At 38.6% G+C, this 288,358-nt stretch overlaps 1 protein-coding gene, 1 long non-coding RNA gene and 2 pseudogenes across 5 annotated transcripts; 1 reads left to right on the forward strand and 3 right to left on the reverse strand.

The window, feature by feature from the left end:
- Positions 1-10,969: 10,969 nt before the first annotated feature.
- LOC123591053 lies at positions 10,970-11,789 on the reverse strand (annotated as a pseudogene).
- Positions 11,790-39,780: 27,991 nt separating this feature from the next.
- ATP2B1 (ATPase plasma membrane Ca2+ transporting 1) lies at positions 39,781-171,878 on the reverse strand. 4 transcript variants are annotated; one of them, XM_045465175.1, is made up of 22 exons: positions 171,771-171,788; positions 111,297-111,722; positions 92,867-93,064; positions 86,548-86,802; positions 86,332-86,457; positions 82,337-82,477; positions 79,767-79,805; positions 78,820-78,981; positions 76,788-77,002; positions 74,076-74,318; positions 72,495-72,736; positions 69,689-69,926; positions 64,871-65,050; positions 64,113-64,200; positions 63,397-63,503; positions 56,421-56,612; positions 55,927-56,140; positions 55,275-55,486; positions 50,573-50,680; positions 48,478-48,660; positions 48,006-48,092; positions 39,781-43,024 (listed from the first exon to the last, which is right to left on the reverse strand). In XM_045465175.1, exons 2-22 carry the CDS (start codon positions 111,502-111,504, stop codon positions 42,713-42,715), a joined length of 3,750 nt encoding a protein of 1,249 aa, XP_045321131.1. In that variant the 5' UTR covers positions 111,505-111,722; positions 171,771-171,788; the 3' UTR covers positions 39,781-42,712. The 4 variants fall into 4 exon arrangements, with proteins under 4 accessions (XP_045321131.1, XP_045321132.1, XP_045321134.1 ...); XM_045465177.1 differs by having other exon boundaries at positions 42,813-43,024; positions 47,941-48,092; positions 171,771-171,789; XM_045465176.1 differs by lacking the exon at positions 48,006-48,092 and having other exon boundaries at positions 171,771-171,787.
- On the reverse strand, positions 171,771-190,639 carry LOC123591882 (annotated as a pseudogene).
- A 24,551-nt stretch (positions 190,640-215,190) lies between these two features.
- Positions 215,191-243,202, forward strand: LOC123590778. The gene is made up of 2 exons (XR_006708971.1): positions 215,191-215,240; positions 242,519-243,202. It is a non-coding gene; the product is annotated as an uncharacterized LOC123590778 (long non-coding RNA).
- The last annotated feature ends 45,156 nt before the right edge of the window (positions 243,203-288,358 follow it).

Genomic DNA, 288,358 nt, shown 5'->3' on the forward strand with positions numbered 1-288,358 from the left:
TAATGTATGAGACAGCAACACAAAGCAGGAATGAAAAAGAAATCTATGTGATGGAAAATGTTTTATATTCCACATCGAGTAGTAAACTATCAATTCTAAGTACATTTTGAAAAGTTCAGTACGTGTATTGAAATTTATGAGGTACAGTAAAAACAGTGCTTACAGGGAAATTTATAGCAGTAAATATTTATATTAGAAAAACAGAAATGTTTCAAATGAATCATGTAAATGCCCAATTAATGAAACTAGAGAAAAGAAAAGCAAAATAAACTCAAAGCAATCAGAAGGAAGAAAATAAAGATGCAGTGACATATCAATAAAATCGAACACAGAGAAAAATAGAAAAGTCAATGAAAACCAAAGTTGTTTCTTTAAAAAGACTATATATATTTTACACACACACACACACACACACACACACACCCCTCTAGCAAGACTAAAAAAAGATACACTTTAACATTATCAAGTATGAAAAGGTATAACACCAGACTGAAGACATTAAAAGGATAATAAGGGAATACTACAAATATAAATTTATCAACTTATAAAAATGGATTAATTCATGGATCAACAACAAAAAACCTTAATACTCAAGCAAGAAAAACTAGGTAACCTGAATACTACTATAACTATTAAAGAATTTAATTCCTAACTAAAATCCTTCCAAAAAGGAAATTGCCAGGTGCAGAAAGTTTCACTGGTGAATTCTATGAAACATTTAAAGAAGTAACACCAATCACACAAAATTTCTTCCAGAAAACAGAAAAGGAAATAATACTGCCTGATTGATTTTATGAGATCAGCATTAGTCTCATTGAAAAAGGGGTACCTGGGTGGCTCAGTCAGTTAAGCATCCAACTTTGGCTCAGGTCATGATCTCACAGTTCGTGGGTTTGAACCCCACATCGGGCTCTGTGCTGACAGCTCAGAGCCTGAAGCCTGTTTCAGATTCTGTGTTTCCCTCTTTCTCTGTCCCATCCCTGCTCACACTCTGTCTCTGTCTCTGTTTCTGTCTCTCTCTCTCAAAAATGAATAAACTTAAAAAATAAAAAATAAAAAAAAGAAAAAAAGAGTTCAAGAAAAGAATACTGGAGACCAATATTCCTCATGAAAATAGATATAAAAATCCTCAACAAAATCAAATTCAACAATATATAAAAACAGTAATATACCATGCTAAGTGGAATTTATCCTGCAAATGCAAGACTGGTTCAATGTTGAATATCAGTCAATAAGATACACCATTTTAACAGTCTAAAGAGTACACACACACACACACACACAAACACACAGACACGACACCCAAAATATGATCTATAGAGGAAGAAATCAATACATTGGACTTTATGAAAATTAAAAACTTTTGCTCTGCAAAAGATATTAAAAGCACAAAAAGACAAGCCACAATTCAGTAGAAAATATTTGCAAATCATATTTCCAACAAAGAACTTTTATCCAAAATACATAAAGAACCCTCAAATATCAACAATAAGAAAACAATCCGACTTAAAAATGGACAAAAGACCTGAATAGATACTTTGCTAGAGAGGATATATGGGTGGCAGATAAGCCCATGAAAAGATGTTTAATATCATTAACAATCAAAGAAATGCATATTAAAACCACAGTAACACATCTATTAGAATGGCTAAAATAAATACTAAGTGCTGGCATGGATACAGAACAATTGAAACTCTCAGACTTTGCTGGTGGGAATGCAAAATGATACAAGCAATCTGGAAAAAAGTTTGGAAGTTCCTAAACATATTTACACCCACCATATCCAGCAAACCTACTCCTAAGTATTTACCATAGAAATAAATATGTTTCCAAAAAAAACCCCAAAAGCAAATCCCTTTGTACATAATTGTTTTACAGTGAATCTAGTCATAATCACCCCAAATTGGAGACAACCCAAATGTCCTTCAACTTATAACTAGATAATTGTAGCATATCTAAATAACGCAACCCTACTCAACAATATAATGCAACCTACTCTCGAATCATGCAACAGCTTGGAAGAATCTCAAAGGCATTAAGCTGAGTGAAAGGAGCCAGTCGCAAAAGGTTACATACTAAATAGTCCCACTGACGTGAAATTCTCTGAAGGACGAAATCACCGGGATGGACAACAGATAAATGATTACTGATCTTTTAGGGATTAGGGCATGGGGGAGACATTGAATGCAAAAAGATAACACGAGGGAGTTTTGGGGGTGATAGAACTGTTCTGTATCTTGATCCTGGTGGTGGTTGCTTGAATTTACATGTGTGGTAAAATTTATGGAATTATACATATAGAAAAGGTACTTTTTTACAGTATGTTAATTTAAAAAATAAAACTAGAAGAAACACAGAAGATTGCACAGGCATGAAATCATCATTTTACTCCATTTTCCTTTTCCATTTATCTTGGATAAGAAACAGTTTAGGCAATGTACTTTCAGATTTAATACTCTACATGTTTGTTCATTCCCAGCTTCCATCAAAGTATCCATGCAACTTGAGTCACTAAGTACAGATCTGGAGCAAGATACCTGGGGGAAAGGACAGGCTATCAGAAAGTTAATGACTTGGCCTGATGCCATCGTTTAAAGGAACAAGGAGGACATTCAAACCTTAATGGAAGTATTCAGTCCATGGGACAAGGAGACATGCTTTAGTTTTAATCAGCTTTTCCTGCAATATGTTCCAAGAGATTTCTGGGTCTGCAAATGACCAACTTCAAGTTCTTAAGCTCATAAGAAAGAGAAACGATTACCTTTCTGTGTTCCTCAAAGCAAAACTCTATATCCAACAGAATTGTGCCACCAGACTCAAAGAAAGACTATAAGTTTGATGTGCATTTTTGGTAGCCTAATGGTCCCTGAGATCTTATCTGCCTTATGTATAGCTGTTCCCAGTGTCCAGCACATAATAGATGTTCATTTAGTGTTTATTGGACTCAGTTGAATATCAGATGGTAGCTTTTACTTGCTAAGATTATTCTAGGATCCCTAGTTCCAGACTAGATTAGCAGTCATAGTAAAAATAAGAGGAAATTACCTGGTGGAAAAAGGAGGGCTGGTGAAATGTTTTTCATGGTGAGGACATCATGTTCCAGGTCAGAAAAGGGAGGAAGCATCTGATCTAAGTCAGAGGAACTGGCCTTCACTCCATCCTGGGGTCTGGCTCTCCAGTACCTACAGTGTAGACAGCCACGGGGCTAGCAGGTGGAGACAGAGTCTTACCTGTGCCATGGGGAGCAGAAGGCGGTATCTTGTGAACACATCAAGAGTGACCTGGGAACTTGTTTTACCTTGGCTCGATTGTTTTGTTTTGTTTTGTTTTTGGCTTGATTGGTTTTCAAGTTACTTCAAGAAAGGCAGGGTTCCTTTGGAGGAGTGCATTGCATTACCGCAGAGAACAGTCAGCTCGCGAATGGAGGCAACACCAGCCTAGACCAGCACTGTCTCAGCCTATCTGCTGGGCTCAGCTGTTTGCTCCACTTCCCTCTCTACGCACAGCGTCCTCTGCTTATGCATTTGCTCCTGTTCCCACTACTATCAAACAGATCTTTCAGAATTTTCTAGTTCCCATGGGTTACAGAATTTTATGGGGCTATAGTAGTACATCACAGCCAAGCCAGTGGATGGACTGCCCTTGGGTCAGAAACGCCCGTACTTGGGAACACAAGATCCAAATGTGGCACAAAAAGTCCAGGGCTGGGAGTGAAGCCGTTTCCTTCACAAAGTGTGTGTGAGTGGTAGGAGTTGACATTTCAAGGACAAAAGTTTCTTCTGGAGTTTGGGGCTGGGGTTGATAGCGCTTTGGTGCCATGCTTCTTATTCATTTACACTACACAGCGGGTACAGGGGTGGGCAAGGGAAGTGGCTCTCTTACGGCTGGAAGGACAAACTCATGAAGAAAGATGGCGGCACAGAGCTCTTGTTGACCCTCAGGTCCCACGCAGAGATACACTGCTGCTCTCCTGGCATTTGGGGTGTGGGATGCTGCAGAAGTCCTTTGGGGAGACAGTGCACATGGTGACTCAGAACATGATAGAGGTTATCTTGGGCTCTGATCCCAGTGTGGCCACTTGCTCTGCGATTTTGAAGAAATAATCTTGCACTCTGAACTTCAGTTCTCTTAGTTATAAAATAGAAATAATTATCTCTTAGCTTGTCTAACACAAAATCGTGAACATCTTGTTCTGCTACCTAAAATTCTACTACCTAAAATGGTCTTCCGATGCTCGGAATCACATCCCAAGTCCTTACTAGCTGACAACGTCCTGAGCAATGTCTGTACCCTCCTTCTTTCTAGGCGTTCTCCCCTGTCTTTCTCTTCGGCAGTCACACCAGCATCCTGGCTATTCCTTGTATGTTCCTGTTGGGCTAGTACCTCGGCCCCTTGCCATAGCTGTACCTTTGTTCTAAAAAACGTTTCATCCAGATAGCTTCAAGATGTACTCCATGATCAACTTCTAGTCTGTGCCCAGACAGTGCTGTTACAGTAAAGGTTCCCCTGACTACTCCATTTAAAATTATAAATGCTCACTCTTTCCCCTGCATTCTGGATTCCACTTGCCCTGCTCTACTTTTCCTCTGTAACACAGGCCATAATTAATTATTGATCTTGCTTATTTTCTCTCTCCCACAGTAGAATAGAAACCCCGGAGAATGCAAATTTGGTCTGTTTTCTTCACTGATCTGTCTTCAGCACCCAGAACAGAGTAAGCAGTGTAGGTGTCCAACCAATAATTTTGAATGGATGAGTGTGTGTATGTCAGCTGCCTTCTAGCTTCATTTCTTTCCATTGCAAACTAGACTTCTGATAATTATTTGAATCGCCCCCTTCATTCATTCATTTATTCATTTGTTGCTTCAATAGTTATGTATGTGTCCATTCTGTACCAGACATTAGAGACAGAACAATGAGCACAACTAAGTAACTGCCTCCTTACTTGCCAGGAAGGCAGGCAATAAACACATAAATAAAAATGTGCTATGTTAGATGCTGTAGGATACCAGAATATGCCACCCCGAAATATGACTTTAGGTGACCAGAAGATGCTCCAAAATATGTCTCTTTGGCGTAATGATTATTTTGAGCTGATGGCTTCAAAAAACAGCAGATACAAAAGCTCTGAAAACAGAATAGAAGTTACCCTTTTGTGAGGGAAATTTGCATTGATAAACTACATCTCCATTTGTAAGGGTGTCTCCATCTCTAGGAAGAGAAGGATGAAATCTTTGGATTCCAAATCAGAAGAGACTCTCAGCCCGGGAGCCAGCACCTATGTAATCGGCGTAACAAAACCTACCCTTGTTTACCATACTTTTTCTGGTCACTTTCCCATAACTTGCCTCCCCACACCTTTCTTCCTTTGGTTTAGTCCAGGATGGTGTTTAAACCCAAATTCGAAACCATCTCTTTGAGTTTCTCTTCCTTGAGTTTCTCCTGTATATGTAAGATATACATGTTAATAAACTTCTATTTGTTTTTCTCTTGCTAATCTGTCTTTTGTTACAGAACCTAGGAGGATAGAAGTCAGAATTTTTTTCTCCCTTATGGTGCCATAATGGGCTAATGAAAATATCAAGCAGGGTGAGGTAGGGTGGCCAGGGGGACATTCTTGTAGAAGTGACATTTGAAGAAGAGTGTGAGTGAAGTGGGATGGTGAGCCATGTGGCTCTGGGGAACAGGCAAGAGAATAGTGAAGGCAGAGAGGCCCAGCAGCAGGGGCATGACTGGCATGTTGTAGCACTCACCCAGCCCAACATCAGGAGGAACTTTTTGCCGTCACCACACCCATGCCTGATCAGCCGAATTCTGCTGGAGGAACTCCCTCCAAGGGGCCGACTGTGGCACTGCGGATCTCACCTCACCTCTCAGATGGGTTCTCAGCATTGCCAGGGCAGCTATTCCAAACATTCACACTTCACTGAGCCAGAAATAATATGAACAACAATAGCAACAACTAACCTTTATTCACACATCCTATGGCTGGTGACATGCTGAGTTATTTTTCCTTGTTTTTCCTCCATACATTCATTTCACTTAATCTTCACCTCGAACACAGAGGTTAGGTACTGTTCTTTTATAGATGAAGCTTAGAGAAGCTTAGAGAGATTAAGCAACTTGACCAAGGACCCTGCTAGTAACTGGTGAGCTAAGAGTCAATCCATAGCCAAGACTGTACTGACCTAATCCAAGTTCCAGCCCCGTCTCTATCAGCAAACTACCTTATCTCAGCCCCTATTTCATTTGCTCAGACAACTGAGTGTGGAGGTGGCCAAGCATGAAAGCGCTCAGATTACTGGCATAATTACCAGCCAAATTTCAGCAACTCGAAGAGACTATTGATTGTAAAAAGCACCATTAATTCATATAACCCTAAGAAAAAACATCGCAAATAAATCGTGAAACAATATCAAGACAATTGCTATATAAGAGATGTTCCAAGGTGAAAATAAACCTTTTTCAAGATTCAAAACTTGGTCATTTTTTTGTAAGTTTATTTATTTTGAGAGAGACAGCATGAGTGGGGGAGGGGGCCGAGAGAGCCCAGAGCCTGATGCAGGGCTCAAACCCACAAAACCATGAGATCGTGACCTAAGCTGAAACCAAGATTCAGATACTTAACCAACTGAGCCACCCAGGCACCCTAAAACTTGATTATTTTTAAGGGTGGTGCATCTACACCCATCAAAACCTCTTTGTCAAAAGATGAGATGTCACTCCCCAAGACTAAAACCTTCTTCCCATGTTGTTTATTCTCTCTTCCTTGACCTTTTTCCATTGAGTTTTCCTTTCTCTCCAGTGTGTTCAACTCTACCTCCCCCAGACTAAAAACACTTTCAGGTCTATTTCATCCTGACAATCCTCTGCTTGACCCATGCTGTGTTATCCTCTAGTTTGTATTCCGTTTTTCCTAATTCTCTTCGTATTTCCTTTTCCTTCCTGTCTTGTACTTATTTATGTTGAGATCTATAAAGGCTATGACAGAGACATCAGATATTTGGCTCCTAATTACAGAGCCTCATATTTGTTTGCAACACTTTGCTGTGGTCATATGTGGTTGTGGTTCTCTGCCCAGCAAACCTTCTACTGGGAAAACAACCTTCTTCCACATCATCAAATAGAAATACTGTTCAGTATTTCTGACTGATTACCCCAATCTCTTCCTCCAGGAGTGGGCACATGATCCAGGGCTGTCCAGAATATTACATCAAGATCGGCACTGGCCTCAGGTCGCAACAAGGGTAGGGACATCATCGAAGCTAGGCCAATCAGAATTCTACCCAACTTTTCTCTTGGAGCTCTCTGAAAGATGGTCTCTCCGCTAAGATTGTTCTTGCACTGCTGGTGGCCATTTTGTTTACCGTGTGGAAGTAGCTTAAGAGATGGTGAAAGATATGGGTCCCTGATGTCGTTACTCGATCTCCTAGATCCAAAGATGCCTAAAATCAGACTACTCCTAGATTTTTCAGGTACGTAAGCTAATACATTACCTTTTGTTCATGCCGTTTGATGTTTCTGTCACTTGCAATCAAGAGTGCTAAAGCAGCGTCCTGTTTTTTCTTTGTTTTGTTTTATTTTTATTTATTTTTATTTTTTATGCAATGGTCACTCAAGTACAGCCACAAAAGGAAACACAGGAAAGGCACAAGAAAACAAAGTTCATTATAATAGGTCTAGAGTATAGCAGGGTCACCTCTTGCCCCACAGGGTCACAGGGGAAGGGCCAAGTTTTGGTTAGGTGGCAGAAGACCGGAGCAAAGGGAAAGCTGACGCTAGAGCCGTTTTGGAGTTTCCATGGGGAAGGAAAGGCAGGGCAGAATAAACAGTCCAGGGTTGGCTAAAATGTTTGAATAACTTCAGCGGGCTGTAAACTGTATGGGTGGTCACTAGTTGCCTGACACCTGGCCCTGGGATGATGAAGACAAAAGACTATTGTCTCCTAGGGTGGAGGGCCCGATAAAGCAGATATGGCTCTGGATTGGTTAGTTTGTATACCAAAGGCATGCTCCTAGCTGAGTACTTTGCTATATTTAAGAATTGGCTAGCCTCAGAAGGGACAGGCTATCCCCAGCCAGAAAGGTGTTTGTTTTTGTTTTTGTTTTTAAGATGTCAAAATATCATAATATACAGAAAATTAAAAAATATATATACAATACCTAAAGCTTGACAGTTTTCAAAGAGCTTTGATATGCATTATTTTACTCGATCCTATGTACTGGTTACACCACCTGGAACACAAATTTATTCAAGTATTATTTGCTGAATGAATGAGACCTGAGACAGTAGCCTAGGTTGGAGGATGGAGAAGAAATCATAGATTACAGTTGACTCTTGAACAACGTGGGGGCTTGGGGCACTGACACCCCTGCCCAGTTGAAAAACCATGTATAACTTTTGACTTCCCCCAAATGTAACTACTAATAGCCTGCTATTGACCAGAACCCCTACCAAAATAAACATGTAATGAACACATATTTTGTGGGTGATATGTATTATATACTGCATTTACAAGAAAGTAAGCTAAAAACAAGATAATCATTAGGAAGAGAAAATAGATTTACGATACTGTACAGCATTTATTTTTTAAAAATCTGTGTGTAAGTAGGCCACACAGTTCAAACCAGCACTGTTCAAGGGTCAGTTGTATTTTGTCTTGTTAGAGCGGAAAATATGAGTAGTTAGACTTCGAGAAACTAGGAGATACGCATCTGGAATTCAGGAGAGAGAAAACCTAGGGCAATATCAGTACACTTTGTGAATTTAGTTTATTCAGAATGACTTAAAAATCAAAGTAATGTGGAGCTGTTTCGTGACTACCATTGCTATAAACCTGACTTTATTAGAGAAAAATCCTCAAAAATCCATTTAGATTGAAATTCTTCCTCAGTCTGGCAAAGGCAAGACGAATTAAAATGTACTAGGTTGTAAGGATGATAATAAATACATACATAGCACCTTCTGTGTGCCAGGCACCCTTCTAAGCCCTCTGCCTCCATTAATTCATTAAGCCTCATAATAACTCTATGAGGTAAGTGTTATAATCATCTCTATTTACAGATAAGAGACATAAAGATCCGAGCAAAAGCTGCTTGCAGCTAGATGAGAGAGGACTGGCTACCTTAGCATAACTTCCTATTATGGGACATTCTTGTCCAAGCAGATAAAGTTGCAAACTATTTGTTTCAAGAACATCCTGAAAATTTATTTATCTGAAGAATAGACTGTTCAACTGTGAAAACCAGAATGCTTATCAAAGTGTTGTTTACTCATCGAGAGTTACTTCAAAACCCAAGGCTTGCTGAGTTCACCAAACTTAGACTATTATATCACAAACTTATTAAATCTCACCTTAAAGCAGACTGCCTAAACCTTATCAATATTCATCCTTGAAGTCCTTCTTCTGAGACACACTAACATTTTATCAAGATGGAACTCTCCCTTACTGCAATAAGCAATGAACTTGGCTTTGCTTGATCAACAGGTTATTTTGGTGGGCTTTTCAGGGAGTTGGTGGTTAACAGAATCGAGGGATTAATGTCTCCTGTCCAGTGTTTGCTAACATGTCCATTGATTTTGTGTGGAGAAGGAAATAAATCCAGGATTTACCATCCAAATGGATACCCACCTCACTTGGGTAAAGTAGGTTAAGTTTTAAGTAAAACTAAGCAGAATTCTTTGTGTCTGTTACAGAGCCCAGCATAGCATTAAACTGAATTAAATATGAACATAGACTAAAAGACATAAGCATATACTTAAATGAGTACAGCCAAAAACATCATCCCAACTGGCCAGGTGACAATGAATGTTAGGGGTGGAGGAAGGTCCCAGGAAGTGTCAGGCACAGAGATTAAAAATACTACCTTTGGCGGGGGGGGGGGGGGGGGGGGCACCTGGGTTTTTCAGTTGGTTAAGCGTCTGACTTTCAATTTCGTCTCTTTATCATGAGATCAGGTCCCGAGTCAAGCTCTGCTTGGGATTCTTTATCTCCCTCTCTCTCTGCCCCTACCCCACTCATGCTCCCTCTGTCTCTATCAAAATAAATAAACATTTTTTAAAAAAGTATTACCTTCGAACTCAAAGATGGGTTTAAGTTTCTGGCTCCACTATTTGCCAGAGATTTGACAAACAATTAATTTCCCTGAATCTCAGTAGCTCACCTGTAAAATAGGAACAATGTTAGTACCTACATCACTGAGTTAATATGAGGACTGAAAGGGACTGTGTGTGCCAAGAGTTTATCACAGTGTAAGTGGTGGTATTTATTGTTATTGTTATAATTCACTGCAGGATTTTAGAGCTTGGGGAGAGGGAAGATAAGATCAGTGATACCCTTGAAGGGGAATGGAGAATTCAAAGAGAAGTAACAAAATGTCTTACAAGCTTGGGATTCAGGATAGATTTTTCCAAAGTCATCTGGTATTTTTCTGGGAAGACTGGTGACCAAGGCCAGAAGGGTAGTTTCCCAGCTAAACTCTCTCTCCATGTAGTATAGCACTGTTTACCTCTCCATAGGGCTGCCTATGCAGAGTTTAGGACTGTAGCAGAAGTTTGACCTTAAAAGTTTAAGAATCTAGAACCCTGAGAGAGAGATGAAATCTGTCAGTGAGAAACACCTAAGGGTTTTTGTGGGGATATGTAGGAGGTGAGTATTGTTGTTTTTTAGATGTTATCACTGGTGATGCGAAACAACATGAGCTCACTGAGTCCAAGGTTGTTCTTTTCCAAACTTGCTTACTCACCAACCAAGCCAGTCCTTCCCAGAAGTATGGAGAGGAGATGTTAAGTGATCCCAGTGCCTACTGCTTGCCACACCAGTTTGCTATCTGGCCTCCATCGATGAATAATCTTGGGGAGGGAGGTCATACTTCTCATTATTTGTAGAACTACAGAGCTTATGTTTATTTTCTATTTACCGTGTATCCCCAGGGGCTGCTGCTTGGTGTGCATCATTGATTTATTTTCATTTTTATTTATCTATGTGTTTATTTGAGGCACAAGAATCAAGGTTTTTTATTTGTTCATTTCTTGAATTTGCAGTATTCCTTGATGACATCCTTGCTTGGCCTGAGATTCTTTGCCATAGTCATCAACCACCACATGACTGCAACCAACCACTTTGCAGGATTTTCCCTCTTTGTCAGTTTGACGGAGGCACACTTGTTCCCCTAGTTTTTTGATGTCATTGACCTTAACTAGGTTGCTTTGGTGTTCAGCACAAAGGGCCTCCGCCAACTTGACAGACATATAGCCTCATCATAGTTGGATGCACGTTCACAAAGATGGGCTTGATGCTTGTCTAAGGCTTTGGCAGCTTTGCAAGTGCCACGTGGTAGGCCATCAATTCCACGTGCTTGGCCATCGTGGATGAGGGTGGTCTTCAGCACCTCTCGTGAAGCAGTGTTAATGCCCATTACACCTCCAGCAGCAATGTCTTCCTCAGCCATGGCAGGTGGGTTAAGGCTGGAGCCGAATCTTGAGTGCCCCCAACCTTCCACCTGCGTGTGACTGGCAGGGGCCGGGACAGAGTGCGTCATCTCATTTAATCCTTCTCACCAAAGTTACCAGTTATTATTACCCCCATCGTTGAACTCCTACTTGACTTGTGGTTTCTTATGAAGTACTCCCAACTTGGTGAAAGAGCCCTGGGGTCAAGAAAACTCAACACTTGTAAGCAGACAGGAGAAACGTGGTGTGGTGTTTGCATGCTGGAACAGAGAAGAGTATAGAGAATCAACACTAATGAATTCAAAGCGGAAGTAACAGGGTAGAAGGACGGCAGGGTGAAGAAGAAAGGCTAAGGGCTTCTATTTTAACAGTGTGGCCTTAAGCAGTACCTACACATTCAGGGAAGGGTCTCTAAGCATAAAGATGGGAAGTCATGACTATGAGACTGGAAAGGGTGAACTATTGTCTGATTCTAATGTCCCACTTGGAAAGCTGAACAGTTTACAGGCCCTAAATGAATTATTGGACCAAGATAAAGGTGTAAAATAGAATACTTTTATATTTATTATATTATTATATTTATATAATTATATAATTTATAATTATTTTTTAAAATAATTAGGATTAGAATAAATCTTAAATTAGAATCATTAGAATATTCTAATTCTAAATCTAAATTAGAATATTGTTATGTTTATTATATTATATTTATTAATTTATAGTTATATAAATTATATAACATTATTATATTTATTGTATTTATATAAAACTTCCAGTTTTATCTTGTATGACTTGCCTTTTAAGTTAAAACCATCTTAAGATGCAGTTCACATGAGTCTTAATAGTTTTAATTCTACCTCTCATCTCTTTATAAGAAATAGGAGAGTGATTCATTTCTGTGTTAGTTAACACCAAACCCTTTCTCAGCAATATTTAAAATGTAAATAAAAGTTCTTCAAGAGTAACCCAAAGGCAACAGCTGAGCTGTGCCAACATTGTGAGGTAAACATAAATCCTTCCACAAATGTTCTAACTTGTTGAACTGTGGATTTCCAAGTTTCAAATGCAAAGGATCCATTAAGCAATCTTAAAAGAGAGGACACTGCCCTAGAAAAACTGAGATTTGCCAAATTCTTCATACCTCTTTCGGGAACTTACCTGACATTCCTGAGTGTCTTCTATGGGCAGTGATCTGTGCAAGCCTCCATAGGGATACAGAAATGGATGAACATGAATTTGGACAAAAATTACAATGCAAATTAGGGAACGAGTCAGTGGCAAACTATACAAAGCTTAAAAAATTAGAGAAGGGAGAGAGTGTTAGATGGAAGGCCTTAGAATGTAGATGGGATTTGAATTTGGTCTTTGATGGGTAAGTGGGTTGAGGTGATGGGGTGGGGGGCAGGGGTAGGGGTTTGGAGTAAGTAGAATGGCTAGCTTATTTTTTTTTGTTTATTTATTTATTTATTTTGAGGAGGGGTGGACAGAGAGAGAGAGAGAGAGAGAGAGAGAATCTCAAGCAGGCTGTGAAGTCAGTGCAGAGCCCAATGTGGGACTTGAACTCATGAACCGTAAGATCATGACCTATGGTGAAATCAAGAAATGGACACTTAACTGCCTGAGCCACCCAGGAGCCCAAACAGCATGTTTTGACTGAAGTGGAAATTATAGCTGTCTGGCCCCGATGATAGTGTGGTGTTATAAACTCACTGGTTTGCTTTCTAAAGTGAGCCATTAAAAATTAGGAAGAGTGATTTTCTTTACTGTCACTGAATAATGTGAAAAGTGTCGTTGCCAGATATATATCCCTCTGCCCTCTAGACACACTCTCCACCTTTCTTCTCCTCCAAAGACTGGTTTTGAGGATCTTCCTTACCTTTTGGTTTGGTCAGTGGGGTGACCTGTAAAAGATCCAAGGAAAAGAGGTCCATGTAGTGAAGGAATTTATTTCCCTTCTTGCAGGGTCATCCCGGACTATTTCAGCCCACACAAGAATTTCACAACACCTTTTGGCCTTTGGGTTCCGAAATCCTTCTCCTCTTCTGGTTGGGTGTAGGGGTGCAACATCCTAGTACTACTGTGACCCTATTCCCTACACCCTGTCATTGCCTTTGTAAAGAGTCCCTTTATTAAACCTTCCTCAAGTTATCCTAAAATGAGCATGTTCTCTTTTCTCCGCGGAGACCTCCATCAGACCGGAACTACAGATACACCGGGCCTCTCCTCACCTCAATCCCAGGAGGAGCACCAAGGGCCTCTCTTTATGCTACGGGGTCCCACACTCCAGGCCAAAGTTTATTGGAAGGATATATTGACACCTGAGCAAAATTAGACCAATCGGATACTCAGGGGGAGTTTACATTAAGAAATTCTTCATATGGACTAGAGGAGGTGAAGCCCTTTTTGCACAGTAAGTGGACTGAGAGGCAGAGAAAGTTGGTCTGTAGAGACATTTCACTTATTGAAGTTGTCTGAGTTTAATGGTTTTTCAGTCCTTGGTTCCAGTGCCTCTTGACAGCCAAGTGAACTCTCGTCCCCAGGTCCTGTGAGGTAACTCTTGTTTTCTTATAGAAGTACCACAGACACACATTCACGCATGCGCACACAAGCACACAGTTTTGTTGGTTTAAGCACGTTCAAGTTATTTGCTGTTACTTCCAGCCAGAGACACTTAACTAATAGAAGACTTGCTACATATAATCCCAGTTGCCACTTACAGAGTACTTCGTGTATACCAGACTCCAGCATGACTTATCTTGTTTCAGGTTCTCACCTTCTCTGAGAAGTTGTTTTCCCGTGACCCAGACTTTCACTTTCTTGGCTTAAAAGTTCTTTCCGATGACTCCCTCTCTGTGACCCTCATTTTTTTTTCTGGGTGTCTCTCCCAAGGGGTGCCTCATTAAATGGTTTCTGATGGCCAAATGCCGAAGGGAGAACTTTCCCCATACCACCAACACGCACTTCTCAGACACAGGCTGGGTGTCCTACAATGGAACTCGATTCTGACACCATCCGGCCCCAGAGATAGCATCCGATCCCACAGGTAAAGGGCTCAGTCCTGCAGGATCATCCTCCATTTCAGACACCAGTTGCAAGCCCAGGTTGTTACCTGTACTTCTGGCTGACCAGCTCTAAATTAGAGGTTCTCAGTGCCTCCCCCTTGGGTTGGATCCATTTGTCAGAGCAGCTCAAAGAGCTCGGGAAGCCCGTTTACTCATTAGATTACCCACTTATTGCAAAGGGTTTTACAGGATACAAATCAACAGCCAGATGAAGAGAGGCATAGGCAAGGAATGGGCAGAGCACACAGAGCTTCCATGATCTTCCAAGTTCACCACTTCCCCGAATCTCCTCGTGGTCACCCATCCTGCAGCTCTCTGCACCCTGGCCTTTGGGTCTTTATGGAGGCTTCCTTACACTGGCATCGTTAATTAAATTTTTTGCCATTGCTAATTGAACTCAATTTTTAGCCCTTCTTGCCTCCTCAGTGGGGTGGTGGCAGGGGGCAGGGGGAGGTGCTGAAAGTGGCTGAAAATGTTCCAACCCTTAGGCATGGTTAGTTGCCTTGGTAACCAACCCCCATCCCTAGGTGCTTTCCAAAAGTTACCTTATTAACATAAATCGGGGGTGGTGGAAAGGGGCTTCTTATGAATAACAAGACATCCATTTCACCTTTACTGTCTGAAGCGATTTCATGAATTAAGGACAAAAGACCAAACGTTATGACAAAAGATGCTCCTACTGCTCTTATCGCTCAGTAAATTCCAAGGATTTGGGCTGCCGTGAGCCAGGAACCATGGATGAAGACCAAATATATGGTCTTCTCATATGATGAATTCTGTTCTCTTTCTTCATCACAGATGTCACTGCACACCGTGAAAATGACAACAGCTACATCCAACATTCCATCTGCGGATGCTACCAAACATTCTAGTCCTCAGGGTGCCCAAACATTCCTAAGTTTGATGAAAAGAGAGAACGTCTTGTCTCCCTCTGTGTCAACTTGGCCCTTTAGCAGTTCTCCATGGGGCTAGAGGCTCCTAAATTCTCCTGAGGAGATCCATGAGCTAATTGGTAGAGCTTCTCAACCCGGCACCGCAGCACAGGTTATGTGGCATATTGATTCCCCTGGCCCCTGGAACAGCCTGATGGGGACCGGCTGACTAGAGCCCCAGCACTAACCTTGAGCAGGCTTATTTCATCAATCCCAGTGTGGTCTACAGATGTTACCATTTTCTGTAAATACCACGTCAGGAAACTAGCCATGCGCACAAAACCCCTACCCTGTGCCAGTAACAGGAGATGCAAATCCTGTCTGGACCAGGTCAACAATAGGCATTGCGTCGTTACTCGATGCTTGCCTCTTCTGTTTTCTGGTTTCTCTTCTCTGTTAGAAAATGAAAGTTGCATGCAAATGCAGAAGCAGATTGTGGTGTGTGTACGAGTGTGTGGATGTGTATATGTATGTATCATTAGGGAACAAGAAAGGTGTTGTCTGTACTGCCATTAGCCAGCCCCAAATGCCTTATTATATATACTGTCCCACTCTGACCAACATGGAGACAGTCATGGAGAGTTAGGTCACCTACCTGACGTTACACACTAAGTGAAAGATCCGGGATTCCAGTTGAGGCCCGCTCAGCTCTGGCGACATATGCCCCATTCCACATTATCGCCACATCCCATCTTTCTGGTGCTCCATTGATTAGGCTAAGACCTTCAACTCTCCATTTAGAGAACAGACTCTGGGGCGGCCGCGGAGATGCCCCCCTTAGAAGCCTCTTCAAGACACAACTGTCACAAGGAATGCAGTCAGGCCACAGCCTCCGGCTGCAGCCACTTTGGGGTTTGGCGCAACGCTTGGGGCAAAGACGCACCCTCTCCCGGTAGCTCCGGCCAGTGACTGAGCCTGCGTGGCAGTGCTACTGGGGCCCCATCCCCTGTGTTCAACCTGACACTCCTCTGGAGGAAATCTGTGAGCTGGAGCCCTTGTTGGGTTGGTCAGGGTGGACTTAGACCTGCACTCTCGTCAAAAGGCCCGCTGGGTCGGGCTCCCTTTCCCCTTTATCATTCATAGGCATTACCCCCAACAGACCTCTTAGACTTCTGACTCTGTCTCAGTGTCTGCTTCCCGACACAGACTCCCTGAGGGAAGGGCCGTGCCACAGCACCTAGCACAGTACTTTGTACCTAAAGAGTTTCATGGAGCTTTTTTTTTTTTTAATGACTAAGCATGGTAGCAATGAGCAGTTCCAATGTCTTCTTGTACTAGTTCTGGGGAAACACTGTGCCCAAAGGCCCAGAATGCTACAGGTCAGGAAGGCTTTAGAGCATCGGGCCACCTGCAGCATTTAAATGAAGACCCCTGGGTCTCATGCTCAAGGATTTTGCCTCAGTGGCATGTAGGGCCAGGACACTCCATGTTTAGCAAGCACCCCTCATGTGTTCAAAGCCAGGCGGTCCTCAGCCCTCTCTTGAGAGTGACTACACAGCTCTAAAGTTCTCCCCTTTCCCCACCACTACCACATTCGGTGGCATGGGTGTGCCCGTGAATTTGGAGACTCTTGGCTTATTCTAGGATTAGGATTTTCTTTATCTCCTGGATATGTTCCAGTCTGCATTTAAAAATGAGTAGGTCCCCAAGGGTAGAGTGTAAAGATTGCCTTGAACTTGGAAGAGACACTCATTGGCGGTACTATCAGCTGACATCTGGATGTGGGCTGGGATTAAGAAAGGTAAGCAAGGCAGTTAGCCTCAGGTCACAGTGTGGATCGCTGACGTGTGAGTCGTGGATGTAGGAGTTCAGTCTAGTCCAGCCCCACTTTGTTATTTAAGCAGAATGTCTTCCATTCATCTCTATCCTTCCTTCAGAGGTGACCTCAAATACCCCTTTCTGACTCCTCCAAGTGCACACCTTTTCCCAAGATCCCCTCCCCCTCATACTTCCTTCCACAACAGTACATTATACTTAAATTGCTTACTTTACGTATTTTTCTTTACCCATGCCCGTGAAAATTCTTTGGGATTGAAGTACAATTCTTTTCATCTCTCCATTCCAGTGCCTACCTCAGGTGGTACTTAAAAATGGGAGGAGCTCCACTGATGGGATGGAGGGGTGGAGGGAAAGACGGAGGATGGGGAAAAAATCAAAGGTCAGAGAATGAACGCAGGAATGACCTCAGACAACCAGATACCTTCATTTCAGTGCTTCATCTGACTAGCTTCCCACACACATATCCAATATCACATTGACGTAAAAATAAATGACTATGAAATATATATTTATTTTCTTTGTGGTTTCAACTGATTTGAATTTACTTTAAGCAAATTGAAAATATTTGTGAGGACATTTTTTTAAAAGTAAAATTTTAAAAATGCCTAGTCAAGATGAAAATTTGGATTACGGGAGGTAGTGTGTTAATAGCAGGCTTTGGAATCGATTAGTCTGAGGTTAAAATCCTGCCTTGTTATTACTTACTTATGTAGCTTCAGGATCCTCATATGTAAAATGGGATCAGTGATGTTTCTACTGCAACAGTTATTTAGCCATTACAAAGTGCTTGGCACATAGTAAGGGCTCAACAAATATTAATTACTTTCTTTTCCTTTGGCCAAAACTTAATCAGATCCTTGTATTTGGAGACCAAATCCATTTTGTCATTTAAAAAATTTTCTAAATGCATACACATGGATCAGATGCTCATAAGTACATGTTACATGAATGAGAAAATTGTTGCATTGCTTCTGCCTTATTTCAAATTCTAATTTTAGTTCACTTCAGTGTTAGGAAGTGAATTTAAAAGCATGGCAACATGACTCAAGAGAATAAGATTTTCTATCCAGAAATCTTGATTTAAATCTTCACTGGTTGACTTTTCAGAAGAGTGCAAATGTTGGCATTATCTTCTTTATTAGCAATTTGTAAAGAACTGGGATCTCACACAGCTGTGTGCAGCTCAAAGATGTACCAAGCAAAGAATAAATTTCCTGCCCACGCAAACTCAAGGCAAAAAACCCACAAACTGTCTTATATTATTCTGACAGCCTGAGCAATGTTTCTTATTTTTCTCATAAAGCAGCTTGACAAAATTACAAGAATTTTCCACTATGTAGAATTTTTACCTTGTGGGATGGTTAAATCTGATGATATATTTGTTTTAGGAGAGACTAAAGGCTCAGAGTTGCAGAAATGTACAGATTTCACTCTAGCAATTTAGCAAACAAAAATTCCTCTTTTAAGCCTCAAGGTGACCAGTGATATGATCTGGACCAGGTCCACTCAGGCACCTCTCCAAGATGCATTCCAAAAAATACAAGTATTTCATACTCACAATTGTCATGTACTCAACACTGTGGCCAGGGTCAAAGGGCGCCAGGCTTCCTCAAAATCCTGCTGGAACCCACCTCTTATTTAAAATGTACACCAGTGGAGGGGCGCCTGGGTGGCTTAGTCAGTTGAGCGTCCGACTTTGGCTCAGGTCATGATCTCACGGCTTGTGAGTTTGAGCCCCGCGTCAGGCTCTGTGATGACAGCTCAGAGCCTGGAGCCTGCTTCGGATTCTGTGTCTCCCTCTTTCTCTGCCCCTCCCCTGCTCATGCTCTGTCTCTCTCTGTCTCAAAAATAAATAAACATTACAAAAAAATTTTTTTTAAATGGACACCAGTGGAAATGAGGAATTCAACAGTGGTCATTCTGCTTACGTCACCATTTACTGGACTCTATCAGTGTAGAACACAGAGATGAATGGAGACATCTAATAGTCTCAGTAAAACCAAGTGCCAGGCAAGGACCAAGGTGTCTCATATATTGGGCACTAATTCTGTGAGAGATGCTTAACATTATTGTGTATTTATATATATTTTTTACTTATACTTCCTTACGTTCTGGAATAGTTGTTTCCAGAACCACTTGTATTTTCTCCACCCTACACCCTCATATCAGTCATTTTTATAAGAGGCCCTGGTTCCTTTTATTGGAGAACCTATCACCTTTACAACCTGTCCTCAAGCCACATGGTTTCTCCTTGCTGGTTGAGACACAAAGTCCACCCAGGTTGAAAGGGGAAGGGAAATGGATTCCATATCTTGATGGAGGAGTGGAGGTATTGCACAGTTTCAGGATGAGAGTATTGTTATGGCCATATTTAGAAAATACATGCGGTCACAGGTGATCTGGATATCTCAGTGGGAAGGGAAAATTTGAGCAAAAACTTAGAGGAGGTGAGGAAGTCAGCTTATCTGTGGGAGCAATGTTCCAGATGGAGGCAACAGTCAATGTAAATAAAAAGGCCTTACAATGAGACTATGTGTTAAAACACTAATGTGTTTTAAAGGAACAGCAAAGGGGCCGCCATTGCTAATGGAGGTGTGGTGAAGAGAGTCCTAGAAGAGGAGGATGGTGAGGTAAAGGGAGGACAGATGGGATTGATTATAAAGAACCTAGAGGACATGGTGAGGATTTGAGTGAACAGCCATTGCCAGGTATGGAGTGATGGGATTTTAAATATTTTATTTTAACTTGGTCACCCTCAACATTTTAAATGTTGATCACCCTCAACAGGACCACCCTGTTGTGACTTGACTTCAGAGGACAAGGGTGGAAGGAGGTAAGGTGGTCAGGATGCTGTTGAAGTAATCTACACAGGGGTGATGGTGGTTTGGACCAGGGTGGTAGCAGTGGAGGTGGTGCAGAGTGCTTGGATTCTGAACAACTTCTGAAGCTGGAGCTAACAAACTTTCCTGCTGGAATGAAGACAGAGTGTCAGAGAAAGAGGAAAACTAATGATGATGTCAATATTGGCCTATAAAGCTGCAAGGAAAGGTTGTTGTCAGTTGAGATGACTATGGATGGGAGAGAGATCAGGAGCTTATTTTTGGAAATGCTGATTTCCAGATATCTATTGGACATCCAAGTTGAGAGGTCAAGAAAGCTTTGGGGATACACATTTGGAATTCAGTAGAGGAGTCTGGACTGGAAATATACGTTTGGATGTGATTGCATCTAGATTTGTGTTTCAGGTCATAATGGCATCCCCAAGAAAGTGGGTAAATGTAGAGGAGAGAATCGAATATAGAGGAGAGTACCTCAGAGGACTGATCCCTGGGGTACTCCACATTAAGAAGCAGGAATCGTCAAAAGGGATAGGGAGTAACCAGTAAAAGAGAAGAACATGTTGTGTCTGGGAAGGAAATGAAAAAAAAAGTGTGCCGTGGAGGAAAGAGGCATCGACTGCCAAATGATGTCACTCAGTTCAGTAAAATGAGGATCCGGAATCTGACCATTGGATTAAACAATATGGAGGTCACTGGTTTTCCTTGACAAGAGCAGTTTAGGTGGAATTATAGAGCTGAGTGTAGCGGTTTGAAGAGAGAATGTGAAGAGAGGATTTAGAGATGGTATAGATATCTCTTTGAGTATTTTTACTGCAAAAAGGAGTAAAAATAATTTTGTGGTGACTCGTAAGGGAAAATGGCTTCAAGTGAAGATTTACATGCCTATGGAAATAAGCCAGTAAAAAGTAAAAGACCGATGATTTAGGAGAGAAGTGGCAAATTGCTGAAGTAAGGTCCTTGTGCAGGTGAGGGGGACAGAGATCTAGTGTCCAGGGGCTTTAGTAGGAGCACATATAATTCCTCTGATTCCAGGCAGAGAGGCACAGAGTGTGAGCGCAGTTGCTGGTAAGTCAATGTGGTGCGTGTGTGTGTGTGGGGGGGGGGGGGGGGGAATCAGTTGAAATTCTCTTGCAATTGATTCAGTTTTTCTAGTGAAATAGGAAACAAGGTCATCAGCTGAAGGTGAAAATGCGGGAGGGTGTGTTAGAGGTTTGAGGAAAAAGGTAAAGGGGTAGAGTAGGCACTTTACAGCATGGGAGAGTAATTAGGGACACAGAGATTAGGGACACAGCGTATGAATTCCTGGAAGCACCATGGGGCCATCTCAGGGTTGTCTTACCTTCAGCAACTTGTGTTACAGTCAGCACCACCTGTTTTATGTTTCTCCACCCACCTTCAGGGGCAGGTGTGAGTAGGCAGAGAGGTGAATTTGACCAGGGCATGATGAAGTGACAGAGGACAATGGAGATGAAGGTGTAAGTGAGGGAGTGGTTACAATGACTGACCATGGAATTTAAGCGGAGTAGGGAGGATAGTGAGGACACATCGAGGGGGTGAGAAGACAACGCAAAGTCTGTCGGATCATTGCGCTGAATGTTTTAGTGAGCGAAATGCCCAAGGGTGTCAGGTGGCCCCCCCCTACCCTTCAGTTTAATAAATATACAAATCAATAGCCAATTCCTACTTCCTCGCCCTGGACAACTTCCTAGGGAAAAACCCAAATTAGGTTGAAAGAAGACAGACATACCTCCCTTGACAATAATATCTACAAAAATTAGACAAGGTAATAAATGGATTTCTTTGGGCACGCAGTAAATGCAACGATGGGTTTCGACTAGTCTTTTTGTCTCGTAACAGCCGCTGGTTTCATATGCTAAGGCTCAGTGCTGCCATTTAGTCCCGGCTTGTGGTTGTCCCATGAAGGGTGGGATTGACACCCCTACCCCAAAATCTGTTTGGATGAGATGGTGCCACACGAACCCCAGAAGAGTATGGAGAGATTTATTACTCACACATTGAGGCTTCTGGGGGATCAGGGCAGTCCCCCAAGGTGGTCTGGAAATGGCTGGAGAGAAGGAAGGGGTGAGTGGCTTTCGTGCGTTCAGTTAGGAGGTGGGTTGGGGTGCGGTGAACTTCCTTGTGGGCACCAAGAGAGGAAAGATGCAGGCTTCCACATAGGCTTGCCTGGACGTGTGGCAAAAAGAAGCAGAAAGGGGTGGGAACCTGAAAGCTGTCCGCTGTCCAGTATTAGAAATGAGGTCAAAGTCTTTATTACAAGTGTGTGCCACAAACCTATGGGCAACAAGTCTCGCATGTGCTTAAAATCTTAAGCTTTGGAGTCAGGCTGGCGTTGAAATCCTGGCTCTTTAAGCTGTGTGGTTCTCAATTAGCTACTTGACCTTAGTTAGGCAAATTACTTAGTTTTTCTGCTGTGTCTCAGTTTCCTCACCTGGCAAAGCGGCACAAGAGTAGGTAACTCCTGGGTTGTCGCAAAGCATAATAATGTTGGTAAACTGCTCAGCACAGCTTTGCAATTTAGCAAGCCTCGTGCTAATTTCTGAAAATTCTGTGATTGATGTTTCTATCTTAGGTAAGTGTAGTCTTCAAGATGGAACAGTGTCATGTTGCCAATGCCTCTGAAGATGTTATTTTCTTTTTTTTTTTTTTTTTTCAACGTTTATTTATTTTTGGGACAGAGAGAGACAGAGCATGAACGGGGGAGGGGCAGAGAGAGAGGGAGACACAGAATCGGAAACAGGCTCCAGGCTCTGAGCCATCAGCCCAGAGCCCGACGCGGGGCTCGAACTCACGGACCGCGAGATCGTGACCTGGCTGAAGTCGGACGCTTAACCGACTGTGCCACCCAGGTGCCCCTGAAGATGTTATTTTCAATCATTTCTTTCCTTTACCTTTGAAAGCATCACATATTCGCTACACAAAAAATTTTCTTCTGTTGAAGCTCCTCTAATAGTTTATAGTTAGAAAGCAAAACTTAACACTAGAAAAATAAGGGAAGGAATCTTGGGTGAATCAGTTGGTGAAGGGCTTGAAATTCCTTTATCTCTGAAGTTCAAGTTTTCATACATAGAATCTCTTAAATCATAGGATACGTTCAGCTTGTTTTGGGAAAGTGAAGCAGGACGTTCTGATGTTGTTTACTGGCATCTCTTGTGTGCTCAACACTCATTCATTCACCAAGTAACTTTTGAGCACTGACCTTGCTTGAAACAAAGGAACGGTCCCCAGGGATTACGCAGACACAGACTCTACTCTCCTGGGACTTGGTAGTTTGGTGGGTTCTACCGACAATCAAATAATGCCAGGCTCACAGTCAAGGCTTTTGCTTGCAAAAGACGGAAACCAGCTCTGGTCACCACAAAGGGAAGAGGCGCTTTTGGAATGATGGTGGGTAACCCATGGATACCACAGGAAACCTGGAGAGCAATCTCACTTGAAAAGGGACTTGCTAGGGGAGCCTCAGCTCCTGAGCCAGGTCAAAGCCCGGTCGGGGAATTTCTGCTGCCCCTGCTGAATCCTGCCAGGGAAATCACCGCCACCGTAGGACATTTGGGCAGCCACTGAGCTGCTACGGCCATGGCCATAATGAGTCCTAAGCTCCCCTTGCTTCTTCTTCCTTTTTTTTTTTTTTTAATTATTTTATTTTGAGAGAGAGAGAAAGTGCTAGTGGCGGAGGGACATAGAGAAAGGGAGAGAGAGAGAGAGAGAGACAGAGACAGAGACAGAGAGAGAGGAAGAGAATCCCAAGCAGGGTCCACACTGTCAGCACAGAGCCCCATGCAGGGCTTGAGCCCACAAACTGTGAAATCATGACCTGAGCTGAAGTCAGATGCTTAACGGACTGAGCCACCCAGGTGCCCCTGCCCCTGCTTCTTCATGGCACTTGCTCTGTATTCATCCAGGAGCAGAAGCATCCAATTGGTGGCACCCACAGCCTTATGCCCACCGCCTTACTGTCAAATTGAGGAGGTCAAAAGAAGCCATTTTGTTTTCTGTGCTGGGGGGTAGGAAATGCTGGGCAACCAGTCATATAAACAAATGCATTAGAAAAATCAAAAGAGGGTTTAGAAAAGGGACAAATCTTCAAACTTTATATTTTAGGGGTTTTTACTGTTTTTATTTATTTAATCTTAGAAAGAGAGAGAGAGTGAATGAGCAAGGGAGAGAGGCAGGGGAGAGAGAGAATCTTAAGCAGGCTCCATACTCAGCAGGGATCCCGACTCGGTCTCGATCCCACAACGCTGGGGTGAAGACTTGAGCAGAAATCCAGAGTTGGACGCTCAACAGACTGAGCGACCCAGGTGCCCCTTTAGAGCTTTTGGAATGCTCTCTGGGCACCATTTCAGATTAACTTTTAGGGGCGTCTGGGTGGCTCAGTCTGTTGAGCATCCAACTTTGGCTCAGATCGTGATCTCACGGTTGGTGAGTTCCAGCCCCACAGCTCACTGACGGTCAGTATGGAGCCTGCTTCGGATCCTCTGTCTCCCTCTCTCTCTGCTTCTCCCTCTCTCTCAAAAATAGATAAACATTAAAAACAAACTTAAAAAAAGTAACTTTCACACCATTACTGGCACATGTTCTATGCTTTGGGTGATAAATATTAGAAAGAGCATGGGCTTAAAAATGGAAAAGTTTGAGTTTGAATTTCAGCTCCCGCACTTAATAGCCCTGTGATGCTAGGCACATGATATACCCTCTCTGAGCTTCACTATATCCATCTGTAAAATGGATGCAATAATGCCAGATTTCTTGGTGTGTTCAACAGATCAGTGCTTTCCAAACTGTATTGTGCATACAAATTACCCGGGGAGCTTGCTAAAATGTAGATTCTGATTTGGTAGGTCTGGGATGAGGCCTGAGGTTCTGCATTTCTAATAAAATCCCAGGGGATGCCGACGCTGATGCTGTGATTTTGTGGACCTCACTTTAAGCAGCAAGGTTCTATTCCGTGCCGTCAATATGGTAGTCACCAGCCACATGTGGCTTTCGAGCCCTTGAAATGCGGCCTAGTGTACCTAAGGAATGGAAAGAATACTTTTATTTAGTTTTGATTAACTTCTGAGCACTGATAATTGGTTTAGCTATAGGAAAACAATTTCTAGTATACTTTTATTTTTACTTTTTTTATTTTTTACTAAAAAAAAATTTTTTTTAATGTTTATTTATTATTGAGAGACAGAGAGACACCGAGCGTGAGCAGGGGAGGGTTAGACAGAGGGGAGAGACACAGAATCCGAAGCAGGCTCCAGGCTCTGAGCTGTCAGCACAGAGTCGGATGCGGGGCTCGAACTCACAAACTGCGAGATCATGACCTGAGCCGAAGTCGATTGCCCAACTGACTGAGCCACCCAGGTGCCCCAATTTCTAGTATACTTGGCACAACTTGTAACTCTATCTTTTCAGCTGTTCATTTTATGAAATGTAATTAACTGAACATCTATTTCCAGTGGAAAGTTAATGCCTGCATTGAGAAAGGCTCCAAGTGTAAAATAAACAACACATTTTGAAGACTCAGTTGAAAAAAAAAAAGTAAAATGCCTTGTTAATAAGTTTGATATTGATTGCAGGTTGACATGATAATATTTTGGGATAAGACATATTATTGAAATTAATTTCATTTGTTCCTTTTTACTTTTTTTGATGTAGCCACTAGAAAATTTAAAATTACTCAAGTAGCTTATGTTATATTCCTATTGGACAGTGTAGGTACAGGCCAGGAAGCACCGGGCCCAGCCCATCAGCCCCCTTCATCCTGTCTCAGTTAGGTGGGTGACCTCTGGATGGAAAGAGGAGGTGAGGTGGTGGAAAGAGACAAGGTTTCTTCCTTCCCAGCAGGAGGCTGTAGCAAAAGCCAAAATTCCCAGCAAAAGTTTTTGGGTTCAGAGACTATTTCCTCTGTGGTGGGTTATTTCCACTACATTCCAAGGCAGGCTTTGCTTTCTGCAGAGGTGAAAAAGGAACATTTCCACGGTCCACAGTAAGTTGCTCAAAGTTGGCTCTCATAAGAAGACGCTCACTTTTCGAGTTACGGGTCATGGCGAAGGGCTCGCTTGACCCAGCCTCCTCTGTGATACTAAGGGGAGTTAATGAAAACAGCGTGAGCTCCTGTAAATGTGCTGCATGATTTCTTGGTTGATTCAGCAGTTCCAGGGGAGGCTACAAGTTTAATGAAAAACAGTAATGAGGCCATCTACAAATTTGACAACAGCCAAGAAATTAGCAAAAAGAAGTGCGTAGAAGTGAAAGAAAGGTTTCTCATATCGTAAAATGCATTATGGCAACCTCCGTTCCCCCACTCTTGTGAAAAGTTCTTTTTTCAACAACTCAGGCAAATATTTACATGTAGAATCAGACCTGGCAGCAAATTCAAAGAAAACTATTAAGGCCAGAAAAAGCCGCTTCTGTATCAGAGTCTTGGAGACTCCAGGTCTCAATTAACCTTTTTAAATGGGAACTGACAGCCTTGGATGGAAAATGTGGGGGGAAAGTAAAATGTTTTTGAAGAATGTTTGACTACAAAGTAAACAGCCTGAATAGAAAATATTAAATCAGATGCTCCCTCTGCATTCCATAAGACAGTACGCAGTAAAGTATACTGTAATAATTAAAAGGCTTGGATAAAAGAAATATGAAACAATTTTAGTCTAGTGATAATTCAAACTTCATGGCCCTAGTTATGTTGGCAAAAGACAGAGAATTTATTTTTTCTTTTAATGTCAGATCTCGACATGAAGTTGTACAGTCGGCAGTGAAGGAATGACTTTGAAGATATTTATCGTTAAGCCTTCTTGTCCTTTCTGTCACCAAATCAAACCACGAGAAAATATTTATTAGGCAGATTATTCACCAAGGAGTAGAATGTCCTCTTCATAAGCTCCCAAATTTATTTTTTTCCACAAAATTGTACAGTAAATATTTATTATTCTGAACCAGGATTTATTTTGCATTAGACGGAAGTGAAAGGAAGGCGGGTGTAGCCAATTCACAGTATAATCGAGATTATAAAGGGAAAGGTTTAAACAGTGGAACAGAACACATTAGAAGTACGCATTTATAAGCCACTGTTGCACTGTCAGTTTCTAAAAATCTATTATCCAACAGTTATTCTCCTCTGAATGCCTTCACATATTTAAAAGCAATGCAATCCCACATCTCAAAGAGTCTAGTTAATCAAGATAAGCCTTTCCCATTAGCTTGTTCTAGAGAGATTTTGACTATATTTTAAACACCTATAATTCAATTAAACTTAAAAGGTAGTGAATTCAGATCTACTGCTTACCTGATGGGCTTGCAGATGGTGGAGGAAAGATGTCTCCCCTGCTTCTCTGCCCCAGCTGTTTTCTCTCTGTGGCCCGCCTCTTGGGTGGAGCCCTGTCCAGCTCTCAAGTCCTGTCCCAGGGGTTTCTCTGCTCTGCATTCTTTTTTTTTTTTTTTTTTTTTTTTTTTAATGTTTATTTACTTTTGCGAGAGAGAGAGAGAGAAACAGCACGAGCAAGCGAGGGAGGGACCAAGAGAGAGGGAGACAGAATCTGAAGCAGGCTCCAGGCTCTGAGCTGTCAGCACAGAGCCTGACATGGGGCTTGAACTGTGAGATAATGACCTGAGCTGAAGTCAGATGCTTAACAGACTGAGCCACCCCAGGCATCCCTGTGCTCTGCATACTTTAACTGTGGATTTCCATTCTTGTTGGAGTTAATACTCCAATGTAGCCTGTCTGGCATGGCTATTGCACTTAACCGCAGTATTATAATTGTTCCTGTATCAGTCTCAGATACTGGGGATTGTGTCTTTTCCACACCTGCCTAGATGCCCAGTGAGGTTTCTGGACCAGAATTTAAAGCATCACTTCGAGTTAGTCACGTGACGGGACTGCTTATTCCTGTAAGCACTGCTTTGCTCTGGTCTGTTCTCTCACTGTCACTCAGCTTGGGTCTCCCATTTGAATCTCTTCCTAGAAGCTGACCTCCATCTCCCTCTCTCTGATGGAGAAATAGCTTTTCTGTTTATGTCCTTCTCTCAACTTATGGGGATCCCACAGAAGAGTGGCTTGGGCCATTGCTGTTTGATTCTACGGCCCTCTGGGGAGATGCCCTTGATCGCATCTTGCTGAGCGATTCAATACACAGCTCTTTTAACTTTTACTTCTTTCTTCAAGGGAGCCTCTTGTGAACCAAGATCCTCTGCTCCTTCCCCTCAGCTGGCCTGGTCACTGAAATTGGTGCGCCATGGTTTACACCTTCATGTGGATTGTTTTTCTTTCTAAATCTGGGTGATGAGATTAACTATAGTTTTCCTTGTCACTACATACTTCCCTTATTTAATAATGAGTGGGGATTAGTCTCATAATCTAAAATAAAAACCAAAGCTATTTGTATCTGAGAATGTTTCATAACAAATATAATCCAAAATCTCCCATATGAATTTGTTTCCAATCCAACGATAAAAGGTTATGTTCCAAACGGGAAAGCGTAAAAAGTTGTTTTCTCGATAACACTATTAGCGATCATTCTTTTGTTCTACCTTCAAATTAACTCAATTAGTCACATGGAAAATCTCAGGAGAACTTTACATTTTTATACATCCTAATAATGCCTCATTTATTTAGTACAGATCCGAGTATGAATTATCCACATCATCTGCTTTCCAACTCCTTTGCACTGTCTCCCTTTCCAGAAACTGGAGAGGAGAGGAGAAGAACATAAAAATGAAATGATGTAATTCAGTCACGTGTTATTTGTATTAAGTAATGTTTTGGAGAAGCCTGAAATTAATAGTTAAAAGAAATTATACATATATCTGTGGATCTGTTATTCATGGGTCTCCCAGTTCCACAGGTAATCACGAGCCACTGAAGTCTTCCCCAGGTATCCTAAACCACAATAACCTCAACATACATGTTTTAAGGTTGTATGGACTTCAAGGGACAAGCTCTATCCAAGTTCTCCATTCTTTAAAAAAAGGAAAATCAGTATGCAACACACATACCTTTTAAATGGTCTCTTTAAATTTGCTACAAGCATTGTTGCAAAGCTAATTACGATAAAAAGTTTCTTGAAGTTATTAGGCTATGTTAAACATTGCCATTTAGAAAGCTGTGAATTGCATGTTTCGTAGAAGGAAGAAGTATTGAGGGCTTGTTGACTCTAAGGAGAATTCATTTATATTAATTTCCATTATTTAAAAATTAGGACAAAACTAATAAAACTCTTAAGAGTCCAATATTAGAGAGACAACACTTTAGAGCTAGGTTCAGCCTCAACTTTGTTTTTAGCCAGTACCTTGGGTGAGTCACAATCTCCTGGGGGGTCTTAACTCACTCTTCTACACAATGAAGGAAAGAGAGGATTGTCTGGTCCAACGGGCTGGTTCCTTGTGGCTCTAGCATTTAGGAGCAGCTACTGCCTGCATACAAATGCCTATGGGGCAGGGGCAGGGGCAGGGGCAGGGGCAGGTAACATACACGAGTGAACAAGACCAGAGCGAGAAGAATTTTTGTTGGGAGTGAATCTTGATATTATCAATCTTTCATTATTCCACACTCCATAGCAATAAAAACATTTCACTTTCTTCTTAGTTTTGCTATAAGAGAAACAATAATAAATGGTCACAGATACTAGTAAATGATAGTGGTGTAGAGACCATAGGGATTGGTGGGGACTGTGGCAAACTGGAGAAGATAAAGGACCAAACTATTATCATATGGGACTGAGGGGCTAATGTTGCCAGATGCTACCAGTTTGGGTGCTTTCAGGGAAATCTAATGGTCAATGCAGGTAATCAATTAAAAACATTAAACAAAACACCCTATATCGGCCATTACCATTTTGGCGAAACAAAACACTTTGATAGATCAAATGGGGTTGATTGGCTATCAGCTTACGCCATCTGATCTACTTTGTCCCCCTCATTGTACTGGGATCAGCACATATTACATCATTTGCGAATAATACCACTTTAATGAAAGTTCTTCCTACCATAAACCAGAGTATTTACTGAATTCTTTTCCAGGTTGTGCTCTCTACCAGGACTTTCTGACTTTTCATCTTACTTGATTGTCACAATAACCCTGAGACATAGGTGGATATATGATTATCCCAATTTTACAGGATGAAGTAAGGCCCCTAGAGACCAAATAATATGTCCTACTCACACAACTTATTTTGTTATAATCGAGTCTAAGATATTGACATGGAAACATTTACAATATTACGCTGAATGAAGAAAAGGTGGCTATAAAAAGTATGCATGATACTTTTTTAAACTGCTTTTGAAAACATTTTAAACTGCTTTTTAAGGGGCGCCTGGGTGGCGCAGTCGGTTAAGCGTCCGACTTCAGCCAGGTCACGATCTCGCGGTCCGTGAGTTCGAGCCCCGCGTCGGGCTCTGGGCTGATGGCTCAGAGCCTGGAGCCTGTTTCCGATTCTGTGTCTCCCTCTCTCTCTGCCCCTCCCCCGTTCATGCTCTCTCTCTGTCCCAAAAATAAATAAACGTTGAAAAAAAATTTTTTTAAACATTTTTAATGACTGAACATTCTATCATGAAGATATGCCATAACATACATAAACAGGCCTCTACCGTTAAACACGAGTTGCTATTAAAGTCATCTAGGGAACTAGTTTTTTCTTTAAATCGTGACTTCATTCACTTATTTAGGGTCATCAGTTGATGGCCTCTATGTCAGTCACGTTATTGGATGCTGTCCTCAAAGGGAAATCTGATTCGTAATGTGTCCAGTAAGCAAGATTTATCTTATATATATGTTTAAAAAGCCACAAGGCTTCTCTGAACTTTAAGCAGGGATTCAGCTCAGCTATGTGGATTTTGAAGGTACTTAAGCCATCACCTCTGAATCAGTGGTCGGGTCCCAACTTACGGCTCAGCCTTTGGGTGGAAAGAAGGTCGGTTCCCCCAGATAGCCTAGTTTGAAGAACTACACAATGTATTACAGTGACCCCCTCAGCCAGAAACTGAGATTTTGAGATTTAGGAACTGAATTTTGAGAGCTATCCTGCTAGCAGGATATCCTTTGGCTACCCTTTGTGATCTATACAGATGACAAAAGGGGGCTCTGCATCTTTTCTCCATTTGCCATTAGAATCGCCAATAACACAATTTCAAAATAACAGCTTCCATGTCATAGACACAGAGGGATATAAACACATTACAGGAAAATGACAAAGATGATGATGAAGCTTGAAAGTATATAATTTGGGGGGGCACCTGGGTGGCTCAGTCACTTGAGCATCCGACTTCAGCTCAAGTCATGATCTCTTGGTTCGTGAGTTCGAGCTCCGCATCGGGCTCTCTGCCGTCAGCCTATCAGAGCAGAACCCACTTGGGATCCTCTGTCCCCTTCCCTCTGCCCCTCCCCCACCGTGCTCTCTCAAAAGTAAATAAATATTAAAAAAAAAAAAAGAAAGTATATAATTTTTTATCATTCAAGCTAGCACACTTTTGAGTGTGAAAGGGGGAGCTCTTAACACTGACATTGGGATGGCAGGCTGGTACTCAGGCTAAGCCTGGTAACCTGGGGTGTACATAGGGTCCCCCTACTGTTTAGAACAGTGGTAGAAATTGGAGATGGTTGAGCATGGAAAAGATGGGGATGGAACTTAGAGGGCGGGGGATGTGCAGGCTGCCTTTAGACATTTGGAAAACTCCACGAAGAACTGGTTTGATACGATTTTAATTCTGACACTTGGAGCGACTGGACCATGCTGAAGAAGCTGGACAGTCTGATATAATGGTTTTGTTTGGTTGTTGAGCAGATCCCAGAGTGATTCAAATGCCGGATGATATTAACTGTGTGGCCATACACAAATTTCTTAACTTCTTCATTATATAAGGGGGCTAGAATTGTAACGATTTGCTGAGGTAATACAGGAAAGCGAGTGACCCCCGAGGGGGCCTCAATAAATGTTAGTGTATGCATTGTAACTAATGCTGGAAATATTCAAGCATAGGGACGGACCACCAGTTGGCTCATGTTATCTTTTTTGGATAATTTAACTTAGAAATTGTTCTTAGAAATAGAAAAAAATCAATTAGTAATTTTTCCAGATATGAAATAAGGTGATTTTATGAAAAATCTTAAAGAGGTGTACTTTTAAATATTGTATTATAATTTAATATTCATCATAAATGACATTCATCAACACATCAAGTGATAGATGCCATTTACTTTCAACTACGTAAAAAAAGCATAATGTGCTAGAAATACATTTTTTAAAGTTATGTGTTTATGTATTTATTTAGAGAGCACACAGGAGAGGCAGAGAGAGAGGAAGAGACAGAATCCCAAGCAGGCTCTGTGATGACAGCCTGATATCAGCGGGGCTCGAACTCTCCAACCATGAGATCATGACCTGAGCTGAAATCAAGAGTCAGACGCTTAACCGACTGAGCCACCCAGGTGCCCTAGAAATACATTATTTTTTTAATGGCATATTGCTTGAGTTTGAGACTGTATCTGTAAATAGAGACTAGAAATTTCAAAACCAAGTAAGCAATAAGACCTGATATTTGACATCATTTCATTTTGCTTTTATAAAACCAACTAGTTTATTTTAGAATTGGCTATAATTTTTCATGTCATGTGATAAAGAGGTTTTAGCTTATTAGTAAGCACATTTCAAAAAAAAAACACATTTCAGGTTAATTTTTAAAGTAAATTAAAAAAAACTAAATTGAATATAATCTATACACACTCTTCTTAACATTGATTTTTAAAGTATGAGAAACAACCTGATTTTTTGAAAGCATTTTGTCCAAGCAAGTAGACTCTGGTACTGAACATCATCTTACTGGGCAAATTTATACAAAATTATCATGTTTTTTGATTAGCTACTTGCATTTCAGCATCGTAGTTCTCAATGTTTCCTTCTACTTAACCAGTACTTCCCAGACTTTGGCTGCATATTAGAATCATATGGGAAATTTAAAAAAAAAAAAAAAAAAAAAAAAACCCTCATGGCCAGGCCACATCTTTGTCCACACTGCCTGGGACTGGAGTCTGGTACCAGGGTGTTTTAAAACTCCTCAGGTGACTTCAATGTGCAGCAGTTTGGGAAATAATGCATTTATCCCATAGTCCAGTATGGGGATACAAATATGACCAGGAACCAAAAAAGCAATTCCAACTAGGTAATGGTCCCACGCTCTCAGAACATCTAGTGGTGTTCCGCTGAATGAAAACAAAGTTAACAAAACCTAAATGACTAGGTCACTAGTACACTCATCTCGCCTCTCCCTCCTAGATGTGCAAGAGGTGAGCAAGCTGCTTCTTCTTAGAAGAGAAAATGTTTCTACTGACTAAAAACAGAGGGAAAAAAGGAAACGGAAGCAAACACGTATAATGAGGTGAATCTTCAGGGTAATCTTCACAGGCCTTAGGTGTTTATGAACCAGTTGGGGCTTAAGGGTCCTTTCAACTCGGAATCTTCTACTTAAACCAATTTATTGGGAGAGGCAGGAACAGGTTTTCACAGAATTGTTTCTGTTGCTATTGAGTGAATAGCGCCATCTTGCATTGCCCTTATAATTGTGAAAGTGCTTTCATGTTTCCAAGTTCACCTGAATATCCAAAAGCGAGGCAGGAATTGTAATACAATCCTGTTGAGGAAAACAAAGTTTCAAATATTAAAAACTGGTACAAGACGGAGTTGGGACCAGAACCCAGGTCTGCTGACTCACAGGCAAATGCTCTTTGGACATAATACTGCCTCTGCCTGAAGAGAGACCCACTGTTTGAGCTTCAGCACTGTCCTGGAGAGGCGATTTTCCTCTGAAAATAGCACTCTTCACCATTTCTTGCTTACATGTCAATTGTGTTGACTGGCTGGTGCATGTGCTGTGAAGAGGTAGGGAGTGCAAGAGGGGCCGGGAACAGGGCGAGAGTTTCAAGGAGGAATTTACAGGAGAGGGAAGAACACAGGATGAGCTCATAGCAGAGGAGAGAGGGGCAGGTGACAACGATGAGGCCAAAGACTTGAGAAGGAGCAAATAAAGAGCCATTCAAAAGCTTATTGTTTAATCATCTATTTTTTGAGGAGGGGAGGGGTGATGTGGGCTAAGGGGCCATTTAGGAAGGTTTGGATTATGTGATGGATAGATTGGTGATGGGAGAGGTGGAAGGTAGGGATATAGAGAGAACCATTGAGAAACCTAAGTGAAAGCGTCTGAGGTGAAGAGTGAACAGACTAGGGTAGTAAGAGTGAAAATAAAGACTGTCCAAAGAGCACCTGAAGGGCACGTGGGTGGCTTAGTCGGTTAAGCATCTGATTCTTGGTTTCAGCTCAGATCACGAAATGACGGTTCATGAGGTCAAGCCGCACGTAGGGCTCTGTGCTGACAGCATAGAGTCTGCTTGGAATTCTCTCTCTGCCCCTAGTGCACTCTTTCTCTCTCAAAATAAATAAACATTAAAAAAAGAGCACCTGAAACTAAGAAAGAACTATTAGGAGCAAAATAGGAAAGGTAGTAGATAGCATTTCAAGACATCATCCATTTCTGGATCTGATGGCCATTTTTGTGTAAAAAAAGATTTTTTTTTTTTTTTCCAAGTAGGCTCCATGCCCAACGTGGGGCTTGAGCTTCCCACCCTGAGATCAAGAATCACGTGCTCTACCGACTGAATCAGCCAGGTAATTAGTGATTCCTAATTGGTTGAATGACTGGATTAAGTGTACATTAATAATTCTGCATTATAGGTAAAGTGCAAAGTAAGGCAAAGGGTGGTTGGCAGACATGTCTTTCAGTTTTGTTGTGAAATAGTGGTTTCCATAAAGGGGTAGAAGGAACGCAAATCACTGTCTTGGGCAACATTAAAGTTGAGAAGAGTTGAGAAAAAACTAGATGATAAAATTATTAGTCAAAGTAATAAGGGCTGACTAAACCAATAGTTTAATATAGACATAAACTCGTTTGTGGGGATGCCAAACCAGTAACAAAAGCACAAGAAGAGGCTGCTAAAATGTGTGAAAAACAAACAAACAAACAAACAAACAAACAAACACACCACAGGACTGATTGACCAAGAGAGGTAGAATGGAAAAGGCATGTTCTAGAGTCAGGCCATGCCTTGACTCTTTTTGGGTGACAGGAAATGGACAGGTTCTGAGAAAAATGCAAAGGTTTGGAATAAATGCAATGAAGGAAGAATGACCCTAAAAAAATGAGAGACCAATTAAAGGTTGGTTTGAACATCAGTGAGGAAAACCAGGAAATGAGTGTGAATTTTTTGGTCACCAGCGAGTTTGTGAGCACACTCTGAAGCTGAGGACAGATACAAAGTTAAAGGTGCTTCAGATTCAGGTACCAAGATAGTGAAATGTCAAGGAGGCAAAGCCATCTAGGTCAAGGGGAGAGCTGGAGTCAGGTAGCCAACTCAAGTGCGTTGGTCAGGATGGAATCCGTGAAGGTTAGTAGGCTAACAAAGACTGGAAGATGCTGCAAGAAATGAAAAGACTAGCAATCATCCCTATTAGTATACAGGGTAAGTTAGTAGGTGTAAAGAGCTTAAAAAAATTTTTTTTAATGTTTATTTTTGAGAGAGAGAGACAGAGTGAAGCGGGGGAGGGCCAGAAAGAGAGGGAGACACAGAATCCGAAGCAGGCTCCAGGCTGAGCTGTCAGCACAGAGCCCGACGCGGGACTTGAACCCATGAACCATGAGATCAGGACCTGAGCCAAAGTCAGACGCTTAACAAACTAAGCCACTAAGGTGTTCCTAAAGAACTTTTAAAAGCAAGGAAAATTTAAGGTGCCAAATATAATCCTAGAGACCAAACAGCTGAGAGATGGCCATCTTCTATCTGTGACCATGCTGCTGAATAACAGAGCAAAAGCAAAGGCTACTGTGATCCATGCGGGAAACTGCAGCTAGCCTAAAGCAAATGAGGAAAATACGTAGGTTCTCCAGGGTTCACTGTCAAAATGATGGTAGTCTTGTGTCATCTCAGAAAGCAGGACAAGCACGAAGTTAGAAAAGGTAAAGGAGTCTACAGGCTCTTTAGAAGGGGGCTACAAAAAGGCAGAAAAAGCTAAATTGGAATGAAATGGGTCTAAAAAGGTTAGCTTCCTAACTGGTTTCCTAACCTCCAGTCTCTCTCTCCAGAGCAGTCAGTGATCCTTTCAGAGGTCAGATTATGTTGCTGCTCTGCTCAAGATCATCCACTGGCTTCCCAACTCAGCATAAAAGCCAGAGTTCTTGCCAAGGCTTAGAACTGTAAGATTAGGCCTAGTCTCCCATTACGTGCCCAAGCTTGCCTCCTACCACTCTCCCAACTGGCTCGCTGCTCTCAAGCTACAATGGCCTCCTTGTGTCCTCTCACACTTGCCAAACATTATTTACCGGAACCTCTCTCTGGGAGTCTCTTCCAGACAACCAACTGGCTCCTCCCCTTCCTTCAGGTTTCTGCTGAAACGTCACCTTATCTAAGACAATGTCTCTGACCCTACTCTAGAACACAGCACTGTTCCCTACCAGGTGACAGAGGTCTCTTACTATAACATAAACTCTTAGGGGAAGGACCTGACTTGGTTCCCCCAAGTCTAGAACTGTATGAATCCCCCAGGCCAGGTACCAAGTATGTGTTGAATGAACGAATGAATGGCAAACAGGAAATGGGAGATAAAAAGCATGAACGCGGGTGGCAGTTAAGAGAATTTTGGGTGACAGGAAATGGGGGACAGTCGGTAGTGTTTGTAGGAGTCCCAGACTCAGGAGACTTGGTATGGCTTCACTTGTTACAATTTCTCCTCTCCCCCATCACACCTCACACGTTGAGACCAAGCTCATGTCTCCAGCAGTGAGAAAGCGAAAGATGAACAATTCTAGCTACTACACACCCTCCTCAGAGGGTCTGAAGCTAAATGAAAGAGGAAGCTTATGAATTAGAATACTAGATACATGAGAAACACCCTCATTTCAATTGCTAACCTCAGATATCATCAGTCTCCCTAGGGTCTCATTCTTACTTTTTTACACTCATTCGCGAGCTTTTTGTGAAGGTATGACTTAGACGATTTACGATCTCAAAGGAGCCTAACAGAAAAAACCTGCTTTCATTTATTTTATCTTGATTCACAAAGATAAATGTTACCTTAAAGACTATATAAATTAGTAAGCATCTCATTTTTAGACTACAAGGGTGGCCAGTTGATTATTCATAACCATAAACAACATCAATGTAAAATGGTATTAAAATAGTAGTGGAGGGGTGCCTGGGTGGCTCAGTCGGTTAAGTGTCTGACTTCGACTCAGGTCATGATCTCGTGGCTTGTGGGTTCGAGCCCCACGTCGGGCTCTGTGCTAGCCTGGAGCCTGCTTCAGATTCTGTGTCTCTCTCTGCCCCTCCCCCGCTTGTGCTTGGTCTCTCAAAAAGAAACAAAAACATTTAAAAAACAGTAGTGAAATAATGGCTGCAATTTTTATTTTAAGAATTGCACATTTAAAAAGGGCAAAATAATTTTTCAAAAAATGCAAAAGTAGGTAGGTCCTGTTTCACAAATTTCAAGAAAAATGCAGAGTATATCATCAATGTGATAAACTTACTTTCATTGCAAGTTATTTGGGAAATAAAGCAGTGACCTGTTAATAGGTTATTTATGGAACTTAGAATATAGGTGTATTCTAACATATCTATCTTAAAAGTAAAGAATCACAAAAGTCTCTAATGGAAGTATGCTAGTAAAAGCGCCATTCTACTGAGTTGAATTTTGACTCTTCAGTTACAGGAAGTCTGAGTAAGGAAGGCATGGGTTATGCATCTTAATTGGGGACCCTTTACCTCAGTCTCTTGAGTGATCCTCCAGGATGTTCTTGAAGACTATCTCTGGAGCATTTGGTATCAGAAAAGTACAACACTGGAGGACTTTATAAAGTTAAGCCCAGAATTTTAGGCGCTGGGCCCTGACTCAGGTTAGCAACGTGCTAGTACGGCAGAAAAGACCCACCAGCCTGGGCTCTTGAGAAGGTCTGCGTTAAGTGTGAATCCCCGGTGTGCCATGTGACCTTAAACTCCTTAAGCCTGTTTCCCTGTATGTAAGATGGCAGTAGTCCTACACGGCTATTTACATAATCTACACAAAGTGCTTAGCATATTTAATAATAAATTAAATATTAATTTATGTGTGATGATATTCCTTTTAATACCTAAGGAAAGTTATCAGTGCTTACACTTCGTGATCTGAAAAGTAGTTTGGAAATTATGCGGTCCTTGTAACCCTGCCTTAAATTAAGAGAATCTCAGGGTCTTCCTGCATTGAACCCATAGCTGGACTTGGGTTAATACAGATTCTGGAAACAGTTTTCCTAGGATATGGTGCTGGTGAAGAAAGCTGTGCCAAAGACGGATGCTGTATAAGCACATAGGCACATTTCTTATTTTAATTGGAACAATTAATATTACATAGTTCAACAGTGATACTTTGGATTCAGAGAACACAGATTAGACGTGTCTACGTTTAGCAGAATATCTGGAGGCTGAAGCGTTTTTCTAAAAGAGGCAAAATGTTAAAGAAGTAGTTAAGCTGAAAAGCATAAAAGTAAACTCCCAATTGAGAGTTTCAGGGACGAAATTATTGGTCTGTTGAAAAGGAAACTACATTATAAGGATAGAGACAATTCCTTTTTTGAAATCTAGTCATGAGAGAAGTACAGGAAAACAGTCACAACTTCTTCCTGCATGAAATGCTCTTTACGGTATTATTATAGTGCTTATTCTAAAAGAAAGATTATTTTTCAAGAATCTTACAAAGATTAGTTTTTAGTTAGATGGTACTAATTATGCTAATAAAAGTATATATACACACACATATGTATATACACATACATGTATATATGTGTATATACATATGTGTATACACATATGTGTATACACACACACAAACCACACACACACACATATAGTTTTGGCCTACAAATGAGTGCAACATCGTAATTTAAAAACAAAGGTTGGGATGGCATTTGGACACAGAATCTGAAGGGTAGCAGAGGTTAGAAGAACATCGCAGCTGCAATAGGACAGTTATCTAAAGACACAGGGAAGCAAAAATATCAACAAAGACTTACAGAAACTCCCCTTACTTAATTTTACAAAGGGAACTTAATCCTAATACATGACACATATATAAAATCTAACTTGACAAAATGGAAAACATCTCAGATCATGTCATAAATGTGGTACTTACAAATACTCAATAATTTACTAATAATTTTTACTAATGGAAAAATAATCACTTAAAGTTCAGTATTTCAACAAAGTTGCCGATTTATGTGAATAATTTATTATAAAAATCAACTAAGGGCAATTTGATTAATTTTGTTACCACAGAATTCAGATAACTGCTATTGACAAGTTTGGATCATTTAATGAAAAAAAGGAGCTCTAACAGTTATTGTGAAAAACTAATCTTTTCTAAAACCAAAACATTACACGCTCATAGACTGTAGAAATGATCTAATGTTGCTGCAAGGATTGAAGACCATGGGTAGAAGAGTTAAGGACAAGATACCCACTTTCGGTCTAGGGGCAAGGTCATGTGTATTAGAATATCGATTCCATTGTAACACAACCACAACATTTCAAGTACATTACAGCATTTTCATTAACCAGATTTTCAAAATTTCAAGTAGAAAAAAGTAATTCCAAAATATGATGTTCTGATCAGTTCCAATATTCAAAAAGTTCAGTCCCCATTCAGAAACAGATAAACAGTATATTTATTAAATGAGTTAAGACAAATAAACTTTACAAATAGACAAATAATAAAAGGCTCAGTGGCTAAAATAGATGGTAAGCATCATTGAAAGAAATCAACACCATCACGGTATCTCAGTTGGCTTACACGTGTAAAAAGAAATTTTCAAAGAGCAATTTCACAGAAATGAAGCCAGTTTTTTTTCTTATAAACAAATCATCATTTCTTGGTTCAAAACTGACATCTGTTATGAAAATTACCATATCACATATTTGTAAGATGACAAGGAGTAACTCATCTTCAAAGTGCAAGTAAGTCTATTTACAACCACAAAAAAGGCAATGATGAGGAGAAAAGGAGTTTTAAAAAATATACAAAGATTAAAAACATTTGGGATGCAAAATTAAACAATTTTTTGGTTAGAGGATAAAAGAGAAAAAGTGATTGAATTACAGATGCTGATTTCAGCTATACATACTATATAATGGGATCCAAGATCTTGAACAGCTTGCTTGCATTTTTTTTCTACTTACATAATGCTCTGGAAATTTCTGGTAGAAATTACAGTGTCTCAAAGAGAGAAATACACACTAAGCATGTCTTGCTACTAATTCATGGATGTCATAAGACCCGTTTATGGATTAGAGTTGGTGTAAAAAGCCATTGCCTTGAGTTGAAAAATGAATACTGTAAGAGCTCAATACAAATCCTCCAAAGCACATGCACGTCTAAATCTTTTGGTAATTACATTCATATTTAAGCATAACCAAAATAAAAAAGAAAACTAAAAACATTTCCCTTTTCTCTATTCCCTATGCCTTGTAGGCTCTCCAGTTGCTAGGGTCAATTTTTAGAGTTGAAAGGGTTCTTCGAGATAGTCTAGTCCACCACCCTCATTTAGGGTAAATGATTTTCCCAAGGTCATGCAGCACGTTAATGGCAAAACCAAGACTAGAAACCAGGCTGTGACTCCTAGCCTCGTATGCTTTCCAGCATATCATGCTACCTCTTTTTACAGTATGATTCACTATAAATACCTGATGAATAAATGTACAGTTACAAATGCTGACAGAGCCAATGTGTTTCTAAGACTTGCAGAGGATTACTGCAAAGGATTGATGGAGAGAAAAAGATTTTCCTCCACCCACCAAAAATATCAAGCACCGTCAAACTAAACGCTTCTTTGCTAGGTCAGCATGCTCAGATGTCATAGTCCTCGTAAACTTTATGTCAGCCTGAGGATTGTATACCTGGTGAAATCTGGGCCCTAACACAACGCCAGTTCCTAAAAGGTAAAGACAGAGGCAAAAAAGGGGAGAAGGTAGACAAAAGAAACAAAGACTTAAAGAACCCAATTGGCTTAGAGATAGGCATTCATTCCAGTATATGGTTTACTGTTATATCTAAGTATGTATGTTTTAGGACCTTTTTCCACCTTTTCATATAAATCTCATTTTACCTAATTTGTTATTTGGCCACTTACAAATTAAAATAAATGTATCAAAGATAATGGTGATAATTATTATTTTCTTAGACTGTGAGACTATTTTAGACAAACTAAATTCAATGAGGAACATGTCAAATGGTGATTCTATTAGATTACCACTGGGGATCTATACCACAAGCGGTATTTCATGGGGCTGTTACCATCTTGAAATTCATTCCAATTGTGGTTAAAGAGAACAGACTGATGTACCATATATGCAGAATTAAGTAAAGAAGCTGCAATTTCTTTTTAAAAAAACATTGCCGTGTATTTATTTAATAAAAGGGCATATTTATGTTTACAAACAAGTTTCAAAAACAAAAGGAAAAACACGTATGCTTCCACCTGTTAACCTTTTTCAAAATGCCAACAGCCCTCATGCTGTATGAAGGTTTCTAAGGATTTATTAGAAAAATCAATACAGTTCACTCACAGTTCACCAAGACATCACTGAACTAACATGTTTAGACAAAAACAAAAAGGACTAAGGTTCTCTTGTAGTTTGATAGTTTGATTTAATTTGATTTGCCTGAAATAACAAAAGCATTTCAAGCATCTTTCATTATGTAGTTGATGTCCCACATTAAACAATCTACTAAATTCTGAACAAAGGTTATTAGCAAGTTTTCAAAAATTTTAAAAATTAAACAGTTGTTTCAAAACCATTAAGTAGTAAATGTATTTAAGAAACTAATTAGGACAGATGCCATAACTTCATTAAACACCACTGCTCATGTTTTTTTGTTTTGTTTTGTTTTGTTTTTTTGTTTTTTTTTTAAACAAAGCATTAGTGTTATCTATTTGGCTATTAGTATTAGCAATTTATCTACAATATTTAACAAGGTAAATTGTAGGCAAAAATTTAGTACAGTTTCAATAGAAACACCCCTTTTTGTTTTCCTGAAAATACAGCAGTATTTGAAGGACTAATTTTTCTCTGCATCAGTTATAAGGAAGCTTCCCATCTATGAACAGGAACAAAAAAAGTATCTACAAACCTTGTAAACAGATCTGTATCATTTATAAACATAAATAATCCAAATTATTAACAGCCAACAGCAGAAATTAAAGTATCAATTCAATGATCCAGGGTTTTGCTCGCTGTACCCTCCCCCTCTCCCATCAAGGACTGAGATAAACTAACGCTCTGCTAATACACTGTTCAGGACCATTCTTAGGTACTACTGATGATCCACAGGTCAGCATATGCTGAGTTTACTGTTTATCTGTCAGTTCGTTTCTCCCACCCCCCAAAAAGCACCCTCAGTCTGGCAGAAAGCTTTGCTTTTTTTTTTTTAAAAAAATAAATCTACATTCGTACAAGTGTGTCTTCTGTTGAAGTCCAAAGACAAGAATACGATCTTGTCCATCACAATATGTGAAAAGACCCAGTTTCAATTTGTTTCTTTACAATGCAGCTAGTGTGTTAACATTCAGCTTACAATCAGAGTGATGTTTCCAAACTATGTAGTGGGCTTCCTGGGGATGAAGAGGTAGCAGACTTGTTCATTTCTATTGTAAGGTGAATCCCGCTGTCAACAGCATTGTTATTTTTGTTGGGAGAGGGTGGAGGACTGGAGTTACGTTTTGTAGGAGCATCATCTTCAGCATCAGTGTCATCAATAAGGGGGATATGAGGCTCTGAATCTTCTATCCTAAACTCAGGATGTGTCATAAAGTTGTGAATCGAACTTCTTGATTCCGGTTTTTCTAACCCTTCGTATAAAGAACTACGAAATGCATTCACCACTCGAATCTGTAAATATCAGAAAACATAGAAAGATGTCAGTATGCTATTTGCTTAATTTAAAAATGGTTCATTTATGAGTTTGAATCCACAAACAGCTAGGTATGAGTGAATCATATTTGCATGTAATGCAGTGGGACTTGCAATACACTGTAAAAAAAATGAATATTTTAGTAGGACACTACAGAACAACAAAACCACATACGCTAAGAATTAAGAGTTACAGAATTCAAAGTAATACTGACTGAGAAAATCTCATGGTCACTGGCTAAAAATTTAATAGCCATTTTATAGGACTTTTTTTCCCTAAGAAAACAAACACAAACAAACAAACAAAACAAAAACTTAATCATACACAAGCTTTAGCTGAGTTTTAAAATTAAAAAAAAAATGTAATTTTTGAAAACAATTCAAGTAAGTTAAACAAAGTCAAGCACAGAGGGTTACTATTTATCATGCTAGGAATTAGGGGGTCACCGACTATGAAAAAGCCAAGCAAATATAAGCTGAATGCCACAATGAACTCACATCTACCCCACTAGTCCATTAATTAAAAAATAAAAATAAAGACAAAACCCAAATAAATATCTATAAAATGCCATTAAACAGCTATAAATATTTGAGTATATGCCATTTGTCTATAAAGCATTAGTATTTTTCTCTATAATAGATTAAAACATAAATCACTTTATATACTACAGTTCACTGGAAATAGATTTAAAACAAAACCAAAACCCTCTGGCATTCTTCTATAAACAACTCCGCAGTAAGACACAAAACTTTTTGGTATTTTTGCCCCTAAACAAACAGCCCAACAATTCACCCTCCTTCTTAGAAGTCTGCTGTATACGTGAAAAAAGGTTAATGGGTAATTAACTTAAAAACACTGTTGTACACACTGACATTAGGTCTCATTTACCCACGTCATACAGATTTTCAAAACAAAAAAAGGGACAAAATCCAAACAGTTGAGCATCTACTAAACATCAATCCAAATACAGTGTTTACTTTTGCATGGATTCTAATGAATCCTGTTTAGTAATGAAGACATCATTTACTCAAATGTTAAGAGAAATCACTAACATCAACCTTCATCAGAATCATCTCATATGACAATGATAATGAAAAAAATTAATGAATTTCTTCAAATGAACATTTGAATGTATTTTTAGAACAGGGAACAGGGGTGCCTGTGTGGCTCAGTTGGTTAAGTGCCCGACTTCAGTTCAGGTCATGATCTCACAGCTCGTGAATTCGAGCCCTGTGTCAGGCTCTGTGCTGACACCTCAGAGACTGAAGCCTGCTTCAGATTCTGTGTGTCTCTCTCTCTGTCCCTCTCCCACTCATGCTCTGTCTCTCTCTCTCTCAAATATAAATAACCATTAAAAAAAAAAAGTAACAGATTTATGTCCACTTCTTTTTTTAATTGTATATATCTAAGATGTACAAATTGATGATCTGATATACATATATACACTGTGAAATAATCATGATGGACAGTCAAGCTAATTAACATAATACATCCCTACACACTCTTATCATTTGTGTGTGTGTGTGTGTGTGTGTGTGTGTGTGTGTGTGTAAGAGTCTATCCTCTTAGCACATTTCAGGTATAGAAGTATTGTTACCTACAGTCACCATGCTATACATTACATCTCCAAAACTTACTGGTCTTACATAACTGAAACTTTGTACCCCTTGATAAACAGTTCCGTATCTCTCCCTACCCCTAACTGCCATTCTACTCTCCATTTCTATGCGTTTGACTATTTTAGACTCCCATTTCCAGGAATTTATCCAGAGGATTAAAATCAGGATCTTGAAGAGATACCTGCATTCCTATATTGCAGCATTATTTACAATAGGCAAGATACGGAAGCAACCTAAATGTCCACTGACAGTTGAACAGATAAAGAGAATGTGGCATATACATATAAGGAAATATTATTCAGCCTTGAAAAGGGAATTCTGTCATTTGTAACTACATATGGTAAGTTCTGATTAAAACATCATCTCTCCTCCCAGTTGTCTTCTCTCATTTACCAAGCCCTGTCTGCTGGAGGCTGCTTTACCTCTTGTTCATTTAGCTCTTATACACAGAAAGAAGATAGCATGGTAAAGTGAAGAATACAGAGGTGAAAGGTCTGGGTGTGAATTCCAGCTGGGCCACCTCCTAGCTGAGGGATGCTGGACAAACCTATTTCCTCAACTATAAAATGGGAAATAATAATGGCACCTACCTTACAGAGTTGTTACGGGAGATTAGTTAGTTAATACATGAACAAATTCAGAACAGTGTTAGCTCACAAGTAGCAATGTCATGTCAGGGCTTTTCAAACTTTAATGTGCATGCAAAGCACCTGCGGGTCTTGTTAAAATGCAGATTCTGATTCAGGAGGGGCTCTCAGTGGATCTGATATTTAATGTAAAGTCTGCAACACAACTCTACAGAAATATGGTAAAGATAGCACATCTAAGGTCATATGACACCCTCCAAATGAAGAGCCAGTTATTCAAAATTTTGCTGAATAAAAATGAATATATACCACCCGCAAGATGAATTTGTCTAGGAAGTTTAACATGAAGTTAATCATGCAGAAACAATTAGACAAATCCAGAATGTAGGATAAGGCAACTGGCCTTGTTTCTTCCAAAAGGTCAAGGTCATAAAAAAAAAAAAAAAGAAAAAAAAAAGGAGAGACAAAATGGATCAAAAATGCTATATACTATAGGACATTGCAGGGACAACTGGAGAAATCCGAATAGGACTGTACATGACACAATGGCCATCAATGTTAAAGTTCCTGGATGTGATAATACAGTATGATTACATAGCACACTTATTTTTAGGAGGTATATGCTAAAGTATTACGAGATGAAATGTCAGGATATCTGCCACTTACTTTCAAATGGTTCACAAAAAATGTATATACCAATATGTAGACAGATATATACTACTAATGTATAGACAGATAAAGCAGACATTACAAAGTATTAAGAGTAGTAAATTCAGGTGACGGGTATTCATGTATTAATCTTTCCAATTATCTGTCAGTTTGAAGGTTTTCAAATATAAAATTTTGAGGGGTGGAGGTCCTTCAGGATAAAGTCTCATTTTGCATCCTTCTTACAAGATATACACAGACCCTAACCCCTACCTTCCATTCCAGTGTCATCATTCCAGTGTCATCTTAGCACCCGTCCCTGAGGCCCACTTTCCTCAACTGGCAAATTTCTATTAAGGGTCAGCTTGGGAGAATTTCTTTCAGGTAATTTTTCCTGACTTCCCAGGGTGGGTTAAGGACCCGGCTGTAATAGTCCATGTTTCGTTGCCATGTAGAAACACATTTGTTTCCTATACTAGATTGCAAAGTCTGGTGGTTCTAGCACACAGCCCTGGCATATGGTAGGCCTTCCACAGGTGTTTACAGATCACAACTAAAGAAACATGAATTAACAGTAGGGGATGACAGGGCGAGTGGTAATAAGCCCTCAAAAGCCAGGATGATGTGAAATCCATAAATACAGGGAAGGAGGGATGCAACCAACACTAGCTGTCCTAGGCATAACGCCAGGCAATTTACATACACCATTTCATTTAGGTAGGTGCAGACCTGGGGTAATTTTTAAAAGCGAGTCCTATCTGTGGATGTATGTAAATTTAACATCCTGTCTAACTTTACAGGGTGGTCTGTCCTTGGAGTACTTGGACAAGCCACTTAAACCTCAAGTCAGTTTTCACATCTGCAAAATGGGGATAGTTCCTGTTCTTCCTGTTTTCCAACACTGCCGAAAGTGACAAATGAAAATTACTTAAGCAAACTGAACAAACAGGCACTGTGTAAACCGTCCTCCTTAAAATAGCACTCTTTTCTTCTTCAGCTCATCGCCTGTCTAGCTTTTTCGTTCTTCCTAATCTTTAACTGGCGGAGGACCAAATGGAAGAGATAGGTCTCTGCCCAAATACGAGATTAAGCATAAGTATTTTCAGCTGATTTTGGGGATGGGTTGAATGGTGGGGTGAGCTTTATATCTTTAGTGCCTCCAATATTCTTAGAATTCACCATGAAATCAAGACTCTAATGCATAGTAAAGATGATAGAGATTAAAAGGCTTTTGGGGAATTTGCCATTTATTAAAAACCTGAAAGAAAATGCATTTTTCTAGTCAATTAATGGAAATCATGACATGTAATGGTTTAAGAATTGATCAATGGTACACCTTCCTACTTCCTTGGAAAACTTAATGGAACATTTCTTACCCAGGATAAAATTTTCATTAAACTGATTATATAAATGAAAAAAAGATACCCATAAATGCCACAAAACTTTGAAGCTTATACAGGGACCCCTTCTCAAAAATAAACAAACAAGTAAATAAATAAATTCAAAGCAATGCCACAAAGTCTGGACTAAGAAGGTAAGCAACTGGCTGGATACTGAGATCTTTTCTTCAGGGTACTAACTTAACTTTGCAAACCAAACAAGATAAAAGTCAAAATGTTAGATTAATATTTAGCTTTAAAAATGTAAATTCTTGGTTCTGTTAGAGCAGTTTCAAATCACATGCTTTTGGGAACCATGCAGTATGAACATGTTTAAAGGCATATACTCAAAAATTTATAGTAGTTTCACAAATTCTAAGCTACAATTTTATTCCCCATATTAACTATCAGAGTTAGCACAGAGACAAGCTCACAGATTTCATATCTAATCTTTGGTTGCAACTGTTCCACCTGTTAGCTAGCCCTCTAAGAAATAAAACAACAACAACGACAACACTTTGAGGTCTCAATCCACTTTACGAAAAGAAAGCTTTATGAAAAGCCTGAACAATGAATTTAAACATTAAGGAGAAAATGAGAAACGTTAGGTGTGTGAAGTAGGAAATGTTAATTTCATGCACTTAGGAACACACACTCACACCCCACAGTAGTAGAAGCAGTAGAAGAGGAAAACACTACATGTGTAGGGGTAGAAATATTTGTTACATCATGATGCTGGCTGGCGATGGAGGGTTGCCGCCTTAGAGCCCCCTGAATGGAACTTCCACTCTGGAAAGCATTCACTACATCCATCTGCAAGGAATCAGAGATTGTGACAGCTTGCTCAGCAAGAGAGAGAGAGAACAAGAGAAAGGACCATTCCATCTATCAACATATAAAAAGTAAAGAAAAAGGCACTTTTTACAGAGCAGATAAATAGGCAAGAGTAGCATTTTGAGATGAAGGGGGGAAAAAAGCTAGGAAAAAAGGAGCTGAGGGGCATATAGACACATTCCTTCACGATGAGTTAAAACTTTCACTCATTCCAGGCACCAGTATTATTTTTCAAAAGAATAAGTTTTGTGGGTTGGGAAGGCTAGAAAGGAAGTTAAGGAGGGCATTCAAACCTCCTCCCCAGGTCTAAAAGCCCTTGGCCCCCACTCCCATCACTGCTCCTACCTCTCTACCAGGCCCATACCTGCGTCTGGATTCTGTTCAGACCTCTAAACCACAAGATCTGGCCGCGCCGCAACTCCCTTTCAGCATGGTCAATCTCTTCCACGTCCTCTGCTAGCTCCTCCTCAGGTATTTCTTCCTTTTGTGTTCCATGACCAGCTTCTTTTAGGAATTTTAAGCGGCTAGTTGGAATTGTTGAAATAAGCTACAACACAGGGGAAAGAACTTAGAAATAAATCAAAACCGAGTAAAATTAAACCAATCAACTGTAATACAAAAGGCACGAAAAGTTGCGAGTGTGGCCCACTATCGTCACCGACGGAGCAATGAGATCCTGTCCATCAGGCTTTGTTTCTCAGAACAATAAAATGCTCTCTCCTTAGCTCCACAGAAGATTTAAGTTTGAAAAGTAAAAAGTTTTCCTGAGTGGAAATAACCTGATTATAGCTTTCTTATTTTAAGAAAGACATTCAAGACAGTAAAATACACAGACACGCCCTGACCTATATATATTAAGTTCATATTAATTATATTTATTTCAAATAAAAGAAAAATGGCAAGTAGTCTTACTGGATGCAAAACAAGTTCATGTTTCATTAGTGCAGGAAGAGTTCAATGAAAAGAAACATACCCAAATCAAAAAATCTTCAAGGTTAAACTGAAAATAGTTTTTCTGTTTATTAAATGCATCTATTTTTACAAAATGAAGCTCTTTAAAACTGGATTAATACTGATTTATCATGACACCAACAGGAACAGATGCCCCAGGAAACACAAAGAGCATAAAAAACAGTAATAAGGATGTATTAACTTGTAAGTATTAATAGCCACTAAGTGCTTAAGGAAGTCTGGATTATCGGGGGGAAACAAGCATGCGGCCAAAATCAGAGCTGCTTGAAGAGCTTCAAGTCCAACCACCTCATTTCACAGAGGTGCTGGAACAGACTCAGACACATAAGACCTAAGGTCTCCTGACAACCAAAAGCAGTGCTCTTTCTACGGCGGCACACGTAAAATCAATAGACGACATCAACCAAAGCCAGCAACCGGTCCCTGTTGGGTATGTTGGCTGTACTGAACTTCCTCTTCCTGAAATGAGCCAGATGTTTTGGGAGGTTGTGGGGTTCTGTTTTGCCTATGAGGAACATTATGAAATAACTAAAAAGGTAATCAAAAAAGAAAGGAGGCCCAGGTATGGATCCTACTTATAAGAAGATCTCTATTAATGAGTAATGCAACAGGAGTAAGAAGAGAAACCCCAGAACCTAGAAACATAATTAAGAAAAAGGTGAGATAAAGGCACATGAAGATTGAGTTAAGTTTCAGTAAAACCTGGATATTTACTTAGACTGACTTGCAGAACAATAAATTAGGTCACACAAGTTACACACCACAGCCTAATCGTTTATGGAAATGTTAGTACAGACTATCAGTTACTTTTACAGTAATGGTAACGGACTTAAAATGAACAGGGAACACACACCACTGCCACTTATCGTTTTTAAAAAAATGACAGGCATTTGTAAGCTGCTTATACCAAGGATGAAATAGATCTCATTTTTCAGGTATTGTATTTTATATGTATATTGTCAAAGCCAATCAATCCAAATAACTGAAAATGTCATTTTGTGGCCCATTTATCCAGGTACCATTATTTTTACAGAAGTATCCTCTAAATGAACTGAAATTCAAGCTTTTTCCTTAACTGTATTTTGGATTAAATTACATAACAAAATGATGAAAAGTCCAGTAAAAACATTTACTCTGACAATGCAAAAATAGGTCATAGAGCAAAAGATAGAGATATTAGCATCTAAACCAGTTATAAATACATCATCTTAATAATGGTTATAAACCTTGCTCTAACGAACAAATTAAAAAAAATAGGTAAGAAATTTAAAGTTTTATTATATTGGCATAACCATAACAAACAATAATAACATATGAGAACAAATATTACATTTAAAAAACCCTCATGCCCCCGAATGCCCTTTCATGATCTAGAATGGCAACTACTTAGAATTAAGTAACAGAACTGATTAAAGAAAATACATACTGGAAATTAAAAAAAAAAAAAAATCACTTCAGGTTTCAACATAAAATGATGAGCTTTTTACCTGGCCCCAGAGTAACGTTCCCATTCCTAGGAATATTGACCATAGCCACTGTTCTATTGAAAGTTCTGAACAACTGAAAGGTTTTCCACCAAACTGCACAATTATTATCTGGAGGAATAATCAAGAGTAAATTTATTTAAATCTTTTAAACTTTACATTTCATATACTTCAAAAATTACCCAAATTTGTATCCTTTAAAACTCAAGCTGAGTAACGATTATTCTGATGGTGACAGGCATTATCATATTCACAGCTGAAAATAAGACAAATGAAAATAAATTAAAATCTCTCTGCTGAAAATTTTAAATGCATGTATATTTCATGTTTAAATTATGTTCGGTAAAAACTAAAAAAAACCCAAAAAACACCTAACCAGGAAAGATAACTTTACACTATTTCTGGTATGATCGAAGTAACTATGTGCCCTTGTGTTTAGTATAATTCTTTGCATAATTTTAGTGTATTTTTGTGGAAAAGACCACAAACTATGAAAAGCGAACATAATATCCAATCTTGTTTTCCTCCTCCACAGCTGTTCATTCTTTGTTCACATTTAGATGTCAGGACAAACATGAATAGTAAGAGAGGACAAGCAACTTGCAAAGTTCCATGAAATACATGCTTATTTAGGTGGTGAATCCTCAGAAATTTGGTCTCCCTTATAAAGGGACAGAAGTCTAATGATCTGCATGAATAAAATCCTTAATCCAGTGCTTATGCTGCTCTCCTTATTTTAAAGGAATATTAAGAATTAAATATCAATATTCACCTTCTCGTGAGTCTGACAGGCTTCTCTTTCATATGGCAGTTAGTAGCTACCAAATATTGAAATTAAAAGGAATCAACTTGGTATTAACATTTTTAAATGTTTCAAGTTACGCATTCCATTCTTTATAGCTGTACTTGATCCCAAATTCAAGTGATATGTGTTTGTCAATTCCACTGTTCTTCAAAATCAAGACTATTTGTATACTTTAAAAATAGATTTCTTTTTTTTTTTTTTCCAGCAGCCCAACCAGTCAATTATAACTGACCTGGCAATCTTGCTTGGATTTTAATAGAGATATCTAACTAAAATAATTTTCTTTCATAAACTGAAAGCTCAATATTTATTTGTGGGTTTTCTATTTTTTTAAAAATTTGAACTTTATCTTTTGGTATAATAAGGATGTGAAAAACATATTAAGATGTTGGGCAAACAATCAACAATTAATATGATTGGACTGATTTAATTTTGTAGTTTCAGATTTTTTAAATTTTTATTTATTTTTTGAGAAAGAAAGAGAGACAGAGTGTAAACAGGGGAGGGGCAGGCAGAGAGGGAGACAAAGAATCCAAAGCAAGCTCTAGGCTCTGAGCTGTCAGCACAGAGCCCGATGCAGGGCTCGAACTCACAGACTGTGAGATCCATGACCTGAGCTAAGTTGGATGCTTAACTGACTGAGCCACCCAGGTGCCCTGGACTGATTTCATTTTGTGAGAAATAATCTTTCATTTTCGAGTTGTAAGGAATAAAACTGAATAGTTGTAGCATTTACTTCTAAGAGCAAGAGACTAAGTTTCCACATATTCCTCAATATATGCCTTACTTAGATTAACAAAATACTACAGAACTGTGTAATTGTGCACTGAAGCATTTTCTAAATGTGTGCTGAGGGAGCCTTGAATTAGGTGTTATCTAAATTTAGAAGTAGCTGGTTTAAAAATATTTTTTTTAATGTTTATTTTTGAGAGAGAGAGAGACAGAGACAAAACCTGAGTGGGGGAGGGGCAGGAAAAAAGGGAGACACAAAATCCAAAGCAGGCTCCAGGCTCTGAGCTGTCAGCACATTGCCTGACATGGGGCTGGAACCCACAAACTGTGAGATCATGACCTGAGCTGAAGTCGGACACTTAAGTGACTGAGCCATCCAGGGGCCCCTGGATTATTTTTTAAAACTTTTTTAATCTATATTTGAGAGAGAGAGGGGCAGAGAAAGAGAGAGGGAGACACAGAATCTGAAGCAGGTGCCAGGCTCTGAGTTGTCAGCACAGAGCCTGACTCGGAGCTCAAACCAGGAACCGTGAGATCATGACCTGAGCTGAAGTTGGATGCTCAACTGACTGACCCACCCAGGCAACACTAGAAGTAGCTGGATTAAACAGAGGTCAACAAGTTCCTTAACTGTAGGATTTCCCAAAGACTTTGAACTGTTAATTAAAAAAAAAAAAAGGAAAAAAAAAATGCTGCGGACATTTGGGTAATTTTCCCTTCCAAGCACTAAGCTCAGAGCTTCTTCACATGCATGGTCTCTCTTAATGATTCAGTAATTCTGTGATGTGACCCAATTATTATCCTCCCCATTTCAGAGATGAAGCAACTGCAGCTTGTCAAGGTCACACAATTACTAAGAGGCAATGACCTGACTCCACGACTAAGTGACTCCCAAGTTTGTACTTGTAACTACTGTGTTCTATTGTTTGAAGAAACTCCAAGGGGGCGCCTGGGTGGCTCAGTTGGCTGAGCATCCCATTCTTGACTTCAGCTCAGGTCACGATCTCACGATTCCCGAGTTTGGGCCCTGTGTTGGGCTCTGCGCTGACAGTGTGACACCTACTTGGGTTTCTTTCTCTCCCTCCCTCTCTGCCCTTCCGCAGCTTGTGTGTGCGGCCTCTCAAAATAAATAAATAAATAAATGAATGAATGAATGAATAAATAAATAAATAAATAACCTTAAAAAAAAAAAAAAAAAAAGAAACTCCAAGAGGTAAATAGGCAATATTTCCTTAACTTCTCTAAGGGTGTAAGAGGAACTAAAGGAACCAATGTTTCATGAGACATATTTTGAAAACACTGATTGTTTTAATTGCTACAAAGTAGAAGAGAGACAAAATATTTACAAAGAACTAAGGATTATTCTATACTTCATGACCTGTCCAAAAAAAAAAAAAAAAAAAAAAGAGAAGAAAAATCAGCTAGTAAATAAAAAGAGACAGAAATTAAATTTAATACAATTTATAAGGTGAACTCTTCAAGTACCTCAGCTCTACGATCAAGATTTTGGCTAGACTATCTGTGTAAATCAACGGCCATGTTTTCCTACCCAGCTGAAACTGTCCACAAAAATGCTAATCAAAGTGCTGATCCATGATAAGAAGATAAGGAACAGGCACCAAAGTACAAATCAATGCACTGTTTGCACAGCGTTACCACTGCAGCTGCTACTACATGCAAAAAGAAAAAAAAACACAGAAACCTCCAGCAACATATAAAAAACTCTCAGTTGAAATACAGTGCGATTAATGAAACTTGTTAATTTACATTCTGACACATGGTCCTTATCTCACTGTGGACCTGTAATAAATGGACCAGTAGCTGGTCCACGGACCACACTTTGAACAGTACTGGCTTATTTATAAGGTATTGAAGAATGATATCTCACATTAACTGTTTTGGGTCTATCAATCTTTGCTGGGAACCAAATTACCAGATTTGCCTGATAGGCAGTTAAATTTTTTGCAACTCCCACATATTACAAAGATAACCTCAATTTTATAGCAAGTAAAAGCTACAACTTTAGCATGTCATGAACAATGATTTTTTAACAAACATAAACAAAATACTTCCAGAAAATACTTGATAAATAAGCAACATTTCTCCTAAAGTTTATGGAAATTGAAAGCTAAAACAGAAACAATTAAGTCTGGGGTTTTGGTACCTAGAGTACACAAGCTATGGCTGAATAAACTGTTTAAAATTCTTCAATCGTCATTTCAAAACAAGCACTATCACTGCCTGGTTCCTTTGTTGAAAAAGCTCACTATTTAATTTTAAATCTTGTTTGACAGTACAGGTAACCCATGAACAACACAGGTTTAAACTCTGTGGGTCCACTTATACATGGATCTTTTTCAGTAAACACAGTACAGTACTGTAAACGTATTTTCTCCTTATGATTTCTTAGCAACACTTTTTCAACATTTTTTCTCTACCTTACATTATTGTAAGAACACCATATTTAGTATTTATATAACATTCAAAACTATGTGTTAATTGACTAAGTTATTGGTAAGGCTTCTGGTCAATAGTAAGCTATTAGTAGTTGAGTGCTGGGAGAGTTCAAAAGTTATATTCAGATTTTCAACTGTGCAGGGGTGAGCTGGGGTGAGGAAAGGGTGTGGGCTGGTGCCCCTATCCCGTGTTGTTCAAGGGCCAAATGAAAAACTGGCATGTACCAACTCAGAGAGCAGCATTCAGAATCACATGAATTTTAGAATATTCATTTCAGATATTATTATTATTTAATAACAGACTCAACTGTAGACAAAGGATTACTATCAACTGTGGGACGCAATTAAGTGATCCCTGTAGCTAGACTAGAAACTGGTTAACTAAGATTTATCTTAAGTAACATTAAAATTATAATAGTTTGATCATGATATAGAATGAAGAATCAGTATCAGATTAAGTAAAAAGTATCACAACCACAGAATTGGTAGTGCAATTAAAATAGTATTAGCTTAATATGATCTTCAGGATTTCAGGATAGAAATGATCATATTTTCACTGGAGGTATGATATTTAAAACTTTTTTTAGGTGTCATTAAGGCAATACATAGAAGCCCCACACATGTAGCAGTCAAGTAACTTCTGGAACAAGCTACCTGTTTAGTATCTCCTACATAATAATCAAATGTGAAACTATCTTTTCCAATTACCCACCTGTACCACAAAAGTGCCTAAAACAATTGTGCAGAAGATGGCATTATTAAAGATTCCTTCGAATACATTTCTTTCACCATGAATTTTCCGGGCATTTATTTCGTTGAAAAGTTGCATCAGCACAAAGGTATTAAAAACAATAGTATAATGTTCGGAAGGAGGAGCATGCAAAGGAGCATTTCTTCCACTATCAATATCAAAAAACTTTTCTCCTGAAAGAATGAAAAATTACGATTTTGTAATTATCATACAAAATAATTTAACATTTCAAGAAAAGTATGCAGTAATAAATCCTAGCCAGACCTTTATTTGATCTCCAATGACAGCACAGGAAAAGTTGGAAGGAACCTGGGGTTATCTAATACAACTCTCTTGTTTTATAGACGAGGACATGGAACCCCCCAAATTATGATATCGAAGTTAGTGGCAGAACCAGGACAAGAAACGAGGATTCTTTTTACTTCCTCCCACTATCTATTGTAGTGCCTTCCTAATAAGCATCATCCACTGACAAAGAGGAGAAAGTAAAGATAAATGGGGGTCAGAAACAGAACAACTTCTGTTCTTGAAGAAGTTGTAACATTAAAACATCTGGGATTACATTAGCTTGGAATAAAAACAACCAAAGCTTTATCAGGCATTGAATTCTTACCAGCAAATAAGAGTGTAAAGACTACTACAAGTTGATAGAATGCATGACCCAAAATATTCTTCATCATCGTGCGTGAGATGAGAGGCTTATTTCTACCATAAGGCTTCCGGAGCAAGAGAGACTCAGTGGGGGGTTCAGTCGCCAGAGCCAGGGAAGCGAGCGTATCCATTATGAGGTTCACCCACAGCATCTGTACAGCCTTAAGTGGTGAATCCTAGAAAAGACAGGTTTCCTAATAGACATTCATAACTATTCAGGGACTCAGAAATTCTCAGGAAGCCTTTTGTATTTAAGAACTTACAGAACAGAACAGGATTACATTTTTATATTAATTAACCTACAATATTAAGGTTCAGTTTATTCAACTATTTAAGTACTTTAATGCAGCAGATTATACACACAGTTTTGCTTTAAAACAACCATGTTTAATAAAAAACCAGTTTTAATAAACCAGTTTAATAAACCAGTTTTAATAAAAAAAACTGTGAACCTACTTGAGTAATACAGGCGCCCGTGAAAGCAACAATCACTGCTACTACATTAACTGTGAGCTGGAACTGAAGAAATTTGGAGATGCTGTCATAGACATTTCGTCCCCACATAACTGCCTTAACAATGCTCGTAAAGTTGTCATCTGTGAGAATAATATCAGATGCTTCTTTAGCTACGTCAGTTCCAGCGATACCCTATTAAAAAAAATTCTGTGAATTAGACTCAATGTTTAAGGTATAACCTTTAAATATCCGAAAGGGTAGTAAATAACAAAAATTGTTACCTCCATACTTAGTAACTAAGGACTTAAATTTACTGTAAAAGAAGGTAATATACTTATTCTGAGATACCTGTCAGGAAGATATTCCATCTAAAGCAAAAATCAAAGAATAAGATACTGCATGAAACATAAGTACAAACCAAATTATTTCTAATGAAAACCTAGTGTTGTAATTGAGATATGCTGTAAGTATAAAATATGCATTGGTTCTGAAGACTTAATACAAAAAAGAGAAAAGAAAGCTCAACAGCTCACTAATTATTTTTTTATTGGTTACACTTTTAAGGGATATTTTGGATTCACTGGTTTAAATAAAATAATTATTAAAAGTTAAAAAGGAGAAAAGAAAGTTCAAACTTGGCTTAAAAACAATGAGGAATGAACACAGGCATCACCCAAGTTCCTCCCAACAGTCACACAAAAAGATACATTCAACAATAACAACTCACAACAACATTAGTGAGAAAGGAGACAGTGCAAAGAAATCCTAAAAGGCTAGAAAGGAGATAACCAAACTGTAAGCTGGCAGACCCTAGAGAACGGAATCCTAAGCCAAGAGTAGGGAAAGCAGAAAATTAACTCTCTTTGCACTACAGAACGCTCCTATACAAGGCCCAGTACTTGGCAGCACCAGGTAGCACTGGAAGGAGGGGTGAAGGTACGAATGAAAAGAGAAGGATTTCTTGTAAGTCGATCAAAGACACTGAAGAAGTACCAAGAAGGTCCAAACTAAGAACCACGTCCGTCAAGAGTAGAATGGGATGCATTAATAAACTGTGGATTAATCAAAACAACACAGATGAATCTCATAAGCATAATGATGGATCAAGAATACTGGACTCACGGGGCACCCGGGTAGATCAGCCAGTTGTTTAAATGTCTGACTTTGGCTCAGATCATGATCTCGCGGTTCACAGGTTCAAGCTGGACTCAAAATAACACGTACACAATTTTCTTATGTTCAAAGTTCGGTAACAGGCAAAAGTAATCTTCAGACTACTAGTTATCTTTGCAGAGAAACAGGGCAACGATTAGAAGACGGTGTGACTGACACACCTATGGGAATAGGTAATAATCTATTTCTCGCCTTGCATAGTAGAACAGGTCTGTTCATTTGTGATAATCCATTCAGTTGTACATTTATTTATATATTTTTTTAATTTTTAAAGTTTATTTATTTCGAGAGAGAGAGAATGAGTGGGGGGTGGGCAGAGACAGAGGGGGACAGAGGATCCAAAGCCAGTTCTGTGCTGACAGCAGAGCCGGATGTGGGGCTCGAACTCATGAACTGTGAGACCATGACCTGAGCTGAAATTGGACACTTAACCAACTGAACCACCCAGGCGCCCCTCAGTTGTGCATTTATGACTTAGGCACTTTTCCGTATGTGTGTTACACGTTAATAATAAAATTAAAAGAAAAGGCACCTAGATCCTCAAGGCCTCTTCCCAAGTCCATGCAACCAAGTGACAATTTGGTGAGCCCTCTGACCTGGACGAAGACTGCCTGCTAATTTATCAGAGAGGGTATGACAAAGAAGGTCCAGACTGAAGGGTACCAAGCACTGCTGAATATAGGGGTGCTACCCTGAAAAAAAAAAAAAGAGGCTAAGAGTAACTCTGTTTATTGAGTGCTGAGACCACGACCCTTTTTTCTCTACTTGTTGCCCAGTACTGTACCAGTATTAAGGTACAGATTTGACAATTATTTTCTGAGAAATCTTAAGAGAAAAGACCTAAAAATACAATTCAATGTACCCTAAGGAAGTGAAATGGCCAAGCCAGAACACTTTACTGAGAGGCTTCTGTTTGACAAATTCCACCTACAGGTCCAAGGCTTTCCAGCTTTCCACTGGTAGACACTCAGAGACAACCGAGAATCACCTGACATCTGAGGAAAGACTAATCTGAAAGAGACTAAACCAAAAGGCAAACGGACACACAGACTCTGCAGAGACAAACATTTATTTTAAAAAATTAATCCTTAGAAAGGTACATCAGTGAAACATGAATAGGATGCTAAAACAAGAACAAACACTTAGAGATCCAAAAACAACTCTTGGAAATTACAATATATGATCACAGAAATGAAAAAAACAAAAACAAAAACAAACCCAAAACTAAAACAAAACAGAAACTGAGGAAATATCCCTGAAAATAAAGCAAGATGACAAAGGTATGGTAAATACGAAAAAAGGAGACCAGATAGTAAGTCCAAGCAGTTCAAGAACTGGGAAGGATGTAGCACTTTTACGGGCTCACCAGGCACAGGGTGGGAAGGAGGGTGGGTATTCCAAAAGAACAAACAGTGGCGATGAAATGACTATTACAAAAAAATTTCACAAAATTGAAGAAAATGAGTTTATTTCATAACAGACAGTCGTTCCATGACAAAAAATCATTACATTTCAGGAGACTGGAAACTAAGACGTATATACTTCCAGAAAGGAAAACAAAAAAAGAAAACAACACAAGAGGTTCAAAATTCAAAATGGTTCGTAACAATAGAGGAATGAATTCAAAATTCTGAGTGGAAAAAATGATTTTCAAACTAGACCTTTATACCAAGTCAGATTAAGAATCAAGAGTGAGGAAAGGGTGGAGACTTCAGTCATAAAAGTTATAAAAGAGTTTACCTCTCCTGAATTGTTTTTTGTCAGGAAGTTATTGGAGAAGACGGCATTACTATATGAGGGAGTACACCAAAACAGATGATGACATCGAGTCCAGGAAATACAAGAGCCGACATGAGAGAGGAAAAGGAAATCCTCAGGTATGGAGAAAACAAGACAGCTGGGTCGCAGGCCTAGCCAACAGTCCACATTGAAGCATGTCAGAAGGTCTGGGAGAGGAGGCTCTAAGAAGGTAAAAATGTAAAAGTGCCAGATGATTCTGACGTAAAGAAAGGAGAATTTGATGATGAATTAGTGTTGGAGTACACAGAAAAGCAAGAGTGAACAAATGAAAAAAAAAAGATTTAAAAAGAAAGTCAATGAAAAAGATAATTTATAGGGAATACAAAAAGTTGTGCAAGCAAGTAAGACTTATCAGTAGGCCACACGGCTCAGCTTGGATCAGCATTTACAATCACAATGCTGATCAATATGCTGATCTATCTGAAATCATGCTCTAACTCTGGGGGAAGAGTGATAGGATAGGTAGTGTGCATGTATGCAGTTATGGAAGTGACCGTGGTGCGTGCCTGGTGAGCCCATAAAAGTGCTACATCTGCACCTTCCTTAGCGAAAAGTCAACAGCCAGTGCTTAAGAAAACAAAAAAGCACCATCATGTCATTTAGATATGTGGACACAAACAACTAAGAGAAACAAACAGCTAAGCTAGTCGGTTTCCTTTCATCAAAAAAAATGAGCTGGAATAATACTTATCACTGGGGACCTAAGTAGTAAATCTTATGAAGTGATCTTTTTAAATGCATATATTGTTTGATAAATAAGCTTTTCTCAAAAATATTCAAGCGGAAACAATCTTAATTTAAAATTTGAGTCTCTAGCTTCTAATTGGAATATTTGACTTGGAACGTGAACCGTATCTAAAACATCCGAGCCCTATAGGTTTCCCTGTTTCTCGGCACCTCCGTCTTGTACAAATGCAAACCTTACCATACCCTTGTTCAGAATCCTTCAAACTTTAAAGAGTAATTTTGAGATGTTAATTTGTGTCCAAATAAAAATGAGTTCCATAGTCGAGTAAGTTTGGGAAACTTCCATCAGAAAAAGTTAAACAGCTTTTTTGTGAGCTTCTCTGAGCCGTGCACCACCCTGTGTTGTGAGTCTCCAAGCTTCCTTTACTCCGCTGGAAGTCTGCTCGGGAAAGGGCTGGTCTACCGGATGAAAGAACGAACTCTCTTTTCTCAGCATTTAAGGCCCTCTTCGGGTCCCCAATCAGCCTGGCCTCATAGTCCATTACCTCCCAAGAGCACACACCCTCTTCTAGTCAAGTTAAACTTCCTGCAGCCCCACTGAGGGTCTCTGGGCTGTACTTCCGCACCTCCTCTTCTCTCTCCCTCAACTCCAATTGGCGCTTCTTTCAGAAACCCTTTCCCAGTCGCTCCAGGCAGAGTCTTCCTCCTTGCAGCACTCGGCGTGTTGTGTCTGGGCCTTCACTTGGTGCCACCATGCTCTGATTATTTATTTCTCTGCCTGCTGAACCTTCAGGAGGCAACTACTACTCATCTCTAATGTTTCTGGACCAGAATACTGAAAATGGCTTCTTAGTGTTTGGAGAATAAACAAACAAATCCTTTATCAATCCAAAGTTTAAAAAGGCAGGATCTTAATTACCTTAGGGAAGATTTTACTGCCAAAGATGTATTTGGTTATAGAAATACATCATGGTACTCAGACTCTGAGGACAGAAATATCGGTATGTTATGGTAAAGTGAATTTTGGTAAGAATAATGTAATATAATAAAATAATATAATCATATTTTAAATGTACCACAGAGGCTTGCAATCTTAAGGAATCTATGGGGCATGGCTAAATAGAGGAAAAAGTCAGACTTCTTTGCAAGCTAATAATGTACTTTTTTTTTTTTTTAAGTACATATTGTATTTATTTTTGAGAAACAAAGAAAGATAGAGCACTAGAGCACAAACAGGGGAGGCGCAAAGAGAGAATGAGACAAAGAATCCGAAGCAAGCTCCAGGCTCTGAGCTGTTAGCACAGAGCCTGGCGTGGGGCTCCAACTACAAACCATGAGATCATGGCCTGAGCTGAAGTCGGACGCTTAACCGACTGAGTCACCCAGGTGCCCCGCAAGCTAATAATGTACTTAGAGTCCTTTTGTAAATGTCACTTTAATGTTGAAATTTTTTTTTTAATGTTGAATTTTCTAAATATCAGTATGTATAGTGTGTGTGTGTATATATACATTATATATACATATATAAATATGCATACATACACATATATATACATATATATGTATATAGATATACATACATATATATGTACATATATAGAGAGACAGAGAGAGACAGAGAGGGAGAATACACAGATAGTATTCTAAAATGGCTATTTCTGCCTGCAAAGTAAGAGACAAATTTGAAAAGGACTAATCAATAGTCATTTCTTGCAGGTATCTATTAAAAACTCAAGCCAAATAATTTTGTCTTTCAGTTTTAAAATATAAGATTGAAAAACTGAATAAATACACAAAGTAAACTTAAGCTTGACTGAACAAAAGTGCTTTCAAGTTCAAGTCATTCTTCCTCTGTCTTTTTAAAATAGATTTAGATGTCTGATGTGCTAACTTAAAAAGAATAAGTGGTACAATGGGCCTAAAACCTTCCGGGCTTAAACAAAGCAGCCACTGTACTGTTCTATCTGTAATACTATATTTACCTGTATGTTTTGAAACCTCTTAGCATCTGCCTTAAACACTGAAGTTTTGGGAAGAAAGCTTTTTAGTTTTTAAAATGCACGGCAAAAGCCTTCCTGGCTGGCTGTCCAGATGAAAGTAACAGTCAGAGTCCTGGTAAATGCTCAAGAGCAGCAGAGTGTGATCCCATGTTCCTAAAGTGAACAATGATCCTATCTGCCCACAGCCAAAGGAAAGGCACTTCAATATTCCTTCTCCCTTCATCTACCTTTCACAAGTCTTCAGAAGTTCAGACAAACTTGCTGCCAACCCTACTGAGTTTGGAACAGGGTAGGGTGGGGCTGTTGGGGTTCACAGCTTTCGGCTGAGAGCACTTCACCCACAGAATTTCCTCTTTCCATCTCTCTCATGCCAGTTGAAAGGCTGTCACCATGGTGATGGTTCTGCTAAACCCCTATTTTAGCAGCAAAATATCAGGGGGACGAATTACACAAATAAACATTGGTACACATATATAATCTTGTATCTGAAACATGTAGGGCCAGACTATACTTCACGATTCAAGTCTCCCATATTTTAGAAAGATGATGAGGCACATAATTCCCATCACAAATCCCCCTGGAGGGGGCAAGTGCCCCCCAAAAACTTTAATACCTATACAATGGCTATGAAGGTTCATAGGAAGAAATTGATTCAAAGATATGAAAAACCTACTATCAATCATTAAACATTTATGTAGTACATATATTTCATGATAGCAATTTTATAGTAAATACTTAATCAGTACACTATCAGTATTATGGCTAGAGTAAAAGAAAATAATAATGAAATGCTGAGATTTTCTAGCACTTTAAATAATCAAATCTAAATCCAAGACTTGTGGGGGAGGGAAGTACATTTTTTCCAATTGAAAGAGGATTATAGCTATTATATATGAAATGATGATTCAGTGACTCTTTAACAGACATTTTCAGTTGAGTGGAAGATTCTCAAATCATATTTTTAACTTAGACACACACACACACATACACACACACACGCACACTCCCTCTCTCATCTGTTCAAAGCCTGTCTCTCAAGAGGATTGCTGAAAGGTTCAGATCAGATGACAGATACATATATACATTTTGCAGAGTATAAGGTAAATGCATGATGTTATAAGTGTTCAAGAGTCACCTTCTAGCCAGATTTCACTGAATCAAATAAATGTAGTTACAAACTACTCAGACTTATATATCAATTTAGAGACATACTTTGACTCAAATCTTGAGGTACAGAGTTTAGTATCAATAGCAATTTAGTAAGAAACAACTCAGCCAGTAAATTATATCTGAATCTTAAACAGGTAAGTTCCTACCATTGCAAATCCAACATCGGCTTTCTTTAGTGCTGGGCCATCATTTGTACCATCACCAGTTACAGCTACAACCTGGCGTTGTTCTGAGACAGTGCTGTCAATTATACCTGAAACAAAAGTAGTATTTTTGCTGTAAAAACATCCCCTTTAATTAATAAGATGATTCTGCAGAGTACCCTGACCAGCCAGTTTTACAGACCTGAAGTTAAAAAGAAACAAACACACATAGAGAAATGAAAACTGCTGAGACGCTGGGCAAGGACCAAGTCCAGAAACTAAGGTTACATTAGGAGCAATATCCTGTTTTACTGAAGATAAACACAATTAACCAAAGGTGTGAATAGGAAATATATTCATAGGGTGCCTGGTGGCTCAGTGGGTTAAGTGTCTAACTTCGGCTCAGGTCATGATCTCCTGGTTCGTGAGTTCAAGCCTCACATCAGGCTATGTGCTGACAGTTCAGAGCCTGGAGTCTGCTTTGGATTGTGTCTCCCTCTCTCTCTGTTCCTCCCTCAATCATGCTCTATTTCTCTCTCTCAAAAATAAACAAACATTAAAAGAAATAAAAAAATAAAAAGGAAATGTATTTAGACTTTATTGGAAAAGACAACATCCTAGAGTCAATAAATCTATTATTCAGTATCTATTACTATTTTCAGAAGGAGAACACATTTCTGTTATTAAGAAATTGTGAAATAACTGTAAAACCTACTCACCTTTAACCAGTGTATGTTTGTCAGTAGGAGATGATCTTGCAAGTACTCGAAGCTTTGGCCAAATCTTGTCTATCCTCTCTTGCTCAATCTATAAATGTTTATGACAGTTAAAATGCACCCAAACCTAGTTTTATAATTCCCCAATTAGCAACCTGGCATATGTATCAGCAGTTCTCAAAAGTATGGTTAACAGACCAGAACCATCAGCAACTCCGGGGAACTTGTCAGAAATGCAAATTTTTGAACAAGGCACCAAGCCTATCATCTTATCAAATAACAACTCTGGGTTGGGGCCTAGCAGTCAAGGTTTTTAAAAAACTCTCCAGGTCACTGCGATGCATACTCAAGGTTGAGAACCACTACTGTATATGATCAAAATTAGAAAATCTTCCTACTGTCTATGAAAATGAAAACTCCTTAGCACAGTATAAAAAGCTCAGAAGAGTTTGAGGTGCCCTAAAATATGCTCCGTTATCAACCTTTTCAAATTCCTCCTCCCACATTCACTTACACATACACTTCTGAAATTGTCCTAGACTGAAAAAAAGAAGTGCTCTTTTTTGTCCCTTTAGGACAAATCTCCAGATCATGAAATCCTAAAATTTTAGTGTTTTTGTGCTTCAGGTGCAGGCTGCATTTATTCATGGTGATACCTAACACATGGTGCATGTTCAGTATGTTATTTGTTGAATGAAATTCCTAATGTATGAAAAATTTATCAACATAAAAAAAACCAAAAAACAAAAAACAATCCTTACCTCTCCTTTTTCATTTCGTATTCTTCTGTTGAAATCTTTACCTTCTAAGCATAGAAAATCTTCCCCAGGATGTAAAATACCACATTTGGTAGCAATAGCCCGAGCGGTATTAATATTATCACCAGTGACCATCCGCACAGTAATTCCAGCCCTCTGACACTTCCTTATTGCTTCTGGTACCTGGTTTACACAGAAAAAAAATCATATTATGAAAGAAAATTAATATTTCCGGGGGGGGGGGAACCCACTGCATAATGCATTACTGCATCATCCCACAGATAATGAAAATTTAAATTTCATCTCAATATATTCAGTATTTCTTCAATTGTTCCCAATAATCTCTTCTTTCCTCTTCTACTGCCACAGTCCTAGTTCAGGCTTCATTTTCAGTTGTGATTCTATTTTATGTTTGCATTATTTATCTACCAAAGCCTTCTTAAAATGCTCCCCCTCCCCAACCATTATGCAGTTCTTTTCTGGTTGGCTTTCTACCTTTCTGGGTTTACTGCCCAGACCACACCACAGTAAAATGCTGATGTATTCTTGAGAGTATAGTATGGGTGGCTCACTTCCCGCCCCCTGCTCCCCCCACTCCTTATCTTCTAAGGATGACTTTACCTACTCTTGTAACTTCAACTGTCATGTATGTGCTAATAACTTTCAAATTTACATTTTTCTCCCACCTCATTGTGAGTGCTGGGTTCATAATTCCATCACAGAAGTGGACATTGGAATTGGGTGTCCAAAAAGGGGACGATGTTTCTTAAACCTATGTATCTAACAGAAATCTAAGGGCCATCATCATGACGTCTTCCATCTCCTTTATCCTATCCATCTTTAAAGGACAGGGAATCTTGTGGATTCTACCTCAAACCTTCCCTGCACCTTGTTCCCTCTACCCGGTATCCTTGTCTACATTTGTTCCTCCTGTAAAACATCTGATAGACTTGACAGAATTATTCTTCTAATAGATTTTCTTAAAATTATGTGACGATTCCTCTACTATTATACTACAAACCACAAAGTTCTTAGTATAATAAAGTATCACACTTGAGCCTCAGAATAGTTTTCTAGTTTATCTACAATTCTCCTCTACTACACAACTTGATGGATAAATAATCTATATGTTGTTTCTGTGTCTCTGCTTCTAGCAATTCCTTTTGCCTACAAAATCCTTCCCTACTCTTCTCTAACAGGAAATCCATACTGATCCCTCTAGAGCAGAGGATGCAGATGCAAATGCAAATGCCTACAGAGCCATGTGGGTAACATAAATGAGGAAAACACTCTGACAGTTACAAACCCCAAACTAATGCCTCATGAGAGAGAGATTCCGCTCCAGCCTGTTTTCACTGTGGTGGAGTAAGCATCTAATATTGATAGAACCTACAACCTCAAGAGAAAACAGAAACCTAGATTTGTGTATGCTCTCTCAATACATAACTCTTTAAACACACACACACACACACACACACACACACACACACACACACACACACGGTCCAAGGAAAATTTGACTGAAGGCTAAATTTGGTCTGCAGGCTGACAGTTTATGATTTCTTTTATAAATACAGTTTAAACGTAATGTCTCTGGAAGCAGCTTTCATGGCCTATCTACACAAAATTGTGTCTTTGTATAGTGCATACCTCTATCTACACAAAATTGTGTCTTTGTATAGTGCATACCTCTATTTAAAAAAGAAATCAAAATTTGATTTCGAAAACATTGGTTTGCTGTATAAATGTAATATATATTTGGATATCTTATTGGAGATAAAAAAAATAACTCAAGATTGTCTACCCAAGAACTCACTGATTGGGTGCTATCCCAAGATCATTTGAAATAGGGAGACAATGAATAAGAGGAAGAAGCTGCTCTCAGGTTAAAAAGATGTGGCAAATAATATTTAACAAGGACAAACTAACATTTATTGATGGCCCACTAACCACACCAAATACTTCCACTCAAAGCTGACAAACTACCTCCACTTTTAGAGATAGGAAACTGAAGAGAAGCCAATTACCACGTTCAAGAACCTATGCAAATGCAATAAAGCTGGATTTATTCTAGATACCTAATTTATCAAAATTCTCTATATCAGAAATGCACAGTCCAGAATACCCACCAAGAGAAAGCTGTTGTATATCACGTTGTCTCACTTTAGTCTGAAAGTACCCATCTCATTTGGTGATACTAAAAAAATTAAGTGCCACTTACATGTTTAAAAAAAGATGAAACTCTCCCATCAACCTCAATGCCAGGAGCATGATAAAAGCCATATATTTTCCAAAGGACAAAAGTTGTAGACACCTGATTTAATACTACATTTAGGTAAGATTTAAGGCGTAAATCCATGTATAAAACTTTGGTTTCCCTTTGACCAAAGGTTGGGAAACATTACCCACCTGTATATTTCATAAGCATTTGAAACTCTAAAACCCCAAATGGAATTTACCTTGATCTCTATATAGGCTGTTTCTGATTCTCTTATTCCACCGGTAGTACCATCACCCAGTTATGCAAGCAGACTGTCCTCTATAGGGCATCTAATTGTAGAGCTATACTTTCCCCAGGAGATCTCTGGGAACCCCTCATGTGGATATCCCAGCCTAGGCCACTTTCAGGCTACTAGGTCCAAATGCCCACATGACATACATTTGGATGTTTCAGACACCTCAACAATGTCAAAAACAGTATATCCCAACCCAACAGATTCATTCCTATTGGTTCTACCTCCATTTACTTTGAAATCATCCTTTTCTTTTCATCTGCCCTGCCACACTATATGAAGTGCTAAGCATGACCATCTCTTGCCTGCGATCACTGCAATAATCTTCCGGCTTCCCTGCTTCACCTCCTCTTTTTCTTACACAGTACCCAAGATAGTCTCTTAACAACACAAATCATGTCACTTCCCAGCCTGAATTACTTCCCACTGAGTTTCAGAATACAATTCAGAACCCTTATTGTCTTTATAAGACCAAAGATAATCCTACCTGCCCCTTCTTGTTCATACTTCTGGCCATACTGGCCTCCTTTCTATCTTTGAAATGGCTAAGACTTTCTCACCATCAGGCCTCTCTGTATTTTTGGTTCCATTTGCCTGGAATATTCTTCTCACAACTATTAAAATGGCGGGCTCACTTTCAGCCATCAGATCTCAATACAAATGTCTTATCTTCAGACATTCTTAACGTGGTCTCTCTCAGTTACCTATTTCATCACCCTGTGCCTATCCCTTGTAGCTCTTTTCACACTTGTAATTGTCTTATCTGATATCACCCTCCCAACTACCCCCACATGCCAGTCAGAATATAAAGCCTTTGAGGGTGGGGACCAAGCCTTATTCCTCACAGTATGTATTTTCTCTTGGCATACTAAGTACCTATTATTTTGTCTATTTGGCCTCCTTACTTCTCTAGAATATAAACTTCATGACAATTTTGTTTACTGCAGTATTTCTAGTTCCTAAAGAAGTACTTGGTTCTACACATTGGGTGCTGCTGACAGTGAGGAGCCTGCTTGGGATTCTCTCTCTCCCCCTCGTTCTCTGCCCTTCCCCTGCTCATGTTTTCTCTCTCTCTCTCTCCCCCCCCGCCCCACCCTTCTCAAAATAAATAAACTTTAAAAAAAGCAACATTTTCAATATTAAAGAATATATATATATGGCATAGTGGTCTTTTTAAGAACATGTGTTTTAGACAAAGCCAAAATTTGAACATATTAGTTCTATGGTCTAGAGCTAACCTCTACACACCTTGACTTTTTTTCATCTGTCAAATTAGAGTAATAATTAATAGAGGTGAACATGAAATAATACATGTAAAGCAGGTGGCATAGTATCTGGCACACAGTAAGAATTCAATAAAAAGATGCTATTGCTTTAGACAAAGTTGGGGCTCATGTTGTTTACGTGTTTGCTCATTCCCACCCAAGAGTGACTTCTTTGAGGCCACAGAACAAATCTCAAAAATCTTTATGTCTATAGTACCCTAGCATAATGACTGGCACACAGCAGTTGCTCAATAAACTTTAAAATAAAAAGAAGAGAAACAAAGTCTAGAGATGCATGCTGTCCAGTATGGTAACAAGATGTTTCCATTCAAATTAAATAAAGCTTAAAAATTCTGTTTTTCAGTTGTACTAGCCATACTTCAAAAACTCGTAAGTCCCATGTGGTGAGTGGCTACTGTGTTGAACAACATCTAGAAAACTTCTATCATCACAAGAAAGTTCTATTGAGCAGTGGTGGTCTACAAACTATGAAAGCACATAATTTAATGCATCTATTATTCAACATAAATATGATTGGAAAAACCTACTGAGTTCAAGGTACTGTGTTAGGTTATGGTGCTTTCAGTACATAAGATCCTCAAGGGAAGCGGTCTAATTAAAAACTGTACATGGGGGTGGGGGGCGGCGCCTGGGTGGCTCAGTCGGTTAAGCATCTGACTCTTGATTTCAGCTCAGGTCATGATCTTGTGGTGTGTAAGGTCAAGCCCCGCATCGGGCACTGTGCTGTCAGCAGAGGGATCATCTGCTTGGGACCCTCTCTCTCCCTTTCTCTCTCTGCCCATCCCTGCCATCTCTCTCTCTCTCTCTCTCACTCAAAATAAATAAACTTAAAAAGAAAAAAACTATACATAGGTAGCATATGCATCACAAGCACTATATTTTCTTCACCTTTTGGACTGACACAGAAAAAAAAATTAAATCACAAACACCAAGAAGGTTACTAGAAAAGTGGCTGTAGTCAGTGCCTAGATGCCCTGGGGTTGAGAGATTCTGCACATGCAGAGCACGGAACGGTTCACCACCTCGGGTCTCACAGGGTCTTCAATCCCCACAACAGCAATGCACGTAAGGCCGGTGACAATATCATTTTCATTATCCCACTCGGGTTCTGGTTCTCCTGCTGGGAAATCTCTGAACGCAAGACATATGGTTCTCAAGCCTTCTGAAGCCATCGGTTCAATCACTGTTTTTACAATATCATCACGGTCCCTTGGTCTGAACACTTTTGCCTCACCATTAGCACTCAAGATTTTGAAACACCTAAAAGGAAATGTTGAATCCAAACATCAATAATTAACAAAAATAATGGTTAATGCCACTTAAGTGAATGGGAAGGGCTAGAAATCATGGGATCTGACAACTGGAATTTAGAGAAATTATGTATGCTGCATTTCTACAGACTTAAATTACATTCACTTTTCACCCTCCCCTTTACAAAAACAGTTCTAAATTTTTATGGTTCTCATTTGATAGTTCTCCACTTTATCAGTTACTCTAGATATTCTCTAAACCTTCTCTTTTGGAAATGCAAGGCTTTTACATTTTTGCAAAGAACCCCTAGTGGCAGAAGAGAATACACGATACACCTGTCCATTCTGGTACAGAATGAGGCATTAACTTTAACAAAAAAATTCACAAATATTCTTCTTTTAAAGTAAAAAGCCAAGTTCAATCAACCCCTTACCTGAGATGTTGTTTCATCACCTATATTGTTTTAACCATGAAAGAAAAAAAATAACTTGTTGTTAAAATAAGCATTCTATTGGAAGGAGAGAGATAATGCCAAAATAGTTTCAATTTCAGTGACACTAACTACAAACTTTTAATTATGTAGTAAATAAAGGTCACACTATGTACTTCCCTATTTAAAGTTTATTTTTCATGACTCCTTTCTCTGCTCCTCTCCCTTGGTAATGCGACCTCCTCCTGTTCTAGGCAGGTGACTGTCAAATCCACATCTTCTGTTTTGATGGTTTTCCAAAGCTCTCCATCACTGCTCGGGAACTCCATTCAGATGCTGTACCAACACCTAAATCTACTGCATGCAAGTCTAAACGCTGCCTTTTCAATATTAACATCAACGTCAGCCCAGTAATTTCAATGTAAATCTTAAATCTCACCTGAACACTTCCTTTTTCCTCGCCACTTATATATGATCAGCTCCTGAGTCTCCTCTGTTTGTCCTTGTAACAGTCTCCTGAATGGTACCTCCTAAATGGTGCCTCTTCTTTCTGTTCCCCCTGTTACTGCCTTCTTCAGGCTCTTACTTTGAGCTACAGCTACTGTAATAGCTTTTTAATTAATATGTCTCCAGTCCATCCTTTCTTTCCCCCCCAACCCACCTTACTCCCTGATGATGGAAAACATACTCCAGTTACATCATCTGGCCCACTTCCTTTTTACTGCTCAGCCTAAGGTGTAAGAGTCCCATGACAAAATGTAAATATCACTGTAGGACTAGTTACTGTATACTTATTATCTATCAGACTCCTAGCTAGATGGTTTACATGCATCATTTTATGTCACCGTTGCAGAGTTGGTGGTCAAAAAGCCTGACCGGTTTTGATTCAAAAACCTCCCTGTACCACCTGTCTGGTATTCAGCAAGCCATGGATGAGACAGATTTCTAAACTTTCATACTGAAATCAGATAACCAAGCGTACAGTTAAGGGAAGAAAGCTCTACGTGGCGTGTGTGTCACAAAACCCATTATTACCCAGCTGAACTGTGCACCTAGATACCTCCCCAATACGGCCAGCATATTCCCACCTCCTTCCCTTTGATGCGGCTTCCTTTCCCTTCGTGCTCTTACTTTATGCCAAAACCTTTCTAAAGTGCCACATGTTTGGAATAAAAGACTCTTAAAGTTAATCCTACTTCTGAGATTTCTTAAAAAAATAACAAAGTGTCACATCCTTCTTAAGAGTATGAACTCATCCTAAAACTGTACCTATCTGTCATATGCTGCCTTTTCAGTGATTTATTTACAGATCTGTCTCTTAAACTTGTTAGAGTACAATCTGTCAAGTATTCATTAAGGTTAATGCTAGATTATAATCTACACATAAGCAAATTAAAAGTAAAAATTTTTTAAATGTTATAATTTCAAATGAGCTTTAATTTTCCAAAGCTGCTTTTAAATTGGTTTTAAATTCTCTACTTCTCTCTGGAATAAAGGAAACCAAAATAATTTCAACACCTGTAATAACATATAAACGCCAGAGAAATTATACATAAATGTGTAATGTCAAAACTAAAACTACTGCTCTGTAAAAGGACAATAAAAAAGAAAGATAATGATTCAAAATGACAGGAGATATTTAAATATGACAATGCAGCAGCATAAATACGAAACCTGATTGGAGAATTCTCAAGATCTACTAGTTTTAATACTTTGCTGTTCTAAAAACTAATCTATAATTCATCCATCACATTTTTCGAGTTCACTATCTACAATGCTGCGTTGAAGATGTAAACTTGAGTTTTTCTTCCCAGGAGGCTTTTATTTTTCATGATCCTCTATAACCACGGAATCAACATGTCTAAAAACAAAGAGCAAGGTTTACTTTATAAAGTCCACCAGATTGAAAGTAATGGGCAGAGTTTCCCTATAGAAAAATACTATGAAATAAAAGAAGCTGAAGTATGAAAATGGCAGAACACCATGGGCAAGTATCTAGATACCGTTAAAATATACTGGAAAGCTCTGAGGTCCTATCAAATGCCTGATGTTCACAAAAAAATGAAACAGCAACAATAGCAACATAGTAGGTATTCCATAAAGCAACTATAGTGAGCAATTTATTCATCTAAGCATTTTACTCTTACTTTTTCAGAATTATCTCAGATGCACCCTTGCTGAATATTCGATAACTTCCATCTGAATTTTTCAGGACAGTACTCATGGACTTCCTAACAGAATTGAAGGTGTAGACTTTGTACAGTGCTTCTTCTGGGATTTCATTTCTAACATCCTGATAATCTCGTTTTAAATCCAAAAGAAGTCCCAACAAGGCACATTCAGTTTTATTACCAACATGACGAGGTAATCCACCCTCTTTCTCTGGTGGCTATAAGAGAAAAAGGTTTAGAAGCTAGTATCATCTTGTTTCTCTATGACAGTTTAATTTATAATGTAAAATAGAATGCGACATTCTAAAACAAAATTATATAGGAAACTTCTAATAGCAGCATTTCAAAGAGGGACACAAAAAGGTACAGTAGAAAGGATCTCTGGGGCAAGAATGACATGAATTCCAATCTCAGCCCTGCCAGTTACTAGCTATGTGAATTTTTGGCAAGTTACCCCACTGCTGTGGTCCTTGGCTTCAGCATCTGGAAAACAGGTGCACTTATGACCCAAGAATTAAGTGAGATAAGGCATGTAAAGCTTACAGTTGGTTCTTGACACATAGTGGGATTTCATAAATTTTAATTCCTTTCCTTTTCTCTTCCTGTTTTCATGGAACATTTACATTAACTCAAAATTCGGTCTACTTTACAAGTCTTTTAACTTAAAATAAAAGTAATGCATTAAAATAGAGCACTGTTGCCTTAAACATACATAAAAGCTTTACTTCTTCATAGTATCTTCCCAAATACCACCTTATATAATTGTCACTGCACTAATAAGGGCAGATGTGATAGTCTTTACTTAACAATTGAAGAAAGTGAAGCTCGGACTTTTAGCTAGTAAAAGGCAAAGCTAGATCCAGAACCAAGATCCCATAACTTTTCAGTCCAATAATCTAATTCATGCATATCTTCACTAGACAACTTGCAATATCAATTTTGTTCATGGTCTTCCTCCATAAATCAATAGAACACATACCAACTCAAGCAATTTCATACTTCATGTTGTAAATAAGACTTTTAACTTGCAAAGTTAAAAATATTTTATTTTAAGGCAGCACAAAGTCTAGAATTACTTTACTGAGTTAGTTTCAAAAGGTCTAAGGATGACCTCAGGGGTAGGATCTACTGAGAAAGCAAAGAGAGCATATGGCAAGCATATATAAAAACATACTCAGTTGAAATCTGGCTTCAAAATTTTCTCTAGAAAATTCTACAGTAAGATAATCTGGACTTTCACAAAATAGGCTTAGTAAGAATTTAAAATTAATAACTTGCTCTGGTTATAAGTCTTGACAGTTTCTAAACATAGGACATTCAAAACATAGGAGGAAAATACAAGTAAATAGAAGATATAAGTCCATCAACAGATCTTACTCATAATACAAATTGTATCAAAGAAACTTATATTAACTGAACACATGACTTTTAAAAACATAACATAATTCAGTTCTTCAACTTATATATAATAAGGGTAGGTCTGAAGAGCTACATATAGTCTAATCATTACACATTTAAAAATTAATTTTCATATATAAATTATTAAAGAAACCTTACCAATATTTTTGATGTATAAGCACAATTCACAGAAATCCCTGTTACAAGATAGGACAAAATATTTGGTGGAATAGCTTCTGGTTCAGGAATCTTTTTATAATGTTTTTCATTTATGTAAGCTTGAACAACTGTCATCCTGTTCATTGTCAATGTCCCTGTTTTATCTGAACAAATAGCTGTAGCGTTTCCCATGGTTTCACAAGCATCCAGATGCCTTACTAAGTTATTGTCTTTCATCATTTTCTATGGTGACAAAAAAGAACAAAAACAAAAACCTAGTTAAGCTACATACAAAACTAATCACCTCATTACACAAAATTGTAAAATGCTTTAAAATAAGAACAAAAACTCCCAGCTACATACAAATACACAGTATAAAGCACCAACTGGAAGAATTTTAGTATATTTGACCTATTCAAATAAAGTTAAAGAGCATACCAGTTTTCTGTGGTTTCAATCTTTTTTTTTTTTTTTTTACCACTATATAACATAATCTGGTAAATGAATACAGATACCTGTACTCATATGCAAATCATGTTGACTATATGCCCCCAACAGCCTCTGTAAGTGTCTTCACATTATAAGAGCATTGACAATTTGTATTCCCAAGTACAAAGGTACTTACAACCTTGTAAAAAGTATATTACATTTAAGGATTAAGTCTCCTTACAAAGTGGAAAACAAATCACCAAGGAAAAAGTAGCTTTATCAGTTAAAATACAGAGCCTGTGGGCACGCAGTTGTCTCATTTTTTTTTTTTTTCCCTTCTTTTGACTCTGATAGATTGACATAACAGATCAAAACCAGAGTGGGTCTTTTTTATCCTTTCCATATACTAGACACCTGGTATTCTCATCTTAGGATAATCTCCTCCTCTAATTTACACGAACAAAAACACACACTTTCTAAACAACCAAGAGTTTTCACAGTAGCCCCAAAAGGCATTCGAATTAAAATGCTTGATATTTCATTCTCAAAAATGAAGAATGGGTTAAAAACCACACAGAGCTGTTTTACCAAGTATGTCCTGTGACTGCTAACATGCTAGATACTGCAAGAACTGTTTCCTGGAAGAAATAAAAATGGGGAAGACAAAAGGTGTACCCTCTGAAATTACGATTTGCATTAATATTGATGCAAATGTTAATACTAAAAAAACTAAGTTCTACAGTGAAAAAAAGTTGTTTCACTTTGCAAAGTACTAACAAAGCATCCATAAATACGACACATCTCCGTGAAAAAGAGCAGTAATTGGTAACATTTGGGCTAAACTGTTAATAAAAGCCTAAAGAACAGTAGTTACAATGCTCTTACTCATTTTCTATTAAAGAAATGTAAATTCTGCCTACATCTTTTGATCAACTGAAAAATTAATGTTATTGGTGACTATCAAAATGAGCTGACAGTACTGATAAAATCATCTAAAACTTATTTACCCCAATTATTTCAAAATATCAAAAAACAGGACAAATAGATGATTACACTTCATCACCCTGAAAACGTTTACTATTTTATTTTTGAAACGGAAGATGGTAAATGGCTGAAAAGAAAATAAACCCAAACAGTAAGCAAAATATTCTTATCCTAATAGGCTTATTGCAAAGCATGCTGGAATACTGAAGATCAGAGCGCTAAAGCTGAAACCGTTTCTTCTGTTGCTCATCACCATCACTACTGCTTAAGGAGAAGAGCTAATTAACATCAGAAAATTGACAACAGAAGCATTCTTCCATTAAGTATAATTTTACCTGCAAAGTCATTTTGAAAGATCAAAATTATCCAAACTAAACCTTTCTAAAAATCCAATCCACCATTTCCATTTAAGATATAAAACTAATAACAATAAATTAATAATTGTCAACCAGATGATGACTTTAGTAAACAGTAGTTGGCAAAGGTGTCAAAGCTCAGGTTTAGAATTCTACCTGGAAAACAAGAATCGAGCTTCCAGAGGTGCCACCAGGAGACACCTGAATAAAGTAAGAGCAGATGCTCCACGGGAAGAACGACTGGGCCCTGAAGTATGTGACAAACTACAGGGGGGCTGGTGACGCTGGACCAGAGGGACAGAGGTACAAGATGAGCACCGAGGGGTCAGCAGGGCCACACTGCCTGGGGCCTGCAGGCCACGGTGAGCTTGGATTTTTCTAAGTGTGACGAGAAGCCACTGGAGTTTTACGCAAGGAAATAACACAGGTGGATTATATTTTAAAAGGAGTCTGCCTACTGTGTGGAAGCTCGGCTGTGTTGTGATGAGGGCAGAAGAGTGGAAACAAGGAGGCCTTAGAAGCTTGGACTTGGAGAGAAGCCTCTTGGCTCTTGTCCCACAGGTGAATGACAAACACTTGAATTTTACAGATGGGAAAAAGAAGGCAATGTGACTTGCAACATAACTATCATACAGTGAAAATTAAACTAGAACTTTGCCTAGCAGGGCTGCACTGGGTGTCGTGTCCAGGCTGCCCTGGGAGGAAATACAGAAGTCTTGATGAACAGAGACCTTCACCTTGGGGAGTGGGGGGTGGGAAAGGGAGAGGGGGGTGGGGGAGGGGCGCGAGGGGAGGAGGAAACCTGTGACAACATTTCTAAAGGAAACTAAATTTATGGAAAGCTCCTACTTTCAGAACCAGGAAAAAGAGTAACCAGATGTGAATTTTCTCCACCAACTAAGGCTTTAAACTTAGTAAGTGTACTTAGCTCTTTTCTGCTTACCTTGACAGAATAAGCCAGGGAGATGGTGACTGCAAGTGGAAGGCCTTCCGGCACGGCGACCACTAAAACTGTAACTCCAATAATGAAGAACTTCACAAAATATTGTATATAAATTGGCGTGCACTCGGCAAGCCATGGTCTCTTCTGAACCCAGAACGTATCAATTACAAAATATAACACTAGAATGATAACTGTGATGGCAGACATCAACAAACCTTTCAGAATATAAAAAAAAAAAAAAAAAAAGAAAGAAAAGAAAAGAAAAGAAAAGAGAAGAAAAGAAAAGAAAAGAAAAAAGAAAAGAAAAGTTGTGATTATTTCAGTAGTCCAGACACTACCCATTGCCAATTACATATTAGCCACTGGAAGAATTACCATGGGTTAGATAATACTTACTTTAAGTTCTTTGATAAACTGTTACCTTTTTGTTTTGTTTTTTTTTATACCTAACTCATCATTCAGCATTGTCAGATTTAATTTCTGCTTCCAAGTCTAGCCCTGTCCCCGGGAGAACTGGTAGAAAAGCATTTATGATTCTTTCCTAGACTTAATTGTATCTTCAGCCTTCTACTAAAGCTAAGACAAAATAACAGGCAATGACAAGGAAACACCAAAAGCTTAGAATAAGCGGGCAGTTTACATGTTGCCAACTGCTTAATGCTGAAAGAGAAGCTGGTAAAAGTCTGATCAATGGGGAGACTTGGAATTAAACATTCAACCTTATTTTTTATTAAAAAAATACATTCTCTGAATTATTTTTTTCATCTATCCTTAGTGCTTCATTAAGTTAAAAAACCAAGAGTTAATCATGTTTTACAAACCATTTCCCTATTTTGTGGACTATTTAGCCTTTTACAAATGAATATTAAAAGATAAGACAAATCCACATATCTGCATCTGATAATCCAACCCAGTGTCTGCTACCTATATCACCACCATCTAAAATCCACCCTTTTCCCCAACATGGAGTCAGTATTACCATACGGCTATATGTTACAGAAAGCAAATATTTGCTATTGGAAAACAAACTTATTGAGAACAGAAGCAAAAACCTCACTTTTTCCGACATACTCCTAAGAAGCAGAATTATAGAATTTAAGTGATTTTAATATATGCTGATTTATCCACATGTGATCTTTCATACAGATGATACTGTTGGAGGGCATGCTCTGTTTTTAGCTAAAAGCTCTGCTTCCGCTTTTTCTCCCTCTAAAGAGTGTAACAGGTGTTTTCTAGGGGTGCCTGGGTGGCTCAGTCAGTTATACATCCAACTTCAGCTCAGGTCATGATCTCACAGCTTGTGGGTTCGAGCCCCGCGTTGGGCTCTGTGCTGACAGCTCACAGCCTGGAGCCTGCTTTGGATTCTGTGTCTCCCTCTCTCTCTGTACCTTCCACCGCTCACACTCTGTCTCTCTCTTCCTCTCAAAAATAAACATTAAAAAAATTAAAAAAATAAAATCGTAACAGGTGTTTTCTAGTGAAGATAGTAATTTATTAAATTTCAGCTTCAGCAGGATGGTGCTCCAACTAATCCATTCAATTTAACTAAGCTGTAAGTTTTAGAAAAATATATACCTAATTTTTTTTCATAGTCAGTAAAAAGATGAGAAAATGGGTGGTGAAATTTCTTTTTATTAAAATGTAGCTGGGTACCTGTACTGAGTATCTTAACAGCCCTCTCTCTATTGCTTCCAGAAATCCTGAGAAATTCAGAGATGAGAGCATGGGCTTCTGAATAAACTGGGCAGACTCGGGTACTAATCCTAACCCGACCACTTATTAGCTGGTTGACAGAGGACACCTCCTTCCACGTGAGATGGGGTAAGAGCCCCCCAAGCTGCCATGATATTGCGAGGATCTGCAAGAACTCAAAAGACCTGGTATATTGCAGATAAAAGTGAAAATACTTTTTAGCTCCCCTTCTACTCGCAAAAGCAATGATTTGTAGCCTTAAGTGGGTCAAAAGACGATTTTCAAGCATAAAGCCAGTATATTTTAAAAGCAAAACACCATATTTTCTTGTTTATCATACCTGCTTTGCCAATCTGAACAGCCAGCTTTGTAAGCTTCCCTTGTAAGACAGATTTTTCCTTTTTTGGTAAATTTGCTTTCTTTTTGTCTTTTTCATCACCATCTCCACCTTCTTCACTCTTCAAAGGCTGCATTTCCATGGCTGCACCATCCTGGGCTTTTGCTACATTTAAGAGCAAATATAACCTCACTACATTTTAAAGGCACCCATAACTACTAATATTTTGAAACAATTTTGAAACAAATCAGTTTCATATAGGAGCTAGAAAAGATTTAAACATTCAGCTTTGTGTATGCAGGGTTGTATGTCTTACTTTCTCTGGCATACAGACAAATGTACGCCAGAGAAAATAAGACAATAGTGACACTAGGTTGCGAATCTTCATACCAGACTTGAGAATGTTGTGCCGGTAACAGGGATGAGGCATAAGAAGAAACACAGTCCTTAAACCGAGAACTAAACACCAAATCGTTTCTCTTCCCCTGTGTTGTGTTTGATAAGACTTATCCCAAACACTATAAAACCTGCCCACGTGTGACCATAAAGGAGAATGCTATGTATAACCACACAGATAGAGAAATGTACGTGTGTTTACGAATCTAAATAAATGCAAAAAACCATTTAAGTTGTATACTTTGTTTCTTACAGTTTTCCTGGCAATAATATAGTAACCAATGCTAAAATACTTGACGTGCTTAAGCTGAGAGTTACCTCACATCTGGATTTTTCTAAGTTTACTACCACAACTCACAGTTAAAATCTTATTACCATTGTAAAGGCAGCATGACTAAGGCACTGGCAGGAAGAGGCGTTAATAACCCAAGTTAACATAAACTGATTGCCCTTGCTACCCGTCTCCTACTTTTGGATAAATACAGTCCACGGTAGATACATTTTTGGATACAATGAAAACAAGCTAACTGTACTTTTAATCCTTGTGAACTCACCTTTGTTGCGATTCTCAATAGCTCCATCTTGTTTCTTATCTGTAGGAACAAAATGGGAATTAAAGCTTTCCAAAAGAAATAAAGGCAGCCATGCTAAATTATGCGAAGGCAGTTCACATCTGTGTAACGAACTGTTACACCACGGTGTGTGCTGGTACAGATTAGAAAGCATTTGGCCTGTAATGACCCGCTGGGTCAACCACTCCCCAGACTCAACCGGAAGGTTGAGTCCCAATACATTTTGGGGCAACTATTCTTGTTTGGATTCTCTGTAAGACTTTACTCCTTTATATGCTCTAATGAACCCAGAAATAGTACAAGAGGTTTCAAACTAAACACACATATAATTCTCAGAAAGTAGAAAACAGCAGGGGTAGAGGGGGAGGGAGCAATGCCATCAAGACAACAGGCACACGAGAGAGCTGTGAGGAAGAGGACAGCAAACACCAGGTATACAAGACAGAGGAGATGCAAGTAAGTAAACCCGGAATGTGCATGTAAAGAATAGGCCAGTGAGGCCACCAGTGACGGGGATTCCCCAAGTTAGCTTAAATTTGTACAGAACAGAAAGATGATGATGTCTGCAGCAAGAAAATCATCAAGAAGGGAATGAGTCTACTGTTCGGAGCAGGCAGTGGAATACTGAAAATGGCAAAGAGGAGGCAGAGCCATTCGGCTAATTTTTCTTCCAACTTTTCTATCTAGAAGAGTGATCTTGAAACTGGGAAACGTGGAACAAACAGAAAGGAACAGATGCTCAAGATAGATGAGGAGACAGTAAGAGAATATCTAGCTACTTTCAACGAGCTCTGAATCTGGAGAGATACCAGACGGCTACATTCCAGACTAGGAAGGAAACACAGACAGATTACCCTGAACTGCTTTTGAGTAACGGCCAAAGCCGTCAAGGGAATGGAAGAAGGGCTGAGGTCCACAGATAGAAAAATGTCCTGTTCTGTGAAGAAAACAAATGAGTAACACAAATGAAGAAAACAAAAGAATAAAAAATGATACACAATGAGTTAGATGTTCATTCCTGGGAATATTTTTGATTGGATTAACAAAAAAACAGAGGTAAAAGATCTCAGAAAAAATAGCGTTTATTGGAAAAGACACTGTGGGGTGAATTAAACAAAGTCATGGTACAAACTTCCCTTCCTTTTCAAACAGGGTCCACTGACCTCAGACTCCTATAAATTAGGATGCAGCACAGTGTATGGTTAAGAGCACAGACTCTTGAGCCAAATAAGCAGGTCTGATCTGCCACTTACTAGATCTTTGACCTGGAGTAAGTACTTAACCTCTTTAAGCCTCAGGTTACTCATCAATAAAAAGAATAATGTCTTTCTGTCATATGGCTGGGAGTATTAAGGAGATAATGCACATAGCATTCAGTAAATGGCAACATTTAAGCTGCCTTCCACTCTACCTTAAACCTAGGGAGGTACAGCGAGGGCTGCCATGAGGACTGGGGACAGGAGAACTTACGAGGAGGGTCTTGTTACATTCATTTGCAGTCACGACTTTTCAGATACACTTTTTTTTGAACTAAAAATTTCAAAACTGAAGACAAAACCCAAAGAACAAAACATCCAAATATCAAAAACATGGTTTTAGTTACAGCAAGCCAAGGTTTTAGCAAGGTTTTTATTTTAGAAGAACTCAAAGCGCTTGTGTGAAAGAGAGAAATATGGGCTTACTATCTTAGGTAAAATTAAACAAATCCAAGTGGTTAAGCCACAGTAAACTGCTGTCAACCTGAAGAGAAAAACCTGTAGAGGAGCAATCTGGAGTGGGAGAAAAGGGTAGTACAGCAGATACTTAGAAGCAGGCTGGGGAGGGCTTTTTCAAAAAAGTGACATGCCCCCCAGCTAAGTAATTCTGAGCTGTCTCCTTACATACGACGGAGTTATTACTTGTGAGATCCTTGTGCATAAACTAATGGTTATCAATTTTTGCTGAGGATAGATCACTTGTAGGGATAGCAAGCAGATACAATGGGTCAAGATCAAATTTCTAAAAACTTCCTATCTAACACTTCGGACTAAATGTATCAAAATAGACATAACAGGTATCAAAGTAAAGTCTTCACCTTATATCCAAAAACCAGCTACTTAAGTATGGACTGGGAAATGTGAAGAGTAGAAAACCTGAAATAGATTAAAAGCTCACTGAGGCCAAAAGCTATCAATGAATTTGCAGAAAATATAACCAAATAGGAAGTTAGAGTTTAATTCATTTTGCTGGTCAGATAATAGAAAGATGCTAAAACTAAAGAATAAACAGAACAAAGCCAATGAAAGTGTTCAAGGAGATGGTGAATTTGTCTGGCTATGGTAAAGGGGACTGACATAGTCACTAAAGGCCCCTGATCGACTGTAAAGTCAACAAGAAAAACTGAGAAATGGAGAGGACTCCACTCCACTCGAAAGCACTACAGTGAGTAATTAACTTTTTGTACAACTTTTCATATCAGAACTTCCTAAGAGAAGTGAAATTTTTGTACCAGTCCTTATAACCAGTTCCCTTATTTCCAAATACTGATTCTCAAAGAAAATTGCTTATCTTACTTTTCTTTTCCTTTTTCTTTTCATCTTTCTTCTCTTCCTCTTCACCTCCAGCTCCAAGTAAGGTAAAGATAATTCCAGTCTGAGAATTAACACCTACAGCAGTAACTACCATTCTTCCAGAGCCTTCCATTACATGAGTACCTATGACAGAAAATTCGTTATGGATTTTTTCCTCCCACTTTCAAATTTCAAATTTTAGTCATATTGTCTTTAATATCTAGTATGTAACAAGATAAATTCAATAAGATATTAAATAAAGGCTAAATTCTTATGTTTAAGGTTTAAACTCTGTAATCCATGTTATATGAATTCAAAGCTCACTCCACCACTCATTTATCACCATGTGATATTGGGCAAATTATAATACCTCAATTCCTCACCCATAAAATGAGGATAATAGTACCTGCAGTTGATAAAAACAATGAGAGTCAAGTAAGCCTACAAATAAATGTAAAGCGCTCTGCACACTGCCTGGAATTCATGGGGGTTCAAGGAATGCACATTATTTTTAGTTATAAAATTATTACAGTGATCATTATTGACATTTCTCTGAGAAAAACAAATGTCCCATTTACCACACCCAACCCCAAACCTGTACCTAAAGCCAGCTTTCATCCCAGCCAGTCTACATTACTGCAACAGCCTCCCAGCTAGTCTCTGTCTTTCCAGTTCATCCTGAAATCAGTTTTAATCTTCCTAAAATGTGAATGTTACCATAATTGTCTCATGGCTCAAAAACCTTTGATTCTGCATTGCCTACTGGATTAAGTTCAAGGTCTTCACCTTGAGACCAACCAACCTTTCAAACTTTCATCCGCTACTCTAACATAACATTCCATTATAGAAAGCCTGGGAACAAAGATGGGAACACTGACTGTATTCTGACTATCCCTTACAACAATCTTGCAAGATGTTAGGCATTATTATTCCTATTTTCCCAAAGTTACACAACTATTAAGTGGCAAGACAAAGATTCAATCCAGTCCTGTCTGGAGACAAAGGGCATATTCTCCAACCCTCTCCAAAGGGTACTGTTCTCCAACTTGTACATCCACATCCCTGCATCTTTCCTTACTAATTAAAAGACTTCTCATCTCTCTACTGCAATATTTTTGTGAACTTTAAGTAGCTTTCAAAACCAACTCTTTTTTCTGAACTCTCAACAGTCTTCTTTATAGTTATCACATATTTCCTTGATCTCCTAGTTTACAACCATGTGGAGGACAGGTTCCATAGCCCCTATCACCATCTAATAGACCAAGTCAATACACTGAGGTTATTTGTTAAATAAAGTCATAAAGCATATGTACTTATTACAGAAGTTATAAACTTATATTTGTCTATTAATTACTGGGGAACTTCTCCAATGTGAATTTTTTAGGCCTTTGGTTTTCTTGCTTTTTAAAAAAAATCTCTATTCTGAATATTTCACTAATTATTAGCTTCTCTGCCAGTGAAAAGGCAAGGGAAACAAGAAATGAAGTTCAAGATAGTGAAATAGTATTTAATGAGGAACTTCTACATGTAAAAGACAATTTCTTTCTTCTGACAATTCAGGCTTTTGGCAGATTTCAATTTTTTATGTTCTGTTCCTCCTTACCACAGGTAATCAGATGATGGCAGTTAATGTGCTCAGGCAAAGTAAACAGTTTTTGTTCTGGTCATATCCCCACGGCTAACTGAATAACTGCCTTTAAAAATCTAAATTTAAAAAGCCAAGAACAGCAGTGAGAGATGGCATCATGAGAATAAATTTAAAAATAAATGTATTTTATGTTTTTTATTACATTTTTGGAATAGGGAAATAAATGCAGAAAAACTTTCCCACCCACATTACGATAAGGGACTCTGCAAAGTTATTTCAGTCTTTTCTTAACCATGGAAAATTTACAGAGTTTTTGTGGTACACTTGGTGTGTTAGGGACCTGAGTCGACATAAAGCTTACTAGCAATCTCTGTTAAAATAGAAAAGGACCAACGTTCAGTTAAAGAACATCAACCTGAAAAGCTAATACGCACTTTGTAAATGAGCTGGATGTACATACAAGTCCATGCAGTATATATGGCAAAATGGCAAGAATACCATCTCAGGTTGCCAAATATCATGGTCCAGACAGTCTACGGTGGTTAAGGTATGATTTGATTGCTTCCCTTCCTTGGAAAAACTACAGACTTTTATTTGGTTAATAATTATAGTTTCTTAGAGGTATAGCAAGGAATAAGTAAAATGAGTGTACATTATACTTAAATACACCATACTTACATATCCAAGAATATTTCCGTCTATTTGAAATGAATTACAACTACACCCATGTAAACAAAAGGCTAAACAGAATGTTCTTGGTAGAGCAGGATTTTGAAGGTGTACGTACAAAATCCCAAGATATTTCTGAAGAAGTTAAGTCTGTTGTAATTGGGAACGCTACCCTTTTATAATGGTGTTTATAAATGCATACATATGTAATTACTCTGATTTTTAGTGGTAGGATGTTTTGCAATAAGCTTTTTAGGCACATGTTTGCCAATCTTCAAAAGGTAATAGTTAAATTTAAATATACACCTGGAAGTTGTGACTCTCACTTAGCGGATTCTTGTCACAGTGACTCTGGTTTCAGTGAAGCCATGTTCAATCAATCAAAATACAAAATTCACAAAGAACTGAAAAATTATAGCTGCCAAGTTATCACACAGTTAAATCAGCAGAAATCTCCTTACAATGTATAAAATGTTAGCCCTCCACTAATATCTGAAAATGATAATAGAAGACAAATAGGCAACCTTCTGCTTGTTCCAAATTCTGGTATAATTCGATCTAATAAACACATGTAAACAACTGTCCTACAGGCAATTTTGTAAATTCTATAATAATACTAGAAAATTAAGAGTAAAAACCTGGAAATCCAACGTAAAAGAACTGGCATACTTTTGGAGGCAAGCTGTGGTACTCTTGCTTCCTCTCACGTGACATTTTAGAAGGCCGCCTGTGAATCTTCCCATCATCCCTTCCGTTTCATTTCTCATTAACCTCAGGTCAGGCTATCACAGTTACTGTTACAAGAGCCTCCCAAGTTGACACCCAGCTCCCCATTTCAAATAGTGCCCTCACCTGTACCAATCCTCTTCATTCTCAGAACATGTCCTACTTGTGTGCAAATTCAATCCTCCCTAGTACATGTGGTGCTACTTCTGGGCCTACTGTTGATTAGCCATGTGATCTTCAATAAATAGTTTATCTCAGATTTATTCCTTGACAGTTAAATGCGGGAGTCGGATTAGACAAATTTTAAGGATTTTATCGGTTTCTTAAAAAAAAAAAAACACAACAAAACCCTATCCTTTATAGATCACCATAGACAGTTCATTAATTTGCTTTAAAAATACAATCATTCTGGGCGACTGGGTGGCTCAGTCGGTTGAGCATCTGACTTCGGCTCAGGTCCTGATCTCGCTGTTCACGAGTTTGAGCCCCACATCAGGCTCTGTGCTGACACCTCAGAGCCTGGAGCCTGTTTAGATTCTGTGTCTCCTTTTTTCTCTGCTTCTCCCCGGCTCATGCTCTGTCTCTCTCTTTCTCTCTCAAAAATAAACATTACCAAAAATAAACAATGAAAAATAATCATTCTTTAATTTTACACATCAACAGGCCTTAAGAATAAATGTCATACAGGAAAACACAACAGAAGTCATCACGCTTATATTTTAGTTTTATCACTAACTGACATCACTGACTCTCAAAATCTCTTGATTTTTTTTTTTTCATGTTCCTCATTTGTAAAATATGACTCTGGATTCAAAGACCTCTAATATCTCTGGCAATAAGATAATAATATCTCTGGCAACTTAGAGGAAAAAAAAAACCCAAAACAACTCCCTAAGGATTATAAGGGTAGAAGCTAACATAAAATACAGAATCCTTCACCATGTAGGCTCTTAGGCAAAACTGTTTGCTGACAGTGGAAGAGAAAAAAGTTCAAAGATACAAAAGCAATTCATACCTGATAGAAGTAAGGGATCCTTATCTAAAGACTTCTTGACATGATCAGATTCACCAGTCAATGAACTTTCATCAATTTTAAGATCATTGCCTTGAATTAGTATGCCATCAGCAGGAAGAAGATCACCTAAAACAAAGAGCAACTGTAATGCACACTGTAAACAAGATTACAATGACTTTACCTCTAACCTAAAAGGGGTTGCTCTTTTTCACTTACCGTATTTCACCTGAGCAATATCTCCAACAGTAATGTCAGCTACAGGTATCTGAATGACCTGACCACCCCTGATGACTGTGAACTTCTGTTCTTGTTCAATTCGACTCTGCAAACCTCTAAACTGTTTTTCCTTACTCCAGTCATTGAAAGCTGTTACTAACACCACACACACTACTGATAAGAGGATTGCAGCTCCTTCAATCCAACCAGTTTCACCTTCACCTTCTTCCTCTCCAACAGAAACTTCTCCACAAACTATATGAAAAGAAAGAAAATGCTAATCAAAAAAAGATTCTGAATTGATGGCAAAGACAAGCAATAAGTTAATTATGATGTTTACATACCTTGCTAATTTTACTCTAAGTACTTTACTGAACTCAAAGCATTCCATAATGGCAAGAATGCAAACTACGTCAATTTCAAGTTCCCTGCCTATGAAGATTCTCACCCTCAGGACAGGGAGGCAATCTAGGGCACTAAGATAAGCATAAGGACACTGAGGAAGATTAAACCTCAGCCTCAAGGCAAGTTCTTAATCTGTCAACACCACCTACCCCAGAGTCCTGAGGATTAAATGAGAGAACATTTGGAAAGCAGGTAGACCAGTGACTGAGAAAAATGGTTAATGCTATTAATCATTACATATGTTAGACAAGATATACATGAAAACCCACGAATCATGCTTACTTATTGTATAAATTTTACAGGAGTACAAACAAAACTTGGTTTCCATAACATGAAAAGGTAAGCAAAGTGCTACTCAATCCAACTATTTGGGCATCTACTCTAGATGCCAGGCATAATTTTAGGATCTGAGGACATGGCAGTAAACAAGACCCAAGCTCCCTCTCCTCACAAAACCCATACTTAGATTGGTAGGTGCAGACAGTGTATGAAGAATTCACGTAATAAAACAAATAATCAATTTCAATGATTGATTCATTGAATTCAATGAATTCACGTAATAAAACAAACAATCAATATGGTAAGTGCCATAAAGAAAACAAAGGGCGGTGATATGCTATCAAATGAAGAAAGGAAGTAACTGGTTGTGTGAACACAGAAGGTCCCTCTGAGGTGTCCATGATGTTTGAGCTAGGAGCCAAGTGATAAAAAGGAACTAGCCATATAATCGCTTTAAAGCATTCCAGGAAGAGCATTCCAGGGAAAGATTAAAGAGTATTCCAGGGAAAGATTAAAATCAGTAAAAAGGCTTTATGGCACAAAAAAGTTCACAGAAGAATGGAGGGGGAAAGAACCCCCCAAAACTCAAAATTTAAGGTAAAAGATGTTGAAGAAAGAACAGTGAAATAGTGCTGTTTTGACTGCGGGTTATAATCTGTTTGGAGTCTAAAATCAATTCAGTGGCTCATGACTAGCATTTTGAAAAACGAAACAGAACAAAATAAAAAGGATATACGTATAATAAAGGTAAGCATTTTTTTCTTGAAAGTTTCCATTGGGTCAAATTCACATGAATGAATAGGTTCTGCACTCCTCTTTAAAGTTCTTTCTTACTGAGGGTTGAGCTGAAAAGTCTGAAAAATCAGTGGTTCTCTTAGGACATGTAAAGCAGGAAAAAAATTATTCAGAAGAAAAGAATGAGTAAATGAATGATACTAGGAACGATTAAAGCATGTTCCAGAATACAGTGCATGAGCCAAAGAAATGATGTGAAGTATAAAGATGCTGAATAAAGACTAATCCAGGAGAACTATGTGGGACAGATGAGGTCAGAGAAGACAGAGACTAGAATAAAATCAACTAGTGGTGGTGAAATGGAAGGAATGATGAGATTAAAACAAAACAAAACAAAACAAAACAAAACAAAACAAAACAAAACAAAACAAACAAAAAAACCCCAAAATCCTGAGGACCATCAGCAGGATTCAGCCATCAATAGGTACAAGAGTATGTTCTCCAAAGGAGATGGCTGGACAATCCATTGAGAGTGCTGGCTTCTCCAACCAAATATTAAAACCTCTCTTTGAATTACATTCAGACTGAAGAAATGACCACGTACCATTGTACACAATAACCAGTTAAATGAATTTATGGTTTACAATGTTCGAAACAGAAGTGGTAGGACAGTTTCTCCTTCCCCTTCCACCTGCCCAGAAGACTCGAGATGTACTCCAGGTAGACCAAGTCAGGATGAGAGTTGAAATGCCATGTTGACCACTTTCACCAACTTGAAATATAGCTAAAATATTATCTTCCCAATGAAGCATTTCAACGGGTTTGATCTCATTGGTTAAAAATGTAAAAATGCAATACTTTCTAATAGTATGTAAGAACAATACATTGAAAGCAGAAGATGGACCGGGCGGGGGGGGCACCTGGGTGGCTCAGTCAGTTAAGTATCTGACTTCGGCTCAGGTTATGATCTCACTGTTCGTGAGTTCAAGCCCCACGTTGGTCTCTGTGCTTACAACTCAAAGCCTGGAGCCTGCTTCCGATTCTGTCTGTCTGTCTCTCTTTTCTCTCTCTGCCCTTCCCCCACTTGTACTGTCTCTCTCTCTCTCTCAAAAATAAACATTAAAAAAAAAATTTTAAAAAGAAGATGGAATTTACCAGTCATATGTCAAAAAAATTTTGTGTAACTGGTGGATGGGAGTGAAGATATCATTAGTGAGTACACTTCTTGCATGTGGATTTACAAAATGTTGTAAGTTTCTTTTCAGCTGTGAGAAACATTAAAACCAAGTTCTAGGGGTGCCTGGGTGGCTCAGTCAGTTAAGCGTCCGACTTCAGCTCAGGTCACGATCTCGCGGTCTGTGAGTTTGAGCCCCGCGTCGGGCTCTGGGCTGATGGCTCAGAGCCTGGAGCCTGCTTCCGATTCTGTGTCTCCCTCTCTCTCTACCCTCCCTCATTCATGCTCTGTCTCTCTCTGTCTCAAAAATAAATTAAAAAAAACGTTAAAAAAAAAATTAAAAACAAAACAAAACAAAACCAAGTTCTGAAATAAAGCAAACTCAGACCCAAATCAAGAGAAATCAAGGTTAAATCAAAATTATAAAATAATGTATATTCAATCAGGCTATCAATAATGATATTTTATGGTTACTAAACATCAAAATTTTAAACCTCATTTCATCTTTTTAACATTTCAGTTTATATTTTTGCATATGTTTAAAACTATACATATTATAAACATTATACATACATTATGTAGATAGCTTTACATATATATAATTCATAAATGCATCCTTTGAATATATGCTCATATTTCTTCCTGATAAGGTATACAACCAAAAAAAGTTTAAAGATCAATGCAACAGAGATTAAGGGGAAAAGAATTATGAGACAATTATATCATTTTCAGCTTTAAATCTCACATGCATATTTAAAACTACATGACTAAATATTTCAAAAGAGAACATGAAACAAGTTGATGCCATATTTCATTTCATATATAGTTCTACCTTAAATTACAGATAAATTTAGAATGATTTTGAAACAGATGGTAGTAAAATACTTCCAAAAATTAAATCCTTTTCCTGCTGCTGATCGTTACAAATTTTTAGAGTACCTGCAGTGAAAAAATAATTGCAAAAATCAAAGTTACAAAAGGACTGTCCTATGCTTTCAGTAAAGTCGGAGTATAAATACAATAAAAATCTATTTAACCAAAGGTGTTCCCCTGTAAACATATTCACCTGAGAGAGATGCACAATCTAAATTCAGTCTGTGCTCTACCATAAGGCAAATATTCCGTTCTTAAAATTCTCCATTTGGGCTATTTCTTGGATGGTGCATCAAGTATGTACATTAACAGTATAAAGAATCAGTTCTCAAAAAGTGTTGTCTAGGAACCCCAGGAGGATCCCCCAAGGTCAAAACTATGTAATAATACCAAGATGTAATTCGCATTCTATTTCAGGAATGTGTAGTGGAATTTTCCAAAGACTACACTACATGTGCTAACACAAGACACTAAATGCACAAGAAGATTATCTTCAATTATGCCAGACCTTAAAGAGATACAAGGAAATGAAGAATACTGCTAATTCTCTCTTCATAATTTCACTTAAGATTTCATTAATAATTATAGCAATTATATTTATTATAATATAACACTTAGATACAACTTAAATGCACTGATACAATATTTTTAAATTTCTCAATTTTAATTAAGAATACAGTAAATATCTACAGATATAGCTCATATAATCAAAATCTGTTTGTGGAGTCCTTAGCATTTTGAGTATAAAGTGGCCCTCAGACCAAAAGGTTTGAGAACCTTGGTATTATACTAGTAACTAAAGATGTATTTATTATATGGGTTATAATGCTTATTTTTATACCATCAGTACTAGTAAGAAATTTTGATAATATAGTCTATGACTACAGATTTACTACTTAGTGTTAAAATATACATGATGAAAAGACACATGAAGTACACTAATAAATGTTAAAAAAATGCAAATACTAACATTTCACCGTGGAACAAAAATATCTTTGTATGTTTTACTAACACCTTCTAGCAGATTTTGACTGTTTTTAAAGTGTCTTATGACACTGACAATTTTAGAGTATCTTTCCAGTTGGATCTAATGCCAGTATTCTCCTTAAGCAAATTTGGGAAAGGGCTTGTCACTACATCCTACAAATGAAGCAGTCCAAATTCCAAGAAGATTTGTCCTTGTTAGTAACAAAATCCATTCCTGTTGAAAATATTTTTCTTTAGTCTTCTTATAATCTTAGGGAAAAAAATGTTAAAAGTAAAGAAACATTTCATAATCTGCGAACTCGCTGAATTCTAGAATACCAATTCCCAATATTCTATAATGATAGTTGGGTAAATTGAACGCTACAGAATTTACCTATATGTTGATGAACATGGTATGACCTTCCCTTTTCATATAAAACATTTCATATACACACAGTTACACGCCCGCGTGCCTACCCACATATGCACACATACACATACGTGAGTACCCACAGACATACAAAACATATTTTAAAATCTGGGAGAATATGAAAATGGTATAGCAGTAATCTCTAAGAAGTGAGATTTTCGGTGAATATTATTTCCCATGAATTGTCATTTTTCCCTCCTAATATTTCTACAGCAAAATATGTATTATTTATTTAATAAAAACAAAAGTTTAAAAAATAATTTGGCTCAATGTTGACAAGAATATTACCTAAATTTTTTCTTATTTAGACAAGTGACTCTCAACCATAGACAATTTTGCCCCCTATCAGAAACCTGGCAATGTCTGGAAAAGTTCTGGTGGCCTCAGCTGGAGGGTAGTACAGTGCAGGGTGACAAAGAATGCTCTGGTGTAAAATGTAAACAAAGCTGTTGCTGAAAAACCTTGCTCTCCGATAAACTGACTTCTTCAGTGACCTACTTTCTAAAATAAACAAACAAAAAACACAACTCTCACATGAGCTCCAGGCATACCTTTAATGGCATTACTTTAAATTTTTACTTAACCCAACTTTTAGAGTTAGCTAATGTTTATTTAACTCTTCATAACTTGAAAGGCTTAAGAATAAAGTTTTTACAAAGAAAAATATTGGTATATCGCTCTCCTGATATACAAAATACTACTGGTTCACTCTATAGCTATTTAAATATAGTGACCAAAACCCAAGCTAGGTTTCTTAGCAGTTATAGAATGTACTGTCAAGGACTATCTATTTTAAATAAATTGATTAAAAAGAGAGTAAGAAATTTTAAAAGAGAAATGAAGGACATAGGCAGGAGAAAGACAAAACCATTGTAGCTACAAGTTAAAGCAGATCTACCACTGTATGATGTACTTTTCCCTTGGTCAAGATAAGTTGTAGTATAAACATTTCTAGAATGGCAAGGCAATTACCCGAATCATGCCTATAATAACAATTTAAGAACTTGAAAAATAATGAATCAGGGAAGAGAACAGAATTTTGCTTTCGTAATGATTTCCAAAAGATTAAAAAAAAACCCCAAAATTAAAAACTGTAATTATTTCAATTTAATGTTCAAAGACCTTAAAAACCATGATGGCACAAACCACACTGTATATGTGACTTAGCTCTTTGCCAACACGTGGCATACACACATTGGCAGGTTATTTAACCTCTGTATCAAACGTGGAAGTGACACTAGCTCATAGGGTTATTGTAAAATTATCTGAGATGGTATATTTAAAGAACAATTAAAAACACTGCTAGAATGCTATCTAGCACACTCCCTGACCTTTACTTATGTTTTCCCTCCCAAATGCCAACCTATTATTATATTTTAATTAAGCAAATGAATTGAATTTATTAACATCACACATGAAAGTCTTTTTTTTTTTTCCCCCCTCCCCAATTTACTTACGTGCATTATCCCCTTCTGGAGGTTGATAAAAAGAAAGGCCCAACGATACTATGGCTGCAATTTCTAATATAATTAAAGTGACATCTTGTAATGCTTCCCATACTAATTGAAGAAAGGTTTTTGGCTTTTTAGGAGGTATAAAATTCTTTCCAAACACTGCTTCTCTTCTCTCTATATCTGCAGGGTTTCCGCTCAAACCTAGTGAAAAGAAACAAATTTCAGTGAAAAGTTTCATTACTTACAAAAGGAAATACCTATTTTACTCAAAACATTAATTCATTACACTTTATTTAAAAAAATTTTTTTTGATGTTTACTTATTTTTGAGAGAGAGAGAGAGAGACACACACACACACACACACACACACACACACACACACACACACACAAAGCATGAGCAGGGAGGGGCAGGGAGAGAGGGGGAAAGAGAATCCCAAGCAGGCTCCAGGCTCTGAGCTGTCAGCACAGAGCCCAATGCAGGGCTCGAACCCACAGACCATGAGATCATGACCCGAGCTGAAGTTGGATGCTCAACCGACTGAGCCACCCAGGTGCCCCTTCATTCATTGCACTTCAGATTCCAATTCATAAGACCCAATCAAACTGACTTTTACACATTATATCAAATGAACAGAATTTAAATCACTGAAAAACATGCACAGTGCTTTAAAAGAACAATTCACGTAGACAGGTCAAGACTGGATTAAAAATTTTCACTTTTCCAAAATGTTCATTTTTGATCATATTACCTTATACCATCTTGTAGGCTGCCAGAGACCAGAGTGATATGACAGTTGGATGGGTTTTATATTGGAATTAATAATTTCCCTGACCCTTACTTATGATGTTTTCCCTCCCAAAATGGGGAATTATGTATTTATTTGATTTACTTACAGCATCTCGGTCACCCTAATCAGAGAAAGTCTTTGATTTTCACTCTTATTTACTAAAGAACAATGAAACATTTATCACAAGCTCTAAAATTTCTCCATTAAAATGTCTGTTATACATGGACTGATAAATGATTTGCAAGTCACAAAAAAAAAAAAAAGGAAATTATGGGATGACCTTTCTTTTGAATTTTATTTTTAGGATTTTCAGCTTGAGAAACAGGTACTTCTATTGACTGATAGCGCCCACTGTCACTGTAAGGGAAAAGGTGCATGATAGGACATAATATTTATTGCCTGGAATGTGGAATTGGAAGGTTATGAGGAAAGAGGTTAAGAGAGAGTTGGATGACATGAATTTTGCCTTTCCCTTACCCCATCAAGCAGGTCCTCCTCAAACTTAACCGTGCTGATCCAATCAAACCCAGATATATCCCAAATAGCTAAAGCGAAGTACATACACATTTATATTTTTGTGGGAGGTATGAAAACAGGCAGGAGTGACAAATGACATGTTTCTGAGTCTGCTTAAAAATATCAAAGAAGGCAAAGATATCAGAATGATACAACTTTCAATTTATCATCATAAATTTAAATTTATAATTAATTTAGTTAACATAAACTCTTTTTTTGGCAAGAGCTCATCCCAAGAGAACAGCAAAGGAGCGAGACAGGAAAACAGCAGATTACTGGGAGGCTCTTGGTTTTAGGTGTTTCGACTAGTAATCTCAGTGTGGAGGCAAGCAGAGAGTAGAAGAGAGAGAACAAAGAAAGTACGCTTTTAGAATAAACAATAAGAAATGAACACAGACATTTTAAAGTAATTATTTATTTGGTTAAAGGTATCAGTAAGATTCCAGAGAATGTTTTCATTAGCAATTGTAACAAGGTCCATCCATACTGGGCAGAAAGATTTGAGATTTCTGATGACAAAAGTCATCATCTGAAAGCTTCCACAGAGCTCCAGGCTTTGAGACAGTTCAATAGAAAGAAAGGAATGAAAGGATTGTAGTAATTGTGACTGACGGAAAGAGAATATGAGAGAAGAAACTTGCAAACTGTAATTTAGAATCCACAGTTTCTTCAGACTAGAGCAATGCTCCCCAATCACACCTGGCTGAAACCAGTTAACACTGGTCTATGGTTTAATTGAGGGACAGAGGAATCAATGCAGTAAGGTTTTCCACAAAACAAAATTTGTTTTAAAGGACTAAACTTTGAGATGTTCTGAGATTATGTGCTTGCTGCTTTTTAAATTTAAGTGCCCTTTCTCTTATAAAAAGATAGTAAGTTTGTTATATCTTGTATTTCAATGACCTTACTAGAAAAAATAAAAGACAACCTTCCCTAGCTGTCAGTCTCCAATCTTCTTTTTCTATGAAATCTGAAGATATTGGTTTTATCAGTTTAACTCACACTTAATAGAACCTACTATTTATTACAAGTATATAACACCTAGTAGTTTTAAGTAGCACCACTATAACTATAAAAATAATTGACCCAAACCTACATTAATTATAACGGAGGCCAACATTTTATGTTAATGCTGATAAAAAGAGCCACAGAGCTAAAGAGAGCTTAAAAGCCTATCCGAAAGGGTGCCTGGGTGGCTCAGTCAGGCAAGTGTCCCACTGCTGATCTGGGCTCAGGTCATGATCTCCTGGTTGGTGGGCTCAAGCCCTGCATCTGGCCCTGCATCCAGGAGCATCAGTGCAGAGCCTGCTTGGGATTCTCTCTTCCTCTCTCTCTGCCTCCACCTCAAAATAAACTCTAAAAAAAATGTATCTGGAGGGAATCTGGGAATTAAAAAAGCAGCTGGTCCTAAAGGTTACTGTAATTCTTCTAAACCACTACCACACATACAAGCACTCACCTAAGACACTACATCAATAAAGTCATCTGGGTTACAAACTAGAAGACCTAGATTCCAGTTCACCTACTGAAATTTTACGCATGTCACTTAATGTCTGTGGCAGTTGGGGCAGAGGAATTAATATTTGTTGGTGTATCTTACAAACTTGTTTGGGAGGGCCTAAGAAGGTACAATGGATCAAAGCATATACTACAGAGTAACAGTGATTGAGCTCAGTAAGGGGATGACAAGTTATAAACTGGACATTACAGGTTTTAATTCCACTTTGGGGGAAATTAATTTCCATAAACGCAGAATAAACTCACATAATCTAAATATAATGAAGTTAAGAGTTTTGTAACAATAGTCTGTTCCCCACCCTATATTTACTTAACATCTACTACTTGCAGGGACTATTCTACATCCTGAGGGGTCAGTATAAACACGCTATATATTCAGTAATCTTATACTGGAGGGAAACAAAGAGATTATTAAAGTAACATAGCCAGAAGACTAGTACTATTCTAAGTGCAACAGAAACCTTTCTAAAACAGAAGGGATTTAAAGCACCATAGAGTATGGTAGTAATAATTGATCTCATTTAAATTGTTGTGTGAAGTATAAATTGAAGAGAGCAAGAGTGGAGGGAAAAGACCAGTAAGGAGGCTGTTTAAGTAGAAAGTAAGAGGTGATCGTGGCTAGTATCTGAGGTTTTTAACTGAATCTGCCAATTATCCTGTGAAAAGATCAGACAGGACTTGCTAAACGACTGGATGTGGATGAAAGAAAAAGAATAAAGAATGATAACTAAGTTTTTTTTTTTTTTTTTTTTTTTGGTCTATACACTTAAATGATTGGATAGTAAAGACATTCACCAAGATAGAGCAGGCCTTTGGGAATTGCAGAATTAAGTGGAAAAAGAGAGGCAAGAGTTAACAGTTTCATTTTACAGATTTACACCTGAGATGCCCATTTGTTTTTTAATGTTTATTTATTTTTGAGACAGAGAGAGACAGAGCATGAGCTGTCAGCACAGAGCCCAACACTGGGCTCGAACTCACGAGCTGCGAGATCAAGACCTGAGCCGAAGTTGGACGCTTAACTGACTGGGCCACCCAGGCGCCCCTGAGATGCCTATTTAAATAAATAAGTGGAGAGGTCTGTAGACAGCTGGCTAGCCATATTCGGAACTCAGAAGAGGTCTGCGCCAGAAAATCATCAATGCACAGATGATTCTGGAGTCATGGACCCAAAGAGAGCTCCCAGAAAGCAGACAAGAGAGAAGGGTTAAGGCTAGAAACTTGGAATAGTCCCCAACATTTAATGATCAGATGGGGGAAGAAAAGGCAACCCAAAGAAACGGGCAGGGGGAGGTGGCTGGCTCAAAAAACAGGCTCATGTAAAATTATGGAAGCCTACAAAAGGAGCGTTTTTTAAAAAAGATGAAGATGATGTGGATGATGACATCAAATGAGTAAGATGAAGCCAGAAAATAAGACTGGCTTTGGTTAGCTGGAGGCCCATGCCCTTGAGAAGAAGTTTTCCAGTGGAATGCTGTGAAGCAAGTCTGATTAGAAAGAACTGAAGATAGAATAAGAATTAGAAAATGGATGGAAACTATGATTATACAACTTTTTCCACGAGTATGATGCAGCAGAGAAAAATAAAGCAGTAAAGGTGAATTAAAGTGGATAAATAAACCCATTATGCTTTTTTAAAGATGAGTGATAGATATCAAGGCAAGTAATTTACCAGTGGAAATAATCAAGTAGAGAAGACAACACTGATGATACAAGAGACACAGGCTAACACTGGAGTAAAGCCTCTGAAGAGGCAAGGGGAATGGAATCCAGGGTGTAGGTGTTAGCCTCCTCTAAGGGCAGGAAGAGGCTTCCATTGTTAGGAGAGAGAAAACAAAGTTCTTGAGGGAAGGGAAATAGCCAAGCTGGTAAAACTGGTAATGAGACTACATGGTCTTAGTTTTGAAAATAGAGTAGATATGACATGAAATCATTAAGTATAACTTATGAATAAATATACTGACAACTCTTCTGCCTGGTCCCATTGGCTCAGTTGACTGTAGAATAGTGGCAATGAGGCCAAGGGCATGTGTGGCATCTGATCTCCTTATGCCCCAATTAGCTTCACAAAGAGACAATATATTTAAAAAAACCATCAAAGCAGCTGTGAAAATGAATCAAGGAAACTGATTTAAAATGGAGTTCGGAAGCCATGAGGAGACAGTTCTTGGGCATGTAGCACTCCTCTCAGCTTACATGAGCAGCAGGAAGGAGGAAGATTTCCACATGCCTCAGTAACAGCAAACTTCTCACCACCTGCAGCCAGTGAGAAACCACAACCTGGAGCTCTTGTTCTTCTCCAATGAAGTTATTTTCAAAATGACTCACCCCATGTCCTCCCAGCACCTCATAAAAGCTAGCCTCCCCTCTGTCTCTTCAGACTTGCCTATGGTTTGCCACAGTCTGCTTGTCCTGAATGGCAACGCCACTGTTATTCCTGAATAAACTCATCTTTATTTAATTAAATTACCATTTGTTTCACTTAAGGTTGATTACATGGTGTCATGAAGTGGGATCAGAAGGTGCAGAACCCCTGGGGAACTAATGACTGTTTGTAGGTCCCACTTGAGCCCTTTGTCCTCTCCATTTCTGTGAGCCGTCTTTTTCCTTTTGGTTCAGTGGGTTTCCTCTTGGATTCGAATTTAGTCTCTTTGGTTCAGCTCCCTGACTATCTGCTTTTGTGAATGCATTACCCTTCTTGGTGAGTTCTCTTTTGTTTTCTGTACTTCTACTTTGAGTAATGGGATCCGTAAAATCCAAAGAGTTAAGCAGGTCACCTTCTGGCATACCTATCTTTTTTATGTCTAAAAATTATGGTTTCAGAAGTTGTAAAATATCTACAAAAATGGCAAAATCTTACTAAAGACAATCCAAAATCACAATGGCCATTATGAGAAATGTTCCAGTTAGATAGGATCATTTAAGAAGTGCATTTGAAAGCAAAGGAGTCCCAAATCAAACAGAATGGGGCACCTATTTTTATTGGTATGCAGAAGTTTCCAAACTTCAAAATTCCAAAATAGCTTCATTGAAAGATTTGTTGTAAAAGGCTAGTGAAAAAGTAAAGATATAAGAGGTACCAAAAACAAAAGGCTTTAAGACTGACATAATACTCCTACTGCTCCCCTCTTTCTTCCTCTGAGTACTCATTCTAGCAACCCTCTGTCTGAATTGCCTTTACACTCTGAAGAGACTATTAAATTACCTTTTAAAATAACACCGCCTGAGACTACAGGTGATTCTCTTCAGTTACTTTTCACTCCTTGGTCAAAGGCCACGCTAAAGGCCAAATGAAGTTAGGGCTATAGTTAACTAATTTCTTGAACTCAAGAGAAAATTCTCTAACAGTTTTAATAACTGGATTAACTCCAGAGATTACTGGAAACATAAAAAGGCAGAAAATAAGAGGAGAGGCACTAGTCGGAGCCTGACAGAAAATTTTGTTAAGGCACTCTTCCCTCTGCTCATTGTGGATAATGTAGTTGGATCAGTGGAACAAGCTATAATGTCACTTAAGTTGCAACTCAATTCGTTGAGGAATTGAGAACAACAAACCTTATCTTGCAAATCCTTGTGAAACTAGAAATGCAACTCTAGAGACAATTCAAAGTTTATCCATTTCTTTTTTGCCAATACCCAAACCTCCTCTACTAATCTTTAAAGGTTTGTAACTTGCATTCTTCCTTGTGCCTCTGAGATGTAAATGCTAAAGTGCAAACTTCAGGGAAGTAATTCTTACCAGAAGAAAAACAAAAGGGGGAAAGGTCCTTCAAAACTTAGCTTTAGCTATCTGGGCAGGTAGCCTTAACTAATTCCATCTACCAGAAAAGTTAGATCCAACTTTTATCATGAGTGAAATGGAAGCCTCTGTTTATGTCTGTCTGTATGTTTAAGTGTGCCTATGCATGTGTGTTGTATATATGTAGTACTGTCTACCTCCAATAGTATTACTACAATCAATTTGTAAAAGACTTCTATTTAACTGACTCAAATGTGAATTAAGTATTCATAGAAATTCTCAAAAATGTAATAGAAAGTAACCTAAATGTTTTTCAGGTTCCCCTGAGTTTGGCAAACAAAAGCTGGCCTTAAGTTTGGTTTAATCAAAATAGGCATGTCTTCAGAGTTACCAGGATTAAATATAATGTAAACATACAACTTTTATTCTACCCGGTTTTAGTAGTCAAGTAAGTTCACGTTATCTCTGTTACAAAATCTGTCAACAAGAATAACAGCTTGGGAAGATGGCTGATTTTGTCTAATGTCTCATGAAGTTTTTGTGGGATCTAAACATAATTGTTTTTTTTTTTTTTTAATTTTTTTTTTTTAACATTTATTTATTTTTGAGACAGAGAGAGACCGAGAATGAACAGGGGAGAGGCAGAGAGAGAGGGAGACACAGAATCTGAAACAGGCTCCAGGCTCTGAGCTGTCAGCACAGAGCCCAACGCGGGGCTCGAACTCACGGACCGTGAGATCATGACCTGAGCTGAAGTCGGACGCTTAACCAACCAAGCCACCCAGGCGCCCCTAAACATAATTGTTAAGAGCAAGTAAACTAAATAGAAGTAAGTAGGATAAAAAGGTTTTAGGTGAACTTTTCAAATAATTTACCCAAGTCTTTTTGGGGAACCTTAAAGTTTTGCTGCATTAAATAGGAGTTAAATTCATTAAATATCCAGATCATTTCCAAGTAAGATAAAATATTGCAACACAGATTAGTGAACATAGGTTTTTTTGCTTCCTTTTACAGAGGAACTAAAGATATTTGAGTCTAACAGTAAACATGTTTTAGCCATGCTTAAACATTTTCTATGAAAAACCATGTTTTCAGAAATCATAAAAAGAATTTATAAATCTGCCAATTCACAGAATGCTAATGTAAAGGGCAGTTCTTAATTGTTTACTTCTTAATTAAAGTTGCTAAGGGTTAAGAATTCTAATTAATATGTGTGCTTAAAGCTACTAGAAATAATAAGGGAAACACCTCTATATGCAAAAAAATTATGACATGGACTTTTGGTAAAAGAAGGTATAAGGAATATAAATGCACTTTTTAGAGGGAAAATTTGTCCTAGTGAAGCTAGTTATTTAAAAAGAGAAAAGAGGATAAAATCTGAATGTAAAACGAAAGTTGTAGGTTTGTGGAAAAGGAATCTTTGGGCATTTTAATGTACACTCAAGCTGGTTAAGATTAAAATAAATTTATTTAAAAATGAGTTTTAATTTCAAAAGTACAGTGGTACAAAATTGGAATTTGTTCTTTTTCCTGTCAAAAGAACAATGTTTTCAGGGCCCCTGGGTGGCTCAGTAGGTTAAGTGTCTGACTCTTGGTTTCACCTAAGGTCATGATTTCGCAGTTTTGTGGGTTTGAGCCCTGGTGTCAGGCTCTGCAGCGTGAAGTCTGCTTGGGATTCTCTCTCCCTCTCTCTCTCTCTCTGCCCTTCTCCCGCTCAAGCTGTCTCTCTCTCAAAATAAATAAATAAACTTAAAAAAAAAAAAGAACAATGTTTTCTTACATTATTGATCTGCTCTTAAGAACAAATTGTAAACAAAGGTTTTCCTTTACTTTTAATGTAATCTTCCTAGAAAAACAAAGATTGTGTGTTTTGCTTTCATCAAGTCTTTGGTTACTTAAAAAAAAAAAGCTGAGTCTTTTCAATATTAAAGAAGCTAAGGCTTTTTACAACTATTTAACTTTCTGTATTTTTCTGCAAAGTCTTTGTCACTTTGATTAAATGGATACCTAAAGTATTGTTTCACGGTGACATATGATCCTCTTTGACCAAAGGTCCAAATCGTTTGATATTTAAAAAAAAAAGTGTCTGTTTATTTTGGAGAGACAGAGTACAAGTGGGGGAGGGGCAGAGAAAGAGAGAGAGGAAGACATAGAATTAATCCAAAGAAGGTTCCAGTCTCTGAGCTGGCAGCACAGAGCCTAGTACAGGCTCAAACTCATGAAAGGCAAGATCATGACCTGAGCCAAAGTCAGGCACTTAACTGACTAGAACCACCCAGGTGCCCTGAAATCTTTTGATATTTTTGACAAACTTCCCAAAAAATCAAATTCAAAAGGAAGTATTTTGATCTTGAACTAACTTTAGGTTTTTACAGAGGGCCCCTAGAACATATCAAAGGACTTGTTCTCCTTATAAAGAAGGATATGTTAAACTAATTAGACTTATTTGATATGTTAAATTACCTGGGAAGTATTGTTAAAAACAGGTGATGCTAAACCTTCTTAGAATAAATTTGCATGGAAATGTTATTAATGTGTCCCAATAATAGCATGAAATTTCTAAAGATCTTATATGCCTTTTTATCACGTTAACATTTGTAATTCTGGTTACTATCATAAAGGGTAAGTCACAAAATTACCAAATTTCCTTGTCAACTGCATTATAATGAACTCTCATCGGGTTTTTAACCATGGCCACTTTTAAGTGTTTTGGCCATTTACAGACAGTTACCGTTTTACTCTGATGCTTATACAAGTGTTTCTGCAAAAGTACTTCATCTTCAAGAAGCTTCAGGAAAGGATGCTTTTCTGATAACTTTAAGACAACAGAACTGAACTTGGTAAGAATTTCCAGAACTAGTGGCAAAACTGAATGCAAGCAGAACAACAATTAAAAACATGGGACTAAACGAACTGAGAGGATTGTTATAATTTTTATAGCTTCTTGTTTATCAACGTTTATTTATTTTTGGGACAGAGAGAGACAGAGCATGAACGGGGGAGGGGCAGAGACAGAGGGAGACACAGAATCGGAAACAGGCTCCAGGCTCTGAGCCATCAGCCCAGAGCCTGACGCGGGGCTCGAACTCACGGACCGCGAGATCGTGACCTGGCTGAAGTCAGACGCTTAACCGACTGCGCCACCCAGGCGCCCCATAGCTTCTTGTTTAAAACATTACTGATTGTGTAATATTTTGCTTTCCCAGGTTTTAGGAAACCCCTTTCTCTCTTAAGCTATCAATAATTTGGTAAGATACACCTTTGTTAATAAAGACAAAACATTTACTTTTTCTATGTGATCCCTCCAGAATTTGCAAACTCTTTGTGAGTATTCTTATTTTTATGATAATAATTTGCATAAATTCAGTAAGAATCTTTTCTCTTTATATCAGGACAGAGAAACACTGGTTGTATTACCAAAGCTTTGACTGGAATATTGTATTTGAGAAATGTGCATAGATTCAGATACAACCAGAGAGTTTTAAAGAACACAGTTTGACTTTACAGAGCCAATAAATAAAGCCCTTTGAAGGAAAAATCAACTTGGTACCTTGCTTACAAAATTCCAGGAAAGCAGTCTTAAAAAGAGCTTAGATGGTTAATCACTTTTCTTGCTGCACTAATGCAAATAATCAAGCAATGTTTCATGCAAAGAAATTATTTTTACTATAAAAAATGAGGGTACTTGAAGAGAGAACAAATTATGTTTACCTCTTTGTCTATATCAGATTCTAATCCTATTAACTGTCCTTGAGTTTCTGTTATATACTTGTAAACTGAACTGGATCCTGAATTCTAGCTTCCTCAAAAATCTGGCTACAACTCTCCAAAGTAACATTTCCAATTTTCTCCCACCCTTTTGATTTGGCATCAGTTTGAACAAAGACTGCCCCAAGAATCTAGTTGGAAAGGACTATACCAGGTCCTCCTCACCACCCAGATGGCAGCCAGACTTCAGGGACTTAAACCTTGAATATGTATCTCACAGATGAAAAAGGCTCCACCTGACATTTGGCCCTACACAGATAGAGACCTCTGAATCAAACTGACTAGAAAAAGAAGTAGCTGACATAGAGGATGACTACTTACTCACCCTGATGCTTAATCAAGACTTCATCTCAAACATGAAACTTTTGTCTTTCCCTTTATTTTTTCAACTCTGGCACTGGCCTGGAAAGATAACATCTTCATCTGTTTCTCCCAGGCCTTTGTTAAGGAGGGGTAACTTTTGCCTTTCAGACTGTCGGATTTGTCATTTAAAACTCTTATCTATCTATTAACAGTGCCACCTTAGTGAGAGTGATTCATACCCCAACAGGATTTATGTTTATCTGGGGTGGTTATCATTCATTCACCTTGGGCCTATACAGCTAGCATATAGCAAAGCAAGGTCTCTTAAGCTACCCCTAACTTTTCACAAACCAACTCAAGCACCTTCCTTAGTTGAATCCCCTGCACTGACAAATCAGAAAGGACCTACCAGGAGGTTTTATGACTCAGGGTTCACTTCTGTTAGCAGGGCCATACTTCCCTGGTTAGGAGTAAATGTGAACAGGAATATAGCGAGAAATCTCTCCTTAACTCTTAGAGATACTGCAGAATCAGTGCCAAGATAACACCTGCCCAAAAAAGAGCCTTAGACTCTTTGACCAAAGTTGATAATAGGTCAGTCCTTGACTAGCTTTTAGCTGAGCAAGGAAGTGTCTGCACTGTGGCCAACACCACCTGCTGCACCTGGATTAACACTTCTGGGGAAGTTAAAACTCAGTTACGTAAGATCATTGAGCAACCCACTTGGCTTAAAAAGGAAGTTGACCAGCCAACCTGGAATTTCCTAGTCAGCACTAGGAGATTTGGTGGCGGCAGTAGGACCAAAGGAGATTTCCAACAGCTCTGGGGACAAAGAGAAATACAGGCGTGGTACCTGCAAACCCTTTTTTGAGTTTAGTCTTTCCTGCTGTTTCCAAAGGCCATGAAAATAATATAGCAAACAGAATGTTAGCCCAATGCCTTGAGATGATCTCCAAGGTTTCTAAGCTTAATAAGATATAAATTTATGCATGGGAAATGCCTGACAGCTCCTCCTGTATTTGCCCTGTTACTCAAAAGTGGCATCCATGGTTTCTACTTTCTACCCATTCCTCCTCCCCCCACCAAAACCCCCATGTGAGACATGACTCCTGGGAAAGGTCCTTCCAAGCACCAATTGACAAATAGAGAAAAATATTTCAATCAAAATGAATGATCTGATGCTTGATCAGTGATGCTTTCTGAGAAACATCTTAATCAAAAGGGGGAAAAGTGAAAACAAATCAAGGAAATCTGATTTAAAATGCAGTTGGGAAGCCATGAAGGGAGAGTTCCCATGCACACAGTGCTCATCTCAGCTTACATGAGCAGCAGGAAGGAGGAAGGTTTCCACATGCCTCAGTAATAGCAAACTGCTCACCACTTGCAGCCAGTAAGAAACCACCACAGTCTTAAACTCTTCTTCTCTAATACAATTATGTTCAGAACAACCCTCTTTAATTTCCTCCCAGAGCCTCGTACTGTCTTCCTCAGACTTATCTACAGTTTTCCATAATTTGCTTGTCCTGAATTACAATTCCCCTGCTATTCCTGAATAAACTCATCTTTGTTTAATTAAATTACCACTTGTTTTATTTAAGGTTAACAATCTCAGAATTATGTTCTTTTTTTTTTTTTTTTTCCTAGGTCTTAGCAACTGAGTGTGAGTGGGTGAAAGTTTCCTGTCAAAGTCCAGGCCACTTAAAAGACATATGTAATTGGAATGCCTGGGTGGTTCAGTTGGTTAAGCGTCTGACTCTCGATTTTGGCTCAGGTCATGATCTCAAAGTTCATGGGTTTGAGCTCTGCATCATGCTCTGCTTGCTTGGGATTCTCTCTCTTCTCCTCTCTCTCTCAAAAATAAACAAACATTTTAGGAGGAAAAAAAAAAGATGTATATAATGATTTTGTTAGAAAAGGGAAAAAGAGAGTATGCTTTCAGAAAGTAAAGCCTGGAAAGGTTGAGAAAATAAGATGCCTAAAACGAATCAGGCTTCTAGGCTGAAGGCTTGGGGTTAAAACGTGGACTGGAGCTACAAGAAACACCAGAATCCGGATGACATGTGAAGTCTTAGATGTGCATGGCATCATTCAAGGAGAGTATACAAAGAGGAGTGTGCACAGATAAATGGAAACCTGAGGCCCACCAACATCTAAAGGAAAACACAGAAGGATGATACATGACCGGCCAAATAGGAAGATAGAAAATCCTAAGAATCTAATATTAAGAAAACCAGAACAGAATGGTTTGAAAAGGAAATATAAAGGTGCTTGGTTAGCTCAGTTAGAAGAGCATGCAACTCTTGGGGTGCCTGGGTGGCTCAGTAGGTTAATAAGCATCTGACTCTTGATTTTAGCTCAGGTCATGAACTCATAGTCATGAGATCAAGCCCCGTGTGGGGCTCTGCAATGACAGCGTAGAGCCTGCTTGGGATTCTCTCTCCCTCTTTCTCTGTCCCTCCCCTGCTCATTCTCTCAAATAAATAAACCTTAAAAAAAAAAAGAACAACATGCAACTCTTGATGTTGGGGTAGTGAGTCTGAGTCCCATGTTGGGTGTAGAGATTACTAAAAAAATAAAAAATAAAAAAATAAAATAAAAAGGAAGTCAGTCTATCGCACTCAGAAAAGTGAACTTAAAACAACTCTAATATTATACTACTTCAGGCTCTATCAAGTACAACTTTAAGAAATAATATATATGCAACAAAGTTAGAGAAGTAGTGTTACAATTACCTTCAAAAAATTCATAAGCAATGAAAACTAGTGAGCTGAGCAGGTATTCAATTAAATGCATAATTCTCTATTACAGCAGCAATAAATTTCCAGGACAAGGTCATGCAGGATTATCAATATCAAACCCTTGTTGGTAACTCTGTACAAGTATTAAAATATGCGTGGCTGGCATACCATGGCGATGGGAATCCTTCCTGAGTGCCTGAAAGAGCTGTGCCAACCTGTATAACCAAGCACATCCATCAGAGCATCAGAGGATTCTTGCAGTAGCCTATAAGTCAACAATGATTCATGCTGGGCAACCGGATGATTTTTTTTTTTAGAGTTAAAATATATTTCCATGTGTGAATGTTAGTTTTCTTGTATTACATCATGAAGACCTGGTCAAAAGCACACCATTACTAACAGTCTTACCTCTAGGAGTGTGAACATAAACTGCCAGCATTATGGAAACATTAGTCAGCCAGAGACGATTACTGTTGACTTTACCTTGCTTTCTACCACACACCTCTTTTGTTTCTTTCTACCACTGTTTCCTTTTCTTATTCCCTTTGCTTTTTTTCTCTCTTATACCTAATTTTAGCAACTACTACTTCAGAAACTTAGTGTCTCATTTGCTTTCTTGCCTCTTTACAATGCTATGGAGCCATCCATGTCTCTTACAAAATACCACTCTGTACCTGTCTTTAACCTGTATACATTCATTGTTACCCCTTATTTAACGTGGTACTACTGAATGATAAACATGCTACCAGGGCTAGAGACCTGCGTTCCAGAAATCTCTTTATTAGACAGTCTCCTCTACCATCCAACATAAAATATAACATAGATAACATAGGAACACATTAAAATGGAAAAGATACCGAAAGCTAGGTTAAAAGTAAAAGGATCAATAAATAGGATTTACAACAGGAATAAGAAAATCAATACAGGAAAACAATAAAGATAATGAAAAAAACTACAGGGATAATTGCATGTAGTTAGGATGTTGTAAGAAGGTAATTCTGTCATAAAAGTATATTCTTAGATTCTGACGACTCTTAAGAGAGGTGCTTTCTCTAATAGACAAAGCAGAAATATGAGGTGACAAGTCTTTATTTCAGTTAACCTTGAAATTTATACTTCCAATTCTTTTAAGAGTAGAGATGGCTACATTTTTAATATGGAAATCACATCTGGCTCAAAACACTTCCTATTGATCAGTACACATTAAGAATGTCTCAAATCCAGTTAAAGGAGTTCTCTGCTGGAAGACAAGCAGTAAATTAGCAGGCCAAATGAGGAAGCACACAGATACAACTTCCTGAACAGGCCATATTTTAAAAAGACTGACTGAGCAACAGAACCTTTATTAAACTCAAAATTGTTTTCATTATAAAACTCCCGCCAACAAAAAATACTATTTGAGAAGACAGAACACAGGTACCTCTTTCTTAATATTGTCAACTCTTTTGTAAGTTGTATGAGCTGAACTTTCATAACAGGCGATATAACATAGTGGTTAAAAGCATGTAGCTAGAATGTCAAGGTTTGAATCCCTGCTCTGGCACCTTAAGAGCTGTGAGACTTTGAGTAAGCCGATTAACCTTTTTGTGTTGTGGATTCTTTGGCTGTAGAAAAAGGTAAGGCTGTTGTGAGGATAAAGTGAATTAATATTTGTAAGTGCTAACAACAACCTACTGGGAACAAAAAAGCATTACCTATGTATTATTTTTGTTGTAACTGCTCTTAAGAAATGTCTTAAGCTGTTCCTCCTCCAGATTTTATAGCAATCTAATAGCCACATCCCCAATATTTCTGATTTTCCTTTTCCACTCAATTTTCTCTTAAGCAGACATCAACAATACACTATGCATTTCATCTAGCTGTCTTGTAAATTTGTCTCCCCCTTGTAAAAATAAGTCAGGGATTGTTTTATTGACAAATATATCTACCCAGCCAAGAAAAGTACCTACCACAGAGCAGGCAGAATATCCCAGCAATTCTAAGGTGCACATATTCTTACACTGTGTTAACACTGATGAGATTGGGATGTAACTTAATTACACACTTATAATTATCTTACGATTAAAACTGCCAACACTAATTCTTTCTTTAGAGGGAATAAACACCATATGGCAATTAACAACCTAGATCTGATGAAAGACTATATGTATCAATGAATAAATTAACGAATGAAAGAATTAAAGAAACAAACTTCAGTTTTCCTAACCAAACTTCATGTTCTTTAAAAAATTATTTTAATCTCACTTTCCCTCATGATAAGCAGCTTATATTAACAAAAGAGTACTTATTGTCTGAATCATTTTCTTGGGCAAACCCCTGGCTGATTACCCCTGATGATGATTTATTTACTATCATTTGCCTAGTTGATCAGTGACAAAATGTTCATTAGCTTTCTTAATAAATTATTTCTAAATTAAACTAAAACTGTTCCTCTGGAAACAATATTCTTATGAAGGCTGGTGCTGTTTTTATTTAATCTTACAACTGTAAACACAAATATAATGCTTAAAATGGTTTGTTCATATTCTTTAAAAGAATCTTTCAAAATGACAAACTGTTTATATACAACCAGTAAAGACAAAAGTTTGTACAAATTTTAACAAAAATTCACAATACTAGGAAGAAGATGAGCAAGAATTTTCTAAGAATAAAAGAGGGAAACAGATTTCATATATTTATTTCATAGCACAAAGCAGCAACAATGAACATCAAATTTTGAGTGTTTAAGTGAATTATTTCTAGTAATTACCCACAGCTCCCATCATATTGTAAGAAAGATACATAACCATCTCCTCCCCAAATTTCAAAACTATTGTACTAAATGCAAAATTTTTCAGTTAACTTAATAAACTTCACTAATTAAACTAAAATCAATGTAAGGAGTACAGCCCAAAATAACAAAAAAAGAATACAAAAAATAAACAAAAGAAAGTGCAATACAAACTAATGAGAATCACGTCTATTAAAAATGAGAACAGACCATGTTGGGGTGTTAAGTTATTAGAAGACAAGAATTTTGATTAACTAATAGCAGAGGAATACAAAGACATGGTTGAAGGATGTGTAGTTAGGTGATGAAACTGAAGTTCATTATCACCTTTTATGAACAAACTATGTAATTATATTGAGGACTTTTTATAATGTTTCCTATTAATTTGGTGATTATGAAACATCCAACAATTAGGTTTTAGGTTAAATGGATAAAGTACATATAGTTGAATTAATGAATATACTGAGAACAGCACATCAATATACAATTCTCTAAACAGGATATAAAGTTAGCTAATATTTCAAAATGGGTTTGAATAACGAACAAGCTACAAATTTTGTTAAATTACTATCTGTTATAGTCCATGGGTTTGTTCCTGAATCCTAGAATTTACATCAACAACAGGGATCCCAGCTACCTTAAAATGGTACAGCATATTAAGGTATAACTAAGAAGCTCATGTTTCTAAGTAGTTCTGACTTAAGGAAAAGATCCAGAAGATACGAAGTCTTAACAGGTCTTACAGAAAAAAGAACATACTCCAAGTGATCAAGGAAGCCCTTTCCAGACATGTGTGAATGATGTGTGAATGCTGATACTGGATTTGTCAAGATCATGCTACTTCAGAAAAATTAATCACCTACCACTTCTTTAAAACAATTAGGAATTTAAATAGCAATTCAAATGTGTATATATATATGTTATAGATATATACGGTTAAAGAAATTTTTAATGAAATTTAAAATTAAAAAAATTTTTAAAACAATTTTGGAAGTAACTTTTTGCTACTACTTTTAATTTTGTGACAGTATGGCATGACATAAGGTGTTTCAAAAAAAAATATTCAAGAAAAACATTTCTGGGGGCACCTGGCTGGCTCAGTTGCAAGAGCATGAGACTCCTGATCTCAGGGTTCTGAGTTCAAGCCCCATGTTGGGTGTAGATATTACTTAAAAATAAATAAATGAACTTAAAGAAAGAAAAACATTTTTGCATAATTTTTCTGGAACTGGCTTTGGAATGTGTACTAGTCTACTTCAACTTTTACATTAATAACTGCCCATCCTTACTAAAATAAAGTACAATCATCAAACATTCAGCATATCTCTCTCCTTCGTTTGTAAACAGGAAATGCCTTTCTGAAACTTTCTAAACCTTAATTTTCTCTTCAACATGATGAATGTATAAAAGGTCATCTATCTCAAACCGTTTCAAAGACCATAATGCAATAAAGTCATAACTTTTCCTTTCTTGATTCTCAAGAAGAAACTTACTACAAATTGAGAATTATGAAAGCAAAGACTTCCTTGAAACAGGCAAACTGAACATAATTCTAAGACTGAAAATTAGTTTTCATTAAAGAAAATGTCTGCTACGTAAAAAATTGGCATCTAATCTTTAGGATCTTCTGAACTAATTACTAAAGTTTAGGGTAAAAACAAATTGGTCAGCTACTGGCAGTGACAACTATTTTAAGCCACCTTATAAAATGAAGGATAAGTGAGGATTTATTTTCACTGAATCCCTTGGGTGGGTGGGGGGGGGGGGGGATTCCATCCTCTATAATTCCAGCAGAAAGGCAAACTTGTTATTGTAAACAAGCAGCAATAACACGCACACTAGTACAAGTATTTCCTCCCACCAACCTAAAATATATAAATTAGGTGCGCCTAGGTGGCTTAGTTGGTTAAGCGTCAGACTTCAGCTCAGGTCATGATCTCACACAGTTCGTGAGTTCGAGCCCCACATTGGGCTCTGTGCTGACAGCTCAGAGCCTGGAGCCTAACTCAGAAACTGTGTCTCCCCCTCTCTCTCTGCCCCTCCCCCACTCGTGTTCTGTCTCTGTCTCTCAAAAATGAATAAACGTTAAAAAAATATATATATATATAAATTAATTTGCGACATTATTTCTTGATCTAAAGTTCTGTTAATTGCACAATCTGATAACTGACTCATCTTAATGTCACTAAAATTATGATATAATCATACGATAACCAAGACAATATAAACATGTTTACAAATCTACAGTACTCTTCCTACAAAGAACTAAAAACAAACATAACACAACTCACCTTCATTGGGAGATGTTTTCAACCTGCTGCAAATTCCATAGACATCTCCATAGCTTTCCTGTATTTTTCGTAATGCATCTGTAGACCTGAGCTCCATGAGAGCCCGCAGCTCCGCGAGCGTAATTCCAAAGTCTCCATCATGATTAGCTTCCTTCAAAGAGTTTTTTACTCCACTATATGCAACTGAGTTGTTTGCCATGTCGCCCATTACAAGTATTATTTATTAGGAGGAAAATGTTTCCCAAAAGACTCTAATTTTCACTTGATGTATTTCCAAGTTGAAAATTTTTTAAATATGAAAACCTTTCTTAAACCAAACACTCATTGTAGGACTTTCTAGAGCAGCATCAGCAGCATTTCCCAGAGAAGTATCTTGACCTTTGGCCCATGACTAGTTTCTTCATATCAATCATGAGATGTACATATCTGTAAGAAAATATTTAAAAGTTAATAAAATCCATCTTTTACAGCATTATGCATATAAACATATTTTCTAAATGTCATCAGGTAACTAATGAAAAACATCATAAAAATATTTTTAACTGTAGTCTCATGCGTGTAAAGTTTTTGCATGACAAAAGATCAAAGTATAACCACTAAATAAAATTGTATTTCAAGATATTAGATCCCATCGTTATTAAATGAAACTGCATTTCACATGACTGAATTTTATGTTTCCATTCAGTATTATGGTTATTAATAGTTATCATTAAGCACTTACATTCCAAGCACTATTTCTTTAAGTTCATTCCATTTAATCATCACAATGTAATCCCACGAGGTGTTATTAACTCCTTATTCTACTGAGAAGAGTAAGCCTCAGAGAATTTGAGGAGTTTCTGCACACCTAACAAATGCCTAAAACAGATGAGCTGTGATGTCTCCAACCCATGTTCCTTCTAATACGTGGACCATTCTCTCCAAACCTTTCATACAAAATAGACCTTGAAAGGGCACAAAGCACAACAAACACCTCACTGTGCTTTCCTGCAATTTTCCTTGGCTACTCTGTGACACCACCATCTTTTGTCTTCCTAAAACTATCTTCCACCATGATTTGTCACATGTCACCATCTCCATTCTTCCCTTGACCGACCATCCAAAGAAATTCTCTACCCATGAGTCACTCTTTATTATTACTCTGGTTTTTTTTTGCTGGCCTTTAGTATTATCTAAAATTACCGTGTTTGTTTATTTGTCAGGTTTGCCCATTAGTACATCCTGGGAATCGAGAACAGTGCCAGGCACGTGGCAGACATTCAGTAAGTGTTTAAGCAATAAATGGATGCATTATGGGGCACCTGGGTGGCTCAGCTGGTTAAGTGTCTCACTTTAGCTCAGGTCATGATCTCATAGTTCGTGAGTTCGGGCCCTGTGTCGGGCTGTGTGCTGACAGCTCAGAGCCTGGACCCTGCTTCAGATTCTGTGTCTTCCTCTCTCTCTGTTCCTCTCCAACTCATGCTCTCTCTCTCAAAAATAAACATTAAAAAAACTTAAAAAATAAATGGATGCATTACTTAAATTTTCCTCATAATAATTTCAAGTTCTCCTTGTACTCTAAACTACCCAAAGATGAGTGTTCAACTTTTATCTCCATCCATGTCCTTTAATCACCTCAACCTTAACATGACCAACAATGGATTCATCTTATTCCCTAAATAGGTAACTCCCTTCCTCAGTCACCATTATTCTAATCACCTGGGCTTGGAATCCTAAGTCATCTTTGATTCCATTCACTTCAGCTTCAATCAGTCACTGAGTTAATTCTTCCTCTGAAAATCCCGTTTTACATAACCTTTTTCTTTCTCATCGTCAAGTCCCTCCTCCACAAATTATAATCACTACCCCGTAAGTTCTCTCTCATTCTAATATTCCTTTTATCCAACGGCATGCTCTTTGCTGCCACCTTTTTTTTTTTTTTTTTTTTTCCCCAAATAGGCTTCATACCCAGTGCAGAGCCCAATGAGAAGCCCAATGCAGGGCTTGAACTCACAACTGTGAGATCAAGACCTGAGCTGAGATCAAGAGTCGGACACATAACTAAGCCACTCAGGTGCCCCAACTGCTACAGTTAGTTTTTGAAACAGTTTTCATGCCATTATATCTAAACTTACAGGGTGAAAATACAGCTCTACTGCTTATGCCTGTTTGGCACTCAAACCTAAGCTTTATTTTATCTATTCAGTCTCTCTCCCTCCCCAAGTACCCACTCTTCAATATTTAATAAATAAGACGTTCAGTGATTGGGAACTAGAAAAGATTACTGGCAAGCACAATTAATCTTCATTTATTAAGCTGTTATGAGAATGTTTGTAATGGTATGTGGTTCTCATAGTTCAATATGCATCCAGATGCCTGGGCCTCAACTCCACAGTTTAGATTCAGTAGGAATTAGGGTAGGCTCCATCATTTGCCTTTTTTTTTTTTTTTAAATATTTTTAAAAGTTTATTGTATTTATTTTGAGAGAGAGACAGAGAGACAGAGACAGAGAATCCCAGGCAGAGCTTGAACTCAGGAACTGTGAGATCATGACCTGAGCCGAAATCAAGAGTCGGATGCTTAACTGACTGAGCCACACAGGTGTCCCTTCAACATTTGCCTTTCTAACAAGTCCTAGGTGATACAGATGCTGTCAGTCCATGCAGCACACTGTAAGAACCAGTGGACAGGAGAATGGGTTAAAAACTTTGAAATTCATACCAGCTGGCTGAGGAAAATTTCCTTGCCTTGGGTTAAATGTGCAAGGATGTGATAGCTATAGATTCTATAAGACAATTTCTTTCCATCGCCTGCTTCCTCCCACTTCACAAATCCTCCCTGTTTGCCCAATTATTACCAATTTTACTCATCTCCTAGGAAAAGTGGTTCCCTCCTACTCACACATCAATTATTATAATAACTCAACTCCAAAATCTAGAGAGGGTGGTTATTTGATAATATCCCTGAGTTTCCAACCCAAATTTGCTGGCGTCTGAATTATTATGCTAATCCTAAATAAATTATTATTTGTTCAAGAGATAAATTCCTAACGCAAGTCTCTGTGTCGGAAGCATCTATGTCATCAGTCTTCTGGTTTCCTCCACAAAGAGGAATTTTCCTCAACAGTGGCTTCCTACCCCATCAATTACCACTGAGGTAAAACAAGCTGCCTGACAGATTTTCCAAAAGTAACCAGGCAGATGTGGTTTCTTCACCTTTCTGCCTTCTTTTGGAAGCCAGATGTCTGCAGAACTCATACGCATCGGTCTGAGTTAGTAGGGTAGGGACAGACCCCCCGGTTAAAAAAAAAAAACTACTACCGTTCAAAGTTGCTGGGGTGGGGTAAATAACTGTGCCTGTAGTTTGGGGTTCAACATTAGAGCTTCCCTGTTGTCACACAAAAAACAAATCCTCCATTTCAGCTTCTGTCAATATTAAAACTAATATTTTTACTCCTATGTGTCAGTCGTTGCCTTTGCTCTTGACAGAATGCAAAAATGGGAGAAATGAGTGTTAAAGGGTTCTGTTCCATTTCTCAACAATAAGGGGACATATCAGAGCTAGGATCTGAATTTCTGTTTGTGACTCAAAAGCCATGCTCCCTTCCCTACACTGCCTCTACTTTAGGTCTTCACATTTATTAGATTCAAATAGAAATTGTCATAGGTCAAAAAACAGCCAAATGTACCAGTTTATATAATAAAATCAGAATTCAAGACACTACAGTGGGTATTTGTTATTTGCCAGCTCAGCATCCTTTCCCCCACTTTTCAGCAATAGTCCCACTTTTGTTTAGGGATCTGCCCTTCCCCGACTCTCAGTGTAGTCTCATGAGGTTCCATCCCACATCCAAACATTCCCCTGGCCATAATAACTGGTTCAGGAATGCTCATATGACCCAACAAAGGCCAAGAGGGCAAGGAGGCTTCTGCTGTGACTCTGGGGCAGAGACTAGTCTCTTCTTACTGAACTTAAATCTGACATGGCAAAAACCTCTGTGACTGGATCCAAAAGGGAAGGAAAGACAGAGAGGGAGGAAAGGAGAGAGGAAAGGAATGTGCCTGTCAGTGCTGGATCACTTGAGCCCCTTGGTCAATCCATGTCTCAAATCTGTTCTATCCCTGGATTTTTTTAGTAATTTGTCAGTAAGTTCCCTACCGAGGTTGAATTTTCTATCACTGTGCAAACCACATAGCTTTGTTAAATACATGATTACCAATTATATCCAGTCCCCCTACTGTTTAAAGAAGTCCAGGCAAAAGCACCAAATGCAAAATGAGCCACTTTCCAAAAGAGGGCGATTTGTAACTACCTGCAAGTTATATCATCAGGATATTGTGTATTTCGGGATCTACTATAGCCTTCTCCACTATTTTCCTTTCTATCCACTTTCATTCCTCCATTCACTGAACTAGCGGACAAAGGTGCTTAGAATAATAAAGTTTTATTGTTTATTCAGTACAAAATGACAAGAGGGGGGCACACTATTTGAGATCATGATACAACAGAAAGTAGATCTGTTTTGCTTTTCTGCGTTGTCTAAAAGATTTTGATCTTCCATTTGAAAAATTTATGAAGAAATCCTGTTATGTGGAAGCTGAGGCCCTAACAAGGGGGATTTTTAAAGAAAACACACAGCTACTCTATGGGGGCCTACTGGCCTCCATAACTTATCCCTGATCCCCAGATGACCTCTCTAGCCAAATGACTATTGGTAGTCTTTGAGGGATTATGAAAAAAGAGGCAGTTTAAGACTGGAGTTAGGCAAAAACAGTTACAGTCTTCAAAAAGCAGGATAAGATGGAATCCAACTGACACATGAGCTTTACTATGAATGAGCAGGGCCCTCAAAAGACCAAAACATGACTTGAGGTCCTAGCAATGAGTGGAGCTCATAATTAATCACTAATTGCAATTTCAATTCCTTCTTTCACAAGAACACTTAACTTACAGAGATCATGAAATGGTTGTATGGACGTTATCTAGACTCAACAATGAAAACCACAAAGACTGCATATCAGAAAAACTCAAAGAAAAACAGGCAAACAGTTAAGTAAATTGTGGGATGAAATATGAAGATGGAGCTTCATTTCAGAGCTCTAAAAAGGATTATTATTATTATTATTATTATTATTATTATATTATATTATTACATAGTAACATGAAATTCTTGCAGACCAAGTATAAAATATGTGCTCCTGAAGTGTATTAGAACAAAGACGGACAACCTGGAAGACATTACTGGGTTCCTCATTCCTGACTTCTAAACTATTGTTGGTGTTTTACAAACACAGTATTTCTGTTTCTCCAATCTATAGATGGCTTGAAGCTAGGTGAGCCAGCAAATGTTTGATGACAGAATCAGGATCCATAAAGACAGGTAGGAATGAGAAGATATATTTAATTGTTACAAAATGCACTAACTGGATGTTAGTTAACACGAGGTAAGTGTTTCCACTGGGCCCCAAAGCGAGTATGTTCTTAGGCAGCAATGACAGGACTCTAACATCAATAAAGTTAGGAAACAGACCTATTCTGCTTTGCCTTGGACATACACACCAATAATATTACTGGCTCATCTATAAAATATAGATACAAAAACAGTACCCATCTCTTTAAATGTGTTAATATATGGAAAACTATTTGAACTTAGCCTGGAACACAGTTAATGGTAAACACGCTGGCTACTTTTATTGTTAAGAATGTTTGCAGATATATTCTACAGAGAATATCCCCGCTCTCCTCAAATGAGAAGGGCCGCTGAGCCATTTCAGATGAGGAATGTTTGAAGGAATAAGATTTCTAAACCTAAAGGAAAAGATTCTATTTTTTTAATTAAAAAAATTTTTTTTTAACATTTATTCATTTTTGAGAGACGGAGACAGTGTGAGAGAGGGAGGGGCAGAGAGAGGGAGACACAGAATCCGAAGCAGGCTTCAGGCTCCGAGCTATCAGCACAGAGCCTGATGCAGAGCTCGAACCCATGAACCGTGAGATCATGACCTGAGCCAAAGTTGGACACTTAACCAACTGAGTCACCAAGGAGCCCCAGGAAAAGAGGATTCTGATGATAGTCCAATATAAAAGAAACTCTGTTATACAGATAAAACATATGGTGACTCAATGTATCAAAAAGACTGATGAGGGGTGCCTGGGTGGCGCAGTCGGTTAAGCGTCCGACTTCAGCCAGGTCATGATCTCGCGGTCCGGGAGTTCGAGCCCCACGTCGGGCTCTGGGCTGATGGCTCAGAGCCTGGAACCTGTTTCCGATTCTGTGTCTCCCTCTCTCTCTGCCCCTCCCCCGTTCATGCTCTGTCTCTCTCTGTCCCAAAAAAAAAAAAAAAAAAAAAAAAAAAAGACGAATGACAGAAAGAGAGGCACCAACTTCTATTTGTATTATACATAACAGGCCCACTAGACTTTGCACTGGTATGGTATGAACAATAATAATGATCATAAACAATCTTCAATAATAAAGAGAACACTGAAGAGTCAAGAAACTAGTGCATTTAAGAAATGGAGGAAACTTAGTCTAGGGGACGAATGACCTCTGATGGCAAACTTCAAACATTTGAAATTTTATAATGTAGAAAGTGACTAGATAGATGTTGTGGAGTACTGGAGGACAAAACTAGAATGTAAACAGAGTAAGCTACAGACGAGTAGTTTTTGGCTACATAAGGCAGAACTCTTGTAACAAGTTATCCAAAATTGGAATAGGTCTATAACAGTTAATTTTACGGCAACTTGACTGGATCACAGGGCGCTCCGATATCTGGTTAAACATTACTTCTGTGTGTACCTACGAGGGTGTTTCTGAATGAGATTAGCATTTGAATAGGCAGACTAAATAAAGCAGACTGCCCTCCCCAGGGTGGGTGGGCATCCCAATTCATACAGGGCCTGAAATAGAACACAACTTGAAGAGGGACGTCTGAACACCTCTCAGCCTTCGTGCTCTGGCTGAGACATCCATCTCCCACCCTCAGACAGAAAATTACACCACTGGCTTTCCAGGGTCTTTGGTTTGAAGAAGGCAGATTGTGGGACTTCTCAGCCTCCATAAATGCCTGAGAAAATTCCTCATAATAAATCACTCTACGTATATATTTCCAATTGGTTCTGTTTCTCTGGAGGACCCTAGTAAAGGGCCCCTTGGTCAGTGAGAACTCTCTCAGAGGCCTGGTGTTGATCAAGCAAGATACTAAAAGAATGTATGGTTAGAGTGCTCAATACCTAAAGACAGCCCATGCCCTTTTTGTGACAACTCTAATCTTTAAAATTCCAATCCTATTTTAATTTTTAAAAATGTTTTGAAGAGAAAGCGCACACACACACACACACACACACACACATACACACACACACACACACACGTATGCACAAGCAGGGGAGGGGCAGAAAGAAAGAGGGAAAGAGAGAATCTCAAGCAGGCTTTGCACTGTCAGCACAGAGCCCTACACGGGGCTTGAACCGTGAGATCATGACTCGAGCAGAAATCAAGAGTTGGACGCTTAACAGAATGAGCCACCCAGGTGCCCCTGAAACGCCATTCCTATTTTAAAAGGTAACTCCACTGGTCTAATGCACTGAGCATGTTCTATACACATACACAACTGACTTCCCGTCAGCATCCCATTCTCCACTGACTGTTCAGCTTTTAAAAATCAAGACTCCATTTATGCAAGATTACTTCAAAGACAACAAACCCCAGACAAAAAAAGTATTCTTTCTTGTACATGATGTATGAAAGATCATGTACATACATTCAAATTAGATTTGAATATCTAATTTGAATATCTGCTAATTGTGGTCATAAGCTTAGAAAAGTCATTTGATTAATTTCAATTCCAAATTTAAACAAATTGGTTATAAATCAAAAGTAATTTGTTAGAAGCCAATCCTTTTGTTTAAACTTTCATTAGTCTCTTTAAATGTCCACTGAATCAACTACAGATTCTCAAGTAATCTTGATTTTTTTTATATCACCCCAAATTCAGAATGAAATTTCAAAACATAAAAATTTGTACTCCTCAATCTTACTCTTCAATTTTCTAATACTTGTAGATTTTGTAACTATTCAGCACATGAAGTTACTTTTGATTTCATATACTCTTTCCCCAAAATATTCAGTTTTCTTAAGGTATTTACACTGAAACAGCTCAATAAATGTCTTTGGGATATGCTGAAATAACTTAAGGGTTTAAGTCAAATTTCTATTTCCTAGCTCTAGCTCTAATATATGTCTCATTAAATTTTTAAAAGTACAAAATTAGTATCCACAAAGGTTTTTAATCTATGACTGGCTTTATAGGAACACAAATTATGGATCTGAGGCTTAAAAAAAAAAAAAAGCTGGGGGTGCCTGGGTAGCTCAGTCAGTTAAGCACCGACTGATGATTTCACTTAAGGTCATGATCGCACAGTTGTGGGATCCAGCCCCAGTAGGGCTTTGTGCTGACAGATTCTCTCTCTCCCTCTCTGCCTCTCTCTCATTCTCTCACTCTTAAAATAAACATTTAAAATAAATAAAAATGGTTTAAAAGTTGAAGCTAAAGATAGATTTTCACTCATTTAATAAGAGAATAATTGTTTACAAGTTTCTAAGTCAAAATAAAATACTAGCCACAAATTTTAAAAGGCCATCATTCTGTTAAAAAAAAAAAATGGTTACAAAGGAATCATAGAATTTAACAGCTGAAAGGGATGTTGATCAAATCCAGTTGCTCATTTTATACCCGTAGAAACCAAACACACCCATAATCTTCTACTTCCAAAAAGAATAAAAATGCTTATAATAAAAGAAAGCAAGCATTGAATACTCACAAAATCATTTAAAGAAAAAAAAAGAGTGAATGACCAAAATTAAATCGCAGGATAAATCATAACAATGTACAGGTTGTAAAGAGGCTACTCCATGGAAACAGCTGGCATTTATTGTGCTTCAAAGTGGATACTGACACCCTAGCTGTTAGACACAACATTTGACTGACAAAAAGCTAAAAAATTGCTTTTGACTGCAGTCTTTCAAAAAGAATACTCACGAATCTTCATTTTCTTAAGTTTCTTTTTTTCTTTTAACATAAAAATTAATCCACCCTCCTTTGTAGACAAGTAGTTGGTGAGAAGAGGGATAACCAGGTTTGATAGCTGTTTCTCACTGTGGCTGCTATTGGTGTTTTCTTGTCAGTGCTAGCTCACCAATGAAGAAATCCAGCCTGGCCTGCACCGTTCCATTAGATAATAGGAGTGATCTTCTGTCCTAGGGACAACCTAAAACTTGCCACTTTGAATGCCCCTCTGGAAGGCTGGATAGTAGGACTACTATATAACTAAGTGTAAATTTAGACCCATTATACTTAAATTTATATAAAGGCAAAAACCCTGCCTTTTTCATCTTTAATCTCCCATATCTTACCAAGAGGTACCTATGATCATTCAAAATATAGTCACTTTGCAGGGGAAAAAACAAAAAACAAAAGAAAACCTTATACCTGATTCACATCCTACAAATGTAAAGTCTTCCAACAATTAAAACAATTTTTAAGAAGAAATGATAAAAATGTGCTGTAAACTGAAATAATGTGTAATATCAAATTAATGGTAGAAAGAAGATGCTTTATCCATAAGATGCATATCAAAGAGCAGAAACTTCAAGATCAAGAACGGTCACGTTTCTTTTACAGTTTTGTTATGCTCAGAGTGGTTTAATGAAATAACGTGAGCATAACAAAACTGTAGGGACCAAGGACCAACTGTAAGAACCAAGGGATAACTCAATTTTAATATTCTTTGAAGTCACACTTTTCATTTTTTAAGAGGCTCAAAAGAAAGCACACACACTGCATGAAGGAACATAAAGACTATAAAGCTTGTTTAGAAAAGTAATTTATATCAGGTGAGTAAAGAATGATACATATAAACAAGATTAAATTTACCAAACATGATTTCAGTTTTATAGAACTGATAAAAGCAGAAAATAAACATTGTCTACAATGTCTGATTTATTGGTCTCACAGGATTCATAAATACCATCACTGTGTCTGAGTTGACTAAAATTAGTCTCACTCCCCTCAGTAAATTACTTATCATCTACTAGACTCTTCCAGAGGCAGAGACTAAGTACAATACTTTGAAGGGCAAGTTACAGCTGCTGTCAGTGATAAATTCAGCAGGACCACTTTCGCAAATCTCTCAGGGTGGGCAACAAGTAGATTAGAATAGAGGAGGCACTAATTTGTTCTTCTCTTATAGCTTTTATTGCACAGCTGCAATGATTTGTTTACCTCTCTGTCTTTCCCAATGAACTGGGAACTCAAGGCAGGATTTGTGGCATTTAATTTTAACCCCCAGCACTGTCTGGAATACTATAGATACTCCTTATTTATTGAATAGAAATGTTCCTGTTTGAAACTTAAGCTAAAAATCAATTTGGAAAACTGGTTTTACAACTGTAAACAAAGACATTTTAAATAGAGCAAAAGAAAACCTCATAACCCTGTGTTTAAAATAATATGCTAGGCACATAGGGAGTTAAGAGTAGGTCATAGTATTCAAGGAATATTCACGCCACCTTGATATATAAGATATATAAGCTTAACTTTCCTTTAAATCCTTTCACATAATATTAAAAAGTACTTAAGATTTTCAAATGAACTATACAATGACTGCTACATAACAATGGTTTTTAACCAGGGTCCTATATCCTTGAGGCTATGAAAAGTAATAATGCTGAGTTTCAATATTTCATAAACCCTGGAGTAACTGATACATTTACTTGAGAAATCATTTGTTAGGATTACCCATACTAAATTAAAATTATACCAAATCAATATGGTAGTAAGGTTAGCAACTAGTTCTAAATAATACATAAAAATCTCACCCAGTTGGGGCCAATGGATAACAAAATCCTGAACTCCATACCTAACGTCATCTTTTCTGAAATTTGCTATTTCTACTTCATCTCCAATGCACAGATCAACCCATTCCAGGCTAGCTGCTTCTGTGCTACATCAAAACTACTCTTGGGGCGCCTGGGTGGCGCAGTCGGTTAAGCGTCCGACTTCAGCCAGGTCACGATCTCGCGGTCCGTGAGTTCGAGCCCCGCATCAGGCTCTGGGCTGATGGCTCAGAGCCTGGAGCCTGTTTCCGATTCTGTGTCTCCCTCTCTCTCTGCCTCTCCCCCGTTCATGCTCTGTCTCTCTCTGTCCCAAAAATAAATAAATGTTGAAAAAAAAATTAAAAAACAAACAAAAAAAAAAACCACAAAAACTACTCTTCGAGGTGACCACTGACTCCTCTTGTTCTAAATCTAAAGGGCATATTTAGTCCTTCTTATCTAACCTACTGACAACCTTTGCCACTGCTAACCACTCCCTCACTCCTGAAATGTTCTGTTGCCTTAATTTCTCTGATGCTCCATTTCTGTTCCCACCACACTGCCATCTCTGGCTGCTTGTTTTCGTTTTCCATTGCTTGTTCCTATTCTTGAACAATTGTCAAGGGAGTCAGTGGGGAGGGGTTGGGTGGCACTGTAAGCCTGACCATAATTGCTTTCATCTGTTTTTAGTGAGAGCATGAGATCAGTTTATAGATAATAGTTAAAATTTATTTGCATGTGCATTTACAAGGTTTATTTTTTTTCTGTCTCTCTCATATTTGGAACCTCACAATTCAATTAAAATGATAAAACCACACTATAACCTTCTGGTTCAAAGTGTGAATGAAATCACCTCGTTTCCTTTTCCTAGCCTGAAACACAGCCCCTATTCCCCACAGCCTTTAGTTTATAAAGAAATATGTCAGCCCAAAGAAGAGATTCTATAAATTGATGATTCATCCCCCCTCCCCAGGGCTGCAAGACAACTACTCTTGCTTTTTTTTTTTTTTTTAAACGTTTATTTATTTTTTTTTGGGACAGAGAGAGACAGAGCATGAACGGGGGAGGGGCAGAGAGAGAGGGAGACACAGAATCGGAAACAGGCTCCAGGCTCTGAGCCATCAGCCCAGAGCCCGACGCGGGGCTCGAACTCACGGACCGCGAGATCGTGACCTGGCTGAAGTCGGACGCTTAACCGACTGCGCCACCCAGGCGCCCCAACTACTCTTGCTTTTGATGGCACAGATTGTTTATGCCAACAAAGTACTTAATTAAGCAGAGTATGTGATAAAATTTTAATGTGAATGATCCCAAACACAGATATCTTGAAGATCACTATAGGTATTTTTGCTTTATGGTCAAGTCAGCTGGAATCCTCTTATTCCAAACACTGATGATATACCCCCTATCTCTTAAAAAGTTGTTCTAATTTGCAATACTGATGATACCCATATCTTAAAAGGCTGTTCTAATTTTGCAAAGTTGTACTTGATATAGTCAAAAAACACAATCCTTCTGAACGTACCACAGCTTGGTCACATACTGGATTATTAAAAGCATTTATATACTAATTCTACATATTTCAGATCAGTCATTCTCAAACTTCAGCATGCATCATAATCACATGAAGGGCTCCTTGAAAGAGGATCGCTGGACCCCACCTGCACAGTTTCAATTCACTAGATCTGGGGTAAGGAGCAAGAATTTACATTTCTAACAGCTTCTCAGGTGAAGGTGATGCCGATGCTGCCTGCTACTGATCTCTGGAGAGGCACTATTGTAGATCACTGTGCCCTGAACTTCGACTGTTGGATTATCACTTTAGTCCAAAATTCCCTGACGATAATATAAGCAAATTACTCATGGTTCCTCATTATGCGATTCTCAATTTGCATGAATAATTGAAAGCAGATCATTTCTAAAAATATTCTGTGAGCTGTTATTTTAAATTGACTTGATTTTTAATACCAAGTATATTGATACACAAACACTGAAAATAATTTTTCATTCAAAGAAATAGAGACTCATACTGTTTCATTTGAACAAACGTAAAATGACTTTAAACACCTAGAAGTATTAAATTTTAAGGAATTTAACAGAGAACTATAATTTAGATACCTACCTTCTCCTGCTGTTCCCCCAAATAAACTAGACTTTGTTTTGTCCTATTCTATTGTTCTATCTAGGCATTTCAGGAACTCTCATCCTCAGAGGAACAGTTTGCTAGTAAAAGGTAAGCCTTCAAAAAGCTCAAAATTAAGGAAAGTTAATTTTATATAATCCTGTACAGCTTACCACCAAATGTAAGAACATATTATATCTCTAGTTATACATGAGAACGAAATGTTCTATCATTTTCTAGTTTCACTGGTTTTGAGAATTTGAACTATAGTCAAGGAAGAGATTTCTAAATTAAAACACTGTTTTTCCCCCTTCTGTTCAGGAGCAAGAAGGCAATATGAACACTTGAATGTCACACCAGCTGCTCCATCAGCCTACTCAGTCCTTACGAGCTTCTATCCTGTCAGTTCACAAGAACCTACACTTAAATGCTTAAGGAAACAGGATGCTCATTATGTCACGAACAAGCTCACAAAAATAAAGTTGGCAATATTTAGGGAGGCAGAACTCTTATCTGTAAATTTAACATGAGCTTTCTGTTTTCTTAATTAAAAACTGTAAATTTCAAGGAGTTTTTATCCCAATATTTAAACAACTGAATGCAGAAATAAGGAGAGACAACACTTTCCCATTTCTTTATCTTCTTTTTCTTTATTTACACAGTTTGACGGCTGGTGGTTTTTTGCAATTTCCAGCTGTAGTTACTAAAGAACAGCACAGTAAATCAATACCCACTTTTGCAACACATTCAAAGACTCTGGCTGAAAAATAAGGTAAGCGGTATTTTAAGAGGATGTTAGGCAAGGATCTGTCTTAGAGTTAATTCACCAAAGTGCAAAGAATAATGGAAAGCAGGGGATGTGTTGAACCATAACCACTCCATCCTACCTGGCTGATGATCCTTCAAACTGGTTTCACACTTCCTGACCTTCATTCCAAGGCTTTGATTTGTACTCTGCTATTCAAGGGTAGAGCCACACATGAAAAGTCATCTTCATGTGGACGGTTTTATTTTCAGGACTTCTCCAAAACAACTGATCTCTACTCTCGTCATTTACATGGAACCTCCTGTACACATTCTGGCCTCCATGCTCAAAGGCAGTCAAGACCTCTTCTGATCATACCGGCTTCCCTAAAAAAGTCAACTTCCCAATAGTCAGGGACTCCAGTGTTGCTCTCATGTCTCACTTGCTCTTGTATTCTCCCGCTACACCCATCCGGCTCATTAGCTACCCCTGAATCGATATACCGTCTGGCTGAGCAATGCTGGTTACAACTTTTAAAACTGAGTTCTCGGGGGGTGCCTGGGTGGCGCAGTCGGTTAAGCGTCCGACTTCAGCCAGGTCACGATCTCGCGGTCCGTGAGTTCGAGCCCCGCGTCAGGCTCTGGGCTGATGGCTCAGAGCCTGGAGCCTGTTTCCGATTCTGTGTCTCCCTCTCTCTCTGCCCCTCCCCCATTCATGCTCTGTCTCTCTCTGTCCCAAAAATAAATAAACATTGAAAAAAAAAAATTAAAAAAAAAAAAAACAAAAACTGAGTTCTCGGGTCCACTGGAGACGTATTTTTCTCCATTGTATATGATCCACTGGCACATATGTTTCCCTAGCATGTTCCTCTTTCTATTCCAAGTCTCCCAAATCACTCCAGCTCTTGTCTCTATGCAGGCTACGAGAAGTCTACTCCAACACTTTCCTTCCTTGATTGTCATTGCAAGCCACTGCCACCACTTCACACAGATTCCTTCACTTAGCTTAACCAATATTCAGATGCATTCTACCACACGGAAGACTGTTCCCTCCTCACCCCCCCACCCCCTATCCCCAAATAAGCCTCTCCTGGATTCTGTTAATCAAACAAGTTGTCCTTCCCCACTCCACCTTCTTACCACACCTCTTGATAAGATCTATCCTTATCCTTCTCACCATGAACCCTGGCAAACTGGGTCCATCCTCACATTCCTGAGCTGGCTGCCTGTGGTAAGATTTGATCTCTGGCTTTCTCTCAGTCTTTATCTTCCTATACACCTTTGTGTCATTTGACAGTACTCTTCCCTCTTATCCACTCTGTTGCTTACTTTGTTCTTCCCGGCACTTCAGAAATCCTCCTCAGCCCACATTCCTTGGCTTTGTTTTTGTTTTCCTAAGATGGCTAGATGGAAGACTGGTCTTTCTTGGGCAGAAAATTTAGGGCAGATCTCATCTGCTCCTGGCTCAAGTCTGGCCATTAGGCCAGTGCTATCAGATGGGGCCACAATGGTGGGCTGATGTCTTAGGATGCCGGAGGCTCAAGCCATGGCAATTTGGAAGAGACAACTCCTCCCTGGGACCTGTCTTATATGACAAGGCCAAGGGCAGGGCACTCACTGTGCCACAGAGGTTCATCTAGCCCACCGCCTGTGACATCCTCACTTATTAACCTGCCTGCTGTCTCACCAGGAGGGGACTCCTCCTGGCAGGAACTGGCATTACTTTGGGATGTTCAGTGCCCCAAACAGAGCCTGGCATGGACAACACACCCAGTGAGTGACTGTAGACCAGAACTACACCAAAGCTGGGTGTGAAATTCTCAGAGACTGTAGTTAGTTGAGATGTTGAGAAGGAAGAAAAGGGCTGTTCTTGCTGCCATAACCAAACACCACAGACTGGCTGGCTTAAGCAACAGAAATTTATTTTTTTTCTTTAATACTTATTTAAGTAATCTCTACACCCAATGTGGGACTCGAACTCACAACCCCAAGATCAAGAGTCACACTCCTTTGGACTGAGCCAATCAGGCATCCCCAGAAATTGATTTCTCGCAGTTCTAGAGCCTACGAAGTCCAAGATCAAGGTGCCAGCAATTTGGTTGCTGGTGGAGAACCAACCCTCTTCCTGGCTGTGGACAGCTGTTTTCTTGCTGTGTTCTCAACAGTGTCTCCTGAACCTCAGTACAGGACTGGGCTCACTTTTAGGGGCTTGTCTTGCTGTGACTTGCTGTGACTTGCTGGTGCTGTACATCACCTCTCTGTGCCTCAGTTTCCTGTCCTCTCTTTTTATTCCTTCTTGTTGTGCCTTGATCTTTCTCTCCGCTGAAATGGGAGTGCTCTGGTCCTTCTGGATTCTGGAGTGAAGGTCAGCTGGGGGCCCACACCTATCTTGGGTGGTTAGGGGAGGAGCTGCACGTGACCAAAGACCAGATTCTCTCACTTTTCAGGGGGAGTTTTCTGACTGTGGGTGCAGCATGGGCAGAGACTCCCCTGGCTCTCCTGGTGGGGTCAGGGGCTAGGCTCCCCACTAAGCTGGGGGGTCCTGTGCCAGTGTCAGTCCATTGCTCTGACACTAAGGTCCTATTCCCAGGTGTCCCTCCTTGGCTTTTTTAATCACTACTATACTCTAAGTGAGGTTATCATGCAGGGATTCATGTGCAGACCTCTTTTCCCTCGTGGCAGCTGATACCACAGCATGACCCATATCTAAGGCCTTGATCAAGCTCCAGGGCCATGTTTTCAACTGTTAACACACAACTCCATTTGAATATCTTACAGCACAAACTCAACCATCAATATTAAACTTATCACAGTCACTCCTAAACCTGTTGTTCTTCTCTGAAGTTCCTATCAGTCCCAAATATGTCAGTAAGCCCTATGTCCAAGGCTCCTTCTTCAAGGAGTTTACAGACTAAATGAGGGATAAAGACAAGTATACAAGCAAGTCCAATTAAGTGTTAGAGAGCTCATCATAAAAAAAAGTGGTGAATGCACAAACAAAGGATAAAGTGTTAAATGAATATGTGGCATCAAGAAAGGCTTCATTGTCTAGGACACATCTAAACTGAGGCAGACTGGGGCCTGAGTGGGAAGGAGATCAAAACAGAGATGTGTCTGATAGCTGATATAACTGAGCACAGGACAACAAGGAGGCAGCAAAAGTGAGTGCTGATACTGTGATTAAAAAAACAGTATCAGGGCGCCTGGGTGGCTCAGTTCGTTGAGCATCTGACTTTGGCTGACTTTGAATCAGGTCATGATTCACGGTTCATGAGTTCAAGCCCTCCATAGGACTCACTGCTATCAGTGCAGAACCCACTTCGGATCCTCTGCCCCCCCCCCCCACCTCAAAAATAAATAGACATATATTAAAAAAAATCTATTTTGTACCTCTGGAGGGCTTCTTGAAATTCAATCTTCTTTCCTCAAATACAATGTAAGCTTCTTGAGGACAGGAGCCACAATCTGTGCTCTTTTTATAGCTCTTACAGAAGTGAGTAATAAATTACTTAACAGTTCACTTGAATAAAAATGGATAAGAGTAAAGCTGACATTGTGAAAAGATAAATGTAATTAAAGTCCTCAAGTTCCTCTAACAGAAAACTGAAATAAAGTCAACAAGCACACACATAAAAAGAAAATAACTGAAACTTCAGGTTAATATAGCACTGAGAGGGGGAAAACACAGTTTTCAGAAGGTCCTGACTTCCTATTTCTTTCTGATAACTTTTGAATACACATGATTTAAATCACCTCATAAAACTAATGAGAGATATACATCATCTTTTGAGTAGGTCAGAACACGTTTGATTTCCTTTTGTAGCAATCACGGCAAATAAAACGAAGGGACGAGGGAGAGAGAGATCAGAAGGAAGTACTTTCAAGGCAGTGACAGATCCCGGGCACCTTGCAGCCTGTGAGCATCTTCCTTCTGCAGAGCTCTTCAACAGAGGACCTGTGGATGGGGACAGCTTCAGCATGGCTGTCTTTACCAAATCTGCAAACTTCCTCTCTTCCGTTTGTTTTCCCCACCTCCTTTTTCTTTGGACAAGTTTCAAATAGCAGTCTCTTACTGCCGTTTTCCCTAATGAATTTTCCCTAATAAAAGCTGGCCTCTTCCCTTTGCCTTTCTATGAACTTCTCCTTCAAGGAACAGTTAACATGTCCTCTCTATCCTGATCCCATTACATGAAATTAGTCTGTGTATTTCTATCTACATCTGTAGTCTTTTTGAGACACTATAACATTCAGTATGTACTACTGTAATTATTTGTATGCACAGCTTTCGACTGTGCATACAGTCGACTTGTGCATACAGCCGATTCAGCTTGACTGAACTGTAAGCTCTGAGGGCAGGATGGTCTTGCCCATTTCTGTATCTCCTGATGACCACTAGAGCAACAGCACCTTGCCATGGAAAGTACCCCTACAGGATAACTGAATTGAACTGGAGCACACAACACAATGCACTGAAGACAGTCGTCCTTTAGTAAGGCCCATCGTGGGTACCAGCAAATGAGAACCTCAATTCTAGAGAAGCAGAGACTCTGCCATCAAGAGGATGCCCAGCTCACCACCATACAGTAGGTACTCAGCAGGCCCATAACATCTAAGCTTTTCATCCCAGCACTTTCCTGCACTGGCTGAGTGACTCTGGATAATTTACTCCATGTTTCAGCTTCCTCGTTTGTAAAATGGGGATAATATCTATCTCCTAATTGGTGTAGAGATTTCAATGAGTTAATATATGAATTATTTAAAAATCATCCCCGTTTCTTAGTGCCTGGCACTTAATAGTAAACATTCAATAGACTATAACTATTTAATTGTTATAATTAGCAGTAAGAGATTTTAAATTAGTTTCCAATAAACTGTCATATTTAGCACACATTATATAATACTTATGTTAGCCTACCGACAAGACACATAATACATATTTGTTAAATAAATGAAAACCTTTAATTCAGTATTTCAATGTGATGTCCTTATATATAATGACACCTAACAGTTTTTAAGAATTAAAAACCAAGAGGGCTGTATCACACAGCCAGAATTTTGTAACAGCTGATCTACAAACCAGATTGGTTGACTTTAAAAAAGAACAGGGGAGTGACACTCTAGAGAGAAAAGGGTTTTCTTCTTAAAATTAAAATTAGATGATTAACTATTGAAGATTCTTAAAAACTTAAAAATAACAGTTAAGAAAACTAAACACTAACCTGGAAAAACTCTTTTTGACACAAGCTTCATGGGGAAAACACATAAATACATCTATCCAATTATTATAACCACTTAGAATTCACATACTATAAATAGACACGAACCAGAAAATAAGAGGGAAAATGAGCTAATTTGTCAGATTATTTTCTTTCCTAAATGATTTGGCTGTTATTTAAGAATATAAAACTGAAGAATTTCCCTTCAACTGTTAGGCATTCTGACTTTGATCTGTCAGCATTATATTGAAGTTCCAGTGCAACGAAAAGAATTTACCAACTATGGTTTTGACCCATAATATCCACACCAACTTTTTAAAGTTAATGGCTATGATCTAGAGTATCATGTACAGAAGTATACTAAGCAGCAAACGTTGGTTTAATAATCTTAATGACTTTAAGAATGAACTATGTAGGGGCTCCTGGGTGGTTCAGTTGGTTGAGCGTCCAACTCTTTTTTAAATAAATTTTTTTAATGTTTATTTATTTCTGAGACAGAGAGAGACAGAGCACGAGTGATGAAGGGGCAAAGAGAGTGGGAGACACAGAATCCGAAGCAGGCTCCAGGCTCTGAGCTGTCAGCACAGAGCCTGATGTGGGGCTTGAATTCACAAACGGTGAGATCATGACCTGAGCCAAAGTGAGTGGTTCAACCGACTGAGCCACCCAGGCACCACGAGTGTCCAACTCTTGACTTCAGCTCAGGTTGCGATCCCAAGGTTGTGGGATTGAGCCCCACGTCAGTCTATGATTCCCACGCAAAGCCCGTCAGAGAGAGAGACAGGGAAATCCGAGTCGCCTGTCTTGCAGCTATGGAGGCTCCTCAGACCTGCTCATCCCATCCCAGGACACCAGGCAGACCCAACCCTGGTGGGAAAGGCTGTCTCCAGTTCAGCACTGCACACGTGGGCTCCAAATGCTTCTCCAAATCCTGCAGTTTCACATGAAGCAAGAGAGGAGAAACTCAGAACACAAACTGACAGCGAGAAGACAAGAAAACCCAAGCAGCTGTACATACAGACTGTCACTTTCCACTTTTCACACTCAACATGGAACCTACTTGAAATTCTCTCTCTCCCTCTCTCTGTCCCTCCCCTGCTTGTCTGCACACATGCTCTCTCTAAAATAAAATAAATAAAAGTAAATAAAAATTCACTATGTAACTATCAATCAAGGAAGTACAAATGATCATGCATACCTTCAATGTTGACCTGGGCAAAAAAAAAAAAAAGAAACTAAATGTAAAGAGAAGAGGAAAAATGACACACTACACAAAAGCATACATGCAATAATATAAGAACTTTCTCTGAACTTGATCACAAGAAAGGGGGCATAATGGTTCAGCCCTTTGCATTTAAAGGAAATGCTTCAGCACTTGTCAACAGACTTAGCCTCTCATAATAGGAACTGTTGGAACCATCTGGGAGGAATTAAATTTTAAAACTAGTATATTAGATTAAGCCATATGAGACTGCTATTTTTACAGATGAAAACCAGCAGAGTATCAGCAGTTTCATATGGTTCATCCTAATATAATTGATTGAGCTGAGCATCTACAGCAAGCATCCTACAAAGAGCAAAATGGAACCCAAGACTCAAGATCTGACATAAGCTAAACAGAATGAGTCAATTTAACCTAATGGAGGAAGAATACAAACAAACACATAACAGTCAGAAATGGACTGGTCAACCAGGAAAGCACAGGAAAAGGACAATCATTAGAACAGAAAAAGAAAACATGGCCTTGCTCATTAAGCACAGTTTAGGAGAGACAGTATTCTAAGCCAATACTGTTTGTATACTGTGAAGAATTATAACACTGATACTAGTTATCAGAGGTAAAGAGGAGAACGGCAGTGCCAGGTACCGAGCTAAGAAATTTACAATATACTCTACCTAATCCTCCCAACATCTTCTAAACAAGGTACTATTACTACCCCCAACTGCCAGATGAAGTAATTGGTCTTTGAAAGGTTAAGAAAGTCTGACTCCATTATACATTCCAAACATGCTACACCCCTGGTTCTACGTATATGGTTTCCTATGTGGCAAATCTGTGTCAGAGAAGGGAATGTGCTAGCCAGGACTTAAGAGTCTGTGTCCCAAGGCAGATTTTGTTTTGCTTTACTGTAAGTTAAATAAATTGACATTGTGATTTTTGTATCAATCTCATGAACTTTAATAATACAAGCCTGACCCCAAAATCAATTATAAAAGAGTTCAGATGAACCAGGTTTCAAACCCTGAAAATCTTACTCTTGCCATCTACTAAGGGATGCAATCCCCATCCTGGGAGGGCCCTTTGGGGGACAGCCAATCCTCATTCTCCCAAGAGAGAGATACCTCAACATCATCAATAGCAGTCTCTTCCTTTTTGGAATCTCTAGAGTACAAAGAACGAAGGGACAAGAGTCTATTCCTGCCTCCACTCTGAGCACATTTAATACAGAGCAAATCACTTCTCTCATTCCTCAGTTTCCTTTTTCTTATGTATAAATAGAGGAGTTAAGATCTTATTCCTTTCTTACCTAGTATCTATGGCTGCCTATCCCATGAAACACTGTTCTCTTGCCTTCCATGTAAAATTCCTAGTTTTAGATCTCTAGCTCTGAGCATTCCTTTGGTCTCTGACTGGCTCTGTCATCTACTTTCTGCCTCTATACCCATCCCAGCAAAGTCAGGGGTCCCCTACTCTTATCTCACAGTACTCACAGTTATGACTTCAGATTTGTATTTACATACATGACTTGTATCCTCATTATCTGGCTACTGTGGATTATACAGAATCCCATACGATGTTTATATATACTTGGGGTACTGAAAAGTTGTGCCTTTATCTGAAAGACCCACATGCAATTCAACAGTCTTAGGGTCAGGATTACAACTGGTTATTAGTATTTTCTTTTCCAAGTTTTGTCTCCTGTTTCCACTCAGTGTGCCTACAAAACTATACTTGCAAGCCTCATTTCTCTCTCATCTCCAAAACCTTGATGGTAATTTAATTTTTAGTTATAACCTCAAGTTTAAACCTCAAAACTCTATTCCTATTACCGAACGCCAAATTCCTCTAAACCAGACTTTTCCAAACTGGTGTCTTAGAGAAAGCTAATTTATAGTATGTTAATAGCTATGATGTGAAAAGGTCAGCACAGTACATAGGTTTCTTTAGTCAGACTTTTCATAGCCTTGCACATTTGTGAATTTACAAGAGGGAAATATTATATGTAGCATTTCCTGAACTTATTTTTAACTACTCTTTTTTTTTTTTCCATGGAGCACCTATTAATATCTCCTGGAACCAGTGTTTCACAGAATACTTTGGGAAACACTGTTCTGCTCTTTCCTGTTTCAAACTGTCAACCACATAAGCTCAAAAACACCTTTGATTTCTCACTCTCTCCTCAATATCCAATTAGTAGCTAAACACCTTTTCTTTCCTAATGTTGTCATATTTATCCTTTCTATTCCCTCTGCGAAACTGAATTTCAGACTCTGTCACATATGTTATATATCATGTCTATAAAATAAATATTAGATAATGTTGCTATCAATCCCTTAAGGCTGCCATGAGGATTAAAAAAGGAATGAATGTAATAACTTCTCGCATAACGTGTCTTTCATAAGCATCCAACATTTCTCCCTAAAAGTTAGTTGGTATTTGTTCTTTACTATGGTAAAGTTTAATTCAAAGCTTAAGGAAAGCCATCTCCATGATAAGGGCAGAGCTGGCCTTATATGTATTAGCCATGATTGGGAACTTTTCTTAAAAAGTTTTCATTTAAGGGGCGCCTGGGTGGCTCAGTCGGTAGAGCGTCCGACCTCTACTCAGGTCATGATCTCACAGCTCGTGAGTTCGAGCCCCGCGTCCGGGCTCTGTGCTGACAGCTCAGAGCCTGAAGCCTGCTTCGGATTCTGTGTCGCCCGCTCTCTCTCTGCCCCTCCCCCACTCACATTCTGTCTTTCTCTCAAAAATAAGTAAACATAAAAAAATTTTTTAAGTTTTCATTTAAATTCCAGTTAATATACAGTGTAATATTAGTTTCAGGTGTATAATACAGTGATTCAACAGCTCTATACAACACCTGGTGCTAATTGCAAGTTCACTCCTAAATCCCCATCATCTATTTCACCCATCCCCCCCCCCCACCTCCCCTCTGGTAACCATCACATTATTTTCTATGTTAAGAGTCTGTTTCTTGGTTTGCCTCTTTTTTTTTTTTTCCATTTGCTTGTTTCTTGCTTAAGTTCCACATATGAGTGAAATCATACGGTATTTGTCTTTCTCTGACTTATTTCACTTAGCATAAACGACCGGGAACTTTCAAATGAAGTAAGAAATGCAAATAATATGAATATAGCATGAGTAACGATAGTGACACATACCTAGCTAGCACTGAGTCACCATCCCCTTCAAAATATAACCAGGAAGTACATAGGTAACAGCTTATATCTTTCTCAGTTATTCAAGCATGTAAAGTTGGGTTTTTCTAATTCTGTACCTATAAACTGCATACCTCCTCATGGAGCCCATGTTTCAGAAAGGTGAAGAACATTATTCAAGTATGTTTATATTTGTAATCCCTTGCCGAAATTAGCATGAAAATAACAGGCATTCATACAAGGTTTCCTCATTCAAGGTGTACCTAAGGAATAGGTGTTGAGGACGCAGAAGAGAACAAGACAGAATCATCCCTGTCTCCCCAGAACACATTCTTCTGGAGGAAATATATATGAAACTATAATTGTACAATTATTTAATTACAATTGTGGTAAGTATGCATCAGTTGATTCTTTTTTAACCTTTGGTTATTCATAATTTGGTAGCAAGGAGAAAAAAACATGGGCATTAAGCTCATACAGGGTTCCAAACTGCATGTATCATTAGAACATTTCAGAATTGGCCAGGAAAATGCAAAATGAACATTAGGTTATTTGGGGGAAGACAAGGAAGGCCAAGGCTGGGTGTCGGGGAGATCTCCGGCCACAAGGCAGGAATAAGTAAGTACATTCTTTGAAATTGTACCTGACAGCAAAAACACAAGTACTACCTCTGTGGCTTGATGCCAAATGTAAAAAAGAAAAACCACCCCATTCTGAATGCTTACAATACAGAGAACACCGTGCTATCAATTTTACATAAAGTTGAAGGATTATCAAGGGATGGTAAAATAACAACTAACATTTTCATAGTGTTTTAGTTTACTATGTGGCCCTATGAGATTGGTACTATTACTTTCCATTTTACAGGTGAGTAAACTAAACTGAAGCAGGTTAATTTGTACAAAGGCACAAAGCTATTAAGGACAAGGCTGGAATTCACACCCAGGCAGTGTGGTTTGCTTCTCACCACTCTGCCCTACTTTTGCATATATATTCATGGAGGCATGTTCACCTATTCAGAAATTCAGCACATACAATTATCTGTCACTAAAATTCTCTTAGAATTTTGAATTCTGAAGGATCCTATGTTTAAAAGATCAGGAATTTTCATTATTATCAATATTTACTGAAGCTCATTATGTGAAAAGCATTATACTATATTACGATATTAAAAAAACAGACTAAAAAAAAGAAAAGATAATGTCTGGCTTATGTACCAAGAAGAAAATTCTTCAAAATAGACTAGAAAACCTCAATGTGTTGTAGCAATTAGGCTTACACTCTCACTTGTTACAATTAAGAGATATATATAATAGTATACAGGGAGCCCTATCATATAAATGCCAATTTATCTCTTTCAGAGCTAAAATATTAAACCCATCTATTCTGAAGGATGGTATACTTCTATTCTGAAAGCAGCATTACTAGGAACTGTTATTTTGAACTTTGAGAATAGTTGTGTTGCTGCTATATTCACAATGAATCGCCTAAGATGTTCAAGCTGCTTTTACCTTTAGAGTGGAGCGTGTAGTCTGGCACAAGGTGGGCAATTAAGTGTTTACTAAATGAAGAGAATACTATTTTACTATAATGCTAGAAAAAGTATGCAAATATAAAATTTATACTCTCTGCAACTGCCGTTACATAATTTAAACTAAAGCAATGAAGTACTTTTACTACATTCCAGAAAAGTGGCCATCACAACTCAAGTTCATGATTGTCAAAATCCTTCACATGATCCAACCATTAGTTACCAATATTATAAGCAGGTAAGAAAAGGGTCCTTTCTTGTTGCCCAGACTCCATTACAAGTGGCTATCTATGTTCTGGGGGAGGATGCTGCTTTTACCCCAGAGCCCTAACTAGCCAGGACTCATTTTTAGGTATAATTACTTCAAAAACAAAGGATAAAAGAGGTTCTCAGAAAGTAATGTTACTTAAAGAGTATTTCAATCTATTTAGGCCAGAAGAATTATTTTCACAACCTCAGAGATTTACTGTCATCAAAATGTTTCTTCACTGCAGAAAGGGGGTTAATTAATAGGAGTTAACTTTTAAGGCAGCTAACCCACTGATTGTGGGTGTTTAGCATGTAAAACACAAAATCCAAGCTGGGGGTGGGCACTGGGGATGGGGAGAGATGTACAGGGATGGAGAATCTACAAATCTCCTCTCTCAGTGCAGGAGCTCTTAGGAGGCTCTAGAAAGTACAGATTAAAGGCTAAAACCAAAGGCTTCCATTTATTCTCAACAATAAATAGTTCCTGAATTCACCTTGGATGCACAGAACCACAAAAAGCACTGTGAAAGAATTATAGACATGGTTTATACAGAATTACTAGTGACAGATTTTAGACCATGTGTGTCAGCATCAGACATAACTGCATATAACTTGGGACACTCATTTAACAATTACAATGTTCTCCTAGAAAAGAGCTAAAAAAATAAGTATTTACTATAATTTTTAAGTGAGAATAGTGTTTCTACTATTGCTGTTTTTGTAGACATTATTCAAGTTAAAAGAATGACAAAGTGGTATACAAATGTGGGGAATACAGAGTCTTCTCCAAGACACCACTTTTACTTAACCAAAGGTATCAAAGTGGCAAATAGATGCAGCTTATTTTATACCTGTTGCCACATTCACACATAATTTTCTGGCTCCCACATCCTTAAGGTAATTATCCTTCTAAATTCACATTTTTAAAACAATTGTAATTCCCAGATTTACAAAGCAGTCATTTATTATTATTATTATTATTATTATTATTATTGTTGTTAGAGAACACAAACAAAAGCAAGATTTTGTTTTTGTTTTTTTACAGTTTTGAATAATGTTCTCTCCTTAGAACAAAACTCCGTGGGAACTAGTATCCATTATGGATCAAAAAAATATTCAGAAGTAACCTTTTGAAAGCCAAAAACCACCACCACTACCCCCCCCCACACACACACACACCCCAAAACCCCAATCACAGCACTAGTCTGAAAAGTATTTCACAATTTTCAACAGTAACAACTACTTCATATACCAATAGTGCCAAGAAAGCAATACAGGAACCAGCAGATAGAAGCCTGCTTTATCACTGCCAAATGATACTGAATACAGACCCTGCAGGATATTAAACACCTTGTATTTTTCATGGATTCAGGGCCCAGCTTTTGAGGTACTCCTATGCAGAGCCCAGCTGTTTTGAGTGATTTATCCACAGGAGTTTAATTTCAATTGTGTGTTAGGAAGTGGGAGGCAGTGATTATACCCTCCCCAAATCTTTCTAGCACACTAATGAACATTTTAAGAAATAGTTTCCAACTGAGATTAATTTGTCCTTCAAATATTCTCCTCCTAACTCACTAATGGCAATATCTGATTCACCATACTTGAAATGAAAGAACACAGGACCAAGCCAATAATGAAACTTACGCTTTACTCATTTTAAGACTGAAAATGCCACAGAACAAATGTACTTCCTCTACTCTCTTCAAAGGAAAACTGTACTGGAAGGAATACTACTTACACTTCCTTGAAAATACATGAAGTGGTTCCTTCAATTCTTTCTGTACTTGCTTATTTCTCCTGGTACCCAATTGCACCAGTGTTCATTTCTTAGTCTCTACAGTATCAGAAAATCAGATGTGGCTATTCATAATTTCACCAGCAGAAGACTACCAATTAAATTATATGTTCATCCTGTTTAGTGTTCTTCCATCAAAAACCAAAATGAAAACATAAAAGACACAATTTTCAAATGCCACAACTAAAGGAGATCTCCTATATTAGATGGCAGACTACGCGTTTGATAGGTGAGACTAAAAAGGGAAACAAGGTGAAATTGTGTAAATGTTAAACCCTGTATTAAGATTTCTTAAGGGGGGGAAAAGCCATATATAATTACAGAATAGAGAAATCTTAAAAAAAAAAATCACTACAAATCTAACCTAACCCTGCCTGGCTACCATTACATTAAATAAAAAGGGAAGGCAGCAGTGGACCTTCCAAGTTTCCTGAAGAAATGAATTAAGGAAAAGCATTATTTGCCTGAACAAGTCTTTGAGACTGAGGAAATAGCCAGTCTTAGAACACCTGATTATATACTCATGCTGTTTGAGGGGTTCAGCGTAAGACTAAAAGCAGTATCTGAAGAGCTCCCTCTTTGTGTGGGTCAATGGTCAAGGCAACTTCACAGTCAAGGGTCAAGTCACTTCTGCAAAAATCTAAATTCAGACATTCTTACAGGAAAGCGCACGAACCATCAGCCTATTCAGCTCAGCTGAACTAGCCCTCAACTAACACTGAGAGAAGCAGAGTGGGGTGGGGGAGTTATACCATTGTTCACATCACTAATGAAAGACATTATAATGGAAATAAAAATCATAGGGACTGGCACAAATTTTTATTCATTCCTCAAAATGAGTGTTTACTATGTGCCAAGCAGTATTTTAGGAACCCAGAACTCCGTCGTGAACATGATCATTTCCTGCCCTAACGAACCTTGAATTTTAGTAATTATTTGTCTCCTTTGCTTTATAAAAATGATAAATACCTGAAAGAAGGACAGTGTGCAAGATAGGGGCATTATTTTAGCATGGATAACAAACAGTATTTTACGGTGTCCTCAACAATGACAAGGAAGCAGCTTCAATTCAATGTGGGGAAGAACATCACTGGTGTAGGGAACAGGAAGGGACAGGTTGAAACAAGGTTGAAATGTCCAAATAGAGCTAGAGAGAATCTCAATGCAGCTTCTGCACACAGTATGAAGCAGAGAATGTGGCAGGTAAATTGGGAGAGTTGAAAAGGGCCTGATACTGAGGGAGGGCTCTGCAGGCCATGACAAAGACTTTGATTACTAATTACAATGTGTCTGATTTGTGTTTTGAGATTACTCTTTCCACCTACCTAAAATGGGCTCCGGTGCAGGGAGAAGAAACAAAATTACTTCTGTCCATTTTTCTTGTTAGGTAAGGAAATGAAAATTATAACATGGTGGAGTCCATGCCTGGGTGGCTATATAACATGGAGGAGTTGTGATGCCTGGGTGGCTCAGTCGGTTGAGCATCCGACTCATGATTTCGGCTCAAGTCATGATCTCACAGTTCATGAGTTTGAGCCCGGGTAGGGCTCTGCGCTGACAGTATGCAGCCTGCTTGGGATTCTTTCTCCCTTTCCCTGCCCCTCCCTCCCCCGCCCCCTCTCTCTCAAAATAAATGAATAAATTAAAAAACAAAAAACAGTGGAGGAGTTAAGGACATTCCATCAGGCAAAATTACCAATCTAATTGCCCCGCCCTCCTGCACAAAGAGAGTTTGTGAGAGACTTTTAGACACTGATGTATAATAATATAGATAAATAGGGTGACTTGTGACCAAAAATAAAGGTGACCAACAGAGTGTCTTTTTTTTTTTAAACCACATATTTCAAACCAAAGTGATTCTACAATGGAAATCAACCCTTTCATGGAATGCAGAAGGATTAAATGATGTGACTCAAGGTTTAAAAAAGCCATTTTTTTAAAATGGCCATTTGACCTCCATTTCATGTTTTCTTCTAGTGAGCAGAAAAAGAACCTGTCAGTGAATGACTTTCAGAAATGGCTCAACAAGTAATGAGCCTGCTAATTAAGCCTTGCTCCTCCTTACCTCTATGCTGTTATTCATGTTATTTATTTACCTTTCCAGAATGACATCTTTCCTCCTTAAGTGAGTCTTACACTATAAAACCTGTTTAAAAGTACTGCTGGGGAATCAGAAGTGGTAAAGATGACCACCAATACGGTAAGATTTCATGTGCCTTCTGCAACACATTTAGACAATATGGTAACAGCTTTAAGACTAAGAATGTGCCCTCTGGTCATGGGAAACAGGAAGCTGTTTTGCGTCTGTCTCACTAACACAAATCAAGAATTGCCTTAAGAAGCAACTGAACCTGTATACTGCCAGAGAAGCTCAGTATCAGCTGTGCAAAAAGTCAAAATAACTTTGGTATAAATTTTTAAAATTTAAATAACTCTGGAAGAATATCTGCAATTTACATATTCTTCCAAGACCTCTCATTCCCATATTTACACACTCTGTGGTGGTCAATACACTAAGCACCTATGAAAAGGCAGTATTTCGTCAAATCAGATGTTTTGCAGGAATTACATAAAGTTATCTTGTTGTTGAAGCAGCTAACCAGTGACACCTACATTTACATTTCCCGGTTCATATTGCTACTTCCACATGAAAGCTTGCACCTCAACACCTATCTTGGTTTTACACTCCTGAGTAGATCCAATGCTGCTTACAACATGAAAAACACTCCTTGTTTCAGACTCTCCAAAATAAGTAAATATTACACTAACTTTCAAGCCAAGTTCAGAAAAAGGCATTTGAAGATGTTCTTACACTGGGGTTGGCCTAAATTGCCCATAGCCTGTTTTTGCAAGGCCTAAGGCTAAGAATGATATTTTTAAAAATAGTTTTAAAGGGTTTAAAAAAAAAAAAGAATATGCCATAAAGACTGGTCACGTTCTCAAAAGTCTAAAATATTTAACATCCGACCCTTTATAAAACACATTTGCTGATCTCAGGCAAGCAGCTCCCCAAACTAGCTGTGTATCCAAATAATCTAAAGAGCTTCAAAATAAATACAGAGTCCTAGGCCTCATACCACATGAAGAGAATTAGAGTCTCCAGGACTAAGGATCCAAGAATTTTAGTTTTAAAAAGCTCCTCTAGAACTTCTGAGTCAGGAGGATAATGGTAGCAGCCTGAATCCAGCCCCCCCCCCCCCAAATACAAAATCACAGAGTGCAAATAAAACCACACATGACCTCCAACATTACAAGGAGACAGAATAGTTTACAAAGTAAAGAAATAAATGCCAAATCCAACAGCGCTCCCACTGCCTTGCAAACCTATGGCTACAATGCACGGGAGAGAAGAAGCTTAAGAGACTCCATGGAAAAGAGAAGGGAACAGAGGACACAGATGAAGCACAGAAAAAGTCACCCAAAGAAAAACAAAATCCAAAATCAAGTGACAAAAAACTCAACACTGGAATTTGGTAGTTAATACCTTCAGCTACACAGGAGGAGACTGAATGAGACCAGCAATGGAAATGTAGGCTCAAGCAAGCAGTGCAGTGCTTCCGGGGAAGAAGCAGATAAACAGAGAAGGGAGGTACCTCATGGACATAAGGCAGTGAAGGAAAAGGAAAAATTAAGCATCCTCCAGAAACCAGAGAAAAAGACATACAAATGCCCACCTGATCTCATTACTGCCATTATCCATTAAAAAAAAAAAAAAGTACTTCACTATTTTGACTGAAGGTATTTATGAACTAAGAACCTTGTGCACAAAATGCTTAGGAATGGGGGGAGGGTGGAATCAAACCAATTCCATATAAAACTACTGGAGAAGGAAAATAGAAAATGCAAATCACAACATTTCAGCTGACAAACATACTCCCCATAAAACAACAATGACAACATACAACAAAAAACTATGAAGCATTAGCAAATTGTAAAGCAATACCTCAAACTGAGTTAAACATCCTCAAGCAAGTATTTGGAGATATTAAAAACAAATATTACCCAGAAGCAAAAATCCAAACACTAGAAACAGAAATGGAACAAAACTCCAGTAAGAAATGCAATGAAAACTGATCAATCTCAGAGAAGACATAAGAGAAAAAAAGGCAAATTTCTGAAATTAAGAACAAATTACAAATGTTCAAGGAAGGATGGATTTGAATGAAAATCTAGTAAGAGACATTGAATAAAGGCAGGAAAATAAGAGAACAAAAACGAGATGAAGGAGTAAAAAGGGTCAAAAGAAAGTGTCTGAAATGTAACACATGCAAGAGACCCAACATTGTATAACTGGAGTCATTTAAGAAACCAATGAAGAATATTTGAAATTAAAATAAAAAAACTTGCCAGAAATTAAAAAAAAAAAAAAATGTAAATTTGCATATACAAAGGGTTCAAAGTATACCTGAGAAATGTGACCCAGAATAACCTACTTCAAGTCATGTCCTGGTCAAAATACTTAAGTTTAGGGGCGCCTGGGTGGTTCACTCGATTAAGCGTCCAACTCTTACTTTCGGCTCAGGTCATGATCTCTCACAGTAGGATCGAGCTCTGCGTCAGGCTCCATGCTGACGGTGCAGAGCCTGCCTGGGATTCCCTCCCCCTGCCCCTACTCTGTTCTTGAGCACATGCACTCTCTCTCAAAATAAAAAAAAACTTAAAAAATCCTCAGAGGAGGTAAAAATCAAATTACTTTAAGAAGTAATAAAACCAGACTTCAAAAACAATGTACAAAAAATAAAGGTAACTGTGAAGAAGTATTTTCAAGAAACTTAACAATGTGGGAGCCAAGCTTTCCTTCAAAAATTAGTCTACAGAAAGAAAAAAAAAACAACTTTTAATGTAAAAGGACTCAGGAATACTATATACATAAGTCCTTACTGAAGAATTTACTGGAAGATGAACTTCATCCAAGAGCTAACTGGGGGAGCTTTAAGCAAAAGGACTAATGGTGAGCATTCAATGACTTCACTAACTCTAGAACAAAGACAAAAGTGATAACATGGTTAAAATAATAGAATGTACATGTTATAAATGCTGACAAAGTAGAAAGATAGCACAAATATACTAAATAAAGTGACCAAAAAGGAAACAACGTTGTGCAGAAAAAATTTCAAAAGAAATAGAGGCATTAAATATAAGGTCAAAAATAAATGCCCACTACATCCATTACTATTTAACATTACTCTGAAGGTATTAGCCAATGAATTAGACAAAACAACCGAAGTACTGCAAAAGAAAAACAAAACAATCTGTATAGATGACGTGGTAATATATCTGTAAGACCCTAGACTCCAGAACTAAGAGAACCAATGAAAACTAACTATACAAGGAAACGAGTAAGTGCCCTCCATATACACCAATTAGAAGATGTAATGAAAACCCCATTACAATAGCAACCAAAAAAAAAAAAAAAATCAAAAATACTTCTGAATAAACTTAAGAAATTTTCAAAATCTACATTAAAAAAAAAAAAATCCTGTACGACAGTCCTGAAAGACAACAGTGTAGACCCGAACTGGAGAGAAATCCCTTATTCATGATTAGGACATCTCAACATCATCAGGATGCCAGTTTTCATGACATCAATTTGTAAATGTAATGCAATCCAAATAAAAATAGCAAGCTTTTTTCTGGAACCAGACAAGCTAATGCTGAAGTTTATATGGAAAAATAAACACAAAAGAATAGCCAGGAAACCACAACAAAGGAAGAACTATGATGGGGAGATTAGCTCTACTTGATATTAAGACGTACTGCAGAGCTTCTATGAATAAAACAGTATGGTACTGACACATGAAAAGCCCAAAGGGCTAGAATAGAAAGTCCAGAAATAAGGCCTAACTATATACTGAATTAGTATATAATAACAGTGGTAACTCAAATTACTTGACAGGGAGGGGAAGCCAAAATGAGCGTTTTCATAAATTGAGTTGGGACAATTGGATAGTTATTTAGACATATATAAAATTAGATCTATCCCTCCCTTATACCGTATAAAAATAAATTCCAAATGGATCAAAGATGTAAACCTATACAAAAACTAGAAGAAAACATAAGTGAATCTCTCCATAACAGGAATATTAAGAAAAAGTCTTCCTACTATGACTTAAAATTCAGAGGCAGTAAATAAGATTGATAAATACGACCACAAAATTAAACTTCTACATGGCAAAACACAACTTAAGCAAAATCAAGACACGAATAATATATATGGAGAAAGTAATAAATATGCAGAAAAGGGGCTATTTTTCCTAATATATTAAAAGAAATGTTTTAAACTGATGAAAAAGAAATTTGCTATAGGGGCGCCTGGGTGGCTCAGTTGGTTAAGCGTCCGACTTCGGCTCAGGCCATGATCTCGTGGTCCGTGAGTTTGAGCCCCGCGTCGGGCTCTGTGCTGACAGCTCGGAGCCTGGAGCCTGCTTTGGATTCTGTGTCTCCCTTTCTCTCTGACCCTCCCTGTTCATGCTCTGTCTCTCTCTGTCTCAAAAATAAATAAACATTAAAAAAAATTTTTTTTTGGCTATAGAAAAATGAGCAAGAGCGCCTGGGTGGCTCCGTTGGTAAAGCGTCCAAGTCTTGATCTCAGCTCAGGTCTTGATCTCACGGACCTGAGTTCAAGCCCCACACTGGGCTACCTTCTGGGCATGAGGCCTAGTTAAAAATAAATAAATAAATAAGGAAAAGTCACAGAGAATTCACAAAAATAAAAAAATTCATAAAAAATTAATTTAAAGATTCATAAAAAATAAAAAAAACAGCGCTTTAAAGACAAGAAAATGTCACTTAGAAATGCAAAATAAAACTATAGTGAAATACCATCTCTTACCAAACATATTAACAAAAATTCAAAAGCTGAAAAGTATGCTATTTAATTCAGGCTTTAGGGAAACAATGAATTCACGAGCAATGCATTCAAAACATCACGTGGCAGTTGTAAAACATAACTGCAAAATTTTGACACTAGTCCCATGGAGAGATGGGGTCTATGTTCCCTACCCTTGAACAGGTCAGACTTCGGGAGTGCTTCCCCCAACAGACTACCACCAAAGCAACATCATCAAACTAAAAGCCAAGTCGTAAAAGGTTGTGTATCCTGTGGCTGTCTGGGAACGCTCACTCTCCCGATATGCCCTCTCAGAATTCAGGCTGTCAATTCTGTGAAGAAGCTGAAGCTGCACTGAGAGACCATACGTACACATTCTGGTTGACAGTCTGAACAAGCCCAGCCTCAGTTGTCTCAGTGCTGGCTGAGTGACGGAGCTGCCACATAATTGTAGTCCCTATCTCCCAGCGACGTGAGATCTCCCAGTGGAAGCTCCAGACACCATGGGGCAGAGACAAGATACCCTGCTCTCCCCTACCCAAATGTCTCATCTAGAATCTAGGAGTACAATAAAAGGACTGTTCTATACAATTAAGTTTGGTGCAGGTCAAACAGTAACAAATAACCAGAACACGGCATATCCCTATGGAAGGAAATCTGGTAATAGCTAATAAATTTACCCTCCATCTTAGCAATCTCGCTTCCAAGAATTTACTTTGAAGATATATCTTAACAATATGAAAATAAACATGCACAACACTATTCACTGCAGCATTATTTATAACTTCAAGATGCTGGAAACTACCTAAATGTTCAAACACAGGAAAGTGGTTGCATAAAGAACAGCACATACAACAGAATACCATACAGCTATAAAAAAGGAATGATGATTTCTGCAAGCCAGTATGGAGGCATCTGCAGGATATTCCAAGTAGGAAAAAAAAGCAGAGTGCAAAACCTACACCACATTTTTAGAAAGAAGTAAGAAAACACACATATGGGGTGGCCGGGTGGCTCAGTTGGGTAAGTGTCCAAATTCTTGATTTCGGCTCAGGTCATCGTCTCACAGTCAAGGGATAAGCCTGTGGAAGGTTCTATTCTGGGTGTGGAGCCTGCTTAATATTCTCTCTCTCTCTGCCCCTACCTACTCACACACAGACTCTCTCTCAAAATAAACATTAAAAAAAAAAAAGTACCTAAGTCTGTATATTTAGGGGAAAAGAAACAGTAAGAATAAACCAAAAAACAAGAAAATTGGTTACCTGCAAAAAAAAGCAGGAGTGGGTGGGTTGAAAGGAAAGGATGGACAATTCTGAGTGTACATTTTTTATGTGCAGTTTTGACTTTTGGAAGCACGCTAACGTTCTCCATATTCAAGATACAAAACTGAAACAAAAAGGTTGGGGGGAGGAGCTAAAACCGAATACCACAGAAGTAAAGGAGAACCCAACTGCATCTCAAATGAAAAAGATGGCCACACTGAAGGGGAAGGGGGAGAATCCAGTGCAAATAACTTCTTGACACAGTTTCATTTTTACTATATAGACTTGGTGCCTGGAGGGAAAAGGGAGTATAAATAAATCCTAAACTTCTCTTAGCACCTTTGCTTATGATAGTGACAAGAATCTACAAGTTCTCAAACTGTATCATGCGTACTGTAGGACCGAGCAAAGTGTTCACGTTGGAAGCTGCAGTTCTCATTGTGGAAACAGAGATGAAAAAAACGGAATGGGTAGGGGAGCTAGGTGATCCAGTGGGTTAAGCGTCCAACTCTTGATTTCAGCTCGGGTCAGGATCTCGTAGTTCGCGGGTTCAAGCTGACAGCGCAGAGCCTGCTTGGGATTCTCTTTCTCTGCCCCTCCTCTGCTCATGCTCGTGTGTGTACTCCCTTTCTCAAAATAAACATTAAAAAAAAAAAAGAGAGATGCAAATTCTCAGATCCATTCCAGACCTATTAAATCAGAAACCCTGGGGGTGGGGCCCAGCAATGTGTTTTAACAAGCTTTCCAGGTGACTCCTGTGCATGCTAAAGTCTGACAACTATGTGCTATTTGACTAAAATAACACTGTACTGTAAGTTTATTTGTGTTCCCTGTTGTGGACTGAATTGTGTCTCCTCAAAATTCATTAGGTTGAATCACTAAACCCCCCAGTGTGACAGTCTTTGGAGACAGGGTTTTTAAAGACATAATTAAGGCTAAATGAGGTCATAAAGGTGGGAAGCTATTCCAATAGGACTGGTGACCTTATAAGAGGAACAGACATCAGGGATGTGAGCACAGAGAAAAAGCAACACGAGGACACAGCAAGTCCACCATCTACAAACCAAGAACAGAGGCCTCGGGAGAAAACCCGACCTGCCAACACCTTCATCCTGGACTTCTAGCATCCAGAACTGTGAGGAAAAAAAATGTCTGGTTTTTAACTCTTCTGGCCTGTGGCATTTTGTTATAGCAATCCTAGAAGACTAATATATTCCCTTTTACCTCAAGCAATATTTAATTTTAATGCTTTTTCTCTCTAGGTATGAACTGAAAACACTGGTCACTGTTAAAAAAAAAAAAAAAAAAAAACCTCTGAAATTCCCTTAAGCATCTGTGAAACTCGTTTTTCAAGTCAATCTTTCACCCTTTTTAGATGATAAGAAGGATTGTTTTATACCCTAACTCCCCTGAGAAGATAAACCAGAAGCATATCCAGCTTAAACTGTTAGAAGTCTACTTCCGAGTACAAAATGGTGTTGCTTCCATTATCTACAATTCATCCCACTTGACTTTGGTCTACTCTTTACTAGACCCCTTTCTCCAACTCTGGTCTCCCCTTCTACAAGAATAACTAATATGCTTTAGAGCACACTCTTATTTTAGTCTGCAGTTAAGGATATAAAAATTGTAACTGTATTTCCCTTTTGTATCCAGTGTAATGAAGCACATAGTAAGACCTTCCAAATAATCTCAAAAAATGGTTCTACATTAAGTACATTCTTTTTTTATTTAAGAATTTTTTAATGTTTATTTATTCTTGAGAGAGAGACAGACAGAGAGAGAGAGAGAGAGCGCGGGGGAGTTGCAGAGAGAGAGGGAGCACAATCTGAAGCAGGCTCCAGGCTCTGAGCTGTCAGCACAGAGCCTGAAGCAGGGCTCGAACTCATGAACTGAGAAATCATGACCTGAGCCAAAGTCGGGCGCTTAACTGACTGAGCCACCCAGGCGCCCCTTAAATACAATCTTTATTAAGAACTACTGACATGTAAAAATGAACCTTAGCCAACCGATCACATTCATAAACCACCTAATCAGCCTGAGAACACTCTCTAGCTAGATACAGGCCATTTCCACATGCTTTATTATGCCTACATTGGTACACGGCATATCTGTGCTCAATCCCAGTGTGAAAACTACATGACTGGGAAGGGTTTCGTGTTTCAAGTATGTGATGTGTGTTTGAGTGCACAGATGCATGTAGCAAATTTACATTAGCTAAACTGGTAGTAAGTGCCACCTACAGTGGCAGCACATATACTGAGAAAACAACTGGGTATACAAATAAAAGTATAATCCTGTCTCTACCATATATCCATAATTACTTTAACATTATATCGCTTGGGGTTACTTATGTTTTCTAGAAATACAAATTAGCCTCTTTGAACATATTATGCAGTGAGGTCAAGACAGTGGTCAGTCTAATCACCTAGTCCCTTCCTCACCTAAATAACACTGACAATGTCATTTTCCTAAAGACACTACTACACAAAACATCATTTTAAAAAGGTATAAAATTCTCATTAATTAGAACTTAACCTGAATATTTAATTACAAATACATTCCAAATGTTCTTGGAAAAGCATAAATTTACTCATTTTCCCTCTTAACATACATGATCTGATGAAGAGTTGATAGTAAAAATTATAAAACTGGGGCACCCAAATAAAAAAAAGTTAAGTTTTATCCCATGCACTCCATTTGCTAAGACAGAAAAATACTAATATTTGGGGGTAAGTTCAACAAGGCATTGAAATAAATGTTACCCAGCAATTTCAGTTGCTAGATTTTACAACTTACAATAATATTTGCTTTTACAATGTTTAAACAAAACCAAACATATTTCACATAACAGGAAGCCACTGAAAGATGTCAAAATGAGGCAAAACTCATACAGTGCATTCAAGATCATTCTTTCCATCAATTTGGTCGCATGCAGAATAGTAAGGCAGATGTTTAAAAAAAAAAAAAAGTTCAAGAACATACAAGAACACTCCTACAAGGACCATCCTGCTGACCAATTAAGAAGATCCTATGCAGGCACCCAAAGAAACCTACCTTATCAATTAGACATCATTCCAGATCAAAATCTTTGGCAAGCATCTAACTAAAAGAGATGAAGCCTTAAGTCAAGGTCATTTTTATCTGCTTATTCTATCAGATGATGGACTTCTAGCACTTTCTTTCATTCAACCACTGAGGACCCATTTTATGTTATTCCGTAACTGAATTAGCTACAAAAGAACAGTTAAAGCCTATCAGTTGCATAAATCTTTTAGCTTATAAAATATCTGGAGACCGACATGAGTTTTTGCACAACTACTACAAACTGCAGATCAGAGAAGGGACCTACAAAAATTAAAAGTCAGAGGTCGAACTCTGGACTACTCACATTCATGAAAGCACTTAATCCCAAGTCTTACTCATTTAGCATCACTATTTACAATACATAAATGGAAAGACAATAAATTTCCATTTAAACACAACGGAGACTATCTGCCTTAACCAATACTGACTCAAGCATCCAGTGCAGCACTTGAAACTATGCTTAGCACAACGTAACTTTAACCCTCACCTATTCTTTACTCTGCTATATTAGTACTTCGATTCGTCCATCTCACCTAGCTTTTCATACACGTTAAGGAGATACTTCTTTGGATCATCCCCTTCATCTCCTACCCTTTCTCTATGTACAGTGCACACAGCGTTATGTATACAGAAGTTAAGCAAGTGTTTTCTAATATTAAATGTCATTGTAGAATAGTACAAATACAGGAGCTGTGATAGTCTGCACTGAATCCACACTGATCCTATGACAAACCTGAAATTCACTTTTTGAATTAAATTCTCATTGACTGCTTGAGTTTCTATAGTTGAAGCATAAATTGGATAGAAATTCCAGCTATGAACTTTCTGGATACTTGGATTCACTCTCGTAAGCATTTACTGTGCATCTAATAAATCCAAACTCTGATCTAGATGCTGTTTACTATTCAACATACCTATAATGATCAACATATCAAAATACATATCAGAAAACATACAGCCTAAATTTATTTTTGTACCAAAAGTTAATAGCCTTATTTCATCCTAATAAGGCTGCCAATGCTAAAAACATTTCAAGCACACTTATTTTGAAATTTCCTTTAGAAATTTCACTAAGGTCACTTTTTCAAGAAAATATCCTTACGGCACTTGTGTGTCTCAGTCATTTAAGTGTCACACTCTTGGTTTCAGCTCATGTCAGGATCTCATGGTTCATGGGATTGAGCCCCGCATCAGGTTCTGTGCTGACAGCAGAGAGCCTGCTTGAGATTTTCTCTGCCCGTCCCCCACTGGAGCATGCGCTCTCTCAAAATAAATAAACTTAAAAAATATCCTCAATGGCAGCAAATCTTCGTGTTTTTAAAGATCTATCGTCAAGAATAATTTTGTAAATAAGTTTCAGTAATAAGGTGCCTGGGTGGCTTAGTCGGCAAGCATCCGACTCTTGGTTTCAGCTCTAGTCATGATCCCACAGTTCATAAGTTCAAGCCCCGCATCAGGCTCCATGCTGACAGTGAGGAGCTTGCTTGGGATTCTCTCTCTCCCTCTCTCTCTCTGCCCCTTCCCTGCTCATGCACTCTCTCTCTCAAAATACATAAAAAAAACTTTAAAGAAAGGTGGATGGCTCACACTATATGTTATAGGGACACTGGCTAAATAATTGCATCACAGAAACTTGTTTATCCAAGGCAAGTGTCCATGAAAGATAATTTTGTAACATGGAACTTCCACTGTGGATTCAGAATGTCAACATCCTAAGCCCAAATGACTTGTTCAATTTTTGAGATAAATTCAACCGAATCATGCTTTTTAAAAAACTAATAAACGTGTTTTACCATTTATTATTTATCACTTATTACTTTTGACCTCTGTGCTTTCTTGGGTCTTGCATGTAATGTTTTTCTACTACAGACCTTAACTTTTTTGCCTAGATAGCATGAGAAATATCACAATTCATTGACAATTACTATTTCCTCCTAATATTGCTGGTAGCATAAGTTCTCCCATTAAGATCAGTATAATATCAGGGGCACCTGGGTGACTCTGACTTCAGCTCAAGTCATGATCTCCTCATTCATGAGCTTGAGTCCCATGTCGGGCTCTCTGCTGACAGCTCAGAGCCTGGAGCCTACTTCGGATTCTGTGTCTCCCCCTCTCTCTCAAAAAATGAATGCAACATTAAAAAAAAGAAAAACACATCAGGATAATATCAAGTCTTCATTGTTTGTCACTTTAAATGTGTGACACAATCTTCCCACAACCTAAGCAGAACTAAATTTAAATTTGGCTTTTCACAGTCAATATTTAGAGTAAGAATAAACCAAATCCCTAGCCTCTTGTATATTTTTCATCAAGCCTTAGGTGAATAGATAAGCACTTCCTTCAACAAGATTCACGCAAGACCATTTTAATTCCAAGAAGAAAAAATGTACCTTTCGACATCAATTTAAACCTCTGGTAACATGTCAGCGGCCCAAAAGCGTATTAAAGCCGAAGCAGCAGGTGTCTAGGGAGTTACAGTGGGCCCATCACATGCCTTCTCTGCCATCAACATGTGGGAGGGTAAACTGACCCAGGTCTCTACCTACAGGGAAAGGAGCCATCACCTTACTTACAGGGCTGCTATACAGAATAAATGATATCAACTGCTATATGCAACACATTTCTTACACAATCCTTCCTCGTTACTATGAAAGAAAATCAAATGCTTTATTCTCATGACCTCAAATACAAAGCCAGCTAAGCCAAATCCATTTTCTTTAACGAACGCAGTGGGGTGTCAAGTCTGTGACTGTTACTAGGGGCTCACACTCGTCATGTCAAAAGCACTTATTTATTCAGCAGAATCAGGTTATGAGATATTTGTCCTAAGCTGAAACTTAGCCTTAAAAAATTTAATATTTTACATAAAATCTTCCAACAACATACCACAGAATTATGGTGGACAACTTTCAAAAGTCAAACATAATTAAACTGGCAAGTAATCACTGAGGAATACCACTCATTTTTTAAAGACCTACAATGTGCCAGGTACTTTGCTGGTCCTGAGGAATGAACCAATCTCATTCCCTTGAAAACTCTACCTATGGACTTACAAACAGACACTGATAATAAATTATATTTTAGAAATACCATATTTTCCTGGCTCAAATATATTTCAGGAATCATTCTTTCCACTTCCCAGCATTTTTAGCCCATGAAACAGATCCTTTACCCTTTTTTCCATGTTGAATTGGTGGGAATTTGAATCCTTAATTTTTCCTTTTTTAAAATATCTTTCAAAAATCTACAATTAAAAAGTAACACTGAAACCAAAATCTAGTTTTTACACAGACTGCTTGTCACACATCAGGCAAAGCAGTTTTTTTAAAAGGAACAGAATTTGCCACCCATCAGATAATCACACAATTATCAAACTAAGGGTAGTGTTTCTCTTTTATGAATTAGCACTCCAAGTTACGATTAGATTAAGGACAAAAAAGACATAAAAAACATAAAGAGCATTAAAAAGAACCTTGAGGGGCACCTGGGTGGCTCAGCTGGTTAAGCATCGAACTTCTCCTCAGGTCATGATCTCGGGCTCCAAGAGTTGGAGCCCCGTGTCAGGCTCTGTGCTGACAGGTCAGAGCCTGGAGTCAGGTTCAGATTCTGTGCCTCTCTCTCTGCCCCTCCCCCACTCATACTGTCTCTGTCTCTCTTAAAAAAAAAATTTTTTTTAAAACAAAAGTTTGAGTTTGGGGTGCCTGGGTGGCTCAAACATCTCACTCGATTTCAGCTCAGGTCATGATCTCAGGGTTCAATGAGATCGAGCCCTGTGTCAGGCTCCACGCTGTGGAGACTGCTTGGGATTCTCTCTCTCCCTCTCTCTCTCTCTGCCACCCCCCACTCGTGCTCTCTCTCAAAATAAATAAATGTAAAAAAAAAGTAACATTGGGTTTAATCAATAGGAAATACAAACAAAACCTATATACTTCACTAAGTTTCAAAGTTATGGGTCAATTACAAAGACATTAAGGAGCCTAAGATCATAGAACGCAGGTTATAAAAAGCAACATGTTACCATGCTACTCTTCATCAATTGCTAAAATGATTTACATGACCTGTAACTCAGAAAAGGCTTGGACTCGGATTTTTCTGTATTGAAGAGAGTGGAATACGCCTATGATATGCTTCCGTTAGTTAGTAAAAGTGTTTCTGCATGTGTATTTTTCATTCTACTCCCTACAACTACTATTAGATTAGTTTTTTTTCTAAATGATGTTTCAGATCAAGGAAACATGCTTTAAAAATTTTTTTTTATGTTTATTTTTGAGAGAGACAGAGAGAGACAGAGTGTGAGTGGGGAGGGGCAGAGAGAAAGGGAGACACAAAATCTGAAGCAGGCTCCAAACTCTGAGCTGTCAGCGCAGAGCCCGACACGGGGCTCGAACCCACGAACCGCGAGATCATGACCTGAGACAAAGCTGGACGCTTAACCAAAGGAGACACCCAAACACCCAGAGGAAACACACAGTACGAAGTAATGGCCACACAGACATGGAAGTGACCTTGCCTAGGGAAGCTGGGAGAATGCTTCATCAAAGAACTGACTCAGTGCTTCCCGAAGGAAGAGCAGTATTTTGTAATGTGAGGAATTCAGGCAAGGGGAATGTGATGTGCAAAGTGTGTCACAGAATAATGAACAGGCTGGTATGACTGAAGGTGATCACTGTCATGGCAGAGATGGGGCAGCACAGGTGGCTCAGAGTCTAACTGGACACACATGAATCCAGCAAGTGCCAGAAGGAAGCTTCTAATTTTCTAGATGAGCTGGGAAGGCTTCATCTTCACAAAGGAGTTCCATAAGGAGTCCCAAAAGATGACTGGTCCAGATGGGAAGAGCAGCACAGAGCTATTGTTTCTGAATAAAATTTTCCATGACTGTTTTTTAATAGGTTTTGTGAATTTTTATTTTTGGTTTTAAAAACCTCCTTTTCCACTGTCAAATGTCAATTTTCAATTCTTTCCTGTAATACTTGCACCTGCCTCTGAACAACCTTTGCAGTTTCTCCAGTTTTGGTTTTATCTGCAGTATGCCGGGAAATCAGTCATCAAAATGTTACAGGAATATTCTCAAGATGCTAGAGAACACACCTAGTTAACACCTAAAGTTGAAGTGGGGCACTGAGAGTTCTTATGCATGGACTTCTGGCTTCTGAGAGGACTTTCCTGCCAATTTCCTGGTTCTCCACTTGTTTTACATGGTTCAGGAAGACAGATAAATAATAGCCTTTGGGCTAGGAGGGAAATTACCCTACTCCTTCTCCCTATTCTTCTAGTCTCCTTCCTCATTCACTCCTTCCCAATCAGAGGCATTCTAGATAGCAATTAGTTCAGTGATCTGCATTCCACAACAAGACCATTATTCACTGACCTCAACACCGCAGAATGCCATGATAGAGTTATTTTGGTACATTTTATCCTTTTACACCTATAACTTCTCCAACTAACTAAGAGGTAGCACTTAAGAGAAAAAAACAACACCTGGTTTTAGTATTTAAACACATACATATTGATGTATAGCTACTAAATGTTAAAAAGTTACAGTCAACTACATACTGTCCTATTCTCCTTCCTTTACCACATCCCACTTCTGTAGCTGTCACCTTAAAGTTCTCAACACCACCATAACCCAGCAACTTTTGAGAAAATTCTTAGTGTACATTTGCAGCTTTCAGCTAAACAGTGATCTGTTTAGACCACCCCCACACACCCCCCAAAATCACTCAAAATTTCTTCCTTTTCAACTCCTTGGGGCATCTGCCTCATGGAGCTACCTGGTATTGAATACAGTGGAGAGGCATGGCCAAAGAATCTCTTCAAAAAAAGTTTTCCATCCCTTTGGGACCAAGGTCTTCGCCAATATAGCCTCCCTTCGTGAAACATTCAATTTGAATCTACAGATACCCAACAAGAATGGAGACCGTGAGGGCAAGTCCAAGATGATGACACAACTCAGAACTGATAGCCTGGCTCTGTACCTTGACTCTATGTGCAAATAAAGGAGAGCTCCACACAACTCAAAAAACCTCCAAAAGTAATAGTGACGGAAGGACAGCGATCACTATCAAGAGTTCTAAAAATAGCAAACGATGGTAGCAAAACTATTGAGGTTTGGAAACTTGACAGCAGAGTCCAAAATGCCTTTCTTCTTTGTAGAAGAAGAGTTGGAAACAATATATCCCCATTCATTACAGGAAGAGATCAAAGACCAGGAAGGAGACATGTGCACACACTTAACATCGGTTCCCTGGAAGCACACGGCACCTGGTGAATCACCGCATAAAAAAAGAAACTGAGAAGGAACACTGGACACTGCGCGAGGCAAACTTAAAGCTCTGCTTAACAGTGTCTCTTCTTGGCAGGTCGCAGTTGTTACTGTCTAGCACAGTGATCACATAAATATTTTTTGAAGGAACGTATCTATCCAAAATCTTAAACTTTCCACTCAAAATCTGAGGATTAAAAAAAAGAAAAGCCAGATACGATGTCATAACTAGAGCCTGCTAGGACACTATCCTAAAACTCTGAAGTTTTATTTTATAAACAGTACAGAACCTCTACGAATGAGGATTAACTCAACATACATTTGCACTTAAAAGTTTAACGTTAGATTTTTGTAGTCTTCTCCTCTATTAAAGAAAAGATATATTAATCTGTAAAGAAACATTTTAGAAAACCTTTATGTATCACTGGCATTTTGAAATAAAAGTAACACACATTTCTATGGGCTTCTTAGTATTCTATTCTATTTAGTAAAGTCTATCTATCCTACCCTCTAAAAGCAGGGATGGTGGAACTGTTTCAGAAAGGATTAATTTTATACAGCATAGTTATAACAAAGTATTTCTCATCTTCAACAGTGTCATTCAGCTGACATATTATTTAGCAGAACTTAAAAGAAATAGTGCCTTGTGATAAATTCTCACCACACGCATATTATGGTTTCTAAGGAGAGACAGAACAAGCATTTTACTGGAGTCCAATGTCAGTGGATTCATGGCCAAGACAAGACCCAAGATGCTCATTCAAGAGTCATTAAGAACCTTACAGGTAGAAGGCATTGTGCCAGGGGTGAGCAACAGTAAGATGAACAGACCTGCTATCAAACTGAGTATCACAAACATGTAAACAACAACAAAATAGGAGTCTTTAAAAATGCTGTGAGAATTTGATAAAGCAAAGCAAGGACCCAGAATGAATGGCATAAACTGTACAAATAGCAAGAAAAGACAGAATCCCAAATACCTAACCAGAAGAAAAATCTTAATGAAGAGATAACTACCAAAACCCTTTAAATCCAGTAATTACAAAGGAAATAATCAGAGATGAAAATAAACTATAAATAAAGGTGTTTGTTGAAGGATTATTTAACATAAGAGAAAATCTCAAAACCCAAATATCCAATAACAAGGAAATTTGCCATAGGATGGAATACTACAGTGTTTAAAATGATGTTAATGAAAAAAATTTAATGACATGAGAAAATATTATAGCTTTTAAAGGCACACAATTATACCTATACTACCTCAAGCATGTTAGTAAGTGTACAGATTTTTTAAAGGATCAAAAATAAACACAAGCAGGATCATGAGTGTGTTTCATTTTTACATTGGTCTATATTCCCCAAACATTATACCACCAGTGTTGTTACATCTTAAATTGGTAAAAAAAAAAAAAAAAAAAAAAAAAGTTATGTAAGTCACTGTATTTTAGGATTTTCCCTTAAATCCATTAATAACTCTTTCCATTTTCAGTAGTATCTCTCACCCCAAGATTCCACAGAACCCATGCTTTAAACCGATTAATGTTTATAAAGGGTATAGAACAATACCTGGCAGGTAGAAAGCAATACAGTGGTGTTCACTTTATTCAATTATTCTATTATTTTTTAAATTAATTAATTAATTTTTAAATTAATTATTTATTTTTTCATATGGAATGAGCTGGGGGAGGTGCAGAGAGATAGAGGGAACAGAAGATCTGAAGTGGGCTCTGTGCTGATAGCAGACAGCCTGATGCAGGACTCAAACTAAGGAAGTGTGAGATCATGCGTGACCAGAGCTAAAGTCGGATGCTTAACCAACTGAGCCACCCAGGTGCCCCTTTTCCAATAATTTTAAATTCCCTTTATCTAAGTCAAAGTCAGTACTGTGTTTTAGAGCCAGCTGGTCTATTTTTCATGGCATTTTGGTAAAAGAACAGTAGCTTTTGGGTTTTTTTTCCTTTTTGAATTCTAACATCTCTTAAGAGTCAACTGCTATCTCCCCCTGAGGTTCCACTTCCTTCACAAAAAGGCAACAAGGAAGAAATTTAGTCAAATATCAAGTTCCTCAAAGGGAAGATAAGAAATTAATGAAGGGGGTAGAATTCTGAAATATGGCTAATTCTTAAGACACACCTACAAAAGCGTACTCCTTAACAGATTTATTAAAGAGTCTCTCACAAGTCAACACTTCATGGGATTAAACTCTTTTAAGACTAAGAGCATATACTTATCCAGATGAAGAAATGGAGAAATCACATACCAGACTCTTATTAGGGAAGAGCACTATATGTAATTATTTGGGGGAAAAAATGTCTTTACAGGTTTTTATGAGCTGCTTGGGGTGTGGGGGAAGGAGTGGTGGTGGTGTGGAACATCCCAGAGAAACTCAAGAAACCAAGATGGCAACCAGCTGTTCTACCTAACAAAGGAATGATGAATTTGAACTTGCAAAGTAGAAAACTTTCAGGAGAAATCAAGGCTCTTGTGTTGTGGTGGACTGTTTTATTTTTAGTCACGTCCACACTGCTCACTTACATTTTTGTAAAAATTTATTCTTTTACCCAAAGTAATACTGAATTCTGAATCTAAGTTGCCCAAGAATGTACAGACACAAGAAGTGAATTACAGATGGATACCTGGGCTATCTACACGTATCAACTTAGTCCATACATGTATTCATTTTTGAAAACTTGTATGTGCGTAACATTCATTTAGAGAAACTGATCTACAAGGATTATTTTTTATTTTTATTTTTTATTTTCGTAAAATACTAGCATCTCTTTTAGTCCCCTTACTCCATTCTCCACTCAGAGGTCATGAGAAATAGGTGCCATTCATTTTAGTACATAAGCCCATCTCTACAAGTAATGTTGCAGTGCTCCAGCTTGCTTTTTCACATTCAGGTGTTATTAATGGCTATACACAATTCTTCCTCCCACTCCCAACACAAACATAAATGTTTCCTGAAGAACTTTTATCTGGAGTATATAAAGAAACTACAACTCAATAAAAAAAAGGCAGACAACCTAATTAAAAAGTGAACAAAAGATACGAATGGATAATACAGGTTACTCGAACTGAAAATGTCCATCAACAGATAAATGGACAAGCACGTTGTGGTATACTCATAAAAGCAAATCTTTATTAGCAATACCAAAAATTGAACTATGAATATATGTAGCATGGGTGAACTTCAAATAACTATGCTGAAGGAAAGCCAGAGCAAAAAAGAGCACATACTGTATGATTCCATGTACAAGAAAATTCTAGAAAATTCAAGTTAATCTATGACAGAAAGCAGATAGGTGGTTGCCTGAGGAAAGAAGGAGACAGAAAAGGGAAGAGAGGGAAGATTACAAAAAAAGCACAAGAAAAATTTTAGGGGAGTGACTGTGCTCATTAACTTGACCATGGTGATATTTCCACTGCAATATACATATACCATCAAGTTTGCCATTTTAAATATGTGCAGTGTACTGTACATCAATCATTCCTTAATGGAGCTGTAACTTTTTTTTTTTTTTTTTTTTTTTTTTAATTCTGAAAGAACAAAATAGAACACAAACTAAATACAAGTTCTGGATTCACATGTGGGACTTTCTGACTATGGAGTTCACTGTAGGGTGCGTGGAGATTTTTTTTTTTTTTTTTTTTTGGACAAACCCTCACACAAGCACAGAGCCAATGCCAGAATCTTTAGGTCCTTTCTCCAGAGCTGGTCAGAGTCCTCAGAGAAGGCAACTATAAGTCTAGCCAGCAGCCTGAAAGCTAAGTGAGGGAAGAAGGCTGCAGATCTTAACATAATATGTAAAGTCACACATTCTCACATTCCAGTATATCTTTGATAGGGAGCAGAGTTAAATGCCAGTTATATTCCACTTCTTTAACTGGAAGTCTTAGATAAATACATTTATCGAAAAGCTAGATCATTTTCATGAATGAAACTGCCTATCACAGAGGAAACATCAAATGATGATAAACTAGTTACAAGACAAAATTAGAAGGCAAACCTAAAAGAATAAAGAATTAAATGGTTGAAAATCTGGGACAGAGTGGGGAGAGAAGATCTGCAACGGCCATTAAAAAAACTTTAAGTCAACACTTCCAAGAAAAAACAAAAAAACATGGGGCGCCTGGGTGGCGCAGTCGGTTAAGTGTCCGACTTCAGCCAGGTCACGATCTCGCGGTCCGTGAGTTCGAGCCCCGCGTCGGGCTCTGGGCTGATGGCTCAGAGCCTGGAGCCTGCTTCCGGTTCTGTGTCTCCCTCTCTCTCTGCCCCTCCCCCGTTCATGCTCTGTCTCTCTCTGTCCCAAAAATAAACGTTGAAAAAAAAAAAAAAATTAAAAAAAAAAAAAAAAAGAAAAAACAAAAAAACAAAAAAAACTCCTTGACCTTATATTTTTTACTTTTTTGGAGGTAACAAAGAAACCCAGTGATTTACCCAAGGTCACTTGGCTTTTTACTGGTGAAGATAAAATTCAAATTTAAATCTGGAGCGATTTTAACATAACATCACAGAGTAAAAACCAAAATCAGAAGTTTTAGGTCCAGTCACCCATACCATAAAGACACAGGAATAGTCTGAGAAAGGTGGGTATTCCTAGCAAAAGGAATGATGTGGCAAGAGGTCCAGAGGCAAAAGCAGATCAGGTAAGTTCCAGCATCCAATTACATATACAAAAAGAGCTGAGTTTAATAAGCTCAAACGCAGGTGAATTGAAACTTTACTCTAAATCCACTCTGTGTTCAGGGAAGGATTGCCTGATAGATGTTTGTTCTTCTGACACCAGACATTCAGAGGATCTCATGCTAGGTTACCTCCTTTTCCTAGACTCTGCTATCACCTCTTTCCCATGTCACAGACTGACCGTCCTTGTTTTCAGTCCTCTCTTTGCATTATTGCCCTTTAACTCAAAAGTTCTCCACCATGGTACTAGTGTCAGGATTGTCCAAAGACCCTGGCTTGTGATTTACTTTTTTTTTTTAAGTTTATTTATTTTGGGGGGCAGGGCAGAGAGTGAAGGAGACAGAGAGAGAATCCCAAGCAGGCTCCACAATGTCAGCAAGGAGCCTGACACAGGGCTTGAACCCACGAACCGTGAGATTATGACCGGAGCCAAAATCAAAAGTCAGATGCATAACCAACTGAGCCACCCAGGCACGCCTGTGATTCACCTTTTAAACAAAGACTCCTTAAAGCATCTTTTACTTCATTTTAGGCATGAGTAAGGGAGAAAGAATTATAGCAAAAAACTGAAAATCTCACATAACTCTAGGTCCTAGACAGGCAGCATGGAGTAATGTGCAAATGTCATCCATGTGTGTCCCAGGAGGAAAAGATCATGCCCTAACCCATTCCACTTTTGCTAGCTTCACTGATTTCTGCCTTCACAGATTCTTTTTATTTTTTTTTTCACTATCAAAATCATTCTACACTCTTTAGATCAGCAATTTTAGTATGATTACTATTGCCATGTTAAAGCAGGAGCAAGTCTCAGAATTCCTTCAATAATACCTTACCAATAATTAGGTCTATACAATTTAAAAGGGCTGGAAGAACAATCACTGGAAAATGAATGAGCTCTGGAGAGAAAATTTTCTCAAGTGTTTTTTTGTAATATAACAGCTTACATAATAACTATATAAATTTATATTAAATTGCTTAAATGTTTGACATTATAAGTTTATGTATTACATGAACATTTAACAGAAATGATAAAGTCAAGTAGAGGCTTTCCTTTCTTGACCTAAGGAAGGCAGTTAGTATAATTACACTATGCTTTAAACTTTAACACAGGCCTATACCTATACTTCTTCCTGATGCCTACAATGATCCTGCACCAGCTCATGAGCTAACAGTTCCCTCTCAGTTCATGGAAAAGAACTCTCTCTTGAAAAAATTAGAACCTGCAGTAAACATACATTTAAAAACTTGGCTCCAACAGGAGCGCTTGGGTGGCTCAGTGGATTAAGAGTCTGACTTTGGCTCAGTTAATGATCTCATGGTTTGTGGGTTTGAGCCCTGTGTTGGGCTCTGACAGCTCCGAGCCTGGAGACTGTTTCAGATTCTGTGTCTCCATCTATCTCTGCCCCTCCCCTGCTCATGCTCTCTCTCTCTCTCTCTCAAAAATAAACATTAAAAAAAAAGTTAAAAACTTAGCTCCAACAGTATTTCTATCAATAAAGAGCAACAACAAGGGTATCACGGTTTATACTTTAAACCATAATATGGGCTTCAAATTATTGCATTTTACATCATGCAATAAATATGCTAATGGACTACAGATCCAACAAACACATCTGAAGAACACCCATCGTGATGAAAGAAGTCACAGAAATAATGGAAAGATGAAATTGGTCATTTTACAATATAAATTTTTGCTAATGTAATGATTCATTACAATCAGAATAAAACCTAAAAGACTAGTTACTAAACTGAAATTAAGAAATGGAGGACTTCCAATATAGAAGATAAATTCTATTGTCCCAGCAACATTCTGTGGAATATGGTTGTTTTCCAGAAGTAAAACAGGTTGTCCTACAAGTCCATCTAAGTTAAAACTACAAAGGGAAGGGTCGTCTGGGTGGTGCAGTCGGTTAAGCATCTGACTTCAGCTCAGGTCATGAACTCATGGTTCATGGGTCCGAGCCCTGTGTGGGGCTCTGTGCTGACAGCTCAGAGTTTGGAGCCTGCTTTGGATTTTGTGTCTCCCTCTCTCTCTGCCCCTCCCCCGCTCATGCTCTGTTGGTCTGTCTAGAGCTCTCTCTCAAAAATAATAAACATTAAAAAAAATTTTTTTTAAATAAATAAAAACTACAGGGGTAAAAGGCTTTTTAGAAATTTACCAAGAAAAATTCCGTAACCTTACCTGCTTTCCCTTAATGCAAGCTACACAATATCTAAGTCCTTAATCAATATGCCAAAAAATACTGATTGGACATTTGCTGAAGTTTTATATATCCTCAAGAACCCATGTTCTTATCTCAACTCCTCTATATTATTTCCAAATGAAATAATGACTAAGACAAAAAGGATTCGTAATAAATGGAAGTGTATGACCCAGGCTACAAATGCAGAGAAATTCAGACAAGAAAATTAATGAGTGATGATTGAGAAAGGTAGACTAATGCTGAGTTCTGAAGGATGGAACACTTAGACAAGAAGATCGAGGCTCCTATCAGGTGAGAGGAAAAAACATAATGACAGCAAAGGTAATGAGAAGGGTGTATATGGAAGACTCCCAGACTGTGACTGTCACAGAGTGGGCAGTGGACAGCGCTAAGTTACTGCAGCACTGTTCTCAGCTGCAGGAAACGTGATTCCTAGTGTGACCTACGAGAATGCCACCCACCGGAGGTGTACAAAGTGGTGATTCCATTAAGTAGTATAGAAAAGTGGTGATCCTTTTAGGTAATATAGAAAAGTAACAGGTGGGATGATCCACTAAAAGGGATTCTGTGAAACGGGAGCAAAACAGTACACACATTTACAGAGATTCAGTAAACACATTTACATAGATTCAGTCCATGTGAGCACAGCAAAGGACGGGAGAAGAACCAAAGGGAAAACTGCATAAACCAGCAATCTTGGATGTTGGTTTTGCCCCTCTACCCTTATAAAACCCCTATTAATATTTCTTAGAACCAGCATTCTAACAGACACTTTGGAAAATACTGAGCTACTTTACAAAAGGCCTTCAAAGTCAAGGTGCGTGTTGATAAAGAGAAAAATGAGGAACCGTTAAAAGTTTTAGTGACGAAATGACAGCAGGAAAGCTTTTTAAAAACAACAAAAAAGTTCTGGCACAAATATGAAGGGTAGATTAAAGCAGCAGATCTGAGCATTTTGAGAGTAAAAAAATTGTTTAATATCCTTCTGGGAGCAAACTCACTGAATTAGTACAGTGAACAATAAATCCACAGTTAATAACGAAGTTATTTAAAAAGCATCTTTTAAACAATCAAATCCTTTTTAAGATCTATTTTTCAGAAAATACAACTTTTTCTCCTAAAGTTACCAGGTTTTTACAGTAGTCATACCAGTTTACAGTTAGGCAGTATAATCTCAGATTTCACAATGTAAGCAAGCACCGGTCCATTCAAAACTATCCTTATTCTTTCCCCCAGAGGCCCAGGTGACAGTAATATTAATACAAAGCAGATATCCCAGATTTTGAGATACCATATTGTTGTAAGTTATTGTACCTTAAAATAGCAAATAATGTTTTTAGCAAAGAGTTAACTAAAACACTGCATACTGTTTAAAATAGTTAACACTATCCTAGGCAAATTTTAATAAGAAATAGCTTCAAAAGAATATGGTTAACAGTTTACCCATAGTTTATCTGGATCTCTCTGCCAAAACTCTTTATTAGTTTCAATTTCTACAGTCATTTGTAAATTATAACCCATAATTCCTAAATATATCCTAAAGCACAGCCAGTAAGTCTAACTTTTTGGAACAACAACAAAATGCTCAACACAGTCTTGAAATGGACTTACTTTTCAATTAATTTCATTATAAAATGTATTTTAAATACAGATATATAAGCTATTTACCATCCTGTTATAACAAAGCAAAAACAACTGTATTTTAAGACTGGTTTTAAATAGAAAGTAATCCATATGTGGTATATAATATTAGATAAAAGAGTTTAAAAACTCAAATCAGTTTACATCGACTGGACCTTATAGTAGAGGGCTAAACAAACTGCTGTACAAATTGTTATTCAACATTTAAGTAAAAAGAGCAGTAACTTGCTTTAATGCACAGAATAGTAAATTATCAATTAGTCTTATTCATATTCTTGAAAAATCATTAGGCACTAACCTGCTGCTTTTGAAGGAACAGCTGCTTGTTAACTGAAATTCTAAGGACCACTACTTATCCACCAATGTATGTCCTTTTAAGGAACATACAAAATTTTTCTTTCTACCAAAAAACAAGAGCTAGACTAAGCATAAATATACAGTACTGTCCTGACATAATATGCATGATTTTCACAAAAATAAGTCCCCACGTTCAAGTCATTTGGAAATGGCAGACACTGGGGCATGAAAACAAAAAGAATGTTCTTTGTCTAGGAGTTTACATTTAATAATAAGTAACTTAATAAATAATCACAGATGGATCTTCTGAAAGAAGACAGTGAACAAAGATAACAAGAATATTTTCAATTTACCAGGTTTACAACTGTTACAAAACCCACCAAGTCCACAAATCAAACTTGGCTACAAGAGTCAAAATTGTTTGAAAGCACGAACTCTGCTATGTTCCAAGTCAAACAAATCAATGATGCCCTTCTAATTTATAAAGGCATTCCTACTGCATAATATAATTTTAACCTAGTTATAAATTTAACATGTTTCTCAAAATACAGACTACTGGGCCCCACCCCAAATGTGCTGAATCAGAACTGCAGGGGCAACGCCAGGGAATCTGCACTTTGAATAACTCCCCCAGGTAATCTTCATGCACACTAATGCTGGAGAACCACTACTTACTTGCCTTGTGAGATTTATAAAAAGCTTTTGTATTTGAGGAACTAAAATCTCCTTGTTTGGGACCTTTGTAAAACTAAATGACATTACAAATTAATATTTCAAAAAGACTCAGGTAATATATATGTTTGGCAGAAAAACAAGTGCATTAAAAAATTACAGCAGAAATTAAAAGAAACTTGTAGCATAGGCCATTTTAACACAAGATACAAGACACCCTTAATCATTTCAAAGACCAACAGGTCTTTGAAAACAAAATTCCTTACTTAAGAATGATCCAATCCACAATATTAAAAATATAGTATTTCAAATATGTTCAAATACATTTTACTGAGCTGTTAAGTAAATCAGAGTATGAACTGTTTACATTATACCAAATATAAGCAATAGAGTATATGTATAAAGTTAAACCCAAACAAATCTATTTATATTACACTATTAAATTTATTCTCATCAGAAACTGATTTTTCATAAACGTACATAACTTTCACAAACTTACATAAAAACATGTATAATGGAAAGAGCAATGGAGCAAAACCAAGAAGCCACCTAGAGTCCAGTTCTGGCTAATCTAGCTGTTAGCTATGTGACTGTGGGGCCTAGACAAATCAGTTTACCTAACTGGAGTGGGGGGGGAGGGACTACCGATTTTACTCATCTCACAGAATTATTTATTGTGGCCTCAAATGAGGTAGTACATGTTATATTCTGAAATACTGTAAAGCACTTTACAGACCAAAAGCATTATTACTGAGAGCAAAATCTGAGAGATACTATCTTTAGGAGCTTGCTGTAAAACAATGAAGAACATAAAGATTACCTTTCAGGTTCAATTAGATATTGGACATTAATTGTGTATTCTGTAAATTACCAGTAAAATTCACATAAATTCACTTCAGTTACCTGTGTCCCCATTTATAACAGATCTATTTCATGTGTAAAGATAGAAATGAAATTAGATGGGCCACCAATTGATAATTGTCAGTATTGGTCACTGAGTATATCATTCTCTGTACTTTCTCATGACTGGCAATTTCCATAATAAAACTTTTTTTAACAAAGCAAGAACGTACATGTGTGTTTATGTAAAACACTTGTAAAAGCTAACAAAGAAATCTTTTTAAAAGTTCTCTTTCCAAATATTTTTCCCATAACTACTCTGTATCATTTGCTTTTGACGTTACCACAGATTCTATATATTCCAAAACAAGCTACTCACATTACCCTTTTATATATCATGACACCGACTAGATAATAACATTCCCCTCCAACTGGGCAAGTAAAATCTTACCCAAGCTGCAAAAATTTAATTCTTAGGTTTTTGCTCCCTGATCTTTACTCCTTTATGTTTTTGCTCATTTATTACAAAATTCAGGAATTAAAAAGTGAAAACAAACCAATTTCAGCTGCATGTAAATGCAAAAAAGTAAGAAAGAAAGGGGCAAATACTCTTTTTTGTTGTTGTTAGTACATAAAAGACTGACAATTGTTAACTGGCCATTCGTCTTAAAACCTGTTGACCTATACAACTCAGTTCACAAGGTAAGAGACTGTTTCATCCAAAATTAAGTTAACATGTCTGTCAGACAAAGGAATTTGGTAAATTTAACCCCCAAATTGAAGATTCTATCAAATTATGCATAACAATGTATAATTACATATATCAACCTAATTGCTCAACTAATGTCCTTAACATGAGGCCATGTTCCACAGACTGAAAAAGCATAAGCCACTCTTCGTCTCAAATTTTGTGTTCAATTTTAACTTAATGAAACATCTGTAGCCGAACAGCTTATGGTTTACAGTAGTCTATGAAGAAACTGCAAGTGTTCAAATTAAACTTTAAATACAGATAGAAGGGCAATAATATCTTGTGGTTGATGATGAAAACCATTTGGTAATATCCACACACTCAGTCATTCATTACATGAGCTAAATCTTTATTTCTTCATATTACATCTGTAGTAATAATTATCAAAAAGTATCCTGTGCCTAAAGAGACAGTGTACCTTCAATTTTTGATCTGGGGGGGGGGGGGACAGGGGGGAGCAAGTGGGCAGGGAAGGGAATCTCACCAATTCAACTGTCACTACATCATTTATTTTCTGAGCATTAAAAACTCCATTTATTTTTGTATGAGATGCATTTGAAAGGAGCCATATATAGAAACCACTTTTCCCAACATGGTCTATAATAACTTTGAATGTAAGAACTCCTGCTGGAAGTCCTCATTTATATCATTTAAAAACAAGTAATTGTAAAACTTGCAGTAAAACCATAAAAGGCAAGCTGTTGCAAGATGAAAAACAAAGAAGAATTACTAACTTTACTCAAGGTTAATAAATTTACAGATTTTTTGCATCTTTACTGTAAAATCTGTTAATAGAACATACGCTGTATTAAAAAAAAAAAAACCAAAACACTTGCAAAACCACTATCATAACGGTAGGTACCTTTATTTGGTGGCAATAGCTCATTTTAAAGATCTATTTACAATGCAGCTATTTCCTTATTTCTTTTCCTAAGTAGGTCCAGACTATCATTACTCCTATTATCACAAGCACAAACCAAAACTAGTTTCTCACCTCATATCTCAGAATCCTATATTAAGTCACAAGCGTCAATTAAAAAGCAGTATTTCCCATAGAATGGCAGGAACCCCCATTAACACACAAAAAATTAAAGACAATTTCACCTTAACATCTAAATGGAGATGTCATAATGATAGCCGCAACAAAAACCAAGAAGGCGTACTCTGAATTTTCACCATTTTAATAAAAAAAAAAAAAAATCACGAAATTTTAAATTAAAGGTGGCGCTCTGTCCTCAACTCACCCATTGTGACTCACTTTTGCAGACTATATGGTAGGAAATAACAGTTACTTTTCAAAGATCTTTGCAGTTACACCCAAACCAAAATCAGGACAGAGATCCACCCTTAATTACAGCAATTTAACTGTCTCGTCCAAAGCAAGGTAGAAACGAAAACGTCCCCCTGAAATCATAGCTAAGTGAGCCCATTTCATGTACTAGTCTTCAAAGATTCCCTTTAAGAAAAACGTTTCTATCTACTTCAAATTTGAACTCACCAGGGTGGAAAAGAAAAAGGTGGGGGCGGGGGACCCAAATGAAACGCACCAGTAAAAAGCAGATTCTCCTCCAATCCCTCTAATACCCCCAATCCGCCTCCGCCACACGCAAGGACAGGGAGTCGGAGGAAGGCTAGCGGCAGGGCAAGCGGTGAAGGCCCTTTATTGACTCACGTGGGCCACCATCCAAAGGGTTACACACCCTCTGCTTGAGGACAGCCTCATACAAAGCAGATCCTTAAAAGTACTTCTTATTATAAAATACACCCACGTTGAGCAAGAGCTTTATTTTAAAATAAGACTGTCCTCAGGTGGGGGAGGTTAAACACAACAAAGGCTTCCATGTTGAAAGACAATCCAGATATATGCATATACTTACATATGGGGAAAAAAATCCATATAACTAATTCATCGTGAACAGCAATCGATACTAACAGGAGCCATTAGATTATTAATAAACCCAGAAAAGTAGCATGCATAACAGCCAAAGGTGACTGCTGTGCTCTAACCACAGGGAAAGGTAAAAATTTGCGTGTGGTATAGGGTCCAGCCCTCCCCAGATTTAGAGACCCTCTTTGACTTCCCTTAGCACGGCCCTCCCACCCCCAGCTCGGCACCAAGCACCGTTGCACCGCACAGGATGCGAGCTCTCCCAGCGCTGCGAGTCCCGCAGAAAACTGGTGAATGAAATCCGCACGGACACCAACCTGGCTAGTGACCGCGGCGCAGAACCAGGGGTCGCTAACTAGCTTAGCCAAAGATTCTCCTGCAGGATGGGATAAAGGGAGCACACCCCCACCCCCGCAAGTGGAATGCGGTTCTTTCTTACTGACCCTTTCCAAAGGGGGAGTGGAGGACGCAGGGCTTGTGGGTTGGTGTTTGTTTTTCCTTTTAAACTAAGTCCAAAAAACCGAATCGGAAGCAACCGTCAACATCCTGGGGGGGCCAGAAGACGCCGGGAGAAAAGCGAGGCTGCTCCTTACCTCCCCGCGGAATCACCGTCCGGTGTGACAACGCATCAATCAACCAGCCCCGGCCGGGGGACGAGTAGGGGACCCCACTCTCAGCTCGCGGAGCGCCAGTGGGGCCGAAGCTGGGGATTAGAGGGTGACCCTCCTGGGGCTTGGGGAAAGAGTGCAGGGCACCGCTGCCCTCAAGGTCACCACACGCCGGGGCGGGGGCGGCCGGCAGCAAGATGGGCTATGGCGCGGCCGAGGCGGCTGAGAAAAGCCAAAGAGCTGCGGGTGTAGACACGAAGCCCCACCGAGCCCCGTCCCTCGAGCTCTGGGCGGGGACTCCCAGCCGGTCCCGGCGCTGAGGCGCACGCCGAGGAACCCGCTCACCTTTATGATCTCCCGGGGCGAGCGCGGCAGGAGACAACCTGCGAGGGGCGCCCCGAACGCCCCCGCCAACTTGTCCCGATTGCGCCGCAGTCCACTGAACACCCAGCTGTCAAGACCCCAGCCGCGACGCCCCGACCTCGACGTTCCGCCCGGCCTCCCCCGCAGGTGACCTGACCCGCCGCCACCGCCGCGGGCGGGCGGCAGCCGCCACTCACCTCGCCCGGCAACAGGAACCATTTTCCGAGGGGGGAAGGAAGGGGAGGCTGCAGGAGGGTCGGGGGGTGGGGGTGAGAGCGGTGAGGGGCAGCGGGAAGCACGGAGAGTGGGGCTCGGTCCTCCGCTCGTCTGTAGCCGACTCGCAGGGCTCGGGGCGCCACGCGGAGGTGCGGCTGCACCTCGAGGATGAGGCGGCCGCGGAGCCCAGAGGCTCGGCGTCCACCAGCCGGGGCTCCCTACTCACGCTGCACTGCGAGGAGGCGGCGGCGGAGGAGGAGGCGGCGCCCAGCCCGGCCCCCGCCCAGAGCCCGGCAGCCGCCGAGTGGCCGCCCGCGTCCCCGCAGGACCCGCCTCCTCGGCTCCGCAGAGCCGCACACAGGGCGCGCCGCGCTCAGCACGGGCAGCTCCGCCAGCCTCACGCCGCCGTCCGCAACAGTAGGGGCGGGCGGGGTGCAGCCCCCTTCGTGAGCACCGCAGCCCAGTCCGCTCCAGGCGGGGTCGTGGCCACCGGAGAGCGGACGGCCAAGCACGAGGGAGATGCGCAAAGCTTCGGGCAGGGGCCCCGTTTGCACCGGGTGGCCCGCAAGATTGCCGGGGTAGGCAGGGGGAGGTGAACGCTCACCCGTTCCGGTCTGGCGCTCCCTTCTTTCCACACCCACACGCCTCCCGCTCCACGCTGGCGGCGCAGCTGCTCCCGCTGCCACTGCCGCCGCCGCCGCCGCCGCCGCCGAAGCTCGCGCCGCCGCTGCTGCCGCCTCGGCTGGGCGCGGTCACGTGACGCAGCCCGCGGGGAGCCTGGGGGCGGGCAAGCGCGCGCGCGCCGAAGTAGCGCGGCTCGAACGGGGACTAGGAGCCGAGCAGCGTGGAGAGGGCGTTTAAGGGGAGGACCCAGCGAGCGCGTCCCCGACAGGCGAGCGCGCGCCCGACGATTAGAACTTGCCGCGCGGTCGGGAAAGGGTGTCCGGAGTGAGGGGCGGGGGACAAGCGCCTCCACACGCCCCTCCCTCTCTTCCTTCCCCGAGAACCTCGGTCGGCCGCTGCCCCCGCCCCCTCCCGCTCTCGCCTTTCCTCTTGCTGCTGCCTGCGATTGGCTGAGAAGCTCTGACGTCCGTGTTTCCATGACGTATCGAGGCGGGGGAGGGGCGGCGGGGGAGGAGGGGGTGGCTGGAGCGCAAGGGGCGGTGACTCCGTCAGTCACTCACAGCTGCCGTTTGGGCGCGGGGCCGGTAGGCTGCCGCGAGTGTGGAGGCAGGACGGCGAGGGCTGCCGCAGGCGGGCGCGGGCACTCTTCACCTGGGGCCCCGCCCGAACCACCCTCAGGCCTGCGCCCCTCTAGAAGCCGGGAGCTGGGCCGGCGGGTGGGCGAGGGCGAGCGCTCCTGGCGAGGACAGGTTAAGGCTGACCCCGCGCCAGCGGACATTTGAGCGGCTCCTCGCCGCGTCTCTGCTCCGCTTCGTACCGGACTCGCTGCCCGTCCCGGGCCGTGACGCACGCGCCGGACGCCAAAAGTGCCTCTCAGCTCGCTCGCTCCTTGAGGAGAGCCCACTCCCGCGACGGGGGCGGGGCGCCTCGTCTCGGTTCCAGTCGGTCGGGCCCCAGACACCGGGGATCCCCGCTGCAGCCACCAAAGGGTTAACCCAGGCATGTCTCGGGATCCGCGCTTAAAATCCCCATGTTTTCGTTTTGGGTTTGCTTTTCCTACCTATACCCAGCCATTGGCTCTTTCAGTTCACTTTGTAGCATCTCGACCCAACACCCTTCTTTCGTGTGGGTGAAAAAAAAAAATTGGAAAAAAACACACACACACACAAACAAACACCGGGTAACCTGCGGGATTTAGAGGCAAGAAGTAACCTGCTTTGATCCAAATTTCGAGAGATTTTGCAAGTTAATAAAGAAACCACTCGTAGAGACATCTACTTTAAAAATAAAACTGTTTTTCCTTCCTCCAACACATGCACACTTGTATGTAAAGATTTGTCTTACCTAAGACACCGTGTTCCATCTTCCTCCAATTGCCTCTATTTGAACTAACCGTCGCCGCTCGTCCAGAGACCTTAGCAGTGTTGTTTTCAATACCACTTAATCAGAACAAAAAGATAAGTTCTGCGGAGTCTCCTCCCTTCTCTTAACTCCAGGACTGGAAAAATGAATATTTGTAACGTCTTCTTAAAAGCCTACAAGCGATGCAAGACTTTATTATGTATGTTCGTTCTCTGGTAGCATTTCTTTTAAAATATTTTAAAGGCTTAGAAACAAAATACGTAAAAAGTTTAAAAAGCAAAAAACGCCCAGTTGACCCTGTTAATATTTTTTTTTTTATCAATTTATGTATCTTACCAGGTTAGACATTACCTTTTGAGCTGTGTGCCCTTGACGTGAAAAATAAGCACTTGGGCAAAACGATAGTTTTTCCTCTCTTCCTCTCTTTAATCACTGTTAAGGAATTGGTTGGTGTGGTACAATAGCCCTTCCTGACACTATTTCAAGACTGCTTTACAGAAGAACAGATTATCTTTTCAAAACGACTTAGAGAAATTTAAGAATCATTGGCTTTTGTCCAACTTTTCCTCCAAGTAAGTCGCAATAGAAAATTGAATTATGTATTCTACTTTAATCAAGAATTTAACGTTAAAGTAATACAGGAATCATTGCTACACTACACTAGCAAAAATGGATAATAGATTAAATTAGAATCTGTGCACTTTGTGTTTGTTACAATTCCAAATAATAAAATGTATACTCTTAAGTTATTGTGGTCATGAAAAATTACTCAGCATCTTCATTTTAAGACATGATTTCAATAGAGTTTTCATTTATGGAGATTATATACATATATATCCTAGAACATATTTGTATGCATTTTAATGAAATATGAGTCACACACACTGATATACTTTCACTGTCATAGTCAAGATGATTGTACTGTGTAGTTTGGTTTTTATATTTTGATTCTTCAAATAGCAAATACAGGCTGAAAGCAATATAGAAATAACTGTACACATTACATAAGGAAATTCATTTTTTTCTCTAACAGGTTTATTACTGAAACCACCTTAATGACAATTCTCAATGTAAAAATCAAGAAAATATTTCATTGCTTAATTAGCACTTCCTAAAAATGGAACTCCTTGAATTCAAAGATGCCACTGTGTAAGATAAAGCCATATTCTCCCATTTAAGACCTCATGTATCCCATGGATTTAACTGACCTAGAGATCTATCAGTGCATATTAAGAATAATAAAATAATGTGGGCTTTTTGTTGAAATACCTATTTTACAAAGTTCTTTTAATGCAGTTTGAATATATGACTATCTTTTTTTAGTTACAATGCAAAATTCATAAAGGTATTTAAATCCTATGGCAAGTTACTATTTGGGGTATTAACATTATTTGAAGATAGGCCATGTGTTCAAAATAACAATACTCTGCAAACTATTAAAGGACGTGACATTTGGTGAGGCAAATCAAAACTATTGATTATTTTCTAATAAGTTGATCAATTCAACATGAACTAATCATGTATAACTCATAGACAGTTTTCTAAAATCTTCAATGTAATTAAGTATAAAGGGAAAGAAACATTAAGATCTTTACCCCCAAGGATTCTGTCACATGCATCTAGCAATAGGACAAAATAAGACATATCAACAGCAGCATATATTTAAAACCATATCATTTCCCAAATTAGATATGCGAATATACAAGTTCTGATTTTTACAGAGTGCTAAAGAGAATTGACACATGGAGAGAAGCATGAGAGGAGAAATATTCAATGCTTCATAAAAAATAGTTGTATGTATTCTCAAATTCCATTAACCTGGATCACCAGAGAGAGATGTCAAGAGAAACATTACTTAACTGAAAATCACAGAGAACTGTTGTCTATTAGTAACACATTAATTACATTTGCTGAATTCAATGAAGTATGGTTTTGCGTAAGTCTAAAACAGGAATTTTCAAGTCACATAATGGAAAATTTTTATAGGTGAAAAATGCAAAACGGTTAGTTGTCATCTTTTGACAGGAATTATTTAACACCCTGTACTCTTCTAGGTATAAGGCATTTTTTTCTAACCCAAATATTATATAATCTAGGTCATGGAGTATGGTCCTAAATTTAAATTCCAGAAAATCAAAAGAGGAAAAGCTCATACTCAAATGTTATTGAGGAAGTTTTCCTAAAAGAGGATTTAGATTTGACTGGTGCCACAAAGATATATAGGATTTAAATGAATGCAAAAGAAGACGGGCAGGAGAAATGCTTGGAAAAGTACCAGGGTATTAACAAGTTCACCACATCCATTTTCCTATCTTTTCATTAGCCATGAAACATATGTTTACTACCTTTGATATTCTTTGCCTCCATACAAGGAACTCATTTATTTTTCCATAAACAGTGCTGAGTTATGGTGTATCATAGAGTTGTTGTGAGGGTTTGGTCAGATATTTATAGAAAGCTCTTAACAATATTTAGGTGTAGTCAATGCTCAATAAATGTTACTATTATTCATCAGCACCATTCTTTATCCCTTACTACCAAATAAATGTACTACAAATTAAAATGTGTATTTTTACTTGACTTACTTCATTTTAGCGAATAGGGGTTTATTATTCTCACTTGACAAGTCCAAAGATAGGTGATGGTATGATTGATTCAGCTGCTGAACACAGCCATCAAGTATCCAGGCTCATAGCTTTCTGCTCCACCATCTCTGGTGAATGCTTACTTCACTATCTCTTTATGCTAAGACAAGGAAAATCAGCTGAATTATTTTCCACATTTGGAGAATCTCACATTTTTCGGATTTTTTAGTGCTTACATTTCTATAATTTTTATTGTTGCACACCTTTTCTTTGAATCTCTTGTTTTTTATGCCATTAGAATGTGCAGCTGAGTCACCTGTGTGCACTTACCAATGCAGATTCCTGGGGCCATACTCACGGAGCTTTGATTGAATTTGTTCAGAGCGGAGCCAGTGAATACACATTTTGGACAGTTCCTTTAGGTGATTTTTGAAGCACCTTACTATCTCTTTCCCTCCATTGTTATAATGTTCTTTCGTGTGTCTTTCGTGTTCTTTCATTGGTTCTTCTTTCTCTTTCCCTGGCTAGTTCCAATACTAAATTCCTATACCTGAGCATTTTTCTGTGTGTTAACGTCTATAAAGTTCACCTACTTTCATGATTCAGCACCTTGAAGACAAGAATAATGTCACTCATTCATTTAACATTAACCAATTGTTGATCCTGACCAATGTCCTCTCCGCTGACTAAGGTAGGAAAACAAAGACGTCTATTTAGAAGGCATTAGCATCAAGGTGACAGTTCTGGCACTTAATAAGTGCTTAAAACAAAAATAGATTGACATGAATGAATGAACAAGTGAACTATCACCTCTCCAAAGAGGAATTCTAAATTTATACCCATTGCCTTGCTCTTTTTTTCTGATGACCCAAGGGAAATTCTTTCCATGTCAATTTTTCTTTCTTACCAATAGAAATATTGGAAAGAAGCCAATTTACCAGTCATCAAAAAACAAGTCACTGAAAGTCAATTTTTTGACTATGTATTTTTCATGGCAGAGAAGAAGGAGGGCAAGGGAAGTCAGAGAAAAATGCTGGGGAGTAGGCAGGATCTAAAGCAAATAAAGAGGATTCACCTTGAAAATAAAAAGAATCTCTCTTTCTCTGATGTAGAAGAAGACACACAAAAGAAGTGTGAAGGAAAGATAAAATTTGAAGCTTAGAGTAAGGATGACATAGGCATATACGTGGCATCTTAATATCCCTTATATAACAGGTGCTTATGATGACCAGCCAGAATTGAGTAAGGCTAAAGACTGGATGCAACAGATTAAAGAAACTAAAAAATAAAGAAAATGCTTTCCAAGGCCCAAGCAAATTTAGACCAATATAGGTTTTCATGATATTTGCTGGTGACTCAGAGTTGGAGTTTCCCATTGCAGTTACCGTTGTGAAGGAGTCTGGCACAGAGCTTCTCAGTAGGATAGTCATGGGCACTGAAAACCACACTGGATCAGCCTACCAGTGCTACCATAACAAATAACACAGACTGGGTGGCTTAAATAACAAAATTTTATTTTCTCACAGTTCTAAAGGCTAAAAGTCCAAGATCAACGTGCTCTAAGGATTGGTTTCTGGTGAGGCCTCTCTTCCTGACTTGGAGAGAGCCACCTTCTTGCTATGTTTTTTACATAGCCTTTCCTCTATGTGTATACGTGGAGAAAAAGATCTTTGGTGTTTTAATCCTTTCCTAATAGTGATTCTAGCCCTATGGGATTTGGGCCCTACCCATAATACCTTTAGCCTTTAGCCTTAATTACCTCCCTAAATGCTCTTTCCAATTCCAATCACATTACGGGATAGGTACTCAGTGAGTGAATTAGGAGACGATACAATTCACAACATAAACTCATCTGGTGAGCATTTTTCAGAATTCACATATCAGAGTCCTTCCTCAGATCTACTGGATCAGATTTCCTGTGTTATACAACTCCACTTCTCAAATATGTGTGTGTGCATTTGTGTGTATGTGCATTTGTGTGTGTGTGTGTGTGTGTGTGTGTGTGTGTGTATGGTGGGGAGTGGATATAGCCAACAAATGCTGGGGGAAATATAGCTAACAATGTTAATATGCAGTACAAAAAAAAGAGTAAAGAAAAATAAAGGAATACCAAAAAGTACAAAAAAAAAAAAAAAGAAGAAAGAAAAAATCTGTAGTGCTGGGAACAGAGAACTAAAAGGTAGAACAGCCAGTATGCAATAAGCAGATACCAGCCCATGGGTATTACTCAACCTGGAAATAAGTCATAAATGTTAGTGTGGAGTTTTAAGATAGGAGATGTGGCTACACTTGAGTGAGGCCGGAAACTGGAATTGAATCCCGTATGAAGCCAAAATCTTGCCTTCTAGCCAGTGGTATGCTAGTACCAGTTCCTACTATTGGCTTTGCTGGGCTTTTCCCAGAACTCCCACATGTACCTATAAGAAAATCAGTATTTGCATACCTGCCATGCCAAAGGCATCAATTGCCAAAGAGACTTACAGTGGAGTCTAGCCAAGAAAAAAGATTTTGCCCTTTCCTTCTCCTCCATCCTCCTTGACCTCAACACCAAAAGAACTGATGCTTGGAGAAGGGAGGAAAGAGGGGAGTAAAAATGCATAGAGTCAGGGGAGGGGAAAATATCTTTGACTCAGAAAGAGATTCAAGTCTATAATGGTCATGGGGACTAAGTTTTTATAGTTGAAAGGCCCCCAAAAGTTTTTAACATCTACTTCAGATCTTATTAAAGAATAGGTATGAGGGATTCATTAGATCATGGTTGAAATTAGTTCCAAGAAAAATACCTCATTGAGAGGAGTTGAGGCCATAATTTAGTAGGTGGGCAAATGTCATTAGAATGGAAATAATCAAGTGAGGGAGGTGAAAGACGTAAAGCAATTGTAAATCACAGTTACATGAAAAACAGCTTAGGTAGTCTTCAGTATATAGGGCTGAGGTGACAGGTGAGGAGTTCCCTTGGGGTAGAGACAGGGAGGGAGTCCCAAGTTGGAAATTTTGTGCCTAAAACTGCTAAATCATTATCACCATGAAAACCTGGCAATAAGCTACTTCTGGTCAGATGCGGCTTCCTATTTCTACTATTGAGACCTAGAAATACGTCAGTCTCTATGAAATCTCATGGTCACGATGGAGAAACTTCTGGAGACAACTTGTCACAGAACCAAACCATTCTTCCTACTCTGCTTGCCTGGTTATTGTGAGTTGTGCGGTTCCGGACTACCAGCCGTGTGCAGATTATTTGCTTTGCCTTTCTCTTTTGGAACTTAGGTTCTCCAGGGTCTCACTCTTTGCCCTGATCTCTAGTAACTGTGTCCTCTTAATCTGCTGCCTACCCAATTTCTGACCCAAAGGTTAGACTTACTTCTCACATCTATTTATACTCACTTCTGCTTGCTTGTTGCTAGTTTCTGACCTCACTGGCTCATCTTAAACTTGAATTATGCCTGTTTCTGAGAGAAAAGAAAAAAGTCCTGATGGCTGATTCCTTCCTTGTCAGGATTCTCAACTCCTCTGCATTTTTGGCTTTCCCGGTTCCAAATGCTAACCCCTTTATCACTCGGCTTCTATCACACACAATCCCAGCATTTAGAGTTCACTGTGTTTGTCTCCTATCATTTTGTTTCTTATCCACTTATTTTTCTTTTACATTTCTCAAATGCCTTGTTTCAGCGAAAGCTGTATGAATTCACTTGACCATTGAACAAAGAGTCTATCAGAGCACAGTTGTTTTTCCCAAGTAATAGTACCTTGTTTATAGGACTACAAGAACATGTCTACACTAAATAATTTGCCAAAAAAGGATGAAGATTTAATCATTTTGATTTAGTAATGTCAAATTCTCTTTGAGCTACCATTATATCGATCAAATAGCATGCATATATTACTTGTATTCATGATAATATTTTTGGGGGTAGTTCGAGTCTGACTAAAGATTGTTAACATTTTTACTTCCTCGCCTTTCTTAAACATGGTGTGTCTTTGTTTCCTATCGTCATGTTAATGCCTGTTTTCCATACATTTTGCTCTTTTGCTATCCCTTTTAGTGATACATATTGTCACTGTCCTTTATAATTCCTCTTCGTCTTTAATAATAAAATGCTAGATACTTAATACCTTCATATTCTTCCTGTTTCTGTGCCTTAGTCATCTTTTCCCAGATTTTTGGAACTTTATCCACTACTATTATAAACAAACATAATTAAGCTACCTCTCCCATTTAACTCTTTCTAATCTGCAAGAATTCAGACAGAAAACCAGATACAGTGTCATATTCTATATATATTTTTTTGCCTAATATCTTCCACATTGGACATTTACCGTTGGATTTTTCTTTTCTTTCTTTCTTTTTTTTTTTTTTTTTTAGAGAGAGAGAGGGCACAAGTGAGCAAGGGGCAAAGAGAGAGAATCCCACGAAGAGCAGAGAGACAGAAAGATGGAGAGAGAGAAAGAGCGTGCGTGAGAGAGAAGGGAGCTCACCTGAAGCAGGGCACGGATTCACCTGATGTGGGACATGAACTCACGAACTCGTGAGATAATGATCTGAGCGGAAGTTAGATGCTTGACGACTGAGCCACCCAGGTGCCCTACCATTGGATTTTTCTAATACTAGTTATAGATAATTATCTACCTGTATGTATGTGTGTGTGTTTCTTTCTAATTCAAACGATATGGACAAGTATGGTATAAAAAGTGAAAGATCTGTGTAATCACACCTGACATAACCAGTGTAAAAATGTGTATCATCTGCCCAGAGTAGTTCTTGCTGCGGGGGCATAAAAGGAAGTAGAGAATATAGTGTCTGGACTTAGGGAATATAGACATTTAGTAGCCTTGACAAGTCATGAAATAGCAAGAAAACTAATTCCAAAGGAAATATATAAACATGTGACGGTATAGTACACACTGCATAAATTCATGCCAAGGGAATTAAAATTCATTGGAAAGATTATTATAGGAAAGATGAATCTTAAACTTGGATTTGAGGAGGAGGTAATGTAATATTTAGAAAATGCCCAAGCTTGGATGTAACGCAGGCCTGGATTCAAATCCTGTTTCTGAATTTTACCAGCTTTGTGATCTTGGGCAAGTTCTTTAACTGCTCTCTGATTCTTTAGTTTTCCCCTAGGTAAAATGGGGACAATCTTTTAGTGTTGCTATGAGGATGAACTTAGATAATGCGGATTTTCATAGAATTCACTCAATGAATAGGTGTTTAACATTCTTCATTTTCTCATATGATCTGCTATGCTTTCTATTAAGTCTCCATATTCTCTAGTGTATACAAAAATAAGACAATTTATGGAAAATGTAGAAAATATAGTTAAAATTAATATAGCTTCAAAAGGAATTTGTAAATTTTATAATCCATATTCATCATTAAAAAGGAGCTTTTAGAAATGTAAAGAAGTTTGAAGTGGTAAAGAAGTTGTGATTTAAGTTTTACTTGTCTGACTTACATACCAGTTAAACAAATAACTCAGATGATTTTTTGGATTATACAGAATCCCTCTATGTCTAGAAGATTGCCACCATTTGTTAAGTTAAGGCCAAATCAATGGCTATACAGTTATGGCAAGAACACTGGTAGATGTTTCTGGGTAATGATTAAGCAAAGACATACGGTCTTTCCCTGAAAACAAAGACAAGCAATTCTTTAAGAAAGCTTAAAGTGACCACTGAACTCTGAACCAGAGCCCAAATAATGAATACCAAGCTACCTCCTCAACAAGAAATGTTATCCCAGCAATGCAGCTGCGAGCTAATTAAAAAGCCCAGGCCACTGTGCTGAACTTTAGTACTGCATTTACAGAATTAATTCAGAGGACATGTTATTAAAGTCTGGGGTTTATCAGAAGAAGGCAGCCTCTTTTTTTTTTTGAGCAGCATTTAAAAAATTAACATACCGGATAAGCCGCTTTATTGTAGATGGAGCCTATGAGATCCTTCATATAGACGCAAAAACTAAGCCACAGATTTCTAAGCAAAATAATGAGGCTATTGCACTCTGACATTAAATCCAAAAATAGCACTGTAGCTATCCTGAGAGCAATTTCAAAAATAAATTTATATTCCATACAATGATTTCTAAGATCCTAAACGACATATTGAAGATCACTAACACACTAGAAGATGATAGCTAGATATATATCTAAAATACGCAGCAATCCTGTACTGCATTAACTCAGAAATAAATCAGTAATAATTGGAATTTGTAAGGAAAGAACATTTTATTTAAATATTTTCCTCTAAAGTCTAATACTTACCAATTCATCTTAATAACTGGGCTTTAAAATTTCTATCTGGAAACCTAAATACTAAACAAAAGTACTACTTTATCAGTGAATTCTGAAAGCTGTCATTATTTAAGTGATTACATGTGGGCCGTAAGAGCAAAAGTAAGGTATGGAGACATTTAATGACTGGAAACTTCTTGGAGGCCACAAAACACATTACATCATTTCAGGCACCTTATTGTCGTGACTCAAGACATGGAGCAAGTCAGCGAATTCATTACAACCCCGTGCACTTGCACTCATGTCTAAAAAGGAGAGAGTGGCACTTACCTTACATTCCTTTCAGTGCTGTAGCAAATAACAGCTTTGGAGTAGCTGAACAGTTTGGGTATTTATGATGTAACAGGCAAAACGCATTCTAAAACAACCAACAGGAGCTTGGGTAGACACTTCATCCTGACGAACAAATAAACCTCCCTACGATATGTGCTCCTATTTATAAATTTAATAGGTGCATAATGAATTAAGTAAAGCCTTGGGGCAATGTCAGGGAAATTTTGTACATATCTTTTCCAAGTTATTTTTGGTGTTCATGTTGAATTATGAAAGTTTTAAATGTAGAGATAAGTATAGAAAAGAGTATCACGGATACCTAGGTGCCATATCTACTTTTAACCTGCGGAGGCGAAGAAAATCTGACGGCAACCTTGTTAACAGGGTCGACTCATCTGACTTTTTAAAAAAGCAGGCATATGTATATGATCTTATTGTTCCATACAGGTTTTACCAGAAGGTTACTTCCTAGCTGGAAGAACAAGTTCATCTCTCGTATAGGAGGGCCATCCTTTGGTCAAATAGTTGATTTCCTTTCTAGATCCTCTCAACACCTTCCTAAATAATTCTAAGTAGGAATGAAAGACCTCCGCAAGAACTAGTAATTTGCAAGAAAAGCTAATTAAATGAAAACAAAGAGAGAGTGTATTAGCCTGGGAGATTTTCCAGCAATCTTAACTTTTTGAGTTAAGACCCAGAATTTTACAAATACCTTCTGTAGCTCATCGAAGCCAGACGCTCCCTAGAGAAGACCATGGTCAGCTCTTCCCCTTGTCCCTCTACCACTGCTGGAGCCGGTCGGCCTAAATGTCTTGCCACGTTGAGGATGAAGCTTGGAAGAAGGCTCTGAGGCAAAGATTCAATGACTTGATAACATGGGATACCAGCATTTTTTTCTTGGAGGGTGTAGCTTTAGGAGTAAGACATGACTGAGGGAGGGAGTTGTTCAGAAGATGTCTAGTTTTACCCTGAAGAAATGAATTCGATAGATTTTCGATGGTATGTTAAGAATTTTTGCAAGTGGAAGGTCAGAAAGCAAGATGAGGTTAGATAGGAAATCTGTTCAAAAAAGAGTGTGTGGTCACCAAGGCAAACATGATCAGGATGTGGATTACTGGAGTGGTTGAGAATAAGAAATACATATAGACATAATAAGTATCTTCAAATATTAGGGCTGTTATCTGTAAATGGTAGGAGACCCACACCTACATGTATTTTTTTGTTTTTGTTTTAGTTGTTTTTGATTAATAGAAGCAGCTCTCATGTTCATTCAGCATATTTTTAAAAAGGAAACCTGTATTTTTTAAAAATGTATTTACTTTGAGAGAGAGAGAGAAAGAGAGGTACAGAGCGCAAGCAGGAGAGGGGCAGAGAGAGAGGGAAACACAGCATCCAAAGCAGGCTCCAGGCTCTGAGTTGTCAGCACAGAGCCTGATGCGGGGCTTAAACTTAACGAACTGTGAGATCATGACCTGAGCTGAAATTGGATGCTCAACTCAACTGACTGAGCCACCCAGGCGCCCCTCATTCAACATATTTGAATGAACTATATTTCAGGCACTATACCAGTAATGTGGGTACCAGGGGTATAAGTCTCATAGTCTATTGGGAAAAACAAAGAATAAAATGATTCTAATTCAGTGTGATATGTGTTAGGTATGAATGCATGCTGTGGGAGCTTCACAGAAAAAATGATGCCCAGGTTGAATTTTGGAAAATTAGCTTGGCCAGAGAAGGCAAGAGGAGAGGGCTTTTGGGGGAGAAAGAATGACACATACAAAGATAGGGAAGTGTGAGGAAATGTAAAACTACAGGTTATTCACAATGGCTGGAGTATAGAATATAACTGAAAGTTGGATAAGGAATGAGGGTAGGGAGAATGAGGTTGGCTGGAACCAAAGTCTTTAATATGATGCCAAGAAGTCTGGTTTCAAGCAGCGGGTGACTGGATCCAATTTATTTTAAAAAGTTACTCTAGGGGCGCCTGGGTGGCTCAGTCGGTTGAACGTCCAACTTCGGCTCAGGTCATGATCTCATGGTCTGTGGGTTCGAGCCCCACGTCGGGCTCTGTGCTGACAGCTCGGAGCCTGGAGCCTGCTTCGGATTCTGTCTCCTTCTCTCTCTGCCCCTCCCCACTTGTGCTCTGTCTCTCAAAAATAAATAAATGTAAAATTTTTTTTAAAAAAATAAAAAATAAATAAATACAAAGGTACTCTGACAGCATTATGGATTGATGGTTGCAGGGGTGGGGACAAGTCTCCAAGAAGGCTGGGCCATTTCAGGAACACAAGCAGAAGCGATGAGGACATAAACCAGGAGTGATGGGGATGAAGATGAGGGGAAATATTACGGAGTTGGACTCTGTAGGACTCTGAGATCAGTTGAATTGGATGGGGAGAAAAAGAACAAACAGGAAGGATTCAAACTCATTCCTAGCTAGGCTAGCAACGCTATGCTTACAAAATGGTGAGTTCTTTACCTCTGGAAATGAGAACTGTTCAAGCAAAATCTGCGTGATTATGTCAGAGGCTTTTGCACTGAATGGTTACTTGGGATTCCATGATCTCTAAGGACCCTTATAACTCTAAGAAAAGTCCCATTTACATTTGTATTACTAGAAAGATAAACTATCAGAGGATCATGTTACATGAATAATTTCTCTAAAAATGAAATCTATAGGTTTTCCCATATTCTTCAGTAAATTATACAGGCCCATGGGGATTTTTCAAGTCATGTAGATATAATTTCTCATCTACACATGAGTGGTAACCTAGGCAGGTTAAGTGTCTTAAGATGTTAAATTATATTTTTAAATGTACATATGCATGTCTTTGTCTCTTTTTTTCTATCTCACACTCATATACATATATATATATATATATATAATAAATTTGAAAGTTCTACATGTGTAAGTTTCTATAGTATAGGCATATGTTTCTAGTAATCACTCTATGTGAACCAAACTCCAAAGATTTAGATAAAACTATATTGTGGATTTGATATAAATCTCTGCAGATTAAGGCATTTACTCTGTCTAAAGCTAAAAGTTGTCACAGTCAATAGCCATTAATGGTGATTAGAAGCAATTGATCTGGAAAGGAGCCAGACTGCAAAAAGAAACAAAGCTTTCATAATAAATACACACACACAAAAAAAACCAGTTCAGTAAGCAGTAAAAATAATTGAGGCCAAAATGGCCAATTCAGTGAGTAAGATAAAAAGAAAATACCAAATTCTTGAGATATGAAAAAATAATCAAATCACATCTAATCAAATAAATCTACCTCAAAAAAAAAAAATGAAAGAAAGAAAGACAAAAATCAAAGTCTTACTCCCTTTGGACCAAATTCTTGGACAATATTAGGAAGAACTATTTTGGGTGCCTTTCTGAATCATCTTTTGCATTCAAAGCACTTATGCGCTGTCCAGGCTCCTTCTTCCTGGTGCCCCACCCTGGCTTCATTTACCAACAGACCTAAGGTCTTCCTTCCCATCTGGAAACCCAGCGTGGTAAGTGTGAACCTCACACACCTCAATAAATAGGAGACAGTTTTGGTCAGAGAACAGTTACCCCTTTGGGTGGGTCACAAATCATAGAGCACGAGAAGAGCTGCCTACATTTACATGCATAATAACACTTTCCTTTCTAAACTGCCTGGTACAATACTACACCTGAGTTGCCATTCATTATTTGCCCTTGTGCAAATATGTGCCACTCTCCTTGTCCCATAAAAAGAAGAAAAGCAACAACAACAACAACAACAAAAAACCCAGCAGGATGTGTAGCAATCCGCTGGTTCCCATTTTGCCACAATGATGACTCAGGGCCTGGATACGTGTGTGTGACTTTCAGACTTTCCCCCCTGTCACTTTTCCACTGTATCTCATTTAGTGTGTGTGCTAATCACAAAAAATGCTAAGCACAATGATTTGTAAAATTTTCCATGACTGTGAAGTGTCATAGAGTTTTACAGCATGTGAATACCATCTATGATAAAAAGTCCACTTTCTTTTGTTTTTTATTCTCCTGTTTGGCTGCCAAACTTACAGATAGTGACTTAATGGGCAAAGAGTAAACCATTATCCCTTTAATTGGTCTCCACTGGTTAATTTATAGGAGGCTTTTAGAAATGCACTTATTGTATAATTAACAGATATCTGTGCCTCCTTCGGAAGTCATTGGCCATAAAAGGCTTTGTTTCATAATTGCCCTCACCCAATCTATTGCTGTGTCAATGGCACAGTTTCACCTTCAGAGACTGTTTTCTCAGAGTCTAAGCAGCGTCCTTGATCTTCTGTGTTTCTCTTTAGGTTGTCTCTGAAATCCGTTCTCTTTAAGATCTCGGTGCTTCTGCTAGTCATTTGTAAAAAAGAGTTTCATAATTTTCAAGAAGATTGGAATAATCAGGCTTCTTTTCCCACCCATTTCTCTTCTACAATTATCATAGCCTACTGCTTTAGAGTAATCTTCCTACTCCAAGATTCAAAAGTCAATTTTTATAATTTAGGCCATTATAAAACATACGCTAATAAACAGCTCTGGTCTTCAAACGAGGTACTTGTCAATATAGCATTATTAGAGTTTGCGAATGTTTTCATCTTTTGTATTTGCTATGTATTTGTCCAGGCCTCTATGATGAACTATTCTGCACTTGACCTCCAGCTACTTTCCCTCCTGATTTTTCTAACAGTTACAAGCTTTTTACATAGGTTACCGCAAGCTGCCCTTTTTCTTCCCTACTCTAATGGTGCACTTACATTATGTGTGCTTGGGCTGTGTGCTTGCCCTCAAGCTTACTTCCCAAAGTTTTTCAGAGACTGCAGAATTTGAGCATGGTAAATGCGATTGATATTCTTTGTCATCAAGCAAGTAGCTAAGGTAAGCCTTAAAATAGCAGTGTAAATTATTATATATAATAATTGTTAAGTGGCTGAGTGCCAATCTTGTGCTTTTAGCTGCAGAGAAAAAAATTTTCTTACAAAACTGCGGCTGTCTACCATTGGTAATAAAATATAGTTGTGCTAACCATCATGGTGAGACTGCAAAAGTTGGAATTGTTGATGCCTTTAATATCACCATTTCTCCCCCTGTGAGACTTAGTAGAACCTGGAACTAGATACTAAATCTAGAGCATTTTTTCTTTCCAATATTATTTTATAGGCCATTCTAATTCTAATTTTAACTAAAAAGTAAGCCTTTTCAAAACTATTTCTATTACCAATGAAAAATTGTGTTGACATCTCCCTACTACTTTGTCAGTGGTAACCTTGCTTCTGCTGGAATTGATTCTACTGTCCACACTAGATAGGGCAGAAACTGCACTGGCTAAGGGAAATAGATAAATCTCAATTGCTGGAGTCTCTCTTTTTTTTCCTCTCAGTATAAATATTTAATCATGCCAAGAGAAATTCTGAAAAATTGCAACACACGATGGAATTGATTCTCCCTAGAAGTAGGGCACTCCTTATGTAGCTGAGAAAGGAACTAACACTTTTAAAGTCTTTCTAAGTGATGGCTCTATTCTAGGTACTTTAAAATATTCACTTTCATCTTCACTGTATTCTACAAGCTAGATCTCATCAGCCCTATTTTATAGATGAGTGATTAGGGTTAAATAACTTGTCCAGAGTTGCACAGTTATTGTTGAGAAGAGGTAGGGTTATGACATGGCTGATTCTAAAGTTCACATTCTTTTCACTTTCTTAAAATAGTACCCTCCTGCTCATTCTTAGGGAGAAATATCAGTCTTGCAATACATTATGATTCCTACTTCAAGAGCCCCATAGTTTCAGGGATAAGCATATGGACTCTGGGGTCGAACTACTTGGGTTCCTGTCACTCACCAATTGTGTATTCTTTTTTTTTTAATTAAAATTTTATTTTTTTATTTTAGACAGAGAGGGTGCACGAATAGGGGAGAGGGTCAGAGAGAGAGGGAGAGAGCATTTTATACAGGCTCTGTCCTTCACAAAGAGCCCAACATGGGGCTCAATCCCACCACCCAGGATTGTGACCTGAGCCAAAATCGAGAGTCAGATGCTCAACCAACTGAACCACCCAGCACCCCTAAGTGTATAATCTTGACCAATTACTTGATGTTTCAGTTTTTTTCATCTGTAAAAATGAGGTGATTACAATAATATCCACTCAGTAGTGTGGTGTGTGAGGACTAAATAAGAATGCATATAAATTCCTCAGCAGAGTGGTCAATACATAGCAAAGTTTAACAGATACTGTTTTCCAGGAGTTTGATCTTTCTATGAGAATCAGTCTTGTTATAAGTAGAGAAAAGAATTCTGGGTTGTAATCTCTTCTTGGCTACTTACGTGTGGTTCATTTAGCAATCAGTGTTTTGTTTTAGATCCCTACTCAATTTTACGTATCAATTTCTTTCCCTCATGCAATATAGAAGATGAAAACATGGCCATAAATTCCTTGCTATGCCTCTCTTTGAGAGATGGAGTCTAGTTCTCCTTCTCTTGAACAGAGGCGAGGCTTAGCAGTATAATTGATGAATAGAATATGATAGAATGGGACTTTCAAAGCTACGTAATAGGAAGTCTTGCATCTTCTGCCTGTATCTGTTTGAATGCTCACTTTGGAAACTCTCAACTACCAAGTAAGAAGCCTGACTGACTTGGCACCTCCACGTTGGAGAGGTCATGTGTAGAGACTCCAGTCATCATACCTCATATAAGCCCAATCTTCCAGTCATTGCTGCCAAGAGTCAGAAGAGTAAGTAAAGCGGTCTTTGATGCCCCCAGGCCAACCCATCCACCAGCTAACTATCGCCAAAGCTCCTCAGTTGCCAGAAGAATCTCCTAGCTGAGCCCTGCCCTAATTCCTGACCCACAAAATCATAATAAAATGATTGTTGTTTTAAGCCACTAAGTTTTGGGGTAATTTATTACATAGTAATGTATACCTGAAGCATGCATTTATTTATTTAAAAAGAAACTATCATACCAGCAACTGTTCTGGGCATGGTGGGGCGTGTCTGTGAACAACCTAGGTGAGGCTACTATTCTCACAAAGGTCACATTCTACCGAGGGCAACGCACAAAACATGAACAGATAAGTAAGTGCGTATACAATTTCAGATATATATAAATACTCTGGAGAAAACATAGAATAACAAGACAGAGACTGACAGGGATAGGTGTGTTTAGATATTTAGGTAGGTTAATTAGGAAGAGACTCTCTGAGGACAGTTCATTTGAGCAGGAATTTGAAGTTTTAAAATTATGCACTCACTCATTAATCCATCCACCCATTCAACGAACAGGCAATTATGAGCCAGGCATTGTGTCAGGCACTGTGCTTAGTGTTGAATGAGCTAACTGTAATGTCTCGTGAGGCACGCAGATATGTAGAGCTAATAACAACATCATACGAATACGCTGTCAAAGAGATATGCATCTGAAGCTTTGGAGGCACAAGCAAGAGGCTTCCATATAGAAGTCAGGAAGATAGAATACTTCTTTAAGTAGTATGTTTTTCAAAGGAGTCAACTGTGGAAACTGGATACTTATTCAAATGATGCTTATTCAAATGTGTTCTTGCTCAAAACACAGCAGGAGCTTCCCTTTTGCTATTGTGCAAGTAGGAGCACAGGGCCTGGCCCACAGACACTGCAGGAAATATTTGTTGAATTAAAATTGTTTTAAAGTGCAGTTATTAGTCAAAGAAGAATCTTCCTTGCACCTTGCTGCTCCTCTCTTTTGAGCCAAAATGATTTTATATAATATGATCATTCATTCCCCTTATTCATCAGACTTGGCCCTAAATTTTTGTTGCTCCCTCCCCATCCAATTTATCCTGAAACAATGAAGACTTGCCAATACTGAGGATATTCAAAAGAATATCTTGTTCACTTTTTAAAGGATGGCCCAAAAAAGGAAAGTTGAAAATATTTTTAGCAATAGTAGAAGCAAAGCCAGCACGAGTGCAGGGCCTCCCGAGGTGACTCATTTGAAAGAAGCATCATTCATTTGGATGTTTAAGCAATACTGTTTTTTGTTTTTTTTTTTTTTTTCCGAAGAAGCAATTGTATTACGTTATAGTCATGCCACATTTTTGCAGATGTTCATTAAGTGGAGCCTGATGTCATCTGTGCCCATGTTTTCAACTATCTTCTATGTTTAATAGATTCTGCCAAATATATCTTCTCCTTAAAACTTCTGGTTTCTTATCACCTATTCCCCAAAGTTTTCCCAATCCTAAAACTGTGTCTACTAAGCTTAGCTAACTTTGTAGTCTGCGGAAACACTTACTTCTAGTTTAACCTCTACATAACAAATGGTATTATTACCAACCTAGTCACCTAAGGTACAAATGTAGAAGTCATCTTGAACACCTTCTGTGTCCTCAACATGCACAACCAATCTCTCAACAAATCTTGTTGATTCTACTTTAAAGTATATAGTGAATTTCCAATCACTCTCTTTACTACAATTGCCTTGATTCAGGATTTTATTAGGGCTTTGTTTTGTTTTGTTTTGTTTTGCCAGAGATTATTGCCCCTTCTGTTTGAAATGCTCTTGCCCATCTTGACTACCTGGTGAACACATTTTTTAAACTCGGGCTAAACTCCCTTTTTTTTTGTATTCTTTGGCATCTTGTTCATGTTTCTGTAGTATCCTTAGCCACATCGTACTATTAGTTATGTTAGGCCTGTCTTCAACTTTCTTTTTTCACAGCTTACACAGTATTTTCATTTATCCATTTGAATGCATATATTTAACATTGGACATGCAGTTTGCTACACCCTACTGTACAAAAACAGACATGATTTTTTTTTTACTTTTATTTGCATTTATTTTATGCAGAATTTCCTCCTGGGCCCTAAGTTTTTGTTTCTTCAGTTTCTTCTGGGATATCTTTTTCTTTTGTGCAATCTCCTCTTCTGGTTTAGGAACAATCTTCTCTTTTTCAATAAGGATCATCTTAATGTGGCAGGGAGGGCTCATGTGGGGGTTAACCATGAGCCCTGTAAGTTCTTTTTTTTTTTACTTAAAACATTTTTTAATGTTTATTTTTTTTTAAGAGAGAGAGAGAGAGAGAGAGAATGAGAAAGCAAGCAGGGGAGGGGCAGAGAGAGAGGGAGACACAGAATCTGAAGCAGGCTCCAGCACGGAGTGTGACATGGGGCTCGAACCCATCAACCGTGAGATCATGACCTGAGCCAAAGTTGGATGCTTAACAAACTGAGTCACCCAGGCACCCCAAGCCCTGTAAGTTCTATGATGCATACTGGGGGCTTTGTTCACCTGGATGTGCTCTATGACCAGAAAATCATGCTTAAACCCTTAAGTTCAGCTCTACTCTCTGCATGTTTAAGCATGTGCAGCAAAAATTCAGTACTCTCTATGGGCCACCGACCCTGTGTCCAGGCCCACTGTTGGGCCTGGGAACACCTGCCAACTTCCCCCATTGTAGTGACAGAATGGCACATGTGGCTTCTGCAAAGTGACATCTTTCAGATACTTGGTGGCTTTTCCCATATGCATACCCTTGATGGCCTGGGCAGTTTCACGTGTGTTCTTGAAGTGAACGTGAAGATTTGACCTCTTGATTTGCATGACTTTGTAGGGTTTTCTGGGTCAAGGGAATAGTGAACCATTTTCAGAGATCACCTCAGGCCGCTTACGGAAAGAGTAAAACAGACATGATCTTAGACCTTGTGGGGCATACAATATAGTGAGGGAGATGGATAATAAAAGAAATAATTATAGTAATGTACAATGAGGATAATGATAGGTGGATGACAGGCAGCCATGAAAATATATAATATAATTATACAGGGTTAGAAAAAGGTTTTCCTGAGGCAATAACATTTAATATTAAACTTGAAAGATGAATTAGAGTCGGCCACACTTAGGGATGGGAAGGTGGGACTAGAGGGGAGACTATTCCATTCAGAGGAGATAGCATGTGCAAAGACCCAGAGGTCACAGAGAAAGGCCATTGAAGGAATTGAAAAAATACTGTAAGGCTGTCAGGGAACATTTATTAAATGAGTACAGTCTGGGGACATGAGTCCATCTGTTATGCTGGGTGTTCTGAAGGACACAAAACACTCTTTAGTTTGTACAGCGTACTTTTAAAATAGTTTGTGGGCTTCCCTGCATTCTTAAACAGACACCACCTAATTTCACTTTTCGTTGACAATTCGAGATAATCAATAATAATGTCAGCAATATCAGTCGTTGCTGGTTGCCTCTATTCACACCCACTCCAACCTCCCTTCTCCCTTATTAACAGAAACTGGTTTGATTGGGGTGGCAATGTGTGCCGGGGGATAGACTGTGATTGCTTTAGGGTTGCACGACGCAATATGGGAAGGAGCTATTTACTGAACACTAGGCTACCACCGAGCCTGGTCCAAACTGATGTGCTGTAAGTGTAAAATATACACTGAGTTTCGTTTACTGTGGTAACCTTGTTCTGTGACATATCTGTGTTAATCATCTCACAAAACCACTGTGTCCTTAGGATACAATACGGTAAACACTGATCTAGTTGAATTTCCTCATTTTACAAATTAAATGTTAAATCTTAGAGAAGTTTCCTGATTTTTTGCAAAGCCTAAAACCTACTTAGCTACATAATTGCGGGGTATAGGCCGCTGTCCTCAAAGATAAAGGAGAAACTCTAGAGATAAGTGTCTTCCAGAGATAATCGGTAAGCAGTTGGAAGATACACCAAATTCTAAGTAAGAAGAGGCATCGATCTTTCAGAAGGTTTGAAGCAGTTGAAAGAAGGAGATGCTGGATGAATTTCCTGGGCTCCATGGTGTTCAGGTTCTGAACCTTTGTGCACTGCTTGAGATTGGGCTGTGGCCAGTTGAAAGAGCCTATGAGAGCAGAAACATTTTTCTATCACCACGTAATCTACTCCTTTACCCTCTAAAATCCTACAGCTTTTCATCTAGGAGTCACAAGAGAAGCTTTTAAAAATAGAGGCACTGGACAAGGAACAAGGGTCTGGGACATGAAGGAGACTGTAGCACTTTGTTCAAAAGCCATCGGAAGTCAGTTTTAACTTTTCAGATCTAATCATATGGAGAGACTTAACCCACAGTTTGATGAAAGATTCAACCAGTGTGAAATTTTGGAATACAGAATATCTGTGAGTTAGGACACGTAGACCTTCCAGGACACATTTTGCGACTGCAACTTTAATTCAAAATAGAGACAATTCATCGAATTGATCTAACTGTGCCTCCTCTTTCCTTGGAATAATGGCCGCTGGAGAGTAGGAGGGATACATACGGGGTTTCCAGGGTTTAACTTATAAGTCCACTTATGTAAGCTCTCAGACCTCTCAATCTTCCCACCTATCTTGGCTCATGCCTTCTCGACAGTGGCTGTTTGGGATTTGCTCCCATGGCAGATCTCATTCCCAGCTGGCCCTGGTCCTTCTACCTCTGCCCTCACCCCGCTGCTAGGCCTCTGTTCTCACAGAGATGTGGAGGGGTCCCTCCTCACTACTGGTCATAGCTCTGTGCTGAACCTCAGTATAGCCTGACGCTTAGTTTATGAGAATTTCTGCCAAAGAATCTGGACAATTTCCTAGAGGCAGGGAGGAAGTAAATTTGAGTGACATAATCCTATGTCTTTCTAAACAGTTTTCTTCCTCACTACTATTAACAGGTATCCAAGGATGGATTCTAAACCTTTTGACCTTTTATTTGAGGTTAGCAATGACTGTGTAACAATATGAAGGTGTTTAATAGGACTGAACTGTACATTTAAAAATGGTTACAAAAATAAATTGTGTGTTATGTGGATTTACCACAGTAAAAATTGAAAAGACCCAATAAAAATAAATAAATGCATATATAACTTTAAGAAATGTATGAGTAAACAAAAAAAAATCTTGTCTCTATGGAGCTTATAATCCAGCAGGGAGAGATGGATCACATACAATTAAATTATCCATATGCTAGAAGGTGATAAGTACCATAGGCACAAACAACAGAAGAGGGCCATGAGGCAACATGAGGTAGGTTGCTATTTTAAGTAGGATCATCAGAGTAGACTTTACTAAGGAGGTGACTTGAACAGAGACACAGAGATGATGGAACTAGCCACATGAATATCTGGGAATAAAGCATTCCAAGGCAGTGGGAACAGCCAGTACAGAAGTCCCAAGGTGGGAGCATGCCTGGTTGAAGGGACCAGGAGGAAGCCAGTGTATCTAGGACAGTGTGAGTGACTGAGTAGGGGTGGTGGGAGAGTGTTAGGAGTCAAGGTCACAGAAGTGAGGGAGACCATTTGAAAGACTTTGGTTTTTACTCCGAGGAAAATTGAAACCAAGACAAGATTTTAAGGAGAGGAATGACATGATGTAACATATTTAAAAGGATAATGCTACAGAGGGAGAACAGATGCAAGGGGGCGAGGGGACCTGTTAGGAGGCCATTGCATTAGTGTCTTGGGGAGAGATGATGATGGCTTTGGCCAGAGCAGTAGTGGTGGAAGTGGTGGGACATGGCTAGATTTTTAGATCTATTTTTTTTTTAATTTTTAAAAGTTAATTAATTAATGAGGGCACATGAGTGGGGAAGGGGCAGAGAGAGAGGAGAGAGACAGAATCGTAAGCAGGCTCCGTGTTGTCAGCTCAGAGCCTGACACAGGGCTCCATCCCACGAACCAAGAGATCATGACCTGAGCGGAAACCAAGAGTCCCGTGCTTAACCAACTGAGCCACCCAGGTGCCCCTTTTAGGTGTGTTTTAAAGTGAGAGCCACGGGTCATGAACCCAGGGTCATGGCATCGAGCCCCATGTCAGGCTCTGTGCTGAGTGAGGAGCCTGCTTAAGATTCTCTCTTTCACTCCCTCTGCCCCTGTCCCCCCATCACATACTCCGTCTCTAAAAATAAAATAATAAAATAAAAATAAAATAAAAATAAAAATAAATAAATAAATAAATAAACATAAAGTGAGAGTCAACAGAATTTCCTGCAGAAGCAGAGGTGGAGTGGAAAAAAGAGGAGTCAAGGATGACCCCAGCGTGTTTGACCCGAGCACCTGGACAGATGGAACACCATTATGGGAGAGGCTTTGAGTGAACAGATCTTTTTTTAGTCCCGGTGGGGAGACCAGGAGTTCCGTTTTGGATACACTGAGTTAACTCTGTTATCACTACAATTTGTTTTTTTTAAGTTGCACAAATGAGAGCCATGGAAAGCATGAGTCAGTGATATAGCATCTGTCCCATAGTATTGGCTCAGAGTAGGTGTGTCTTTTTTGGATGTGGAAGGAAATAGCGGATAAATGATTGTAAGAGCTCCATGACTGACTCATACTTCTCATGACCTTCATTGGTGCAACTTAAAAGAATTAACCTAATGATAACAGAGTTAATGTGTGTTGAGTTCTTACCATGCATTAGACACGTGACATGTTAACTCATGCTTATGTGTATAAATCGGAGGAAATGTTACAGTTCAGTTAGAGTCTACAGAAAGTAAAGGTGTAGTTATTTTTCTGCATTCCAAATTCATGGAACCCTGTCTTCTATCCTTGGATGCAAGGGTAAGAACCCTGAAGTGCTTTGTAGTTTACAAATAACCCTTTGTGAACATTGTTCATCCTCACAACTATCTTATAGGGTAGATCAGTGAGTTTATCCTTCTCATGCTCAGAATGGCTTGCCAAAGGTGAAAACACAGTTTGAGATTCTAGGTTCTCTGATTTCAAGGCCAACAATTTCCCTGCTGTCCAAATTTTTACTTAGAACATTTTTAAACCTACAAAAATTTTAGGATAGTGCAATGGACACTTATATACCCTTTACCTCCTTTATCCAATTGTCATTTTGCCCCATGTGATTTATGCCTTAAACACACACACACACACACACACACACACACACACACGAGTTTTTGGTGACCTGTTTTGAAACATAAATTGCAGACATCCTGTCACCTCCGAATGTATTTAACCTCCATTTCTGAACAATGAGAACATTCTCCCACATAACAAATCTTTCACACCTAAGAAATAATCATATAACATCTTATTTATATTTCCATATCTGCCCCCCAATATTTTTATAGCTCTATTTTTTTTTCTATCTAGGAACCAATTTAGGGATCATGCATAACACTTGAATATTGTGTCCTTCATCTCTCGTCACAGAACAGTCTCCCCAGTTTTTGTTTTTTGTGCTGCTATCTTTTTTGAAAGTCAGGTCACTTGTCATGAACAGTGTCCCAAATTCCCTATTTGTTTAATTGTTTCCTCACAACTAGATATAGGCTAAAATATTTTTGGCAGGAACAGTACAGAGGTGAATGTCAGGGTGCTTCACTGGTAGTGAGGCTTAGTTTGATTACTCGATTAAGATGGTGACTACCAGATTTCTCCATTGTAAGGATAAACTTCCTCTTTTTTAACTAGTAGGTTATCTGGGGATATTTCTTTGAGACCAAGGCTTTAGCCTCTATTACTGATACTTGCCTACATTAGTCACTACACTCTGATGGGTACAGAACTCCCCTTTTCTCCCTATGGTACCTGTAGACCAGGAATTGTCTACTCCGGAAGCTTTACTTCCAGTACTAGACCCAGGAGTGTCTAGTATATTCCCCTGTAAACATGGGCCATGAAACGATGGAAGGAGCAGGAAGTGAGCCATAGGATCACATAGCAGATCAGATAGCAGATAGGGTGTTCACTGTGTTCCAGAAATGCCTCACAGGGCATATTACTGTGAAGCAGAAGGGTTACTTTGGTGACAGAAAAGTTTCAGTTCTGTAATTCTTGAGTGGTTATAGTTTGTGTTTTACATAATGTGGCCAACTTTTTATTCAAAATAGTTTCTTTTTCTTTCTTCTTCTCCTCCTCCTCCTCCTCCTCCTCCTTCTTCAGAAGGAAAAAGAATTAAGACAACATGTATTTGGATAAAACTCTATTTTTAATCTTTACTATTGTACTCTATCCTCTTTCTTTTTCTTCCTCTTTGTTTTCTATTCTCTTCTCTCTAGAAGTCTTCCTTATTTTTAAAAATCTGCTTAAAATTTCTCTCTGAATTTTCTATTTTCTCACTGGGCCTCTTCCAATTGATCCTTCTAGTTGATCTATCTCTCCTACTCTTCTAGGTAGAGAGAGGGCTTCAGAAATTAGAAGGCAATTTTAAATTATGACATAAGATTCTGTAGGTTCAACTCTTCATATAATAAAATACCTGATTTTAGAAGATCCTCATTTAAAAAAATCTTATACTATATTCTTAAACAACCACTGATGGACTCAGTTGTCTCAACAATATTCTGGTTATTTTTTTTTAATTTTTTTTATGTTTATTTATTTTTGAGAGTGAGAGAGACAGAGCATGAGTGGGAGAGAGGCAGAAAGAGAGGGAGACACAGAATCCGAAGCAGCCTCCAGGCTCTGAGCTGTCAGCACAGAGCCCGATGTGGGGCTTGAACCCACAGACTACGAGATCATGACCTAAGCCAAAGTCGGCCATTTAACCGACTGAGCCACCCAGGTGCCCCAATACTCTGGTTATTTTAAAATACATTATTTTGTTAATCACATGTTTTCTTCTTATATAAAACTGAAAAATAGGAAGATTATTTTTCATGTTTTCTTGATAGCTTCTAACCAGATTTTTACACAGTGGTTTCATGTTATCAGTTGTTGATAATCAATTGACAAGTGTTGTTCTGTACAGGAGTCATGCTTATGAGGTATGGAAATAAGTGAAACATTTGAGAAAATGTCTATTCAACTTTCAAAACATCAAGTTCCTATGGCAAGAAACACAAATAGATTTTTCTCTAATGCACTTAACTGTCCCACAAACAGCCCTTTGTTTGTTTGAAGAGTATGGTCATGATCCACTTTGTAATTTAAATAAAGATTTCGATTTTTTTTTTTTTTGCCTCAGTGTGCTTTATTATTATTATTTTTAAATCTACAGTTTCCAGAAATTCTCTTCTGAATAATTTACAATACAAAATAATACTATTGCTATAGTGTATGGTGTAGTTTTAAGTTGATAACCACAATTTTATTGATTGATACGATTTTATATTCAACTCTGTGAAACAAAGTTAAAGGTGAGGCTTGTGCATAGGAATGGGAGAAAGCCTTCTGTACTGGCAGTACCTACTTGCCCATCTCCTTCAGTAGTCTGGAAGGAACGAGCTGAGGGGGATGTCTGCTCTGCCTTACAAGGACATCCTTGGCCCTGCACCTGCCATGTGGTTTTTCCAGACAAGGAATGCTATTCCCTGCCAAACATTAGTCCATTCCCTACATGAACCTTCCGTGGCTAGAAATTTGGGCAAATAGAATAATTTATATTTCAGAAGAATAGATTATCTGAAGATCAGCTTTGAAGACTGTTGAAGATTAACCAAGACTTTTCCAAATTTTGTTGACCCTGGAAATTACTGAATAAATGAAAACAACACAAAACATGTGTTTCAAAAAAAAATGGCGGCTCTCGTATTCTGCAGATACACTGGGGAGTTGAAATTTAATGACTCTATATTGGAGGTTAAGTCCTAAACCAGATAACTTTTGAAGGTTCCTTCAATTCTTATAATAATAAAATTCCAGTATGATGTGTCAACAAGATCTCATATTCAACCTGAAGTGTTATTAAAATACTATAGATTTTATAAATGTATAAAAAATGAGAGTGTTGGGTGGCTCAGTCAGTTAAGTGTCTGACTCTTGACTTCAGCTCAAGTCATGATCTCACGGCTGTGAGATCTAGCCCAACGATGGGGTCTGCGCTGGGCATGCGGCCTGCTTAGGATTCTCTCTCTCTCTCTCTCTCTCTCTCTTCCTCCCTCCCTCCCTCCCTCCCTCTCCCTCTCCCCATTCCCCTGCTTGCACTCTCTCTCTCAAAAAAAAAAAGAATGTTTAAAGTAAGAAAATAAATGTGTTGCTTACTAATGTAAGTGCAATTTTGAGGAGAATTAAAATGATGAATTTTAGTTATATGACATTTTACTGTATGGTTTTACATTGAAAGACAATATTTTATTATAACCTAAATATTGGGCTTATGACTTATATTTTGGTTATAATTTTTAAAAGAATTCTTTTGTAGTCTTTTGTAACAAAAACAAACAAAAGGTCAAAATGTGCCATTGCAGGTTTTCTGATCTAGATCTTACCTTTGAAACCTATGGTACATTCAAAGGAAACCTTAATAAATACCATTTCCTCTCTCCTGGGCTCACTGTGATGGTGACACTACAGGTGGCAAAAATGTCATACCTATTCATAAAGACACTGGTGTTCAAATCTTGTCATCATAGATTGGCTGCTCAATGTTGTTGTTGTTCAACGTGGGTAGCTGATGGCTGCATTGTCCTGCTGGTGCCCAAAGCCACCAACAGTGATAATGAGGTTGATCAGTACTCTCAATGACCCATGGAGAGTTTAGTTAATGAAATGCCTTTTTTTAGTTTGTATCCTTCACCATATTCAGGACTCTATGGGGCTGACCTGGATGAAAAGTGTTAGTGAGCACTTTTATCTGATTAGTCTTGGATTTTCTCTGCCCTTGAGATGAATTCTTTTCCCGAAGGCTTCTCACTTCTCAAGTAAATAATCCTCTAGAATTCCTGTCCCACAAGTTCTGTAGGTATGTCCAGATACACCTAAATCCTAGGATGAAGCTACCTTCTACTCAAGCCTGGAACTCTATTAAAATATATTGTCACATGAAATATGATAGTTCCAATTTGAGAACAAGAATTTTCACACCCAGAACCAGATATAGATATAGATATAGACATAGATATAGATATGTAGATATAGACATATAGATGGGTTTGAGGTTGAGCCATAGATGCAGCTGGCACTAGAGATTCAAATGCCATCACAATTCCATGTTTTTCATTTCTTGTGCATGTTAGTTTATCTCTTCCTCCTGCTGAGATTTTTCTGTGTGGTAGAAAACATGCTTGCTAATAGCTCTTGAGTTTTACAAATGACCCCTTCAGTCCTCTGGACTGTTTAAATTTTATTTCTAAGGATCCCCAGAAAGGATTCTTGTTGGCCCAGCTTGGGAAACCTTAGGACCTGTTATGGGTTGAATTGTGTCCCCATAAAAGATATTGAAGTCCTTATCCCCAGCACCTGTGAATGTGACTTTATTTGGAAATAAGGTCTTTGCAGATAATCGAGTTAAGATGAGGTCATCAGGATGGATTCTAATCCAACAGGACTAGTGTCCTTATAAAAAGGGGAAATTTGGACACAGAGAAAAATGAGTATATAGGGGGAGCACCATATGAACATGAAAGCAGAGATGGAGTGATATATTTATAAACCAAAGAATGACAGAGATTGCCAGCAAACCACCAAAAGGGAGAGGCATGAAACAGATTCTCCCTCACAGCCTCAGGAAGCACCAACCCTGCTGACACCTTTATCTTAAACTTGTAGCCTCCAGAACTATGAGACAATATGTTTCTGTTGTTTAAGCCATCTATTTTGCGAAACTTTGTCACAGCAGCCCTGGCAAGCTAATGCACAACCATTCAATGGTGGCTTGGGGTGGGGTTATGCAGCACCATGGGAATGATGCAGGTGGGTGGAGGTTGATTCTCAGAAACTGGTACTGGGAAGACAGTCTCATAGATTTGTACTGTAGATCCCCCAAAGCAATTTATTATGATTTGGAACTCAATTTGGATCAATAAACTTGAAATTTTTGGCTGTGAAATTTTTTCATTGAATGAATTATTTTTGTTAGGAATTGGGTGGATGATTAGAAATAACCTAAAAAGTAATTAGCAAATAGTTTTATATAATGGTATCTATACCTCATCGTACAAGTCACCATAATTGTCGTGGAAGTAACATATCTGCTTTGTAAGATATCTGTAGCAAAATGGAATTAAAAATTTATTTTTTATTTTTTCGTTTTTTGAGACAGGGAGAGAGGGCGGGGGAGAGAGTTCAAGCCAGGGAAGAGCAGAGAGAAAGAGGGAGAGAGAGAATCCCAAGTAGGCTCTGGACTGTCAGTGCAGAGCCTGACGTGGGGCTCAAACTCATGAACCGTGAGATCATGGCCTGAACTGAAACCCATGGTGGGACACTTAACCAACTGAGCCATCCAGGTGCCCCTAAAATGGAATTTATGTGAGGGAAACTATAATGGTTAAGAGCCTGCTGGAGAAGGATGATGATAAGCAAAATGGCGGATTCCTGTCTTAAAGTGGTAAGTGCTCTGATTCTATAATGCCATTAGTTCTTCTGCAGTTGTTTATTTCTGATTGATTTCAGTAAAGACACAATCTTGTAACTACTGCTACTGTCTACCATTCTCAACCTGTTCATCTTTATAAGTACTAGCATTCACCAGGTTAGACTTCATCAAAAAGTAATTTGCATCAGAGTGAGTAGATGGTCTTTCTGTGCTTATGTTTTCTAATCTGGGAATATGATATCTAAGATTCTGGATCAGGGATTGGGCAACTGCAGCCCTCAGGCCAAATCTAGCCTACCATCTGTTTTTGAAAACACAGTTTTATTGGGTCACAGTACATTCATTCATTTATTTATCATCTATGACTGTTTTCATGCCACAGCAACAGGCCTGGATGGTTGTGACAGAGACCATATAACCCACAAAACCTGACCTATTTGCTACCTGTCTTTTTATAGGAAGAGTTTGTCAGCTGCTAATCTAGATGCCTGTGGGAGGGAGGGAAATATATTTTTTTAATTAAGTCTACCAGGCACAGATTTTTAGTTTTTGGAGTAAAACATAATTCCCACATTACTAAGGACCTGAACTCCACATTTCTGAACTGGAACACATGGTATTAAATGCTTCATTGAACTCAGCTTTTCTTATTTACAGTTGCTTGTAATTAGTAGTTATGTTGCTTTTATAATTACTTTTTTCTATTGCAAATAACTATTTACAGAACTGAGGAATGGAAGGATTGTCCAAAGGCATCATGTGTTTGGAATGTTTTTGACCTAATGTTCCTTGAAGCCAGGAAGATGCCTGGGCTCACCATGAGGGGCCTCATTTTCTCAGAGGAAATCACCTATGGCACATAGTAGCCAGCTCAGTATACTCTTGCTGCTTAATTGATTAATTGATTGATTTGAAAGAACAGAAATAATGAAAAAAGATACTTCTGTTTGGGAAATAAATTGAGATGAAGCATTTATAATGTGACTTTAGAAAGTTATCTAATGTCTTTGGGCTTCAGTGACTTTCTCTGTAGAATGAAGATAATAAAAGTCCTCACCTCACAGGGTTATGAGGATTAAATGAGATGGTCCATTTACAGTGTCTGACAGACCATGTTGCATATAATTAAGGTGTAGTATATTTAACTCCTGTTATTAGTACTGATCTCTCTTTAGTTTCATATTCTAATTCCCCTGCCGTATTTTAGCTAGACAAAGTATTTTTAATTCACCCATTTTATTTGTTGATCACTTACTGTATTACTCTGGGTCTTGTAGAGAAATAGAATCAATAGGATATACACATATGTGTATACATGTGCATATACATTTATTATAAGAAACTGGCTTACACAGTTATGGAGCCTAAGTCCCAAGATCAGCGGTGCTTTCTCACTCTGCCTCTTTGTACGGTGATTGGAAGTGAACCACCTAGAGGCTAGGTGGTTGGACAGACAGCTACTTACCAGTCTGGTGAAGTTATCAAAAGTGATGATAAGGATGGTGACAGAGAACCAGTCAGTGAGGCTTGTGCTAAATATTCCATGCAGTTCTCTTTCTTCCCTGAACGTGCCATGATTTTGTTGTTTCTGAGGCTTGCACGTGCTATTTCTGTTTGGAATACTCTTTCTCCTCTTCTCCTTCTTGGAAAATTCCATACATTCTTCCAGTTAAGATGTGACTTTCTCCTGCAGACCTGTACTAGCTTTCCCCATACAGATTGCTTTTCCTTTGTGATCACATGGCTCTTTGTAACTACTTCTATCATGATACTTAACAAATTGAAGGGAAGGTTTTTGTTTACGTCTACTTCTTCTTGTAGACTTTTGGTGTCCCAGAAGGCAGAGATTACATCCTTTGTTCCCACTCGATAAACGTTTGTCAAATGAATGCTTTCCTATTAGAATATGAGCAAAGAGCGTTACTGTCTGCCCGGTGCATGCCACAACAGCAACAGTGCAGTCCCAATAAATACTGAATATGTTCCATTGACACTTAAAAAAAAAAAAGCCAAGATTCACGTGTCCATAGTTGTCAAATACTTGATAGCATCAGCAACCCTGTTAACATCTGATTACAATAAAATATGGATCGTATCTGAGCTTTTCTATCTATAAATGTTTAAACCATGACGGCTGACTAATCGAAGGCAAATGGAAAGTTGAACCAAAGTGAACATTTACAGTTAAACTTTAGGAGAGACTTGGAGGGATTTAGATTCAAAGGTTGGGTTGGTGTTCATTGGAAATATGCTTGGAATTTACTGCAGCTGCTGGAAGTAAGATAGCCTGGAGGTGTGCAGATTGTAGAGCAACAGCTGTTTCGTGGAGTCCTGAAACCAAGGTAACTCTTCCTAGTGGTCAAATCCTCCTTATGGCGGGGGGGGGGGGGGGGGGGGGGGGGCGCATTTCCTTTTTTTAAGTTTATATGGCAATATCCTAACTAATTCCTTTCAGAGCAAGCTCACCAAAGAACTATTTACGTATCACTTATATCAGAATTCTCAATCTTGCTGTGCGTTAGAATCAATGGTGGAGCTTTTTTTTCTTCCTTTCTTTCTTTTTTTTTTTTTTTGAGGCAAAGAAGCCCAGGTTATACCTTTGGAGTTTCTGATTCAGCAAGCGTTTTTATAAGGCTTCACAGGTGACTCTGATGCATGGCCAAGGTTGAGGGCCGCTGAAATAGAGTCAAATTCTAGCAAAAAATTTCACTATAAGGCATTTCTTCTCCTAAATCCAATACAAACTAAAATCTTTTGTGCTTATGAAATTATTTTGAAACTGCAAGTTAGAAAAGAGTCAAGCTCTTTTGTGGGAAGGTTCCTATTATGTTGTGATTCATCCATTAGAAAGAAACATTTTGTTTTCTATAGTGCTGTACGGGTCAAATGTGTTCATTTATATGGACAGTTGCCTGAGTTTCTGTTCTTGAACTTCATGACTAAGCTGTGAGTGGATAATGGCCCTGTATTGAGGTAAATGTTGGAGAACAACAAGTCTACTGAGGTAGAGAGGCAAAATACAGTGTCTGACACTCATAGATGGAAAAAATCATACCCAATTTGTAAATAATAGGGAAAATATTAAAATTTCAGATTAAAACGTTTTATCACTTATTTTAATCTTTTTTTTTTAACCTCAGGAAGTACTCCTAATGTTATCACAGAATATGAGATAATTTTAAGATTCTGTGTCAACACATAATAGATTAAAAACAATGCGATGTCACTGAATGTACCTTTCTTTTACATCCTTTTAGCATATATTTATCCAGCTTATATCATTTTACCTTAAAATTAATCCTATTTTCTACATATGCTTTTGGTCTTTAAAGACAGTGGTGTCCTTTTCTTATACCTTTTCCTCCTTTTCTCTTTTATAAGGACACTTTATGGCAGGGTCCTTTCCCTGTTTTCATAATGTGTTTATGGAAGAACTATACTCTTCCAAATACAAAAAACAAAACAAAACAAAACAAAAAAACCCGCAGAAGACTGAGGTTTGAATCCACACTCTGCCATCCACACAGTGACCTTACTCAGCCTCTTTGATGTTCCTTTTCCACACCATTAACATCCTTATTGATGGTGATTATAAGAGCTCCCTAGAGCTATGGAAAGGAAGAAAAATGCAGATGCCCCACAAACATAATGCCTGTGCATATTAGGTCCCTAATATCTGTGAGTTTTTTCTGCAAGGAGAAATCCTTAGAAATATAGTTCCATCCAAAGCACCTGGGTACTTGGTCTTCTTTCTGTTTTTTTTTTTTTTTTTTTTCTCTCTCTCTTTTTTTTAGAAGTTTAAAGTTTACTCCTCATCAGGGAAATACAAATCAAAACCACACTGAGATATCATCTCACGCCAGTCAGAGTGGCTAAAATGAACAAATCAGGAGACTACAGATGCTGGCAAGGATGTGGAGAAACGGCAACCCTCTTGCACTGTTTGTGGGAATGCAAACTGGTGCAGCCACTCTGGAAGACAGTGTGGTGGTTCCTGAAAAAATTAAAATAGATCTACCCTATGACCCAGCAATAGCGCTGCTAGGAATTTACCCAAGGGATACAGAAGTACTGATGCATAGGGGCACTTGTACCCCAATGTTTATAGCAGTACTTTCAACAATAGCCAACACTATGGAAAGAACCTAAATGTCCATCAACTGATGAATGCATGAAGAAATTGTGGTTTATACACACAAGGGAATACTACGTGGCCATGAGAAGGAATAAAATATGGCCTTTTGTAGCAACGTGGATGGAACTGGAGAGTGTTATGCTAAGTGAAATAAGTCATACAGAGAAAGACAGATACCATATGTTTTCACTCTTATGTGGATCCTGAGAAACTTAACAGAAGACCATGGGGGAGGGGAAGGAAAAGAAAAAAAGTTTTAATCTTTTTTTTAACCTCGGGAAGTACTCCTAATGTTATCACAGAATATGAGATAATTTTTAGATTCTGTGTCAACACATAATAGATTAAAAACAATGCGATGTCACTGAATGTACCTTTCTTTTACAGAGGGAGGGAGGCAAACCATAAGAGAGTCTTAAAAACTGAGAATAAACTGAGGGTTGATGGGGGGTGGGAGGGAGGGGAAAGTGGGTGATGGGCATTGAGGAGGGCACCTGTTGGGATGAGCACTGGGTGTTGTATGGAAACCAACTTAACAATAAATTTCATATTAAAAAAATAATTAAGAAAAAAGAAGTTTAAAGTTTATTAACGAGAGAGAGAGAGAGAGAGAGAGAAAGAGAAAGAGTGCATGCGCAGGCATGCATACCCAAGCAGGGGAGGGGCAGAGAGAGAGGGAGAGAGAGAATCTCAAGCAGTGTCAGTGCCACCAGCATGGAGCCGGGGGCAGGGTTCTGTCTCATGAACCTAGAGATCATGACCTGAGCTGAAACCAAGAGTTGGATGCCTAACCAATTAAGCCACCCAGGCACCCTGGTCTTGTCCCTATGTTCTTAAAACCATTGTCATTTGTAAATGTTAAAACTTTCAAAATGTGCCTCAGAGTTGTCTCTTAAGGATATAGCAGTATGTTATACTATATAGTATAGTATGATGTTTTATAAAAGATTCAAACTAATCATGGGCAATCCTTCCTCCATCTTCAATTTAAAGAAACTATCTTGAAAACAGGATATAGCTTGTTTTCAGTAAAAGGGAAGCCATTTTACAAACGTTATCAATGCATTCACCTCTACTCCCAAATACACTGAAACATAGCTTTACAAATTAGCTTTCCTATTTAGTCAACGGCACAATCATCCTACAGATAACTGTCATCACTGGGTTCAACCTTTGTCCTTTTTTTTTTTTTTTTTTTTTTTTTTTGCATTTAGCACATACTGATCACTATGTACCGAATAGTCTTTGGTTTCTTTATCAATGACTCAGTGCTATCTCTAATGTAAAGTTTTACCATTTAGCCTACCTTATTTTGATGAGTCTTCTAATTCATCTGACATCGTGCTGCTGGATTATCTTTTCCTTGACTCCAACTTTGTGTGATTTGCTGGATCTGGATCAAATGTCTTGCCTGACATAAAGCTCTCTAAAACCTTTTAATCTCTTCTGCTTCATCTTCCACTGCTACCTGTTACTCTCTAATACACACCTCCCTCCCCCATGGTATGCCAGTCTGGTCAGTATCTCCTACCCACGAGGGGATGCATAATGCTGTGATTTCATCTGTGCTGGCCACATGTGGAATCCAGGCTTTTCCTTGTCTACCTCTACACATTTTAGGAACACATGAAGAATTAGAACCCATGAAATTTCAAGTCTAAGGAAGGTTTTCCTTTCCCACCAAAAGAAGCCACAAAGATTTTTCTTACTAACTTGATGAATGTCTGTTGTCTTTTCTCTTCATTTGGGCAACTGTGTTGTATTTACTGTCTGTCTTGTTTCAAGAGGTTTTAAGGCAGCATTTCTGTGAATATTTTTGCCACAGCCATGAACCTAAGGCCAGTTAAGAGCAGAAAGCATGTTATTTTTTTTTGAGTCAAGAGACCAAAGTTTGGGTCTCAGCTCTGCAACTTACTAACTGTGAGCCTAGGCATATTATTTTAACTGCTCTTTACTTGGTTTTTGGCTTTGATTTTTAATCTCTAAAACAAGGCAAATAATATCGACAGTGTTCAAACTAGCACACAGGATTACTATGTAGGACAAATGAAACTTTTTCACTGAAAATGCTTCGTAAACGGTGATAACTATACACACCTGAAATATCTTAGTTTTTATTTATTTGTATTGACCAAAATACCAGCACAGTGGCAACCACTGAGTGAGGCTTACTATAAACAAAAAATTGGATTAAATTAATATTGTATCTTTGATACACTAACAAACACACATGCAATTATAGTATACTATCCTCAGTATAGGATTTATTTTATTGGAAGGATCCAAAGGAGTGAATATTAGACACCATTGAAAATTCACCGAAGCATTTATAACAATATGGTATACTCTCACTCGTCTTGTGTTGTGAAGTAGGCATTTCGTTTCCTACTGTTCTAATATCGTGGTTGGTCGTTTGGGCTGGTAGTGGGCAATCTGAATCCCTCTGTGCAGCAAGTGGAGGAGTGACGGGATAAATGGATTTCTCTTTACTCCGATGATTTAGTGACTTTCGTGACCCTTTCCTGTGCATAATATAATTCTTTGCATAAAGATTAACGGCAAACTAACAAAATTTGTTATGTTTGCCACTAGTATGTGCAGAGAGTCAGAGGCAGATTAAATCCTGGGTAGAGTTCTCAATGGAATCTCAGCCTTTGATCATGCCATCAACACTTTAATTTTAAAAATGTGACAAGATGATTAGAGTGTTTTAAGATCTTAGTACTAGGCACAATACAGAGTTGAAAGCTGCCATGAAATCTGTTACTTAGGCAGAATACTGTCCTCTGAGGCACTAACTGACAAAGAAGTAGAACGTTAAATAAAGAAGTTGAAAGTCGAATCAGGAAGAATAAAGGATATTTGGAATGCTGTCGAACATACTGTGGACTTTATTAGACACCAGATCTTGACCCAAATTAAGAACTAGTGAATATTTAAGGCCTAGATTTAATAGAGGTCCCATTTATAACTCCAAGTAGTTTTATAATTATTTCCCCTCACCTATTTAATGTTAAATACAAATGAACAGTGATGTTTCAAAATTCCATTAGTGTGCCTGAGTTAAAGAGCTTTTTTTTTTTTTTTTTTTTTTAACTAAATAGACATTCTGGGAGAATAGTGAATCAACATGAGACAACTGTTATATCTAAAATATGGTGGACCCAAATGATGCTATAAAGCTGTCAAGAACAACATAATATAAAATACAATCAGAGCTGACTTTCAGCACAATTTTAAAGCAGAATCTGTGTGCTTTGTTCCTGTTGATTCAACCCTCCCTAGATTCTTAGAGCCCTTTGTTTCCCAGTGATGCTCTCCTGAAGCACTTCTCCATCTCCCTTGTCCAACAGTCAAACAGACTTGCTCAGTGTCTCCATTTCCCTGTGGGCCCACTGAATGATTAATTACCAGTTTTTGAGACTCTACGATGGGCTACTGAATTAGTGTATTACTACCGCTCTTCCTCTTTGTATTTCATTTCCTTTTCAGTAGAATTTCTTTACTGCATGATAAAAAGAAAATAATAATAGCTAACTTAATGGCATTTACTACATGGCAAGCATTATTCTAAACACTTTACACACATCAGTGCATTTAATACTTACACCAACTCTCTGAGTTATATACTATCATTATATTTATTTTACAAATGAACCGAAGCTTAGAGATGTCAAGTAGGTCATAAACTGAGACGTGGTTTTGAAATCAGACAGTTTAACTCCACAGTCCTTACTCTGAACCACCAAACTATCCTGCCTAAACATGGGGGTGGGGACATATTCAGAGAATTATTGGAGACACCCGTGTACTGGAGTCAGAAATTTTAATTCTGTGTCTGCCCCTTACTGGATATGTGGCTCTCCAAAATTAATTTTCTAAGCTGTAGAAGAGTGACAATAATTCTTACGTCAAAAGTTTATAATAGAATTAAATATATTAATGCATATAAACACCTACCACCAAAGTATAAAGCCTTCTTCACATGTTTGAATGTACAGCTGGTTGGAAATGGGAGCTATGTTTTTGTGCAAAGGGATTTTACACAACCACTCAGCTGCCCTTCTGAGTCAGTATATAGTGTAGGCACACGTGTGGTACTTACAACAGCAGCATCAGCTGGGTCAGCCCAGTGCTCATCAGTCAGAACTGGGAGAGGGTCAGGCGATATGAATCCAAGAGGTAAAGGTGATTGTCAACCTACTGACCAGAGGTTACCCTAATTATAATGTCACAAGACCCTGATATTGACATGCATTTGCTGGTAGCCAGCTTTTAGAAGGAGATGATAAAGTTACCAAGCAGAGGTGTATAAAAGGAGGCTCTGGCCTAAAACCCAAGCATATATGATATACTTACTTTCTGTGTAACTATACCATTTATACTTTATATAAAATATGGAAACCACTGCAAGCGTTTTACGATGTCTTTACATTTGACATATCAGGTAGAAAGTTAATGATAATTTTTATACTTTCTCCATATGTTCTTCAAAATACAAAATTTGAGATTTGTTTCATCTTTGTGTGGGTAATTCTTTTTTAATTTTATATTTAGTATATTTTGATGTTAATTTAATTTTAATTATCTTAATTTTATATTTACTATATTTATATATACTCCATTCATTTTTCCTTCGAATTCTGTAAACATCAGGAAAGATGTTACATGTAACACACTGTCACATGCAAGGAACAATGTTGAGAAATCCACAGTAGCCAATGAGGTCATGAAGACTTCATTAAATTTTTTTTTTTTTTTTTTTTTTTTTTTTAGAGAGAGAGAAGGCACACACCAGCTGGGGAGAGGGGCAGAGGGAGAGAGAATTTTAAGTAGGCTCCATGTTGAGCACGGGGCTGGATTCCATGGCCCTGGGATCATGACCTGAGCTGAAATCAAGAGTAAAGAGTTGGACGCTCAAAAGCCTGAGCCACCCAGGAGCCCGGAAGACTGCATTTACATTTAGAGAAAACAGTTACTTCCCGACTATTGATTGTTGAACTAATAATAGTTAAAATGTTTGTCTTTCAAAACCAAACTCTAATAGACAAAACGAGTCTTGTTATTTTAAAGGTTATTTGGAAAGAGTTAGCACTGAGAACATTTTGCACCTGATACATGTCATTAATAGTTTACATTAGCTTCCCATATAAGGGAAGATACTATCCTACTTTATAAATAGGTCTTGTGGGAAAATTGCTTCTTCCTTGAGGTTAAACAATCTGATATACATTTTTAATGTAGGGATAGTGTAAGGCAATGTGAAAGCTAACCCATGTTAGATTGTAACAATGCCAAACCCCCCAAATAACAAAGACTTCATCACTCATGGTGTTTTAAATTTGGTCTCCATAGTTTAGGGAATATATAAGGAAGCTAGAAAATATACTAAAAAGATTGAATGATATTTCTCATGAGTTAAAAAACAGACGTTAAGTGGGATAAAATGTCATATGGGAAGAATGTTTAGGTATAAATAAATTCTAAAAAGTTAAACATATGAAAATTATAAGAAGCAGGTGACAATGATTCCACCTCCTTTCCTAATTCAGTAAGAATGGAAAAGGAAGTGGTTTGAAATTGCAGTAGAAGAGATTTGGGTTAGATATAAAAAAGAACTTCCTCACTGTGAGAATTGCTGATCACTGAATAAAGGATATATCACAATCTTAAAGAGCTTCTTGGAGACCTTTAAGAATGGGATGTAAACTTTTTCCCAAGGGATGGCTTAAAGGCAGTCCCACTCAATCATACTGACGTTGATAAGACTGTATTCTTAAATCCTTTTTAGATTCATCAGTGAAAGTTGGTCTTTGCGTGTGTGTGTGTGTGTGTGTGTGTGATTGCGTAAATGCAATGCATGCAGGTACTTGTGTTTAAAAGTGAATAGATGAACTCATGATCACAACATAAAGCAATGGATTCCATAGTCTAGTGACAAAGCTAGGTGGCACAGAAAAACTTAGATACCTTGTGAAGATGTAGCGTGATGAACAAAAGTCAGAAATCCTCCGTTTATGGAAATTAAGTACTGACTTTGAGGGTTTTTTTTTTAATGTTTATTTATTGATTTTGAGGTGGGGGAGGGGCAGAGAGAGAGGGAGAGAGAGAATCCCAAGCAGGCTCTGCACTGTCAGCATGGAGCCCCACTCAGGGCTTGAGCCCATGAACCATGAGATCATGACCTGAACTGAAACCAAGAGTGGGATGTTTAACCGACTGAGCCACCCAGGTGTCCCTTAACTTAGAGGTTTTTTTAAATGAAGCGGGGTATTGATAGGAACCATCTGTTTTTATGAGAATCAGAAAAAAAGTTCCATATAAATCTCCCCTTTGTGTTCTTCCTTGAAAATTTTATTTAAAAAACTGCAAATTTGTAAACAGAAAATTAGAATAATAATTCTTAAAATAAAAAGCCAGAGTGCCAAATATATCAGTTAGAACTCAGCTCTTCCATTTCCCTTGTATCCAGATAAGGAAATGAGAGCTTAAGAAAGCTGAGTGGATTATTCATGCTCACTTGCTGGTGGCAGAGCCAGGGAAAGAGCCTTGGTGACTACTGTGGCACACAGCCTGGATGGACCCCACCACCCCACTCTTAGGGTCTCAATCTGTCTCTCTATGGTGGGAATATTGGTTGCTGAGACAAACAGCCAGTGTCTTCTCCAGGAATTCCTTCTTTCTCGGGCATCGTCCCCTGCCAAAGGGAACTGCCTTGCCTAAGTCTGTGACTCCTCCCTAGGGACAGCTTGCATTCAGTGACTGATGTTGGGGCCCGGGGGAATTCAAAAGACCAGCCTCTCTGCCTCAATTCAGGACAACTCTGCAGGGACATTCTAACTCCAGTGCCCCGCCCCCGCCCCAGGGATCAGCTGAAGCTTTTGTTACAACTGCCGATCACAGTTCAGTTTCTCTATTTGTCCATTTCTGGTTCCTCTACCTTACTGATGAAACACAAAAGAAGCTTCCCAGAATGCCTCTGTTCCTTTCTGTGCTATCACTACTGTGGAAGAAGATAGGAGAGGGAAGTAATTAGCCAAGGGGTTAAATTTGGAAGTGAAGTAGAGGGATATGTAGGGAAGGCAAAAAGAGGAAGTGAAATCAAACTACTTCCCTTTTCCTCCTTCACCATAATCTCTATTTACACACAGACTAAGAGCAGGTGGACCTAAACTTCTGATTGGAAGGTGGTCTTTTCGCTTTTCCAAAGGAGACATCCAGATGGCTAACAGACACATGAAAAGATGCTCAACATCACTCAACATCAGGGAAACGCAAATCAAAGCTACGGTGACATACCACCTCACACCTGTCAGGACGGCTAAAATTAACAACACAAGAACCAACAGGTGTTGGTGAGGATGCAGAAAAAGGGAAACTCTCTTGCACTGTTGGTGGGAATGCAATCTGGTACAGCCACTCTGAAGAACAGTGTGGAGGTTCCTCAAAAAGTTAAAAATAGAACTATCCTACGACCCAGCAATTGCACTACTAGGTATTTACACAAAGGATACAAAAATACAGATTTGAAGGGGGTACATGCAACCCAATGTTTATAGCAATGGAGCCAGCCCAAACATCCATCGACTGATGAATGGACAAAGAAGATGTGGAATATATCTACAATGAAGTATCACTAAGTCATCAAAAAGAATGAAGTCTTGCCATTTGCAACAACATGGATGGAGCTAGAGTGTATTATGCTAAGCAAAATAAGTCAGTCAGAGAAAGACAAATACCATAGGATTTCACTCATATGTGGAATTTAAGAAACAAAACAAATGAACATATGTGAGGGGGGAAAAAGAGAGAGGGGAAACAAACCATGAGAGACTTTTAAAGACAGAGAACAAACTGAGGGTTGATGGAGGGAGGTGAGTGGGAGATGGGCTACATGGGCGATGGGCATTAAGTAGGGCACTTGTGATGAGCGCTAAGTGTTGTATGTAAGTGAGGAATCACTGAATTACACTCCTGAAACTAATATTGCACTGTATGTTAACTCACTAGAATTTAAATAAAAATTTGAAGAAGGAAACAAAATTCTCAAAAAAAAGGAGGACTCTTTTTCTCTATCCCTCCTTTCAATTTATGTAGACTATTGGGTAATGTGAGCGTCTTCGATAGTTATCTTCGAATTGCAAAGTGAGGAGTTGAACTTTCTGGCCCTAAGATGGTCATGAACTCAGCTTTTGTTCTGATTTAGTCCTACTTTTGCAAAGATCCTTCGAACATATCCTCATAGTCACCAGCCAGCAATACCCAGTGCACCTGAACTTCAGGATTCCTTTACATCCCGAACACTGACTGTCTGGGATATGATAGCAGCCGTGCTAGTGTCTAGGAAGGTAGCCACTAGTCACGTGTGGCTATTTAAATTGAATTCCAATTAGATTTGTGAATTAAGTTATAAGATGAAATTAAAATGAAAAAAATCACTTTCTCAGTTGCACTGGCCAGACTTTCCAGTTCAGATAAAGACCATTTCTTTCACTGTAGGAAGTTTCTATAGGATAATGCTGTTAAATCTGGTCTTTGGAGTCTGGTCCTGGCTATATTTTTCCCTATGTGGACAGAACTGATTCAGAGTGATGCATCTGGAATGAAGGTCAAGATCAAGCCAGGTTTTAGGCTATACCACCTTCCTAAATAATTCAGCTTCCATGATCAGTTAGAAAGTCTGGAGTCTTTTACTGCCCTCAAAATGACCTTTGTCCCTTTTCTTTCCATTTCCACTGCTACCTTTCTCTTTATTATTATTTTTTAATGTTTTATGATTTATTTTTGAGAGAGAGAGAGAGAGAGCATGAGCAAGGGAGGTGCAGAGAGAGAGGAAGACACAGGATCTAAAGCAGGCTCTGCCCTAAGAGTGCAGAGCCCAATGCGGGAGCTCGAACTCATGAATCGTGAGATCATGACAAGACGAAATCAAGAGTCGGACATTTAACCAACTGAGCCACCCAGGCATGTCACACTGCTACCATTCTTAATCGTCATGATGATCACACCAGTTAAAAGTTACTGAGTGTTTCCTATGTGCCAGATGCTATGTGATTCCTATATACCACATCACTTAATTCTCATGACAATTCCATGGTGTGGATTATCATCCCCATTTTACAGATGAGAAAATGGAGTCTTAGAGTACTCTAGTGTCTTGCCCAAAGGCAAACATTTGGTAAGTGGCAGAGCCAGGATTTAAACCAACATTTGTCTGCTCTCAGAGTTCATCAACTGTAAGATTACATGCCTTCATTATCACAGACTTAGATGGGAAGCACCTGGCTATTTACCTGTCCTTATTTTATTCTCTTTATAGCTCAGACTAGGTACTATTGTCAGACTAATTTTTCTTTTTTTCTTTTAAAATTAAAAAAAAATGTTCATTTATTTTGGATAGAGGCAGAGTGCGAGGGAGGGGCACAGAAAGAGGGAGACACAGAATCTGAAGCAGGCTCCAGGCTCTGAGCTGTCGGCACAGCTTAACCAACTGAGCCAGCCCGGCGCCCCCAGACTAATTTTTCTTAAATCTCACTTTTCTCCTCAAAACCTCAAAATCTTGAAGTCTCTTTTTCTGCATCCACTCCTCTGTCTCGTCCTTTTAAAAAATGAATTTTACCGATTTTATTTTGTAATTTATAAATGTGTATAATTTATCTCAAAATGCATTAAGCTGATGACTTTTGCTTCTCAGGATTTTTATGATAAAAACATTTTATTATTATTTCACAAAAAAATTTTTTAACATTTATTTATTTTTGAGAGACAGAGAGACAGAGTGTGAGCAAGGGAGGGGCAGGGAGAGAGGGAAACACAGAACTGGAAGCAGCTCCAGGCGCTGAGCTGTCAACACAGAGCCTGATGTGGGGTTCGAACCACAAACCGTGAGATCATGACCTGAACCAAAGTTGGACACTCAACCGACTGAGCCACCCAAGGTGCCCCAAACATTCATTTTATTATTACTCTTGTATACATGTGATTGTGGCCAGGCTTTTAAGAGCCCTTTATGATTTCTACATACAACTGACCTGAACTTATTGTCCATGTTTCTTTAATGAGCATCTCTGCTTCTAATCAGAAGAGTCTCCTTATATTTCAGGAGTATGATTATTCTCAAAGTACAGTATGGGCCCCGCAATTTGTCATTTAATCACATATTCCTGTGAATTGCTTACTGACTTACATTTTGTATTTTTTAATGGGCTTAATAACACTCGTTGACTGAAATCACACTAAAATAAATCTAAATCATGCTTTTAAATTCCACAAACAAAAAAAAATGGCTAGAGATAGTATTTTCTAGGAAATACAAAGTGACCAATACCGTCTTAAATGAATATTAAACATTTTGGTTTCAAATTTCTAAGTACCTCTTCTGAGAAAATTGTTATGAGATAACCTACATGTACCATGATGTAAACTTTCTTTAGCATTCAACCAATCAGGAAACGTTTTCTTTACAGTTGTAGATGGAAGTGTCCAATTGCTGGCAAATAATACTTTCAATGTGGTATAAACCTTGGAAGGAATTACAACAAAATGAGTAGGAATGCATCTAACTTTGGCTTCTCCATGAAGCTTTGGAAAAGTGCATTAATTCCTCAAGAATGCCAGCTTTAAGTATAATTAATGGAAGTGTGGATTTCCATGTGGGTGAGGAAGGGAGAGAAAATGGAAGATGGTAAATGCTGAGCTACCTTTCAGAAACAAGATAGTCTACTGGAGGAACGCTGACTTGGGTTTAGAGTACACTTTTGCAATTTGAGTCCATTCTTTGTTACTTACTATGTGTCCTTGCAAATCTCTTGTCCAATTCTTTGACCTTCATTCTTCTCCTTTTTAAAAAAAAAGTTTCAAAATAATTTCTACACCCAGCAGGGGCTTGAACTCATGACCCGAGATCAAGAGTCAGATGCTCCACCAACTGAGCCAGCTTTGCGCCCGCATCCTCATTCTTCTCATCTGTAAAATGTGAGTAGTAATCATTGTGGAGAGGAAATTAATAACCAACCCCCTCCCCCGCCTCCCGCGCCCAAAGATGTCCATATCCTAATCCCTGGAACCTGTATATAAGTTACGTTATATGATAAAAAGGGCTTTGCAGATGTGATTAAACATATGCTCCTTGAGATGGGGGAGATTATCCTGGGTTATTCAAATGGGCCCAATCGAATCACATAAGCCCTTAAAGCAGAAAACTTTTCCTGTCTGAAATCAGAAAAATGACAGATAAGGCAGGAGTAAATGTGAGAAGGACTCCCCTTAATGTTGCTGGCTTTGATGGAGGGAAGAGGCATGAGCCAAGGACCGGGGCAGCCTGTAGAAACTGAAATGGCTCCCAGAGGGCAGCCAGCAAGGAAATGGGGGCCCGAGTCCTTCAGCTGCAAGAACTAAATTCTGCCAACAACCCAAATGAGGAGGGAAACCGAGTCTACCTGAGAGCTCCCAGAAAGAAACACAGCCCTGCTGACACCTTGATTTAGCCTGATGAAACTCTTGTAGGATTTCCTCCTTACAGAACAGTGAGATAGTAAACTTGAGTTAATTCACTAAATTTGTGGCAATTTGTTATTCAGCATTAGAAAAGTAATACAACAAGAATACAATTCCAGATACCCTACAGGGTTGTTGTGTGATCACGTGTATAAAAATGCATTGTACATTGCAAAGCAGCATTCCCAGGCTGATAATCATTGGTGTTTTCATCATCATCAGGCTCTATCCCAATTTCGAACTGCCAACTTTAAAAATGCCAGCCTTAGAAAATAATAGCTACTATTTACTGAGGACCTACAATATGCAAGATAATCACAAGACAATCACGTGTGTGATGTAATTTCATCTGTACCATGAACCTGTGAGATAGAATGCATTACTCCATTTTATACATGTGGGACCTGACCAGAAACTGACCCTGTTGAATTTTGTAAGACTTAAATTTCTCTTTTTTATTTTTCAAAGTTCAAAAGGTTTTCATTAAGGTATAACTAGCATATAACATATTAGTTTCGGGTAAGATTTATATTTCTGAGGGTTTGTCTGCTTTCAGGAAACAGTCAAGGTGGGAAAAGTTTAGAAATGTAGTTCCAGCGGTGACGTACTAGGAGAAATCATCACAAGTTTTCCTTTGCCCTTTTTTGACCACTGAAGAAGAGAATTAAAATGGAAGTTATCCGAGAGAAGGAGATGCAGCACTTGAAGTGATTAAATACAAGTGACTTTCCAGAGGGGTGTTCGCGAGAATGTGCAGTTTACCTTTGAATCTTGGCTTGAAAGATCCCTCCTGCTGAACTGTGGGCTGTGATCAGACACAGGTCCCAGGGAGCTGGCTGTCATATGCACACTCTGTGTGATGAGAGAAATTAGAGAAGAATGCTCAGTTTGAAAATGAGGATTAAGGTATGGTGCTTTGAGTTCTGAAATCCCAAACATATTCCCATGGAAGAGAGCGTCCTTTGAAAATTAATTGAAGATATTCAGCCCGACGCTTGGAGATATTCTTACAAACTGCCGCAGGCTTCAGTGATGTTCTTTTATGCAGTCAGAAAAGAACTTTGTTTTTGGTAGAGAGAGCGCTGGAAATGGCAGGTCATCGGTAGGTAAGCAAATAGAGAAGGCACGCAAATATCCTGGGTTACTTAATGATTTTGGTGCTATTTTCCACATTTAAAGGATGTCCGTGGGGCACGTGCTCTGAATCTTTTAGTAATTATTTGAACCTCTATATTCTTGTTCCTCAATTCTCTTTCAGATACAATGTGCTTGTTTTCAGTTTGGGGATGTAGATTGTGGCCTTGGAAAACAATTTCTCTTTGGCCGGACAAAGTTAAAGAAAACACACTCATGTACTCATGACCTTAGTTTCAGGGCTGGTCCTAGCGAAAGTCGTGAAGTAGGCAGATTTTCTTTTTTCTAAGACTTTGCACTTCCCTATTCTTGGCTCTTTCCTCCATCTCCAAATCTCCCACTCCCAGACCCCAGAATACTCTTATGTTACCCTCATCCTTAACAGTGTTTAATAAACTGATTTCCCCCTGCATTATCGACATACCTAACCGTATTTGCATTTTAATGGAGGTTATCTGTGGAGGTTATTTTAGTGCAGGTTATCTGACACTGATTATAAGCCTGATGCTAATGGTAGTGTTCAGGACACGTTTGTTGAATGGACCATGCCTTGAACAACTGGGCTTTGTATGCTGGAACAGGACACGTGGGAGGACGGGAGAAATGGTGCTAATTTCTTATACTGATGACTGTTATGATTGGTGGAAGGCTATAAGACATGTGATGTGATTTTCAACTCTGGAATGTTCTCTCTCACAACCTGCTTCTCCCCTCAGTTCCAGTTAACCACTCTCTCATAGGTGTGGGTTACATTTGGATTCTAAATGCTCATATGCTATTTTGAAAGATCTCTGACTCTGTACCCCAGGGAAGACTGGAGAAGAGAGACTGGTTTGCCAGGGGCATTCTTTCTTTCTGTGCTGGGTGAATCTACAATTGCTTGCTTCTCTTGGGGAAGGGACTAATCTGTTATTTACTACCAATGAGGTAGAAATTTAGGATCTTGTTTTGGATCTACTAATATTAACTGTGCCAATCCAATGTCAATGCAATAGAAATATAACAAATGAGTTATAGAAATAGATATTTGGATTCTTTGGCCAGGGTACATTAAGAGTATCAAGATGGTGTCATTTGTACTATTTGGTCGTCAAAGCCATATGTCTCATGGTCACTGTGGACCCTGCACATGTAATTCATCACTTATTTTTTTAAAATATTTTTTAAAGTTTATTTATTTATCTTATTGAGAGAGAGAGAGAGAGAGAGAGAGAGAGAGAGAAACTGAGCACGAGCAAGGGAGGGTGTAGAGAGACAGGGAGAGAGAGAATCCCAAGCAGGCTTTGCGCTGTCACCACAGAATCCCATGTAGGGCTTGATCTCACAAACCGTGAGATCATGATCTGAGTCGAAATCAAGAGTTTGATACTTAACTGACTGAGCCAGCCAAGTGCCCATAATTCACCACTTAAATCTTATCCAGTTTACCTCCCACATATCCCTTGTGTATGGCCCTCTCTCTTTAGCCCCACTGCTATTGGTCCCATTGGAGCTCTCATCATTTTTATTTTCTTCTTTTATTTTGACATAACTTCAGACTTAAAGAAAAATTGCAAAAATAGTAAAAGAACTCCCACATACCCTTCACCCACATTCCCCAAATGTTAACATTTTATGATATTTTTTTCTTTCCTATGTATTTTTTTCTGAACTGTTTGAAACCAGACATGAGGCATCTCTACCCCCAAATACCTCATGGGATATATTTTTTAAAAACAAGGGCTTTTTATTACAGACCCACAGTAGACAAATCAAAATCAGGACATTAACATTGACATAATACTGTTATCTGATTTACAGACCTCATTCTGATTTCGCCAGTTTGTCTTATGATGTGCTCATAGCAGAAGAAAACCCTGTATCATGTCTGGCACACAGTCGTCATGTCTCTCTAGTCAACCTCCCCTAGGACAATGCCTCAGTCTTTCTTTCTCTGTCATGACATTCAGATTTTTGAAGTAGACAGGCCAGTTATTTTGTAGATTATCCCTCATTTTGGGTTTGTCTGATGATTCTTCACGATCAGATTCAGGTATGCACTTCCCGCAGGCATGCAGGAATGTGATGTGTGTTCTTTTCGGTGAATCGCGTAGGAAGCCACCTGATGTCGCTTTGCCCCATTACCACTAATATCATCAACCTGATTACCTTGTCAAGGTGGAGTCTGCTAGCTTATCTTTGTGATGATGAAGTATCTCATGGGGAAGCCCTCATCATTTTTCACCAGGACTGCATTAGAAGTCTGTGCTGGACATCTTCTGTTAGCCCTGCCATATCCTTGTCCTGCCCTTCTCCATCCTGCATTATGGCCTCCAACATTGACCTGCGTGAACTGTGTCAACCTGGTCCTCTGGCTTCTGGATGGGTTGGTCACCGGGGAATCCTGCAGGGAATCTGAAGAGGTTGGACGCTGAGGTCTAGGGACACATCCCCTTGTCTTCCTCCCCATAGGTTTCCTCCCTTAGGACAGGTGATGTTCCTCAGTTGAAGTTCCTCAGGCATCTCTCAGGCTGTGACTCTGGGTTCTGTAACTGTGCCCTTGTCTCAGCCTAGGGGTCGAGCAAACCTCCCTTGCAATTTCTCTATATTTCCTATGTTCTTCCCACATCTTTTTGTACTCTCCTCACCGTTTCCAATTTGAAAGTGCCTTATGATACAAGGACCCCTATGATACGTCTTCAATTACACTGTCACCTCCTTTCTTTCCTGTGTTCTGTCAGGTGCAGATTCTGCTGGGCTTCAATAGCCTCAGTCTTCACTTCTCCTTATGTCCATCCTGACCTAGGCCAGATGTACATTTGATACCACAGACACCAGTGAATTCGATCTAGAAAGAGCTTTTCTTTTCTGCTCTGTAGCCAGTGCTTTAGCATGCCTGAAGACTTTTTCTTACTCCCACATCCCTGGCATAACTTGTGCCTGCAGACTTCTGCCTTGATTTTCTGCTTAGCATCCTGACTTCCTGACTGCCTATGGGGGTGGAGTCCTCCTCTGACCTCTCTCTCTCTCTCTCTCTCTTTTTTGAATAAGCCTCCAATATCCTGTTTCACTCTGTTGGCCCCTTTCTCCAGAATTCTGGACCCTCATACTCAGACTCCCACATATGTTTTGGGATGCTGTTGAAATAGAATGCTTTTCCAGGTGTACCTTCATTCTTGTGTTTGCCCTGCCAGACCCCTCTTCACCCTACTTCCATACTGACCTACATAGACCTACCAGTTCTTGTCTTCCAACTTCTAGCTGGGTTTGGCCAATGGGGGAGCTGTGGTAGGAGATTCCAGGGAGTGACTGGATGAGATCAGGGCATTTATATTACCAGCTCCTTCCCTCTGGGGTTACCTCTAGCTGTTTATCTCCTTCCACTGAAGGTCAGAGACCTTCTCCAGGTGGTCCTCTGCTTCCAGATTCCAGGAACTGCTCCCACACCTCACCCCTCTGGCCTAGGATAGTTACAGCCTAACTGGGTATTGGGGTATTGCATTTTTCCTTGTGGCTTAGTCTTACACCTTTAGAATAGTCCCTTTATCAAACCTTCGTTAATCATCCTAACCTGAGTGTGATAGATTTTTCCTCTGGGACCCTCACTGATTCAGACTCTATGGTGACAGGCCCATCTGTCCTCAGCAGATCGCCTAGTGCCTAAAACCTCATTTTGCCAGACTTTACCTGCTCGGTGGATCTCAGATACTGAAGACTGCTGCAGCCAAGTACGAGGATCATTGTGCCCTTTGGACTAGTCATTTGACTGCAGACTACCTCCTCGGGCACCCGTCCTATAGCTGGGTCAGGTTCTCCCAGCTTTGCCCTGCCCAGTCCCGGCCTCATTCATTCCCCTTATCATTTGCTCACACATTGAATATCAGTATGACTTGTAGCAGAAGCAACACTTGCCCAAGTGAAAACACTAATCTCCCTATCTGTAAAGAGCATGAGACAGACTTTTAGTCTGGACCTGTCCCTTCTGATGGTAGGACAGACCCCAGAAAACGGGTCCAGTTCTCCTGTGGATGCAAAGATGTAGCTAAAATATTTATTTATAATCCACCAAGGACATGCTTTCATTGATTCCATAATATAGTTTGCTAATTTAAATTGGTTGTTTTCAATATGGAAAAACGAGTATAAATGAGTTTCATTCTGCTAGGATTTACTGTCAAGAAAATCCTGTACTTACTTGATAACCTTATAAATTTCTCCATCTATGAAGATATTTGAAAGTGTTTAAAAAATTAAGCTAGTGGATTACTAGTCATGTTTTAACATTTTTAGCCTACCGTTGTTTTTTAGGATAATAACATTTTCACATAACCCAGAAATGTATCTTTATGAGTATCTTAAATTGTGCCAAGTACAAAGGATAGTTTGTAGTAAAATGTCCTAAATTATAATATGTTACCTTGAAGCATTTTTTGGTTCAAATTGGATCATAAAATCACTGCTTTTAGTTTTCTAGTCTGTTACTTTAATAGTATATTAACTTGTTTGTTGGCAATGTGTAAACTGTATACCTTTTAATGGATTATGATCCACCATGACATTTTGGATTTGCTATTTGTACTCAGTTTTGGTTTGGTAGGTTCATGATTTGATAGGCTTTGCTATTTGTCTTATGTTAAATGACTGATGGTCTTAGTCCAATTCTTAATGGGCTTGTGTTTATTTCTGTTGAGGTTGGCATTAATAGGTCTTCTCAGCAAAGATGTGAAGGACTGACCTGGAATAGACTCTAAATTAATTTTCTGCTTTGAAGATGTTCTGTCTTCTGTCTAGGTCAGGATTGAGGCCAACCAGCAGCGCATTGTACTGGACCAAAACGGTGTCTGATGTGTTTCCCCTATTTTGTGAATTGAAAAAACCATCAACACTCATAAAAGATAAATAAGTTCATTAGTTCGAAGGCAAGCAACATCTAAGATCTCACTTAGAATGGTTTAAGGCCCACTGTGCTTAAGGTAAAGATAATATAAGTTGAATTTTCAGTAGATTTCATAAGCAGTTGTGTGGAGTTGTGATTATGACCACTGCTCTAATATTGAGAGGTTAGCTGTATTGCCTGTTCCTCTGCCCTCGCCATTTTACTGATGAATAATGGACAAATATAACTGTATATATTTAAAGTGTATAATGTGATGATTTGATGTACATATATATTGTGGAATGATTATCAACATCAAGATAATTTATACATCCCTCACCTCACACAGTTAACTCTCTCTTTTTTTTTTTTTTTATGGATGATGAGAATGGTTAAGATCAACTCTCAGCAACTTTCAAGTACATAATACTGCATTGTTAATTATAATCACCATGTTGTACAATAGATCCTCGGGCCTTATTCTTCTTGTAACTGAAAGTTTGTCCCCTTTGACCTACATCTCTTTTTGTCGATTCCATCTATTGGGTTTTTCTCTATGTGGCCAGTTACAAAGATTAAGTAGGGACAAGAGAAAACATTTAGGAGAAGAGCCTGAAATAAACTGCTAAAATTAGGTTTTAGTATTATCAGTTACATTATAATAGGTATACTAATTTTGCCCCAGTTAATTCAAGAGCTGCATGCCTCCATGTGGCATTTGAAGTAGAAGCATAGAATATTAGTGCTTCAAGAGACCCTAGAAGTGATGCAACTCTGATTTATAAACTAGGAAAGTGCTTGGACAAGTCACAGCTTCACTAGGTCTGAATTTGCTAATAATATTATCCTATTTAAAAAAAAAATGGCTGAACAAATAGATGTAATAATTCTGCTTGCAGATATATTTTTTAAATTGTTGGGTGTGCAGTCTAATATTTTATTGTTTTACTTGAACAAGCTCTTGGTAATAAAGTAGAGGATAACTGTCCAAATATCAGGAGGCTGAAAGAGGTAGAATTAATTAAACATAGTATTTTCTATCCCTGCTCTTGAGTCTTATTAAAATTTCTGCTTCTCCACTGCTTGACTTCTTTTAGACTTGGTCTAGTTTATTGCTAGCCCTCGGCCTGGGAATCTACGCTATTTAACTTTGTTGTGTTATACAATATGGAAGGCAAGTGGAAAAATAAAAAGGAGCCTCATGGTAAATGAGATTTGGACTCCCCCAGACATCTTTATCTAGAGGTGCAAACCAACCTGCTAATGGAAACACTGAAAGTCCTGTGCCCATATCTTCGCTTCTAGATATAATGTGGCTGTGAAGTGGCAGGGGAGGGAAAAGTATCAGTTCATTTATAGAACACTCTCTTGATGTTTTGATATCTGAAAACCGAAAGCTGAAATTTTAACCATGCTAATGTTCAAGCAGGTTCCATTCTATCAGTCAGGTTCTCATAGAGCTGTGCCCCTTCATCCATCAAAGATGAGACAAACATAAGATGATGCTATGGCCTTCTGCAAAATAACTTCTGCTCAGATTGAATACCTAGTGGACAAACTGACAACATATTCACTCACGCGCTAGGTACACAGTGGGCTAAATTGAGAACTGAATTGAGAAACTACATTGCTACTCTAACTTGGTTGCTCCTAAAGTAGGTTAATGGTTCACCTTAAGGCAAAAATCCATTTAAATAAACATGAGAACCATAGCTGAAAATGTTCTTCAGCTCCCAACAGTGACTTAACCTGACTAGAGTAATCGAGCCCCGGGTCTTTGTACCCTGCCTCATTTTTCTTATCAACCAGCTTTTAACACATGACAGTTGAAACACCATTATACTGAGGTCAGGGGAAAACTTGTCCCCAGATAGAGCTGAGTATCACTGGCATGCTGCTGATGCCATCCTGAGGCACCAACTGACTGACCACAGCATTAGGAAACATTGAATAATTTTCAGGCCTAAGGACAGGACACATGGTTCAGGCCTTTGAACTTGAGGCTTTTATGTCAAATTTAGCTTTGGGATATATGTGAACTGCCATAACTAATTGCCTTAGTTTCTGAAAAAGTGGGTTTAAGGCAGGAGAATATCAATTACTAGTTAAGTAAAATTATATCACTAATGCCTTGCATTCATAAAATGCTTGCACATGCATTGTCTTCTCTGACTCTCCTAATAATCCAGCAGGGCAGGCCAGAAGATATTTTTATCCTATTTTACAGATGAAAACACTGAGAGTTATAAAGGCTGAGAGATTTTCCCAGGGACACAGCAGAGCTGATATTTGATCTTCTGGCTCCTAGTCCAGTGCCTTTCCATTGTGCCTCTCAGGCTGCCTGAGAGAGATAGACCTTCCATCAGCCAGCCTGCCGATCAGCTACATGGATTGAGTACATAGGGTATCCAGAACAATGTGCTAGCAATTGTATCCAAGGTATATCTTGTTTTTCTCTTTGTAAATCTAGGGGCGCCTGGGTGGCTCAGTCAGTTCAGCGTCCGACTTCGGCTCAGGTCATGATCTCACGGTTCGTGAGTTTGAGTCCCGCGTCGGGCTCTGTGCCGACAGCTCAGAGCCTGAAGCCTGTTTCAGATTCTGTGTCTCCCTCTCTCTGTGCCCCTCCCTAGCTTTCTCTCTCTCTCTCTCTCTCTCCCTCTCAAAAATAAATAAAACATTAAAAAAATTACATTCCATTGTACAGAGGTATATTATAATTTTTAAATATCTGTTAAGATTTTTCAATGGGATTATTATTTTAATTGCTTTTAGGTGAATAAAACAACTCATTTACTTTGGACTTCATGAGTGACTATGAAAATATGTATATATATATATATATATATTCAAAATCATATGGTTCAGGTTTCTGCATTTGTAAAAAGCAGTTTCCATTTAGAGATCAGAAAGGCAATCCATATTTGATATCCATACAGTCAAGGAAAGGGAAACATAAACAGCCCTAAAAAGATGAAAGTCAAAAAAATACGATCTCATCCTGCACTATAAAAAAGGAAGAAAAAGAAAGGAAGAAAGAAAAACTAGACACATAGGAGAAGTCTGAAATCAAGTATTTATTCTGTAATTGTAAATGTCTGCCAATACACAGACATCAACTTTGCTGTTCACAGACATCTGAAGCACATTCTAGTTCTGTTTTCTGTAGCTTCTGTAGTCTGATTCCACTGATATTTTGCTCCCTGAAGGCTTCCCTTTTCCACAAATGTGGTTTCACTTCTAGAATGGCGTTTGCATTACCTATGCTCCACTCAGCCTTCCAGACATTCCACGATATTTATGAATAATCTTAGCCTGTCCCGTTGCTTTCTTTGACAAAAACTGCAATTTCAAAGATCAGAGAGCTGAGCTTTAGAGTTGAAAAAGTAAGCAGAGGCATCCCCGGATTAAGGTGGATTCAATTAATATACAACTTTTATGCCTATGTCACCCAGACGGGAATACCGAAGAATGAACAAATATCATGGCAAATATCATGGTGACCATACCCTTCCCTACTTCTTTTTCGTGGTCATGGCTCTTTGGTGGTCTTAGGGAATTTAAAGAAACAGACCATTGAGCAGGAGAGGAGATTTACTTATTTACACAATGGTGAGACTCTAACCAAGAGTACGCCTGATTCTAAGGCATGCTTTCATAAAGATCTTGAAATTTATGCTTCCACGGTAGTCAAAGAAGATATAAGACTGGCACTTCTACCTGGAGGTTTCCAGGTAGAGGTAGGCTGGTATTAATACCACAGTTCAGGGATATTATGCAGTAAGCAGATTTTTGTGAGATGCCATAAGGACCGAACTGTCAGGTAAGACACTGATAAATCACAAAAGGGGGGTGTTGGCAGCCTCTTGTGAACTGCGTGCTGACAGAAGAACAAAGACAGAATTGTTGAAGGGGTGAAAAACCGTCTGCTGCAGGGCTCTGGGATTTAAATGAAAGTCAATATTGATCAGAACAGGAGGCGATAGAGAGGAACACCAGGCCTGAATCCTGAATTGCAGGACAGGACACAGGCGTGGAGGAGCTCACTTGAATGCTACGCCCAGCTTCAGACTGTTCAAGAGAAGTGAGTCTTTGGCTGTAATTTCAGAAATAACACACATCAGGTATCCCAACCGACTGGGTGGAGCACCTCGGCAGGTATTACAGTGATTAAAACTCTTTCCCATTTATTTGCTTGCTTGTTTAATTAATTTTTGTAGCTGAATAGATCTTAGGTTTCTTGGGTTAAAGGAACATGGAAACTCTTTGTCTAGAATGAGATTTTCTTAATCACATGACATTTATCATATTATGGGAGTCAGAGAAGGCCCCAGTTCAAACTAACATAAAACTTTTACAAAGTATTTTAAAGGTATGATAGTATAGTTTCTCCAACCTTCTAATGCTATTCCTCCCCTGGGTATCCGGGCAGTCGATTTAACAAAGGGGATACTTTTGTTCAGGGACTCTGAATTATTCTTTGTTAGTTACAGACTTTTGGTGTCATAGGATCCTGAGCTCTTGGAAGTTTACACATCAGTTGCATCAGAGACAGCTGGAGATAGCAGAATTAATTGTTACAAAGCCTTTAGTCGGGGCAACAAAAACAACCAAAGGAGCACAGTGAGAGTTCATATCTGGCCATTCTCTCTACCTTGGTGCGACGGCAAACTCCTCACAGAGAGTTGGAGGAGGGGAGTCAGTACTCCACCTCTTTTGAATATTAGAAATTCAATCTCTGTAAACTCAGCCCTATGAAACCCTAACTTAGCAACAGCATTTAACATTGAGAATGTCCAAAGGGCAGGGGATCCTGGTTTACTGCTCTAAATTTTAGCCACAAAATGTGTCCAATACAAGATTCATCCATCTGGAGGCACATAAGCAATAGTACATATAAATAATTACAAGAAATGTATGGTTTGGGGATCTGATGGGGTAGAAGCTGATGAGAATTCACTTGTATGCAATACCGAAGTGCGTTTGTGGCAGCAGGAAGCAAGCACGTCTGATGGGCATTGAGAGTCTAAGGAACTGTGCTTGTGTCTCGTCCGTCACGGTTATCTGTGTGACCTCTCTGGTTTCTACCAAGTAAGGAGGTATATCAGTGTTCCTCAGCCATTTTTTTTTTTTTTTTTTTTTTTTTTTTTTTTTACTCAAGCACCCTTCAGTTAAATATATAATCTATCGAAATTCCTTAGGAATTAAAAAATATATATTATTTGTGTCATATATGATAAATGATTTTAAAAGCATGTAAAATTTTCAGATCGATTTGTCTTGAAAGATTACTGTATAAATTCCTATTCCTTTTCTTTTAATATTGCTTTTATAAACATTGTGGATTAGTCACTATATATTTAAGTATATGTTTGGACGTTAGAAAATGCTTAGTTTTTAACTTCCTGAATTCTATTGTATGAGAAAAAGCATAGTTTATTGATGAACCAACTGAAAATAATGTCACATTGTGTTTTATTTGGGAGTAAGTAGACACTGAAACATATAGTAAAATTCAACTACTCATTATGCATCACATCTTAACCAAAAATTGCTTTTGTATCTATGCTGAGAATTCTTAACGTTTTGCTTTAAAAAAGAGCGTTTATTTTTGTGATTTTTGTCTTTGTTTCTAAATGATGGGATAAAAGAAAATACTTCAGGCTGCTATTTACAAGCACTTACCCACAAATAACATGCTGAGAGTTTAGAAGGTCTTTATACTAACTAACAAATTATAACTCACATTGGGTAAGATGGTATTATATTTTCCCTTTCAACAATGGTTTTTAAAGTACTAGAGGTATATTGATGTACCTCTAAAAAGTTCGATCAGACTAGCGATTTATTCGTTGTTGGCCGTCTTGAAGAAAAATTTCAGAATTATCATTTTAATACTTCTTCTTAGTATGTATCAGTATCAGTTATACCTTGCAAATAGTAGAAACCTATTCACAAAAACTCAAGCAGAAAGAGAATTGACTGGAGTGTTCTGGGGTGCTTCAAACATCAAAGGAGGCTCAAGGTGCAGGTCTGAGAAAGAGCAAAAATGTGTAAATCTCTTCAATTTTGTGAGCTGTAGCTACTTAATAGTCCTATCAAAGTGTCATGACAGAGATGAATTACCTTCTGCCATTCTCTCCTGTCCTTGGTCGCTCAGGTAAGATTCAAAGTCCAAGGAAAAGGGAATTGGACTGGTCTGTTCTAGATCACATGCTCACTGCTTGGCTCTAGGAGAGTGAGGCACCTTGATTGACAGTCCCAGTTAAATTGTACCCACTAGGGTAAAGGTACTGATGCTCTCCCATGATAACTTATGGTGCTATCCTCAGAAGGTGCTGTGTGAACATGAACCACATATGTTAACATGTATGTCTTTCTGTCTCTAATCAGTGGTCCTCTGCAGGTATTAAGTTATATAACAAATGATTAAGAATACAAATTATTTGAAGCTGAAGAACAAGTAAAACATTCAACTAGTAGTATTGATCTGGATAGTAAACCGACAGAATGAGTCATGAGAATATCCATCTGATCTCCACTGGCTGCCATGAATGTTCATTTAGGAAACTCTTGGAGGCTCTAAGATGCTTCCAATTAAAGCAAAACATCTGGACAATTATTTTACTTATCAATTTAAAAACACTCCTCTTCTCCCACACATAGCAGACATTTGCCATTTTAGGCTTCTTGGCATCCAATGAGCTCCTCCATGGCAACAGCATCCCAGCTTTTCATTTGATTCAAGAAAAAACAACTTTATCCCTAGCTCTAGGGATGGGCCCCGATTGACTGAAACCCAGTGAATTCTCCTGACTTCCAGGATCAGGTTCCACAAACCAGCCTGGCCTAAACCACAAATGAGGACACACTTTTTTGAGATTTCTAAAAAGAAAAGATCGTTGTGTTTTGTTTTCTCTTTTTCCTCAGAATTTACCTGGAGAGACATTTTCTCTGAATGGCACACAATGCTGATGCGAGGCTTGATATTGCTGTAGCCATTTGGCTACATCTCTTAATGAGAGATATTAAGTCTGAAGTCAAGGTTGATACAAGCAGGAGAGTAAATAATAAAAAAAAAAAAATCACAGAGAAACAGATTTGGAGCCCACAGGTTCAAGCTGCACCTGAAGCTGTCACTACCTGTGGGCTTACATGAACACAAAATCTATTTGATTATTTATGCTAGTTTGAGTTGGAGTTACTGTTGCTACATACGAAATAATCTTAATTGCTACATTGCCAGAAAACCTCTGAGAGCCCCAGAGTCTATGAACTGTGGATCGCAAAATGCTGGATTACATGATATCTAAGGTCATCTCCAATAATAAAAATTTTGTCCTATTACTGGTAATAGGTAGTGTTACTGAAGGCAAGTTGCAGAAGTCTGAAATGACCTAGGCATTCTGCAGTGGATCTCAGCCTTGTTGCTGAAGTACATTTACTATCTAATTAGCTATTTTTAATTCAGAAAGAGGTACTTTCTTGATTTAGTTTTCTTTTTGTGTTCTGTGTGGTTGAATATTTGTGGCTCTTAAACTGTAGTTCTCTTTTAATATATCATCTTCTGCACAGTTTCAAAGTTTATTAATAATCTCAACTTTTGTCTTTTGTTGAGAAACAGGAAATTTGAAGACATATTAGGTATCTGATAAATACATGTTTAATTAAAGTGATGATTTTATCAATGGCCTGTGCCAAAACTAGTGGTTCTCAAACTTGGCCACACATTAGAATCACCTGGGTAGTTTTGAAATAGTGGTTCTTAAAAGTTCATCATACACCAGATTATCTAGTAGGCTTGTTAAAAACACAGATGTCGTGGGCCCATCTCAAGTTTCTGATTCAGTAATTCTAGGGTGAGGCCACAAAGTTTGCATTTCTAACTAGTTCCCAGGTAATACCGATGCTGCTCGTCTGGGAGCCACTGCTCTAAAACACGTTCATCCTATACTATTTACGTCAGAATCTCCATGGTGGGGTGATTTCTGACACTCGCCAGATGATGCTGATGGAGAACCAGGTTGAGGACCAGTGTTCTCAACAGAGGAAGGTGGCTGGCTTTTATCTCCCGATTAGGTACTTACAGAGGCCCTTTTACTATCCCAATAAAAAATTCTTTGAAATACCTCAAATGAACTCTTTGCCCCCCATCTCCCTAGGAAAAATTAATAAACTTAAATTAAAAAAAATTACTGAAGTTAACTACTCAGAAGACTCACAGGCCACGTATCAACCATCTTGCTCCAAGGAGAACTATAGATCAACACAAAAGAATTTCTGCAATGATTTTAGCGGAGTCCAACCGAGAAAACGAAAGTTGTCATGTATGAGATTAGTAACTGCTGGAGGCACAGAAGGAGGAGGTGGTATTTATCAGAGCTCGGTGGCCTGGGATCCCAGAGGGAAGCTGGAACCAGGGTGGGCTCTTTCACTTGCCGCTGCAGTTAAGGAGGAGACAGAATTCCCGCTAGAAATGATCCCCCAGGCAGAGAAGGGGAAATACCGCCCCTTCTCTCTTGTTTCTGCATCTCTGATAAGCCTTTCTTATTGTTTACATATAATAGGATGGCGGTTGACAAAGGGGTCTGGGAAAAAACAGCCTGTTGGTCAGACCTTCTGCATACAGAGCAGAGCAGAAGAGGGGGAAGCTTAGGACTGAACGTGAGGGCAAAGGTGCCCAGGACCAACAGTGCTCTTATTTCTGGGACAATTCAGTCTCTTATTGATAGAATTGGTTGAAGGAACATCCATACATGTCACTTTATTTCTAATAACATTTGGAATCTTTCGCTACTTATATTGGAATTTTAATCCAGCCTTAAAAATGTGTGTTTATGTATGTGATATGTGTATTTGTTGTATGCGTGTACGGTCTCCTTTAGCCAAAGGGCAAACTATTCTAAACACTATAGCCGCCTTTTAAAGTAAACACAAAAAGATTCTCCTAGAGTCTGGAATGGTGGCTTTTCTAAACTCTCCCGTTTTCATAGAAAGTAAGGAGTTGACTAGGACTGGGATGATCCCTACCACGGGCTCTAAGATATTGGTATTTCCTTTGACTTTTTTTGTTTTCTAAACCACAGAATGACCCCATATGCTTCCTTGACTATTAGGGTTAAACTCTCAAATTTCCCATGAACAGGACCCTTACTTCAGTTTTTGATGCACTAAACCCCCGCTTTACATAAGAAAGAGTGTTGAGTGTACTAAAATCCAGTTAAAGAAGATTTCTTGAATTCTACTGCAAACAAAAAGCCATTCTGAGTTGGCTCGAATCTATCATCTGAATGGTATACAGGGTTAAATTTTCCAGTTAATCTGCCTTTCTGCACTCTCTCCATAAACTCATCAGCAGATCTTTCTGTCCAGATTGGTTATTTGTCTGAAACTGTTTTCTCCATGAATGCCTATCATGTTTTTCAGTGTCCAGAATATCAGCCATAATGTTATAATATGATAGACAACATATATAAATATATAATGTTATTAACTATCATTAATCATTGACTCTTCATCAAATTCTAGCTCTTCTGAGAGGATCAGTTTTAGGACCTCTCCTAACTGTTCCACATTAAGGAATTAATAACTTTATTAGCTTTAGTCCAGACCAAGAGCAGGTGACCCATCTCATCTGGGGCCTGTTAGCTAATTAGCAGGTATAGATTATATATGCCTTGTAAAAATACTGTTCTTTGGCTCACTCAACTCCATTCTGACCTTTGGGTCATGCCTTATCAAAGAAAAGGGGCTGGAAAGTCAAAGCCTGCATTTCTCAGCTTCCCTCACAGCTGAGATTTTCCCAGATCTCCGCTTGAAATTCGGAAGTCAGAAGTCAGGTGGCTGTGCCTCTTTTGTTGCTTTGGGCAGACTTCGACACAGAGAATTCGGTTCTTTGCAGCAAGGCTGTTTCTAACTTCTCGGGTGTTGAGAGGTGGGACACAGAGCATCCCTTTTGCTGATGTGGATTGCAGCTAGGGGGGTGTGCTCCGGAACGAACGATCGCATTTCCCCTATTTTCTGATCTTCTGATGGCAGAAACAGCAGCTCCCATATAAGCTCATCGTTATATCTGGGAATCACTCTGGACGCGAAGACTAGATCTTGCTCTTCCCGCTCTGTGTGTACCTGTTCCTCTGTACCTGCCACTTTTCTGACAGATGAGCTGACGTGGTTCTGTATCTTCACTAGACCTTAAAATGCTACAAAACGCTACGTAATGCAAATGGCAGTATTGCCCCTGAGTTGAGAAACAGACTTCACACTTACAAAAAATTCTATCCTAAGAGGAGTCAGGGAAGTACAGTAGATTGAAAGATTCTGGCCTGCTAAATTTGCTCATGGGTTTGGTTTACGTTATTTTAAAATTTTCATGTTAGTTGTTTATTTTTACCAATGTTACATACATAAATATAATTTTAAAAGTCAAAATTTTTGTTTTTACTAGACTTATAACACGAACAGCAGTTACCTGTGTCTACTTCTCTGAGCCCCATATTCCCTTCTCACAGATGTTTTAGCAATGTCTCCTGGTGTCTACTTTTCATCTTTAAATAGCATCTCTATGTTGTTATTTCTTGAGTTTTTCCATTTTATTTATTATCTTCTGACTTCCTTCTATGAAAGATAAAAGCTTACCTCTTCTCCATTTGTCCCTTACCAATGAACACCTTCACACATTTCCTTTCTCCTCTGCTTTTACAGATACCATTTTGTTTAGTAGGAAAAGTCTTTTCTGTTTACATTGTTATGACTATGTCAACATTATTTACAACCGAACCAAGTACCAAATAAGGCTCACATTTCCTTTCTAGCACATTTAAAAATTTTTTTCCTCTAAGGTAATAATTATTTTTTTAAAAATTGAAGTGTAGTTGCCACACAATGTTACATTAGTTTATACTGTTTCGTGAACATATTCTTGTCTCATGTCACATTTTCAGGCAATCATTACATTTAATGTATATATAGTACTTAAGGGTCAGACTATATCACAATTTACTTAACCATTCCCTTATGCAAGCTGCTGATATCTTTGTTGTTAACACATAATGCCAATGGACAGCTTTACGTACATCTATGGCCAAATTTCTGACGACGTCCTTAGGACAAATTCTGAAAAGGATAATTATAAAATCAATGAATTTTAAGGCCCGTGGTACATATTGACAGGCTCAATATTATTATTTAATTAAGAACTTTATAATTATCTTCATTTATCTTCTGTTTACTCTTCTTTCCTTAACAGAACTATTGCTGAATGTGAATATACCCATAACTGGCATTGTGAGATCTTGGGACTGAGAAAGCTGAGATGGCAGGAGGAGCTCGTAAGGAGTCACTCTCTGCAAAAAGAAGTAATATGTTACTCAGTAATTCTGGGTAGAGTACTCTCTGCTAAGTAAGTACTGTGAAGTCATAGCCAGGATTCCTAGCTGCTCAGGGTTTACCGAAACCGTCTCTTAGTTTGGTAAAGCACACTGAAAAGGCAGAAAAGAGTATTATGTAAAATCACACTTTGAGTAAAACCCAGTGTTTTGGACTGAATTGTGTCTCTCCTCGCTGCCAAATTCACATGTTAAAACCCTGACACTGGGGCGCCTGGGTGGCACAGTCGGTTAAGCGTCCGACTTCAGCCAGGTCACGATCTCACGGTCCAGGAGTTCGAGCCCCGCATCAGGCTCTGGGCTGATGGCTCAGAGCCTGGAGCCTGTTTCCGATTCTGTGTCTCCCTCTCTCTCTGCCCCTCCCCCATTCATGCTCTGTCTCTCTCTGTCCCCAAAAAAATAAATAAACGTTGAAAAAAAAAATATTTAAAAAAAAAAACCCTGACACTGACTTTGACTAGATTTGGAGCTGGGGTATTTAAGGTTATATGAGGTCATAAGGGTGGGGCCTACTCTGACAGGATTGGTGGTCGTGTAAGAGGAGGAAGAGCCGCCAGCTAGCCCCTCTGTCTTCATGCCTACACAAAGGAAGGGACATGTGGGGACACAGCCAGGGAATGGGTGGCCATTGGCAAACTGGGAAAGGTGGTCTCACCAGAAATGAGCCCTGTCACACCTTGATGTTAGATCTCTAGCCTGCAGAACTGGGAGAAAATACATTTCTGATGTGTAAACCACCATCTGTGGTATTTTGTTATGGTAGCCTGAGTCGACTAACATGCTCAGAAACTTGAAAATTTGTATTGAAAAAAAAAAAAAATTGTCTCTTGAGGCCAGGGAAACAAAAGCAAAAATAAACTATTAGGACTACATCGAAATAAAAAGCTTCTGCACAGTGAAGGAAACAATCAACAAAACTAAAAGGTAACCTAAAGAATGGAAGAAGATATTTGCAAATGACATATCTAATAAAGGGTTAATATCCAAAATATATAAAGAATTTATATAAAATATATAAAATTTATATATAAATATATATATAAGTGTATATATATATATACATATATATATATAATATATAAAGAATTTACACAACTCAGCAACTCAACAATGTGAACAATGATAGGGATTTATTCATCTTTGTAATACAAATGGGCTACAATGTATCTTGTTATGGCTCCTTTTTCATTATTTTTATAATACAAATCTTTTAAATTTGAAGACTCAGTTCTTCATTTCAGTCAGTAAAAATTTTTTCTATTATATATTCAACTTTGATTTTGCTCTTTTGATTCAGGGTTCTTCAATAATACTGATGTAGTCATTTATTGAATTTCTATTCTCTGGACTTTATTCCTATCACCTTTAAATTTTTTTCTTTTCATTTTCCAAAAAGCCTTCTAAATTTTGACTTTCAAGTCATTAATTCAATATCTTTTTTGTCTCAGTTTTGCTAATGATTAAGTTTTATTACAGCCTTCTATTTTAGTTCAGTCTTTTCATTTCTAGTATTATTTAAATATTACCTTATTCCAATTCTGTTTTTATCACCCCTTTTGAATTTTAATCCTAATTCAAAGGTTTTTAATCTTCTGTTATCCTATCAAAAAGACCCAGAAGTTTTTTTTTTCTTTCATTGTGACAAGAATTTCCCTTGTGCTAAAGAATGTCATATGCCCTCATGTTTGTTTGTTTCCTGCTTACTCATCCTGTTACAAGGTGTTTGCCAATAGATAGGGCCTTTGGGTGGCTTCTTATCTGATTATGGCTTATTGGTTGTCAGTATAGCTGACTTTTTAGATTTCCATTTGGGGGCAAATTAACGTTCACAAGTCCTAGACGATTAAAGTGCTGTAGGTTGACTGGATTGAGATGGATTCTATGCCACTCAAAGTATCTATTGTTTGATACATGTTATTTGGATCCAGGGAGTAAAAGCAAAACTAGAAACCCCATATTTGACTAACAAGATTGTTCTTATTTTCACTTCCGTCCGTAGTACATTACTTGTTGAAGCTGTTTCCAAGCATGCAGTATATCTATTGTCACCACGAGCTCCTCCTGCCACACACACACACACACACACACACACACACACACATGTGTCTCATTCTGCAAAGAGAGGCAGGTAACGATGAGGGCCGGGTTGGGGTATAGCACACCCACTCCTTTCAAAGGTTATCTGAGTCCTGAATAGCATCTATTGCCTGGCATTCTGGCAAGTACTGATCCTCAGTCTTTGATCTGCATGATACGCAGTGAAAGAAAGCTCATCCTGTATTCTTTATGTTGTCAACTTTCTCTATTTAAAGTGGTTGCTGATTATGATTTACAATTCATCTCCCTAGTTCCTTCAGTTAATGGAATTTTCTGTTTCTTGTGGTAGGAGGACTGTCAGTTATAGTTTTTGTTGTCATCAATTTTTGTCTTTCTTTTGCTTTCACAGGTATTTTAGCAAGCCATTGGGACAGTCTGCAGCCTGGACTGCTAGTCAAGTGTCAGTTTTTCACTGGATTTCGATTTTAAACATTAGTAGACAAGTTGTGTCCTGGTATCCCTTAATTTCCAATTTGAATATCATCCCGATAAAGTGAGTATATATCTTCCCGCCTTAGCAAACAGGGATACTAGCATCCTCCTCTATTCTGGTGACATAGTTTTATTCTTATTCAGCAATAAGAGTAAGAACTAACTGAAATGATGTTAACTATTGTCAGAAAATGCAATTTCATATCAACTATGCCAAAATTAGAATCATGATTTTGATAGCTATTCTTCAGGATTCAGGTTGACAAGACTAATCACCTATTCAACAGGTCAGTTCTTAAAGTTATCAGAGGTATATTTTACAACGAATTCACTTTTCCTGGGCAAAAAGGGTTTAGTGTCATTCAAAATTGTATTTGGCAGGAGACAAGGTATTTAATAAATGTTTAGGTCAGCTATCAGCTTCTACCTAACTTGAAATTCTAGGCCTGTATTACTTCTACTGTGATACATGATGAGCAGTTGACTTTAGACAAGTATTCACTGAGATATTCAGTATGATGAAATGTTACTTCTGTAAGAAAATTTTAGCTCTGTAGAGTTCCAGTAGGAAATGGAGTAGTCAGTGCTGTCCCCCAGACTACGAACAGTCCCCCAGTCTGCTGTCCCTCAGTGAGACTACGAACAGTTCTCTTTTTGACAAACTCCTCTAAATTTGTATGGCAGACTTGAACACGTGTAGAAGGAATATGCTTTATGGGAATATATTTGTTAATTATTGCCACATAACAAGCTACCTCAACAGTTAGTAGCTTTAAACAACAAGGATTTAACAAGCTCACAATTCCACAGGTTGGCAATTTGGGCTAGGCTCAGTTAGGCAGTTCCTTTGGTTTATAGAAAGATTGTTCATTTGTCTGCAGTCAGGTCACCTGGGAGTTGGCTGGCCTGAAATGACTCATTCACATGTCCAACAGATGGTTCACTGTAAGGTTGGGCAATGGGAGGCACCTGGGTGCATCCAGCAGGCTACAACAGGCTTCTTCACATGGAAGGGCACAGAGTTCCAGGTAAGGATGAGAAAGCATCAAGACCTCCTGAGGCCTGGACTAGGAGCTGGCAGAATGTTGCTTCTGTGGCATCCTGTTTTGGGCAAAGCAACAGATAGGGTGGAGAAACTAACCATAACCTCTTAATGAGAGCAGCGGCTAATTCCCGTTGCAAAAAGACAGGTATACAGAGAGGAGTGGAGACTGGGGCTAGTTTGCAAGCTATCAGAGAATTACATCTAATATGGAGGCAGCTTGAAAATCAGTAAGTATATTTGTTTCCTATGACTGCTGTAACAAATTACACAAACTTAAATACAACACACACTCACTTTTTTACAGTTCTGAATGTCAGATATTTGAAGTCGGGTTTCCCTGTTTGAATCAACATGTCAGCAGAGCTGTATTCTTTCTAGAGGCTCCAGGGGAGTCAGTCTTTTGCCTCTTTCATTTTGTGGTGGCTACTGGTGTTCCTTGGTTTGTGGCTCCAATCTCTGCTTCCATGGTTACATTACCTTCTCTTTTTTTTATGGTTAGATCTCCCTTTGCCTCCCTCTTTTAAGGATACATGTGATTATGTTTAGTTCATCTGGGTAATTCAGGATAATTTCTCCATCTCAAGATAAGACTTCATTTAAGTCTTAAGACAACTTAATTACATCTGCAAAGTCCTTTTTCCCCCTACCATATAAGGTAACATTTATAAATTTCACAGTTCAGGAATGGATATCTTTTGGAGAACCACAGTAAGGGATGCACCTGTGAAATAGTGTCCAGTTATCTAGTATCACATATTTTTTTCCTCGGTCAAAAATAAACCCAAGTGGCAAGTAAATCTGACCTGATTCACCTAAAATTATACAAGAAAACATTATCTTTGTCACTGCAAATTAGGCACCAACAGGATATGGATCTTCTTTCAGTCTAAGGCAGAGAATACTTATAGTCCACACATTCAATATTCCTCTATTCTCCAACTTTATGGAATACATGAAGAGCCAGACACTGTTATGCTAGGTTCTGGAAATCCACCGGTGAACAAGAGTTTACATTTTAAATTGCCTTGTCCAATATGGTAGCCACTAGCCACATGAAGCTACGGAACACCTGAAATGTGTTCATTTGATATGCAATATGTTGCCAGTGTAAAATATATGCAAGGTAGGGGAGCCTGGGTGGCTCAGTTGCTTAAACATCTGACTCTTAATTTCAGCTCAGGTCATGATCTCATGGTTCAGTTTGTGAGACTGAGCCCCACATCAGGTTCCATGCTGACAGTGTAGAGCCTACTTGGGATTCTCTCTCTCCTTCTCTCTCTGCCTCTCTCTCTCAAAATGAATAAATAAACTTAAACAAATAAAAAATAAATATACACAAGATTTTGAATACTCAACAGGATAAAAGGAATATAAAATATCTCAGTTTTTATATTGTTTTCATATTGATATGGTGGTATTTTAGATATATCAATCAAGTTAAATACAATTTATAAAGTTAGCTGGGTTTCTTTTCACATTAAAAAAACTTTTTTTTCATGTTTATTTAGTTTTGAGACAGAGAGAGAGCATGAGCAGGGGAGGGCCAGAGAGAGAGAGAGAGAGAGAGAGACAGGGAGACACAGAATCTGAAAGAGGCTCCAGGCTCCGAGCTATCAGCACAGAGCCCGATGTGGGGCTTGAACCCACGAACTGTTAGATCATGACCTGAGCTGAAGTCGGACACTTAACTGACTGAGCCACCTAGGCACCCCTCTTTTCACATTTAAAAAAAATTTTTTTTTTTCAACGTTTATTTATTTTTGGGACAGAGAGACAGAGCATGAACGGGGGAGGGGCAGAGAGAGAGGGAAACACAGAATCGGAAACAGGCTCCAGGCTCTGAGCCATCAGCCCAGAGCCTGACGCGGGGCTCGAACTCATGGACCGCGAGATTGTGACCTGGCTGAAGTCAGACGCTTAACCGACTGCGCCACCCAGGCGCCCCTCTTTTCACATTTTTTAATGAGGCAACTGGAAAGTTTAAAATTACATATGTGGCTTGATTTACATCATATTTCTATTAGACAACACAGTTCTAGAAGTCGGGAAAATAGAATAAATGAAGTATTAATAATGTTTAAAAATAAAATATAGTGATAGAGAATATACTAGTAGGCTTCTCTAGATTGGGTGCTCAAGGAGGGACTCACGTGACTTTTGAGCTGGGACCTGATTTATATTAAACCATTAGTTACATAAAGATTTTTGGAAACTTGTTCAAGGTAGAGTTAAGAGAAAAAATATTTTCTTGGTTGAAAGGTTTTTTCAAGTGTAAAACCCTAGTGTGGGGAACAAATTTGGTTGGTCAGACCAAAGAAATCCAGTGAGCACGGAGGAAAACAGAGTTGGAGAACATTGGAAAGAGTAAACCAACCCATTTTAAGGTCAACAGAAAGCTCAAACTCAAAATTTGTCCTATTCAACTTCCTTTGAACTCTCAAATTAGATCATTAATATTTGAGCGAGAAAAGGGCACTGTTACTAATGTAGCTGTGTGAACTCCATAAGCCATTCGCTTCTTTGCCTCAGTTTTCCTATCTGTAAAATGGAGTGGCAATAATTGTACTGACCTCATAGAGTTTTTGTAAAGATTAAATGAGATCATGCATATGCACACATTTAAGTGATTTGTGTTGGCTACGACTAGTGTCGATTCCATATCAAGTTAGATCATTAGAGAGGTAGGTATATATTACTTGAATAACTTACAGAAATGCCCTTTTTGGAATATAATTAAATGTGCTATCAGTTTCATCAATGGTTGCTCTGAGAATGGGTCAAATGCATGATATCTTTGCTTTTCTATTAAACTATCTCTGCCCACCAGGTTATTAAACATTCCTTATAGAAGATTCCATGTCACAAATTTCTTCTGAGAGTTCAGTACAAAAAAAAGTCTCCTGCTGGATTAGTATATACCATTTTATTAGAAGAGAAGCAAAAAAGAGGCCTAAAAATGTAAAAAAGAGGTAAAAAAAAAAAAAAAAGAAAAAGCCCTCATTATTATCTTTCTTTTAAATTGTATTAGCTGATAGGACTCTCAGTTAAATTTCTACTTGGTTTTGGGTTAGTGTAAGTTTATGGGATTTATAATATAATTACTTTCCATAGGCCATATGTATTGTTACAGGCCTTCTTTCATTATTTTAAAAGCTTATGACGTGAGTATTTTATTATGTAGTACTTAAATCATTTTAAAAATAGTTTAAGCATAAATTAAATAAAATATATAAAGCATTGGTTCTATGAGAAAATACCTTTCCAGGCTTCACAGAACCGAGTCATAAAAGAATTTTTGGAACATAGCCTTTTAGAAGTTCAGGAATTCCTCATATATTTGGGGTGGGGGGTATTCTAAAATATCTTACTAAATGCTCTCTTTAGATGATGTGTTTCCTAAAAAGAGGAACAGATTTAAGACCTTATTGATTGGATGATACATGGTAAGCTTCAAAACAAAGGAACTTTGGAATTAATTTTTATATAAAAACATTATTTGTTGAAGATAAAAAGAAGCCATATGACATTTTTTTTTAAATCTAAGGGCACCTTTCTCAGAATTCATTCATTCATTCATTCATTCAGTCAGTCAGTCAGTCAGTAGGTGCCTGTTAAAGGCCTATTTGGTGTTAGAGCTCTAAATACAGAGATAAACTGAAGTGTCTATGAGATGAGGCAGGAGATTTCTGGAGTCAGCTAATGGAGGGCTTTGTAAGAGAAGCATCGTGTGGAGTTAAAATTTCATCCTGAAGACAATGGGAAACCACTGAGACATTTTAGGCACAGAAATGACATGATCAGATTTGGTTTGTAGAATGGACTTTGACAGCTATTTAAGAGATGAATGCATGGTGGGGATGGGGAAACAGGGGCAGGTGAGTGGGTAGGATTGCACATAGACTAAATAAGGAGTTTTTTCGTAAGAACTAGGAGAAACATTTTGAGAGTGTCAGTGAGCACAGGAAACAGGGGCCACAAACAAAAAAACATTTAGAAAGAATTGAGAGAGAATTTGGCAGAATTGTCTGGAATGACTAAAGCTTCCAACTTGGGCAATGGAGCGGATAATACTGGTATTCATGGGGACAAGGAGTGAGTGATGCGAAGGCTGGTGGGATTTGATACAATACAGCTGGTTTGGGACCTGTTGAAACTGTAATGCCTGTAGGACAGCTGAGTTGTTTGTGGATTTAGTGATCAGGAATGGAGACAGAGATTTGGGAGATATTAAATCATTGACAGTAATTGAGGGCATAGGTATAGATAAGATTTGCTAAAAGAGTATACCCACAGAAAAGGTTGTTGACAATGGGACCTTGAGGATTAATAGCATTTAGGAGGGAGAATGGAAGGGAGGGAGCTAATCTAACATGTGAATGAGTCAACAGGGAAAATCCAGAGAATGTGGCCTTTGGAGGGGAGAATTCTAAGGAAGGAGTAGTTTATAATGTCAAATGCTAGAGAGAGGTCAAGTAAGATAAATAGAAAGAATACTTTGGAATCTGAAATCTGAATATGGCATCAGAACAAGTTGAGCAAAACAGAGGTGGTGAAAACAGAGTCGGTATGAAAAATGAATGAGGGATGAACAACTGGGAGACCATGAGTTTAGACTTTGGGTTCTGAGAGGGAGAAAGGAGAGCTGTGGTTAGTTGTGGGGGGACACAGGGAGGAGGCAGAATTGTTTTATTACTGGAACTGGGGACTACAACTTTCTGTTGAGTAAACCCACAAGTGAAGAGTGGATATTTGGTGGCAGAAAGTCCCTGATGTGGGACAGGGAACCCGGTCCAGACCAGTACCTTTCCATTTTAATTCTGTTGAAACGTTATATAGCTCCACAATAATAGGGTAACTTACATGTGTCCTTCATCAATTAATAATCTTCATTTATAGCCGATGGGAATTTCAAGAAATGATTAATTTTCATTATACTTTCAAAAAGAATAATATCTATCGTCATGGCCCTCATAAACGTCTTTGGAGTTCCATTTTTTTCTCTAATCATTCTTCAGATTTTATGACACACTAGGATTTGTTCTCCATTAATTCAACCAAAATTATGCGTAGCGTCAGGGATATGATGGTGAGTGAAATGCAGTACCTGCTTTTGAGACACACAGGGCTTCTAGTTGGATCTGGGTACCTACCTAGGTACTTGTGATTACTGCTGGTGATAGCAACGTGATGGTAACATGCTGGTGATAATGATGTGGTCCTTAGTCCATTTGTCTGTTTAGTATGATTGTGGCAAAATAAAATGTCAAATTCTCTTTTGTGTGTTCTTTTATTAGAAGCTCTAGGAAATTGTCCTGTAGAATTGTTCATATGCAAATGAAGTAGTACTATTAAAACACAAAACAATTCTTCACAAGAAAGTGCTTTTAAGGACGTCAGTTTCTTTTTGTCCTTTTTCACTGTTAATTGAGTGTCTTGAGGATAAGGATCTTGTCTGGTACTTTACTTTCAAGATATGCTATATTGGGAAATGCACAGTATTTAGGACTCAGAATACCTGGGGTCAATTAGTAATCAGCCGTGTAACTTACCAGCTGAGAGACCTTGAGGACATCATTTAATTAGCATCCAGAAAATGAAGATAACACCTGTCTTGCCTACCTCTTAGGGTTTAAAGAAAAAAAAAATGTTTTTCTTTAAACAATCCAACGCATGAGAGGGTTCTTTATAACTTAAAAGGGCTGTGTAGTTGGTTTGGGAGGGTCCCAGAATCCTAACGTCCTATAGTTCTGCTGATGCCTAAAGTTTTTCATGTAGGGCAGATAATAACTTCTCTGTTTTGCCTCCACAGATTGGAGTTGGGTTCTGTCCTTTGTAATGGAAAAAGTCCTGACTTACCACCTGAGGCTTGGTCTGAATCAGATGAAGGTGGCAACATGGCTCAATAAAACTAACACATACAGAACATCTTCTGGGGAGCGAGCACAGAGCCAGGAACTTCCCCAAATACTCTCGCAGGGTGCAAGGGTGGCAGTGTGGTGTGGACCGATTGGACACGGGGAGGCCAACTGTGGAAGCTGAAGGCAAGATTGTAATGATGCCCTGCCTGGTTGTGCTCAAATTAAACCTCTGACTGGTTAAGTTCTAGATCTGCTGCCCCAGGTGGGAACACAAGTGTGTTCTTATCGAGAGAAAGAAATGGCTCTTCCATTATCAAGAGTCAAGATTATTATTTAAGGAAAGAGATATGCGGATCAAATTGTAGAAGCTGGGAATTCTAGTTGGTTTGGGGGAGCAGAATAGACTTTGGAGGGAAATGAAATCAGGCTTCCCTGTGGTAAATTAGCAGTTACAGTCTTGTACACGGGAAGCTGAAAAGGAATCATCCACCAGGGCCGGATCTCTTAAGAAACTAAATACCCTGGCTACCCAGGGTACTCTTTCAGAGGGCATTAATGATTGACAGTACCTGTGGAATGATCCATGTTGTATGTACATCATTCTGTAATTAAAGTTTTCTTTTGCCCTCTCTTGACTTCTGTGACTTGACACATATTGCTTACCTCGTACACATAATACTAGCAGCTTCTGTATTTTGAAAGGGCTTGGATTCTAGATATGAAGTCATTGGTCATTAACTTTTTGTTAAGCACCTGCCAAAACATAACCACGTAGACGCTTAATGAGTAACAGCATTTGCCCTGAGCTTATTGATCCCATGGAAAGGTTTTGGCACTCATACCTATCAAGTCATATGTACTTTAATCAACATATCCTTACCAATTGTGTCTCCTACTTTTGGACAGCGTCACCTCTTTCCATATCACTACAGTAAAAAAATACAATTGCGCTTACAAAGAAATGCAATTTCTCCCACAAAAACTAGTTTCTATGGAATTACATGATCAACCATGAATACGTTAGGACTTGCGGCCTATCTCCTTTCAGGAGACAGGCCTGATGTTTTTATGCCTTGCCTAGTTCCACGGCTCATGTAAATAATACTCACCAAGCAGCTAGAGCCCTTAGCTGGCTGCATGCTTAATCCTACTGAGGGCTCAAATCAGGTTCACCCCTGCAAGTGTTGGCAAATGTCCAGCAGAGAGTGAGGCTGTTTTGATCATCTTATCTCATGTGAGGAAGCACAGCAGGAATGGGTAAGAGCAAAGACTTTGGAATCCTACAGAGCAGGATCCAGACACAAAGCTCTCCTTTATCCTAACTTCGAACCTGGGCAAGTCACTTCAACCCTTTAAGCCTCAATTTCTTCATCTGTAAAATGAAGGTTGGTTGAACCACCTCATTGTTCTAGGATTAAATGAGTTAATAGAGGTATAAATAGCTTAACAGAGTGCCTTCTACGGGGTAATCACAGATAACTACCACTGGCTATCATTTATGGCCCAGGGGTAGATCAAACAAAACTCATATGGCTTTCTCAGATTCTTGTCTCTAAATTAAATTTTTTTTTTTCAACGTTTATTTATTTTTGGGACAGAGAGAGACAGAGCATGAACGGGGGAGGGGCAGAGAGAGAGGGAGACACAGAATCGGAAACAGGCTCCAGGCTCTGAGCCATCAGCCCAGAGCCCGACGCGGGGCTCGAACTCACGGACCGCGAGATCGTGACCTGGCTGAAGTCGGACGCCTAACCGACTGCGCCACCCAGGCGCCCCCTTGTCTCTAAATTAAATCAATGGTTCTAAACTGGGGGGCAATGTTTGCCCTCCCACTCCTATTCACAAAGACATTTGGCCACGTCTGGAGACATTTTTGGTTGTCCCAACTCACAGCGGGGGTGGAGAGGGGTGGAGAGGCTGCTACTGGCATCCAATGGGTAGAGGTAGTGGGATATTTCGTTTGTAAACTTTGGGGATTGCATAGACAACCCTCCCATCCTTGTTCCCCCTTAGTGAGGAATTATCTGGTTCAAAATGTCAATAGTGCTGAGATAGAGAAACTCTGAAGTAAATGGAAAGGAATCCTTCCACAGATGAGTCACACATCAATCCTCATCAAAAAAACCAGTGTATCAACAAGTATTTGCCGCTCTTGTGTTCCAGGTATCATATCGTCAGCTTTTTGCAGTTTATGCAGCATCTTCTCATATATTAATCTACTCATTCTGACAAAAGCCCTGAAAAAACAAGCTGGGCTGGCATGAACCACCCCCCTCACCCCCTTTCTCTGCTGCAGACGAAAAGTCAGGCTGAGAGGTTGCCTTTCTTAGAAAAACACAGATGGTAATTAAACCCAGATGTTGAGTCCCAAATACAGTGTTTCTGCCATTCTCACATGCCCCGCATTGCATTTCTGCGGGGAATGCAGGAGACATTTTAGACATGGTTCCTCCCCCAAGATTTTTACTCAACTGTTAGGAGATTTACACCCATGAACACTTATGTACACATCCTGGGCTATAATAGATGCACGTTCCACCTCCCATCCCCATCCCTTCAGGGTTGAGAGTCCTGCCATGCAGCTCACCTGAAACCAGTGTTTTCTTTCTCCCAAATCTTAGAGGGCTGTTTTGCAACAAAAATGTAGTAACTTGTCTGAAAAACCAGGGTGCTACCCTTCTTTACAATCTGTACTTTCCTAGCATATGCCATCATGTTCCTTTTTCCCCACCAGCCCTCCTACATAGCCCAGATGGTGCCTGGCCCGCTCCTGCAAACTTCTGATTGCCTCTATTTCTTTTTCATGCTGGGTGGCTTCTGAGCTCTTCTAATGCGGAGCTGAGATTCACCCATACTCTGTCCAACTTAATGCCCAGATGTTAGAATATTCCAAAACGTAACCTGTTTTGATGGTAACTTTGTTCTTCTTGGCTCAGCGGCTATCAACATGTCAGCACCTGCAGATTATTTCATGAAGTTTTGGAAAGTCCTGATTTTTAACTCAGATTTTATGGAAGTTAAAGGAATTGATTTTAGAAAAAAATAAGACATGTGATGTCTCGCCGCGGTGTAGTGGCCTGATATCTCTAAAGAACAACGTACCTTCCTCTTTTTATAGGCTGCGTTTATGCTGTCAAATTAGCTTGAGATTATTTTTACAAATAAGTAAAACTGATTCTAGCTGACACTCAGTCACAAAGAAGTTTTAATACCTAAGCTAGTAGAAAAGCAGCTCAAACATCAGGTAATACTCCTTAACCACAGAGGAAATAAACAACTCAGGATTAATTTAGTGCATATCTATTAGTATCTATTATCAAGAAGTTATCAAAAGACTCTTAGAAAAGTCTTTTCATGAGTTCTTTGAGGAGGATAATAAAATTTACCCTGGCATTTCTTACTCAAATACATGGAACCATTGCTAACACCAACATTAGCAAATACTCTATCACTATACGATACTTCAACCAACGACATAAAGTTCAGAACTGCTTGTACCCCAAAGGAGACGTCTTTGTTTATTTGTTCCTATGTTTATTTTACTTTGGAAAACATACCTTAATGAAAAGCACTGAAAGTCCAGTGGTGCTTCACAGACAAATGACTTGGAACGATATAGACCCCCAAGCTGGCTTTTTTTTTCCTGCCTAAGGACATGCCGGGAAGTGGAGTGTAAAACACAATCCTTCTTGATTTATTTTTACTTGGGTGGCTTTGGAAGTTACTCAAAACTTATGTGCTCCATAAAAGACAGAACCGAAAGTGTACAAGATGCAACTCAAGTGGAAACTGCCAACTAGAAATATTTTCCAGAGTCTGCTCCTGACCCTCGTGGTGGGCTAAGTCACCCTCAGAGTTGATCACACAGAGACATGCTAAGTCATGCCCACACAGGAAGGATGCACACGACACTCTTCTCTGAGTAGTCCTTTCTTATGTTCTTGCCTTGCTGGGAGCCCTTCTGTAGCTTCTGATTGCTTTAAAGACTTTAATCCCTAACACGTCATACGGTCCTACAGAGATCTTTTTAGATCTGGTCTCTGACTGGCTCTCCAGTTCAGCTGACATCACCAAAACAGGCAGGCGTGTGCAGGGAACTGTGCACAGTTGACTCATTTGCAGAGTGCCCACTCTGTTGCAGGCACAGGGCTTGGCACAGCTGGCCGTCATCGTCAGAGCAGGAAGAGGGGAGCAGGGGATGGAGGGCACAGCATTGGGCAGGGTTGTGGAGACTGGTTCTGGAGGCCTTATATGTCAGTTGAAGGAACTCAAACCTCATTTTATCACCTTGGTGATAAAGGACTTGTTTTTGTTTTTGTTTTTATGACCTCTTTTTTAGGCATCATTGAATAAATGTTTATTAAGAATTTTCTGGGGTTCCTGGGTGGCTCAGTTGGTTAAGTGTCAACTCTTGATCTTGGCTCAGGTCGTGATCTCATAGTTCCTGAGTTCGAGCCCTGCGTTGGGCTCTGCTGATGGTGTGGAGGCTGTTTGGGATTCTGTCTTTCCTCTCTGCCCCTCACCTGTTTGTGCTCTCTCTCTCTCTCAAAAAAAAAAAAAAAAGAAAAGAAAAAAATTATCCAAGGCATGGTGCAGTGATACATACTCCATGATACAGTACAGAACAAGACATTTTGATTCCTTTCGTATGGAGCATGTGACCGGATGAAGGGCAAATAAATGGAAAAGCGACACGTCAAGAAAAACACAAACAAGAGGTCGAAATAGAAACCACCAAGAAAGGTTCCCACTTTTGATAAAGTACCAGGAAAGGCCTCACTGGGAAGGTGATACTTAAGTGGCTGCAAAAGATGAGTGACCAACTCATCTTCAAAGAGAAGAAAGGTGAGCATTCCAGAAAGAGAGAATGGCAAAGGGACAGTTACATATGATTGCAGGAACAAGAGAGCAATGGGCTGGATTTCATAGGGTGAAGAGGAATGCAGTATGAAATAAAGCACGAAACTGCAAAGACAAAAGCCAAAAGATGCAGGGACTTGTAAACTCTGCTAAAGAGTTTGGATGTTGTTCTCATTTGCTCTTTGGGGGTAGGACACAGTGTTTGTAACATGGTTATGTGGCTTATCTGATATGTATGTGTTACAAATATGATATATATATTTCTTTGGGTACAACCATAAAATATTTAAAGTAAACTGAGAATGATTATAATGAATCTTTCTGTGGAAGTGAATCTAAATGTGTATAATTTTTAAAGGAGCCATTTTATCTTTCGGCTTAATGGGGAAAAAAAGGAAAAATAAATACCATTTTCATCGGTATTCTAGGATCAACTTATTAACATCTTAATATTCCAGCTAATCATTGGTAGCTGAGACTATGAAAGGGGTTTGACTTCCAGAGAGAATTTCTGAAGTTTTGGTTAAGCAATCTGAAATTCATATCTCTTTCCTTTAAGCTACCCATCAATTTTATCCTTCAGTGTATGTCACACTCAACAGAGAAAACAATTCCGTAGAGCTGTATCCGAAGTCAGGGAGGCTGAGATCATTTACAGCCCAGCCTCTTAGATAAAGTTTCATTCTCTCTGGTGCAGGAAGATGTTAGGTCTCATGATGCAGCCTGGACCATTGAGATTTTGACCGCAACAGGGTTCTGAATACACGTTATGAATAGACTCTAGATGTTAAAGAGTGACTTGAAAAATATCTATACAAGTCTTATTTTCTTAGATAGCACCCCCCCGTTAAAAATATTGGTTGCCTTACAATGTAACGATTCTAATATTAAATAGTAATGTGAGCAAGACCTAAAATTTTTGTTTGTTTGTTTGAAAGCTAAAAGGCCGCTTAGACAAATGAAAAACTCATTTACCTACATCTGGAGTATATTTAATAGAGTGAAAAAGAGCAATGACTCCCGCTTATCATTAAAGGCTGAATAAAAATTACCTGCCATTAGGTTTAAAGCTTTGTTAGTGTCCAGCTAAATTTATAACTAAGCCATTAGATCCTATGAAAAATGACCACATTTGATGATCTTTTATTCTGAACTTTCTCCCAGGATTCTTTTATTTCTTTGTTCCAAAAATGATCCATATAATACTGAGAAAACTTTATTCCATTGTCATTTCCTTATTAATGAGATTCTGATTTAACAATATAGTGAAATTATAATAAAGAGTGGATTTATTACAAACTATCTTGTATGTGTGTCATATAATATACTCAGTAGGTCCCCATGAAGCCATACTTATCTAATTATAATGAGGCCAACTCCTTGAAGAACACATGTTTGTGTCTCATATAACTAATTAATGAAGACTGAAATAATTGATGGTGAAGGTAACAGAAGTATACCAGTAGGTACTGAAGTTTATCTCCGTTTTCACCATTGGTTCTTTATCTGTGCTACTAATATTAATTGAGTAATTAGACAAAACAATAGCTCTGTTCGCTTGCTATACAAATGGTGTGACATCCCTATGGAACACACTGTATAAGATGAAAAACCTGAAAATAAATGATGAATGGGGGATTCCTATAGAAAACTGAAATTGCTATTAGGCGGTTCTTTTGAATCGTTTTCTTAGATTCGCAGATCACAGTGGTCTGTTTTCATGGATAAGAAAGTAATCTAAGATCCCAAGCTCAGTTTATTCATTTTTAAATGATTGGAGCTTTCACTTTCCTTCAACATGACACATAACGACTGCACTGATTGATCCTTCCAGAAGTATAACAATCTTCATTTGCATGATTTAGAAACTTAATAAATGCTAAAACCTCCTAGAACTTCTACAGCGACACAATAGGATCAGTTAGTGAGCCAGGCCATGGGTATCTGTGTGAGTACAATGTGAGACGAATGGAGTTTTAATAATGTCGGGTATAGGAGATAAAGGTAAAAAAAGAAAACATTATAAAGGATGAAGTGTTTCACGAGGTGTGGACCCACCCATAGTAAATAATAAAGCTGAGGTAGCTAAGAGGTATAAAACAGATGGAGATTCCACAGCTATACAAAACATTTTTTTAGAGTGATATTACAGTTATGAAAAGCAAGGAGAGATAAATGGTGACCAGTACCAGTATATAGATTCCACATGGAACCATACACAGGTTAAGGTTTTTTTCTTTTCTAAAGAAATGAGGCTTTTGCCCTCCACAATTTGAATCTTTCCTTTCCAATTCAATACTGTGATTCCTTTCTGAATATTTAACTGATTGAGGTTTAAAAAAAGGGTTTAGGCAAAGTTAGAATTCTGTTACTAGAAAATTTAAGTATCTATCCTCAGATGGTCATATATATGTCAAGGTCTACATTAAAAAAAAATTTTTTTTAATGTTTTATTTACTTTTTGAGAGAGAGAGAGGGAGAGAGAGAAATCCCAAGCAGGCTCTGTGCTGTCAGTGCAGAGCCCGATGCAGGGCTCGAACCCACACACCATGAGATCATGACTGGAGCCAAAACCAAGAGTCAGATGCTTAACTGACTGAGCCACGCATGCACCACTGGGTCTTACCTCTTTTAATGACTGTGTTTGTGTGAGTTTTTCAAATTTGCCCAGTGCTTTGGAAAGATCATATTGGACTTATGCAGATATTTTTCCGAAAATATCTTTCACAGTCCTTTTGTAGCATGCTACTTTTGTCAGAAAGTAATAGGAATTTACCCTTTTCTCATTTTGAGCTACTGTGTGTTTTTCATTTTGAGGAAAATGGAACAGGCTGTAGATGATATCAATCTTCTTGATCTTTCATCTCTCTTTTGATGGGTGAAAAGAAAGCCAGGTTAGTTTCTGTATCTGTCTTTTGCTTACAGTACAAAGATAATGGAGCACCTTTTCTGAAGGGGCTGACTTCCACTTTTCAAGAAAAGTGGCTGAGAAAAGGAGGCAGGGAGGTTTTTACATCAGTTATTCATTGAGATATATGGGACAGCATCAATAGCTGCTCTGTTTAAAGGGAGACCTAAATTCATCTTTTAACCTCCCATTAGAATGGCTGCCGTTCTGGGGAAGCCGACTGCCGCTACATACTCAATGTTTAAACGGAAATATTTTAATGAAAATAGTAGGTTGCAATGAAAAGCTTGAATGGCATAGAGTTCTTCTAGGGAGATTAATTTGTAAGCAATGCAGATTTTTTACTTCAGTGTTTTCATAATTTAATACAAAAATTTAATAGGAAAACTACAAAGTCACAAGGTATCATACATTCCCCTCCCCCCGCCCCTGCTTATTGGCAGGTTAAAAACAAAACAAAACAAAACACTAAAACTTGACCTTTCTATTTACTCCATAATCTGAGACTTATATAATAAGCTTCATAAAATTTTGATTCTTTGTTGTTCTCCAAAAAATAAGAGAGTAATTTAAAAATTCACACATTTATGCTGAGTATCAATTATATAAGATTTCTAGAACTAAGTAAAATGAACACAAGTACTGTGTACAATGTCATGGTAGGTAAACTGCTTGTTAATTTTTTTTTTTTTCCAGATCAGCTTACATAGTGTAACTATAGCCTTGTTTTATCTGCCTTTAAACTCAATTCACCCAACAGTAAAGGATCTGAACTGGTAACACAGTCTAGACAATAGATAAGATAGTGTCATGTGGTACAAATGGAGGCTTCATTCTCTTTTTTTAAAGAAACCTCTTAAGACAGGCACTAGACTCAAAGACATTTTTGCACACCACAAGCCTAAGGCACAGTTTGTAACCCACTGATGACAAAATTAAATGGTTTCAAGCTGGGAAACATTTTCTCCTATAGGATAAGGACAATTTTATTTGTGGACAAAATGCCCTGTGGAGGGGGATCTTATAATCACATCACCCGTTATCATAATCATCAAATGCATACAACATCTAAGTCTAATTAATGGAAGATGGGACCATATGGACGTCTGTAAACAGTGTCGTGGTAAGAAGATAACGCTTTCTGTCTTCAGTCCAAGTGCTTTAGAAGCATTAAGCTTCTCAGTACCTTTGTGAAATAGGTAAGCGATTTTCTATGTTCCGCTTTCCCTTTGTGCCTCAATATATCCAAGGTAAGGCTGGGGCTGTTGATTATCTTTGAATATGCAATGATAACTATGAATTTAAAATTAACGTCTAATTCAGTCTCCTCAGGAGGGACCATACAGAATTCTGTTTTATATGATGAGTTAATGAGGAAAATGACCACTTATCTTCGTCACATCACTTCCATTGTGTTTGTTAAAGTGACCTCATTCACAAAGCAAATGCTCAGGCAAAGGCAGCTCTTAGCACAAACACACATGAGGATGGTTTCTGTGTGTTCTCAGGGCCCTGCGGCTGCAAGTGGGGAGAGGGCGAACTTTCAACAAATAGGTCAATTCAGGTGGCTTTGCCCTTGCACTTTCTTAATAGCTGCCTGTCTCTGGGATTGTGGCCCAGGAAGGAGCTGGGAGCAGGCAAGAGCCAATGGACATGGAGACATAATGGTTTTGTACCTGCATGTTCAGGGGTATCTGCTATATGAAAGGAATATGTTGCTGGGTGGCCAAAGAATGCTTTGTTTAGATGTGCAAATAGTTGGTAAGGTTTTTGAGATCAAAGGAAGATTGAATACACAGACTTTGGGTAACTTTCTTTTTTAGTTTTTTAATGGTTATTTATTTTTGAGAATGAGAGCACAAGCAGGGGAAGGGCAGAGACAGAGAGGGAGATACAGAATCTGAAGCTGGCTCCAGGCTCTGAGCTGTCAACACAGAGCCCAACGCAGGGCTCGAACTCACAAACCGGGAGATCATGACCTGAGCCGAAGTCAGACACTCAACCGACTGAGCCACCCAGGCGCCCCTGGGTAACTTTATACAATACTGTACAACTCAAGGAAATGCTCAGTCAATTGGGCAGTAGACATTATGGAAAACATCTGGCTGATGACATTATCTTATGGCTTGACTGAGTTAACTTGGTATTTCAACATTTATACATATACTATAACTGTGTGCTGAATAAAAAATTGATTCCTAGAGAATATTTGTAGGTATTAACTGTGATATCTCCGCAAAAATTACTCTTGCTGAATCATATTTAATGTTGCCTTGATGGCTTTCATAGAGGCATGACCCCAAAGCCAGGCAGATAATTATCACTTTTCTTTTTGCTGTGAAACTGATATTTAAGACATGGTTGATTATGTTTCTCCATAAATCCAATATAATACATTTATTTTAGAGTTTAATATAAGACATGTTTTTTCCTCAAAGTCTTGATACAAGAATTATACAGCCCATCACTGGTGCTTTGAGTTGCCCTGGTTCTCGGAAAGGTCAAAGATAAATAATGACAGTGATGGTACAGTCTTTACATAATGAATGAATTTGTTTTCCCATTTATATAAAAGTAGTCAAATCAGGCAGAACCCAATATTTGGGTCATGCAAGCTATTATGCTCACTTACACGGGCATATTGACTGTACTACCCATATGCTAGTAAGACTTCAAATTTCTCATGATTCTGGGAAATTGGCTGGCAAATCTTTTGGCACTAATATGATTAACTCCTACTTGAAAAAAATGTAATGACAGAAAGAATGGAATTATAGTCCCCTTGTCATTAACAGAACATAGCTCAGTATATGCTTATGGAAAGACACCAGATTCCGAGTCAGACTGACATGGATTTGAATCACAGTTCTTCTATTTTTTATTTGTATCATTTGGAGCATATCGTTATCATTTTTGACTTTCAGTATTCTCTTTGTGAAATATGTGAAGCTCTTCAAATGGTTCCTACCACATAGTAAATATTCAATGAATACTACTATTATTCTGAATAATAACCATTATTGATTAAAGCTTAGACTAGATGACACTGGTTAAAACTTGAAAATACCATGTTTTTAGGTCATTCTGTAAGGGATGCAAAATAAACATTACTGAACTAATGCACATTTTCTTGTTTTTTTGAATTTTTATGTATGTATGTATGTATTTATTTATATTATGAAATTTATTGTCAAATTGGTTTCCATACCTAATGCACATTTTCTATTGGAAGGCAGAAGTTTTATAAATATTCCATTATATTTAAACATCTATAAAGACTTAGTTTTTTTTTTTTTTTTTTTTTTACCTGTATAATATGGAAGTCTAAAATATGGGCAGGATTTCACTCAGAGTTTAATCAAATTTTTATTTAAGAATGAAAAAACTATGGTCAGTGTTCAAGATGAAATCTTACTAATTAAAAGTTATGAAAATAAAACAATTAATGAGTTATGACTGAAGAATATCCTAAGGTTTCACAGTTCCAGAAATCCAAAAACTATAGTGCTGATTTTTAGAGTTTACATGTCTATGGGTAGCCCTACCCACCAATTTGCAAATATGTTGTCTTCTGAAAGTTTCCTTATAACTCGCCAGAGTGAGACTTGGATTGAATTTTCTTACATAAAATATATTGTAAATGTTGGCTTGTTTAGTCAGTTTAGTTCTTCTTTCCAAAGCTGATTTAATCCAAACTAAAGTTTTATGTTTTCAATAAAAGACAGAAAACAGTACTTTGGTAAACCTTTTATTCTAAAGCTAATAAATTATGTTTAAGCATACAGAATACTCATAAAGCATTTTAATTAAATATTTTCCTATTATGAAAACTATCATCAGAAAAGACTGAAAACAATTATGAAATTTATTTTGAATGTGTTTAATTAGGTGTGAGCAAGAAGGCCAGAGGGAACTTTGGTGCATATCTCAGTGGAGAATTGAGTGGTTTCTGAGGTTCGATTCAATAAGTATGTTTTCCAATTGGACCTGCCCCATTGAGACTGTGTCGCACATTTCAATGAAGCGCCAATAAAATGTCATCTCTGTACGTCCACAGCACTGAAGATCAAGTCCAGCTGCACACCGCAGGAAAAACCCAAAGTAGCCTCAAGTTAAATGAGAATGAAGTATATTTCCCACCCATTAGTATATCAGTGGAGCAAGGTAGTGCAGGCCTGGTGAGAGGCTTCATTCAGCTTCTCCTCCTTTGCTTTCCTGCTGCATATGGCTTCTGTTCCCACGGCCACCTCTTGGTCCACGATGGGTTCAGCCCATAGCCAGCCCATGTCGGCAGCAGGAAGGGGAAAGGAGGAAGAGATGGACACACCTCTTTACATTTGTTTTTATTAGAATTTCTTCTGAAGAGCAGTTTTAAGTTCACAGCAAAATTGAGTGGGAGACACAGAGACTCCTCACATACATTCTGCCCCTACACATGCATTACTCCCCTTTATCAACATGTCCCACGGGCCCCTCATTTTTTTAAATTTACTTATTTTTTAATTTACATCCAAGTTAGTTAGCATAGAGTGCAACAATGATTGCAGGAATAGAATCCTTAGTTCCCCTTCCCCATTTAGCCCATCCCCCCCCTCCCACCACCCCTCCAGTAACCCTCTGTTCTCCATATTTAAGAGTCTCTTATGTTTTGTCCCCCTCCCTGTTTTTATGTTATTTTTGCTTCCCTTCCCTTATGTTCATCTGTTTTGTATCTTAAAGTCCTCATATAAGTGAAGTCATATGATATTTGTCTTTCTCTGACTAATTTCGCTTAGCATAATACACTCTAGTTCCAGCCACGTAGTTGAAAAGCACGGACCTCTCATTTTAAAGGAAATTTTCTGGAAACCTCATTCAACATTTCCGCTTATCTCTCATTTGGCCAGAGCTTGGTCAGATAGGTCACTCATATATGTGTAGAAGACCAAGGAATGTGGTCTTTTAGCTTCTGGGCAATATACCCAGCTAAAATTCAAGGTTCTATTACGATAAAAGGGAAGAGTGGATACTGAGGGCAACCAGCAGTCAGTATAGCATTCTGAAAGCAGTTCTAGTAGAGAAGTTGGTCTATCAGTATGAAGAGATTTATAACACTGGTCATATGAGTGAAGGGCCACAAAAAAGTTATACACATGGGACAATGGGTGGTCAGAGAGCAAATCAGTCGAAAGTACTGGAGAATGTCTTCCTGAACAGGACAACAACTGAGGGAGACCTGGAGGTGGGTAGTGTAGCAGACCATGTTGCCTACCCCAATCCTGTCTGCTCCTTTCTTTCTGACTGGCAGATCCTGAATTTGAGGCCCTTCTTACTATGAGGTTGCTCTTAACAACCCACCTTTCCAAGGGATGGAAAAACCATGTCAGTTATAGCATAAGCTTCACTTAAGCAGAGAATTAAACATAGAATTTTAAAGTTTTTGATGAGAACCTGAGAGCCTCTTTTCCCAGGGAATCTTGGACCCTAGGTTGAGAAACACTGGTCTAAGCCCATAAAAACGAAGAAAATATTTTCCTAACTGTCAGGGGTGGTATACCATAGTGCTTAAGTACTTGGCCTAGAGCCAAACGGCCTGAGTTTAAGTCTTAATTTTGTCCTTACTAACCACATGTGTGGGGCAAGTAATTTAACGTTTTTACATTTCACTTTTCCCACCTGTGAAGTGAGCATAATAATAATGCCCATTTCCAGGTTATTATAAGCAAATGAGCAAATATTCATGAAGTACATAGAATAGTGTCTTATATAGCTTGTGCTGTATTAGTATTTATTGAGCCAATTTTTAAAATTTCAAATGGTTTCTCCCTCTGCAGGATCAGTAATCCTCAACATTTTGTGAAGTCTAGTCCCCTTTCTTCATTTCCCACCCTCTTTTCCCTTTATGCTGGCTGAGATTGAGAGAAGGGTCATTTTGCTGACTCATTTTCCCTTCGTCACACAAATGAAACCTGAGAGACCCATAGTTGGCACACATTCAACCCAACTGTGAACCAGTGTCCTTTGTTCTTCTTCGATTCTACCTTGTGGAAGGGAGACAGTAGTTCATTCTTTCTCTTTCAAAAATGAGACCTGGGTTTGAATCCAGGCTTTGAATTTCTGCCTGCATGTTCCCTTCCTTTCTAAACTTCAGTTTCTTCATAGGTCAAAAGGAAGAGCAATGTCTCAGAGGGTTGTGATGACATTTGAATAAAATGATGGCTACGGAGGGCATGGTGCCCGCATGTGGGAAATGCTCAATAAATTTCATCTGCACTGATTTTTAGACTTGAAGACATCATAGTGTAGGTTCTGTGAATGAGCCCCAAAGGTCAGGGAGGGGATGAACTGTCATGCAACAAATCTGTCCTTCCAAATGCTAAGCAGACAAGAGTAGATGGAAGCTGGGGAAGGATCAAAGGGAAATCACTCTAGTTGAGGAGATGAGAAGGGAAGGGGAATCTCTGAGGACAAAGAGATGAGTTTTTGGCAAGGGCTCTGCCTTGTCAAGTGTATGCTCTGAACTCGAATATTAAACATAGAAGAACAACCATCAATTGACGTTTTTTGTTTTTGTTTTTTTTCCCTCAAAGAGAAGTTTTGACCTTGTGCCAATATCAAAACTGAAATTTGGGCAAAGTGCATTTCTGATCGTTTCAGTAAGTGTAACAGTAATTGATTGCCATGATGCATAATATGAAACCTCAATGCAGAAATAGTGGACTTTAATAGCATATGAAAGCAACATTTCAACTTATTTCTTGGAATTTCTTGGCAGAAGTGAGAATCCCCTCAGTAACAGTATGTGTTAACATGGCCATAATCAATTATTTCAAAAAAATATAAAAGGTCCCCTGAGAGATATTTATCAAAACTGTCTTCTGTATAGCTAGAGAATTCCCATCACTGGACTGATAACTCCCTAATAGGCCTTAGCTTTCTTTTACTGTTTGGACTCACAGATCCTTGCAATACACAAATAGATTCCATTTCTCCTTAGCTGAAACCAAATATTGGTCTAGTATTAGACTCAAGTTTTCTCAGATAGCATAGGATAATTAAAAGTGATCACAGTACATCATGCTATCTAATTAAAATTTTCTTTCCTAAGCTCAGAGGGACCTTTCTAGAAATGTATCTCTGAAAACATCAGCCGTCATGATGAGAGGCTGTCACTACAGGTTTCCTAGGGAACCTACGTATATAGTAGCCTGAGGTAGAGGCCCATTATTTTCTTTTCTGCTCTTTGATCCACACCAGAAATTTCTTGGGGAAGTTTAAATAATATTTATTCAAGTTCATTTTGTTGACAAAGGCAAGACTTTATTAACTGTCTGATACAGACATGTACTATATAATTTCTAATTTTTTTCCATATAATTTCCTTGACTTATTTTTGACAAAGTTAAATTGATACAAAGGTTTATTCTCTTATTATTTTATAAGCAGTTGACTTCTAAGAAATTACATATTTTTGGTACCAAAAACTCCTACGAATTTGCTCTGAGTAGTACATCTGAACTTACGATGGCCTTTGGTCTCCGGAAAATAAAATGCCTAACCTATTCTTGGATTTCTTAATACGCAGTAGACAGGACAATGTTAGTATAAAACACATTGTTAAAACTGAGCAGAAGCAGTCAGAATAAACTGTTGTAAACCTTCAATGAAGTGAAGAGGTAACAATTTCTACAAAGGAATTGCTCCATTTTGGGCCCAAATTATAACTCTCTAAGGGCAAAAAAGTTCACCAGATGGGAGGCCGTCTGAACTCCCAACCATGCATATCTTTTTCTTCTGAAAGAAAGAGGCATTTGTTTCCTGACATATTATAGGCAACATCGTTCATTTTTACTCTTCATCTGTCACTCAAAGTTGTCACTACATTTAGTGGCTATTTATTCTGTATATCATTTCTACCTCTGATAGCGCTGTCAGTGTGTCTGATATTCACATGGCAGCAACACATTTCTTTATACTTCAAACATAACTTCTGGAAAGTAACTTCCTCCTTCTGTTATAAATCCCAACCGAGTCATTGCAAGAAGTTCCAGTCTGCTCACTCTCCTTTCTGTTCCTTATTTTGAATCAAAATAGGAACCAGTGACATTTTCCTTGATTAGTGGAGGCTTGTTTTGTGTTGTTCCTTGCAGTGTTTGACTGAAACTAATCACTCTGTGCATTTCCACTGAACCTTCTTTGGGACAAATGGCACAAGGTGAAATTTGAATGGTGAGGGGGTAAAGGTATATACCTTGATCTGTAACCTTCACATCATACATATTTCAACTCACTTAGCTCGATAAATATTAAGAAATAGTGAGGTCAATTTTTATTCGTCTTTTATTTTTTTTTCAGAGCTCAGAAGCTCACACCCCCTCAGACAAGGCTGAACAACAAACTGGGAGTTCCAGCTAATGCATAATTTAAGGGACGTTTATTTTGCTAAATAAAACAAAAACAAAACAAATCAAGCCAAAACAAAAAAATGCGTACTTTAATTCCTTTCTTTACCACTAATAGACTGCATGCTTATAAATAAGTGAATTAACCTCTCCATTCTAGTAATTCCCTTAGCGATGAAGTGAAAACCAGAGTTAATTACCCCAGAACACAAACAATTTTTCAGATTATTCTTGAAATATTTTCATTAAGATTTCCTCATCTAAATGTTTTTAATAATAATCTATTTACCAAGAAAATGTTCGCTAATATCTAACAAAGATCAAGGCTTAAAACATAATTATTTGAAGCAAACATGATAATATTCTGAAATGTATTACCTAAATGAGTTTAAAAGTCAAAAATGCCAGATGGTTTTAGAACTTTCATTTCCAAAAAGGAATTTTAGTGTTTGCTCTTGTTTCTTCTGAGGACAAATGTTTCATCATATATTACCCTAGCAATTATTTTCTGACTTAAGATTAGTGAATCGAGTTAGTAGAACAGAGTTGTTGGACACAGAAAGGCTAAAATCTGTGCTCAGAAAGAAATAATCTCCCAAAGAAGAATTTACTCCTCATTTACATGACGGTTGCATCCTGTGATATGGCAAAGAGCACTGGAATATGGGTCAGGGGACTTAGCATCCAGTCCTGCCTCTTCCATGAGAAAGTCCCCTGGGCAGCCTGGGTTTCATTTTCTTCATGTGTAAAGTACAAGGGGTGAGTGAACCAGATAATTTCTGAGGACTCTTCTATTACAAAGATTATATTTAAGATTTGGAAAACTGATATATACTGCGTACTAAAATAGAAAAGCTAATAAAAAATAATTTAAAAAGTTGAGATAGTAATTTGGGGCATAAAGATAAAAACAAGTTGCATCACAACATATTTAGCTAAAATGACTGATACGCAAATGGTGGCATTCTCAATGTTAAAAATAAAATCTATGTTCTCTGCATTGGACAGTGAGCTGCCCTGAAAATCAGGCAATGCTAAAAACCTGTCCTTAAGATAACTGTCTTCTTTCTGAACCGGGGTTTCTCAATCTTGGCATTCTTGACATTTTGAGTTGGATATGTCCTTTGAGGGGGGGTGTGTCTCTTGTGGATTTTAGGATGTTTAATAGCCTTCTGGTCTCTACCCACTAGATCCTTCAGCCCCCAAGTTGTGAGAACCAAAAATGTCCCCAGATATTTGTCCCCAGTTGCGAACCACTGTTCTAAAGTGAACTAGTCTTCTCTGGCTTCCTGTCTTCATCTGTGCCCAATGTACCAAAGTTTTCCTATTTCCATACATTTTACACATGTATATATTTTTATGAGACAAAAGCACCAAAAATAAGAACTGTAAATATTAGCATGGAAGTCATAAAATATAGCTGCTCACCTGAATCTAACTTCCATTCAGTTAACACCTGAATTATGTAAGGACTATAATGTTTATCCCCATTGATCTGACTTTCCAGCTGAGGAGACCTGCAATCCATGAATTTAAAATAGGCTTCATCACTAACTAAAATTTATTGTTTATTTTTTTATGTTTAATTATTTTATTTTAGAGAGAGGGAGAGAGAGAGAGAGAGAGAACGAGTATTTTAAGCAGGCTGCATGTTCAGCACAGAGCTGAGGTGGGACCTGATCTCACACCCTGGGATCGTCACCGCAGCCGAAATCAAGAGTCGGTTGCACATCCTACCGAGCCACCCAGGTGCCCTGATAAGTAACTAGACTGTAAATAAGAACTTAAAAAAAGGAGACGTTTTGCTCAGTCATGGAATAATGGAATGGTACCCCTCTATCGGACCAGAAAAGATAAATCAATCAATCAAATGGTCTTCGGATTTACAAAGTGGTGGGCTGGGGAAGTGAGGATGACTGAAGAGAGTGCTGAGTGAAGGCGGAGAAGGGTGGCGGGGAGGAGGTGACGGAGAGGAGCCAAGTGGTCCTTGAGCTGGGAGGCACGGCCAGGGCAGAGGCGGACACGCTGAGCGTGAGGGACAGCAGGCGCCCAGGAGCAGTGAGAACTCACAACTAGGGAGAAAGGCAGTGGAGGCCAGAAGGGGAGCTTGCGGGCATCCTGAGGTCCAGCCAAGGGGCGTGGCTTTAATTTTACCTGTTAGCTGGCCTTGCATGGAGGTTTGTGGTGGAACCGGCACCTTTCCTTCCAAGACAAAGGCTTTGAAGGCAATCGAAAGACTACTGGCATTGTACGTCCCAGGATGGCAGTCAAGGGATGATTTTACAGTTTCTCCTTCCCACTCCCACTTAAAAAGGGGACTGGCAAGAAAATTCAGCCTAGCCAGGCTGATAAACAACCTTTTCAGAGCTGCTAAATTATTGTGACTAGACTTTCATACCATGCAGTGGCTATGTCCTCATGGCAGGATGTTAGAAAATGTCACCCTCCCTGATAAGTAAATGCCAAAGTCAGCAATGCCAGAGTTATCCAGAGCAATAAACCATATAGACTTTGGGCCAGAGCATGGATGTTGGGGTCACATGGGTTTGGGCTTGTGTCCTGACTCCATTATGTGCTATGTGTGATACTCAATTTTCTCTTCTGTGAAATGGGAGTAAGGTGTTACAAGGAATTATGATATGTCAGAAATATTGGGATAAATCAATTATGTAATGTGTAATAAGTACATGATTTATAATATAGAGCACTTCGAATTTCTGGCATCTAGTTAAGGACTCATTAAACATGCACTCCATTATTATTCAAGCTAAAACATAAATACTTCTCCTTAAGAGTTGTAAATGTACCACAATCCCCTTGAGGGTGTCTTTCACATTTAAGCATGTTTTGTGAATCCACAAAGTGAGAATTCTTTTAAATACAAAGATATGGTATGAGGAGGAAATCTTCGGTTATGCCTGGAGAATAGAAAGAGCTCAAAAGTCTGTTTTGTTATAACCAAAAGGCTAGTTGAAAAATAAGCAGATTGGCTTCGGAGCTCCTGAGAAGTGCTATGGAGAGTGGGACGGCTAATGCACTGCTGGGGCTGATGGGGAAAGAGGTATTTCTCTGTGCTTTTGGATGTCCCGGGGCACTGGCTTCTCCATATTATTTCCTGTCCCTCTTCTCCCTCGACTACAGGAAAATGGCAAAAAGGGTTTGAGCAGCTCAGACTCTCCCACCACTCCTAACCCTGGGAAAGAATGGCAAGGGCATCTGTTTTCATTCAAAGTGATCTGTTTTCTGATTCTTTGTCTGACTTTGCCTCCACATTTCCTTCTCTCTTTTGACTTTTATTTACTTGTCTCCAGGCTATCTGTTCAGTGGGTTCTAATAATCCGGGTCCATCTTCTTCCTTAGTTCATTTTTTTGCTCCAGTTCTCTTGGTTTTCTTGGTTTATAATCCTTCGTTTCACAGCCCATTGTTGCTAAAGTTCCTGGGCAGCATAAGAAGAGGGTCTATGGAATATCAGAAGGGACTGTCCAGTGTTTCACACAAGAGGAATGGAGGTGTTGATAATCCTGAATACTGAATTTGTCCTTTGAAGCGTGCTTGTCCTGTTATAACTTAGTTGAGTCATGAACTGACAGTGTATGCACGCTTACAGTGTGTAGAGCTTGTGGTGAAGGGAGACGCTGGAGAAGAAGACCACCAGGAGAGACTCACTTAGATGGAATCGTGTGGTTTTGAATGGAAGAAATCCTCCCTTCTGCCCTTCTCCCCCTGCTTACCCTCCTTACACTCTTTGATGGGTATGCCAGAGTTCACTCGAGCTCTACCTGTACGCGAGATGGGCTCCTTATCTGTTTTATTGCCCAGCTGTCATTCTGCCACGTGATGTTTGTTAAATATGGCATCTTGTTATTACAGAGGACACTCTTCAGAGACCAAGTGTGACAGCAGAAGTCAATTCAAGTCTCACATTCATCAGTGTTTGGGAAAGAGCATAGCCTTTTCACTGTTTAATTCCTACCTATTCCTTGGTGTACGTAAGTGCTCTCTGACTTCCTTCAGATGTTTGTAACTCACTTACAAGTACAATTGTCGTATTTTCTGACAGCATATCAAGGATAACAGAATTCCATGTTGGCTTTCCATTCTGAGCTGTTCCCCCTTCATCTCTTTCTCCTCAGTGTCCATTCTGTGAGGTTTATGTCATGTTGGCCAAAATGTTATTTTTAACTAAAATACATCATTCTCATCAGTAAAATTCTGCTATCAGCAAAAAATTTGGATCAGTATAAATGATTAACAATAGGTAAGTGGTGACATTCAGAGTAATGGTACATGTATCTTATGGACAACAGGCAGCCATTAAAAATCATGATTTCAGAAAATGTTTAACAGCATGGAAAATGCTTACAACCTAACCTAAGAGAAAAGAGCAAGATGAACAGCTATATAGAGAGTATAGTTCAAATAGGTAAAAACAGATTATATATGAAGAAAAACATTGGAAAGGAAACACAAATGTTTTACAGAGTTTATATCTGGTATGAGTTTATGGACGGTTTTGTGTATTTTTCTTTCTGTATACCTATGCTTCCCAGATTTTCTTTTTTAATTGTGTATTATATCATAATACAAAATTAACGTTATAACATTTTTGCTTAATCAGACCTTACTTAGAATATCTTTTCAGATTACATGTTCTAGTGCTACAGAAATTTCCTCTCTTCTGGATTCATTGCTCTTTGTATCTTTTAAATAGCTAAGCATTTGTATGTCCATCTGAACAGCCATGGGCAGTAATGCATTTAATGCTCCTTTCTTATTACTTGTGTGGATAGCTTCGTGTTTGTGTAGTAAACAATATAATAGAGCTTGGTATATAGTAATGTGAAAGATTCCTTTGCTTTTTTTTTTTTTTTTTTAATCTTGGTGCCTGAGAAGCAGAACTGTCAAAAAGGTGCAGGCTTCACTGTGAACTATCAGTCCGAAGTTAAAGTAAAGTGCAATATGGAAGGAGAATGAGTGGTTATGCAGTACTCTCTACTAGGCACTTCCACATGTTACCCCATTTTTCTCTTTACGAGCTGTTGAAAATGCAAGTTTGGGAATGCCTGACAGAAATGTGTGTGTACATTCACTTAAAAAAAAATGTTTGTCATTTCATATCACAGCAACTTATTATGTGTATGTTGTATGCAGTTTCATTGTTGTTAGAGAACAGATGTTTTCACTCCTTTTTAACTTCTCACAGTTACCAGAACACAGTACTTTCTAAAAATTTTTTTTAATGTTTATTTACTTATTTTGAGAGACAGAGAGGGAGAGCGCAAGCAGGGGAGGGGCAGAGAGAGAGGACACAGAGAATCCCAAGCAGGCTACTTGCTGTCAGCGTAGAGCCCGATGGGCTTGAACGCATGAATTGTGAGATCATGACCTGAGCTGAAATCAAAAGTTGAACGCTTAGCCAACGGAGCCACACAGGCACCCCCAGAACATAGTACTTTCAATGTAAATTTTCAATAGGTGCTCCCACCTAGCCATCAGATCTTAGTAGCATATAGTGCTCACAGAACATTATTATTTTGAACCCGGAGATGGCCTGCCTGCCGCATCTCATTATGTTAGGGTTTTATGTAGATGGATAATAGCTAATAAGACAACAAAGATTTCCAGAAACCAAAACAAGTAGTGTGGGAACTATAGCTATTATCTCATGTGTTCCTTCATAAAATTGAGAGAATTAAAATTGGCCTATTTTATAGTTAAGTTTTAGACAAGAATGGTGGAAATGCATGTGTTATTAATGCTACTTATATAACTACTTCCTGGCAGAAGAGTGTTTTAAGCTAGTGATATTTTCTGAGCTATTAAAATGTAGTAATAACCGCTGAATTCCAAATACAGTGCTGAAATGAGAATACTTTCATTTCAGTAAGGTCAGTAAGGAAAGGTCAGTAAGGAAAGCTGTCGTAATTAAATCATCAGTGACACATGTACATGATAGTTCCTAGAATCCACATACATTGCAGTATCAGAATATTTGATAATATAAATAAGAAAGTGGTAATAATTGAAATACCACCAACAAAACCATAGCTCCTTGGCTTTCTCTCCACACATTTTAACTCGTTTTATGTAGCCAAACTTTAGATGAATCCTAGAATGCACTGATTGATTAGTTAACTGAATATCTACTCATGTCCCAGGCGTCCTGCCTGATAGAACACAAAATGCAAAGATAACAAAGATGCACTTCCTGGCATCAAGGACATTACAATCTGGTACGTTATTTGCATATGAAGAAGGGCAGAAGTAACAGTAAATGAAGAAGGGGGAAGAAGGGGCAGTGTGTTCTGAGTTAGAAACAGTCCGTCTCAAGACTGCAAGGAGTTCTTATCAAGTCATCTGGGTGCAGCCAACCCTGCTGGCCAGATGCTAGTGAAGTGATTTTCATAACATTTCACTGAAAGATAGAAAGCCATGAGCCATGAATCAGGGCATTATTGTGTGCAAAGGAAATCAGTTGCCAATAATATGAAATGAATACCTGCATACTTTACTTGTATTTCTCAAAAACCATGAAGGGTGCAAAGAGCTCTCAGAAAATTTCCTCAAAATTTCCATCTCCTCTTTCCCATAAGCTGCCTTCACACCCTACAGCTATTCTCACTCCTAGCTTCTCTTCTGAACCGTTTCCTCTCCCCCAGTTGGGGCTGTCTTCATTTCCTCTGCCCTCCCTCTCCTGCTCTTTATCATAATTGACTCTGTGAAGTCCTTCCTTCTTCCTACTGCCTCAGAGGCGATGCTCCCTCTGTCCATTCTCTGATGGTTCTCCAACACTAACGCCCAAGGCATTACTTTCTTTTGACATTTGTCTTCTCTTCTCACAGCACAGAGGAGAGGGAAGAAGCTGAACAAAGCCAGAATCTTCTTTAGCAGGATGGAAAGACTTACATGAGTAGTTCCTGCACCTTCACAGAGGTACAAGATCTCCCTTAAAACCTATGGAATCTGAGGTCCTGCACGTGATTGCTTTAATCTGTTGCCTATTGAATTCTTCAGCCAGAGCGCCGTTGCCTGGGCACTTCTTATGTCTGTTGCCGCACATGACACTGCAGCTGTGTTTCACTCAGGAAACAGCCTTCCACTGTAGAAATGTAGGTCAGGATCATACATATTTAGGATGTCATTCATATGGAAGATAAAAGACAAGAATTCCTATTGTAAATTTCCTCTTTCCTTAATCCATTCCGGTATTTTCCAGTATTGCAGGTCTTGGTACTTTGACTTTTCTTGTTCTCATATAGAAAAGAGGTGGATTCTTTCACATTAATATTCACGGACATGTACACATGTTGTATCAACCCATAAACCACCCTTAAAGAGATTATTTACCAAAACTGATCCAATAAGTTGATAGCTATGACTATGCGCATGTGTATTATAGGGATGGCTTTGATGAAGTATTCATGAATACAGGCTGAGAGATACATTTTTGAATAGCCAAGGGGCTCTGCTACTTTGCTGCTTGAGTGATCTCACACACACACACACACATACACACACACACACAGATGCAAAATTGTTTTAATAATGACATGCAGTATAGAAAAAGAATTGCACAAATATTATAACAGCTCGCCTAAGTTCTTTCCCACCAAATTCCTCTTGAAACTAGAAACGCTACAAGGCTGAAAACCAGTGAATGTGAGCTTTCTCAGCTCTGCTTCCTCGCACTCTTGTTGGAAGTGCTAATGAACTGATGGCCTCACACAAAACCCAGCACACGGTAGTCACTCAACTTTTACTGAATGAAAATGAGCCCCTAAAATCAGAGCACAGAAGGATATAAAGGTAGTTAGGAGCTGAGTGCATCCTGTTCATTTATATACCGTTCCCTGCATAATCACAGAGTAGCTGAAGATGATTCATCTGAGAGACCTATTTAAGGAAGGAAGTGAAAGTCAGAGGCTAAAAAATGACCCATAATCAGGTGCTGACAGTTGTGTGTTGAAAGGTTCTATGTAAAGCCAAACTTTCCAACCACAAAAAGGGACCTGTTTTGTTCAACATTTTGGAGTGAAGAAATTAAGGGGAAAGCTGAGCTAGGATGAAAGGTCTAGAAATAGTTTTAGCTTTCATGCTTGACACAGAGAAATAAAAGAAATCTACTGAGTAGATTAAACAAATAAGTGTCCAATCATGCATTTAATTTGAATTCCCACGAAAATTTGTAGAATTTGTAAGAAAACTCCAGAGTTTATTTTTGATACAAGGTAGGCCATCTCATATGCCAAAAATTGAAAAGCCCCATGAAATTATGTACAGATGACTTGATGATTCAGGGGCAGAATTTTCAGATTGTCTGTTGTTGATATTCCTTGCTGCTTCTTTATCAGTTAATATATGCATTTATTCACTCTTTCATTTCTTCTTCTTCTTTTCTTCTTCTTCTTCTTCTTTTAAAATTCATCCTAATAGTACTTACTTCATGCTGGGCATTGTTCTGGGGCTTAGGAATACAAAAAAGTGTGTCTCCCTCTGTTAAGGAACTTACAGTCTGGTTTGTAAGACAAAAAAAAGAAGAGTCTTTAACTGTATGGCGCTATAAATGCTGTGACAAAAATAAGCGCAGAAGGCTAATTTAGACTGGGGGATCTAAGAAGGCTTCCAGAAGGCATTAATGCATGAACTGAGCTTTGACTAAGAATGGGTTTAACCAGATGAAGGAGAGGCACTACAGCATGCTTGCTAAATGCATAGATTCTATCTACAGTCAGGCTGTCTCGGCTCAAGTCTTGATTTTACCAGAAACTATGCATGACTCCAGACAAATGTCCTTCACTTTCCTCCATGAGTGGTGATAATAATGGTACCCACCACTTACCCATCCCAGAGTTGTAAGGATGAATATGTGAGTTGATTATTTCCAAAGAACTTGGAAGAGTGCCTTTCTCACTTAAGCGTTAGATAAGTGTGTGATGAATAAAGGGGTCAGGAGATGTGTGGCCTGGGTAGCAGGTGCAGCTGGTACAGTGGCCTGAAAGGGCATGCATACTGCACTTAGGAAACAATGAAGAACAAGGTATAGGCTCTGAGGAGGACTGAAAGATAAGGCCGGAGAGACATGAAGGCGCTGCTGAAGAATGTGAATATTATCCTATACGCCATGAAGAACCATGCGAATATTTTAAGAAAGACATGATTAGATTCATATTTTAAACAGATCATCCTGGCAATGCTGTGGAACATGGATTGTAGGGTGGGAGGCAATTCTGGAGTCAAGGAGGCAAATTAAAACAGTGTTTCCCCAAATTTTCCAATAACAAGAATTATCTGGGATGCTTTTTAAACATACAGATTCTCAAGCCCCTTCCTGAGAGATTCTGATTCAGAAGATTTGGGGCAGGTCTGGTGAAACATATGCTTCCTGTCTTCAGAGAGATTCTGTAAACCCTGAGTTAGGTGGTGGTTGTAGGCATCTAGGTGAGGACTAATAAAGACCTAAACAAGTTCTAGAAACAACCTGGTTGGAGATAAGGGGGCAGATTTCAAAAGGAAGAAGTAACAGGACTTGGTGACCAGTAGGATAGAGTCAAGGATGACACTGAAATTTTGGGCATGGGTGATTGGGCAGATTGTGAAAGAATTTGGATAAAAAGCAGGTCCGGCAATGAAGTCAGGAAGATCAGATTTGGATAGGCTGAGTTTGGGGTGCCAGCGGGAAAAAGTCCAGTCAGAGTTTACATATACGTACCGGCAGTACAGGAAAGAGATTTGGGCTGGAGTCGTAAAATTGGAAGTCATCAGCATATAGGTAGTAACTGCAGCTTGGCAAACTGCAACATTTAATTGGTGGGTAGAGGAACATGATCCCATTTTATTTGTTGGCTTATTTATGCATTTAATCATTCATTCAACAAACAAATTTTTAAATGCATGTTTTGTGCCAGGCATTATGTTACACACTTATTACATAAAGGAGCCTGTGAAGAAATGGCTAAGAGGACTGTAAGGAAAAGAGTAGTGTCATTGAAGCCAGGGGAGATGATATCAAATGACGCCAAGATGCCAAGTGAGATGATGAGTGAAATGGGTTCCCTGGGTTTAGCAAGAAACAAGAAGGTCATTGGTAACTTCGGAGAGAATAGATTCTGCTGAGTGGTGGGTAAGGAAACTGAATTTGAAATATGGCTCGAGGCAGGAATGGGTAGTGAGGAAGCGGAGGTAATGAAGGAAGATGTGGTCGACTGTAGATGTGGTTACAAAATCTTCCTGTACCTGCATGTATGTCTCTTTGCAGTATTTCTCAGTAGTTACTCCTATCCAGAAGCTGAGTGTATGTATCCACCCTTTCAATCTGGGCTTGGTTATGTGACTTGCTATGACCAATGGGACATTAGCAAACGCGGTGCAAACAGAGGCCTGAAAAACTCTTGCACGCTGGGGCTTGTCTCTCTTGCTGCTCTTGGGAACCCTGTGTCTGCCACCAGCTGAATATAAACTGGGACAAATTTGCTGGAGTCCTGGGATCACTCATCTTTGTCACCCCACCTTCAGCCAGCAGCAACTGACAGCCAGCAGCAACCACCAGACATTCAGTGAGACATTGAATCAGCCCCTAGCCAATTCCTCTGCTGACGTTAGCCACAGAGTGAGCCTAGCCAATTCTAGCGGAAAAACTGCCCTGCAGAGACCAGCCTAAATCACTGATCCACAGAAAAATGACTATCATTTTAAGCCACTCAATTTTGGGGGGAGTTTGTTTCTTACACAGCAAAAACTCACTGATAAAATAGGATATTGTTTCAGTGTCAAAGATTTCAAATGTTTAAGTTATCTTGGGATTTGTACTTGTCTCTGAGCTGGACTGGAAGTCAGAAGGGCTTTGTGTTTTCTTAGTCTCTTTTCTCTTCCTAACATATTGTCCCAGGCAGAAACACTACAAGCAGCATTTAGGAGTGAAATAGCTAAGTCATAGAGTATTATTGATTCACACCACAATACAGATGAATCTTGAAATAACTATGCTCAATGGAAGAAGCCAGACCTAAATAAATAAATAAATAAATAAATAAATAAATAAGAAAGTACTTACTGTGTAATTTCATTTATATAAAATTCTAGAAAATGAATAACCATCTACAATGACAGAAAGCAGATCATTGATTGCCTGGGGATGAGATGAAGGAGGGAGGGATGGATTACCAAGGGACATGGAGAAACTTTTAGGGGTAATGGATATACTCATTATCTTGATTGTGGTGATGGATTTATAGGTCTATATGATATGCATAAGCCAAAACTCATAAAACTATGCATTTTAAAAATGTGCAGTTCATAAGTGTGGTAGCAGAATAATGCCTCCCCCTCCCCCAAAGATGTTCATGTCTTTATCTCATGGACCTGGAAATACAGATATGTGAAACTGTGCAGGAATGTGAATCTTTTACCTTACATGGTGAGGGAACTTTGCAGGTGTAATCAAATGCATGGGTCTTGAGTTCAGGAGATTATCTTGAGTCAATTACATTGTCCCAATGTATTCACATGAGTCCTCTAAAGGAAAGAAGCTTTCCCACTTGGGTCAAAGAGATGAGACAGAAGTGGGGGGAGATTCAAAGGACTCAACTGCCATTTCTGGCTTTGAAGATGGAAGAAGGGGGCCAGGAGACAAGGAATGTGGTAGCTTCTAGAAGCTGGGAATGGGCCTCCATTACAAGAAGCAAAAAGACAAGGACTTCAGTCCTACCATCATAAACAACTAAACTTTGCTATAACCCAAATGAGCAAGAGATAAAGTCTCCCTTAGAATCTCTGGAAAAAACGCAGCCTGTAGACAACTTGCTTTCTTTTGTCTGGTGAGACCTATACGAGACGCCGACCTACTGAACCAAAACATACTTAATTTGTGTTGTTTTATGCTACTAAGTTTGTGGTAATTTGTTACAGCAGTAATAGAAAATTAATACATAAGGTTTTCATGGACAGAAAACTGAACTTCCTGGCTAAAGTAGCTGTTTGAAGGGCCTGTGTTTCACAGTCATAAATCACAAATAGTCATGAGCTGATTGCGTTTTGCCTCCATTTGCCAGGTGCTTCCATGTTACCAACTTTAGGCTTACTCACCTTTCAAAATGCAGCTCTGGGCATTCAGGTGTGCTGCCTCAGGCTGGGTGCGGGAGCCCAACTCTGCTGATCCCCCAGTCTGACCATACACAGGTGACATTTTCCACCAACTGTAGAGTTAGCTCTTCATTAAATGCTAGTCCCATCAAACATCACTATGATAAATCATGTTTTGTTTTTTCCCTTTTGTACAGACTTTGAAAGTCAACTGACTCTAAGGGAAAAAATTGTATACTTTCCCAGATACCTATTATCTCTTCAGGATCTAAAACTGAAAACAGACTTCTTGTTTCTTCTTTAGTTTTTTCATCTGTAAAACGGGGACATTAGGGGTACACTGAAAGTAAGGATTAAATGAGTCTATCTATGAAAAACAATGCCTGGTGCATCTAACCATTCAGTGAGTGTTGGGTTGTTAATTGGTACTGTTATGATGGTATCTTTGCTGCCAGATAGGAAAATTTCTATCTCAGTAGTGAATCTGTATGTCCTAACTTCATCTGTCCTAGCAGAAGGGACCTCAGTCTCCCTTTTTCATGTGCCTGTTCTGCTAAGAAGATGCAGGTCACTTCCTCTGGTTTTCTTGCCCCCTAAGTTTCTGTTTCTTCTGAGGCAGAAGCAGGAAGAGAAAATCACAGAGGAACGTTTGCTGAACACATCAGGATTCTGGCCAGTGACTTCTTTTTCCCCCAATTAGAAGGGTGTGCTGCTAGGGTGAGGATTGTTCTTTTTCACTTTCCGCATCTTTTCAGCTTTTCCCAAATGGCCAAATCCGACACTGAGCCTTTGCTTCTCAGCGAATAATGATGAGCTGAAAGATTCTTGAAGTTCTGTTGTCTCTGAAAACAAAACAGGACATTCCGACCAGATTTAAGCAGAACCATTTACAATTTTATTATGTATCAGCTTTCCTGTGTGGCATTTGTTTGAGGAAAGGCCCTCTGGATATGAGGGACTCGATTTTAGAAAATTAAATCACACAGATTGAAATGACGATCTGATTCAGGAGAAGAAAAAAAAAAATCCACTATGCGATAGAAGAGTTATTTTTAATGAACTTATTTTCATGGCTCTGAGTGCACAGAGGAGAAAACATATGGATGGGATTGCTAATTTAATACCATGTTTGCTTCAGGCTCTCTATGCAGTTTTCTAGACTGGGCATCCAAGTCTTTGGCCTCCAGTTTTGAATGGAATACTGACATATGAAGCAGTCAACTGAAAATAAAGGAGCGGAGTTAATGTAGGCAGTTTTCTTCACTGTGGTTACAAGATGGCAGGGGCTTCCAGATTTGCACACTGTGCATCAAAGTGGAAGTGGATGCCAGATCTAAGAGCTCTGTGTGGGCAGCTGACAGTGGGTACTTCAATGTGAAAATTTTGTTAGTTGCCATAGTAATTGTCACAATCATGTGGTTTGTGTGGTCTTTGTGGTTCTGAACACCTATCAGAAGCACCCAGCAAGCAGGAAGACTTTACTTTTTCTCTTATGCATACTTGTAGAGAAAGATCATGTGTGTTCGAATTTTAAGTTGAATTAAAAACAAAAAAAAATGATCACTTGCTTAACTTTATTTAAAGCATGTTCATTTCCTAATTATGTTTTTCATCAGATTTTTCTTTAGCAGAGAAATCATCAGGAAGTGGTTTTTTTTTTTTTTTTTTTTCCAAAACAAGGAGTCCCAGAAACCAAGGTTACAAAGCTTCATAAAAAGAACAGGAAACTCCCCTCTTGCTATGAATGTGTTGTGTCAGCATGATGCTGCTCAAGTTCAGATTGAATTTCAACTGGACCAAAAGTGACTGTATATGTTACCACTCCCTTTGCAAACGGTGCTCAACATGGCCGCGGATTGCTTAGTCCCTGGATGCCATTCCCAAGGCTAGGTTTTGCAGGTGGTTTGTCCTTCAGATTGGTCCCGTAAAGGAGAGACAAACTGAAGTCCCCCAATATTAGCATGTTCGTTCTTGTTCCTTTTTATAACTCCTGTAATTTCTGTTCTTCACATGTTGATATATTTTGGTGCACAGGTATATACATAATTGTTATACCTTTATAGGGAACTGCACACTTTGGCATTATTAGGTTTTCATCTTTGTCATATTTAGCCATTTGTTCTGACTTCCACCTTGTTTGATATGAAGATGATGACTTCTGCTTTATATTATTTGTTTTTGTTTGGTAGATCTTTGACCACTCTTTTTTTGTAAGCCTTTATCTTTTTTTTTTTTTTTTCTTGTATTTGGCATGAAGTAGGTTTTATTTGGTGATTCAATCTGTAAAAATTTGCCTTTCAATAGATGAATCAAGACAAGTTACGTTTATTGAAAGGCAAAAATGTTTGGTCTTAATTTTGTTATTCTCTTATATCATGTTTTTCTCTGTCCCTCTTTTTAAAAGTTTAGTTGTTTGAGACACAGAAGAGAGAGAGAAAATGAGAAGGAGGGGTACAGAGAGGGAGACAGAAAGAGAGAGCGAGAGAGAGGGAGAAAATTCCAAGCAGGCTCCACAGTCAGCGCGGAGCCTAATGTGGGGCTCTAAGTCACTAACCGGGAAATCATGACCTGAGCCAAAATCTAGACTCAGAGCCTTAACTGACTGAGCCACTCAGGAGCCCCCTATCATGTTTCTCTTTTATAACTTAAAAAAAAAAAATCTGTTACCACAAGACCTTATTTTTTTTCTCTGTGAAATTTGGCTGGGATTTAGGGAGGTTTACATTTTTATTTTCATAATTATATATTTATATAATGCCATCAGTCCTAATCTTCTTTATTTATTAGAACTATTATATAGAATTTATTAGCTTTCCTTTACAAACAATGATAAAGGTAGCTTGTCTACTATTCTATCTTCGTTATTTTCTCTTTTACTCCCCAACTTTATTGAAATCTCTTTCCTAGTGTTCTCTTTTGTGAGTTATATATGTTTGTAAGTCCATTTTAAATTATAGTGTTTGCCTCTTGGCTGTTGTAGATGGACAAGCTTACTATTCCACTCATATTTTCCCTTTGACCTCCCATTTTTTAAAAAAAATGTTGTTTTTATTGTGAAGCATATACAACTTACATTATGTTCCTTCATCATAAACTGCAATTTGTGTAATCATTTCAATTGTACAGTTAAATATATTCAGGGGTCGCTACCAGTCTTTTTTTTTTGGTAGCTTCCCTCATTATATCTTGGTTGACTGAAGTTTTTCCTTTAGGAGCGTCCCTGAGAAATGTCCATAAGAACACTATTCCATGAAGTCTTGTATATGTAAAATGTCTGAAACTTTTATTCTCTAGGGACAGCCTGGCTGAATATAGAATTCTTGATGTACCCTTTCTTGGTGGAGTGTTTTGCAGGCATTGCTCCACTGTTTCTGGAATTTATAATTGCTGTGAAGATTTCTGAAGCCAACATAATTTCCTTCCTTTGCAAGTAACTTGATATATTTCTGCCTGGCTGTCCAATTCTTTCTATATTTGAAGTACTTAATAATTTTGCTAACATAAGACTGAGCATTAACTATGGTGGATCAATTGTCTTCTGTGATAGCACACTGTGCCCTTGCAACATAGAGATTCAAATCTATATTTGAAGAAAATTTGGGGGGCGCCTCAATCAGTTAAGCGTCCGACTTCGGCTCAGGTCATGACCTCGCGGTTTGTGAGTTCGAGCCCCATGTGGGGCTCTGTACTGACAGCTCAGAGCCTGGAGCCTGCTTCAGATTCCGCATCTCCCTCTCTCTCTGCCCTTCCCCCAGTCATGCTCTATCTCTGTCTCTGAAAAATAAATAAACGTTAAAAAAATAAAAAAAATAAAGAAAATTTCCCTAAATTACAACTTTAAATATTTGTTTTGTTAATTTTTTAAATTTTTCTTTTTGGGCAATCCCTCTATGCAAATATTGTGTCTTCTCTGACAGTCTTCCATTTCTCCTGTTTTCTCTCTCCTATTTTTTTATCCTTTATTTGCCTTCATCTTGTTTGCTTTCTTACCTCTATGCCTTTTACTGTATTTTTGCTGTGTCTGTTTCCCTTGATCATTCCAATTTTATATTGATTTCTAAACTCTTCTCTCCTAACTGGAACAGAAGGAGTGAGGTGGGTGCAGAGGGGGTTGGGCATGTAGCGGCACCAGGCAACAGAACGGTAGAAGATGAGTTTAAAGCATCAGCCAGGCAGTCGTTAGATCATGCCTTGGGCTATTGGCAAGGTGTTTGGACTTTATTCCAAGTGTTATAGGTGATTATTTGTAGAGAAAATATGATAAAGAGAGAAAGCCTCTCTGAAGAAGGGTAGTTGAGCAGAAACCTGGTAGACATACAGGAACCATCTATAGAAGAGCCAGGGTAAAAACATTACTAAGCAGAGTGAATAACAAGCATGAAGATTTAAGAACAGAAAAAGATCGATATGTGAGGAACAGAAAGGAAGTCTGGATGGGTGGGACATGGGCAAGAGAGAAAAATGGTACCAGATGAGACAGGAGATCCAGCTATGGATTGTGAAACCACAGTGAGATGGAGATACCAGTTAAGAGGTTATTGCTAGGGTCCATTTAGGGGACTGTGGCTTAGAGTAGATGATGACAGTAGAGGCAGACAGAAGTGAATGGATCTGAAAGATACTGTGGAGGCTGAATTAATGGTACTGGCTAACAGTCTTGATAAAGAAAGAGAAATAAAGGGCTCAAAGATAATTCTTAGTATAGACATGAGGGTATCTGAAAATGAACCTATTGTATGAATTGAGTTGAAAGAATTCAGCCTTAAACATTTGAGCTAATATGGTAGGAATGAAGATGGAGTAAGGTAGAGGTTATTAATGGAACAAACTTTTATTAATTAACTGTGTGATAGACATTTCACATATGGCATCTTTTTTTAATGTGTATAATGTTCATTCATTCAACAAGTATTGGAGTGCCAAAGTCTTAGGTACTGAAGATACAATGCAACTGAGGGGAAAACACCAAAATCTCAGATTCTTTAGTCTCATGAAGTTTACGAACTGGTGGAGATTTACGTTCTCTATCACATATATTACGTAGGTATTATTTATCCTGTTTTCAGATGAAGCCTCAAGGCTTAGGGTGCATACGTGATTTGTCCAATGTCATATGAATGGATATGGTCTAGATTTTACTGTAATCTTTATGACTTTAATGTACCTATTGATTCCTTTATTTCACATTGAAAATGCAATATCTAGGTAGGGACCTCGATAGCTATCCATATAAATTGATATTGATAATCTAGGAAATTGAAGATTTTTTTCTATGAGAGTGTTTTGAATTTTTTTCTTTGTTCATCCCTATTTGATTTAAATTGATATTTCAATTTGGCATTTGCAGTTACAGGATGCTGATAACAACGTTCTCAATTAGGACCGAAGAAGTGTGTCTAACACTCTGGAAAACACATCTCCCAACCTCCAAAGTGCCTGAGTTTATGTAAAACAGAGAGATATTCTTCGCTGTCAGGTTCCCTGCCTCTCACTTCACTCCCACAGCTGTGTGTTTGAATATTCAGAAGCAAGGTTGGAGGCAGGAGTCAATTATTTTGGGCGGGTTATATATCTGAGCTGTTTGCTCCGTGGTGGAGGCAAAACACAGTGTAAGTAAAAACAGAGGTTTCTGAAATGTTTGAGTTGCTATTCTGAAACTTCCAATACAAAATACGTTTCTAATGAATTATCTTAAATTAAAGTTTAATGGCCCCTAAATTGTATATAAAGTACTAGCACAAAAGCAGGCTGTGTGCAGATAAACATCATTAGTGTGTAAGTAGGAAAAGTTCTTTAGCTTCTATTTCCCTCTGGGTTTTCTAACAGCTCCGTGGGTCCTTTTCTGCCTAATGTGAATGCCAATGTGCTTTTCTTTCCGACTTCCCCAGTGAACCTCCTGTGTTAATAGCTGGATTTTGACTTGCCACTCCTGAAAAAAACAAAAGGGATCGTTCTTTGCTGACGCACAACTTCACCTGCCATCTGCACATGCTCACTCTGGCAGCTCCTCGTGATCCTTCAACTCGCAGGAAATCCTTAGAGGAATAAAAAGGACAGGCCCACCCCCACAGCAGAGTGAGCTCCCAGCTGAGTCACATCAGTGGGACGAACGCTGACACGTGTATTGACAAGCCTGTTTCATACTCAAGTGCCCCTGCAAATCAGCACATGGCTGCTTGGAAGCCGGGCAGTCCCCCACGCTGGGTGGGATTCTGCCTTCTCAACCGTTCTCCTAGTTGGAGTGGAAGCCTCCCTTTATCCAGCCAACCTTTCTGGAGAAAGTGGGGTGGACGAGAGGGGTGAAAGGGAGTACTGAGGCCTGGATGCCGAGAAGGCTACTGTAGGAACGTAGCCTTCTGGTCTGCTCACTGCTACCATCCACACCAGTCCACATGGCCACACCCTGAGTGGCCTGGTCCCAGAGCAGCTGTTTGGACGGCTTGTGTGGTCATACCACGCCTCGGTAAGTGATGGCCTGCCAAACCCTGGGAAACTTGGAGTTTAGCTCAATTTCATGCTTTCCCACTAGGCCCTAGGAAGAAAGAAGGTGTAAAGTGACATGCCTTCATGGCAGCCAGTATAACTCTGGTTCAAACGTTTTCTATTTCTGACAGATTGCTTTTCTGACCAACCGCTTTTTATGAAGCAATTTTTCATATTAAATCCCAGTTTCATCTCTAAAACAAAATAGGATATGCATAAAAAGTAAATAAATGGAAACTCTCAGTTCAAGAAAGTCTACAAATCACATTGTTTACTTAACCAATTACATTAATATCATTTGACTTTCATATTTGTTTTACATAGGATGCTTTGAAATACCCAAGGATCCGTTTTCAAGTGGGAAATGGGTAATTAGAGGATTAGGGCTTTGGGCCTGGTCTTTTGGTATCAACAGAACTGTGTGTTTAATGCCTGCTCTAGCTCTTACTCTATGATCTTGGGCAAGTTACCGAATTTCTCTAAGCTTCAATTTCCTAATCTGGAGAATGGAGATCATTATTATACATCAGCTGTCACATTATGTTGAGAGGACTAACTGAGATCATGTAAATAAAATGCTTGGCCCAGTGTCAGGCACATAAAAGGCTGTAAGTGAATGTCAGAGGTGATGTTGTTAATGAAGCTCACAACACCAGCTGTGATGAGTGTCATTTTGATTTGTGTCAACTTGACTGGTCCAAAGAATACCAGGATAGCTGGCAAAACATTTCTGGGCGTGTCTGTGAGGATGTTTCCAGAAGAGAGTAGCATTTGAATCAGTGGACTGGGTAAAGAAGGTTGCCTTTACCAGCGTGAGTGGGCGTCTTCCCATGTGTCGAGGGCCTGAACAGAACACAAAGGTAAAGGAAGCAAGAATTTGCTCTCTGCTTGAGCTGGGACATCCATCTTCTCCTCTCCTCAGACATCTGTGCTTCTGGTTCTCGGGCCTGTGGATTCGGACCAAATTACACCACAGGTTTTCTTGGTTCTCTAGCTTACAGATGGCAGATTGTGGGACTTCTCAGCCTCCAAAATCATGTGAGCCAATATATATGAATTTTGGAGGCTGAGAAGTCCCAAGATATCTATATCTGTATCTATATCTATCCATATCCACTTTCAGCTACATATATGAATATATATATATATATATATATATATATATATATATATATATATCCTATTGGTTCTATTTCTCTGGAGAATCCTAATGAACCACCACTATGCTGAATTTTCACCCTCTTATATAGATTGCTAACCACCAAGACAGCACAGGCTATCTAATTATTAGAATTATGGAATTTTGATCATTATATAAACTTTAAAAAGAAAAAAATCCAACTACATCAAATGAGTATATAATGCCCTTCATACATGCATTTATAACGCAGCAAATGGATTTCAGCAAGGCTTTGATTGGTGTTCAAAGTAATTTTTAGTGAAAGACTCAAAGGTATGAAAGTTATTTCTTTTGTTAGGACCAACTTCAACAAACCAGGTGTGTGTGTGTGTGTGTGTGTGTGTGTTTTGCTTTATTCATACTGTGAATTTTTTTCTTGCAGCTGATTTGGAGTAATGGCTTAAAGAAGAGACAAGCTTCATGTAAGTGTGTGATTCTCAGCCACGTGTAGAATAGGGTAAGGGTGTCACATGATTATAGTTCTTAGGATGATTTTAATGTCAAAATAAGGAGTGCCTTCTCACTATTGCCATAATGAACACTGCTGGAATTCAGGAGGAATTTATAGAATAATTATTCATTAGATTAAAAAAATTCAAGCATAATTAGCATACAGTGTTATAATAGATTCAGGTGTACAATGTAATGATTCAACAATTCTATACATTTCTCAGTGCTCATCAAGATAAGTATACCTTTAATCCCCTTTATCTATTTTCCCTATCCCTTTCACCCAACTCCCCTCTGGCATCCACCAATTTGTTCTCTGTATTTAAGAGTCTGGTTTGTTTTTTATTTTTTTTAAGCAGACTCTACCCTCGATGTGGGGTTTGAACTCACGGTTCCTAGATCAAGGGTCTCATGCTCTACTAACTAAGCCAGCAAGGTGCCCCTGTTTTTTTGTTTGTCTCTTTTTATTCTTCACTTGTTCATTTGTTTTGTTTCTTAAATTCCACATGTGAATGAAATCATATGGTATTTGTCTTTCTCCGGTTGACTTATTTTACTTAGCATTATACCCTTGAGGTCCATCCATGCTGTTGCAAATGGCAATATTTCATTATTTTTTATGCCTGAATAATATTTCATAATACATATATCTCCTTTATCCACTCATCTATCAAATGGGCACATGGGTTGCATCCATATTTTGGCTATTGTAAATAATGTTGCAATCAACACAGAGGTGCATATATCCTTTTGGGTTAGTGTTTTCATTTTCTTTGGGTAAACACCCAGTAGTGTTTGGAATTGCTGGATCATATGGTAATATGATAATAATTTTTGTATTGATTAGGGGAAAATTATCTAGTGTTTGAAAACTTAAGGCCATGGTATTTTATTGCATCTTATGATATCAAAGTGACCACTTATGAAACTTTTACTAGAAAAACTTCTTTTAAGTTTTTTTTTGTCCTTCTGTATATACTTCACATTTTTAATCCTTCTTGAGCATTCCGAATTAGAAACTCATCCAAAAAGCTTGAAACTTGCATCTGAAAAAGTAGCTTCTTTGGAAAAAGAATGAAATCAAAGTTATACAGCATCCATCTTGGTACCATAATTTGTAAGAGCTGATAAAATTCTCCTTCCTTTGGCTGAAACTCATCTCTTACTAGTTGAACATTACAGTATTAGTATCTTTGCTCTCTAAGAAACCCTATCTCCATTCTTTGTACTTTATTGGTATAAATCCATTCTGATTTTGGCATATTGCCAACTGGTTTGAAATATGCACAAATCTCAGTGAAAGTACTGCAAGAACACTGGGAGATGTTTAAATTGTGTAACATCCACCAGTGGGTATTTCAGAATGTCTCCCAACTCTCAATTACTCTAGTGTTACTGACCAAGTCAGAAATTAATCATCTGCCATTTTTCACGTGATCACTTGCAAATAGACATTTTATGCCAATATGTTTCTGATAAAATTTGCCTGTCACTTTTTCCTCTAATAAATAAAAAAAAAATCTTTTCAATTAAATGACTACTCAATTATGGGAGCTACCAGCCCATGAGGTAGAGCTACCCACAGAGGTAGTGCTTCATCTCTGTCACTGTTGTTCAGAGGCCAAGAAAACTTCATCACAGTGTTTGTAGAGAAGAATGTACCTGTAACACTGCTGGCCCAGTCTACCCACAACAAATGCTAGGGAGAGTTTCCAGGTTTGAGAAACACTAGCCATCACACAGTGGGCCAAAGTGCCTTTCAAATGGGGGGGGGCATAAATCACATATATGAATGGATAGGATTATTCTATTCTGCATATCCCCATAGCTTTTTTAAAAAGCTTATAGTTTACTATAACTCATTCCACTTTATAGTTAGGCATGTATACTTGCCTATCTTTCCTACTGGACCAGATTTCAAAATTCAAGACAGTAGAACATGCCTTCATTTATGTCTGCATCCCATGTATGGTTCAGTACAATATCTGGAGCTTTAATGATGTTCAGTAAGGGTCTGTCGACTGTGCAGGTGTTGAGGGGGCACTACCATCCCTTTGCCCTTTGCCTGGGACATGGCAGAAGTTAGACATTTCTTATAAGAGTCTCTTTATAAAAACCACTACCCCATATACAAACTTTTCTTCTTCATCTCTCCTGCAACTACCCTCTTTGAAGTCACTGTCAAGCTGCCATACTTGTCAGAGCATTCTGAACAATCAGATCAAATGCATTCACCCAAATCTGCCGTATTTTAGTGGAGTCAACCCTAAGATTCAGGGAAGGAAATGAAATCTATGGCTTATATAAGATACACTGGTAAAGAACAATTCAGAAGTATACAGCAAGAGAAGGGAAAATTAGCTTTGCCAATCACCAGTTGGTTGATGAAGTCATTGAAGGTGAGAAACCAGTTAGAGAAGCACAGAAACAGTAAAATCTTAAAATTGAGAGATGTAAAGACAGAAATCAAGAGACATTCACACACACACACACACACACACACACACACACGAGCATGCATACACACACACACACACACACACACACACACACACACACACACACCAGCATTCTAGTTCCAGGGCTTAATCTGTGAACGTATTCACTGACATGGCCTCTTCACGTTCTTTTTTAATCCAGCCTTTAAAAAAGAGATATTTCACTTGTAGTTTCTTTGCAGCAATATTTTGAAAATTATCTATGTAAAAAATAAAGATGCTGTCAAACACTATGAGCTCCTCAGAGATAGTAATCACCCACCGTCCCCATAGAAAGTGCTTACTTATAATTTTTATAAATTTTAGATAGCAGTAAGAGAGAATATCAGTCACTTATATGCCAGGTTAGTAGCTGGCAGCTGCAAGATGAATTGCTCTTTTATTCTTTTAAGATTACAACCCCCCCCCCCAGCACTCCCACCTCTCCTATTTCCTGTGATCCTTGCTCCCAATGTTTGCTCCCAATGTTTATAGCAGCACTTTCAACAATAGCCAAATTATGGAAAGAGCCTAAATGTCCATCAACTGATGAATGGATAAAAAAGTTGTGGTTTATATATACAATGGAATACTACTTGGCAATGAGAAAGAATGAAATATGGCCTTTTGTAGCAATGTGGATGGAACTGGAGAGTGCTATGCTAAGTGAAATAAGTCATACAGAGAAAGACAGATACCATATGTTTTCACTCTTATGTGGATCCTGAGAAACTTAACAGAAGACCACAGGGGAGGGGAAGGGGGAAAAAAAGTTAGAGAGGGAGGGAGGCAAACCATAAGAGACTCTAAAAAACTGAGAATAAACTGAGGGTTGATTGGGGGGTGGGAGGGAGGGGAAAGTGGGTGATGGGCATTGAGGAGGGCACCTGTTGGGATGAGCACTGGGTGTTGTATGGAAACCAATTTGACAATAAATTTCATATTAAAAATAAATAAATAAACATTAAAAAAATAAAAAAAATACAGCACTATCGACAATAGCCAAATTATGGAAACAGCCCAAATGTCTATATACATATATGTGTATATATATATATATGTCCATATATGTATATATAGTGGAATATTACTTGGTGATCAAAAAGAATGAAATCTCGCCATTGGCAACAATGTGGAGGAACTAGAGTGTGTTATGCTAAGCGAAATAAGTCAGTCAGAGAAAGATAAATGTATTTTTTTCACTTGCATGTCGAATTTAAGAAACAAATGAATATAGGGGAAGGGAAAGAAAAATCAGATAAAAAGAAAGAGGGAGGCAAACCTTAACAGACTCTTAATATAGAGAACAAACTGAGGGTTGCTGAAGGGGAAGTGGGCAGGGAATGGGCTAAATGGGTGATGGGTATTAAGGAGGGCACTCGTTCGGATGAGGACTGGGTGTTATATGTAAGTGATGAGTCACTAAATTCTAGTCCTGAAATAAAGTAACAATAATAATAATAATAAGAGGAAAAAATTATTAGACAAAAATTACTTTTTTTTTCTAATGAGGTGAGGGTAGGAGAAGGTCAGGTCAAAAGAGGAAAATATATTTTTTATAATACACATTTACAAGTAAAACACCTTTCAAGAAGGCTGTTTATTTAAGAATAAAAGGGCCCATGAACATCTATGAAATGTGAATCTTTTTTTTTTTTTTTTAATTTTTTTTTTTCAACGTTTATTTATTTTTGGGACAGAGAGAGACAGAGCATGAATGGGGGAGGGGCAGAGAGAGAGGGAGACACAGAATCGGAAAACAGGCTCCAGGCTCTGAGCCATCAGCCCAGAGCCCGACGCGGGGCTCGAACTCATGGACTGCGAGATCGCGACCTGGCTGAAGTCGGACGCTCAACCGACTGCGCCACCCAGGCGCCCCTATGAAATGTGAATCTTGTGTAAATGAATCAACACTGGCCTGTGGCTGCTCTGGCTAGGAGTTATCATCATATGTAATGGAAAAAGAAATCCTATTGTTTGGAAATAGGATCTTATATGTGATTTTAAAGATTTATAAGTACTTGTTCATAGGAAGAAAATGGCTGGATTCATCTTAGAAATCTTATTTTGATCAATTTTATAATTTGTTAACATTTGTTACAGTTAACAGATATTCTATTTAAATAAAAAGAAAGGAACGTGTGAGCATATACACAAAAAGCAGTAAATTCTGTAATGTAAAAATAGTGAAAATACTACCACATATTCGTCTTTCCTAGATTTTACCAAATAAATTTCACAATCTAAATGCTCTAAGACTATAATTCTTTGCAAGTAAATGATTCACTCTCCAACACTTATTTTAAGTGATCCTTCTATCACTATCAAAATATTTGGTGAAGCAAGTCAAATGATTTGGGAAGGGGAGAAGTAATTTGTTACAAGTGTCATTTAGAAGTGGTGTGAAATCCCAACTGGAATACAGTGATCCATAATTAGTAATTGGGTATAATTTTTTTAATGAATGTGAAAAAGTCAAATTAGGGATTTTTTCATCATCAGTTGACACACGGAATACTTCCTATGCATTCAAAAAGCAATTATGGATATCAGAATATGTCCCTGGGAGTCAGTCCATTTTCAACTTGACTATGACTTGCTATATCAACATCTTGTTACTGATCAGTTAATTCATGTTAATAATCCTGGCAGTGAGGTACTGAAATGTTCTCACTCATATACTTACACGCATACAAATGCATACACCGACATACACACATCCTAAAAATCAAAGGCTCAAATATTTCCGAATCCGGCACCTTTCAATTTAGGGTCCAGAATTATTCTCTGTACACAGGCCATCTGATTTTCAAATATGCCTGTGAAGTTGGAATTAGAAATCTCATTCAATGGATGGAGTCAGAGAAGAAGAAGAGCTGAATTTGAACCGAGTTCCATTTCACTTAAAGCCTATGCTTTGTGGTTTCAGGACTGTGCCTCAAAAATAGGAGAGACGGTCATGCCCTATTTACTGGGACATTGTTTTTTTAGCCAAGTTTGTTATAAAGGGCATTTTTTTCTGAAGGAAACTCTACTTTGCCAGAGATTTATATTACACAATTTGAAACTGTTTACCAGTATATAAGTTTTATGAGGGCTGGGACCATGTCTGGTGTTTTTTTGTTTTGTTTTGTTTTGTTTTGTTTTTGTTTTCTAATGCATAGTATCTAGGAGACAGGAGGTATTCAATAACTATTTGTTAAATGAATTCACTATGGAAAATTTTTTTCTTGTAGATCTAATAAAAGCATAGTTCAGAATCCAGAAAATAATTTAGTGTACATTTTAGGTTCAAGAAAAAGTTTTTAATACAATGAATAATACTCAAATATGGTTACACAAAGTAGTAGTAAAATTCTTTGCCATACTCTAAGCAATAAAGTATTTCTCATAATCAAATATAATATACATCAAGAATCTAGATATCATAAATACCTGCTTTGTTGATTTCTCCCATTATAAAGTAGTTAAGCCTTATAAATTGAGCAATTTCAGTAAGTTTTCATCAGTTTCAGTTTATTGAACACATGTAACTTCAAATTCAGAATAAATTTCTTCATGCTTTGCTAACATTGAAACTTGCTGAATTTTTCTACTCTGGTAATATTTTATAACCTCCTTTAATCTCTCTAGGTAATCACTGACTTTTACTTGGAATCCCATCTATTTTTATGTTATGCCACCTTCATTTTTCTGTAAGCATCTTAAATTCAGGAATACTGTTCATCATTGTATCTTTAGGGTTTAGTGTGGATCGGGCCTATTATACAGATTCAAGAAATTCCTGTGGAAAGAGAAGAAAGGAATGAGAGATGTAGTGGGAAGGTGGAGGAAAAGGGGGAGGGAAGGATGGAAGGAGAGAAAGAGAAAAAGAGAGTGAAGAGAGAAAGAAATAGTAAATTAGTTCTTGGATTAGGAGAAATAAAGTCAAGGATCAACAATGCTGAATCCTTGCTTAGAAACAGAGACTACTGCGACATCTACCAAGATGTTTACATGTTAAATAACTTTCCAGAGTGTATGGATAGCCCATTGATAATTGCTACTTCTGACTAAGAATTGTATCCTTACTGATACTTCATATAGGATTTTTGAGCCTAGGGAGTATTTGACATTTCACTACAACCCATTAATTGCAGGATGAACCAAATCATTCAGGTGACTGATAGCACAAGAATACATTTATTAATTAGTAGCAATATCCTCCAGATTCTCCAGGTTCTAGGGGACATAGTAATTTTTTTTACCAGTCCTATTTACATTAATTTTGACTCATTATCATATTATACTCATACTATATGCAATTTAGTAATACTTTGTTCATGTGCATGTTAAGTAGTCATAGCTTTCCAAACCTGAACTCTGTTTCTTATAATGCTGATACTAGCAACTAGAAAGTTTTTTTGTTTTGTTTTGAAGATGGAATAAGACCAGAACACAGGATCTATGACAACCAGTTCTAAAATTGCCTACTAGTTAGAGAATCCTTCTACTCCTCAAAGTCAATCACTCAGGAAGCATTTATTGAACACCCAAAGGATGAATTATATAAGGCTCTTAAATAAGAATAATCTTCAGAACTATAGTATTCCAGCCAAATACTTATTTTTTATGTCATTCAGAAAAAGAGGCTTATGATGCCTTTCCAAACAGCTAATTAGAATACTTAACACCTATTCACCTTTTATCTAAAGATAAAATAAATTGAATGGGGAACTACTAAAGAGCTCTTCTCAAGTGTAGATTATGCAAATTTATTGTATTCTTATTCTTGGCCTCAGGGTGAAAACAAACAAATCAAGAAATTATTGAAGAATCCCCTCCTTAAAAAAATACAAGTACTATGTAAATTTTATATCATTTGTTTATTCAAGAGTCATTTATTGAGTACCTATTATGTTGAATGAAGATGTAGGACAGGGACATTGAAGATTTCATAAAAGTGTCTGATGCCTCTCTGAGGTGTGGTCATTTTTTTTAACATTTCTGTCCAAAGGGTGCTATGGGTTTTCCCAATACAGTGGAAGACCATCAATCCCCTATTTCTTTCCATGTCTAGCCAACTGCTTGAGCCTGTTACTGATTGCTTACCAAGTACAAGATGCTTTAAACATTTTCTTTTCTGAATCTTTAATCCATTCCAGTCTGGGGTCATCTGATTATTCCTAAACCAACCACAAAGTTTGATGTGTAGAGAAAAACAAATGGGTTGTAGTTTAAATTCCAGCTCTTTCACTAATTAAACTCTTGGTAAAATTACTTAACTCCTTTAAACTTTGTTTTTCTCATCTATAAAATAGAACTTCTCCTTTTTTTCTCTCACAAGTTTGACTAGAGGATTACAATGAAATAAAGCATATAAAATACATAGTCCAATTCCTGCCATAAACTACTAATTTAGCAAATGGCTTTATCCTCCTGGCTCCTCCCTAAATGAGCCAAGGGGGTCTGGAGGAGAGGAAAACACAGGAGTGAGAAGGAGGGACACTACTAAAATCCCTGCTGTGGGTTTGGAGTCACTGTCTCCAGTGACTCTGGACTTTGAGCAGTTATCCCTCTGCATCTTTATTTACAAGAGCCAAATTATGGAAGCAGCCCAAGTGTCCATCAATAGATGAATGGATAAAGAAGATGTGGTACATATACTCAATGGATGTTACTCAGCCATAAAGAGAGAATGAAATCTTGCCATTTGCAACAACATGGATGGATCTAGAGGGTATAATGCTACCTGAAATAAGTGAGTCAAAGAAAGACAAATACCATATGATTTCACTCATATGTGGAATTTAAGAAACAAAACAAAGAAAAAAAAAAGAGACAAACCAAAAAACAGACTCTTAACTGTAGAAAACCAACTGATGGTTACCAGAGGGCAGATGGCTGGGGGATGTGTGTGAAATAGGTGAAGGGGATTAAGAGTACACTTATCTTGATGAGCACTGAGTAATGCATAGAATTGTTGAATCACTATATTGTACACCTGAAACTGATATAACACTGTATGTTAACTATACTGGAATTAAAATTTTTTAAATTAAAAAAATAATAAAATGAAAAAAAAGCAGTTATTCCTTAGTGAGGTTGATTATTAAAATCCTTTGGAGGGGTGTCTGGGTGGCTCAGTTGGTTAAGGGTCCGACTTCGGCTGAGGTCATGATCTCACAGTTCGTGAGCTGGAGCCCCGTGTCTGCTCTGTACTGACAGCTCAGAGCCTGGAGCCTGTTTCAGATTTTGTGTTCTCCCTCTTGCTCTCTGCCCCTCCCCGACTCTCTCTCTCTTCCTCTCTCTCTCTCTCTCTCTCTCAAATAAATAAACTACAGCAACAAAAAAATCCTTTGGAAATGGGCCCGGGCCTCTATCTTATATTCAGATCTAAGATGGGCCTCAAACTCGGATTCTCATTCAGAAGGTTGTAATTAATGGAAGCCTAGAAATCCATGTTTTCATAATATTCTACATTTTGATGTCAAGCAAGGCTGGTAACTGCTGAACTAAGGTGATGTCAAAGACCTTGTTGACAAGAAAGGACTGCACAACTCCCAAAGAGCTCATGCTTCTGGAACAAATCCTCAGGAAAAAATGAAACAGAAGCATATGTGATTTTTGTTACTGTGATAATTAATTTTATATGTCAACTTGGCTGGGACACAGATGTGCCCAGATATTTGGTTAAACATTATTCTAGGTATGTCTGTGAGGGTGTCTCTGGATGAGACTAACATTTGAATCAATAGATGAGCAAAGTGGATTGTTCTCCCCAGTGTGGGTGGGCATCATTCAATCCCACGGAGGCCTGAAAAGCAGGGTTAGGGAAAATTTGCTTCCTCTGTTTTCACCTGAGACACTGGTCTGCACTCAGATTGGAACTTACACCAGTGGCTCTCCTGAGTCTCAAGCCTTGGGGCTTGAATGGTTGTAGAAAAGATGGACATTAACTGGTAGAATTTAAGAGAACTGAGACCCATCTCAG

This window comes from Leopardus geoffroyi, chromosome B4 (assembly GCF_018350155.1).
Source record: "Leopardus geoffroyi isolate Oge1 chromosome B4, O.geoffroyi_Oge1_pat1.0, whole genome shotgun sequence".
Lineage (NCBI taxonomy): Eukaryota > Metazoa > Chordata > Mammalia > Carnivora > Felidae > Leopardus > Leopardus geoffroyi.

Coding starts and splice junctions, on each gene's coding strand:
- ATP2B1 (XM_045465175.1), bottom strand. CDS start 111,504: ATGGGCGACATGGCAAACAACTCAGTTGCATATAGTGGAGTAAAAAAC. Junction 69,927..72,494: donor TCTGAGATAATTCTGAAAAA/GTAAGAGTAAAA, acceptor ATTTCCTTTTAG/GTGTTTCAAAATCTTGAGTG. Junction 48,093..48,477: donor TGAACAGAATCCAGACGCAG/GTATGGGCCTGG, acceptor GATTCCTTGCAG/ATGGATGTAGTGAATGCTTT.